The following is a 227,314-nucleotide window of genomic DNA, read 5'->3' as shown; positions in this document are numbered from 1 at the left end:
AGTGGGATTCGATCCCCAGGATCATGCACTGGGCTGAAGGTGGTGCTAAACCACTGAGCCACGCGGGCTGCCCAGGTGCTGCATTTTCATAGACATTTCCCAGTTGTCGTCCAAAGAGGTTACAACCCCTCCAGCCACGTGTCAAATTCTCTGGCAAGTTTCAGAGTCTTGATAGAGTCAATTAGATCTCTAAGTTGTTTGCTTTCATCCCGTACTCCTTCCCAGATATTAAAGGGTTCTAGAACAACTTCTCCCTCAAAATTTGCATTTTTAAAAAAAACCACATTATTTGGTGCTTTCTAATTTGTAACAGCCAAAAGTCAGCAACATGTACTAGCCCAACTCTGAACAATCTCTGTTCCATGGCTTCTGTGTATTCCCTTAGAGTTCTACACACAGTACAGTTCTGTACCCAGCAAGCAGGAAAGAGATGGATGGCTGCAAGTACAGAAACTACTTAAAAACTTCTCTATAGATTACGAATTTCTTTTTTTTTATTGTGAATTTCTGATTCTATTTTCTTCCCCTCTATTGGGAACTGCTATTATATCTCCCACACACACAGCTTAAAAGAAGAATATTCTAGATCAGAACCCTTCCTGCAGAACCTAGAAATGAGTTGTATACAACCAAAATGACTAGAGAGACTTCAGTATCTCACTAGTGGTGATAATTAAATTTATATTTCTTTGCATAACTAAGAATAAACGAGGGCTGTCATGGAAACTGTAACATGATACCTGGGTGCTTGAACAACATGGAGGGTGGCCATAAAGTCTGAAAAACGATACTATTATTTTATCGTGTATTGAAATAGAATCTCCAGAAACCATTAATATGTATTCTTTTATGTTCCCAGGTTTCTTGGCAACCCTGAAATCTAGTACAGTGGTGAGGAGAGAGTTCAGGGAGAGTATGTGAGTAGACTAAGACTTCATTGTCAGGTACAGATGTTAACTAAGACTAGAAGGGATTTGCTCGTACTGGAGGAGAGCAAGAAGAGGAGGATTAAGAGACTCCTAGATTGGGGTGCCTGGCTGCTAGACCATGTGACTCTTGTCCTGGGGTTGTGAGTTCAAGCCCCAAGTTGAACATAGAGCCCACTTTAAAGGTTATAAAAAGTATTCAGCAAGACATTAAAAAAAAAGAGAGGGACGCCTGGGTGGCTCAGTGGTTGAGCGGCTGCCTTCTGCCCAGGGTGTGATCCTGGAGTCCCAAGATCAAGTCCCACATCGGGCTCCCTGCATGGAGCCTGCTTCTCCCTCTGCCTGTGTCTGCCTCTCTCTCTCTCTCTGTGTGTCTCTCATGAATAAATAAATAAAATATTTTAAAAAGAGAGAGAGAGATTCCTAGATTGGTCTGCTGTTTCTCCATATTAGGAGTTTTGCAAACACACCGCTACCACATTCACAGCACCGCCGACACCAGATGTGTGTGTGGGTTCCACACCAAGCAGATGTGTGATTCCACCTGGGGGTCCAACAATTTAGCTCATTTCTGACACAGTCCACCTAGAGATGATCGTGTCAGGTCCCTGAGGCGAAGGGCTCGTTCCCACAAGGCTGCCCCCCCCCACCCCACCCCACCACCCCCCCACCCCCACCCCCCCCCACCCCCCCCCGCCAACCACCACTCCCAGTTCCAGTGTCAATTGCTAAGTCCAGATTGTGACCTGTGCTTCAGACTGCTACCTGTAAGTGAGAGGTTCTTATGATTCCCTCCTGAGTTCTGCGAGCCACTCAAGCCAATTAATCAAACTCAAGGAGGAGTTTGAATTTACTTTCAGTTTCCCAGTTTATTATAAAAGGATAAGATGAAGGATACAGGCATCCCAAATACAACAGAGGCGTGATCAATCATTAACTCCATTTCCAGACCCTCCTCTCCAGAGAACAGGGTGGAGGGGGGGGTAGGGCTGGAAATTCCAGTCCTCTAATCAGGTGACCAGACCCCATCCAGGAGCCCACCTAGAGTTGCCTCAGAACAAAACACACTCCTATTACCTGGGAAATTCCAAAGGATTTAGGAGCCCTGTGTCAGGAACTAGGGCCAGGGACCAAAGATCAGAGCAAAAGGCACTCCTGGTGTTCTTCTCACTTAAGAAATTACAAGGGTTTTAGGATCTCTGCCAGGAACAGGGATGGGAGGGGCAGAGACCAGTATAGATATTATCTATCTTCTCACATGCTCACACATACAATAGTAAAAGAGAACTTACGTATTGTATAAAAGTCCTAGGATAAAGGTAACTGTTGGGCTGATGGGACTGAGGACCTCAAAACGGCCGACCCCAGGCCAGCAACCTCCCAATAACGCTGCCTTGCCGCCCCAACATCTTCCCGCCAACGCTGCCTTGCTGTCCTACCCCAACTTAGTTTACAAGACCTGTAACCCTTGCCCTAATCGGAATGCCGCCCTGCCCCCATCTTCCCGCTGAAAACTCTTCATAGACCCCCCTGCGGTTTGCCTGGGTGCGACTTCCCTAGCCCGTGGCTTCTCGCTCTCTCCCTCCACTGGGGGCCGCGGAACCTCGCCCGAGAGGCGTCCCATTAAAAGCCTGGTTCGACCTACTTTTACCTGGCCTCTCTATTCCATTTCACTACCGATCGGATTAAACCTGACAGTAACCACTAACCAAAAATACAAACTCTTCCTAAATGCCAGAGGGTATATTAAAAAAGGGGAGGAGGGGAGAGGAGAAAACAAATGAAGTAGATCACATGGTGAAAGACTTTAATATATAAAAATATAACATGAGGCTCCTGGGTGGCTCAGTCAGTTAAGCATCTGCCTTTGGCTCAGGTCATGGTCCCCAGGTCCTGGGATCGAGCCCCTTGTCAGGCTCCCCGCTCAGCGGGGAGTCTGCTTCTCCCTCTGCCTCTGCAGCTCCCCCCTTGCTTGGGTTCTCTCTCTCTTTCAAATAAATAAACAAAGTCTTTTTAAAAATAGGGCATCCTGGGTGGCTCAGCGGTTTAGCGCCTCCTTCAGCCCAGGATGTGATTCTGGAGTCCCTGGATCGAGTCCCACAACCCACGTTGGGCTCCCTGCATGGAGCCTGCTTCTCCCTCTGCCTGTGTCTCTGTCTCTTATGAATAAATAAAATCTTTAAAACAATAAAATAAAAATATAACACGAAACAGGCAGATCTGAGGTTAAACATTGATTCCCTCAATAAATATATTAAGGACTCTTACTATGCCTGTTAATGGTTTTCACATCAACTGACAAAGCAAAACCCAGCAGTGTGCTGTGTAGATGAAACACATCTGGGCAGCCCTGGTGGCTCAGTGGTTTAGCGCTGCCTTCAGTCCAGGGCCTGATCCTGGAGACCCCGGATCAAGTCCCACGTCAGGCTCCCCACGTGGAGCCTCTTCTCCCTCTGCCTGTGTCTCTGCCTCTCTCTCATAAATAAATAAATAAATAAATCTTAAAAAAAAAAAAAAAAAAGAAACACATCTGAAATGAGAAATGAGAAGAATCGGGAAAGATAAAAATAAATGACTGAAATAAAAATGTACCAGAGGGTTTTTTTGTTGTTGTTGCTTTTAACTGAAGCAGGGATTGCAATTTTAATGATCGAAGACAGGATAATTCTGACAAAAAATTTTTAAGAGAAAAACTTTTGCTGCAATTTTAAGAAAGAAGAGAAAATTACATCTAATTCGAGGAGAAATAGAAGCACACCAGTAACTGGAGACTGTAACAGATTCCTCAGATCTAGAAAGATGAAGTGAACATGAAATCAGAGTATAGGGATCCCTGGGTGGCTCAGTGGTTTAGCACTTGCCTTTGCCCTAGGGCACAATCCTGGAGTCCAGGGATCAAGTCCCATGTCGGACTTCGGGCATGGAGCCTGCTTCTCCCTCCTCCTGTGTCTCTGCCTCTCTCTCTCTCTCTCTATGTCTGTCATAAATAAATAAATAAATAAATAAATCTTAAAAAAAAAAAAAGAAATCAGGGTATATAGCAAACCTAAACGACGTAATAAATAAGATGAATTTAGGGTGTATTAAACTCTGAATATGGGGAACCGTGGGTGGTGCAGCAGTTTAGCGCCTGCCTTTGGCCCAGGGCACGATCCTGGAGACCCGGGATCGAATCCCACGTTGGGCTCCCGGTGCATGGAGCCTGCTTACCCCTCTGCCTATGTCTCTGCCTCTCTCTCTCTCTGTGTGTGACTATCATAAATAAATAAAAATTAAAAAAATAAATAAACTCTGAATATGCTTTTTTTTTTCAAATGCATTTTAAAGCATTCGCAAAATCACAAGAACATAGCACATTCACATCTTAGGCCTCAAAGAAAGTCTCAGTATATTCCAAGGGGAAAAAAATAATAAAATGAATAGTATTCTCTGGCCACAATGTAATATAACTGGGTATTAACAACAAATCGAAAAGGCTCTTCTAACAGGAAATGTAAAAACATGCTGTTAAACCACTCCTGGGTCAAAGGAGAAATGCAACACAAATTGTAGAATTTTTTGAAAATAGTAATAATGAAAACCGGAATCTATGAGAAAAGTTAAAACAGCTATCAGAGAAATATTTACGATATTAAATACCTATATGAATTAAAGTAAAAATGAATAAATATTACAACTCAAGAAACTAGGAAAAAAGGTTAAGCCAGTGACCACGGAGGGAAGGAATGAGTAAAAAGAAAGGCAGAGATCAATGGGTTTGAAAACAGCAACAAAAATAACAGTAATATCAGATGATGACTGGGATATGCAGCCTGGTTGCTATGGGAACTCAGACTTTGCCTCTTGCACCTCAAGGGGGCAGGAGGGGCTGGCCTCCTCCCCTCCATCCCCCAAAGGTCTAAGGTCGAGCCCCCACCTCTTTGGCAAGACCCCAGTCCCAGCAGTCTCCTGATTCATAACCAGGCCGGACCACGTGCAATAGGGTGGAAACCAAACCGCTCTATGCCGAGTTATTTAAAAGAAAGGCAGGTTTTGTGGTGGGTTTTGTTTTTGTTTTTTGGTTGTTTGTAATGACTTTTTTTTTCTTTTAATAAAAGTATTTTTTGGGAGGTAACACTAATAAATTCCAAACCCATTTCTTTGAAAAATAAAATTAACTTATTGCTAAACTACTCAAGAAAAAGGGAGATGGCACAAATACATGAAATTAGAAGTGAAGAGACACAGAAGAGGAAATTTTATTTATTAAAAAAAATTTTTTTAAAGATTTTATTTATCTATTCATGAGTGACACAGATAGAGAGGGAGAGACAAAGCAGAGGGAGAAGCAAGTTCCATGCAGAAAGCCCGACGTGGGACTCCATCCCAGGACTCCAGAATCATGCCCTAGGCCAAAGGTAGATGCTCAACCGTTGAGCCATCCAGGTGTTCCAGAAGAGGAAATTTTAAAGATATTCCATGTAAATATAATTGAAAAATTACATTAAATGAATCATTTTGTAGAAAACTCCAATTTAGGGCAGCCCTGGTGGCTCAGTGGTTTAGCGCTGCCTTCAGCCCAGGGTGTGATCCTAGAGTCCCAGGATGGAGTCCCACATCCAGCTCCTTGGGGGGCGGGGGGGGGGGGGAGCCTGCTTCTCCCTCTGCCTGTGTCTCTGCCTCTCTCTCTCTGTGTCTCATGAATAAATAAATAAAATCTTAAAATAAATAAATAAAAGTTTTATTTATTTAAGTAATCTCTACACCCAACAGGTGGCTTGAACTCAAGACCTCAAGGTCAAGAGTCACATGCTATTCTGACTGGGCCAGCCAGGTGTCCTGATGCAAAGATCTTATATAAAACATTAGCAGACAGAAGCCAACAGCACATTTAAAAAGTATTTATCTGACCAAGTGGACAATAACTCCGTGAATGCAAGAATGGATAGTCAAATTAGGAAATCCATTAATATCTATAATATTAATTGATCCAAAGTGAAACAAAATGTATGATTATCTCCAGAGATGCAAATTGACAGATTTTAATACATGATAACAAAAAGCAAAGTGAAAGACAAGTGGGAAAAATGTTATAAATTATAAACAAAGAGTTAATATCTCTGAATAAAAAAAAAAAGTCTTCTAAAAATACAGAAGAGGGGCTCCTGGGTGGCTCAGCGGTTGAGCCTCTGCCTTTGGCTCAGGTCATGATCCTGGGGTTCTGGGATCAAGTCCCACATAGAGGTCTCTGTAGAGGTCCTGCTTCTCCCTCTGCCTGTGTCTCTCTCATGAATAAATAAATAAAATCTTTAAAAAATAAAAATACAGAAGAAAACAACCTAATAAACCTTATAGAAAACTGGGCCATGAGCCACCTGGGTGACTCAGTGCTTTAGCCTCTGCCTTCAGCTCAGGATGTGATCCTGGGGTCTGGGATCAAGTCCTGCATCGGGCTCCCTGCATGGAGCCTGCTTCTCCCTCTGCCTGTGTCTCTGCCTCTCTCTGTGTCTCTTATGAATGAATAAATAAAATCTTTTAAAAAAATAGCATATCTTAAAAAAAAAAAAGAAACTGGGCTAGCGTTATCATCAGGCATATCTCAGGAAAAGAAATAAATTGCTGTTAATGATATGAAAATGTACAACATTGTTCATAACTTTTAAAAAATACACATTAAAATGACATGAAGATATGTATCTCACCCTTGAGATTGGCGTATATCTAAACTGTTGATAGCACACTCTGTTGGTCTGGCTGTGAGGAAGCAGGCACTCTGATATGCTGAGTGTGGAAATGCAAACGAGTACAACTTCTACCACAGGGGATCTGGCAATATCCAGCTGGCCCAACCAGCAATACCATTTTATTACCTTTTTTATTAAGCAATTCTGTTGTAGGAAATGGTTGGGGTTTGGAGCCAATGGCCAAGAAAGAATTCTTGAGACATCGGTCCAAAATGGTGGCTTAAAATTTTTTTTATTTTAAGATTTTATTTATTTGAGAGAGAGAGAGTTCATGAAGTGGGAGGAAGAGAGAGAGTTCATGAAGGGGAGAAGGAGGGAGCAGGAAGCCTAACTAGGGGCCAGATCCCAGGACCTGGGATCATGACTGGAGCCAAAGGCAGATGCTTAACTGACTGAGTCACCCAGGCGCCTGGCAAAATAGTGGTTTCATTAAAGCAAGGGGATAGGACCCACGGGGCAGAAAGAGCTGCACCAGGGTCCAGAGGAGTGACCCGACTATATTGCGAGTGGGGAGGGGCTTAGGGATAATGAAAGTCTCTAAGGAATTTTGGAAGCAAGGTTTCCAGGATCCCAAGGGAGTTAGCTGTTGTTAGGAGAAGGTAATTTATTACCGTCTAATAAAACACTAGTCAGGAGACCCTGCAGATGTCTATCAGTGGGTCATATGCTTGGGGGATGATGGCCAACATATGTCTCGGAAGGTGGAGATAAAGGAAGTTTCCAAAGGAATTTTTGTATGTTTAAAGAAGACTTACAAAATCCTGGGGGGGCAGGAGAGATAATGTTAAGCTAAGATTACATTTTGCCTTTAGCAAAGTATTAACTTGGAGACAGTTGAGTCCCCAGAAAGTCATACTGCCTGTTTCAAGGACTTGTCAAAGGGCTGTAAGTAGTAACAAAAATTTTCTTTTCTTTTTTTTTTTAAAGATTGTATTTATTTATTCATGAGAGATACAGACAGAGAGAGAGGCAGAGACACAGGCAGAGGGAGAAGCAGGCTCCATGCAAGGAGCCCGAAGCGGGACTCCATCCCAGCACCCCAGGGTCATGACCTGAGCTGGAGGCAGACACTCAACCACTAAGCCACCCAGGCGCCCAGTAAGAAAAATTCTCTTTCGTCTTTGCTTCTCACATCAATTCCACTTCTAGAAATCTATCCCAAAGATTCTCCAAAAAAAATTATATATATATATGTGTGTGTGTGTGTGTGTGTGTGTATTTATACACACACACACACACACACACAGGAATGAATGTTACTAAATGCAGCACGGTAATAGCTGGAAACAACCTAAACTTCTGTCAACAAGACTATGGTACCTCCACACAAGGGAGTATTATGCAACTGTAGAAAGCAGTGAGGGGGTGCCTGGCTGGCTCAGTCGGTAGAGCATGAGACTCTCAATCTCAGGGTTTTGAATTCAAGCCCCACCTTGGCATAGAGCCGACTTCCAGGAAAAAAAAGGCAATGAGGAATATGCTACTATGGAATGATCATCAAGAAATAACTTTCAGGGGATTCCTGGGTGGCTCAGCGGTTTGACACCTGCCTTCCACCTGGGGCATGATCCTGGAGACCGGGGATGGAGCCCCGCATAGGGCTCCCTGCATGGAGCCTGCTTCTCCCTCTGCCTCTCTCTCTCTCTCTCTCTCTCTCTGTGTGTGTGTGTGTGTGTGTGTCTCATGAATAGATAAATAAAATCCTTAAAAAATAATAATAACTTTCAAAAACAAGAGAAAACTTTCAAGTGAATAAAGTGAGGTGTAGACTATGAAAAGTATGCTCTTGTTTATCTAAAAAAAGGAGACGTAGGACACCCCGCTGGCTCAGCGGTGGAGCATCTGCCTTGGGCTCAGGGCGTGACCCCGGGGTCCCGGGATCGAGTCCCGAATCGGGCTCCCCGCGTGGAGCCCGCTTCTCCCTCTGCCTCGGTCTCTGCCTCTCTCTGTGTCTCTCATGAATAAGTAAAATCTTTTTTAAAAACGAGAGAGCGAGAGCGAGTTAGCTACAAGACAGAAGCTACATAACGGAGTTAGCGCCTCGGCTTGCTCTCGAGCTTAGGGCCCTCGCCTTTCGCGAGACGAGGTCGCCCCCTGGCGGAGGCTGGCTTTGCGGCCCCGACGCCCTGCGCCGCACGGGGTCTCCCGCCTCCCCCCTTAGACTCCGTAGGGAGTGGGGTCCCCAGCAGAGGGTGGAAGATTCTGAGCAATGGGAGAGCAAAGGGTCAGGGTCAGGTTCTAGAAGGAAGTTGGGGAGGGAGAGGGACGGGAAACCCGGGAGGCGCTGAGCCTGGAAGACTTAGGGGAGGAACTTGGGCTTCCTGTGGGTGGAGGGTGCCCGCCGCCTGCGGCTGAAAGGGGTGATTAACACGCTGACGTCACCTGGGGAGAAGCCCTGAGGAGGAGTGCAGGGGAGGATAGGGGTTCTGGGGAACCTGGTGAGGTGTGCTGGCCGGGAGCCCGGAGCCGCGCTGACGTCGGGGTCAGATGCTGTGATCAGACGCGCGAAAGCCTGGTCTTCCCAGAGCCTGGGCCGGGAAAGGCCCTGGCACGGCCGCTTGGGCCCCTGGTGGGGAGGGCCTCGGCCACAGTGAAAGTGGCCCCTGGGGGCAACGATGGGCGGATCCCCGCGTCCTGGCCACTCTCAGGTCTCCTCTGACCTCACCTCCGGGGAACTTACTCAGCAGGAAACTCCCCCCTCTGGAGTCGGGTCTCTAAGGGTGGAAGGCTCCTTCCCCACCCTGTCACTCTGTGGCCTCGCCCTTGGGTGAGAAGCTTGGGAGCGGCCGCCTCAGCGTGCATCTCCAATCCTCTTTCCAGTTTTCTTTTTTTTCTTTTTAAAATATTTTATTCATTTATTCATGAGAGACACAGAGAGAGAGGCAGAGACACAGGCAGAGGGAGAAGCAGGCTCCACACAGGGAGCCCAACGTGGGACTCCATCCCGGTCTCCAGGATCATGCCCTGGGCCAAGGGGGCGCTAAACCGCTGAGCCACCCAGGATGCCCTCCAGTTTTCAATAGGAATCCAAAAGAAATAAACACTAAAAACAGGCAGGCTTCCTAAGTTCGTTTTCTGGTCCCATAACATCTAACTCCTGAATTCACTCTTTGGCCCTAGCTAGCTGCAGAATGCCGTCCAGGCAGCTGCACCGTGGAATAATTAATTCCACCCATCCCCACACCTTTCTTTTTTTAAAGATTGTATTTATTTATTCATGAGAGACACGGGGAGAGAGAGAAGCAGGCTCCATGCACATGGGACTTGGTCCTTGGACTCCAGGATCATGCCCTGGGCCAAAGGCAGGCACTCAACCACTGAGCCACCCAGGGATCCCCCCACACCTTTCTTTGTCCTGCCTTCACTTCTTCTCTTTAAAAGGTGAATTTCAACAATAAATAAAAGGTGAATTTCCAGACAGTTCTGTAGGGAAGACCCTGGGCTCACTAGCTGTGGTAGCCCTTCCGGGGTGCAAAATGCAACATATTCTCTCAGAGCCCATCAGCGGGGAGCACCCTGATGGAGCACCCTCTTCTCCCCTTCATGAGCACTTCACAGGGGGGCCGCCCCCAGATCATGATTTTTTTTCAGACCGTGCTTTTTAATATAACAAAAAGTCTTCTGAACCTTATACAGTGGAGTGTTACTCAGCCTTAAAAAGGCGGGTGTTTGGTGTTTGTCGCAACGTGGGTGAGCCCTGAGGATAGGCCACCCGGTGAAACAGGCCAGGAATGATGCCACCGGGTGAGTGCTCGGTCAAAATCCTGAGCGGGAAGCAGAAGGCTGGTGGGTGGGGGGGGGGGGCGCCTGGGTGGCTCCGGCAGTTAAGTATCGGACTACTATGGACGTAGTCCTTTTGGAATATAGGTGAGGTGTGGTGTCCTGAGCAGACGACCCCAGAGATGTCTTTGGTGCTCAGTGGTGGTGGGTTTATGAAAGCCCTGGGACAGGGGACAGGTCCCATAGGCACAGAGAGCGGCCGCCTGGTGAGGGCTGGTGATGTTCTGGGGAGTTGGGAAAGGTAAGGAAGGGGGAAGCTTCAAAGGGATTTTCATGTGGTAAAGAGGACCTACGGGACCCTGGAGGCCTTGCTATTGTCACCTTCCGGTCCTTTTCCCTCTAGCCAGGCGTTAACATCAGGTCAGTCGGGAAAGAACAGGGCCCTCTGCCCCTTCAAGTCTCCGCCCCTGGGCTGCGGGTGATCGGGACATTTAAGGGTACCTGCGTTTCCTTCTGGAGCCAGGTTATGGCTAAAAAACGCTTAGGGCAGCCCGGAGTGCCTGGGAGTGTCCCACACACCCCACCTGGGGGGAGGGAGGTCAGCCTCACTTTGTCCTCAGCTCCCTCTGCTCCCTCATCACTAATACTGTGGGACTGTACGCATCACAAGGGCCCAGATGGTAAGTTTTATGTTCTGTGTATTTTACCGCAACACAAAATTGAGGAAAAACAAGTCGTGCGTACTATGCACTTGGCTGAGGACCGCCAGGGAGGGAGCCAGGCCGGGACCCTGCAGCCAGAGCCTCTAGCCTCTGGCCCTGCCCTGAGCTCCTCTCTGAGCTTCGAGGTTCTTCCTTCTGCCTCGGACATCACGCAGTCATCATTCAGGCCTCGAAGTGCTCCTGAATTTTACCCCTTCCTTTTCCTCTTGTCAGGAACCAGGCACAGGGTCAGTCATTTCCTACAAAAGTCTGGATCAGACTACTTTGATCATTTGCATCATTTTTTGAGCCACTAAAATATACCAGGGCCTCACCATTGGCCGCATGTTTCACTGATGGCTAATACCAGGCTGAGCGACAAGCACCAGAGAAACCTTGTGAAAGGGGTTTTACCAAGTAGACATTCAAAGAAACCCTTAGGATCTGACGCCCCCTGCACGTCCCCTCCCCCGGGAGCACTAGGCTTGTGACCGCCAGCTTCACAGCCACAGCTCAGCCCTTCTGCCCATGGGTCCTGTCCCGGTGACACTCAAATAAGCTTACTAAGTTGCAGCCGTCAAATGTCTCCAGAATTCTTTCTTGACCATCATGCTAGACGAGCTTGCAGCAAAACAAGGATAGTATTAGTACATTTTACACAGGAGAAAACTGAAACCCAGGAAAGTCAAACAATTTGTCCACAGCAGCACAGCTAGGTGCAACTTAAAAAAAAGATTACTTGGTTTCAGAAATAGTTCCCTGATATAATCCACCCCCTGCCACTTCTAGATTAATATAATTTTTAATTGGGCATATAACTTCTCAGAATAAAAACTGTATTTCTGTGGATCCCTGGGTGGCTCAGTGGTTTGGCGCCTGCCTTTGGCCCAGGGCGCGATCCTGGAGTCCTGGGATAGAGTCCCATGCTGGGCTCTGGCCATGGAGCCTGCTTCTCCCTCCTCCTGTGTCTCTGCCTCTCTCTCTCTACGTCTATCATAAATAAATCTTTTAAAAAAATAAAAATAAAAACTGTATTTCCTGGCCTGAATATTTCCTTCTATAATTAAAAAAATTTTTTTAACTTAAAAAAAAGACCCCTGAAATTATGGCCAGAAGACCTAAATTCTAATCTCCAAAATTAACTGGTTATGGCCTTACACAAATTATTAAGTTTCTCACTCTCTCAACTTTTACATTTTTCTAAATGAAAGAAAATAATTTATATACTTTTTAAAAGTAGTTGGAAAAGGACAAAAGCGACATTTTAGATTTTATTTTTATTTTTTTTTGACATTTTAGAATTTAAGTTGTCATATAACATTACGTTAGTTTCAGTTGGACAACATAATGATTCAGTATTTGTTTACTGTGAAACAATACAGTACTATGAAACAATCACCCCAATATTTAGTTAAAATCCATCCCCATATGTAGTTACAGAAAAATTTTTTTTAAGGTTTTATTTATTCATTCATGAGAAAGAGAGAGAGAGAGAGGCAGAGACATAGGCAAGGGAGAAGCAGGATCCCTGTGGGGAGCCCAATGTGGAACTCAATCCCAGGACCCCAGGATTATGACCTGAGCTGAAGGCGGGCGCTCAGCCGCTGAGCCACCCAGGTGCCCCCCAATTTTTTTCTTGTATGGACCTTTAAGGTCTACTTTCTTAGAAACTTTCAAATAGACGACACAATATTATTAAGTCCAATCACCACATTGTACATCACATCCCTAGAACTTATTTTATAATGGAAAGTTTGTCCCCTTGACCTCCTTAACCCTTTTTGCCCACCCCCAACCTCTGCCTCTGGCAACCACCAATCTGCTATGAGCTTAGTTTTTTAGACTCCACATATAAATGCTGTCATATGGTATTTGCCTTTCTCTGACTCATTTCACTGACCATAATGTTCTCAAGTCCCATCCTTGTTGTCACAAATGGCAAGATTTAATTCTTTTCTATGAGTAGTATTCCATTATAGACACACACACACCCCACATCTTCTTTATCCATTCATCTATCACTGGGGACTTCAGTTGTTTTCATATCTTGACTATTGTGAATAATACTGCAGTGAACATGAAAGTACAAACATCTTTTCGAGATAAGTGTTTGTGTTTTCTTTGGATAAATACCCAGAAGTGAATTGCTAAATGATATTGTAATTCTATTTTTTAAAGATTTTATTTATTTATTTGGGAGAGAGAGAGCACAAGCAGGGGGCAGGGCAGAGGGAGAGGGAGAAGCAGGCTCCCCACTGAGCAGGGAGCCTTGGCCTGCGCTGAAGGCAGCCGCTTCACTGGCTGAGCCACCCAGGCGCCCCGATTTTAAGTTATTCCTGATTATACTGCAGAATTGGTGCCCTGAACTGCCACTGTCACTGGGCACGACAGTGCGGCTTGCATGTCTGACTGGTACTCTCCCCACTGGCTCCAGGGACGTGTGAGCTGTGCAGTCGCCTGTGACACTGCACTTAGGAAGGCCATGCTCTTGGTTTGATGCTCTGCGGTTTCCATCCTGAAATTCCCAAGAATGTTTGAACAAGGGGCCCTGCATTTTCATTTTGCACTGGGCTATCCAAGTCACGTAGTCAGCACCAGGTGCTGGACACTGCGTGCTGCTCATAGGGCCACTGTCACTGTCCCCTCTAGAGACTGGATAACCCTGACCAGGAATCACTCCCCGTCTTCCCTGCTGCTTTTCCTCACCTGTTCCCAATTCAAGATGAGGGACCGCAGCATCTAAACTGCAGTTTCCAGCTGCAGTGGGAACTAGAAATATGAATATCTAGTATTTTATGGTGGGAGGGAACTGTATCTTCTGAGGAGGAAGTGGGTGGGAGTCCTCCAAACATAGGAAGTAGGTTCAGAGGCTCAAGAGCCAAAGGGGATCACAGATGCTCAGTAAGATAGAACGATAGGTATATATAGATTTGTCCCATTCTTCGAAATAACTGTCTAATATTCTGCGGGAAGACATACTGGAACTCAGTCATTGCCCTGCTGATGGGCATTCATGATATTTCCACTTTTCTACTACAGTGTTGTAACATATCTTTCTACATTTGGCCTCACGTACTTAGGATTTTGTCTCAGTAAGCTAGGTTCTTAAGGGTGGCGTAGCTGGACAAGATGTTGAGTATTTACTGCCAGATTACTTTTTAAAAAATATAGTATAGTAACTTACAGTCCCACCCACAACGAAGTGCCTTATTCCATCCTTCAAGTTTCTGAATATTATCACTCATTTCTTTTTATTAGTCTGATGAGTGAAAAATGATATATCAGGGAAAATAAAAAGAAAAATGACATATCAGTATTCTTTTAATTTCTGGTCTCTTGGCTACTAGCACTTTTTCACATGTTTATTAGCCACCTGGAGTTCCTTTTTTTACAAATTACCTATTCATATCCTTTCCTCATTTTTCTTTCATTTTCTTCCTTTTTCTTATCAATTTGTAGGTACTCTGTGTGTTACAGATACTCTATGTCATACGTGTTGGAAAATTTCTCAGTGTGTTTCTAGTTGTTTTTTTTTTTCTCTATGGTATGCTATCTTTAGTCTTAATTTTTTTTTAAATATTTTATTTATTTATTCGTGAAAGACACAGAGAAAGAGAGAGGGAGAGAGAGAGAGAGAGAGAGAGAGAGAGAGAGAGAGAGGCAGAGGGAAAAGCAGGCTCCATGCAGGGAGCCCAACTGGGACTGGGACTTGATCCCAGGTCTTCAGGATCACACCCCGGGCCAAAGGCAGGTGATAAACCACTGAGCCACCCAGGGATCCCCTAGTCTTAACTTTTTTAAGGTAGCTAAATATGTCTTTTCCTTTATGACTTCTCTTTTTGATTTGTTATTCTTGCTTAAGAAAGTTTCACCATACATTTCTGTGTTGACTGGTTACAATAAGCACATTTAAAAACAAAACACTTTTTTTATTTATTTTTTTTCAAAACACTTTTTTTAAGGAAAAAAATCTAAAAACCATGAAAGAGTATGATGAAAACCAGTATTTTTAGGTCCAAATCTATTACCAACCTGCTGGAGGCTCAGACAAGTCACCGAATCTCTCAGTATCTCCCTGTCTTAGTTTTACAAGTAGAGGATAATACCACCTGCCCTGCTGACATCAGAGGGTCGCTGTAAAGATAAAATCAGATTTTAAAAAAGAGTTTTGAAAAGTATAAATATGGATTAGAAAAGTATAAGATATTGGGGTACCTGGTTGGCTCTGTCGGTGGAGTGTGCCACTCTTGATTTCAGGGTCATGAGTTCAAGCCCCACGTGAGGTGTAGAGATTACGTAAATAAAGCTTAAAATAAAAATATAAGGTATTATTACTATCATGTGTTTTCCCTCTTTACTTGAAAGGTAATGTGATGAGTAAAAAGAGTCATGTTCCATCTTGTGCCAATTACTAAGCGCTGTGCCTCTGAGCTGCTTGTTTAGTTTCTGTAAGGTTCACTTTCCTCATTCTTAAAATAAAAGAGTTGGTCTCTAAAGTTTCTTCCTGCTATAAGGACCTGAAAATATTACAGCGAAAGCCCGAACAAGAAAGTTATGTGAATTTTTTCTTTTTGCATTAAAAGTATATTCTTAGGATCGAGTGCTTAACTATGTATCTTAAAGATATGTAAATGGAGAATGGGTTGGAAGAGGACAACTGTACATGCACGGACACTCATTTGGAGTCGTCTGCAGTGGCTTAGGTGAGGGATGGTGGTGGATTGAACCAGGATGAGAGCAAAGGAAACAAGCAGTGAATTAGGCTTCAAAGTCTCACCTGATCATTTGGTCCATGTTGAGGTGTTTAAGTCACAGAAAGCGCTGATATGATGGATAGATACAGGTACAAAAGCTTTAGTAGCAAAACCAAAATTTATTTCCCATCCTGATCCAAATTTGTTCTCCAATTTTATTTTTTAAAAGATTTTTATTAATAAAAGATTTTTATTTATTTGAGAGAGAGAGAGCGTGAGCAGAGGGAGGGGCAGAGAGAGAAGTAGGCTTCTGGTGGAGCAGGGAGCCCACATGCAGGGATCCATTCCAGGACCCCGGGATCATGACCTGAGCTGAAGGCAGACGCTTAACCGATGGAGCCACCACCCAAGTGTCCCTTCAATTTTATTTCTTAATACCAAGGCTCTTCCTAGTGCAGACTAATATTTCGACATATGTACTGGCTCACAATTTACTCTTTATCCTCAAATATGTCTGTGTGGGGGGAAGGTAGCATATTTTATAACTGGTCCAACCTTGTTCCTAAGCCTCTGTCCCACAAGATGGGGAGAAACAGGGGAAAATCTAACTACCTAATTTAAGATCTCTCAGTTCCTTCCTGTTTTGCATAGTAGTGGTGATTGTATTTCCAAAGAGACCACATCAATATCTCCCATCCCAGGAACTGTTTTGCAATGTGAGCTGGGCATCCACCCTTGAAGAGGTGGAGTCTATTTCCTTTCCCTTTGAAACAGAGTTGGCCCTGATTACCTGTTAGAATGGGATGGAAGCCCTCATATGTAGCTTCTGGGGTACAAGCCTTAACAGATCTGTGGCTCCTGTCTGCCTCTGTTGGAACATTTCTCCTGGAAGTCCGTTGCATGTAAGAGGTCACCTTGCCAGAGACAGAGGCCACCACGGAGAGAGGCCTAAAGCTATCTTGATTGTTACAGCTCAAGCCAAACTCCCATCAGAACAGCCCAGCTTAAAAAACAAAACAAAACAAAAACCAGCCCAGCTGACCCCGAGATTCTTTTTTTTTTTTTTTTTTTTTAAGATTTTATTTATTTATTCATGACACACACACACACAGAGGCAGAGACACAGGCATAGGGAGAAGCAGGCTCCATGCAGGGAGCCCGACGTGGGACTCAATCCGGGTCTCCGGGATCACACCGTGAGCTCCAGGCGGCACTAAAACGCTGCGCCACCCGGGCTGCTCTGACCCTGAGATTCTTAACCACAGGAAACAAACTGGGTGATTAAGGAGGGCACGTGATGGAATGAGCACTGGGTATCATACGCCACTGAATCGATGAACTCTGCCTCCAAAACTAATAAACACTATATGTTAATTAATTGAATTGAAAATAATAATAATAATAATAAAGAACAGCCCAGCAGAGCCCCAGACAATCAACAGAATCATGAGAAATAGCAAATTATTTCAAGCCACTAAACTTTGAAGTGGTTATAAAGAAATGTAGCCCCATAGTGTTTTGGGGCTAACTCAGTCCTTCTTGGTAACTGTTTGTTCTCCTGTTATTTCTCTTGATTCTTCATAAGGGTTGTGCAAGATATTCCATACCACATGCTCTTCTTTTTTTTCAAAGTTTATTTATTTGACAGAGAGCATGAACAGGAGTGGAGGGGCATAGGGAGAGGGAGAAGCAAACTCTGCAGAGCAGGGAGCCCAATGTGGGGCTCCATCCCCAGGACTTTGGGATCACCACTTGAGTGGAAGGCAGACACCTCACCAACTGAGCTACCCAGGGGCCCCGCCACATGCTTTTTTTTTTTTTTTTATAAGATTTTATTTATTCGTGAGAGACACAGAGAGAGGCAGAGAGAGAAGCAGACTCCCTGCGTGGAGCCCGTGGGACTTGATCCCGGGTCTCCAGGACCACACCCTAGGCTGAAGGCGGCACTAAACTGCTGAGCCACCCAGGGATCCCCCCACATGCTCTTCTTAAATGTGATGTTGACACACCTCCCAATGAGGGGTGGAATCTATATTCTCTCCTCTTGAATTTGGGTGGGTCCGTGACTAAGATGGAAGTAACACAAAGTTTAAAAAAAAAAAAGATCTCCTCTGCAATCTCTTGGGATGCTCTCCTTTGGAATCCAGCTGCCCTGATGTGAGGAAGCAGATCTATGGAGAGGCCACGTGGATCCCAGCCCATAGCCAGCATAACCTCCGAGCCCATGAATGACTCCAGGTAATGCCAGCGGCCAGCCTGTCAAGTCATCTCTAAGGCTCTGTCTTCCAGCCGAAGTCCCAGAGATTTCCGAAGAGAAACTGTCCCCATTCTACTCTTTCCCGATTCTTGACCCTGGAGTGGCTCGTTACACAGCAGTAATCAGAACACTGGCTCAGCACCCTCAAGGCGGCATCTAGGTGCATGGGGAGCGGTCATGGGAGCAGAGGGAGGGAGGCAAGCTCAGGGCCTGTGGCTGACCCATGGGACCTCGCTGCTGTCTAGTCTTTTCCTCTAGTTTCAGCCCCTGCCCAACCGGCTGCTTTGTCTCAATTCTCTCCTTCCCTTGTTTACAGAAGGCGTTGTCTGGTCCCAGTGCCTTTCCTTGGAAGGAGATGGTTCAGTCTCTTCAGAATCCATTCTTCTCTTCCTCCTCCTCCCAACTCCCAGTGTGGCTGGATTCCCTGGATGGCTGGGTGTTCTCCCTTTTTTCAACTCTTTTTTTTTTTTTTTAAGATTTTAATTTATTCATGAGAAACAGAGAGAGAGGCGGAGACACAGGCAGAGGCAGAAGCAGGCTCCCTGCAGGGCGGTGATGATCCAATTTAAAAAGGGATTTGTGGGGGGAAAAAAGGGATTTGTGGGGCCCAGGGTGGCTCAGTGGTTCAGCATCTGCCTTCAGCTCAGGTGACCCTGAGGTCCTGGGATAGAGTCCCACATCGGGCTCCCCACACGGAGTCTGCTTCTCCCTCTGCCTGTGTCTCTGCCTCTCTCTCTCTCTCTGTCTCTCATGAATAAATAAAATCTTTAAAAATAAAAAATAAAAAGGGACCTGTGGACAATCTACAAATGACCTGGGTTTGCATCTAGAATGGAACCTCAGGTATGGGTCACAACCTTATTTCTTCATCTGTTGCATTTTGATGGTGATTATCTCCTCACATTGTTAAAATGACTAAGTGACGTTGTAAATCGTAGTCCGATACAAGATAAATGAAAACAAAAATTAATTATTATGACTAAAAAAAGTGTATTGGCCAGTTCAAGACCCTCCCAGCTGTGGCGAACCGCGGCGCCGTCCTACCCTAGAGTCCCAGGGAGCACACACAGCGGGTCCGAGCGGTTCTGGTCTTCCGCAGGCCGGGAGCCGGCGCCGGAGCCACGGGCACCTGCGAGCACCTGCGGGCGGCTGCGGGCACCTGCGGGCACCTGCGGGCGGCTGCGGACATCTGCGAGCACCTGCGAGCACCTGCGGGCGGCTGCGAGCACCTGCGGGCACCTGCGGGCGGCTGCGGACATCTGCGAGCACCTGCGGGCACCTGCGAGCACCTGCGGGCGGCTGCGGGCACCTGCGAGAGGCTGCGGGCACCTGCGGGCACCTGCGAGAGGCTGCGGGCGGCTGCGGGCACCTGCGGGCGGCTGCGGACACCTGCGAGCACCTGCGAGCACCTGCGGGCACCTGCGAGCGGCTGCGGGCGGCTGCGGGCGGCGGGTCAGGAAGCGCCCTCTTCCCCGCCCGCGACACCCCGGCTCCGCTCTGCTTCCCTTCCGCGCCGCGCTGCCCGTCCCGCGTCACCAGGCCCTCGCTGCCGGGAACCGACACCAGCCCTTCCCGCCTTCCGGTCGTGACTCAGCCTCACTGACGGGAAGCCTCCCAGCCTCTGGCGCGGGCAACCGAGCGGGCGCGGGGGCCTCCTCCGGCGGGGGCGGGGCCGGCCTGACGGGAGGCGGGACTTCCGCCGGCGGGAGGCGGGGAGGCGGGGAGGCGGGGAGGCGGGGAGGCGGGGAGGCGGGGCCCGCGGTCGTTGGTTCTTCGCGGACTAACGGGGCGCCCCGGCTCGCCTCTTTCCGGAACCTGAAGCGTTGCACCTCGGGTTTGGAGTTTCCGAGATGTCCGGGTAGGCTGGCGGGCTTGGCTCCGGGGCAGGGCCGCGTCCCGGGCCAGGAAGGCGGAATCCCCGCGTCACGAGTTAACGTTAACGTGCCCCGGTTTGTCTCTGTGGTGAAAGGTGACTCCTCTCACCCTGACCTGACGAGGCTGCTCATTCTGCATGACGTCTCGCGTCTTTTTACCGTACTTGAAGTTTGTGTTGCACTGCCCTGTCCTCTATTATTTTTTTAAAGATTTTTAATGGTTTTTTTTGTTTTGTTTTAAAGATTTTATTTATTCATGAGAGACGCCGAGAGGCAGAGACACAGGCAGAGGGAGAAGCAGGCTCCATGCAGGGAGCCCGACGCGGGACTCGATCCAGGGTCCCCAGGGTCACGCCCCGGGCCGAAGGCGGGCTCCAAGCCGCTGAGCCCCCCACCCAACCCCCGGGATCCCCCCTCCTCTATTTTTAAAAACACTTTAACATTCTCTAGTAGCTACTATGTGAACGTAATAAAAGCAAGTCCAGGGGATCCCGGGGGGCTCAGCGGTGGAGCGCCGCCTTCGGCCCAGGGCGTGACCCCAGGTCCCGGGATAGAGGCCCTCGGCGGGCTCCCTGCATGGAGCCTGCTGCTCCCTCTGCCTGTGTGTCTGCCTCTCTCTCTCTCTCTGTCATGAATAAATAAATAAAATCTTTAAAAAAAAAAAAAAAAAGTCCAAACCTCGATGTATATGCACGAAAAGTAAGTCTCCTTTCCCGCTCTGCCCCCCCGCCTCGTCCCCTCCCCAGAAGCAACCACAGTTAATCAGTTTCCTGTAGGTACTTGGTGGGTGATTCATACATGTGGGTGTTTACATGTGCGTGCTGTGGCTCGAAGGAGGGCTTGGGAGCCAACCAGCAAGAAAGAATTCTGGAGACATTTTTGGCGTAAAAAGGTGGTTTTATTCTAACACAGAATAGGACCCAAGGGCAGAAAGAGCTGCCGTGGGATTGTGAGCAGCAATCATTTTATACTTTGGGATTGGGGGAGGTTTCCAAAAGGATTTTTCCTATGTTAAAGAAGACTCACTGGATCCTGGAGGCCTGGCTATTGTCAAGGTAAGGAGGTCCCCCCCCCCACCCCAACAAGGCCCTGGGTGTTCTTGGGAGACTGTTACACTGCCTCGGTCCAGGATTTGTCAATGGGCTGCAGGTTGTAAGGAAACTTAATTTTATCTACATTTCTTTTGCCTTTGTTCTCCACATCACATACTTATTATATATTCTCCATTTTCCCTCACCCACGTACCCTACACCCAAGTCTTTTAGAATTAACATAACTTGGAGCCCCTGAAGGAGTCCAAAAGCTAGGTGCTATGCAGAGTTCTGTGGTTGGCCTTGAAGGTACGTCTAGCTTTTTGACAGTTGAGGCAGAAGGCCCAACTATGGGAATTACAGGTGCATTTCTGGCCTTCACAATGCATGGGCTGTTTCTAAACTAAAGGGAGAGGCTTGTCTCGTCTTCTAACTGGACTTGGGCAGGATGGTGATGGCTGACACTCCTGACTTGGCCAGATGGAGCCCATTTCCCCAGCAGCATGTGAAGCTCTTGCCCGAAGTCCCGAAGCTTGAGTAGGATTACTGGCCTGGGTAGAGTAGCCTCTCGGAAAGCCAACGCTGCTTTTGCATCAGTGGGAGATCCCTGGGGCCCCTGTGAATAGATCATAGTGGTGCATGTTGCAGGTGAACTGGGAGCCCCTGGGCCCTGAGACCTCCACCCGGCCAGACCTGAAGACGTTGTCAAAGGTTCTTGGTGTTGTCACAACAACGTATTCAAGGACAGACACACAGCAGAGTGGACGGATAACAAGCAGGAAAACTTATTAAAGTGAGAAGTACATTCTCGAGATATGAGAGCGGTCAAGCTCGAGGGAGAGGGAGGGAGAGAGAGAGAGAGAGAGAGCACACTGCATGCCCTGGTGGTTGGGTTCCTATCTTTTGTTGACAGTTGTTAACTAGGGGATGGAATATGTATTACTTGGGGTGGGAAGCAGGGTTCTCCCCTTTTTCTTCCGAAGTTGGTCAGGGGTTTCAGTCATGGTGATGTAGTTTGGGAACAGAGATGAGGTGTGGTGGGGTGAGGTCCCGACAACCAAGAAGGAAAGCTTGAGACGTCTTTGGTGCTCAGTGGTTGTGGTTTTACGAAAGCGGGGGGGGGGGGGACACGACAGGTTCCACTGGGCACAGAGAGCTGCCACCTGCTGTGATGAGCTAGGCTGGTGACACACTGGGAGTTGCTGGAGGTAAGGAAAGGGGAGGCTTCAAAGGGATTTTCATATGGTAAAGAGGACCTACAGGACCCTGGAGGCCTTGCTATTGTTAAGGTTGATTTTCCCTCTAGCCAGGCATTAGCTTCAGGACAGTTGGGTTCTTCCTGGAGAAACGTGGCCCTCTGCCCCTTCAAATCTCTGCCCCTGGGCTGCAGGTGATCGGGACATTTAAGGGTATTTATCTGTATTTCCTTCTGGAGCCAGGTTATGGCTAAAATGCTTAGGGCAGCCCGGAGTGCCTGAGGATTATCCCACACACCCCACCGGAGGGGATGGGGGGGTCAGCCTATGCTTTGTCCTCCCTCTGCTCCCTCATCAGTGGCATCCTCCACTGTAGGCCCGGCTGGCTTGATCCGGCTTCCTGTGGAGGGCTCCAGGACAGGCCTGTAACCTTCCCATAGCTGGCCACCACTTCCTCCTTGCTGGCTTCTAGGTCTCCTGTTAGAGCCTAACATGCCGACTACTGCGCTCAGGCCCCAAACGCCTGTGACCCAGGCATTTCCTTATTTCTTAGGCAAGCCTCGCTGATTCTATCCTGAAACGCTTCAGAAGGCTCATCCTACTTTCCTCAGACCTGGGGTGACAGCAGCCTGGGCCCCGCATGACAGCCGAGAAGGGAACAGGGTGAGAAGACCACGGTGCTATGAGCTTACTTCCAACCCCCCTGGGAAGTCACGGACTCGTTTGCTCCCGGGTACCAGGTCTATCTCCCTGTCCCTGGATTTCCCTTTTGCGTCCCACCAAGGATCAGGCTTTGGAAGCTCCTGGCCAGTCAGGGTGGTGCAGGCCTGTCACCCTACTAACTCTTCGTACTCTCCATAAAGCCCTGAAATATTCTGAGCAGCAGGGAGGGAGTCCGTTCAATGTCCGCAAAGCTCTGATGCGCCCCTTTCTCTTCCCCAACCTTCTGGCATCTGGTCAGAAAGGAACTAGTGGTCACCCAGCAGTGCCAGAGCAGCTGGTCTGGGGCAAGGCTGAGGGAGAGCCGTCAGCCACCTGGGGCTCCGGGTAAGACTGAAGCAGGGCCACCGGAGGAGCTGCAGTTACTCCTTGCCTGCTGCTGGTTGGCTGTAGTTTATGTTTTTCTCGGATCCCTTCTCTCTGCCCTGCTGCACCTCGCAGGGAAATGGATTTCCCCTTGCTCTCACCTCTTGCAAAGCGAAAGCCAAATTTCTCACATCTTACAAGGCGTTCTACTGCCCTCTAGCTCTCTCTTGATATAGTCTCACGGGCTTTTTGCTACTCCTGGAATGCAGCAGCTCCTGCCATAGGACCTTTGCACTTGCTGCCCCTCAGCCTGGAAGCTGGGCACCCACCTATCTACAGGGCTAGTTTCGTCACTTTTTTCAGGTTTTGACATTTTATTTTACTGTATTTGACACAGAGAGTGAATAAGCGTGAGCACAAGCAGGGAGAGCAGCAGGCAGAGGGAGAGGGAGAAGCAGGCTCCCTGAGGAGCAGGTATGCAGGGCTTCAGGGGCTTGATCCTGGGACCCTGAGATCATGACGTGAGCCAAAGGCAGACACTTAACTGACCGAGCTGCTCAGGTGCCCCTCCTTTCAGGTTTTAATTCAAAAATCACTTTCCCAGGGGCCCTTCCTTGGCCATGTATCTAAAACTTGCCATACACCGCCCCCCACACCCATGCACCCCACCAGTGTCCCATCCTGCTGCTCTCTAGTCCCCCTCACTCCTTATCATCACTGAATATACTATATACTTTATCTTTTTTATCCTCAGTCTCACCACTAAGACGTAAACTCCATGCTGTCAGGGATTTGTTTTTGTCTCTCTTTTTGGCGTGACTGAATCCCCAAAGGTTAGAACAATACCTGGCACCCAGGCACTCTATAAATCTGCGTTTACTAGAGGACATATGACGGCGTTGGTTGTCATAACAGGGAATGCATGGGGGAAAGGAAAGTAAAATGGGCGGATGCTCACTATAAAAATATTTACAGCAGTTAGAAACAAAAGTCTAAATGTACAGACAGCAACATGAGTAGGTCATAAAGTCACAGTGCCCGGTGCAGAAATTACACACAGAACCATTTTACAAGGATATGTACAAATCCAAGATACATATCAAACAGTGGAAAAAAAAAACAAACAAACAGTGGGGCTGGGCAGAGGGAATAGAGATAAGAGAAAAAAAATTAAAAGAGAAAAGAAAAATAAAGTTTTGTACCCATCCAGGTAGATAGAGGACAGCGAAATGAGATTAGCACTGTACCTGAGGTCCACTCAAAAATTATTTAATGTTGTGAATATATATTTTTGTTTCATATAAACTTTTTAAAAAGATCTTTTTTAATTCCAAAAAAATTGTTTTAAGTAATCTCTACTCCCAGTGTGGGGCTCAAACTCACAACCTCAAGATCAAGCATCACATGCTCTACCAGCAGAGCCAGCCAGGCACCCCTTGTACAAACTTTTTAATAAAAAAACTTTAAAATACATATTTGGGGGGGGGGTGCTGGGTCGTTCAGTCAGTTGAGTGTCTGCTTTGGGCTGGGGTCATGATCCCAGGGTCCTGGGATGGAGCCTGAGTGAGGGTCCCTGCTCTGCCTGGAATCTGCTTCTCCCTCTCCTGCTGCCCCTCCCCCATTTCATGTGCTGCTCTCTTTCTCTTTTTTTTCTTTAAAGATTTTATTTATTCATGATAGACATAGAGATAGAGGCAGAGACACAGGCAGAGAGAGAGGCAGGCTCCATGCAGGAAGCCCGACACAGGGCTCCATCCCAGGACCCCGGGGTCACATCCTGAGCCAAAGGCAGATGTTCAACCACTGAGCCACCCAGGCATCCCTATATTGGCATATTTTTAAAGGCTTTTAATATTTAAAAATTTTTTATGAAGGAAGTGACCCATGATGGTCAGTGAGTCTGTGGCTAGCCACAATTAAGACAATGAACATACTCATCACTTCTCCCCTTAAAATGTCCTTGGGCTCCTTTTAATTCATCACCTGCCATTTACCTCCCACTCCCCTCCCCGAGCCACCTCGGATCTGCTTCTGTTTTTATAGTTTTCATTTTCTAGAGTTTTATATGAATGGAGTCACACAGCGCTCTGGTTTTGGTTGGTTTTTCACCCAGCATAATTATTTCAAGAGCCATGGTGTGTCAAGGATTCATTCCCTTTTCTGGGGGCGGAGGGTCACGGGCACTCTGTCGCAGGGGACACCACAGTTCACTGTCACCTGTTAAATGGCCTTTGGGTTGTGCCTGGTTTCTGGCTCTTAGGGATGCAGCCAAGCCTTCCTGTACAAGTCTTCGTGCGCATTTGCTCTCTTTCCACTTGGTAAATACCAAGAATTAGAATGGCTGAGACCTATCGTAGGAGGTTTTTTTTTTTTTTTTTTTTTTTTTTTTTTTTTTTTTTTTTTTCCTATCGTAGGAGTTTAACTTGTAAAGAAGCTGCAAGTGGATTTTGCATTCACAGCAGCAGGGCAGGAGTGCGGCTTCCCCTGCAGGCTCCGGGGGCAGCTCCGGGGTGGGGCAGCCCTTGTCCCCCCGCCTGGCCGTGTCCAGCGTGTTTGAACTTTGTGCTCCCCTAATAAACGATGGTGAACACCTTTCGTGTGATCCTTTGCTTCTCATCTGTCTTCTTTGGTGACGTGTGTGTGCAAACTGCCCATTTGGGGGGTAGGAAGGGGTTGGATAGTGACAGTGACTAATGAGAGGAAACCCTATTGCATCCACCTGACCGAGAGCCCACGGCGTACGGAGTCCCCGTGGGGAGAGGCCGCGGAAACCGAGAAGGGCCATCACCGCTGGGGACCGGGACCCGGACCAGGGGCGGGTGGAAGCTCAGACGGAGGAGAGAAACCAGTAAAGGCAGGTGGGGGCGGGGCAGGGCTCCTCTGTCCTGCGGGCCGTCCTCGGGGAAAGCCAGCCTGGCCGACTCCCCGGAGGAGGCGCGTCCGCCGCGGCCCCCGCCGAAGGGACCGGCACCGGGAGGAGTCTGGCCGGGAACCCGGCCGTCGGGGGTCCGGCTGCAAGCGGGGGCTCGTTCTCTGCGCGGCCAGCGTGCGTTCCCTCTCCGGGGCGGGAAAAGGACGCGTCGCGGCCAAAACATACGCGTGTTTCCGCCCGGTTTCGAACCGGGGACCTTTCGCGTGTGAGGCGAACGTGATAACCACTACACTACGGAAACCGGCCGGCAGCGGGTGCCTGCGCAGCGGGCTTGGCTGGGGCGGCTGGGGCCCGCGGGGTGCTGGGAGCCGCGGGGTGCTGCGGGGGGTCGCTGGGGGGGCGGGGTGCTGAGAGCGGGGCGCTGGGGGGCCGGGTGCTGGGAGCGGGACGCTGGGAGCCGCGGGGCGCTGGGGGGGCCGGGGTGCTGGAGGGGGCGCTGAGAGCGGGGCGCTGGGAGGCCGGGTGCTGGGAGCGGGACGCTGGGGCCGCGGGGCGCTGGGGGGGCGCTGGGGGGCCGGGGTGCTGGAGGGGGCGCGGTGCTGGGAGCGGGGCGCTGGGGGGGCGGGGTGCTGAGAGCCGGACGCTGGGGCCGCGGGGCGCTGGGGGGGCGCTGGGGGGCCGGGGTGCTGGAGGGGGCGCGGTGCTGGGAGCGGGGCGCTGGGGGCTGCGGGGGGCGCTGGGGGCCGCTGGAAGCCGCGGGGCGCTGGGGGGGGCGGTGCTGGGAGCGGGGCGCTGGGGGACGCTGGCGGCCGCGGGCCTGACCGCCGGCGCCCCCTGCAGGCAGCCTCGGCCGTCACGGCGCTCCTCGCCGGGTCCCGCGGCTGCGCCCCGGGTCGGGGGGGAGGGGGGGGGGCGGCGCCGGCTCGGCCGGGTGCGGAAAAGCGGCTTCCGTCCGAGACAAGGAGAACCCTGGGTGTTGGCCCTTGCGGAGGACGCCTCCGTCCCGCCTCCCGTGTCTTTCCCCGGCGAGTCCCCTTCACACCTCACGCTCGGTGTCTGCGCCCCAGACGTGGGGGGTCCCCGCCGGGGCCCGGCGCCCTGGCCCTGCCGGCAGCGCGGTGCTGACACTGGAGCCGCCGGCGTCAGCCCCACAGGTGCACCTGCGCCTGCCGGACCAGCTGGGCCGCGCAGGTTCCCTCGGCCGCCTGCTCGGGCTGATACCGGTGGCGACTCGGGAAGGGCCAGACGGAGGGAGGCCTGGGTCGGGTGCCTGGGGGGGGGGCGGCACGGGCTTTTCGTGTGGGCCGCCCCCACCCCAGCACCGCCCTGTGGTCCCCAACTCCGCCCTGTGGTCCCCAACCCCGGAGCCCCGCCAAGGGATTGTTTCTGGGGAGGCCTCATCAGGTAGGAACGATCCATCATCCTCTCTCCAGAGGAGGGGGGCTGTCGCTGAAATTTCCAAGCTTCCAATCATCATGGTTTTTCTGGGGACTAGGCCCCATCCTGAAGCTCTCCAGGGGCCCCCAGGAGTCCCCTCGTCAGAACAGAACACAACGCCCACCCAGGAAATTCCACGGCGTTCGGAGCTCTGTGCCAGGAGCCAGGTCTAAGAACCAATGTTAGGACAAAAGAGCGTCCTAGCACCTCTTCTTAGGTGTAATTTCTTAGGAAATTAGAGGTTTTAGGAGTCCTGGCCGCCGGCCTGGCATGAAGACCCAGGTGTGCGTTTCTTGTTAAATCACAAGATCACATTACCTATGTGGGGGCTCTTGGGGGGGGGGGGACGGAGGAGTTGGGGCTCTCAGTGGAGACCCAACTAAGGCTTAGAAAGTTGGAGAACGGTGAAGTCACTCCAAAGTGCAGAGCTCAGCAGGACACTGGGCTCAGGAAAGGTCGTCCCGGGCTAGGATGGCACCAACAAGCGCTGGATAAAAGGCGAAGGCGGCCAACCAGCCACGCCCCAGGTGCTCGCGGGCTCCGCTTCCCAGGTGAGTCTCGCCCAGGTGCCCGCCACCTGCTGGGCCCAGCACCCAGCTCGCCACCGCCTGGGCCCCAGCGCTGTGATCCCGAGCCTGGTAGCAGGTCGGCGGTGGGTGATTCCAGAAGCCAGACTCGGAAATCACCACCGCCACTTCAGGAGCCCAGAACTTCACTTCATCTCTCCCAAAGCTCCGCTCCAGCCAGAGGGAAGGCCACTGCTTCCTTCACCCAGAGTCGAGCCCTGAGTCAAGAATTAAAGGGGACCCTGAGGGGTGCCTGGGTGCTCGGTCGGTGGAGCGGCTGCCTTTGGCTCAGGTCATGATCCCTGGGCCTGGGCTCCCAGCCCAGCAGGGAGCCTGCTTCTCCCTCTCCCTCTGCTGTTCCCTCTGCTTTTCCCTCTGCTTGTGCTCTCTGGCTCTCTCTTCCTCTCTCTGTCAAATAAATAAAATCTTAAAAAATTAAAGTGGACTCTGGGCTGGCTGGAGGGACCCTACCCTTGGGCTGAGAGAAGGGGCAGCCAGGGTGGGGTGCAGTGGGGGCTCCCATTCGCGAGCGCCTTAGCCTGATGTCAACAGCCTCTCTGCAACCTCTCCTGAGAGCCCGTTTCATTTCTTCTTACTGAAATATATTTTAAAAGTAAGAATGCTAATTCTTTACTCAAAGGTGTGAATTCAGAATGTGAGTTCATGGGAAGCCTGAGTGGTTCAGCATCTGCCTTCAGTTCAGGGCATGATCCTGGGGTCCTGGGATCGAGTCCTGCATCGGGCTCCCTGCATGGAGCCTGCTTCTGTCTCTGCCTGTGTCTCTCATGAATAAATACATAAAATCTTATTTAAAAAAAATTTTAATACATAAAATGTTAAAAAAAAAGAATGTGGGTCCTTCTAGCTGTGATTCTCAAGAGAGACAAAGGGCAGAGTCAAACACCCGGTTGCTGGGCTGATCAGCACCTGAGGTCCAGGCAGGCTGTGGAGACTTAAGATGTCCTTCCAGTGATTCCAGAATGCTCCCCCTCCCCGGAAAGTCACTGAGCTGTTACTACACTTTCACTCGGAAACATGCGCAGCAATTCAGTTATCTGCTAAATCTAGAAAGGTTTAGGCCCGTATCTATGTCAATGGAAGCACAGTATAAGTAACAATGAAACTCTCTCACTTTGAAATCCTTAAAATGGTTAAAATTGGAGTTCTAGGAGGCTCAGGAATTTTATCCTTTCAGTCTTCCCCCTGGTGGCTGGCACCTGGCAGGCAAGTCCAGAGCCAGGCAAATACCCCACCGGGCTTGCAGGATCAGAATGCCACCCTTCATCCCTTTGGATTTCTTGTAAAACAGGGGTGTATTCCTATATGGTAACTAACTGCTTGATTTTACGTGTAAGCTTGGAAATAAGAGGAGTAAGCAGAAGCGGTGGCCTAACAAATCAGTTCAATGGCCGGGAGTTATTAACCCTGGTCTCTTATGGGAGTAAGATGGGAATGAGTCGCCACTACGCTAATGAGGAAGGAGACCAACTAGCTACAGGGCTTTGGTTGCTCTAGTGCCCCAGCTCCAGGCTACCGCCCACGTGACAGGTGGAGGAGAATGTCAGAAACACCGCTGGCTTTCCGCCCCTCCCCCACCCAGGCCACCTGCGCCCCCAGGGTTGTGGTTGGGGGTCATAGCCAGCCCCTCTTCCCACCAGGGATGCAGAGGTTGCTGGGAGGGGTGAGGCTGCCGGGCCCCTCGTGGGAGTGGGCGAGCAGGGGTGAGGCTCGGCCTTGCAGAAGCAAGGCTCGGCCTTGGAGCAAAATCCAACTGTAGGCTCTGGAGCGAGGCCTGCCCTGCTGGGCTCCCGCCGGAGGAGAGGGCAGCAGGCCATCGTGAGAGCTGACCATCTGTGGACGTCTGTCCACTGTCCCACAGGCAAAATCACCTGGGGGGCAGCCGAGGCCTGCCTGGCAGGTGCAGCCCAGGCATCCGCAGGTCTTCGGCAGCTTGCTCGAGACGCGCAGGACGGGGAGGATGGCCAACCAAACCGAGCCTCCCACTCCAGCTGGGACGTTTGAGAAAGAAGCCTCAAACCATGAAAATGCAAATATATTTGTACTCAATTTACCATCTGGTCCTCGGATCAGCTACAAGCGCCGCGGGGCTCAGTGGAGACAGCCGGTCAGCAGAAACTGCTGCTAGAGGTAGTGAAACGTAAAGCTTCTCCCCTTCCTGGGCCTTCCCTCCCAGCTCGTCGGGGTGGCTTTTTATTCGCTATTTAATGTCTTTCTATGTAAAGAAACATTAAAATAATTAGCGTGGATTTTACCAGTTCTCATCAGATTGGGCAGGGCTCATTTCTCAGCCTCTGCCTTAGCTTGAGTTAACCGTCCTCGAACTTCTCTCCTCCCCACCGGCCCTCGGGCCGTGGCGTGTCCCCAAGATCCAGCAAATATGCAGAGCGTGTCCCATTTACTAGCTTATTGTGACTCTCCGTTGACCTCTTTCCTGGGAAGCTGCTCTCATCACGCTCTGTTCTCTCCCCCGCTGCCTCAACTTCCCCCTAAAAGTTTCTGCTAAGCTCTGCTTGCCCTTCCCTGCGAAAGAATCACCCTGTGCTGTTTGATTTGAGACATTTGCAGATTTCTGAGCTGGGGGCATGCCCTCCTTTTCGAGAAGTCTCTCCTTATCTAAGTCTGGATTTGTGTTTAGTTGACAGGTCACATATAAAAGCGTTCAACTCAGGCAGCACCACTGAACCACGCAGTCCCCGTCTCAGCCGCTGGGGCCGCAGGGGTGGTTGTCCCGACCAGCTGGCCAGGCCGTGGCGCAGAGCTGACCCACTGGGTTTAGTTTACTTCTAAGCACGCACGTTCTACGCCGTTTCCTCCCTTGGGCTTGCTGCTAAGGAAGGAAGGAAGGACGGAAAGGAGAAGACACTGGCCCGTGCTCTCTTTGCTTTTCCTCCTGTGTCATTGTTCCCCCCAGCCCCCAGCGGCTGGCTAACCCGGGAAGTCACTGAGACAGGCTGGGAGAGCATTCCTTGGCCTTGGTTTTTCTTAGAAGGCCTTCCTTTTTGCCTTGGAAGCAAATTCTGCGTGGGTTGGCCAGTGTGGCCTTTGGGCCGGCAGGTCCTCACGGAGGCCAGGGGCTCACTTCATGCTCCACCAAGTCTCGGGACGCCCACTGCCTGCCTCCTGGGTCCTTCTGGAATTCTGTGTGCAACCAACTAGCAAACGCTACATGCAAATGGCAGCAAGGACGGTGTTCATGAATATTCCCAGGAGCTTCTCTGCTCATACGCAGGCTCCACTGCCCCTCTGGACTCCAGTTAGGAGGAACACGTTCAAGATTATTTAAAATTTTCGGGATACTCTTCAGACATCTGAAGTTTCTACTGCAGGCTTGACTGGGTCCTGAGATCCTTTGTCACAAGGTGCTGCCGGGCCCCACCAGGCACCCCTCCCTGGTGGTCTAGTGGTTAGGATTCGGCGCTTTCACCGCCGCGGCCCGGGTTCGATTCCCGGTCAGGGAAGCCTGTTTTCTTTCTGCTAACCCGCCACCTTCTGTTGCTCCGAGCAACTCTGTTTTAACCGAGGCTCTTTCCCGAGGCCCACAGGTCGTGTCACCGGTGTTGAAGGGACAAGGGCCCCGTGAAGAATGAGAAAGTCCACATGGGGATTCAGACTTGCCTCGGCCCCCCTTTATTGGAAAATACGGAGTCATTCTTTTCCTGGGAGAACATTTTACCCGACACAAGGGAGTTGTGTCAAATGACTGTGACAACTCTTAGGGTTTGGCTGGTGCAGGCAGGCTCCCAGCAATGGAGGCAATGTGCACCCCCCACGTTCAGGGAAACCCTAAGTTACATTCCAGGGGTGGAGACAACGCACGTGATTTTACCAGATCCTCTGCTGCTTGGTCTTTTGTAAAAACCAGAATATATTTCTAGATGGTAATTAGTTCGCTTTACCTGTTAAGACAGGAACTATAGTAAATAGGTGAGGACCGATCCTACTAAAATGGCAGATCATACAACCAGAGCTTGGCCTGTGGACAAGAATCCGGAGCCCCCCCAGCCTGTGGGGTGGAAAAGAACAAGCTTCCCTGACCGGGAATCGAACCCGGGCCGCGGCGGTGAAAGCGCCGAATCCTAACCACTAGACCACCAGGGAGGGGTGTGGGGGACATGGGGGCTGCGTCTCTTGGAATAGGATCTTGAGAATGATGCAGGCACCTGTTGGAGATCTTTAGAAACGTCTGGAAAGTGTTTTGAGGGGGCGTGTGTGGTGCTGGATGCTGTGACTGCCACTTGGGTCAGGGGCTGGAAGGAGACTTTAAGTGGCAGAAAGGTCGCAAGAAAGACTGTCACAAGTCAAGCCAGGGAAGAGGACGATTTTTCCTATATTTTGCTGCACCCCTCCTCTAGGCCGTGCTGTTAGGTGGGACCCGGAATGACCCTCGCAAAGGCCTGAAGTTTGGTTAGGGCTCTCCCGGCCCCAGTCAGTGTTGCAGGCGTGGGTTAGGAGGCCCTCTCACTCTGTGAGCTGGGAAGGATCAGCAGGTGGCCAAAAAAGGGCTGCTTGCAGGGGTCTGAACAGAGTCTGGTAGTGGGAGGTGAGGTGTCCGTACGGGTGCGCAAGACCACTCTCCCTGCTGGAAGGAGCTAGAATTGAGAGGAGGGTCCTTCCCGAGCCCGGTGCTCAGACACAGAGCTGAGTCCACCCGGATTCTAAATACACATCTGGCCTCATAGGTCCTTTAAGACCTATTTTTGTCAAGGTGGGTGGGAAGATCTTATTGTATTTTACTCTTTCCTAGCTTGAGAAATTTCAAATATTAGACATGTGGTACGCGGCCTTCCCTTTGTACCATTCCCCACAGCTACAAATACCAGGCATGCCTACTTCTCCGAGCTTCCAGGCCCACTCCTGTATAGAGGCCCTCGCCCCACACCTTGGAGCCAAGGTCATGCTCTCCCAAACTGAGTCATCTTCCTCCATCCCACCCACCAGGAACCTTTCCCCAGACCCCACCCCTAGTTGAATCACAGCACCCTTGGGAATGAGCTCGGAACTTTTCCTACCCAGCATATCCCTTAAGCATACAGTTTTCCCGTACTAACCTCCATGGCTTTCCCTCTAGGATGGACAAGTCCTCTGGGGAGTGTTTTCACCTCAGCAGCCCTAGCACCAGCTCCCACGTGGATTGAAGGTAGTGGGCTAACAGGTATGCATTTTCTCCTTAAAATTGCATTCAGTAGCATGTTTCCAATTTAAAAAAAAAAAATGATGAGGCTGTTTCCGTTTCCTGTAATCTTAAGAGCCCTCAGATTTTCTGCTAGGACTTAATGCGAGGAAGGAGAAGAGGGGACCCGCGTGGGAGGGGTCTAGGAGCTCTCCAGAGAAACGGAACCAATAGAAGACCTGGTGTACACCTGTAGCTGTCTCTGCAGACCACGTGATTATGGCGTCCCGAGCTGCAGAGTGGGTTGGCAAGCTGGAGACCCAGGACGGATGACAGTTTGATGGTTTGGTTCCAGTTGGAGCCTGAAGGCCTGAGCACCAGGGAAGTTGCTACTGCATTTCAAGCCCAAAAATCAAGGCCAGCAGGCTGGAGACCTAGGAAAAGCCCCAAAGCAGGAAGAACCCGATGTTCCTGCTCAAAGGCAACCCAGCAGATAGTTCTCTCTTACTGGAGAGAGGGCAGGCGGTATTTTCAGTCTCTTCCAGCCGCCACCTGATTGAGCGAAGCCCACCCACGTTAGGGAGGGCAATATGCTTTATTCAATCTATTGATTTAAATGTTCATCCCAGCCAAAAACATCCGCACAGCAACATTCCAAATCATGTTTGACCAAATATCTGGGCACCCCACAGCCCAGTCAAGTTGACACACAAAATTAAATGTCCCAGAAGGTGGCCCCTTATACGAAGCACACAGAAACCGCCTTGGTTAGGTAGGCTTCAGTTTAGGGTAATTGTTTTTTCAGAGCTTTTGCCCTCGCTGGGTATAGAGCAAAGATGCCTCATCTGGTCACAAAACAGGGATGAATTCAGAAGGAAAAAGTCCCTCTGGCAGAAGCAGGAGGGCTGGGGAAGAGTAGGTTAGCTACACACCTCCCCTGGGGGACTTGAACCACCAATATACTGACTTATGATCAAACCTGCGGACCACTGGACTTCAGGGACCATGCTGAGTTATCTTTTAAAAATTTAAAATTATGCATATAAGTTTAGCTATTTTATTTTTATTATATTTTAAAAAGATTTTATTTATTTATTTATTCATGAGAGACACACACACACAGAGGCAGAGACATAGACAGAGAGAGAAGCAGGCTCTGTGCAGGGAGCCTGATGAGGGACTCGATTCCAGGACTCCAGGGTCATGCCCTGAGCCGAAGGCAGATGCTCAACCACTGAGCCACCCAGGCATCCCTAAGTTTAGCTATTTTAAAGTGACTAATTCAGTGGCATTTAGTACATTCTTAAAGCTGTGTGACTACCTTAACTATCTAGTTCCAAAACATGTTCAGCATCCCAAAATAAAGCCCTGCATCCATGAAGTGATTATTCCTTCATACACACTCCTTCCAGCTCCTAGAAGCCATCAGCTTGCTTTCTGTTCCTCTGGACTTAACTAACTCTAGATATTTTGTATGCATGGAATCACACACTATGTGATTTGTCTCTGGCTTCTTTCACTTAGTGTACTGTTGAGTTCATCCAAGCTGTGGCATGGATCAGTACTTCATTTCTTTTTATGGCTGAATAATATTGCACCCTATGTATGTGCCACATGCTGTTAATGTATTCATCCACTGATGGACATTTGGGTTGTTTCCACCTTCCGACTGCTGTGAACAGAGCAGCTCTGAACATTCGTGGGCAAGGACTAGTTTTGAGTATCTGGTTTTAACTATTTTGGGCACATACCTCGTAGTGAAATTGCTGGGTCATGTACATTCTCACCAGCAATGCTTGGTGGTTCTAATTTCTCCTTCCTGCTCACACTTTTTATTTTCTTTCGTTGTTATTTTTAAAATGATAGCCATCCTAGTGGGTATGAACATAACACTGCCCATGTGCTAGAATGATGAAAGTTTAAAAAGTCTCAGGGTGCCAAACAAAAGAGGATTTACTATATGGCTCCATTTACGTAAAACTCTAGAAAATGCCAGCTATCCCAAATAAATGGATATAAATGTTCAAAAAAAAGAAAAAGAAAAAAAAAAGGAAAATGCCAACTAATCTACAGTGACCATGAGCAGATTAGTATTTGCTCAAGATGCACAGGTCAGTGGGGGCATGACTTAGTGAGGGTCAGAAGGGAAGCTTTATCGAAAGCTATAAGGAAACTTCTGGGGATGAAGGATATATTCATTATTTCGATTACAATGATGGCTTCACTAGTGTGTACCTATGTCAAAACATCATACTGTCTATTTTAAATATGGGCAGGTTGTTGTATGTTAAACAATAAACTGTTAAAAAGAAGGTGGAACAATTTTGTATACACTTTTTGGAGTTTCACTGAAGTCTCTTCATTTTAACCTGTGCCATAAATTGAAAATGTAGGGAAGTGATCACACCATTCTCTTTTAAGGAGACTTTCTGAGTCTTTACATTTCTCCCCTCTGTGACAAAGTCTTAAGTCATTAGCAATGCAGATTCCTAGATGACAATAGATAACCATTAACTTGCTATACAGCAGACTTTGGGTTGTTGGATTCGCTTTCCAGAATATTCACAATATCCTGTCTGCCTTCCACCCCAACAAAGCCCTTTGAGATTCCTATATTTTTCTGTTACCGAGTTTTACATTTTTTTTAAAAAAAGATTTTATTTATTTATTCACTAGAGACACCGAGAGAAAAAGAGAGAGAGAGAGAGAGAGAGGAGAGGCAGAGACACAGGCAGAGGGAGAAGCAGGTTCCATGCAAGGAGCCAGATGCGGGACTCCATCCCAGCACCCCAGGGTCACGCCCTGGGCCAAAGGCAGGCGCTAAACCACTGAGCCACCCAGGCATCCCCTGAATTCTAAATTTTAGTGGTCTTGGACATAAACAGCAAAAATAGACCTAGCAGATTAGGCAGAAAAGGAATTAATTGAGAGGTTATTGGTAGGTCATAGATTTAAGAGAATGAACAATCAGACTCAGATAAAAGGGCCAAAGGGGAGTTAGGAGGCCAGAAATCGAGTCAAATTCGTGCCAAAGAAAGAGTCTGGTAAGGAAATCATAAAAACTGTCGAGACTGAATACTGGCTTTGACTTTCTGGATAAATGAATTCTCAACTGTTTATGATTCTACATATCATTGGCTCTTGAATCAGAATCCTGGGAAGTACCTAGAGCCCACTGAACTAAGATCACATAATAAAGCAGAAAATGCCACTTTGTCTTTAGAGAAAACAGGGTTCCCTGACCTCACACTCACATTCCTATTCCCCAAGAACTGAGGTCCATGCAATAAGAAAAATCTACTGCCACTGGTTTTGATCATTCCCTTGATTTGTTTCCCTTAGTAGGTGATATAATCCATTTTATATTTATTGGTGTTACAGATATTTTACTTTGCTCATTGCAGTGTAAGGTAACTTTTATATAATTATATTATTTAAAAATATTCTACTATGTGGTCTGTGTTTTCTGTTTTCCCTATGAGTTCAAAGGTTTAGCATCTCTCTTTATTTCATCCAGTGTTTATGTCTAAAATTATGATACCATATACACCTTTAACTCTTTTTTTTTTTTTTTTTTTTTTGACAGTGTGGGTTGATTTCTGACAAAAACTTTTCCTTGACCAGACGGTAGTCAGGTCCCTCTAAGTCCTCTTCTTAACTTGGCTTTGACCTTGGGCTTCAGTCTTTATCCTTGTCAAGCCTGCACTTGCCTAATTTTTAGCAAGAATCCGGCTAGGTCCATTTAGAGAAAAATCCCCTACTCTTTTTTTTTTTTCCTTTCTTATCCTAGTCTTTTATTTGTTAAAACTAATCTTTAACAATAAATGCCAGAGAAAAACAAAAGTAAGGTATTTGTACAGTGGATGGGAAATGACTGTAAGCCATGGCAGACCAGAAGTTCCTGTTTTGTTCTGTGGGGCCAGGAGTCTACCATGTGGTGTACTCATCTTTCTTCTCCCCCACAAAGGTCTCAAACAGCTTAGATGGGAGGCTGAACGTGATGACTGGTCCTAATTTTTGCTATTCAGCCATTTTTCTTGATCTTGCTCTCTGACTCCATACATTCCAGACTGTTCAATGGATTTGTAATAAACTTCCAAGATGAAGGGAAATTTCTTGCTCATTGTTTGCCTGAAATCTTGGCTTGTGTTCATCCTATTAAACAAAAAATAGGCTCCAAAAACGCCCAAGAGCTCAACTACTAAAACTCCTTTAAAGATCTTCTTTGCCAGTGGTTCCATAGTGCGAGCCATCCTGAGGCCAAATCCCCTACTCCTGATAGCTTATCGCACAGGTCAACCTTAAGCAAGAATTCATTTAGGTCAGTTTAGCCAGAATCCCACCTTAGCTGATATTTTTCTCTTCGTAAATTTACATCTATTCATAACCACGCTGCTCCCCGGCTCTACGTCCCCACTTGTTGGAATTGAGCCCAATTCTATTCCTGAGCTTTTCTTTTCCCCTGTTGCAATAGTTCCTGAACACAACCTGCTGTTGCTGCTTTGACCACTGTTCAGCTCTGGTTTGTCTCTGACGCTTCCCAACCTGAAGGATGAGGAATTAACACACGGTGCTTCCCCTAGAGCTCCTCCTCTCTTCCCCTGACACACTTCCAATGAGGTTTATTATTTTTGTAAAGATTTTACTTATTTATTTGAGACAGAGAGAGAGAGCAGGAGACAGAGAATGACCTGGGGGGCAGGGTATAGGGAGAGGGAGAAGCAGACTTCCTGCTGAGCAGGGGACCCGATGTGGGACTTGATGTGGGACTTGATCCCAGGACCCTGGGATGACTTGAGCCAAAGGCAGACGCTTAACCAACTGAGCCACCCAGGTGCCCCCAGATAACTTATTCCTTTTTTTTTTTTTTAAGATTTTATTTATTCATGAGAGACACAGAGAGAGGCAGAGACACAGGCAGAGGGAAAAGCAGGCTCCATGCGGGAGGCCCGATGCAGAACTCGATTCTGGAACTCCCAGGATCCCACCCCAAGCTGAAGGCAGACATTCAATCACTGAGTCACCCAGGCATTCCTTACTCAAAAGTCTTTTGAGCAGTTTTAGTATAGGTGCTGCCGAAGCGAGCAACAAAAGTCTTTTGACCAAGAAGAAACTGTTCAAGCTTATTTGGTTGAGCATCTGACTCATGATTTCAGCTCAGATCATGATCTCAGGGTCATGAGTTGGAGCTCCGCATTGTTGGGCTCCACGCTGGGCATGGAGGCTGCTTAAGATTAAAAAAAAAGGAAAATAAAAAGACAGACAGAAAGAAACTGCCCAAGGAGCCTCACGCATACCAGAAATTATTCAGAAAGGAGATAAGGAGCTCATGAAAGAATGGAGAACACGGGAGTTCTGGGGGCAAAGGAAGGAAGCTTTGTGGCTCAAAGGACAGCAATCTGGGTGTACTGTGAACCACCAAGCTTCAACCTGAGAGCAGAAAGTCTAACTCATGACACTAGAAACATCGGGTAGAGTCATGGGCTGGCAGTTCCTATTGAATGATTTGTGGCCAAGCACCAAGGTAACTGCAGCACTTTGGGGAGCTTGACTCTATGCAGCCAAAGGCCCTGCTCTGCTCTCCTGAGTCTGAAAACCCGGCAGCACAACAGGTTTGGATGACCCCCAAGCCAATTCCCTTCAGCCAATACAGGGCAAGTGGATGGCATAGCTCTCTAGCCTCCCTAGCTTTGTAAACAGCAGGAGAAAGAATCAGGGACCAGGGAGCCCCCTTTGTACTGGAAATTCTCCCAGAGAGCACAACTGGATCACACAGTTCTCGTCGTCAGGACTTACAGAAAGCGGTTTATGAACTGAATAAATATGATAACTGTATCTGTTTTCTGCTCATCATTTTATTTGCAGGTCCTTGCAGGGTGCCCGGCACATGACAGTTGTCAACATATGTTTGATGAATGAACGCGTGTGTGCATAAACAAGTAGATGAATAACAGGTACATAGGCAGAGACTAGGGACAAGGCAGGATTTTGTTCTTCTAAAAGCGTTCTGGAAGAAAGTCTGAGCCAACTGAGTTTCCCCTCCATGGTCTTCCTGTCCTGACTCCCGAGCTAAGAAGGACATCTGAGAGGATGAAAAGTTGGCTTTGGCTGAAGCGGAGTCCAGCTCCCTGCAGTTCCTGGAGTGGGAACAAACCAAAACCTGAGTTCTGGCAACACGTACCTCATACTAAACCAGGACTTTTCAGGCTGAGCTGTGTCCACTTCCCAAGGAAACTGGCAGTGGAAGGGAAGGCAGAGAAGTTAAAATGGCAAGAACCTGATGACCCATGGATTTGCCGGGCGAGGCAGAGAGACTTCAAGGAAGTCGCGTTGCTGTCTGGCTTGTTTTCCCTAAAGGTGATGGCACTGCCATTAATTCCCTAGGAGTGTAAATGCTGGAAAAGACTCCTGCTTAGGGACTGGGGAGAAGTTGGACTCAGGAAGAGGATGACCCTAAGGAAGGGGTCATGTGAAGCAGGCAGGTGGACGCGTGGCTGGGTTTAGAATTCGGAGAAGTTCTGGAGACACAAATTTGAAAGTTGACAGGATCACCAAAAGAGTGTAATACGAAAGGAAAAGAGTTGGGAGTCACAGGCAAAGCCCTTAAAAGATTATTTCTAGGACCTTCACTGTAGCCCTATGTATAAGGGCAGTGCCCAACTATAAGTAGGTAGTAGGACAAATTAGAGCACATCAATGCATGAAATGCTAAACTTTAATCCCTTTTAAACTTGTCCAGGGATCATTGAATTTCTCCAGGGGCTTAGCATTTGCTGCAAGAATAAACTAGATGTGAAAGAGCCTTAACTGATTTTAGTATTAGCACCACTCATTTGCAGAGGCCCACTGGCTGTGGAATTCTGCAGAAATACAGCTATGAAAGGTTTAGCTTCCAGAAGGAAGAGAAGTACCGTGTCTCTAGTTTGGCCGTAGATAGCTCCTGATCTCATGGGATGCAAGACCTGGGGAACATCTCTCACTAGAGAACATCTTACTATATGTTCTTTTACTAACTGATTCGTAGAATATTGGATTAGAAGTGGAACATCGATGTTTAGTAAAAAAGGAAAACTGAAAATCCAGTCGTCCCTGGGTGGGATCGAACCACCAACCTTTCGGTTAACAGCCGAACGCGCTAACCGATTGCGCCACAGAGACTACACCTTCCTGCTGGCTCTTGCAGGTCGTATTTATAGATTATTAATGAGACACTAGTATTACCTGTGAGACTCCTTTTTTTTTTTCACCTTGAGATTGCAAGTAGATCCCAGTTGTGTGGTTCTAAAAGCCAGATCATTAAACCATCCCGGTTGTGCGACACTAGAGTCCTTGCTTCTTTTCTTCCCAATTTCTTGGCATCAGCAGGCAGTGGCCGCTTCTTTCTCCCAAAATTGAGACCTGCACAGGAGACCAAATTCAGCACCGGAGGAACTTGAGAATGGTGGGAGGGAGAGGAACCGGCACAGGGAGGGGAAGTGCTGGGGAAACAGCTTGCGGCTGATTTGAACTAACATCCCAGCTTGGGAAACCACCCTGATGTTCTTCTTTCCCTAAGCTTTAAGGAATATCAGTCACATTACCTCTTTGTGAATTTTCAACCCAGCTGTTCCAGCATTTATTAAAATACTTAAAAACGACAGTGATGTCCAAAGTTCCTCCTGAATGTGACTCTCGAGCAGTCCTAAATATTCCGTGGGGAGGCAAAGAAGCATCTGGAGACCTGAGATACAGGGTAGATTGAACACCTCCCATTACTCCCTTCATAGCGATTCAAAACCATCGCCAAAGAGGGTCTGGAACTCCATAGAGAATTACTAATCTATGAGTATAACCATACATTTTTACACTGAAATGTGAAACCAAACTGCAAGTTACTCTAAATCAGGGAATAACTTTTAGTAATAAAAGTAATTTGAGCGGCTCTATGATATTGTAAGAACATTAACTTTTCAGGATTTTTTTTAACAGCAAGGGCATTTTACCAAAACTTCTGGCATTTCCACTGGTAGATGCTGCCATTCGGAGACGCCTGGCTAGAGAAGCCCAGATCGTCCATTACACATGCTTAAACTCAGAAAAACACCAATACTGGTACACTTAATATGGACAGTTTGCTAAATATAAACAAGGTAGTTCATCCTGCTTCTAAAACCTGATCAAAGTCCTCTTCATAAAACAGAACATAGTAGCATGGAGTTTCTATGCTAGACAATGAAGCAGGTAACTGAAACACATTGATTCCTCCTGGACACATTTTGGGTTGAATCAAAGGTTTTCATTAAAAAAAAAAAAATCACAGTCCAAATTAGTTACACGTACAGGGGTAACAGCAGACCACTGGGCACGGGCCAAAGGACTTTTTGATTCCCTTACATTTTCTTACCAGAGTCTTATGATCAACATCCTATACTAAAGAAACCCATTAGTTTCAGAGTATAGATACGTATTAATATGAGAGTGGACTATCCCACAAGACAAGAGGCTAAATGCCTAAGCGGTCGGGGAGTGTCCTGCAGGATCACCAAAAAAAACAGGAATTTTTGATTCCTGCCAGCACGGCCACAAAAATAACAAGCAGAGTGAAATATGGAAAAAAAGAGGATTCTTCCAAAAGGAGGAGCCTTCCAAAAGGTCTTCAAAGATAGGACAGAACACGGAAGGGAGGGAAAGACAAACCTAGTATATGGACAATGTGTTACATACTGGTAATAGAACACACTGAATGGAATGCAGACTTCACAAAAGGACGGTGTGTGATTTCGCTGGAGAAGCATTCGGACGGGAAACTGGCATAAGGGGCGAGAGAAAGGGGGAGTATATCCTGGCGGAGGTGCACAGCAGCTCCAAATAGCCTTCGGCTGTAAACAAGTGCGCACGCGCAGCCTCGGTCGGGGCCAGGGAGACGCACGAGCGAGCTTGCGCTAAAAGGGGTGCGCGGCGGCGGCGGCCGGTCCCTAGGCATGGGCCAGGCCAGCCTTGCGAGAGGAAGAAAAAAGGCTTCCCTGACCGGGAATCGAACCCGGGCCGCGGCGGTGAGAGCGCCGAATCCTAACCACTAGACCACCAGGGAGCGTCAGGCTGCGTGCCTAGCCCGTGCGCCCTGGACCCGGCGCCTCCCTCCCTACCGCCCACTCGCCTCTGCTTGGCCTCCAGGGCCCCCGCCGGGCCACGCGCAGCCGCCCGCCGGCCCCGCCGAGCCACCTGGCCGGACCGCCCGCCGCGCCGTCAAAACGCAGCACGCCTCCTCCTCCTCCTCTCTCACACACATACACACACACGCACTCAGCGTCGCGCCCGGCTCCCGGCTCCCGGCTCCCGGCTCCCGGCTCCCATCGGGCCTGAGCACCGGGAGCCGCGCAAAACGTTGGCCAGCTGCGTTGGCCGGGAATCGAACCCGGGTCAACTGCTTGGAAGGCAGCTATGCTCACCACTATACCACCAACGCTGCACAGCCCGGGCCGCCCCCGGACGCCGGCCCAGGCTCCGCACCAGCGCCTCCTCGCCCTCTCGCCACCGCCTCCGCCGCCTGCCGCAGCCCTGCCCCGACGTGCCGGCCGTCCGCGGCTCTGCGCCCCACCCGCGCCAGCCCCACGCAGCCCTTCCTTGCTGCTCCGCACGCACGACCGCCCGCCGCCGCCGCCTCCGCCGCCCGCCTCTGGGGGGCGCTCTCGCCGCCCTGCGGCTCCGGGGACCTCGGCTGCCCGCCGGGGAGCCCCGCCCCTTGCCCCCGGCGCGCGCTTCCCTCCCGCCACCCGCTCCCCGCCCCGCCCCGCCCCGCCCCGCCCCGCCCCGCCCCGCCCGCACGGTCGGCCCGGCCCCCACGGCCACCTCCACGGGAAGCCCGGCAGCCGGGCAGCTGTCCGTCGCGTGAGCGAGGAGCCCGTGGCGGCCAGCCTCCCGTCAGGAGGTCCCGGCTGGGCTGGGCCGAGCCCGCACGCGCCAGGGCGCCAGGGCGCCAGGGCCGACGAGGAAGGGCAGGGGGTGCGGGGGGTCGGGTCGACGGCGGGCAGGACGGGCCCCCGCGGTCGCCCCGCGCCTCTGGCCGCACGGGGCCGGGCGGAGGCACGAGGGAGGAGAAGGAGGAGGAGGAGGAGAAGGAGGCGTACGTTTGGGCAGCAGCGCGGCGGCGGCGCCCGCGACCAAAAGAGGGCGTGTCTCGCCTCCCCGTCGGGGAATCGAACCCCGGTCTCCCGCGTGACAGGCGGGGATACTCACCACTATACTAACGAGGACGGCGGCGGCGGCCGCCCGGGCGCCCGACCCCTCTCCGCCCGCCCGCCTGCCTGCCGGCCTGCCTGCCCGCGCCCACCCGGGCCCTCGACGTCCCGCGCGCCCGTCCTGCCAGGCGCCCGCCACGTGCCCCGGGCCACGGCCCAGCCGGCCCGACCCCCCGGCCGCCGCGTCAGCGCGCACAGCAGTCCCCCGGCCCGACTCGGAGCGTCGGGCCCCGGACCGGGACCCGCCGCCGCCCCCGCCCAGCCGCACGGGGATGGCGGCGGGAGAAGACGCCCGACACGGCGAGCAGGAGGCCCCGCGCCGGGGATGGGCCGCGGCGGGCGGCGGGGGCGGCGGGGGGCCGGACGCCGGCAGCAGGGTGCGCGCCCCGGGAAGGGCGAGGGCGAGGCCGATGGCGAGGGCGAGGGCGAGGGCGAGGGGGAGGGGGAGGGGGCGGCGGCGAGGACCGCGACGAGGGCGGCGGCGCCAGCAGAGTCAGTCGGCGGGCCGTTGGCCTCGTCGACCGGGACGCGAGTCCCGTCCGTCCGTCCGTCCGTCCGTCGCGCACCCACACGGCCGCCAGCCAGCTCCGGGTCGGCGCCGGGTCCCAGCCAGGCGAGCGGCGGCGCGCCCAGGCCTGCCGTCAGGATGGCCGAGCGGTCTAAGGCGCTGCGTTCAGGTCGCAGTCTCCCCTGGAGGCGTGGGTTCGAATCCCACTCCTGACACGCCCACCTTTTGGCCCGCCCAACGCGGGCTCTCCGCACCCGGGCCTGGACGACGCCCTGTCTGTCCCGCCTTACACGCCGCTGCGGGCTGGCGGCGCCCTGGCACACGTGGCCCGGGACCCGACCCACGCAGCTGCAGCGCCTCGGCCCTCCCGGCCGCAGGCTTGGCGCCCCCGCGCCCTCCCTCCCCCGCCACCTCCCGTGCCTCTCCCTCCTCCTCATCGCACGGCGGCCGCGGGCCTCGGCAACTCGGCGGCACGTCTCTCCTGCCCGGCTCTCCGGGGGCTCCGTTTGCCCTCTTCCTTCCCGCCGCCGCCCCCTGCAGGCGAGCCGCGGGCCGAAATGCCGACAGCCCCGCGCGGGCCGGGCCACGCTCCCACCTGTGCCCGCTGAGGGGCGCGCCTCGCTCGCCTCCTCGCTCTCCCAGCCCCGCCCTACACCTCCGCCCGCCCGCCCGCCCGCCCGCCCGCCGGGAGCGCGGGGTCCCGACGGCCTGTCCTTTCCGCCGGCCCCCATTCATCCCGTGGTCTCCACCCCCCGTCCCCGCCCCCGCCCCCGCCCCCGCCCCCGCCCCCGCCCCGGGGCGCCCACGAGGCGTGGCCACCTGGAGGCCTCACCACGGCCACACGCCCGCCACGCGGGCAGCCGAGCCCTCCGCGCGCCAGCCAGAGACGGGACCCCCGCCCCGTTCGCTGGGCCTGGCGCGGGGGGCGGGGTGCGGCCCACGCCGCCGTGGTGGCTCCGGGGAGCCCTGAGCGCAAGGCAGCCCTGCCTCCACGGGCCCCCGACCCGGGCGCCAGGGCGCGCGTCTCCGCGCGGGAAGCCGCTGCGGGGCCGGGACTCCAGGACGCCAGCGCGCTCCCTCACCGCGCCGCCCGCCAGCCAGCCGGCGGCCGCTCGGCCCGAGCGCACCTGCCGGCCTCACCCCCACCGCAGCCCAGCCGGCCCCGACGGAGAGCTGCGGGCAGAGCTCACACGCCTGTCTTTGGCCTCTTGGCTTGGGCGCTACTCGGCGGCCCCGGGCGGCGCTACCGGGCCCCCATCTCCGACGCCGACACCGACGCCGACACACACACGCGCGCACACACACGCGCGCACACGCACACACCCCCACCCCCACCCCCACCCCCACCCCGCGGCACCCCGGGAGCGCACACAATCCGAGCTCCGGGCCCCAGCCGGCCCCCACCGGCGCGCACTGCACGGGCCGGAGAGCCATCCGCCCAAGGGCCTTCGGGGGGGCGCCGGGAGGGAAGGGAAGGTCCGCGCTGAGCTGCGCAGGCCACAGACGCCCCGCGCTGCCTGGGAATCGGGCGCGGGTCAGGCTTGGCCAGGCTCCTCCCCCCGGCAGGACAGTGTCTGGCGGCGGCCCCGCCCCAGGGAGAGGGCACAGGGTGAGCCTAGTCCGCCTCGGGGCCTCGCTGGGACCGTGGGCGCCGCGCGCCGGCCCGAGCCCGAACCCGAGCCCGAGCCCGAGCCCGAGCCCGAGCCCGAGCCCGAGCCCTCGGCGCCTCTGCACGGGCGCGGAGCCTGTCTTGCAGACCGCGCGGGCCCACCGCCCGCCCCCGCGCAGCGGGTGCTCACCACTGGCGGTGCCGGGACGACGACGAGCGCCGCTGGGGAAGCCGTCTGGTGACCGCCGCCACCGGTGCATGGGTGGTTCAGTGGTAGAATTCTCGCCTGCCACGCGGGAGGCCCGGGTTCGATTCCCGGCCCATGCAGCGCGCCGCCCCCTTTTGGCCGCGCGCGCCCCCCGCTTCCTCGCGCACGCGCTCAAGCCACAGGGCCTGAGCCTGAACCAGCTGTGCTCACGCCGGGGCCCTGCCCTCCTGCCCCGCCCCGCTTCCCCCTGCCTACTTGTCTGTTCTCTCAGCCCCTGGCCGCCCTGGCCGCCACGCTCCACCCGGCTGCCCGCCCCCTGCCGCCCGCAGTGGCCCAGGTCCCTTGCCCGGCCCCGCGTTGTCCTTGCCCTTTTTCTCTCCGTGACCCTGACCCAGACGGCGCTTCGCTCACCCACGTCACTTCAAGCAATGCTTCCAAGCACCGCCCGCGCCCGCCCGGGCACAGCCCACCTCCACGCTTTCCACATTCCCTCCCTCAATGGCTCATCCTACCCACACTCCCCAAACCCTCCTCTCTTTGCACGACGACCGACCACCAACCACCTTGCCACCCCTCTTCTGGAGGGGCCCTCAGCCACTCCTCAGAGCGCGCCAGGGAGCCCCGTTTCACAGCACGACATCCTCCCGATGGCAGCCCGGGATGCTCTCTATGGCGACCTGGCCGCGGTCCCCGTCAAACACGGGCCACTCCCCACTGCTAAAGTCATCGCGAGCACCAGGTCCATCCACCTTAGCCAGCACCGGCGCTAGCACACCCAGCCTCGAGGGACAGCGCCACCGCCACGGCTGTCACCAGCACGTCGAGTCCACGAACAGCGGCGCAGCAGCATGGGCATCACCGCCAAGGGCACACGGAGGTACCCTCCCCACCCCCCCCCCCGCCCGGCCTCCACGACCCCCGCAGCACTTGGTCCACCACCAACCCCCAGGACCACCATCCCCACACCACCACCAGCACCAGCACCAGGACCACCCACCACCATGCCAGTAGCAGTTGCACCAGCAGCAGCAGCAGCAGCAGCAGCAGCAGCAGCAGCAGGACGTGCCCACCGCCAGCAGGCCAGCATGGGCAGTCACCAACAGACTGAAGTCCTCCGCGGTCACCACCACCACCGAGGCCACCATCAGCACACCGGCACGGGTAGCATGGCCCACGGCCCTGAAGTCCTTCACCCTCCCTCACCGCGACCCCACCAGCACCGAGTCCGCCACCAAGCCCCAGGACCACCAGCACACCACCACCGCGATAGCAGCAGCAGCAGCAGCAGCAGCAGCAGCAGGACTGAGGCCGGCGCCAGCGCACGGGCATGGGCATCGCCGAGTCCACTGTCTCCACCGGGGCCCCGGGGGACGCCGTCACCAACAGCGCCAGAGTTTGCCACCCCCATCACCGGTGGCGGCGGCGGTGGCGGCAGCAGCAGCAGCAGCAGCAGCAGCAGCAAACACCAGTACCAGCGCCGCCGGCCCCTCCACCCCCACCAGCCCTTCTTGCCCCAACGTCCCCACCCCTGTCACCCGCCTCCACGCGCCCTCCTTTCCGAGTCCTCATTTGTCGATGATCGTGCGTTGCGTCTGTCCCTTTGGCCTCCCTGAATCTCAAGCCCACGACGACGACACCTGACACCTGAGACGTGGCTGGTGGTCCCCATGACGATGACGGGGAATGGTCATCTCCGGGTCGGTGGAATTCCTCACCCCGTGGGAACAGCTCCGACACCCGGTCTCTCCTTCCCTCCCTCCCTTCCTCCATCCCTCCATCCCTCCCTCTCTCTCTTTCCCTAGCCCGCCCGTGCAGCTGCCTGCTTGCCACCCCCGCCCCCTGCACCTCGCTCACTCGCTTGCTCGCTCGCTCGCTCGCTCACCCGCTCGTCTGCCCGGCCACCCTGCAGCGCAGCCCAGTGCAGCCCAGTGCAGCCCAGCGCAGCCCAGCGGCCTCCCGGCACCTCTCCCGCCCGCCGTCCACCGCCACCACGGGGTCTCCCAGCCCTCTGGCACCGGGACGACTCCCCATCGACACCCACCCCCACGTGCCACGTGCTGCTCCTTCCAGCCTCCAGGCTCAAACCCTCCATCTACCACCGACCCCTTGGACCCCACACCCACGTCCTACACTCAATGCCCGCAGTCCCGGTCTCCCACAGGCTCCTCAGGCACACGCCCAGCGTGTCCCCTCCCCTACCTCACAGCTCGCCCGCCCGCACAGGTGCACAGGTGCAGGCGAGGCGCCGGGCAGGGTGCCCTGCCTCAGTGGCCAGCCCCACTCTCGGCCAGTGCCCGCCGGCGCCACACCTCCCGGGCCCTCACTCCACGCACACACCCGGGACTCCTTCTCCCACTGCCCGGCTCGGGCCGCTCCTGGCCCTGCCCTCTTTCCGGGACGCTTTGCGCCTGTGCCCTGACCCCCGTGCGAGGCGACGCGCGGGGGAGAACACCTTCGTCCAGCGCTATCCCCCACCGTCGCGGACTCCCCGCACCCCCACCCCCACCCATACAGCCAGAGGGAGAGGCGAGGGCGCTGAGGGAACTGCCCGTGCTGACGGGAAGCACCCGGAGGCCCACAGGCGCTCCTCTCCACCGCCGGCCGGACGGTGTCCAAATCCAGCCAGCGAGCCCCGGAAGGCTCACGCAGAGCGCGGGCCGGCCTCTGCGCCTCCGACGGAGACAGTCTCTGGACACACAGCAAAGCCTTGGAGGGCGGCCGTGCAAGCGTTGGCAGGAAGGAGGCCGGGCGCTGCGGTTCACCTGCAGGAGCAGCGGCGCCAGGAGACCCGCACCCGGGCGGAGACAGGGCTGCAGGCTCTCCTGCCTGGGGGGGGGGCGCTAAGGCGCCAAGGGGAGCCCCTTCCGAGCGGCATCCAGCTGGGGGGCCGGCCACGTGGGGCTGGGGCCGGGGCCGGGCCGGCGGCCGGGGGCCGGGTGGAGGAAGCTGTGTCGGGGAACACGCCTGCCCCTCTGCCCCAGGATTCGGGGTAGCGGTCGTGCAGTTGGACTGACCCGGGGCCTCCAAGGGCACCCCGTCTGTCCCCGGGGTGCCTCCGCCGCCTCCCACCTGCCCGGCCCGCGGGTTAGCCCCACTGGCCTCCTGCATCTATCTCCCTGCTCTCTGGCCTCCACTGCCTGGTGGTCCGGCCACCGGGAGACGCCCACAACCGCTTTCCAACCACCGCCTGCCCGGGCGGGGGCGGCGGGGGCCGGCGGGGGCCGGCGCTCTGCTCTCATCCCCGCCCAAGACCACCACCCACGTGCAGCTCCATCGCTGGCGGTTGCCGGGCCGACGGCCGGCCGAGAGAAGGCACCGGGGGCTCCAGCAAGTGACCCCCGACTCAGAGAGAGACAGGTGGCTCACCCTCCCCACAACCGGCCCCCTCCGCCTCGGCCCGCCGTCCCCACATCCCCCCAGCGCGGCCGCCGCCAAGTAGCACCTCACCAAGGAGCCAGCGGGGGGCTGGGGGCGGGGGGCTGCGAGCCGCCACGACCTTTCTCCCGGCGGCAGTGGTGCTGCGGGAGAGTCCAAGCACCCACGGAGGCCCGAGGCGCCCGGCCTGTGGGTGGCCTCGGCTGGGGTCGGACGGCGTCCCGGCCTGTCGGGCCTGGGGCGGAGCGAGACGGGGAGCCAGGCGAGCGTCCGGGGGAGGCGGCCCCGCGAGACGCCGAGACCTCCAGTCGGCCCACCTGCCGGCCGCCCAGCCAGCCAGCCAGCCAGCCAGCGAGGCCAAAAGGCTTGGGCCGGCCCGACGGAGCCCGCCAGGGCACCGCTCTGCAAGCCTTGCCTTGGGCTCGACGGGGCGGGTGGCCTCGTGCGCACGCGCAGCCTCGGTCGGGGCCAGGGAGACGCACGAGCGAGCTTGCGCTAAAAGGGGTGCGCGGCGGCGGCGCGCCGCGGAGGTCGGTCGCTAGGCATGGGCCAGGCCAGGCTTGCGAGAGGAAGAAGAAAGGCTTCCCTGACCGGGAATCGAACCCGGGCCGCGGCGGTGAGAGCGCCGAATCCTAACCACTAGACCACCAGGGAGCGTCAGGCTGCGCGCCTGGCCCGTGCGCCCTGGACCCGGCGCCTCCCTCCCTACCGCCCACTCGCCTCTGCTTGGCCTCCAGGACCCCCGCCGGGCCACGCGCAGCCGCCCGCCGGCCCCGCCGAGCCACCTGGCCGGACCGCCCGCCCGCCCCCCCGCCCGCCCGCCGCGCCGTCAAAACGCAGCACGCCTCCTCCTCCTCCTCTCTCACACACATACACACACACGCACTCAGCGTCGCGCCCGGCTCCCGGCTCCCGGCTCCCGGCTCCCGGCTCCCATCGGGCCTGAGCACCGGGAGCCGCGCAAAACGTTGGCCAGCTGCGTTGGCCGGGAATCGAACCCGGGTCAACTGCTTGGAAGGCAGCTATGCTCACCACTATACCACCAACGCTGCACAGCCCGGGCCGCCCCCGGACGCCGGCCCAGGCTCCGCACCAGCGCCTCCTCGCCCTCTCGCCACCGCCTCCGCCGCCTGCCGCAGCCCTGCCCCGACGTGCCGGCCGTCCGCGGCTCTGCGCCCCACCCGCGCCAGCCCCACGCAGCCCTTCCTTGCTGCTCCGCACGCACGACCGCCCGCCGCCGCCGCCTCCGCCGCCCGCCTCTGGGGGGCGCTCTCGCCGCCCTGCGGCTCCGGGGACCTCGGCTGCCCGCCGGGGAGCCCCGCCCCTTGCCCCCGGCGCGCGCTTCCCTCCCGCCACCCGCTCCCCGCCCCGCCCCGCCCCGCCCCGCCCCGCCCGCACGGTCGGCCCGGCCCCCACGGCCACCTCCACGGGAAGCCCGGCAGCCGGGCAGCTGTCCGTCGCGTGAGCGAGGAGCCCGTGGCGGCCAGCCTCCCGTCAGGAGGTCCCGGCTGGGCTGGGCCGAGCCCGCACGCGCCAGGGCGCCAGGGCGCCAGGGCCGACGAGGAAGGGCAGGGGGTGCGGGGGGTCGGGTCGACGGCGGGCAGGACGGGCCCCCGCGGTCGCCCCGCGCCTCTGGCCGCACGGGGCCGGGCGGAGGCACGAGGGAGGAGAAGGAGGAGGAGGAGGAGAAGGAGGCGTACGTTTGGGCAGCAGCGCGGCGGCGGCGCCCGCGACCAAAAGAGGGCGTGTCTCGCCTCCCCGTCGGGGAATCGAACCCCGGTCTCCCGCGTGACAGGCGGGGATACTCACCACTATACTAACGAGGACGGCGGCGGCGGCCGCCCGGGCGCCCGACCCCTCTCCGCCCGCCCGCCTGCCTGCCGGCCTGCCTGCCCGCGCCCACCCGGGCCCTCGACGTCCCGCGCGCCCGTCCTGCCAGGCGCCCGCCACGTGCCCCGGGCCACGGCCCAGCCGGCCCGACCCCCCGGCCGCCGCGTCAGCGCGCACAGCAGTCCCCCGGCCCGACTCGGAGCGTCGGGCCCCGGACCGGGACCCGCCGCCGCCCCCGCCCAGCCGCACGGGGATGGCGGCGGGAGAAGACGCCCGACACGGCGAGCAGGAGGCCCCGCGCCGGGGATGGGCCGCGGCGGGCGGCGGGGGCGGCGGGGGGCCGGACGCCGGCAGCAGGGTGCGCGCCCCGGGAAGGGCGAGGGCGAGGCCGATGGCGAGGGCGAGGGCGAGGGCGAGGGGGAGGGGGAGGGGGCGGCGGCGAGGACCGCGACGAGGGCGGCGGCGCCAGCAGAGTCAGTCGGCGGGCCGTTGGCCTCGTCGACCGGGACGCGAGTCCCGTCCGTCCGTCCGTCCGTCCGTCGCGCACCCACACGGCCGCCAGCCAGCTCCGGGTCGGCGCCGGGTCCCAGCCAGGCGAGCGGCGGCGCGCCCAGGCCTGCCGTCAGGATGGCCGAGCGGTCTAAGGCGCTGCGTTCAGGTCGCAGTCTCCCCTGGAGGCGTGGGTTCGAATCCCACTCCTGACACGCCCACCTTTTGGCCCGCCCAACGCGGGCTCTCCGCACCCGGGCCTGGACGACGCCCTGTCTGTCCCGCCTTACACGCCGCTGCGGGCTGGCGGCGCCCTGGCACACGTGGCCCGGGACCCGACCCACGCAGCTGCAGCGCCTCGGCCCTCCCGGCCGCAGGCTTGGCGCCCCCGCGCCCTCCCTCCCCCGCCACCTCCCGTGCCTCTCCCTCCTCCTCATCGCACGGCGGCCGCGGGCCTCGGCAACTCGGCGGCACGTCTCTCCTGCCCGGCTCTCCGGGGGCTCCGTTTGCCCTCTTCCTTCCCGCCGCCGCCCCCTGCAGGCGAGCCGCGGGCCGAAATGCCGACAGCCCCGCGCGGGCCGGGCCACGCTCCCACCTGTGCCCGCTGAGGGGCGCGCCTCGCTCGCCTCCTCGCTCTCCCAGCCCCGCCCTACACCTCCGCCCGCCCGCCCGCCCGCCGGGAGCGCGGGGTCCCGACGGCCTGTCCTTTCCGCCGGCCCCCATTCATCCCGTGGTCTCCACCCCCCGTCCCCGCCCCCGCCCCCGCCCCCGCCCCCGCCCCGGGGCGCCCACGAGGCGTGGCCACCTGGAGGCCTCACCACGGCCACACGCCCGCCACGCGGGCAGCCGAGCCCTCCGCGCGCCAGCCAGAGACGGGACCCCCGCCCCGTTCGCTGGGCCTGGCGCGGGGGGCGGGGTGCGGCCCACGCCGCCGTGGTGGCTCCGGGGAGCCCTGAGCGCAAGGCAGCCCTGCCTCCACGGGCCCCCGACCCGGGCGCCAGGGCGCGCGTCTCCGCGCGGGAAGCCGCTGCGGGGCCGGGACTCCAGGACGCCAGCGCGCTCCCTCACCGCGCCGCCCGCCAGCCAGCCGGCGGCCGCTCGGCCCGAGCGCACCTGCCGGCCTCACCCCCACCGCAGCCCAGCCGGCCCCGACGGAGAGCTGCGGGCAGAGCTCACACGCCTGTCTTTGGCCTCTTGGCTTGGGCGCTACTCGGCGGCCCCGGGCGGCGCTACCGGGCCCCCATCTCCGACGCCGACACCGACGCCGACACACACACGCGCGCACACACACGCGCGCACACGCACACACCCCCACCCCCACCCCCACCCCCACCCCGCGGCACCCCGGGAGCGCACACAATCCGAGCTCCGGGCCCCAGCCGGCCCCCACCGGCGCGCACTGCACGGGCCGGAGAGCCATCCGCCCAAGGGCCTTCGGGGGGGCGCCGGGAGGGAAGGGAAGGTCCGCGCTGAGCTGCGCAGGCCACAGACGCCCCGCGCTGCCTGGGAATCGGGCGCGGGTCAGGCTTGGCCAGGCTCCTCCCCCCGGCAGGACAGTGTCTGGCGGCGGCCCCGCCCCAGGGAGAGGGCACAGGGTGAGCCTAGTCCGCCTCGGGGCCTCGCTGGGACCGTGGGCGCCGCGCGCCGGCCCGAGCCCGAACCCGAGCCCGAGCCCGAGCCCGAGCCCGAGCCCGAGCCCGAGCCCTCGGCGCCTCTGCACGGGCGCGGAGCCTGTCTTGCAGACCGCGCGGGCCCACCGCCCGCCCCCGCGCAGCGGGTGCTCACCACTGGCGGTGCCGGGACGACGACGAGCGCCGCTGGGGAAGCCGTCTGGTGACCGCCGCCACCGGTGCATGGGTGGTTCAGTGGTAGAATTCTCGCCTGCCACGCGGGAGGCCCGGGTTCGATTCCCGGCCCATGCAGCGCGCCGCCCCCTTTTGGCCGCGCGCGCCCCCCGCTTCCTCGCGCACGCGCTCAAGCCACAGGGCCTGAGCCTGAACCAGCTGTGCTCACGCCGGGGCCCTGCCCTCCTGCCCCGCCCCGCTTCCCCCTGCCTACTTGTCTGTTCTCTCAGCCCCTGGCCGCCCTGGCCGCCACGCTCCACCCGGCTGCCCGCCCCCTGCCGCCCGCAGTGGCCCAGGTCCCTTGCCCGGCCCCGCGTTGTCCTTGCCCTTTTTCTCTCCGTGACCCTGACCCAGACGGCGCTTCGCTCACCCACGTCACTTCAAGCAATGCTTCCAAGCACCGCCCGCGCCCGCCCGGGCACAGCCCACCTCCACGCTTTCCACATTCCCTCCCTCAATGGCTCATCCTACCCACACTCCCCAAACCCTCCTCTCTTTGCACGACGACCGACCACCAACCACCTTGCCACCCCTCTTCTGGAGGGGCCCTCAGCCACTCCTCAGAGCGCGCCAGGGAGCCCCGTTTCACAGCACGACATCCTCCCGATGGCAGCCCGGGATGCTCTCTATGGCGACCTGGCCGCGGTCCCCGTCAAACACGGGCCACTCCCCACTGCTAAAGTCATCGCGAGCACCAGGTCCATCCACCTTAGCCAGCACCGGCGCTAGCACACCCAGCCTCGAGGGACAGCGCCACCGCCACGGCTGTCACCAGCACGTCGAGTCCACGAACAGCGGCGCAGCAGCATGGGCATCACCGCCAAGGGCACACGGAGGTACCCTCCCCACCCCCCCCCCCCGCCCGGCCTCCACGACCCCCGCAGCACTTGGTCCACCACCAACCCCCAGGACCACCATCCCCACACCACCACCAGCACCAGCACCAGGACCACCCACCACCATGCCAGTAGCAGTTGCACCAGCAGCAGCAGCAGCAGCAGCAGCAGCAGCAGGACGTGCCCACCGCCAGCAGGCCAGCATGGGCAGTCACCAACAGACTGAAGTCCTCCGCGGTCACCACCACCACCGAGGCCACCATCAGCACACCGGCACGGGTAGCATGGCCCACGGCCCTGAAGTCCTTCACCCTCCCTCACCGCGACCCCACCAGCACCGAGTCCGCCACCAAGCCCCAGGACCACCAGCACACCACCACCGCGATAGCAGCAGCAGCAGCAGCAGCAGCAGCAGCAGCAGGACTGAGGCCGGCGCCAGCGCACGGGCATGGGCATCGCCGAGTCCACTGTCTCCACCGGGGCCCCGGGGGACGCCGTCACCAACAGCGCCAAAGTTTGCCACCCCCATCACCGGTGGCGGCGGCGGGTGGCGGCAGCAGCAGCAGCAGCAGCAACACCAGTACCAGCGCCGCCGGCCCCTCCACCCCCACCAGCCCTTCTTGCCCCAACGTCCCCACCCCTGTCACCCGCCTCCACGCGCCCTCCTTTCCGAGTCCTCATTTGTCGATGATCGTGCGTTGCGTCTGTCCCTTTGGCCTCCCTGAATCTCAAGCCCACGACGACGACACCTGACACCTGAGACGTGGCTGGTGGTCCCCATGACGATGACGGGGAATGGTCATCTCCGGGTCGGTGGAATTCCTCACCCCGTGGGAACAGCTCCGACACCCGGTCTCTCCTTCCCTCCCTCCCTTCCTCCATCCCTCCATCCCTCCCTCTCTCTCTTTCCCTAGCCCGCCCGTGCAGCTGCCTGCTTGCCACCCCCGCCCCCTGCACCTCGCTCACTCGCTTGCTCGCTCGCTCGCTCGCTCACCCGCTCGTCTGCCCGGCCACCCTGCAGCGCAGCCCAGTGCAGCCCAGTGCAGCCCAGTGCAGCCCAGCGCAGCCCAGCGGCCTCCCGGCACCTCTCCCGCCCGCCGTCCACCGCCACCACGGGGTCTCCCAGCCCTCTGGCACCGGGACGACTCCCCATCGACACCCACCCCCACGTGCCACGTGCTGCTCCTTCCAGCCTCCAGGCTCAAACCCTCCATCTACCACCGACCCCTTGGACCCCACACCCACGTCCTACACTCAATGCCCGCAGTCCCGGTCTCCCACAGGCTCCTCAGGCACACGCCCAGCGTGTCCCCTCCCCTACCTCACAGCTCGCCCGCCCGCACAGGTGCACAGGTGCAGGCGAGGCGCCGGGCAGGGTGCCCTGCCTCAGTGGCCAGCCCCACTCTCGGCCAGTGCCCGCCGGCGCCACACCTCCCGGGCCCTCACTCCACGCACACACCCGGGACTCCTTCTCCCACTGCCCGGCTCGGGCCGCTCCTGGCCCTGCCCTCTTTCCGGGACGCTTTGCGCCTGTGCCCTGACCCCCGTGCGAGGCGACGCGCGGGGGAGAACACCTTCGTCCAGCGCTATCCCCCACCGTCGCGGACTCCCCGCACCCCCACCCCCACCCATACAGCCAGAGGGAGAGGCGAGGGCGCTGAGGGAACTGCCCGTGCTGACGGGAAGCACCCGGAGGCCCACAGGCGCTCCTCTCCACCGCCGGCCGGACGGTGTCCAAATCCAGCCAGCGAGCCCCGGAAGGCTCACGCAGAGCGCGGGCCGGCCTCTGCGCCTCCGACGGAGACAGTCTCTGGACACACAGCCGCCATCCTGGCCGCCGACCCCTCCCCTTCGCCCTCGCCCTCGCCCTCGGCCTCGCCCTCGGCCTCGCCCTTCCCGGGGCGCGCACCCTGCTGCCGGCGTCCGGCCCCCCGCCGCCCCCGCCGCCCCCGCCGCCCGCCGCGGCCCATCCCCGGCGCGGGGCCTCCTGCTCGCCGTGTCGGGCGTCTTCTCCCGCCGCCATCCCCGTGCGGCTGGGCGGGGGCGGCGGCGGGTCCCGGTCCGGGGCCCGACGCTCCGAGTCGGGCCGGGGGACTGCTGTGCGCGCTGACGCGGCGGCCGGGGGGTCGGGCCGGCTGGGCCGTGGCCCGGGGCACGTGGCGGGCGCCTGGCAGGACGGGCGCGCGGGACGTCGAGGGCCCGGGTGGGCGCGGGCAGGCAGGCCGGCAGGCAGGCGGGCGGGCGGAGAGGGGTCGGGCGCCCGGGCGGCCGCCGCCGCCGTCCTCGTTAGTATAGTGGTGAGTATCCCCGCCTGTCACGCGGGAGACCGGGGTTCGATTCCCCGACGGGGAGGCGAGACACGCCCTCTTTTGGTCGCGGGCGCCGCCGCCGCGCTGCTGCCCAAACGTACGCCTCCTTCTCCTCCTCCTCCTCCTTCTCCTCCCTCGTGCCTCCGCCCGGCCCCGTGCGGCCAGAGGCGCGGGGCGACCGCGGGGGCCCGTCCTGCCCGCCGTCGACCCGACCCCCCGCACCCCCTGCCCTTCCTCGTCGGCCCTGGCGCCCTGGCGCCCTGGCGCGTGCGGGCTCGGCCCAGCCCAGCCGGGACCTCCTGACGGGAGGCTGGCCGCCACGGGCTCCTCGCTCACGCGACGGACAGCTGCCCGGCTGCCGGGCTTCCCGTGGAGGTGGCCGTGGGGGCCGGGCCGACCGTGCGGGCGGGGCGGGGCGGGGCGGGGCGGGGCGGGGAGCGGGTGGCGGGAGGGAAGCGCGCGCCGGGGGCAAGGGGCGGGGCTCCCCGGCGGGCAGCCGAGGTCCCCGGAGCCGCAGGGCGGCGAGAGCGCCCCCCAGAGGCGGGCGGCGGAGGCGGCGGCGGCGGGCGGTCGTGCGTGCGGAGCAGCAAGGAAGGGCTGCGTGGGGCTGGCGCGGGTGGGGCGCAGAGCCGCGGACGGCCGGCACGTCGGGGCAGGGCTGCGGCAGGCGGCGGAGGCGGTGGCGAGAGGGCGAGGAGGCGCTGGTGCGGAGCCTGGGCCGGCGTCCGGGGGCGGCCCGGGCTGTGCAGCGTTGGTGGTATAGTGGTGAGCATAGCTGCCTTCCAAGCAGTTGACCCGGGTTCGATTCCCGGCCAACGCAGCTGGCCAACGTTTTGCGCGGCTCCCGGTGCTCAGGCCCGATGGGAGCCGGGAGCCGGGAGCCGGGAGCCGGGAGCCGGGCGCGACGCTGAGTGCGTGTGTGTGTATGTGTGTGAGAGAGGAGGAGGAGGAGGCGTGCTGCGTTTTGACGGCGCGGCGGGCGGGCGGGCGGGCGGTCCGGCCAGGTGGCTCGGCGGGGCCGGCGGGCGGCTGCGCGTGGCCCGGCGGGGGTCCTGGAGGCCAAGCAGAGGCGAGTGGGCGGTAGGGAGGGAGGCGCCGGGTCCAGGGCGCACGGGCCAGGCGCGCAGCCTGACGCTCCCTGGTGGTCTAGTGGTTAGGATTCGGCGCTCTCACCGCCGCGGCCCGGGTTCGATTCCCGGTCAGGGAAGCCTTTCTTCTTCCTCTCGCAAGCCTGGCCTGGCCCATGCCTAGCGACCGACCTCCGCGGCGCGCCGCCGCCGCGCACCCCTTTTAGCGCAAGCTCGCTCGTGCGTCTCCCTGGCCCCGACCGAGGCTGCGCGTGCGCACGAGGCCACCCGCCCCGTCGAGCCCAAGGCAAGGCTTGCAGAGCGGTGCCCTGGCGGGCTCCGTCGGGCCGGCCCAAGCCTTTTGGCCTCGCTGGCTGGCTGGCTGGCTGGCTGGGCGGCCGGCAGGTGGGCCGACTGGAGGTCTCGGCGTCTCGCGGGGCCGCCTCCCCCGGACGCTCGCCTGGCTCCCCGTCTCGCTCCGCCCCAGGCCCGACAGGCCGGGACGCCATCCGACCCCAGCCGAGGCCACCCACAGGCCGGGCGCCTCGGGCCTCCGTGGGTGCTTGGACTCTCCCGCAGCACCACTGCCGCCGGGAGAAAGGTCGTGGCGGCTCGCAGCCCCCCGCCCCCAGCCCCCCGCTGGCTCCTTGGTGAGGTGCTACTTGGCGGCGGCCGCGCTGGGGGGATGTGGGGACGGCGGGCCGAGGCGGAGGGGGCCGGTTGTGGGGAGGGTGAGCCACCTGTCTCTCTCTGAGTCGGGGGTCACTTGCTGGAGCCCCCGGTGCCTTCTCTCGGCCGGCCGTCGGCCCGGCAACCGCCAGCGATGGAGCTGCACGTGGGTGGTGGTCTTGGGCGGGGATGAGAGCAGAGCGCCGGCCCCCGCCGGCCCCCGCCGCCCCCGCCCGGGCAGGCGGTGGTTGGAAAGCGGTTGTGGGCGTCTCCCGGTGGCCGGACCACCAGGCAGTGGAGGCCAGAGAGCAGGGAGATAGATGCAGGAGGCCAGTGGGGCTAACCCGCGGGCCGGGCAGGTGGGAGGCGGCGGAGGCACCCCGGGGACAGACGGGGTGCCCTTGGAGGCCCCGGGTCAGTCCAACTGCACGACCGCTACCCCGAATCCTGGGGCAGAGGGGCAGGCGTGTTCCCCGACACAGCTTCCTCCACCCCGGCCCCCGGCCGCCGGCCCGGCCCCGGCCCCAGCCCCACGTGGCCGGCCCCCCAGCTGGATGCCGCTCGGAAGGGGCTCCCCTTGGCGCCTTAGCGCCCCCCCCCCCCCCCCAGGCAGGAGAGCCTGCAGCCCTGTCTCCGCCCGGGTGCGGGTCTCCTGGCGCCGCTGCTCCTGCAGGTGAACCGCAGCGCCCGGCCTCCTTCCTGCCAACGCTTGCACGGCCGCCCTCCAAGGCTTTGCTGTGTGTCCAGAGACTGTCTCCGTCGGAGGCGCAGAGGCCGGCCCGCGCTCTGCGTGAGCCTTCCGGGGCTCGCTGGCTGGATTTGGACACCGTCCGGCCGGCGGTGGAGAGGAGCGCCTGTGGGCCTCCGGGTGCTTCCCGTCAGCACGGGCAGTTCCCTCAGCGCCCTCGCCTCTCCCTCTGGCTGTATGGGTGGGGGTGGGGGTGCGGGGAGTCCGCGACGGTGGGGGATAGCGCTGGACGAAGGTGTTCTCCCCCGCGCGTCGCCTCGCACGGGGGTCAGGGCACAGGCGCAAAGCGTCCCGGAAAGAGGGCAGGGCCAGGAGCGGCCCGAGCCGGGCAGTGGGAGAAGGAGTCCCGGGTGTGTGCGTGGAGTGAGGGCCCGGGAGGTGTGGCGCCGGCGGGCACTGGCCGAGAGTGGGGCTGGCCACTGAGGCAGGGCACCCTGCCCGGCGCCTCGCCTGCACCTGTGCACCTGTGCGGGCGGGCGAGCTGTGAGGTAGGGGAGGGGACACGCTGGGCGTGTGCCTGAGGAGCCTGTGGGAGACCGGGACTGCGGGCATTGAGTGTAGGACGTGGGTGTGGGGTCCAAGGGGTCGGTGGTAGATGGAGGGTTTGAGCCTGGAGGCTGGAAGGAGCAGCACGTGGCACGTGGGGGTGGGTGTCGATGGGGAGTCGTCCCGGTGCCAGAGGGCTGGGAGACCCCGTGGTGGCGGTGGACGGCGGGCGGGAGAGGTGCCGGGAGGCCGCTGGGCTGCGCTGGGCTGCACTGGGCTGCACTGGGCTGCACTGGGCTGCGCTGCAGGGTGGCCGGGCAGACGAGCGGGTGAGCGAGCGAGCGAGCGAGCAAGCGAGTGAGCGAGGTGCAGGGGGCGGGGGTGGCAAGCAGGCAGCTGCACGGGCGGGCTAGGGAAAGAGAGAGAGGGAGGGATGGAGGGATGGAGGAAGGGAGGGAGGGAAGGAGAGACCGGGTGTCGGAGCTGTTCCCACGGGGTGAGGAATTCCACCGACCCGGAGATGACCATTCCCCGTCATCGTCATGGGGACCACCAGCCACGTCTCAGGTGTCAGGTGTCGTCGTCGTGGGCTTGAGATTCAGGGAGGCCAAAGGGACAGACGCAACGCACGATCATCGACAAATGAGGACTCGGAAAGGAGGGCGCGTGGAGGCGGGTGACAGGGGTGGGGACGTTGGGGCAAGAAGGGCTGGTGGGGGTGGAGGGGCCGGCGGCGCTGGTACTGGTGTTGCTGCTGCTGCTGCTGCTGCCGCCACCCGCCGCCGCCACCGGTGATGGGGGTGGCAAACTTTGGCGCTGTTGGTGACGGCGTCCCCCGGGGCCCCGGTGGAGACAGTGGACTCGGCGATGCCCATGCCCGTGCGCTGGCGCCGGCCTCAGTCCTGCTGCTGCTGCTGCTGCTGCTGCTGCTGCTATCGCGGTGGTGGTGTGCTGGTGGTCCTGGGGCTTGGTGGCGGACTCGGTGCTGGTGGGGTCGCGGTGAGGGAGGGTGAAGGACTTCAGGGCCGTGGGCCATGCTACCCGTGCCGGTGTGCTGATGGTGGCCTCGGTGGTGGTGGTGACCGCGGAGGACTTCAGTCTGTTGGTGACTGCCCATGCTGGCCTGCTGGCGGTGGGCACGTCCTGCTGCTGCTGCTGCTGCTGCTGCTGCTGCTGGTGCAACTGCTACTGGCATGGTGGTGGGTGGTCCTGGTGCTGGTGCTGGTGGTGGTGTGGGGATGGTGGTCCTGGGGGTTGGTGGTGGACCAAGTGCTGCGGGGGTCGTGGAGGCCGGGCGGGGGGGGGGTGGGGAGGGTACCTCCGTGTGCCCTTGGCGGTGATGCCCATGCTGCTGCGCCGCTGTTCGTGGACTCGACGTGCTGGTGACAGCCGTGGCGGTGGCGCTGTCCCTCGAGGCTGGGTGTGCTAGCGCCGGTGCTGGCTAAGGTGGATGGACCTGGTGCTCGCGATGACTTTAGCAGTGGGGAGTGGCCCGTGTTTGACGGGGACCGCGGCCAGGTCGCCATAGAGAGCATCCCGGGCTGCCATCGGGAGGATGTCGTGCTGTGAAACGGGGCTCCCTGGCGCGCTCTGAGGAGTGGCTGAGGGCCCCTCCAGAAGAGGGGTGGCAAGGTGGTTGGTGGTCGGTCGTCGTGCAAAGAGAGGAGGGTTTGGGGAGTGTGGGTAGGATGAGCCATTGAGGGAGGGAATGTGGAAAGCGTGGAGGTGGGCTGTGCCCGGGCGGGCGCGGGCGGTGCTTGGAAGCATTGCTTGAAGTGACGTGGGTGAGCGAAGCGCCGTCTGGGTCAGGGTCACGGAGAGAAAAAGGGCAAGGACAACGTGGGGCCGGGCAAGGGACCTGGGCCACTGCGGGCGGCAGGGGGCGGGCAGCCGGGTGGAGCGTGGCGGCCAGGGCGGCCAGGGGCTGAGAGAACAGACAAGTAGGCAGGGGGAAGCGGGGCGGGGCAGGAGGGCAGGGCCCCGGCGTGAGCACAGCTGGTTCAGGCTCAGGCCCTGTGGCTTGAGCGCGTGCGCGAGGAAGCGGGGGGCGCGCGCGGCCAAAAGGGGGCGGCGCGCTGCATGGGCCGGGAATCGAACCCGGGCCTCCCGCGTGGCAGGCGAGAATTCTACCACTGAACCACCCATGCACCGGTGGCGGCGGTCACCAGACGGCTTCCCCAGCGGCGCTCGTCGTCGTCCCGGCACCGCCAGTGGTGAGCACCCGCTGCGCGGGGGCGGGCGGTGGGCCCGCGCGGTCTGCAAGACAGGCTCCGCGCCCGTGCAGAGGCGCCGAGGGCTCGGGCTCGGGCTCGGGCTCGGGCTCGGGCTCGGGCTCGGGTTCGGGCTCGGGCCGGCGCGCGGCGCCCACGGTCCCAGCGAGGCCCCGAGGCGGACTAGGCTCACCCTGTGCCCTCTCCCTGGGGCGGGGCCGCCGCCAGACACTGTCCTGCCGGGGGGAGGAGCCTGGCCAAGCCTGACCCGCGCCCGATTCCCAGGCAGCGCGGGGCGTCTGTGGCCTGCGCAGCTCAGCGCGGACCTTCCCTTCCCTCCCGGCGCCCCCCCGAAGGCCCTTGGGCGGATGGCTCTCCGGCCCGTGCAGTGCGCGCCGGTGGGGGCCGGCTGGGGCCCGGAGCTCGGATTGTGTGCGCTCCCGGGGTGCCGCGGGGTGGGGGTGGGGGTGGGGGTGGGGGTGTGTGCGTGTGCGCGCGTGTGTGTGCGCGTGTGTGTGTGTCGGCGTCGGTGTCGGCGTCGGAGATGGGGGCCCGGTAGCGCCGCCCGGGGCCGCCGAGTAGCGCCCAAGCCAAGAGGCCAAAGACAGGCGTGTGAGCTCTGCCCGCAGCTCTCCGTCGGGGCCGGCTGGGCTGCGGTGGGGGTGAGGCCGGCAGGTGCGCTCGGGCCGAGCGGCCGCCGGCTGGCTGGCGGGCGGCGCGGTGAGGGAGCGCGCTGGCGTCCTGGAGTCCCGGCCCCGCAGCGGCTTCCCGCGCGGAGACGCGCGCCCTGGCGCCCGGGTCGGGGGCCCGTGGAGGCAGGGCTGCCTTGCGCTCAGGGCTCCCCGGAGCCACCACGGCGGCGTGGGCCGCACCCCGCCCCCCGCGCCAGGCCCAGCGAACGGGGCGGGGGTCCCGTCTCTGGCTGGCGCGCGGAGGGCTCGGCTGCCCGCGTGGCGGGCGTGTGGCCGTGGTGAGGCCTCCAGGTGGCCACGCCTCGTGGGCGCCCCGGGGCGGGGGCGGGGGCGGGGGCGGGGGCGGGGACGGGGGGTGGAGACCACGGGATGAATGGGGGCCGGCGGAAAGGACAGGCCGTCGGGACCCCGCGCTCCCGGCGGGCGGGCGGGCGGGCGGGCGGGCGGAGGTGTAGGGCGGGGCTGGGAGAGCGAGGAGGCGAGCGAGGCGCGCCCCTCAGCGGGCACAGGTGGGAGCGTGGCCCGGCCCGCGCGGGGCTGTCGGCATTTCGGCCCGCGGCTCGCCTGCAGGGGGCGGCGGCGGGAAGGAAGAGGGCAAACGGAGCCCCCGGAGAGCCGGGCAGGAGAGACGTGCCGCCGAGTTGCCGAGGCCCGCGGCCGCCGTGCGATGAGGAGGAGGGAGAGGCACGGGAGGTGGCGGGGGAGGGAGGGCGCGGGGGCGCCAAGCCTGCGGCCGGGAGGGCCGAGGCGCTGCAGCTGCGTGGGTCGGGTCCCGGGCCACGTGTGCCAGGGCGCCGCCAGCCCGCAGCGGCGTGTAAGGCGGGACAGACAGGGCGTCGTCCAGGCCCGGGTGCGGAGAGCCCGCGTTGGGCGGGCCAAAAGGTGGGCGTGTCAGGAGTGGGATTCGAACCCACGCCTCCAGGGGAGACTGCGACCTGAACGCAGCGCCTTAGACCGCTCGGCCATCCTGACGGCAGGCCTGGGCGCGCCGCCGCTCGCCTGGCTGGGACCCGGCGCCGACCCGGAGCTGGCTGGCGGCCGTGTGGGTGCGCGACGGACGGACGGACGGACGGACGGGACTCGCGTCCCGGTCGACGAGGCCAACGGCCCGCCGACTGACTCTGCTGGCGCCGCCGCCCTCGTCGCGGTCCTCGCCGCCGCCCCCTCCCCCTCCCCCTCGCCCTCGCCCTTGCCCTCGCCATCGGCCTCGCCCTCGCCCTTCCCGGGGCGCGCACCCTGCTGCCGGCGTCCGGCCCCCCGCCGCCCCCGCCGCCCGCCGCGGCCCATCCCCGGCGCGGGGCCTCCTGCTCGCCGTGTCGGGCGTCTTCTCCCGCCGCCATCCCCGTGCGGCTGGGCGGGGGCGGCGGCGGGTCCCGGTCCGGGGCCCGACGCTCCGAGTCGGGCCGGGGGACTGCTGTGCGCGCTGACGCGGCGGCCGGGGGGTCGGGCCGGCTGGGCCGTGGCCCGGGGCACGTGGCGGGCGCCTGGCAGGACGGGCGCGCGGGACGTCGAGGGCCCGGGTGGGCGCGGGCAGGCAGGCCGGCAGGCAGGCGGGCGGGCGGAGAGGGGTCGGGCGCCCGGGCGGCCGCCGCCGCCGTCCTCGTTAGTATAGTGGTGAGTATCCCCGCCTGTCACGCGGGAGACCGGGGTTCGATTCCCCGACGGGGAGGCGAGACACGCCCTCTTTTGGTCTCGGGCGCCGCCGCCGCGCTGCTGCCCAAACGTACGCCTCCTTCTCCTCCTCCTCCTTCTCCTCCCTCGTGCCTCCGCCCGGCCCCGTGCGGCCAGAGGCGCGGGGCGACCGCGGGGGCCCGTCCTGCCCGCCGTCGACCCGACCCCCCGCACCCCCTGCCCTTCCTCGTCGGCCCTGGCGCCCTGGCGCCCTGGCGCGTGCGGGCTCGGCCCAGCCCAGCCGGGACCTCCTGACGGGAGGCTGGCCGCCACGGGCTCCTCGCTCACGCGACGGACAGCTGCCCGGCTGCCGGGCTTCCCGTGGAGGTGGCCGTGGGGGCCGGGCCGACCGTGCGGGCGGGGCGGGGCGGGGCGGGGCGGGGAGCGGGTGGCGGGAGGGAAGCGCGCGCCGGGGGCAAGGGGCGGGGCTCCCCGGCGGGCAGCCGAGGTCCCCGGAGCCGCAGGGCGGCGAGAGCGCCCCCCAGAGGCGGGCGGCGGAGGCGGCGGCGGCGGGCGGTCGTGCGTGCGGAGCAGCAAGGAAGGGCTGCGTGGGGCTGGCGCGGGTGGGGCGCAGAGCCGCGGACGGCCGGCACGTCGGGGCAGGGCTGCGGCAGGCGGCGGAGGCGGTGGCGAGAGGGCGAGGAGGCGCTGGTGCGGAGCCTGGGCCGGCGTCCGGGGGCGGCCCGGGCTGTGCAGCGTTGGTGGTATAGTGGTGAGCATAGCTGCCTTCCAAGCAGTTGACCCGGGTTCGATTCCCGGCCAACGCAGCTGGCCAACGTTTTGCGCGGCTCCCGGTGCTCAGGCCCGATGGGAGCCGGGAGCCGGGAGCCGGGAGCCGGGAGCCGGGAGCCGGGCGCGACGCTGAGTGCGTGTGTGTGTATGTGTGTGAGAGAGGAGGAGGAGGAGGCGTGCTGCGTTTTGACGGCGCGGCGGGCGGGCGGGCGGGCGGGCGGTCCGGCCAGGTGGCTCGGCGGGGCCGGCGGGCGGCTGCGCGTGGCCCGGCGGGGGTCCTGGAGGCCAAGCAGAGGCGAGTGGGCGGTAGGGAGGGAGGCGCCGGGTCCAGGGCGCACGGGCCAGGCGCGCAGCCTGACGCTCCCTGGTGGTCTAGTGGTTAGGATTCGGCGCTCTCACCGCCGCGGCCCGGGTTCGATTCCCGGTCAGGGAAGCCTTTCTTCTTCCTCTCGCAAGCCTGGCCTGGCCCATGCCTAGCGACCGACCTCCGCGGCGCGCCGCCGCCGCGCACCCCTTTTAGCGCAAGCTCGCTCGTGCGTCTCCCTGGCCCCGACCGAGGCTGCGCGTGCGCACGAGGCCACCCGCCCCGTCGAGCCCAAGGCAAGGCTTGCAGAGCGGTGCCCTGGCGGGCTCCGTCGGGCCGGCCCAAGCCTTTTGGCCTCGCTGGCTGGCTGGCTGGCTGGCTGGGCGGCCGGCAGGTGGGCCGACTGGAGGTCTCGGCGTCTCGCGGGGCCGCCTCCCCCGGACGCTCGCCTGGCTCCCCGTCTCGCTCCGCCCCAGGCCCGACAGGCCGGGACGCCGTCCGACCCCAGCCGAGGCCACCCACAGGCCGGGCGCCTCGGGCCTCCGTGGGTGCTTGGACTCTCCCGCAGCACCACTGCCGCCGGGAGAAAGGTCGTGGCGGCTCGCAGCCCCCCGCCCCCAGCCCCCCGCTGGCTCCTTGGTGAGGTGCTACTTGGCGGCGGCCGCGCTGGGGGGATGTGGGGACGGCGGGCCGAGGCGGAGGGGGCCGGTTGTGGGGAGGGTGAGCCACCTGTCTCTCTCTGAGTCGGGGGTCACTTGCTGGAGCCCCCGGTGCCTTCTCTCGGCCGGCCGTCGGCCCGGCAACCGCCAGCGATGGAGCTGCACGTGGGTGGTGGTCTTGGGCGGGGATGAGAGCAGAGCGCCGGCCCCCGCCGGCCCCCGCCGCCCCCGCCCGGGCAGGCGGTGGTTGGAAAGCGGTTGTGGGCGTCTCCCGGTGGCCGGACCACCAGGCAGTGGAGGCCAGAGAGCAGGGAGATAGATGCAGGAGGCCAGTGGGGCTAACCCGCGGGCCGGGCAGGTGGGAGGCGGCGGAGGCACCCCGGGGACAGACGGGGTGCCCTTGGAGGCCCCGGGTCAGTCCAACTGCACGACCGCTACCCCGAATCCTGGGGCAGAGGGGCAGGCGTGTTCCCCGACACAGCTTCCTCCACCCCGGCCCCCGGCCGCCGGCCCGGCCCCGGCCCCAGCCCCACGTGGCCGGCCCCCCAGCTGGATGCCGCTCGGAAGGGGCTCCCCTTGGCGCCTTAGCGCCCCCCCCCCAGGCAGGAGAGCCTGCAGCCCTGTCTCCGCCCGGGTGCGGGTCTCCTGGCGCCGCTGCTCCTGCAGGTGAACCGCAGCGCCCGGCCTCCTTCCTGCCAACGCTTGCACGGCCGCCCTCCAAGGCTTTGCTGTGTGTCCAGAGACTGTCTCCGTCGGAGGCGCAGAGGCCGGCCCGCGCTCTGCGTGAGCCTTCCGGGGCTCGCTGGCTGGATTTGGACACCGTCCGGCCGGCGGTGGAGAGGAGCGCCTGTGGGCCTCCGGGTGCTTCCCGTCAGCACGGGCAGTTCCCTCAGCGCCCTCGCCTCTCCCTCTGGCTGTATGGGTGGGGGTGGGGGTGCGGGGAGTCCGCGACGGTGGGGGATAGCGCTGGACGAAGGTGTTCTCCCCCGCGCGTCGCCTCGCACGGGGGTCAGGGCACAGGCGCAAAGCGTCCCGGAAAGAGGGCAGGGCCAGGAGCGGCCCGAGCCGGGCAGTGGGAGAAGGAGTCCCGGGTGTGTGCGTGGAGTGAGGGCCCGGGAGGTGTGGCGCCGGCGGGCACTGGCCGAGAGTGGGGCTGGCCACTGAGGCAGGGCACCCTGCCCGGCGCCTCGCCTGCACCTGTGCACCTGTGCGGGCGGGCGAGCTGTGAGGTAGGGGAGGGGACACGCTGGGCGTGTGCCTGAGGAGCCTGTGGGAGACCGGGACTGCGGGCATTGAGTGTAGGACGTGGGTGTGGGGTCCAAGGGGTCGGTGGTAGATGGAGGGTTTGAGCCTGGAGGCTGGAAGGAGCAGCACGTGGCACGTGGGGGTGGGTGTCGATGGGGAGTCGTCCCGGTGCCAGAGGGCTGGGAGACCCCGTGGTGGCGGTGGACGGCGGGCGGGAGAGGTGCCGGGAGGCCGCTGGGCTGCGCTGGGCTGCACTGGGCTGCACTGGGCTGCGCTGCAGGGTGGCCGGGCAGACGAGCGGGTGAGCGAGCGAGCGAGCGAGCAAGCGAGTGAGCGAGGTGCAGGGGGCGGGGGTGGCAAGCAGGCAGCTGCACGGGCGGGCTAGGGAAAGAGAGAGAGGGAGGGATGGAGGGATGGAGGAAGGGAGGGAGGGAAGGAGAGACCGGGTGTCGGAGCTGTTCCCACGGGGTGAGGAATTCCACCGACCCGGAGATGACCATTCCCCGTCATCGTCATGGGGACCACCAGCCACGTCTCAGGTGTCAGGTGTCGTCGTCGTGGGCTTGAGATTCAGGGAGGCCAAAGGGACAGACGCAACGCACGATCATCGACAAATGAGGACTCGGAAAGGAGGGCGCGTGGAGGCGGGTGACAGGGGTGGGGACGTTGGGGCAAGAAGGGCTGGTGGGGGTGGAGGGGCCGGCGGCGCTGGTACTGGTGTTTGCTGCTGCTGCTGCTGCTGCTGCTGCTGCCGCCACCGCCGCCGCCACCGGTGATGGGGGTGGCAAACTCTGGCGCTGTTGGTGACGGCGTCCCCCGGGGCCCCGGTGGAGACAGTGGACTCGGCGATGCCCATGCCCGTGCGCTGGCGCCGGCCTCAGTCCTGCTGCTGCTGCTGCTGCTGCTGCTGCTGCTGCTATCGCGGTGGTGGTGTGCTGGTGGTCCTGGGGCTTGGTGGCGGACTCGGTGCTGGTGGGGTCGCGGTGAGGGAGGGTGAAGGACTTCAGGGCCGTGGGCCATGCTACCCGTGCCGGTGTGCTGATGGTGGCCTCGGTGGTGGTGGTGACCGCGGAGGACTTCAGTCTGTTGGTGACTGCCCATGCTGGCCTGCTGGCGGTGGGCACGTCCTGCTGCTGCTGCTGCTGCTGCTGCTGCTGGTGCAACTGCTACTGGCATGGTGGTGGGTGGTCCTGGTGCTGGTGCTGGTGGTGGTGTGGGGATGGTGGTCCTGGGGGTTGGTGGTGGACCAAGTGCTGCGGGGGTCGTGGAGGCCGGGCGGGGGGGGGGGTGGGGAGGGTACCTCCGTGTGCCCTTGGCGGTGATGCCCATGCTGCTGCGCCGCTGTTCGTGGACTCGACGTGCTGGTGACAGCCGTGGCGGTGGCGCTGTCCCTCGAGGCTGGGTGTGCTAGCGCCGGTGCTGGCTAAGGTGGATGGACCTGGTGCTCGCGATGACTTTAGCAGTGGGGAGTGGCCCGTGTTTGACGGGGACCGCGGCCAGGTCGCCATAGAGAGCATCCCGGGCTGCCATCGGGAGGATGTCGTGCTGTGAAACGGGGCTCCCTGGCGCGCTCTGAGGAGTGGCTGAGGGCCCCTCCAGAAGAGGGGTGGCAAGGTGGTTGGTGGTCGGTCGTCGTGCAAAGAGAGGAGGGTTTGGGGAGTGTGGGTAGGATGAGCCATTGAGGGAGGGAATGTGGAAAGCGTGGAGGTGGGCTGTGCCCGGGCGGGCGCGGGCGGTGCTTGGAAGCATTGCTTGAAGTGACGTGGGTGAGCGAAGCGCCGTCTGGGTCAGGGTCACGGAGAGAAAAAGGGCAAGGACAACGCGGGGCCGGGCAAGGGACCTGGGCCACTGCGGGCGGCAGGGGGCGGGCAGCCGGGTGGAGCGTGGCGGCCAGGGCGGCCAGGGGCTGAGAGAACAGACAAGTAGGCAGGGGGAAGCGGGGCGGGGCAGGAGGGCAGGGCCCCGGCGTGAGCACAGCTGGTTCAGGCTCAGGCCCTGTGGCTTGAGCGCGTGCGCGAGGAAGCGGGGGGCGCGCGCGGCCAAAAGGGGGCGGCGCGCTGCATGGGCCGGGAATCGAACCCGGGCCTCCCGCGTGGCAGGCGAGAATTCTACCACTGAACCACCCATGCACCGGTGGCGGCGGTCACCAGACGGCTTCCCCAGCGGCGCTCGTCGTCGTCCCGGCACCGCCAGTGGTGAGCACCCGCTGCGCGGGGGCGGGCGGTGGGCCCGCGCGGTCTGCAAGACAGGCTCCGCGCCCGTGCAGAGGCGCCGAGGGCTCGGGCTCGGGCTCGGGCTCGGGCTCGGGCTCGGGCTCGGGTTCGGGCTCGGGCCGGCGCGCGGCGCCCACGGTCCCAGCGAGGCCCCGAGGCGGACTAGGCTCACCCTGTGCCCTCTCCCTGGGGCGGGGCCGCCGCCAGACACTGTCCTGCCGGGGGGAGGAGCCTGGCCAAGCCTGACCCGCGCCCGATTCCCAGGCAGCGCGGGGCGTCTGTGGCCTGCGCAGCTCAGCGCGGACCTTCCCTTCCCTCCCGGCGCCCCCCCGAAGGCCCTTGGGCGGATGGCTCTCCGGCCCGTGCAGTGCGCGCCGGTGGGGGCCGGCTGGGGCCCGGAGCTCGGATTGTGTGCGCTCCCGGGGTGCCGCGGGGTGGGGGTGGGGGTGGGGGTGTGTGCGTGTGCGCGCGTGTGTGTGCGCGCGTGTGTGTGTCGGCGTCGGTGTCGGCGTCGGAGATGGGGGCCCGGTAGCGCCGCCCGGGGCCGCCGAGTAGCGCCCAAGCCAAGAGGCCAAAGACAGGCGTGTGAGCTCTGCCCGCAGCTCTCCGTCGGGGCCGGCTGGGCTGCGGTGGGGGTGAGGCCGGCAGGTGCGCTCGGGCCGAGCGGCCGCCGGCTGGCTGGCGGGCGGCGCGGTGAGGGAGCGCGCTGGCGTCCTGGAGTCCCGGCCCCGCAGCGGCTTCCCGCGCGGAGACGCGCGCCCTGGCGCCCGGGTCGGGGGCCCGTGGAGGCAGGGCTGCCTTGCGCTCAGGGCTCCCCGGAGCCACCACGGCGGCGTGGGCCGCACCCCGCCCCCCGCGCCAGGCCCAGCGAACGGGGCGGGGGTCCCGTCTCTGGCTGGCGCGCGGAGGGCTCGGCTGCCCGCGTGGCGGGCGTGTGGCCGTGGTGAGGCCTCCAGGTGGCCACGCCTCGTGGGCGCCCCGGGGCGGGGGCGGGGGCGGGGGCGGGGGCGGGGACGGGGGGTGGAGACCACGGGATGAATGGGGGCCGGCGGAAAGGACAGGCCGTCGGGACCCCGCGCTCCCGGCGGGCGGGCGGGCGGGCGGGCGGGCGGAGGTGTAGGGCGGGGCTGGGAGAGCGAGGAGGCGAGCGAGGCGCGCCCCTCAGCGGGCACAGGTGGGAGCGTGGCCCGGCCCGCGCGGGGCTGTCGGCATTTCGGCCCGCGGCTCGCCTGCAGGGGGCGGCGGCGGGAAGGAAGAGGGCAAACGGAGCCCCCGGAGAGCCGGGCAGGAGAGACGTGCCGCCGAGTTGCCGAGGCCCGCGGCCGCCGTGCGATGAGGAGGAGGGAGAGGCACGGGAGGTGGCGGGGGAGGGAGGGCGCGGGGGCGCCAAGCCTGCGGCCGGGAGGGCCGAGGCGCTGCAGCTGCGTGGGTCGGGTCCCGGGCCACGTGTGCCAGGGCGCCGCCAGCCCGCAGCGGCGTGTAAGGCGGGACAGACAGGGCGTCGTCCAGGCCCGGGTGCGGAGAGCCCGCGTTGGGCGGGCCAAAAGGTGGGCGTGTCAGGAGTGGGATTCGAACCCACGCCTCCAGGGGAGACTGCGACCTGAACGCAGCGCCTTAGACCGCTCGGCCATCCTGACGGCAGGCCTGGGCGCGCCGCCGCTCGCCTGGCTGGGACCCGGCGCCGACCCGGAGCTGGCTGGCGGCCGTGTGGGTGCGCGACGGACGGACGGACGGACGGACGGGACTCGCGTCCCGGTCGACGAGGCCAACGGCCCGCCGACTGACTCTGCTGGCGCCGCCGCCCTCGTCGCGGTCCTCGCCGCCGCCCCCTCCCCCTCCCCCTCGCCCTCGCCCTCGCCCTCGCCATCGGCCTCGCCCTCGCCCTTCCCGGGGCGCGCACCCTGCTGCCGGCGTCCGGCCCCCCGCCGCCCCCGCCGCCCGCCGCGGCCCATCCCCGGCGCGGGGCCTCCTGCTCGCCGTGTCGGGCGTCTTCTCCCGCCGCCATCCCCGTGCGGCTGGGCGGGGGCGGCGGCGGGTCCCGGTCCGGGGCCCGACGCTCCGAGTCGGGCCGGGGGACTGCTGTGCGCGCTGACGCGGCGGCCGGGGGGTCGGGCCGGCTGGGCCGTGGCCCGGGGCACGTGGCGGGCGCCTGGCAGGACGGGCGCGCGGGACGTCGAGGGCCCGGGTGGGCGCGGGCAGGCAGGCCGGCAGGCAGGCGGGCGGGCGGAGAGGGGTCGGGCGCCCGGGCGGCCGCCGCCGCCGTCCTCGTTAGTATAGTGGTGAGTATCCCCGCCTGTCACGCGGGAGACCGGGGTTCGATTCCCCGACGGGGAGGCGAGACACGCCCTCTTTTGGTCGCGGGCGCCGCCGCCGCGCTGCTGCCCAAACGTACGCCTCCTTCTCCTCCTCCTCCTCCTTCTCCTCCCTCGTGCCTCCGCCCGGCCCCGTGCGGCCAGAGGCGCGGGGCGACCGCGGGGGCCCGTCCTGCCCGCCGTCGACCCGACCCCCCGCACCCCCTGCCCTTCCTCGTCGGCCCTGGCGCCCTGGCGCCCTGGCGCGTGCGGGCTCGGCCCAGCCCAGCCGGGACCTCCTGACGGGAGGCTGGCCGCCACGGGCTCCTCGCTCACGCGACGGACAGCTGCCCGGCTGCCGGGCTTCCCGTGGAGGTGGCCGTGGGGGCCGGGCCGACCGTGCGGGCGGGGCGGGGCGGGGCGGGGCGGGGCGGGGAGCGGGTGGCGGGAGGGAAGCGCGCGCCGGGGGCAAGGGGCGGGGCTCCCCGGCGGGCAGCCGAGGTCCCCGGAGCCGCAGGGCGGCGAGAGCGCCCCCCAGAGGCGGGCGGCGGAGGCGGCGGCGGCGGGCGGTCGTGCGTGCGGAGCAGCAAGGAAGGGCTGCGTGGGGCTGGCGCGGGTGGGGCGCAGAGCCGCGGACGGCCGGCACGTCGGGGCAGGGCTGCGGCAGGCGGCGGAGGCGGTGGCGAGAGGGCGAGGAGGCGCTGGTGCGGAGCCTGGGCCGGCGTCCGGGGGCGGCCCGGGCTGTGCAGCGTTGGTGGTATAGTGGTGAGCATAGCTGCCTTCCAAGCAGTTGACCCGGGTTCGATTCCCGGCCAACGCAGCTGGCCAACGTTTTGCGCGGCTCCCGGTGCTCAGGCCCGATGGGAGCCGGGAGCCGGGAGCCGGGAGCCGGGCGCGACGCTGAGTGCGTGTGTGTGTATGTGTGTGAGAGAGGAGGAGGAGGAGGCGTGCTGCGTTTTGACGGCGCGGCGGGCGGGCGGGCGGGCGGTCCGGCCAGGTGGCTCGGCGGGGCCGGCGGGCGGCTGCGCGTGGCCCGGCGGGGGTCCTGGAGGCCAAGCAGAGGCGAGTGGGCGGTAGGGAGGGAGGCGCCGGGTCCAGGGCGCACGGGCCAGGCGCGCAGCCTGACGCTCCCTGGTGGTCTAGTGGTTAGGATTCGGCGCTCTCACCGCCGCGGCCCGGGTTCGATTCCCGGTCAGGGAAGCCTTTCTTCTTCCTCTCGCAAGCCTGGCCTGGCCCATGCCTAGCGACCGACCTCCGCGGCGCGCCGCCGCCGCGCACCCCTTTTAGCGCAAGCTCGCTCGTGCGTCTCCCTGGCCCCGACCGAGGCTGCGCGTGCGCACGAGGCCACCCGCCCCGTCGAGCCCAAGGCAAGGCTTGCAGAGCGGTGCCCTGGCGGGCTCCGTCGGGCCGGCCCAAGCCTTTTGGCCTCGCTGGCTGGCTGGCTGGCTGGCTGGGCGGCCGGCAGGTGGGCCGACTGGAGGTCTCGGCGTCTCGCGGGGCCGCCTCCCCCGGACGCTCGCCTGGCTCCCCGTCTCGCTCCGCCCCAGGCCCGACAGGCCGGGACGCCGTCCGACCCCAGCCGAGGCCACCCACAGGCCGGGCGCCTCGGGCCTCCGTGGGTGCTTGGACTCTCCCGCAGCACCACTGCCGCCGGGAGAAAGGTCGTGGCGGCTCGCAGCCCCCCGCCCCCAGCCCCCCGCTGGCTCCTTGGTGAGGTGCTACTTGGCGGCGGCCGCGCTGGGGGGATGTGGGGACGGCGGGCCGAGGCGGAGGGGGCCGGTTGTGGGGAGGGTGAGCCACCTGTCTCTCTCTGAGTCGGGGGTCACTTGCTGGAGCCCCCGGTGCCTTCTCTCGGCCGGCCGTCGGCCCGGCAACCGCCAGCGATGGAGCTGCACGTGGGTGGTGGTCTTGGGCGGGGATGAGAGCAGAGCGCCGGCCCCCGCCGGCCCCCGCCGCCCCCGCCCGGGCAGGCGGTGGTTGGAAAGCGGTTGTGGGCGTCTCCCGGTGGCCGGACCACCAGGCAGTGGAGGCCAGAGAGCAGGGAGATAGATGCAGGAGGCCAGTGGGGCTAACCCGCGGGCCGGGCAGGTGGGAGGCGGCGGAGGCACCCCGGGGACAGACGGGGTGCCCTTGGAGGCCCCGGGTCAGTCCAACTGCACGACCGCTACCCCGAATCCTGGGGCAGAGGGGCAGGCGTGTTCCCCGACACAGCTTCCTCCACCCCGGCCCCCGGCCGCCGGCCCGGCCCCGGCCCCAGCCCCACGTGGCCGGCCCCCCAGCTGGATGCCGCTCGGAAGGGGCTCCCCTTGGCGCCTTAGCGCCCCCCCCCCCAGGCAGGAGAGCCTGCAGCCCTGTCTCCGCCCGGGTGCGGGTCTCCTGGCGCCGCTGCTCCTGCAGGTGAACCGCAGCGCCCGGCCTCCTTCCTGCCAACGCTTGCACGGCCGCCCTCCAAGGCTTTGCTGTGTGTCCAGAGACTGTCTCCGTCGGAGGCGCAGAGGCCGGCCCGCGCTCTGCGTGAGCCTTCCGGGGCTCGCTGGCTGGATTTGGACACCGTCCGGCCGGCGGTGGAGAGGAGCGCCTGTGGGCCTCCGGGTGCTTCCCGTCAGCACGGGCAGTTCCCTCAGCGCCCTCGCCTCTCCCTCTGGCTGTATGGGTGGGGGTGGGGGTGCGGGGAGTCCGCGACGGTGGGGGATAGCGCTGGACGAAGGTGTTCTCCCCCGCGCGTCGCCTCGCACGGGGGTCCGGGCACAGGCGCAAAGCGTCCCGGAAAGAGGGCAGGGCCAGGAGCGACCCGAGCCGGGCAGTGGGAGAAGGAGTCCCGGGTGTGTGCGTGGAGTGAGGGCCCGGGAGGTGTGGCGCCGGCGGGCACTGGCCGAGAGTGGGGCTGGCCACTGAGGCAGGGCACCCTGCCCGGCGCCTCGCCTGCACCTGTGCACCTGTGCGGGCGGGCGAGCTGTGAGGTAGGGGAGGGGACACGCTGGGCGTGTGCCTGAGGAGCCTGTGGGAGACCGGGACTGCGGGCATTGAGTGTAGGACGTGGGTGTGGGGTCCAAGGGGTCGGTGGTAGATGGAGGGTTTGAGCCTGGAGGCTGGAAGGAGCAGCACGTGGCACGTGGGGGTGGGTGTCGATGGGGAGTCGTCCCGGTGCCAGAGGGCTGGGAGACCCCGTGGTGGCGGTGGACGGCGGGCGGGAGAGGTGCCGGGAGGCCGCTGGGCTGCGCTGGGCTGCACTGGGCTGCACTGGGCTGCGCTGCAGGGTGGCCGGGCAGACGAGCGGGTGAGCGAGCGAGCGAGCGAGCAAGCGAGTGAGCGAGGTGCAGGGGGCGGGGGTGGCAAGCAGGCAGCTGCACGGGCGGGCTAGGGAAAGAGAGAGAGGGAGGGATGGAGGGATGGAGGAAGGGAGGGAGGGAAGGAGAGACCGGGTGTCGGAGCTGTTCCCACGGGGTGAGGAATTCCACCGACCCGGAGATGACCATTCCCCGTCATCGTCATGGGGACCACCAGCCACGTCTCAGGTGTCAGGTGTCGTCGTCGTGGGCTTGAGATTCAGGGAGGCCAAAGGGACAGACGCAACGCACGATCATCGACAAATGAGGACTCGGAAAGGAGGGCGCGTGGAGGCGGGTGACAGGGGTGGGGACGTTGGGGCAAGAAGGGCTGGTGGGGGTGGAGGGGCCGGCGGCGCTGGTACTGGTGTTTGCTGCTGCTGCTGCTGCTGCTGCTGCTGCCGCCACCGCCGCCGCCACCGGTGATGGGGGTGGCAAACTCTGGCGCTGTTGGTGACGGCGTCCCCCGGGGCCCCGGTGGAGACAGTGGACTCGGCGATGCCCATGCCCGTGCGCTGGCGCCGGCCTCAGTCCTGCTGCTGCTGCTGCTGCTGCTGCTGCTGCTGCTGCTATCGCGGTGGTGGTGTGCTGGTGGTCCTGGGGCTTGGTGGCGGACTCGGTGCTGGTGGGGTCGCGGTGAGGGAGGGTGAAGGACTTCAGGGCCGTGGGCCATGCTACCCGTGCCGGTGTGCTGATGGTGGCCTCGGTGGTGGTGGTGACCGCGGAGGACTTCAGTCTGTTGGTGACTGCCCATGCTGGCCTGCTGGCGGTGGGCACGTCCTGCTGCTGCTGCTGCTGCTGCTGCTGCTGCTGGTGCAACTGCTACTGGCATGGTGGTGGGTGGTCCTGGTGCTGGTGCTGGTGGTGGTGTGGGGATGGTGGTCCTGGGGGTTGGTGGTGGACCAAGTGCTGCGGGGGTCGTGGAGGCCGGGCGGGGGGGGGTGGGGAGGGTACCTCCGTGTGCCCTTGGCGGTGATGCCCATGCTGCTGCGCCGCTGTTCGTGGACTCGACGTGCTGGTGACAGCCGTGGCGGTGGCGCTGTCCCTCGAGGCTGGGTGTGCTAGCGCCGGTGCTGGCTAAGGTGGATGGACCTGGTGCTCGCGATGACTTTAGCAGTGGGGAGTGGCCCGTGTTTGACGGGGACCGCGGCCAGGTCGCCATAGAGAGCATCCCGGGCTGCCATCGGGAGGATGTCGTGCTGTGAAACGGGGCTCCCTGGCGCGCTCTGAGGAGTGGCTGAGGGCCCCTCCAGAAGAGGGGTGGCAAGGTGGTTGGTGGTCGGTCGTCGTGCAAAGAGAGGAGGGTTTGGGGAGTGTGGGTAGGATGAGCCATTGAGGGAGGGAATGTGGAAAGCGTGGAGGTGGGCTGTGCCCGGGCGGGCGCGGGCGGTGCTTGGAAGCATTGCTTGAAGTGACGTGGGTGAGCGAAGCGCCGTCTGGGTCAGGGTCACGGAGAGAAAAAGGGCAAGGACAACGCGGGGCCGGGCAAGGGACCTGGGCCACTGCGGGCGGCAGGGGGCGGGCAGCCGGGTGGAGCGTGGCGGCCAGGGCGGCCAGGGGCTGAGAGAACAGACAAGTAGGCAGGGGGAAGCGGGGCGGGGCAGGAGGGCAGGGCCCCGGCGTGAGCACAGCTGGTTCAGGCTCAGGCCCTGTGGCTTGAGCGCGTGCGCGAGGAAGCGGGGGGCGCGCGCGGCCAAAAGGGGGCGGCGCGCTGCATGGGCCGGGAATCGAACCCGGGCCTCCCGCGTGGCAGGCGAGAATTCTACCACTGAACCACCCATGCACCGGTGGCGGCGGTCACCAGACGGCTTCCCCAGCGGCGCTCGTCGTCGTCCCGGCACCGCCAGTGGTGAGCACCCGCTGCGCGGGGGCGGGCGGTGGGCCCGCGCGGTCTGCAAGACAGGCTCCGCGCCCGTGCAGAGGCGCCGAGGGCTCGGGCTCGGGCTCGGGCTCGGGCTCGGGCTCGGGCTCGGGTTCGGGCTCGGGCCGGCGCGCGGCGCCCACGGTCCCAGCGAGGCCCCGAGGCGGACTAGGCTCACCCTGTGCCCTCTCCCTGGGGCGGGGCCGCCGCCAGACACTGTCCTGCCGGGGGGAGGAGCCTGGCCAAGCCTGACCCGCGCCCGATTCCCAGGCAGCGCGGGGCGTCTGTGGCCTGCGCAGCTCAGCGCGGACCTTCCCTTCCCTCCCGGCGCCCCCCCGAAGGCCCTTGGGCGGATGGCTCTCCGGCCCGTGCAGTGCGCGCCGGTGGGGGCCGGCTGGGGCCCGGAGCTCGGATTGTGTGCGCTCCCGGGGTGCCGCGGGGTGGGGGTGGGGGTGGGGGTGGGGGTGTGTGCGTGTGCGCGCGTGTGTGTGCGCGCGTGTGGGTGTCGGCGTCGGAGATGGGGGCCCGGTAGCGCCGCCCGGGGCCGCCGAGTAGCGCCCAAGCCAAGAGGCCAAAGACAGGCGTGTGAGCTCTGCCCGCAGCTCTCCGTCGGGGCCGGCTGGGCTGCGGTGGGGGTGAGGCCGGCAGGTGCGCTCGGGCCGAGCGGCCGCCGGCTGGCTGGCGGGCGGCGCGGTGAGGGAGCGCGCTGGCGTCCTGGAGTCCCGGCCCCGCAGCGGCTTCCCGCGCGGAGACGCGCGCCCTGGCGCCCGGGTCGGGGGCCCGTGGAGGCAGGGCTGCCTTGCGCTCAGGGCTCCCCGGAGCCACCACGGCGGCGTGGGCCGCACCCCGCCCCCCGCGCCAGGCCCAGCGAACGGGGCGGGGGTCCCGTCTCTGGCTGGCGCGCGGAGGGCTCGGCTGCCCGCGTGGCGGGCGTGTGGCCGTGGTGAGGCCTCCAGGTGGCCACGCCTCGTGGGCGCCCCGGGGCGGGGGCGGGGGCGGGGGCGGGGGCGGGGACGGGGGGTGGAGACCACGGGATGAATGGGGGCCGGCGGAAAGGACAGGCCGTCGGGACCCCGCGCTCCCGGCGGGCGGGCGGGCGGGCGGAGGTGTAGGGCGGGGCTGGGAGAGCGAGGAGGCGAGCGAGGCGCGCCCCTCAGCGGGCACAGGTGGGAGCGTGGCCCGGCCCGCGCGGGGCTGTCGGCATTTCGGCCCGCGGCTCGCCTGCAGGGGGCGGCGGCGGGAAGGAAGAGGGCAAACGGAGCCCCCGGAGAGCCGGGCAGGAGAGACGTGCCGCCGAGTTGCCGAGGCCCGCGGCCGCCGTGCGATGAGGAGGAGGGAGAGGCACGGGAGGTGGCGGGGGAGGGAGGGCGCGGGGGCGCCAAGCCTGCGGCCGGGAGGGCCGAGGCGCTGCAGCTGCGTGGGTCGGGTCCCGGGCCACGTGTGCCAGGGCGCCGCCAGCCCGCAGCGGCGTGTAAGGCGGGACAGACAGGGCGTCGTCCAGGCCCGGGTGCGGAGAGCCCGCGTTGGGCGGGCCAAAAGGTGGGCGTGTCAGGAGTGGGATTCGAACCCACGCCTCCAGGGGAGACTGCGACCTGAACGCAGCGCCTTAGACCGCTCGGCCATCCTGACGGCAGGCCTGGGCGCGCCGCCGCTCGCCTGGCTGGGACCCGGCGCCGACCCGGAGCTGGCTGGCGGCCGTGTGGGTGCGCGACGGACGGACGGACGGACGGGACTCGCGTCCCGGTCGACGAGGCCAACGGCCCGCCGACTGACTCTGCTGGCGCCGCCGCCCTCGTCGCGGTCCTCGCCGCCGCCCCCTCCCCCTCCCCCTCGCCCTCGGCCTCGCCCTCGCCCTTCCCGGGGCGCGCACCCTGCTGCCGGCGTCCGGCCCCCCGCCGCCCCCGCCGCCCGCCGCGGCCCATCCCCGGCGCGGGGCCTCCTGCTCGCCGTGTCGGGCGTCTTCTCCCGCCGCCATCCCCGTGCGGCTGGGCGGGGGCGGCGGCGGGTCCCGGTCCGGGGCCCGACGCTCCGAGTCGGGCCGGGGGACTGCTGTGCGCGCTGACGCGGCGGCCGGGGGGTCGGGCCGGCTGGGCCGTGGCCCGGGGCACGTGGCGGGCGCCTGGCAGGACGGGCGCGCGGGACGTCGAGGGCCCGGGTGGGCGCGGGCAGGCAGGCCGGCAGGCAGGCGGGCGGGCGGAGAGGGGTCGGGCGCCCGGGCGGCCGCCGCCGCCGTCCTCGTTAGTATAGTGGTGAGTATCCCCGCCTGTCACGCGGGAGACCGGGGTTCGATTCCCCGACGGGGAGGCGAGACACGCCCTCTTTTGGTCGCGGGCGCCGCCGCCGCGCTGCTGCCCAAACGTACGCCTCCTTCTCCTCCTCCTCCTCCTTCTCCTCCCTCGTGCCTCCGCCCGGCCCCGTGCGGCCAGAGGCGCGGGGCGACCGCGGGGGCCCGTCCTGCCCGCCGTCGACCCGACCCCCCGCACCCCCTGCCCTTCCTCGTCGGCCCTGGCGCCCTGGCGCCCTGGCGCGTGCGGGCTCGGCCCAGCCCAGCCGGGACCTCCTGACGGGAGGCTGGCCGCCACGGGCTCCTCGCTCACGCGACGGACAGCTGCCCGGCTGCCGGGCTTCCCGTGGAGGTGGCCGTGGGGGCCGGGCCGACCGTGCGGGCGGGGCGGGGCGGGGCGGGGCGGGGAGCGGGTGGCGGGAGGGAAGCGCGCGCCGGGGGCAAGGGGCGGGGCTCCCCGGCGGGCAGCCGAGGTCCCCGGAGCCGCAGGGCGGCGAGAGCGCCCCCCAGAGGCGGGCGGCGGAGGCGGCGGCGGCGGGCGGTCGTGCGTGCGGAGCAGCAAGGAAGGGCTGCGTGGGGCTGGCGCGGGTGGGGCGCAGAGCCGCGGACGGCCGGCACGTCGGGGCAGGGCTGCGGCAGGCGGCGGAGGCGGTGGCGAGAGGGCGAGGAGGCGCTGGTGCGGAGCCTGGGCCGGCGTCCGGGGGCGGCCCGGGCTGTGCAGCGTTGGTGGTATAGTGGTGAGCATAGCTGCCTTCCAAGCAGTTGACCCGGGTTCGATTCCCGGCCAACGCAGCTGGCCAACGTTTTGCGCGGCTCCCGGTGCTCAGGCCCGATGGGAGCCGGGAGCCGGGAGCCGGGAGCCGGGCGCGACGCTGAGTGCGTGTGTGTGTATGTGTGTGAGAGAGGAGGAGGAGGAGGCGTGCTGCGTTTTGACGGCGCGGCGGGCGGGCGGGGGGGCGGGCGGGCGGTCCGGCCAGGTGGCTCGGCGGGGCCGGCGGGCGGCTGCGCGTGGCCCGGCGGGGGTCCTGGAGGCCAAGCAGAGGCGAGTGGGCGGTAGGGAGGGAGGCGCCGGGTCCAGGGCGCACGGGCCAGGCGCGCAGCCTGACGCTCCCTGGTGGTCTAGTGGTTAGGATTCGGCGCTCTCACCGCCGCGGCCCGGGTTCGATTCCCGGTCAGGGAAGCCTTTCTTCTTCCTCTCGCAAGCCTGGCCTGGCCCATGCCTAGCGACCGACCTCCGCGGCGCGCCGCCGCCGCGCACCCCTTTTAGCGCAAGCTCGCTCGTGCGTCTCCCTGGCCCCGACCGAGGCTGCGCGTGCGCACGAGGCCACCCGCCCCGTCGAGCCCAAGGCAAGGCTTGCAGAGCGGTGCCCTGGCGGGCTCCGTCGGGCCGGCCCAAGCCTTTTGGCCTCGCTGGCTGGCTGGCTGGCTGGCTGGGCGGCCGGCAGGTGGGCCGACTGGAGGTCTCGGCGTCTCGCGGGGCCGCCTCCCCCGGACGCTCGCCTGGCTCCCCGTCTCGCTCCGCCCCAGGCCCGACAGGCCGGGACGCCGTCCGACCCCAGCCGAGGCCACCCACAGGCCGGGCGCCTCGGGCCTCCGTGGGTGCTTGGACTCTCCCGCAGCACCACTGCCGCCGGGAGAAAGGTCGTGGCGGCTCGCAGCCCCCCGCCCCCAGCCCCCCGCTGGCTCCTTGGTGAGGTGCTACTTGGCGGCGGCCGCGCTGGGGGGATGTGGGGACGGCGGGCCGAGGCGGAGGGGGCCGGTTGTGGGGAGGGTGAGCCACCTGTCTCTCTCTGAGTCGGGGGTCACTTGCTGGAGCCCCCGGTGCCTTCTCTCGGCCGGCCGTCGGCCCGGCAACCGCCAGCGATGGAGCTGCACGTGGGTGGTGGTCTTGGGCGGGGATGAGAGCAGAGCGCCGGCCCCCGCCGGCCCCCGCCGCCCCCGCCCGGGCAGGCGGTGGTTGGAAAGCGGTTGTGGGCGTCTCCCGGTGGCCGGACCACCAGGCAGTGGAGGCCAGAGAGCAGGGAGATAGATGCAGGAGGCCAGTGGGGCTAACCCGCGGGCCGGGCAGGTGGGAGGCGGCGGAGGCACCCCGGGGACAGACGGGGTGCCCTTGGAGGCCCCGGGTCAGTCCAACTGCACGACCGCTACCCCGAATCCTGGGGCAGAGGGGCAGGCGTGTTCCCCGACACAGCTTCCTCCACCCCGGCCCCCGGCCGCCGGCCCGGCCCCGGCCCCAGCCCCACGTGGCCGGCCCCCCAGCTGGATGCCGCTCGGAAGGGGCTCCCCTTGGCGCCTTAGCGCCCCCCCCCCCAGGCAGGAGAGCCTGCAGCCCTGTCTCCGCCCGGGTGCGGGTCTCCTGGCGCCGCTGCTCCTGCAGGTGAACCGCAGCGCCCGGCCTCCTTCCTGCCAACGCTTGCACGGCCGCCCTCCAAGGCTTTGCTGTGTGTCCAGAGACTGTCTCCGTCGGAGGCGCAGAGGCCGGCCCGCGCTCTGCGTGAGCCTTCCGGGGCTCGCTGGCTGGATTTGGACACCGTCCGGCCGGCGGTGGAGAGGAGCGCCTGTGGGCCTCCGGGTGCTTCCCGTCAGCACGGGCAGTTCCCTCAGCGCCCTCGCCTCTCCCTCTGGCTGTATGGGTGGGGGTGGGGGTGCGGGGAGTCCGCGACGGTGGGGGATAGCGCTGGACGAAGGTGTTCTCCCCCGCGCGTCGCCTCGCACGGGGGTCAGGGCACAGGCGCAAAGCGTCCCGGAAAGAGGGCAGGGCCAGGAGCGGCCCGAGCCGGGCAGTGGGAGAAGGAGTCCCGGGTGTGTGCGTGGAGTGAGGGCCCGGGAGGTGTGGCGCCGGCGGGCACTGGCCGAGAGTGGGGCTGGCCACTGAGGCAGGGCACCCTGCCCGGCGCCTCGCCTGCACCTGTGCACCTGTGCGGGCGGGCGAGCTGTGAGGTAGGGGAGGGGACACGCTGGGCGTGTGCCTGAGGAGCCTGTGGGAGACCGGGACTGCGGGCATTGAGTGTAGGACGTGGGTGTGGGGTCCAAGGGGTCGGTGGTAGATGGAGGGTTTGAGCCTGGAGGCTGGAAGGAGCAGCACGTGGCACGTGGGGGTGGGTGTCGATGGGGAGTCGTCCCGGTGCCAGAGGGCTGGGAGACCCCGTGGTGGCGGTGGACGGCGGGCGGGAGAGGTGCCGGGAGGCCGCTGGGCTGCGCTGGGCTGCACTGGGCTGCACTGGGCTGCGCTGCAGGGTGGCCGGGCAGACGAGCGGGTGAGCGAGCGAGCGAGCGAGCAAGCGAGTGAGCGAGGTGCAGGGGGCGGGGGTGGCAAGCAGGCAGCTGCACGGGCGGGCTAGGGAAAGAGAGAGAGGGAGGGATGGAGGGATGGAGGAAGGGAGGGAGGGAAGGAGAGACCGGGTGTCGGAGCTGTTCCCACGGGGTGAGGAATTCCACCGACCCGGAGATGACCATTCCCCGTCATCGTCATGGGGACCACCAGCCACGTCTCAGGTGTCAGGTGTCGTCGTCGTGGGCTTGAGATTCAGGGAGGCCAAAGGGACAGACGCAACGCACGATCATCGACAAATGAGGACTCGGAAAGGAGGGCGCGTGGAGGCGGGTGACAGGGGTGGGGACGTTGGGGCAAGAAGGGCTGGTGGGGGTGGAGGGGCCGGCGGCGCTGGTACTGGTGTTTGCTGCTGCTGCTGCTGCTGCTGCTGCTGCCGCCACCGCCGCCGCCACCGGTGATGGGGGTGGCAAACTCTGGCGCTGTTGGTGACGGCGTCCCCCGGGGCCCCGGTGGAGACAGTGGACTCGGCGATGCCCATGCCCGTGCGCTGGCGCCGGCCTCAGTCCTGCTGCTGCTGCTGCTGCTGCTGCTGCTGCTGCTATCGCGGTGGTGGTGTGCTGGTGGTCCTGGGGCTTGGTGGCGGACTCGGTGCTGGTGGGGTCGCGGTGAGGGAGGGTGAAGGACTTCAGGGCCGTGGGCCATGCTACCCGTGCCGGTGTGCTGATGGTGGCCTCGGTGGTGGTGGTGACCGCGGAGGACTTCAGTCTGTTGGTGACTGCCCATGCTGGCCTGCTGGCGGTGGGCACGTCCTGCTGCTGCTGCTGCTGCTGCTGCTGCTGCTGCTGGTGCAACTGCTACTGGCATGGTGGTGGGTGGTCCTGGTGCTGGTGCTGGTGGTGGTGTGGGGATGGTGGTCCTGGGGGTTGGTGGTGGACCAAGTGCTGCGGGGGTCGTGGAGGCCGGGCGGGGGGGGGGTGGGGAGGGTACCTCCGTGTGCCCTTGGCGGTGATGCCCATGCTGCTGCGCCGCTGTTCGTGGACTCGACGTGCTGGTGACAGCCGTGGCGGTGGCGCTGTCCCTCGAGGCTGGGTGTGCTAGCGCCGGTGCTGGCTAAGGTGGATGGACCTGGTGCTCGCGATGACTTTAGCAGTGGGGAGTGGCCCGTGTTTGACGGGGACCGCGGCCAGGTCGCCATAGAGAGCATCCCGGGCTGCCATCGGGAGGATGTCGTGCTGTGAAACGGGGCTCCCTGGCGCGCTCTGAGGAGTGGCTGAGGGCCCCTCCAGAAGAGGGGTGGCAAGGTGGTTGGTGGTCGGTCGTCGTGCAAAGAGAGGAGGGTTTGGGGAGTGTGGGTAGGATGAGCCATTGAGGGAGGGAATGTGGAAAGCGTGGAGGTGGGCTGTGCCCGGGCGGGCGCGGGCGGTGCTTGGAAGCATTGCTTGAAGTGACGTGGGTGAGCGAAGCGCCGTCTGGGTCAGGGTCACGGAGAGAAAAAGGGCAAGGACAACGCGGGGCCGGGCAAGGGACCTGGGCCACTGCGGGCGGCAGGGGGCGGGCAGCCGGGTGGAGCGTGGCGGCCAGGGCGGCCAGGGGCTGAGAGAACAGACAAGTAGGCAGGGGGAAGCGGGGCGGGGCAGGAGGGCAGGGCCCCGGCGTGAGCACAGCTGGTTCAGGCTCAGGCCCTGTGGCTTGAGCGCGTGCGCGAGGAAGCGGGGGGCGCGCGCGGCCAAAAGGGGGCGGCGCGCTGCATGGGCCGGGAATCGAACCCGGGCCTCCCGCGTGGCAGGCGAGAATTCTACCACTGAACCACCCATGCACCGGTGGCGGCGGTCACCAGACGGCTTCCCCAGCGGCGCTCGTCGTCGTCCCGGCACCGCCAGTGGTGAGCACCCGCTGCGCGGGGGCGGGCGGTGGGCCCGCGCGGTCTGCAAGACAGGCTCCGCGCCCGTGCAGAGGCGCCGAGGGCTCGGGCTCGGGCTCGGGCTCGGGCTCGGGCTCGGGCTCGGGTTCGGGCTCGGGCCGGCGCGCGGCGCCCACGGTCCCAGCGAGGCCCCGAGGCGGACTAGGCTCACCCTGTGCCCTCTCCCTGGGGCGGGGCCGCCGCCAGACACTGTCCTGCCGGGGGGAGGAGCCTGGCCAAGCCTGACCCGCGCCCGATTCCCAGGCAGCGCGGGGCGTCTGTGGCCTGCGCAGCTCAGCGCGGACCTTCCCTTCCCTCCCGGCGCCCCCCCGAAGGCCCTTGGGCGGATGGCTCTCCGGCCCGTGCAGTGCGCGCCGGTGGGGGCCGGCTGGGGCCCGGAGCTCGGATTGTGTGCGCTCCCGGGGTGCCGCGGGGTGGGGGTGGGGGTGGGGGTGTGTGCGTGTGCGCGCGTGTGTGTGCGCGTGTGTGTGTGTCGGCGTCGGTGTCGGCGTCGGAGATGGGGGCCCGGTAGCGCCGCCCGGGGCCGCCGAGTAGCGCCCAAGCCAAGAGGCCAAAGACAGGCGTGTGAGCTCTGCCCGCAGCTCTCCGTCGGGGCCGGCTGGGCTGCGGTGGGGGTGAGGCCGGCAGGTGCGCTCGGGCCGAGCGGCCGCCGGCTGGCTGGCGGGCGGCGCGGTGAGGGAGCGCGCTGGCGTCCTGGAGTCCCGGCCCCGCAGCGGCTTCCCGCGCGGAGACGCGCGCCCTGGCGCCCGGGTCGGGGGCCCGTGGAGGCAGGGCTGCCTTGCGCTCAGGGCTCCCCGGAGCCACCACGGCGGGGTGGGCCGCACCCCGCCCCCCGCGCCAGGCCCAGCGAACGGGGCGGGGGTCCCGTCTCTGGCTGGCGCGCGGAGGGCTCGGCTGCCCGCGTGGCGGGCGTGTGGCCGTGGTGAGGCCTCCAGGTGGCCACGCCTCGTGGGCGCCCCGGGGCGGGGGCGGGGGCGGGGGCGGGGGCGGGGGCGGGGACGGGGGGTGGAGACCACGGGATGAATGGGGGCCGGCGGAAAGGACAGGCCGTCGGGACCCCGCGCTCCCGGCGGGCGGGCGGGCGGGCGGGCGGGCGGAGGTGTAGGGCGGGGCTGGGAGAGCGAGGAGGCGAGCGAGGCGCGCCCCTCAGCGGGCACAGGTGGGAGCGTGGCCCGGCCCGCGCGGGGCTGTCGGCATTTCGGCCCGCGGCTCGCCTGCAGGGGGCGGCGGCGGGAAGGAAGAGGGCAAACGGAGCCCCCGGAGAGCCGGGCAGGAGAGACGTGCCGCCGAGTTGCCGAGGCCCGCGGCCGCCGTGCGATGAGGAGGAGGGAGAGGCACGGGAGGTGGCGGGGGAGGGAGGGCGCGGGGGCGCCAAGCCTGCGGCCGGGAGGGCCGAGGCGCTGCAGCTGCGTGGGTCGGGTCCCGGGCCACGTGTGCCAGGGCGCCGCCAGCCCGCAGCGGCGTGTAAGGCGGGACAGACAGGGCGTCGTCCAGGCCCGGGTGCGGAGAGCCCGCGTTGGGCGGGCCAAAAGGTGGGCGTGTCAGGAGTGGGATTCGAACCCACGCCTCCAGGGGAGACTGCGACCTGAACGCAGCGCCTTAGACCGCTCGGCCATCCTGACGGCAGGCCTGGGCGCGCCGCCGCTCGCCTGGCTGGGACCCGGCGCCGACCCGGAGCTGGCTGGCGGCCGTGTGGGTGCGCGACGGACGGACGGACGGACGGGACTCGCGTCCCGGTCGACGAGGCCAACGGCCCGCCGACTGACTCTGCTGGCGCCGCCGCCCTCGTCGCGGTCCTCGCCGCCGCCCCCTCCCCCTCCCCCTCGCCCTCGGCCTCGCCCTCGCCCTTCCCGGGGCGCGCACCCTGCTGCCGGCGTCCGGCCCCCCGCCGCCCCCGCCGCCCGCCGCGGCCCATCCCCGGCGCGGGGCCTCCTGCTCGCCGTGTCGGGCGTCTTCTCCCGCCGCCATCCCCGTGCGGCTGGGCGGGGGCGGCGGCGGGTCCCGGTCCGGGGCCCGACGCTCCGAGTCGGGCCGGGGGACTGCTGTGCGCGCTGACGCGGCGGCCGGGGGGTCGGGCCGGCTGGGCCGTGGCCCGGGGCACGTGGCGGGCGCCTGGCAGGACGGGCGCGCGGGACGTCGAGGGCCCGGGTGGGCGCGGGCAGGCAGGCCGGCAGGCAGGCGGGCGGGCGGAGAGGGGTCGGGCGCCCGGGCGGCCGCCGCCGCCGTCCTCGTTAGTATAGTGGTGAGTATCCCCGCCTGTCACGCGGGAGACCGGGGTTCGATTCCCCGACGGGGAGGCGAGACACGCCCTCTTTTGGTCGCGGGCGCCGCCGCCGCGCTGCTGCCCAAACGTACGCCTCCTTCTCCTCCTCCTCCTCCTTCTCCTCCCTCGTGCCTCCGCCCGGCCCCGTGCGGCCAGAGGCGCGGGGCGACCGCGGGGGCCCGTCCTGCCCGCCGTCGACCCGACCCCCCGCACCCCCTGCCCTTCCTCGTCGGCCCTGGCGCCCTGGCGCCCTGGCGCGTGCGGGCTCGGCCCAGCCCAGCCGGGACCTCCTGACGGGAGGCTGGCCGCCACGGGCTCCTCGCTCACGCGACGGACAGCTGCCCGGCTGCCGGGCTTCCCGTGGAGGTGGCCGTGGGGGCCGGGCCGACCGTGCGGGCGGGGCGGGGCGGGGCGGGGCGGGGAGCGGGTGGCGGGAGGGAAGCGCGCGCCGGGGGCAAGGGGCGGGGCTCCCCGGCGGGCAGCCGAGGTCCCCGGAGCCGCAGGGCGGCGAGAGCGCCCCCCAGAGGCGGGCGGCGGAGGCGGCGGCGGCGGGCGGTCGTGCGTGCGGAGCAGCAAGGAAGGGCTGCGTGGGGCTGGCGCGGGTGGGGCGCAGAGCCGCGGACGGCCGGCACGTCGGGGCAGGGCTGCGGCAGGCGGCGGAGGCGGTGGCGAGAGGGCGAGGAGGCGCTGGTGCGGAGCCTGGGCCGGCGTCCGGGGGCGGCCCGGGCTGTGCAGCGTTGGTGGTATAGTGGTGAGCATAGCTGCCTTCCAAGCAGTTGACCCGGGTTCGATTCCCGGCCAACGCAGCTGGCCAACGTTTTGCGCGGCTCCCGGTGCTCAGGCCCGATGGGAGCCGGGAGCCGGGAGCCGGGAGCCGGGCGCGACGCTGAGTGCGTGTGTGTGTATGTGTGTGAGAGAGGAGGAGGAGGAGGCGTGCTGCGTTTTGACGGCGCGGCGGGCGGGCGGGCGGGCGGGCGGTCCGGCCAGGTGGCTCGGCGGGGCCGGCGGGCGGCTGCGCGTGGCCCGGCGGGGGTCCTGGAGGCCAAGCAGAGGCGAGTGGGCGGTAGGGAGGGAGGCGCCGGGTCCAGGGCGCACGGGCCAGGCGCGCAGCCTGACGCTCCCTGGTGGTCTAGTGGTTAGGATTCGGCGCTCTCACCGCCGCGGCCCGGGTTCGATTCCCGGTCAGGGAAGCCTTTCTTCTTCCTCTCGCAAGCCTGGCCTGGCCCATGCCTAGCGACCGACCTCCGCGGCGCGCCGCCGCCGCGCACCCCTTTTAGCGCAAGCTCGCTCGTGCGTCTCCCTGGCCCCGACCGAGGCTGCGCGTGCGCACGAGGCCACCCGCCCCGTCGAGCCCAAGGCAAGGCTTGCAGAGCGGTGCCCTGGCGGGCTCCGTCGGGCCGGCCCAAGCCTTTTGGCCTCGCTGGCTGGCTGGCTGGCTGGCTGGGCGGCCGGCAGGTGGGCCGACTGGAGGTCTCGGCGTCTCGCGGGGCCGCCTCCCCCGGACGCTCGCCTGGCTCCCCGTCTCGCTCCGCCCCAGGCCCGACAGGCCGGGACGCCGTCCGACCCCAGCCGAGGCCACCCACAGGCCGGGCGCCTCGGGCCTCCGTGGGTGCTTGGACTCTCCCGCAGCACCACTGCCGCCGGGAGAAAGGTCGTGGCGGCTCGCAGCCCCCCGCCCCCAGCCCCCCGCTGGCTCCTTGGTGAGGTGCTACTTGGCGGCGGCCGCGCTGGGGGGATGTGGGGACGGCGGGCCGAGGCGGAGGGGGCCGGTTGTGGGGAGGGTGAGCCACCTGTCTCTCTCTGAGTCGGGGGTCACTTGCTGGAGCCCCCGGTGCCTTCTCTCGGCCGGCCGTCGGCCCGGCAACCGCCAGCGATGGAGCTGCACGTGGGTGGTGGTCTTGGGCGGGGATGAGAGCAGAGCGCCGGCCCCCGCCGGCCCCCGCCGCCCCCGCCCGGGCAGGCGGTGGTTGGAAAGCGGTTGTGGGCGTCTCCCGGTGGCCGGACCACCAGGCAGTGGAGGCCAGAGAGCAGGGAGATAGATGCAGGAGGCCAGTGGGGCTAACCCGCGGGCCGGGCAGGTGGGAGGCGGCGGAGGCACCCCGGGGACAGACGGGGTGCCCTTGGAGGCCCCGGGTCAGTCCAACTGCACGACCGCTACCCCGAATCCTGGGGCAGAGGGGCAGGCGTGTTCCCCGACACAGCTTCCTCCACCCCGGCCCCCGGCCGCCGGCCCGGCCCCGGCCCCAGCCCCACGTGGCCGGCCCCCCAGCTGGATGCCGCTCGGAAGGGGCTCCCCTTGGCGCCTTAGCGCCCCCCCCCCCAGGCAGGAGAGCCTGCAGCCCTGTCTCCGCCCGGGTGCGGGTCTCCTGGCGCCGCTGCTCCTGCAGGTGAACCGCAGCGCCCGGCCTCCTTCCTGCCAACGCTTGCACGGCCGCCCTCCAAGGCTTTGCTGTGTGTCCAGAGACTGTCTCCGTCGGAGGCGCAGAGGCCGGCCCGCGCTCTGCGTGAGCCTTCCGGGGCTCGCTGGCTGGATTTGGACACCGTCCGGCCGGCGGTGGAGAGGAGCGCCTGTGGGCCTCCGGGTGCTTCCCGTCAGCACGGGCAGTTCCCTCAGCGCCCTCGCCTCTCCCTCTGGCTGTATGGGTGGGGGTGGGGGTGCGGGGAGTCCGCGACGGTGGGGGATAGCGCTGGACGAAGGTGTTCTCCCCCGCGCGTCGCCTCGCACGGGGGTCAGGGCACAGGCGCAAAGCGTCCCGGAAAGAGGGCAGGGCCAGGAGCGGCCCGAGCCGGGCAGTGGGAGAAGGAGTCCCGGGTGTGTGCGTGGAGTGAGGGCCCGGGAGGTGTGGCGCCGGCGGGCACTGGCCGAGAGTGGGGCTGGCCACTGAGGCAGGGCACCCTGCCCGGCGCCTCGCCTGCACCTGTGCACCTGTGCGGGCGGGCGAGCTGTGAGGTAGGGGAGGGGACACGCTGGGCGTGTGCCTGAGGAGCCTGTGGGAGACCGGGACTGCGGGCATTGAGTGTAGGACGTGGGTGTGGGGTCCAAGGGGTCGGTGGTAGATGGAGGGTTTGAGCCTGGAGGCTGGAAGGAGCAGCACGTGGCACGTGGGGGTGGGTGTCGATGGGGAGTCGTCCCGGTGCCAGAGGGCTGGGAGACCCCGTGGTGGCGGTGGACGGCGGGCGGGAGAGGTGCCGGGAGGCCGCTGGGCTGCGCTGGGCTGCACTGGGCTGCGCTGCAGGGTGGCCGGGCAGACGAGCGGGTGAGCGAGCGAGCGAGCGAGCAAGCGAGTGAGCGAGGTGCAGGGGGCGGGGGTGGCAAGCAGGCAGCTGCACGGGCGGGCTAGGGAAAGAGAGAGAGGGAGGGATGGAGGGATGGAGGAAGGGAGGGAGGGAAGGAGAGACCGGGTGTCGGAGCTGTTCCCACGGGGTGAGGAATTCCACCGACCCGGAGATGACCATTCCCCGTCATCGTCATGGGGACCACCAGCCACGTCTCAGGTGTCAGGTGTCGTCGTCGTGGGCTTGAGATTCAGGGAGGCCAAAGGGACAGACGCAACGCACGATCATCGACAAATGAGGACTCGGAAAGGAGGGCGCGTGGAGGCGGGTGACAGGGGTGGGGACGTTGGGGCAAGAAGGGCTGGTGGGGGTGGAGGGGCCGGCGGCGCTGGTACTGGTGTTTGCTGCTGCTGCTGCTGCTGCTGCTGCTGCCGCCACCGCCGCCGCCACCGGTGATGGGGGTGGCAAACTCTGGCGCTGTTGGTGACGGCGTCCCCCGGGGCCCCGGTGGAGACAGTGGACTCGGCGATGCCCATGCCCGTGCGCTGGCGCCGGCCTCAGTCCTGCTGCTGCTGCTGCTGCTGCTGCTGCTGCTGCTGCTGCTATCGCGGTGGTGGTGTGCTGGTGGTCCTGGGGCTTGGTGGCGGACTCGGTGCTGGTGGGGTCGCGGTGAGGGAGGGTGAAGGACTTCAGGGCCGTGGGCCATGCTACCCGTGCCGGTGTGCTGATGGTGGCCTCGGTGGTGGTGGTGACCGCGGAGGACTTCAGTCTGTTGGTGACTGCCCATGCTGGCCTGCTGGCGGTGGGCACGTCCTGCTGCTGCTGCTGCTGCTGCTGCTGCTGCTGGTGCAACTGCTACTGGCATGGTGGTGGGTGGTCCTGGTGCTGGTGCTGGTGGTGGTGTGGGGATGGTGGTCCTGGGGGTTGGTGGTGGACCAAGTGCTGCGGGGGTCGTGGAGGCCGGGCGGGGGGGGGGTGGGGAGGGTACCTCCGTGTGCCCTTGGCGGTGATGCCCATGCTGCTGCGCCGCTGTTCGTGGACTCGACGTGCTGGTGACAGCCGTGGCGGTGGCGCTGTCCCTCGAGGCTGGGTGTGCTAGCGCCGGTGCTGGCTAAGGTGGATGGACCTGGTGCTCGCGATGACTTTAGCAGTGGGGAGTGGCCCGTGTTTGACGGGGACCGCGGCCAGGTCGCCATAGAGAGCATCCCGGGCTGCCATCGGGAGGATGTCGTGCTGTGAAACGGGGCTCCCTGGCGCGCTCTGAGGAGTGGCTGAGGGCCCCTCCAGAAGAGGGGTGGCAAGGTGGTTGGTGGTCGGTCGTCGTGCAAAGAGAGGAGGGTTTGGGGAGTGTGGGTAGGATGAGCCATTGAGGGAGGGAATGTGGAAAGCGTGGAGGTGGGCTGTGCCCGGGCGGGCGCGGGCGGTGCTTGGAAGCATTGCTTGAAGTGACGTGGGTGAGCGAAGCGCCGTCTGGGTCAGGGTCACGGAGAGAAAAAGGGCAAGGACAACGCGGGGCCGGGCAAGGGACCTGGGCCACTGCGGGCGGCAGGGGGCGGGCAGCCGGGTGGAGCGTGGCGGCCAGGGCGGCCAGGGGCTGAGAGAACAGACAAGTAGGCAGGGGGAAGCGGGGCGGGGCAGGAGGGCAGGGCCCCGGCGTGAGCACAGCTGGTTCAGGCTCAGGCCCTGTGGCTTGAGCGCGTGCGCGAGGAAGCGGGGGGCGCGCGCGGCCAAAAGGGGGCGGCGCGCTGCATGGGCCGGGAATCGAACCCGGGCCTCCCGCGTGGCAGGCGAGAATTCTACCACTGAACCACCCATGCACCGGTGGCGGCGGTCACCAGACGGCTTCCCCAGCGGCGCTCGTCGTCGTCCCGGCACCGCCAGTGGTGAGCACCCGCTGCGCGGGGGCGGGCGGTGGGCCCGCGCGGTCTGCAAGACAGGCTCCGCGCCCGTGCAGAGGCGCCGAGGGCTCGGGCTCGGGCTCGGGCTCGGGCTCGGGCTCGGGCTCGGGTTCGGGCTCGGGCCGGCGCGCGGCGCCCACGGTCCCAGCGAGGCCCCGAGGCGGACTAGGCTCACCCTGTGCCCTCTCCCTGGGGCGGGGCCGCCGCCAGACACTGTCCTGCCGGGGGGAGGAGCCTGGCCAAGCCTGACCCGCGCCCGATTCCCAGGCAGCGCGGGGCGTCTGTGGCCTGCGCAGCTCAGCGCGGACCTTCCCTTCCCTCCCGGCGCCCCCCCGAAGGCCCTTGGGCGGATGGCTCTCCGGCCCGTGCAGTGCGCGCCGGTGGGGGCCGGCTGGGGCCCGGAGCTCGGATTGTGTGCGCTCCCGGGGTGCCGCGGGGTGGGGGTGGGGGTGGGGGTGGGGGTGTGTGCGTGTGCGCGCGTGTGTGTGCGCGCGTGTGGGTGTCGGCGTCGGAGATGGGGGCCCGGTAGCGCCGCCCGGGGCCGCCGAGTAGCGCCCAAGCCAAGAGGCCAAAGACAGGCGTGTGAGCTCTGCCCGCAGCTCTCCGTCGGGGCCGGCTGGGCTGCGGTGGGGGTGAGGCCGGCAGGTGCGCTCGGGCCGAGCGGCCGCCGGCTGGCTGGCGGGCGGCGCGGTGAGGGAGCGCGCTGGCGTCCTGGAGTCCCGGCCCCGCAGCGGCTTCCCGCGCGGAGACGCGCGCCCTGGCGCCCGGGTCGGGGGCCCGTGGAGGCAGGGCTGCCTTGCGCTCAGGGCTCCCCGGAGCCACCACGGCGGCGTGGGCCGCACCCCGCCCCCCGCGCCAGGCCCAGCGAACGGGGCGGGGGTCCCGTCTCTGGCTGGCGCGCGGAGGGCTCGGCTGCCCGCGTGGCGGGCGTGTGGCCGTGGTGAGGCCTCCAGGTGGCCACGCCTCGTGGGCGCCCCGGGGCGGGGGCGGGGGCGGGGGCGGGGGCGGGGACGGGGGGTGGAGACCACGGGATGAATGGGGGCCGGCGGAAAGGACAGGCCGTCGGGACCCCGCGCTCCCGGCGGGCGGGCGGGCGGGCGGAGGTGTAGGGCGGGGCTGGGAGAGCGAGGAGGCGAGCGAGGCGCGCCCCTCAGCGGGCACAGGTGGGAGCGTGGCCCGGCCCGCGCGGGGCTGTCGGCATTTCGGCCCGCGGCTCGCCTGCAGGGGGCGGCGGCGGGAAGGAAGAGGGCAAACGGAGCCCCCGGAGAGCCGGGCAGGAGAGACGTGCCGCCGAGTTGCCGAGGCCCGCGGCCGCCGTGCGATGAGGAGGAGGGAGAGGCACGGGAGGTGGCGGGGGAGGGAGGGCGCGGGGGCGCCAAGCCTGCGGCCGGGAGGGCCGAGGCGCTGCAGCTGCGTGGGTCGGGTCCCGGGCCACGTGTGCCAGGGCGCCGCCAGCCCGCAGCGGCGTGTAAGGCGGGACAGACAGGGCGTCGTCCAGGCCCGGGTGCGGAGAGCCCGCGTTGGGCGGGCCAAAAGGTGGGCGTGTCAGGAGTGGGATTCGAACCCACGCCTCCAGGGGAGACTGCGACCTGAACGCAGCGCCTTAGACCGCTCGGCCATCCTGACGGCAGGCCTGGGCGCGCCGCCGCTCGCCTGGCTGGGACCCGGCGCCGACCCGGAGCTGGCTGGCGGCCGTGTGGGTGCGCGACGGACGGACGGACGGACGGACGGGACTCGCGTCCCGGTCGACGAGGCCAACGGCCCGCCGACTGACTCTGCTGGCGCCGCCGCCCTCGTCGCGGTCCTCGCCGCCGCCCCCTCCCCCTCCCCCTCGCCCTCGCCCTCGCCCTCGCCATCGGCCTCGCCCTCGCCCTTCCCGGGGCGCGCACCCTGCTGCCGGCGTCCGGCCCCCCGCCGCCCCCGCCGCCCGCCGCGGCCCATCCCCGGCGCGGGGCCTCCTGCTCGCCGTGTCGGGCGTCTTCTCCCGCCGCCATCCCCGTGCGGCTGGGCGGGGGCGGCGGCGGGTCCCGGTCCGGGGCCCGACGCTCCGAGTCGGGCCGGGGGACTGCTGTGCGCGCTGACGCGGCGGCCGGGGGGTCGGGCCGGCTGGGCCGTGGCCCGGGGCACGTGGCGGGCGCCTGGCAGGACGGGCGCGCGGGACGTCGAGGGCCCGGGTGGGCGCGGGCAGGCAGGCCGGCAGGCAGGCGGGCGGGCGGAGAGGGGTCGGGCGCCCGGGCGGCCGCCGCCGCCGTCCTCGTTAGTATAGTGGTGAGTATCCCCGCCTGTCACGCGGGAGACCGGGGTTCGATTCCCCGACGGGGAGGCGAGACACGCCCTCTTTTGGTCGCGGGCGCCGCCGCCGCGCTGCTGCCCAAACGTACGCCTCCTTCTCCTCCTCCTCCTCCTTCTCCTCCCTCGTGCCTCCGCCCGGCCCCGTGCGGCCAGAGGCGCGGGGCGACCGCGGGGGCCCGTCCTGCCCGCCGTCGACCCGACCCCCCGCACCCCCTGCCCTTCCTCGTCGGCCCTGGCGCCCTGGCGCCCTGGCGCGTGCGGGCTCGGCCCAGCCCAGCCGGGACCTCCTGACGGGAGGCTGGCCGCCACGGGCTCCTCGCTCACGCGACGGACAGCTGCCCGGCTGCCGGGCTTCCCGTGGAGGTGGCCGTGGGGGCCGGGCCGACCGTGCGGGCGGGGCGGGGCGGGGCGGGGCGGGGAGCGGGTGGCGGGAGGGAAGCGCGCGCCGGGGGCAAGGGGCGGGGCTCCCCGGCGGGCAGCCGAGGTCCCCGGAGCCGCAGGGCGGCGAGAGCGCCCCCCAGAGGCGGGCGGCGGAGGCGGCGGCGGCGGGCGGTCGTGCGTGCGGAGCAGCAAGGAAGGGCTGCGTGGGGCTGGCGCGGGTGGGGCGCAGAGCCGCGGACGGCCGGCACGTCGGGGCAGGGCTGCGGCAGGCGGCGGAGGCGGTGGCGAGAGGGCGAGGAGGCGCTGGTGCGGAGCCTGGGCCGGCGTCCGGGGGCGGCCCGGGCTGTGCAGCGTTGGTGGTATAGTGGTGAGCATAGCTGCCTTCCAAGCAGTTGACCCGGGTTCGATTCCTTTTGCGCGGCTCCCGGTGCTCAGGCCCGATGGGAGCCGGGAGCCGGGAGCCGGGAGCCGGGCGCGACGCTGAGTGCGTGTGTGTGTATGTGTGTGAGAGAGGAGGAGGAGGAGGCGTGCTGCGTTTTGACGGCGCGGCGGGCGGGCGGGGGGGCGGGCGGGCGGTCCGGCCAGGTGGCTCGGCGGGGCCGGCGGGCGGCTGCGCGTGGCCCGGCGGGGGTCCTGGAGGCCAAGCAGAGGCGAGTGGGCGGTAGGGAGGGAGGCGCCGGGTCCAGGGCGCACGGGCCAGGCGCGCAGCCTGACGCTCCCTGGTGGTCTAGTGGTTAGGATTCGGCGCTCTCACCGCCGCGGCCCGGGTTCGATTCCCGGTCAGGGAAGCCTTTCTTCTTCCTCTCGCAAGCCTGGCCTGGCCCATGCCTAGCGACCGACCTCCGCGGCGCGCCGCCGCCGCGCACCCCTTTTAGCGCAAGCTCGCTCGTGCGTCTCCCTGGCCCCGACCGAGGCTGCGCGTGCGCACGAGGCCACCCGCCCCGTCGAGCCCAAGGCAAGGCTTGCAGAGCGGTGCCCTGGCGGGCTCCGTCGGGCCGGCCCAAGCCTTTTGGCCTCGCTGGCTGGCTGGCTGGCTGGCTGGGCGGCCGGCAGGTGGGCCGACTGGAGGTCTCGGCGTCTCGCGGGGCCGCCTCCCCCGGACGCTCGCCTGGCTCCCCGTCTCGCTCCGCCCCAGGCCCGACAGGCCGGGACGCCGTCCGACCCCAGCCGAGGCCACCCACAGGCCGGGCGCCTCGGGCCTCCGTGGGTGCTTGGACTCTCCCGCAGCACCACTGCCGCCGGGAGAAAGGTCGTGGCGGCTCGCAGCCCCCCGCCCCCAGCCCCCCGCTGGCTCCTTGGTGAGGTGCTACTTGGCGGCGGCCGCGCTGGGGGGATGTGGGGACGGCGGGCCGAGGCGGAGGGGGCCGGTTGTGGGGAGGGTGAGCCACCTGTCTCTCTCTGAGTCGGGGGTCACTTGCTGGAGCCCCCGGTGCCTTCTCTCGGCCGGCCGTCGGCCCGGCAACCGCCAGCGATGGAGCTGCACGTGGGTGGTGGTCTTGGGCGGGGATGAGAGCAGAGCGCCGGCCCCCGCCGGCCCCCGCCGCCCCCGCCCGGGCAGGCGGTGGTTGGAAAGCGGTTGTGGGCGTCTCCCGGTGGCCGGACCACCAGGCAGTGGAGGCCAGAGAGCAGGGAGATAGATGCAGGAGGCCAGTGGGGCTAACCCGCGGGCCGGGCAGGTGGGAGGCGGCGGAGGCACCCCGGGGACAGACGGGGTGCCCTTGGAGGCCCCGGGTCAGTCCAACTGCACGACCGCTACCCCGAATCCTGGGGCAGAGGGGCAGGCGTGTTCCCCGACACAGCTTCCTCCACCCCGGCCCCCGGCCGCCGGCCCGGCCCCGGCCCCAGCCCCACGTGGCCGGCCCCCCAGCTGGATGCCGCTCGGAAGGGGCTCCCCTTGGCGCCTTAGCGCCCCCCCCCCCAGGCAGGAGAGCCTGCAGCCCTGTCTCCGCCCGGGTGCGGGTCTCCTGGCGCCGCTGCTCCTGCAGGTGAACCGCAGCGCCCGGCCTCCTTCCTGCCAACGCTTGCACGGCCGCCCTCCAAGGCTTTGCTGTGTGTCCAGAGACTGTCTCCGTCGGAGGCGCAGAGGCCGGCCCGCGCTCTGCGTGAGCCTTCCGGGGCTCGCTGGCTGGATTTGGACACCGTCCGGCCGGCGGTGGAGAGGAGCGCCTGTGGGCCTCCGGGTGCTTCCCGTCAGCACGGGCAGTTCCCTCAGCGCCCTCGCCTCTCCCTCTGGCTGTATGGGTGGGGGTGGGGGTGCGGGGAGTCCGCGACGGTGGGGGATAGCGCTGGACGAAGGTGTTCTCCCCCGCGCGTCGCCTCGCACGGGGGTCAGGGCACAGGCGCAAAGCGTCCCGGAAAGAGGGCAGGGCCAGGAGCGGCCCGAGCCGGGCAGTGGGAGAAGGAGTCCCGGGTGTGTGCGTGGAGTGAGGGCCCGGGAGGTGTGGCGCCGGCGGGCACTGGCCGAGAGTGGGGCTGGCCACTGAGGCAGGGCACCCTGCCCGGCGCCTCGCCTGCACCTGTGCACCTGTGCGGGCGGGCGAGCTGTGAGGTAGGGGAGGGGACACGCTGGGCGTGTGCCTGAGGAGCCTGTGGGAGACCGGGACTGCGGGCATTGAGTGTAGGACGTGGGTGTGGGGTCCAAGGGGTCGGTGGTAGATGGAGGGTTTGAGCCTGGAGGCTGGAAGGAGCAGCACGTGGCACGTGGGGGTGGGTGTCGATGGGGAGTCGTCCCGGTGCCAGAGGGCTGGGAGACCCCGTGGTGGCGGTGGACGGCGGGCGGGAGAGGTGCCGGGAGGCCGCTGGGCTGCGCTGGGCTGCACTGGGCTGCACTGGGCTGCGCTGCAGGGTGGCCGGGCAGACGAGCGGGTGAGCGAGCGAGCGAGCGAGCAAGCGAGTGAGCGAGGTGCAGGGGGCGGGGGTGGCAAGCAGGCAGCTGCACGGGCGGGCTAGGGAAAGAGAGAGAGGGAGGGATGGAGGGATGGAGGAAGGGAGGGAGGGAAGGAGAGACCGGGTGTCGGAGCTGTTCCCACGGGGTGAGGAATTCCACCGACCCGGAGATGACCATTCCCCGTCATCGTCATGGGGACCACCAGCCACGTCTCAGGTGTCAGGTGTCGTCGTCGTGGGCTTGAGATTCAGGGAGGCCAAAGGGACAGACGCAACGCACGATCATCGACAAATGAGGACTCGGAAAGGAGGGCGCGTGGAGGCGGGTGACAGGGGTGGGGACGTTGGGGCAAGAAGGGCTGGTGGGGGTGGAGGGGCCGGCGGCGCTGGTACTGGTGTTTGCTGCTGCTGCTGCTGCTGCTGCTGCTGCCGCCACCGCCGCCGCCACCGGTGATGGGGGTGGCAAACTCTGGCGCTGTTGGTGACGGCGTCCCCCGGGGCCCCGGTGGAGACAGTGGACTCGGCGATGCCCATGCCCGTGCGCTGGCGCCGGCCTCAGTCCTGCTGCTGCTGCTGCTGCTGCTGCTGCTGCTGCTATCGCGGTGGTGGTGTGCTGGTGGTCCTGGGGCTTGGTGGCGGACTCGGTGCTGGTGGGGTCGCGGTGAGGGAGGGTGAAGGACTTCAGGGCCGTGGGCCATGCTACCCGTGCCGGTGTGCTGATGGTGGCCTCGGTGGTGGTGGTGACCGCGGAGGACTTCAGTCTGTTGGTGACTGCCCATGCTGGCCTGCTGGCGGTGGGCACGTCCTGCTGCTGCTGCTGCTGCTGCTGCTGCTGCTGCTGGTGCAACTGCTACTGGCATGGTGGTGGGTGGTCCTGGTGCTGGTGCTGGTGGTGGTGTGGGGATGGTGGTCCTGGGGGTTGGTGGTGGACCAAGTGCTGCGGGGGTCGTGGAGGCCGGGCGGGGGGGGGGTGGGGAGGGTACCTCCGTGTGCCCTTGGCGGTGATGCCCATGCTGCTGCGCCGCTGTTCGTGGACTCGACGTGCTGGTGACAGCCGTGGCGGTGGCGCTGTCCCTCGAGGCTGGGTGTGCTAGCGCCGGTGCTGGCTAAGGTGGATGGACCTGGTGCTCGCGATGACTTTAGCAGTGGGGAGTGGCCCGTGTTTGACGGGGACCGCGGCCAGGTCGCCATAGAGAGCATCCCGGGCTGCCATCGGGAGGATGTCGTGCTGTGAAACGGGGCTCCCTGGCGCGCTCTGAGGAGTGGCTGAGGGCCCCTCCAGAAGAGGGGTGGCAAGGTGGTTGGTGGTCGGTCGTCGTGCAAAGAGAGGAGGGTTTGGGGAGTGTGGGTAGGATGAGCCATTGAGGGAGGGAATGTGGAAAGCGTGGAGGTGGGCTGTGCCCGGGCGGGCGCGGGCGGTGCTTGGAAGCATTGCTTGAAGTGACGTGGGTGAGCGAAGCGCCGTCTGGGTCAGGGTCACGGAGAGAAAAAGGGCAAGGACAACGCGGGGCCGGGCAAGGGACCTGGGCCACTGCGGGCGGCAGGGGGCGGGCAGCCGGGTGGAGCGTGGCGGCCAGGGCGGCCAGGGGCTGAGAGAACAGACAAGTAGGCAGGGGGAAGCGGGGCGGGGCAGGAGGGCAGGGCCCCGGCGTGAGCACAGCTGGTTCAGGCTCAGGCCCTGTGGCTTGAGCGCGTGCGCGAGGAAGCGGGGGGCGCGCGCGGCCAAAAGGGGGCGGCGCGCTGCATGGGCCGGGAATCGAACCCGGGCCTCCCGCGTGGCAGGCGAGAATTCTACCACTGAACCACCCATGCACCGGTGGCGGCGGTCACCAGACGGCTTCCCCAGCGGCGCTCGTCGTCGTCCCGGCACCGCCAGTGGTGAGCACCCGCTGCGCGGGGGCGGGCGGTGGGCCCGCGCGGTCTGCAAGACAGGCTCCGCGCCCGTGCAGAGGCGCCGAGGGCTCGGGCTCGGGCTCGGGCTCGGGCTCGGGCTCGGGCTCGGGTTCGGGCTCGGGCCGGCGCGCGGCGCCCACGGTCCCAGCGAGGCCCCGAGGCGGACTAGGCTCACCCTGTGCCCTCTCCCTGGGGCGGGGCCGCCGCCAGACACTGTCCTGCCGGGGGGAGGAGCCTGGCCAAGCCTGACCCGCGCCCGATTCCCAGGCAGCGCGGGGCGTCTGTGGCCTGCGCAGCTCAGCGCGGACCTTCCCTTCCCTCCCGGCGCCCCCCCGAAGGCCCTTGGGCGGATGGCTCTCCGGCCCGTGCAGTGCGCGCCGGTGGGGGCCGGCTGGGGCCCGGAGCTCGGATTGTGTGCGCTCCCGGGGTGCCGCGGGGTGGGGGTGGGGGTGGGGGTGTGTGCGTGTGCGCGCGTGTGTGTGCGCGTGTGTGTGTGTCGGCGTCGGTGTCGGCGTCGGAGATGGGGGCCCGGTAGCGCCGCCCGGGGCCGCCGAGTAGCGCCCAAGCCAAGAGGCCAAAGACAGGCGTGTGAGCTCTGCCCGCAGCTCTCCGTCGGGGCCGGCTGGGCTGCGGTGGGGGTGAGGCCGGCAGGTGCGCTCGGGCCGAGCGGCCGCCGGCTGGCTGGCGGGCGGCGCGGTGAGGGAGCGCGCTGGCGTCCTGGAGTCCCGGCCCCGCAGCGGCTTCCCGCGCGGAGACGCGCGCCCTGGCGCCCGGGTCGGGGGCCCGTGGAGGCAGGGCTGCCTTGCGCTCAGGGCTCCCCGGAGCCACCACGGCGGGGTGGGCCGCACCCCGCCCCCCGCGCCAGGCCCAGCGAACGGGGCGGGGGTCCCGTCTCTGGCTGGCGCGCGGAGGGCTCGGCTGCCCGCGTGGCGGGCGTGTGGCCGTGGTGAGGCCTCCAGGTGGCCACGCCTCGTGGGCGCCCCGGGGCGGGGGCGGGGGCGGGGGCGGGGGCGGGGGCGGGGACGGGGGGTGGAGACCACGGGATGAATGGGGGCCGGCGGAAAGGACAGGCCGTCGGGACCCCGCGCTCCCGGCGGGCGGGCGGGCGGGCGGGCGGGCGGAGGTGTAGGGCGGGGCTGGGAGAGCGAGGAGGCGAGCGAGGCGCGCCCCTCAGCGGGCACAGGTGGGAGCGTGGCCCGGCCCGCGCGGGGCTGTCGGCATTTCGGCCCGCGGCTCGCCTGCAGGGGGCGGCGGCGGGAAGGAAGAGGGCAAACGGAGCCCCCGGAGAGCCGGGCAGGAGAGACGTGCCGCCGAGTTGCCGAGGCCCGCGGCCGCCGTGCGATGAGGAGGAGGGAGAGGCACGGGAGGTGGCGGGGGAGGGAGGGCGCGGGGGCGCCAAGCCTGCGGCCGGGAGGGCCGAGGCGCTGCAGCTGCGTGGGTCGGGTCCCGGGCCACGTGTGCCAGGGCGCCGCCAGCCCGCAGCGGCGTGTAAGGCGGGACAGACAGGGCGTCGTCCAGGCCCGGGTGCGGAGAGCCCGCGTTGGGCGGGCCAAAAGGTGGGCGTGTCAGGAGTGGGATTCGAACCCACGCCTCCAGGGGAGACTGCGACCTGAACGCAGCGCCTTAGACCGCTCGGCCATCCTGACGGCAGGCCTGGGCGCGCCGCCGCTCGCCTGGCTGGGACCCGGCGCCGACCCGGAGCTGGCTGGCGGCCGTGTGGGTGCGCGACGGACGGACGGACGGACGGGACTCGCGTCCCGGTCGACGAGGCCAACGGCCCGCCGACTGACTCTGCTGGCGCCGCCGCCCTCGTCGCGGTCCTCGCCGCCGCCCCCTCCCCCTCCCCCTCGCCCTCGGCCTCGCCCTCGCCCTTCCCGGGGCGCGCACCCTGCTGCCGGCGTCCGGCCCCCCGCCGCCCCCGCCGCCCGCCGCGGCCCATCCCCGGCGCGGGGCCTCCTGCTCGCCGTGTCGGGCGTCTTCTCCCGCCGCCATCCCCGTGCGGCTGGGCGGGGGCGGCGGCGGGTCCCGGTCCGGGGCCCGACGCTCCGAGTCGGGCCGGGGGACTGCTGTGCGCGCTGACGCGGCGGCCGGGGGGTCGGGCCGGCTGGGCCGTGGCCCGGGGCACGTGGCGGGCGCCTGGCAGGACGGGCGCGCGGGACGTCGAGGGCCCGGGTGGGCGCGGGCAGGCAGGCCGGCAGGCAGGCGGGCGGGCGGAGAGGGGTCGGGCGCCCGGGCGGCCGCCGCCGCCGTCCTCGTTAGTATAGTGGTGAGTATCCCCGCCTGTCACGCGGGAGACCGGGGTTCGATTCCCCGACGGGGAGGCGAGACACGCCCTCTTTTGGTCGCGGGCGCCGCCGCCGCGCTGCTGCCCAAACGTACGCCTCCTTCTCCTCCTCCTCCTCCTTCTCCTCCCTCGTGCCTCCGCCCGGCCCCGTGCGGCCAGAGGCGCGGGGCGACCGCGGGGGCCCGTCCTGCCCGCCGTCGACCCGACCCCCCGCACCCCCTGCCCTTCCTCGTCGGCCCTGGCGCCCTGGCGCCCTGGCGCGTGCGGGCTCGGCCCAGCCCAGCCGGGACCTCCTGACGGGAGGCTGGCCGCCACGGGCTCCTCGCTCACGCGACGGACAGCTGCCCGGCTGCCGGGCTTCCCGTGGAGGTGGCCGTGGGGGCCGGGCCGACCGTGCGGGCGGGGCGGGGCGGGGCGGGGCGGGGAGCGGGTGGCGGGAGGGAAGCGCGCGCCGGGGGCAAGGGGCGGGGCTCCCCGGCGGGCAGCCGAGGTCCCCGGAGCCGCAGGGCGGCGAGAGCGCCCCCCAGAGGCGGGCGGCGGAGGCGGCGGCGGCGGGCGGTCGTGCGTGCGGAGCAGCAAGGAAGGGCTGCGTGGGGCTGGCGCGGGTGGGGCGCAGAGCCGCGGACGGCCGGCACGTCGGGGCAGGGCTGCGGCAGGCGGCGGAGGCGGTGGCGAGAGGGCGAGGAGGCGCTGGTGCGGAGCCTGGGCCGGCGTCCGGGGGCGGCCCGGGCTGTGCAGCGTTGGTGGTATAGTGGTGAGCATAGCTGCCTTCCAAGCAGTTGACCCGGGTTCGATTCCCGGCCAACGCAGCTGGCCAACGTTTTGCGCGGCTCCCGGTGCTCAGGCCCGATGGGAGCCGGGAGCCGGGAGCCGGGAGCCGGGCGCGACGCTGAGTGCGTGTGTGTGTATGTGTGTGAGAGAGGAGGAGGAGGAGGCGTGCTGCGTTTTGACGGCGCGGCGGGCGGGCGGGCGGGCGGGCGGTCCGGCCAGGTGGCTCGGCGGGGCCGGCGGGCGGCTGCGCGTGGCCCGGCGGGGGTCCTGGAGGCCAAGCAGAGGCGAGTGGGCGGTAGGGAGGGAGGCGCCGGGTCCAGGGCGCACGGGCCAGGCGCGCAGCCTGACGCTCCCTGGTGGTCTAGTGGTTAGGATTCGGCGCTCTCACCGCCGCGGCCCGGGTTCGATTCCCGGTCAGGGAAGCCTTTCTTCTTCCTCTCGCAAGCCTGGCCTGGCCCATGCCTAGCGACCGACCTCCGCGGCGCGCCGCCGCCGCGCACCCCTTTTAGCGCAAGCTCGCTCGTGCGTCTCCCTGGCCCCGACCGAGGCTGCGCGTGCGCACGAGGCCACCCGCCCCGTCGAGCCCAAGGCAAGGCTTGCAGAGCGGTGCCCTGGCGGGCTCCGTCGGGCCGGCCCAAGCCTTTTGGCCTCGCTGGCTGGCTGGCTGGCTGGCTGGGCGGCCGGCAGGTGGGCCGACTGGAGGTCTCGGCGTCTCGCGGGGCCGCCTCCCCCGGACGCTCGCCTGGCTCCCCGTCTCGCTCCGCCCCAGGCCCGACAGGCCGGGACGCCGTCCGACCCCAGCCGAGGCCACCCACAGGCCGGGCGCCTCGGGCCTCCGTGGGTGCTTGGACTCTCCCGCAGCACCACTGCCGCCGGGAGAAAGGTCGTGGCGGCTCGCAGCCCCCCGCCCCCAGCCCCCCGCTGGCTCCTTGGTGAGGTGCTACTTGGCGGCGGCCGCGCTGGGGGGATGTGGGGACGGCGGGCCGAGGCGGAGGGGGCCGGTTGTGGGGAGGGTGAGCCACCTGTCTCTCTCTGAGTCGGGGGTCACTTGCTGGAGCCCCCGGTGCCTTCTCTCGGCCGGCCGTCGGCCCGGCAACCGCCAGCGATGGAGCTGCACGTGGGTGGTGGTCTTGGGCGGGGATGAGAGCAGAGCGCCGGCCCCCGCCGGCCCCCGCCGCCCCCGCCCGGGCAGGCGGTGGTTGGAAAGCGGTTGTGGGCGTCTCCCGGTGGCCGGACCACCAGGCAGTGGAGGCCAGAGAGCAGGGAGATAGATGCAGGAGGCCAGTGGGGCTAACCCGCGGGCCGGGCAGGTGGGAGGCGGCGGAGGCACCCCGGGGACAGACGGGGTGCCCTTGGAGGCCCCGGGTCAGTCCAACTGCACGACCGCTACCCCGAATCCTGGGGCAGAGGGGCAGGCGTGTTCCCCGACACAGCTTCCTCCACCCCGGCCCCCGGCCGCCGGCCCGGCCCCGGCCCCAGCCCCACGTGGCCGGCCCCCCAGCTGGATGCCGCTCGGAAGGGGCTCCCCTTGGCGCCTTAGCGCCCCCCCCCCCAGGCAGGAGAGCCTGCAGCCCTGTCTCCGCCCGGGTGCGGGTCTCCTGGCGCCGCTGCTCCTGCAGGTGAACCGCAGCGCCCGGCCTCCTTCCTGCCAACGCTTGCACGGCCGCCCTCCAAGGCTTTGCTGTGTGTCCAGAGACTGTCTCCGTCGGAGGCGCAGAGGCCGGCCCGCGCTCTGCGTGAGCCTTCCGGGGCTCGCTGGCTGGATTTGGACACCGTCCGGCCGGCGGTGGAGAGGAGCGCCTGTGGGCCTCCGGGTGCTTCCCGTCAGCACGGGCAGTTCCCTCAGCGCCCTCGCCTCTCCCTCTGGCTGTATGGGTGGGGGTGGGGGTGCGGGGAGTCCGCGACGGTGGGGGATAGCGCTGGACGAAGGTGTTCTCCCCCGCGCGTCGCCTCGCACGGGGGTCAGGGCACAGGCGCAAAGCGTCCCGGAAAGAGGGCAGGGCCAGGAGCGGCCCGAGCCGGGCAGTGGGAGAAGGAGTCCCGGGTGTGTGCGTGGAGTGAGGGCCCGGGAGGTGTGGCGCCGGCGGGCACTGGCCGAGAGTGGGGCTGGCCACTGAGGCAGGGCACCCTGCCCGGCGCCTCGCCTGCACCTGTGCACCTGTGCGGGCGGGCGAGCTGTGAGGTAGGGGAGGGGACACGCTGGGCGTGTGCCTGAGGAGCCTGTGGGAGACCGGGACTGCGGGCATTGAGTGTAGGACGTGGGTGTGGGGTCCAAGGGGTCGGTGGTAGATGGAGGGTTTGAGCCTGGAGGCTGGAAGGAGCAGCACGTGGCACGTGGGGGTGGGTGTCGATGGGGAGTCGTCCCGGTGCCAGAGGGCTGGGAGACCCCGTGGTGGCGGTGGACGGCGGGCGGGAGAGGTGCCGGGAGGCCGCTGGGCTGCGCTGGGCTGCACTGGGCTGCGCTGCAGGGTGGCCGGGCAGACGAGCGGGTGAGCGAGCGAGCGAGCGAGCAAGCGAGTGAGCGAGGTGCAGGGGGCGGGGGTGGCAAGCAGGCAGCTGCACGGGCGGGCTAGGGAAAGAGAGAGAGGGAGGGATGGAGGGATGGAGGAAGGGAGGGAGGGAAGGAGAGACCGGGTGTCGGAGCTGTTCCCACGGGGTGAGGAATTCCACCGACCCGGAGATGACCATTCCCCGTCATCGTCATGGGGACCACCAGCCACGTCTCAGGTGTCAGGTGTCGTCGTCGTGGGCTTGAGATTCAGGGAGGCCAAAGGGACAGACGCAACGCACGATCATCGACAAATGAGGACTCGGAAAGGAGGGCGCGTGGAGGCGGGTGACAGGGGTGGGGACGTTGGGGCAAGAAGGGCTGGTGGGGGTGGAGGGGCCGGCGGCGCTGGTACTGGTGTTTGCTGCTGCTGCTGCTGCTGCTGCTGCTGCCGCCACCGCCGCCGCCACCGGTGATGGGGGTGGCAAACTCTGGCGCTGTTGGTGACGGCGTCCCCCGGGGCCCCGGTGGAGACAGTGGACTCGGCGATGCCCATGCCCGTGCGCTGGCGCCGGCCTCAGTCCTGCTGCTGCTGCTGCTGCTGCTGCTGCTGCTGCTGCTGCTATCGCGGTGGTGGTGTGCTGGTGGTCCTGGGGCTTGGTGGCGGACTCGGTGCTGGTGGGGTCGCGGTGAGGGAGGGTGAAGGACTTCAGGGCCGTGGGCCATGCTACCCGTGCCGGTGTGCTGATGGTGGCCTCGGTGGTGGTGGTGACCGCGGAGGACTTCAGTCTGTTGGTGACTGCCCATGCTGGCCTGCTGGCGGTGGGCACGTCCTGCTGCTGCTGCTGCTGCTGCTGCTGCTGCTGGTGCAACTGCTACTGGCATGGTGGTGGGTGGTCCTGGTGCTGGTGCTGGTGGTGGTGTGGGGATGGTGGTCCTGGGGGTTGGTGGTGGACCAAGTGCTGCGGGGGTCGTGGAGGCCGGGCGGGGGGGGGGTGGGGAGGGTACCTCCGTGTGCCCTTGGCGGTGATGCCCATGCTGCTGCGCCGCTGTTCGTGGACTCGACGTGCTGGTGACAGCCGTGGCGGTGGCGCTGTCCCTCGAGGCTGGGTGTGCTAGCGCCGGTGCTGGCTAAGGTGGATGGACCTGGTGCTCGCGATGACTTTAGCAGTGGGGAGTGGCCCGTGTTTGACGGGGACCGCGGCCAGGTCGCCATAGAGAGCATCCCGGGCTGCCATCGGGAGGATGTCGTGCTGTGAAACGGGGCTCCCTGGCGCGCTCTGAGGAGTGGCTGAGGGCCCCTCCAGAAGAGGGGTGGCAAGGTGGTTGGTGGTCGGTCGTCGTGCAAAGAGAGGAGGGTTTGGGGAGTGTGGGTAGGATGAGCCATTGAGGGAGGGAATGTGGAAAGCGTGGAGGTGGGCTGTGCCCGGGCGGGCGCGGGCGGTGCTTGGAAGCATTGCTTGAAGTGACGTGGGTGAGCGAAGCGCCGTCTGGGTCAGGGTCACGGAGAGAAAAAGGGCAAGGACAACGCGGGGCCGGGCAAGGGACCTGGGCCACTGCGGGCGGCAGGGGGCGGGCAGCCGGGTGGAGCGTGGCGGCCAGGGCGGCCAGGGGCTGAGAGAACAGACAAGTAGGCAGGGGGAAGCGGGGCGGGGCAGGAGGGCAGGGCCCCGGCGTGAGCACAGCTGGTTCAGGCTCAGGCCCTGTGGCTTGAGCGCGTGCGCGAGGAAGCGGGGGGCGCGCGCGGCCAAAAGGGGGCGGCGCGCTGCATGGGCCGGGAATCGAACCCGGGCCTCCCGCGTGGCAGGCGAGAATTCTACCACTGAACCACCCATGCACCGGTGGCGGCGGTCACCAGACGGCTTCCCCAGCGGCGCTCGTCGTCGTCCCGGCACCGCCAGTGGTGAGCACCCGCTGCGCGGGGGCGGGCGGTGGGCCCGCGCGGTCTGCAAGACAGGCTCCGCGCCCGTGCAGAGGCGCCGAGGGCTCGGGCTCGGGCTCGGGCTCGGGCTCGGGCTCGGGCTCGGGTTCGGGCTCGGGCCGGCGCGCGGCGCCCACGGTCCCAGCGAGGCCCCGAGGCGGACTAGGCTCACCCTGTGCCCTCTCCCTGGGGCGGGGCCGCCGCCAGACACTGTCCTGCCGGGGGGAGGAGCCTGGCCAAGCCTGACCCGCGCCCGATTCCCAGGCAGCGCGGGGCGTCTGTGGCCTGCGCAGCTCAGCGCGGACCTTCCCTTCCCTCCCGGCGCCCCCCCGAAGGCCCTTGGGCGGATGGCTCTCCGGCCCGTGCAGTGCGCGCCGGTGGGGGCCGGCTGGGGCCCGGAGCTCGGATTGTGTGCGCTCCCGGGGTGCCGCGGGGTGGGGGTGGGGGTGGGGGTGTGTGCGTGTGCGCGCGTGTGTGTGCGCGTGTGTGTGTGTCGGCGTCGGTGTCGGCGTCGGAGATGGGGGCCCGGTAGCGCCGCCCGGGGCCGCCGAGTAGCGCCCAAGCCAAGAGGCCAAAGACAGGCGTGTGAGCTCTGCCCGCAGCTCTCCGTCGGGGCCGGCTGGGCTGCGGTGGGGGTGAGGCCGGCAGGTGCGCTCGGGCCGAGCGGCCGCCGGCTGGCTGGCGGGCGGCGCGGTGAGGGAGCGCGCTGGCGTCCTGGAGTCCCGGCCCCGCAGCGGCTTCCCGCGCGGAGACGCGCGCCCTGGCGCCCGGGTCGGGGGCCCGTGGAGGCAGGGCTGCCTTGCGCTCAGGGCTCCCCGGAGCCACCACGGCGGGGTGGGCCGCACCCCGCCCCCCGCGCCAGGCCCAGCGAACGGGGCGGGGGTCCCGTCTCTGGCTGGCGCGCGGAGGGCTCGGCTGCCCGCGTGGCGGGCGTGTGGCCGTGGTGAGGCCTCCAGGTGGCCACGCCTCGTGGGCGCCCCGGGGCGGGGGCGGGGGCGGGGGCGGGGGCGGGGACGGGGGGTGGAGACCACGGGATGAATGGGGGCCGGCGGAAAGGACAGGCCGTCGGGACCCCGCGCTCCCGGCGGGCGGGCGGGCGGGCGGGCGGGCGGAGGTGTAGGGCGGGGCTGGGAGAGCGAGGAGGCGAGCGAGGCGCGCCCCTCAGCGGGCACAGGTGGGAGCGTGGCCCGGCCCGCGCGGGGCTGTCGGCATTTCGGCCCGCGGCTCGCCTGCAGGGGGCGGCGGCGGGAAGGAAGAGGGCAAACGGAGCCCCCGGAGAGCCGGGCAGGAGAGACGTGCCGCCGAGTTGCCGAGGCCCGCGGCCGCCGTGCGATGAGGAGGAGGGAGAGGCACGGGAGGTGGCGGGGGAGGGAGGGCGCGGGGGCGCCAAGCCTGCGGCCGGGAGGGCCGAGGCGCTGCAGCTGCGTGGGTCGGGTCCCGGGCCACGTGTGCCAGGGCGCCGCCAGCCCGCAGCGGCGTGTAAGGCGGGACAGACAGGGCGTCGTCCAGGCCCGGGTGCGGAGAGCCCGCGTTGGGCGGGCCAAAAGGTGGGCGTGTCAGGAGTGGGATTCGAACCCACGCCTCCAGGGGAGACTGCGACCTGAACGCAGCGCCTTAGACCGCTCGGCCATCCTGACGGCAGGCCTGGGCGCGCCGCCGCTCGCCTGGCTGGGACCCGGCGCCGACCCGGAGCTGGCTGGCGGCCGTGTGGGTGCGCGACGGACGGACGGACGGACGGGACTCGCGTCCCGGTCGACGAGGCCAACGGCCCGCCGACTGACTCTGCTGGCGCCGCCGCCCTCGTCGCGGTCCTCGCCGCCGCCCCCTCCCCCTCCCCCTCGCCCTCGCCCTCGCCCTCGCCCTTCCCGGGGCGCGCACCCTGCTGCCGGCGTCCGGCCCCCCGCCGCCCCCGCCGCCCGCCGCGGCCCATCCCCGGCGCGGGGCCTCCTGCTCGCCGTGTCGGGCGTCTTCTCCCGCCGCCATCCCCGTGCGGCTGGGCGGGGGCGGCGGCGGGTCCCGGTCCGGGGCCCGACGCTCCGAGTCGGGCCGGGGGACTGCTGTGCGCGCTGACGCGGCGGCCGGGGGGTCGGGCCGGCTGGGCCGTGGCCCGGGGCACGTGGCGGGCGCCTGGCAGGACGGGCGCGCGGGACGTCGAGGGCCCGGGTGGGCGCGGGCAGGCAGGCCGGCAGGCAGGCGGGCGGGCGGAGAGGGGTCGGGCGCCCGGGCGGCCGCCGCCGCCGTCCTCGTTAGTATAGTGGTGAGTATCCCCGCCTGTCACGCGGGAGACCGGGGTTCGATTCCCCGACGGGGAGGCGAGACACGCCCTCTTTTGGTCGCGGGCGCCGCCGCCGCGCTGCTGCCCAAACGTACGCCTCCTTCTCCTCCTCCTCCTCCTTCTCCTCCCTCGTGCCTCCGCCCGGCCCCGTGCGGCCAGAGGCGCGGGGCGACCGCGGGGGCCCGTCCTGCCCGCCGTCGACCCGACCCCCCGCACCCCCTGCCCTTCCTCGTCGGCCCTGGCGCCCTGGCGCCCTGGCGCGTGCGGGCTCGGCCCAGCCCAGCCGGGACCTCCTGACGGGAGGCTGGCCGCCACGGGCTCCTCGCTCACGCGACGGACAGCTGCCCGGCTGCCGGGCTTCCCGTGGAGGTGGCCGTGGGGGCCGGGCCGACCGTGCGGGCGGGGCGGGGCGGGGCGGGGCGGGGAGCGGGTGGCGGGAGGGAAGCGCGCGCCGGGGGCAAGGGGCGGGGCTCCCCGGCGGGCAGCCGAGGTCCCCGGAGCCGCAGGGCGGCGAGAGCGCCCCCCAGAGGCGGGCGGCGGAGGCGGCGGCGGCGGGCGGTCGTGCGTGCGGAGCAGCAAGGAAGGGCTGCGTGGGGCTGGCGCGGGTGGGGCGCAGAGCCGCGGACGGCCGGCACGTCGGGGCAGGGCTGCGGCAGGCGGCGGAGGCGGTGGCGAGAGGGCGAGGAGGCGCTGGTGCGGAGCCTGGGCCGGCGTCCGGGGGCGGCCCGGGCTGTGCAGCGTTGGTGGTATAGTGGTGAGCATAGCTGCCTTCCAAGCAGTTGACCCGGGTTCGATTCCCGGCCAACGCAGCTGGCCAACGTTTTGCGCGGCTCCCGGTGCTCAGGCCCGATGGGAGCCGGGAGCCGGGAGCCGGGAGCCGGGCGCGACGCTGAGTGCGTGTGTGTGTATGTGTGTGAGAGAGGAGGAGGAGGAGGCGTGCTGCGTTTTGACGGCGCGGCGGGCGGGCGGGCGGGCGGTCCGGCCAGGTGGCTCGGCGGGGCCGGCGGGCGGCTGCGCGTGGCCCGGCGGGGGTCCTGGAGGCCAAGCAGAGGCGAGTGGGCGGTAGGGAGGGAGGCGCCGGGTCCAGGGCGCACGGGCCAGGCGCGCAGCCTGACGCTCCCTGGTGGTCTAGTGGTTAGGATTCGGCGCTCTCACCGCCGCGGCCCGGGTTCGATTCCCGGTCAGGGAAGCCTTTCTTCTTCCTCTCGCAAGCCTGGCCTGGCCCATGCCTAGCGACCGACCTCCGCGGCGCGCCGCCGCCGCGCACCCCTTTTAGCGCAAGCTCGCTCGTGCGTCTCCCTGGCCCCGACCGAGGCTGCGCGTGCGCACGAGGCCACCCGCCCCGTCGAGCCCAAGGCAAGGCTTGCAGAGCGGTGCCCTGGCGGGCTCCGTCGGGCCGGCCCAAGCCTTTTGGCCTCGCTGGCTGGCTGGCTGGCTGGCTGGGCGGCCGGCAGGTGGGCCGACTGGAGGTCTCGGCGTCTCGCGGGGCCGCCTCCCCCGGACGCTCGCCTGGCTCCCCGTCTCGCTCCGCCCCAGGCCCGACAGGCCGGGACGCCGTCCGACCCCAGCCGAGGCCACCCACAGGCCGGGCGCCTCGGGCCTCCGTGGGTGCTTGGACTCTCCCGCAGCACCACTGCCGCCGGGAGAAAGGTCGTGGCGGCTCGCAGCCCCCCGCCCCCAGCCCCCCGCTGGCTCCTTGGTGAGGTGCTACTTGGCGGCGGCCGCGCTGGGGGGATGTGGGGACGGCGGGCCGAGGCGGAGGGGGCCGGTTGTGGGGAGGGTGAGCCACCTGTCTCTCTCTGAGTCGGGGGTCACTTGCTGGAGCCCCCGGTGCCTTCTCTCGGCCGGCCGTCGGCCCGGCAACCGCCAGCGATGGAGCTGCACGTGGGTGGTGGTCTTGGGCGGGGATGAGAGCAGAGCGCCGGCCCCCGCCGGCCCCCGCCGCCCCCGCCCGGGCAGGCGGTGGTTGGAAAGCGGTTGTGGGCGTCTCCCGGTGGCCGGACCACCAGGCAGTGGAGGCCAGAGAGCAGGGAGATAGATGCAGGAGGCCAGTGGGGCTAACCCGCGGGCCGGGCAGGTGGGAGGCGGCGGAGGCACCCCGGGGACAGACGGGGTGCCCTTGGAGGCCCCGGGTCAGTCCAACTGCACGACCGCTACCCCGAATCCTGGGGCAGAGGGGCAGGCGTGTTCCCCGACACAGCTTCCTCCACCCCGGCCCCCGGCCGCCGGCCCGGCCCCGGCCCCAGCCCCACGTGGCCGGCCCCCCAGCTGGATGCCGCTCGGAAGGGGCTCCCCTTGGCGCCTTAGCGCCCCCCCCCCAGGCAGGAGAGCCTGCAGCCCTGTCTCCGCCCGGGTGCGGGTCTCCTGGCGCCGCTGCTCCTGCAGGTGAACCGCAGCGCCCGGCCTCCTTCCTGCCAACGCTTGCACGGCCGCCCTCCAAGGCTTTGCTGTGTGTCCAGAGACTGTCTCCGTCGGAGGCGCAGAGGCCGGCCCGCGCTCTGCGTGAGCCTTCCGGGGCTCGCTGGCTGGATTTGGACACCGTCCGGCCGGCGGTGGAGAGGAGCGCCTGTGGGCCTCCGGGTGCTTCCCGTCAGCACGGGCAGTTCCCTCAGCGCCCTCGCCTCTCCCTCTGGCTGTATGGGTGGGGGTGGGGGTGCGGGGAGTCCGCGACGGTGGGGGATAGCGCTGGACGAAGGTGTTCTCCCCCGCGCGTCGCCTCGCACGGGGGTCAGGGCACAGGCGCAAAGCGTCCCGGAAAGAGGGCAGGGCCAGGAGCGGCCCGAGCCGGGCAGTGGGAGAAGGAGTCCCGGGTGTGTGCGTGGAGTGAGGGCCCGGGAGGTGTGGCGCCGGCGGGCACTGGCCGAGAGTGGGGCTGGCCACTGAGGCAGGGCACCCTGCCCGGCGCCTCGCCTGCACCTGTGCACCTGTGCGGGCGGGCGAGCTGTGAGGTAGGGGAGGGGACACGCTGGGCGTGTGCCTGAGGAGCCTGTGGGAGACCGGGACTGCGGGCATTGAGTGTAGGACGTGGGTGTGGGGTCCAAGGGGTCGGTGGTAGATGGAGGGTTTGAGCCTGGAGGCTGGAAGGAGCAGCACGTGGCACGTGGGGGTGGGTGTCGATGGGGAGTCGTCCCGGTGCCAGAGGGCTGGGAGACCCCGTGGTGGCGGTGGACGGCGGGCGGGAGAGGTGCCGGGAGGCCGCTGGGCTGCGCTGGGCTGCACTGGGCTGCACTGGGCTGCGCTGCAGGGTGGCCGGGCAGACGAGCGGGTGAGCGAGCGAGCGAGCGAGCAAGCGAGTGAGCGAGGTGCAGGGGGCGGGGGTGGCAAGCAGGCAGCTGCACGGGCGGGCTAGGGAAAGAGAGAGAGGGAGGGATGGAGGGATGGAGGAAGGGAGGGAGGGAAGGAGAGACCGGGTGTCGGAGCTGTTCCCACGGGGTGAGGAATTCCACCGACCCGGAGATGACCATTCCCCGTCATCGTCATGGGGACCACCAGCCACGTCTCAGGTGTCAGGTGTCGTCGTCGTGGGCTTGAGATTCAGGGAGGCCAAAGGGACAGACGCAACGCACGATCATCGACAAATGAGGACTCGGAAAGGAGGGCGCGTGGAGGCGGGTGACAGGGGTGGGGACGTTGGGGCAAGAAGGGCTGGTGGGGGTGGAGGGGCCGGCGGCGCTGGTACTGGTGTTTGCTGCTGCTGCTGCTGCTGCTGCTGCTGCCGCCACCGCCGCCGCCACCGGTGATGGGGGTGGCAAACTCTGGCGCTGTTGGTGACGGCGTCCCCCGGGGCCCCGGTGGAGACAGTGGACTCGGCGATGCCCATGCCCGTGCGCTGGCGCCGGCCTCAGTCCTGCTGCTGCTGCTGCTGCTGCTGCTGCTGCTGCTGCTATCGCGGTGGTGGTGTGCTGGTGGTCCTGGGGCTTGGTGGCGGACTCGGTGCTGGTGGGGTCGCGGTGAGGGAGGGTGAAGGACTTCAGGGCCGTGGGCCATGCTACCCGTGCCGGTGTGCTGATGGTGGCCTCGGTGGTGGTGGTGACCGCGGAGGACTTCAGTCTGTTGGTGACTGCCCATGCTGGCCTGCTGGCGGTGGGCACGTCTGCTGCTGCTGCTGCTGCTGCTGCTGCTGCTGCTGCTGGTGCAACTGCTACTGGCATGGTGGTGGGTGGTCCTGGTGCTGGTGCTGGTGGTGGTGTGGGGATGGTGGTCCTGGGGGTTGGTGGTGGACCAAGTGCTGCGGGGGTCGTGGAGGCCGGGCGGGGGGGGGGGTGGGGAGGGTACCTCCGTGTGCCCTTGGCGGTGATGCCCATGCTGCTGCGCCGCTGTTCGTGGACTCGACGTGCTGGTGACAGCCGTGGCGGTGGCGCTGTCCCTCGAGGCTGGGTGTGCTAGCGCCGGTGCTGGCTAAGGTGGATGGACCTGGTGCTCGCGATGACTTTAGCAGTGGGGAGTGGCCCGTGTTTGACGGGGACCGCGGCCAGGTCGCCATAGAGAGCATCCCGGGCTGCCATCGGGAGGATGTCGTGCTGTGAAACGGGGCTCCCTGGCGCGCTCTGAGGAGTGGCTGAGGGCCCCTCCAGAAGAGGGGTGGCAAGGTGGTTGGTGGTCGGTCGTCGTGCAAAGAGAGGAGGGTTTGGGGAGTGTGGGTAGGATGAGCCATTGAGGGAGGGAATGTGGAAAGCGTGGAGGTGGGCTGTGCCCGGGCGGGCGCGGGCGGTGCTTGGAAGCATTGCTTGAAGTGACGTGGGTGAGCGAAGCGCCGTCTGGGTCAGGGTCACGGAGAGAAAAAGGGCAAGGACAACGCGGGGCCGGGCAAGGGACCTGGGCCACTGCGGGCGGCAGGGGGCGGGCAGCCGGGTGGAGCGTGGCGGCCAGGGCGGCCAGGGGCTGAGAGAACAGACAAGTAGGCAGGGGGAAGCGGGGCGGGGCAGGAGGGCAGGGCCCCGGCGTGAGCACAGCTGGTTCAGGCTCAGGCCCTGTGGCTTGAGCGCGTGCGCGAGGAAGCGGGGGGCGCGCGCGGCCAAAAGGGGGCGGCGCGCTGCATGGGCCGGGAATCGAACCCGGGCCTCCCGCGTGGCAGGCGAGAATTCTACCACTGAACCACCCATGCACCGGTGGCGGCGGTCACCAGACGGCTTCCCCAGCGGCGCTCGTCGTCGTCCCGGCACCGCCAGTGGTGAGCACCCGCTGCGCGGGGGCGGGCGGTGGGCCCGCGCGGTCTGCAAGACAGGCTCCGCGCCCGTGCAGAGGCGCCGAGGGCTCGGGCTCGGGCTCGGGCTCGGGCTCGGGCTCGGGCTCGGGTTCGGGCTCGGGCCGGCGCGCGGCGCCCACGGTCCCAGCGAGGCCCCGAGGCGGACTAGGCTCACCCTGTGCCCTCTCCCTGGGGCGGGGCCGCCGCCAGACACTGTCCTGCCGGGGGGAGGAGCCTGGCCAAGCCTGACCCGCGCCCGATTCCCAGGCAGCGCGGGGCGTCTGTGGCCTGCGCAGCTCAGCGCGGACCTTCCCTTCCCTCCCGGCGCCCCCCCGAAGGCCCTTGGGCGGATGGCTCTCCGGCCCGTGCAGTGCGCGCCGGTGGGGGCCGGCTGGGGCCCGGAGCTCGGATTGTGTGCGCTCCCGGGGTGCCGCGGGGTGGGGGTGGGGGTGGGGGTGTGTGCGTGTGCGCGCGTGTGTGTGCGCGTGTGTGTGTGTCGGCGTCGGTGTCGGCGTCGGAGATGGGGGCCCGGTAGCGCCGCCCGGGGCCGCCGAGTAGCGCCCAAGCCAAGAGGCCAAAGACAGGCGTGTGAGCTCTGCCCGCAGCTCTCCGTCGGGGCCGGCTGGGCTGCGGTGGGGGTGAGGCCGGCAGGTGCGCTCGGGCCGAGCGGCCGCCGGCTGGCTGGCGGGCGGCGCGGTGAGGGAGCGCGCTGGCGTCCTGGAGTCCCGGCCCCGCAGCGGCTTCCCGCGCGGAGACGCGCGCCCTGGCGCCCGGGTCGGGGGCCCGTGGAGGCAGGGCTGCCTTGCGCTCAGGGCTCCCCGGAGCCACCACGGCGGGGTGGGCCGCACCCCGCCCCCCGCGCCAGGCCCAGCGAACGGGGCGGGGGTCCCGTCTCTGGCTGGCGCGCGGAGGGCTCGGCTGCCCGCGTGGCGGGCGTGTGGCCGTGGTGAGGCCTCCAGGTGGCCACGCCTCGTGGGCGCCCCGGGGCGGGGGCGGGGGCGGGGGCGGGGGCGGGGGCGGGGACGGGGGGTGGAGACCACGGGATGAATGGGGGCCGGCGGAAAGGACAGGCCGTCGGGACCCCGCGCTCCCGGCGGGCGGGCGGGCGGAGGTGTAGGGCGGGGCTGGGAGAGCGAGGAGGCGAGCGAGGCGCGCCCCTCAGCGGGCACAGGTGGGAGCGTGGCCCGGCCCGCGCGGGGCTGTCGGCATTTCGGCCCGCGGCTCGCCTGCAGGGGGCGGCGGCGGGAAGGAAGAGGGCAAACGGAGCCCCCGGAGAGCCGGGCAGGAGAGACGTGCCGCCGAGTTGCCGAGGCCCGCGGCCGCCGTGCGATGAGGAGGAGGGAGAGGCACGGGAGGTGGCGGGGGAGGGAGGGCGCGGGGGCGCCAAGCCTGCGGCCGGGAGGGCCGAGGCGCTGCAGCTGCGTGGGTCGGGTCCCGGGCCACGTGTGCCAGGGCGCCGCCAGCCCGCAGCGGCGTGTAAGGCGGGACAGACAGGGCGTCGTCCAGGCCCGGGTGCGGAGAGCCCGCGTTGGGCGGGCCAAAAGGTGGGCGTGTCAGGAGTGGGATTCGAACCCACGCCTCCAGGGGAGACTGCGACCTGAACGCAGCGCCTTAGACCGCTCGGCCATCCTGACGGCAGGCCTGGGCGCGCCGCCGCTCGCCTGGCTGGGACCCGGCGCCGACCCGGAGCTGGCTGGCGGCCGTGTGGGTGCGCGACGGACGGACGGACGGACGGGACTCGCGTCCCGGTCGACGAGGCCAACGGCCCGCCGACTGACTCTGCTGGCGCCGCCGCCCTCGTCGCGGTCCTCGCCGCCGCCCCCTCCCCCTCCCCCTCGCCCTCGGCCTCGCCCTCGCCCTTCCCGGGGCGCGCACCCTGCTGCCGGCGTCCGGCCCCCCGCCGCCCCCGCCGCCCGCCGCGGCCCATCCCCGGCGCGGGGCCTCCTGCTCGCCGTGTCGGGCGTCTTCTCCCGCCGCCATCCCCGTGCGGCTGGGCGGGGGCGGCGGCGGGTCCCGGTCCGGGGCCCGACGCTCCGAGTCGGGCCGGGGGACTGCTGTGCGCGCTGACGCGGCGGCCGGGGGGTCGGGCCGGCTGGGCCGTGGCCCGGGGCACGTGGCGGGCGCCTGGCAGGACGGGCGCGCGGGACGTCGAGGGCCCGGGTGGGCGCGGGCAGGCAGGCCGGCAGGCAGGCGGGCGGGCGGAGAGGGGTCGGGCGCCCGGGCGGCCGCCGCCGCCGTCCTCGTTAGTATAGTGGTGAGTATCCCCGCCTGTCACGCGGGAGACCGGGGTTCGATTCCCCGACGGGGAGGCGAGACACGCCCTCTTTTGGTCGCGGGCGCCGCCGCCGCGCTGCTGCCCAAACGTACGCCTCCTTCTCCTCCTCCTCCTCCTTCTCCTCCCTCGTGCCTCCGCCCGGCCCCGTGCGGCCAGAGGCGCGGGGCGACCGCGGGGGCCCGTCCTGCCCGCCGTCGACCCGACCCCCCGCACCCCCTGCCCTTCCTCGTCGGCCCTGGCGCCCTGGCGCCCTGGCGCGTGCGGGCTCGGCCCAGCCCAGCCGGGACCTCCTGACGGGAGGCTGGCCGCCACGGGCTCCTCGCTCACGCGACGGACAGCTGCCCGGCTGCCGGGCTTCCCGTGGAGGTGGCCGTGGGGGCCGGGCCGACCGTGCGGGCGGGGCGGGGCGGGGCGGGGCGGGGAGCGGGTGGCGGGAGGGAAGCGCGCGCCGGGGGCAAGGGGCGGGGCTCCCCGGCGGGCAGCCGAGGTCCCCGGAGCCGCAGGGCGGCGAGAGCGCCCCCCAGAGGCGGGCGGCGGAGGCGGCGGCGGCGGGCGGTCGTGCGTGCGGAGCAGCAAGGAAGGGCTGCGTGGGGCTGGCGCGGGTGGGGCGCAGAGCCGCGGACGGCCGGCACGTCGGGGCAGGGCTGCGGCAGGCGGCGGAGGCGGTGGCGAGAGGGCGAGGAGGCGCTGGTGCGGAGCCTGGGCCGGCGTCCGGGGGCGGCCCGGGCTGTGCAGCGTTGGTGGTATAGTGGTGAGCATAGCTGCCTTCCAAGCAGTTGACCCGGGTTCGATTCCCGGCCAACGCAGCTGGCCAACGTTTTGCGCGGCTCCCGGTGCTCAGGCCCGATGGGAGCCGGGAGCCGGGAGCCGGGAGCCGGGCGCGACGCTGAGTGCGTGTGTGTGTATGTGTGTGAGAGAGGAGGAGGAGGAGGCGTGCTGCGTTTTGACGGCGCGGCGGGCGGGCGGGCGGGCGGGCGGTCCGGCCAGGTGGCTCGGCGGGGCCGGCGGGCGGCTGCGCGTGGCCCGGCGGGGGTCCTGGAGGCCAAGCAGAGGCGAGTGGGCGGTAGGGAGGGAGGCGCCGGGTCCAGGGCGCACGGGCCAGGCGCGCAGCCTGACGCTCCCTGGTGGTCTAGTGGTTAGGATTCGGCGCTCTCACCGCCGCGGCCCGGGTTCGATTCCCGGTCAGGGAAGCCTTTCTTCTTCCTCTCGCAAGCCTGGCCTGGCCCATGCCTAGCGACCGACCTCCGCGGCGCGCCGCCGCCGCGCACCCCTTTTAGCGCAAGCTCGCTCGTGCGTCTCCCTGGCCCCGACCGAGGCTGCGCGTGCGCACGAGGCCACCCGCCCCGTCGAGCCCAAGGCAAGGCTTGCAGAGCGGTGCCCTGGCGGGCTCCGTCGGGCCGGCCCAAGCCTTTTGGCCTCGCTGGCTGGCTGGCTGGCTGGCTGGGCGGCCGGCAGGTGGGCCGACTGGAGGTCTCGGCGTCTCGCGGGGCCGCCTCCCCCGGACGCTCGCCTGGCTCCCCGTCTCGCTCCGCCCCAGGCCCGACAGGCCGGGACGCCGTCCGACCCCAGCCGAGGCCACCCACAGGCCGGGCGCCTCGGGCCTCCGTGGGTGCTTGGACTCTCCCGCAGCACCACTGCCGCCGGGAGAAAGGTCGTGGCGGCTCGCAGCCCCCCGCCCCCAGCCCCCCGCTGGCTCCTTGGTGAGGTGCTACTTGGCGGCGGCCGCGCTGGGGGGATGTGGGGACGGCGGGCCGAGGCGGAGGGGGCCGGTTGTGGGGAGGGTGAGCCACCTGTCTCTCTCTGAGTCGGGGGTCACTTGCTGGAGCCCCCGGTGCCTTCTCTCGGCCGGCCGTCGGCCCGGCAACCGCCAGCGATGGAGCTGCACGTGGGTGGTGGTCTTGGGCGGGGATGAGAGCAGAGCGCCGGCCCCCGCCGGCCCCCGCCGCCCCCGCCCGGGCAGGCGGTGGTTGGAAAGCGGTTGTGGGCGTCTCCCGGTGGCCGGACCACCAGGCAGTGGAGGCCAGAGAGCAGGGAGATAGATGCAGGAGGCCAGTGGGGCTAACCCGCGGGCCGGGCAGGTGGGAGGCGGCGGAGGCACCCCGGGGACAGACGGGGTGCCCTTGGAGGCCCCGGGTCAGTCCAACTGCACGACCGCTACCCCGAATCCTGGGGCAGAGGGGCAGGCGTGTTCCCCGACACAGCTTCCTCCACCCCGGCCCCCGGCCGCCGGCCCGGCCCCGGCCCCAGCCCCACGTGGCCGGCCCCCCAGCTGGATGCCGCTCGGAAGGGGCTCCCCTTGGCGCCTTAGCGCCCCCCCCCCCAGGCAGGAGAGCCTGCAGCCCTGTCTCCGCCCGGGTGCGGGTCTCCTGGCGCCGCTGCTCCTGCAGGTGAACCGCAGCGCCCGGCCTCCTTCCTGCCAACGCTTGCACGGCCGCCCTCCAAGGCTTTGCTGTGTGTCCAGAGACTGTCTCCGTCGGAGGCGCAGAGGCCGGCCCGCGCTCTGCGTGAGCCTTCCGGGGCTCGCTGGCTGGATTTGGACACCGTCCGGCCGGCGGTGGAGAGGAGCGCCTGTGGGCCTCCGGGTGCTTCCCGTCAGCACGGGCAGTTCCCTCAGCGCCCTCGCCTCTCCCTCTGGCTGTATGGGTGGGGGTGGGGGTGCGGGGAGTCCGCGACGGTGGGGGATAGCGCTGGACGAAGGTGTTCTCCCCCGCGCGTCGCCTCGCACGGGGGTCCGGGCACAGGCGCAAAGCGTCCCGGAAAGAGGGCAGGGCCAGGAGCGACCCGAGCCGGGCAGTGGGAGAAGGAGTCCCGGGTGTGTGCGTGGAGTGAGGGCCCGGGAGGTGTGGCGCCGGCGGGCACTGGCCGAGAGTGGGGCTGGCCACTGAGGCAGGGCACCCTGCCCGGCGCCTCGCCTGCACCTGTGCACCTGTGCGGGCGGGCGAGCTGTGAGGTAGGGGAGGGGACACGCTGGGCGTGTGCCTGAGGAGCCTGTGGGAGACCGGGACTGCGGGCATTGAGTGTAGGACGTGGGTGTGGGGTCCAAGGGGTCGGTGGTAGATGGAGGGTTTGAGCCTGGAGGCTGGAAGGAGCAGCACGTGGCACGTGGGGGTGGGTGTCGATGGGGAGTCGTCCCGGTGCCAGAGGGCTGGGAGACCCCGTGGTGGCGGTGGACGGCGGGCGGGAGAGGTGCCGGGAGGCCGCTGGGCTGCGCTGGGCTGCACTGGGCTGCACTGGGCTGCGCTGCAGGGTGGCCGGGCAGACGAGCGGGTGAGCGAGCGAGCGAGCGAGCAAGCGAGTGAGCGAGGTGCAGGGGGCGGGGGTGGCAAGCAGGCAGCTGCACGGGCGGGCTAGGGAAAGAGAGAGAGGGAGGGATGGAGGGATGGAGGAAGGGAGGGAGGGAAGGAGAGACCGGGTGTCGGAGCTGTTCCCACGGGGTGAGGAATTCCACCGACCCGGAGATGACCATTCCCCGTCATCGTCATGGGGACCACCAGCCACGTCTCAGGTGTCAGGTGTCATCGTCGTGGGCTTGAGATTCAGGGAGGCCAAAGGGACAGACGCAACGCACGATCATCGACAAATGAGGACTCGGAAAGGAGGGCGCGTGGAGGCGGGTGACAGGGGTGGGGACGTTGGGGCAAGAAGGGCTGGTGGGGGTGGAGGGGCCGGCGGCGCTGGTACTGGTGTTTGCTGCTGCTGCTGCTGCTGCTGCTGCTGCCGCCACCGCCGCCGCCACCGGTGATGGGGGTGGCAAACTCTGGCGCTGTTGGTGACGGCGTCCCCCGGGGCCCCGGTGGAGACAGTGGACTCGGCGATGCCCATGCCCGTGCGCTGGCGCCGGCCTCAGTCCTGCTGCTGCTGCTGCTGCTGCTGCTGCTGCTGCTGCTATCGCGGTGGTGGTGTGCTGGTGGTCCTGGGGCTTGGTGGCGGACTCGGTGCTGGTGGGGTCGCGGTGAGGGAGGGTGAAGGACTTCAGGGCCGTGGGCCATGCTACCCGTGCCGGTGTGCTGATGGTGGCCTCGGTGGTGGTGGTGACCGCGGAGGACTTCAGTCTGTTGGTGACTGCCCATGCTGGCCTGCTGGCGGTGGGCACGTCCTGCTGCTGCTGCTGCTGCTGCTGCTGCTGCTGGTGCAACTGCTACTGGCATGGTGGTGGGTGGTCCTGGTGCTGGTGCTGGTGGTGGTGTGGGGATGGTGGTCCTGGGGGTTGGTGGTGGACCAAGTGCTGCGGGGGTCGTGGAGGCCGGGCGGGGGGGGGTGGGGAGGGTACCTCCGTGTGCCCTTGGCGGTGATGCCCATGCTGCTGCGCCGCTGTTCGTGGACTCGACGTGCTGGTGACAGCCGTGGCGGTGGCGCTGTCCCTCGAGGCTGGGTGTGCTAGCGCCGGTGCTGGCTAAGGTGGATGGACCTGGTGCTCGCGATGACTTTAGCAGTGGGGAGTGGCCCGTGTTTGACGGGGACCGCGGCCAGGTCGCCATAGAGAGCATCCCGGGCTGCCATCGGGAGGATGTCGTGCTGTGAAACGGGGCTCCCTGGCGCGCTCTGAGGAGTGGCTGAGGGCCCCTCCAGAAGAGGGGTGGCAAGGTGGTTGGTGGTCGGTCGTCGTGCAAAGAGAGGAGGGTTTGGGGAGTGTGGGTAGGATGAGCCATTGAGGGAGGGAATGTGGAAAGCGTGGAGGTGGGCTGTGCCCGGGCGGGCGCGGGCGGTGCTTGGAAGCATTGCTTGAAGTGACGTGGGTGAGCGAAGCGCCGTCTGGGTCAGGGTCACGGAGAGAAAAAGGGCAAGGACAACGCGGGGCCGGGCAAGGGACCTGGGCCACTGCGGGCGGCAGGGGGCGGGCAGCCGGGTGGAGCGTGGCGGCCAGGGCGGCCAGGGGCTGAGAGAACAGACAAGTAGGCAGGGGGAAGCGGGGCGGGGCAGGAGGGCAGGGCCCCGGCGTGAGCACAGCTGGTTCAGGCTCAGGCCCTGTGGCTTGAGCGCGTGCGCGAGGAAGCGGGGGGCGCGCGCGGCCAAAAGGGGGCGGCGCGCTGCATGGGCCGGGAATCGAACCCGGGCCTCCCGCGTGGCAGGCGAGAATTCTACCACTGAACCACCCATGCACCGGTGGCGGCGGTCACCAGACGGCTTCCCCAGCGGCGCTCGTCGTCGTCCCGGCACCGCCAGTGGTGAGCACCCGCTGCGCGGGGGCGGGCGGTGGGCCCGCGCGGTCTGCAAGACAGGCTCCGCGCCCGTGCAGAGGCGCCGAGGGCTCGGGCTCGGGCTCGGGCTCGGGCTCGGGCTCGGGCTCGGGTTCGGGCTCGGGCCGGCGCGCGGCGCCCACGGTCCCAGCGAGGCCCCGAGGCGGACTAGGCTCACCCTGTGCCCTCTCCCTGGGGCGGGGCCGCCGCCAGACACTGTCCTGCCGGGGGGAGGAGCCTGGCCAAGCCTGACCCGCGCCCGATTCCCAGGCAGCGCGGGGCGTCTGTGGCCTGCGCAGCTCAGCGCGGACCTTCCCTTCCCTCCCGGCGCCCCCCCGAAGGCCCTTGGGCGGATGGCTCTCCGGCCCGTGCAGTGCGCGCCGGTGGGGGCCGGCTGGGGCCCGGAGCTCGGATTGTGTGCGCTCCCGGGGTGCCGCGGGGTGGGGGTGGGGGTGGGGGTGTGTGCGTGTGCGCGCGTGTGTGTGCGCGCGTGTGGGTGTCGGCGTCGGAGATGGGGGCCCGGTAGCGCCGCCCGGGGCCGCCGAGTAGCGCCCAAGCCAAGAGGCCAAAGACAGGCGTGTGAGCTCTGCCCGCAGCTCTCCGTCGGGGCCGGCTGGGCTGCGGTGGGGGTGAGGCCGGCAGGTGCGCTCGGGCCGAGCGGCCGCCGGCTGGCTGGCGGGCGGCGCGGTGAGGGAGCGCGCTGGCGTCCTGGAGTCCCGGCCCCGCAGCGGCTTCCCGCGCGGAGACGCGCGCCCTGGCGCCCGGGTCGGGGGCCCGTGGAGGCAGGGCTGCCTTGCGCTCAGGGCTCCCCGGAGCCACCACGGCGGCGTGGGCCGCACCCCGCCCCCCGCGCCAGGCCCAGCGAACGGGGCGGGGGTCCCGTCTCTGGCTGGCGCGCGGAGGGCTCGGCTGCCCGCGTGGCGGGCGTGTGGCCGTGGTGAGGCCTCCAGGTGGCCACGCCTCGTGGGCGCCCCGGGGCGGGGGCGGGGGCGGGGGCGGGGGCGGGGACGGGGGGTGGAGACCACGGGATGAATGGGGGCCGGCGGAAAGGACAGGCCGTCGGGACCCCGCGCTCCCGGCGGGCGGGCGGGCGGGCGGAGGTGTAGGGCGGGGCTGGGAGAGCGAGGAGGCGAGCGAGGCGCGCCCCTCAGCGGGCACAGGTGGGAGCGTGGCCCGGCCCGCGCGGGGCTGTCGGCATTTCGGCCCGCGGCTCGCCTGCAGGGGGCGGCGGCGGGAAGGAAGAGGGCAAACGGAGCCCCCGGAGAGCCGGGCAGGAGAGACGTGCCGCCGAGTTGCCGAGGCCCGCGGCCGCCGTGCGATGAGGAGGAGGGAGAGGCACGGGAGGTGGCGGGGGAGGGAGGGCGCGGGGGCGCCAAGCCTGCGGCCGGGAGGGCCGAGGCGCTGCAGCTGCGTGGGTCGGGTCCCGGGCCACGTGTGCCAGGGCGCCGCCAGCCCGCAGCGGCGTGTAAGGCGGGACAGACAGGGCGTCGTCCAGGCCCGGGTGCGGAGAGCCCGCGTTGGGCGGGCCAAAAGGTGGGCGTGTCAGGAGTGGGATTCGAACCCACGCCTCCAGGGGAGACTGCGACCTGAACGCAGCGCCTTAGACCGCTCGGCCATCCTGACGGCAGGCCTGGGCGCGCCGCCGCTCGCCTGGCTGGGACCCGGCGCCGACCCGGAGCTGGCTGGCGGCCGTGTGGGTGCGCGACGGACGGACGGACGGACGGACGGGACTCGCGTCCCGGTCGACGAGGCCAACGGCCCGCCGACTGACTCTGCTGGCGCCGCCGCCCTCGTCGCGGTCCTCGCCGCCGCCCCCTCCCCCTCCCCCTCGCCCTCGCCCTCGCCCTCGCCATCGGCCTCGCCCTCGCCCTTCCCGGGGCGCGCACCCTGCTGCCGGCGTCCGGCCCCCCGCCGCCCCCGCCGCCCGCCGCGGCCCATCCCCGGCGCGGGGCCTCCTGCTCGCCGTGTCGGGCGTCTTCTCCCGCCGCCATCCCCGTGCGGCTGGGCGGGGGCGGCGGCGGGTCCCGGTCCGGGGCCCGACGCTCCGAGTCGGGCCGGGGGACTGCTGTGCGCGCTGACGCGGCGGCCGGGGGGTCGGGCCGGCTGGGCCGTGGCCCGGGGCACGTGGCGGGCGCCTGGCAGGACGGGCGCGCGGGACGTCGAGGGCCCGGGTGGGCGCGGGCAGGCAGGCCGGCAGGCAGGCGGGCGGGCGGAGAGGGGTCGGGCGCCCGGGCGGCCGCCGCCGCCGTCCTCGTTAGTATAGTGGTGAGTATCCCCGCCTGTCACGCGGGAGACCGGGGTTCGATTCCCCGACGGGGAGGCGAGACACGCCCTCTTTTGGTCGCGGGCGCCGCCGCCGCGCTGCTGCCCAAACGTACGCCTCCTTCTCCTCCTCCTCCTCCTTCTCCTCCCTCGTGCCTCCGCCCGGCCCCGTGCGGCCAGAGGCGCGGGGCGACCGCGGGGGCCCGTCCTGCCCGCCGTCGACCCGACCCCCCGCACCCCCTGCCCTTCCTCGTCGGCCCTGGCGCCCTGGCGCCCTGGCGCGTGCGGGCTCGGCCCAGCCCAGCCGGGACCTCCTGACGGGAGGCTGGCCGCCACGGGCTCCTCGCTCACGCGACGGACAGCTGCCCGGCTGCCGGGCTTCCCGTGGAGGTGGCCGTGGGGGCCGGGCCGACCGTGCGGGCGGGGCGGGGCGGGGCGGGGCGGGGAGCGGGTGGCGGGAGGGAAGCGCGCGCCGGGGGCAAGGGGCGGGGCTCCCCGGCGGGCAGCCGAGGTCCCCGGAGCCGCAGGGCGGCGAGAGCGCCCCCCAGAGGCGGGCGGCGGAGGCGGCGGCGGCGGGCGGTCGTGCGTGCGGAGCAGCAAGGAAGGGCTGCGTGGGGCTGGCGCGGGTGGGGCGCAGAGCCGCGGACGGCCGGCACGTCGGGGCAGGGCTGCGGCAGGCGGCGGAGGCGGTGGCGAGAGGGCGAGGAGGCGCTGGTGCGGAGCCTGGGCCGGCGTCCGGGGGCGGCCCGGGCTGTGCAGCGTTGGTGGTATAGTGGTGAGCATAGCTGCCTTCCAAGCAGTTGACCCGGGTTCGATTCCCGGCCAACGCAGCTGGCCAACGTTTTGCGCGGCTCCCGGTGCTCAGGCCCGATGGGAGCCGGGAGCCGGGAGCCGGGAGCCGGGCGCGACGCTGAGTGCGTGTGTGTGTATGTGTGTGAGAGAGGAGGAGGAGGAGGCGTGCTGCGTTTTGACGGCGCGGCGGGCGGGCGGGCGGGCGGTCCGGCCAGGTGGCTCGGCGGGGCCGGCGGGCGGCTGCGCGTGGCCCGGCGGGGGTCCTGGAGGCCAAGCAGAGGCGAGTGGGCGGTAGGGAGGGAGGCGCCGGGTCCAGGGCGCACGGGCCAGGCGCGCAGCCTGACGCTCCCTGGTGGTCTAGTGGTTAGGATTCGGCGCTCTCACCGCCGCGGCCCGGGTTCGATTCCCGGTCAGGGAAGCCTTTCTTCTTCCTCTCGCAAGCCTGGCCTGGCCCATGCCTAGCGACCGACCTCCGCGGCGCGCCGCCGCCGCGCACCCCTTTTAGCGCAAGCTCGCTCGTGCGTCTCCCTGGCCCCGACCGAGGCTGCGCGTGCGCACGAGGCCACCCGCCCCGTCGAGCCCAAGGCAAGGCTTGCAGAGCGGTGCCCTGGCGGGCTCCGTCGGGCCGGCCCAAGCCTTTTGGCCTCGCTGGCTGGCTGGCTGGCTGGCTGGGCGGCCGGCAGGTGGGCCGACTGGAGGTCTCGGCGTCTCGCGGGGCCGCCTCCCCCGGACGCTCGCCTGGCTCCCCGTCTCGCTCCGCCCCAGGCCCGACAGGCCGGGACGCCGTCCGACCCCAGCCGAGGCCACCCACAGGCCGGGCGCCTCGGGCCTCCGTGGGTGCTTGGACTCTCCCGCAGCACCACTGCCGCCGGGAGAAAGGTCGTGGCGGCTCGCAGCCCCCCGCCCCCAGCCCCCCGCTGGCTCCTTGGTGAGGTGCTACTTGGCGGCGGCCGCGCTGGGGGGATGTGGGGACGGCGGGCCGAGGCGGAGGGGGCCGGTTGTGGGGAGGGTGAGCCACCTGTCTCTCTCTGAGTCGGGGGTCACTTGCTGGAGCCCCCGGTGCCTTCTCTCGGCCGGCCGTCGGCCCGGCAACCGCCAGCGATGGAGCTGCACGTGGGTGGTGGTCTTGGGCGGGGATGAGAGCAGAGCGCCGGCCCCCGCCGGCCCCCGCCGCCCCCGCCCGGGCAGGCGGTGGTTGGAAAGCGGTTGTGGGCGTCTCCCGGTGGCCGGACCACCAGGCAGTGGAGGCCAGAGAGCAGGGAGATAGATGCAGGAGGCCAGTGGGGCTAACCCGCGGGCCGGGCAGGTGGGAGGCGGCGGAGGCACCCCGGGGACAGACGGGGTGCCCTTGGAGGCCCCGGATCAGTCCAACTGCACGACCGCTACCCCGAATCCTGGGGCAGAGGGGCAGGCGTGTTCCCCGACACAGCTTCCTCCACCCCGGCCCCCGGCCCCCGGCCCCCGGCCCCCGGCCCCACCCCACGTGGCCGGCCCCCCAGCTGGATGCCTCGGAAGTTGCTCCCATTAGGACTTTTGCTGGATTCAACGCTTGCTACTCCTGTTCCTTTCGTTGTCTCGTATAGCTGTTCTAATCAAATGAGTAGATTTATTTAGAGAGTAATACAAGTTTGCATAAAGCTCTTTCGGGTCTATTTGGGATGTATACTCTCAAGAATGAAGAATTCATAATAGCTGCAAAAGTTAATGGGATGCTCTCTCTCTTTTTTTTTTTTATAGTTTAGGGAGAGCAAAGCCCTGATCAAAATTGATTTCATAGTAGAGAATGAGATGTATATTTTTCGCGTTTTATGACCCTCATTGCCACTCTTCTTATTCTAGTGAGGGTAAAGCAGTACATTATGTACCTACATTAGTCTTAGTATTAACACTCCACCGTACATCTTTCATCATGTGTTGTTCTATTAAAGAGCCTCTTAGTTTGTCATAGTTTTAGTTCATCACATATTCTATGTATTTTCTGAGATGCCTGATGGTTCAGTTAAGCATGTAACAGTGATCTCCATGTTATGAGTCCAATTCCCACCTTGGGCATAGATTTTACTTAAAAAAATAAGTTACACTTTCCCGTGGGAGGTGCCTTCTGTACCTGGAGAAAAGAGACCTAAATATCTCCCAAGGTAAAGGTATATAGAGAATAATCTATTTGCAATATTTCAATGTAGTATTAGTGGTGATTGTGATAAAATGTTCCATTCCATCCAATTTTGGGGAATAAAGTTATAATTGAAAATTTTTAGAAAAAAATTTGGATCTATGTTAAATGTGTTTTATTATTTGTCAAACAGTTTTACTGTAGCAGTTCCTATTACTCAGTGTTTGCACTTTGCAGGAAAAATTGTATGTTCATTAGTTTATTATTTGTATTCTAGAAAACTAAGCAGTATTTCGAATATTCATTACTATGTGCCTGTTTATGACATACATAACACAATAAAGCTGTTTAAAAACGTGAGTAAATATGTATATATGTCACTTATTCTTTTGTGGTAGTCAGACCCTTTCTGTAGATAGCCATCTCTTGGTTTCAAAGCTGGCCACAATCCTTCCACATACTATATGGGGTTTTGTCCGTGTGAATAACAGCACGTAGCTAAAATGTAAGTATGTCACTTCCAAGATGAGGTTAGAAAATACTGTGGCTTCAATCTTGGGCTCTCTCTGTGTGTCTGTTTCTTTCTCATAACCTTCTTTGGAGGAAGCCAGTTAACATTTTCTGATGATGCACCTGCAGGCTATGGAGTAGCCCAGAGCAGGAGGAATAAAAGGCGTTGGAGCACCCAGCCAAGTGAATTGGGTCCTCCATTCCAGTTGAAGCTTCAGATGACTGCAGGCCGGTCAGCAGCTGAGGACTGGGAAGCAGATCCATGAAGCTAAGTTGCTTCTGGGCTCCTGACTCCGGAAACTGTGATCGAATAAATGTTTCTTGTTTTAAGCTGCTAAGTTTTGGAGTAATATAACATGCACTCCATTTGTAATAATATATAAGTTATCCAAAGATAACTAATCAAAATTGTATGTTTAAAAAAGGGGTACAGAGGCAGGTTAGTTGGTTGAACGACTGCCTTCGGCTCAGGTTGTGATCCTGGATCAAACCCTGTGTGTCATGCTCCACGCTCAGCAGGGAGCCTGCTTTTCCCTCTCTGCCTGCAGTTGCCCCTGCTTGTGCTCTTTCTCTGTCAAATAAATAAATAAAATATTAAAAAAAAAAAAAAAAAGGGGGCAATCCGGGTGGCTCAGCGGTTTAGCGCTGCCTTCGGCCCAGGGTGTGATCCTGGAGACTGGGGATCGAGTCCCACATCAGGCTTCCTGCATGGAGCCTGCTCCTCCCTCTGCCTGTGTCTCTGCCTCTCTCTGTGTGTCCCTGATGAATAAATAAATAAAATATTTTAAAATAAAAAAATAATTAAAAAAAAAGAGAAATAGGATGTGTGTTTTCTAAGTAATCACTTAGGATGAGGTCTTCCTGGAGTCTATACTGGAGCTGAGAGGGCTGCTAATACAACATAACTGGCATCCATATTAAAAAAGGAAAACTTAAAAAAATTTTTTTTTAATTAAAAAAAAGGGGGAAAATCAGTACACTCACATGGGAAGAACTCCAGGGAAAGTTTGGAGTTATGCTGCCACAAGCCAAGGAAGTATCAGAAGCCAGGAAAGAGGCCTGGAACAGATCCTTCCCTAGAGCCTCCAGAGGGAGTATGGCCCTGCTGACACTTGTTTTGTTTTGTTTTCCTGCTGACACTTTGATCTCAGTTCTGGCCTCTGAAACTGTGAAACAATAAGCTTATGTTGGTTAAGCCACTCAGTTCACAGTACTTTGTTATGGCAGCTGTAGAAAAAGAATACATTGGGTTGAATAAAATAGATGATTGAATTTATTTAATCTGTCTCGAAGAAGGCCCTGACTCTTCCCTCTTCCAATACCCTGCAGAAGAGATGTATGCATTTCTGAAAAATCATGCGATCCCATTTTAAACAAAAACAAACATATGCCTTATTGTGTGGCCTGGTGGCTAAGCTTTGTAGACCCACAGGGGAAACCTTCCACGATTAATTCAGTGAGAATGGAATCAAGGTCCCCATGTCTGTGACTGAGCGAATACCTGTTCCTGCCCGCACAGCTCAGGAGTGTATTGTGGTGCCATGAGGAATTGCGATGAGAATTATAGTGGAGGGGACTGAAGCACAAAAATCTGGAAGCATAAATCATTTATTTTTTCCTATGATTTTTTTTTTTTGGTTGTTTTTTTTGTGTGTGTGTGTTGTTGTTATGGAGAAGAAAATTGCTTATCCAATCATCAAAAGGAATGAGGTGAGCCCTCCAGAAAATTGCAAGTAAATCACTATTAATTCCCAATCCTTCCACCCTTTCCTGAGCTCCCTCACTGCTTACATTCCCAGCTCCCTGGATCTTTGCCTCCTCTGACCAAAATATCAGCCGGAAAAGCTGATTCTTCCCATGGCATTACTGAGTGGCCACAACAAGAGAAGAATGTTGATTATAAGAAAACAAAACCCAGTCACACGAGAGGAATTACAGATGCACCATAAACCAAATGCACCCTAAACCATAAACCTTTGAGAGGAAACCTCAAAGATATTCAAAGACAGGGAAATAAGCATGACGTCAGCAGACTGAAAGTGACACAGGAAGTGTGTTCAGGAAGCCAGAATTGGAAGACAAAACCACACTTGTCTGCTTTCCTCCCTATGTGTCTCCAATTCCCAGCAGCTCTCTCATTTTCTCTTGCTCTCTCACTCTCTCCCCTCTCCATCCTCCCTTCCTTCCCCCCTCCTTCTTTCAGATGGCTTGCTTTACTTATATGACCTAACATGTTCTGATTTGATGTGACCTTTCAATTAGTACCTGCCATCATCTACATGAAGTATTTGCACCTCAGTTCATTTCAAAGTCTGATGAGTCACCAGTCATTCCGTGAGCTTCATCCCCCTTGGGGGACTGTAGGTCCCAGCCTGACCTGGGGCAGGAGGAGGGTGAAAGAGTTAGGAGAGGGCTTTTCCCGCCTGAAAGACTTAAGGCAGCCTCTTCTAGCTGTGAGCAGGGTGCAGGAAGTGGGGCATGCATGTTAGGTATCTGCAGACATTTCCTATTATAAATAGATACCGACATTATCTCTTTTTTCCTTCTGTTGTGGCTATCATATCTGGATGTATCATGTAAAAATTATATACTTGCAATTTGGTAAATGCTAAAGGGATCATCCCCATTAGGGAGGAGATGGTTTTTTGCTTTCACTTTTTTTATTTCTTACTTTTAAAAAAATGCACCTATTATATCTGTGAATTTAAATAGGTTTACATTACATTTCTCTTTTTTAATTAATTTTTTTTCACAATACATTTCAATTGGACATTTATCCTGTCAGGTTTTCCAGAAAGCTGTTTCTTCTCCTAGCCTTTTATCTGGTGATGCATATCTACTCCATATTCTTAGTAAATACAGAAAGTTGGTCTGTGTTTAGCAAACAGCAACTGGCATTGCCTTTGAACATTCTCCCATTTACCTATAATCTGGCTTGCAAACTCTTGAGTTCTCTCCATGATTTATTAGGGAGAATTCTCTGACTTTGACTCTTGATACTGACTCCTGAACACATTTTTTAACCTGCCCTTCAAATCCAGGAACGTGGGCAGCCCCAGTGGCACAGCAGTTTAGCGCTGCCTGTAGCCCTAGGCCTGATCCTGGAGAACCTGGATCGAGTCCCATGTCGGGCTCTCTGCATGGAGCCTGCTTCTCCCTCTGCCTGTGTCTCTGCCTCTCTCTCTCTCTCTCTCTCTCTCTCTCTATGAATAAATAAATAAATAATCTTAAAAAAAAAAAAAAAAGAAAAATCCAGGAACATGTAGCCATCGATGTTTTGGTTGTCAACTTTGACTCTCTTTCATACTTAGTTTCACACCAAACAATCCTTGAACATTCCAGACACAGAGCAGTTTCCATCCCTGCCTTGCTGTTCCATCTTCTCAGAATGTTCTTTCCCTAGATAGCCCCTAGCTCAATTCCCTTCTTCTTCCAAATCTTTACTCAAAGGTCACCTTTTCACCCTATTTAAAATTGCAATCCATTCCCCACTTTTTCTTCAGAGTACTTATCATCTCCTATAATTTAATAGATTCATTTCTTATTTTGTATCTCTCCAATATAATGGAAGCTCTGTGAATGCAGGGATTTTGTCTGTTTTATTCATGAATGTATCTCCAGTGTCTAGAACAGTCCCACACATAGGAAGCACCTAATATGTATTTGCTGAATGAATGATAATCTGTGGTTTGGGGGCTCTGAGGCTTTTTCCCAGGCGATGCTCACAGCTATACCTGAGGACATCCCTCTGAGGCTTTTATTTTTGCACTTTACCATTCTACTAAGTCAGAAAAATGTATCATCATGGGAAAAATAATGATGCCCAATTTACAATGAATGAAAAAAGGCAGTCTTCTCCATTGACAAACGATCATGCTGATACATTTCAGCTTTCCTACCTCAGAGAATTCCGGGTCTTCATGAACTTCTTTCAGGAATAGAGGTGGTGTAGTTCAAGATATCATCTTTTTGTATCCCGACCTTGTTCACAGGTTGTCTTTTTTTTTTTTTTTTTTTTTTTTTTTTAAGATTTTATAAGAGGGAGAGGGACATGCAGACTCCGTGCCCAGCATGGAGCCCAACGCTGATGGGATCCCACGACCCTGAGATCATGACCTGAGCCAGAATCAAGAGTTGGGTGCTTAATCGGCTGAGCCACCCAGACGCCCCCAGAGGTTATCTTAATCCTCAAACTACTGTAGATCTTGCAGAGAGTTTAGAGAGCTTAAAGTGTTCTTCCATGCCACAGAAATGCCACTCCTGACATTGGAATGCTGAATAGAGTTTCTGTAAGTTCTGATAAATGTGTTTGGGGAGGTGGCCAGGAAATCTAATAGGACCTTGTTTAAAAATCAAGTGTGGGGATAGATACAGTTCTGTGTAATTTAATCTGATGGTTAAATTGATGAGGGAGCAGAAGGCGAGCTGAGGACAAAGCAGAAGCTGATTCCCCGCACCCCCGGATGGGATATGTGTGCCATTCCTCAGGCACTCCTGGCTGCCCTAAAACTAAGGAAAGGAAAACAAAATCCAAAGATTAACTAACAAAGATCACAGTTCAACAAGACAGGAGTCTCCCTCAGTAACGTCTTAGTGATTTACAAGAAAAAAGCATTCTTATCAACAGTGTAACTTCCAAAGACTCAGTTTTCTGGAGCCCAAAGTCACATCCATAGTCACATGAGAAACAAAGGTAGAAGGGAATGTAAATTAAAAAAAACTTCCTTATAACATGCAGCCCATTGACAAGGACTTGTGATAGGCATAGTATCACGTTCCTCCAGGAACCTCCCAACTATCTTACAGTTAATGCTTTCTGAGAGGGAAAAACAACCTTAACTTGACCATTGCAAGGCCTCCAGTGTCTTGTAGGCCCTCTTTAGCAGACAAAAATTCACAATTTTCAAAAATTGTGAAAAATTCTTGTGAAAATCTCCTTTTGGGACACCTGGATGGCTCAGCGGCTGAGCGTCTGCCTTCGGCTCGGGGTGTGATCCTGGAGCCCCAGGATCAAGCATCAGGATCAAGTCCCACATCCGGCTCCCTGCGTCAAGCCTGCTTCTCCCTCGGCCTATGTCTCTGCCTCTCTCTGTGTGTTTCTCACAAATAAATGAATAAAAACATAAAAAGAAAAAAAAATCTCCCTTTTTCCTTACCCCCAACCCTCAAGTGTATAATCAGTCACTCCTCACCCTTGTAAAGCAGCCCTTCCTGCCCACTGGGCCTTCTCTGTGCTCTAATAAAATAAGTGCCCCAAATTGGTGCACCATGTTGCACCAATGACGGCTCAAGGGCTCTTTCCTGGCCCTCAGCTCTGCACCCCACCAACACAGCCACATTAAAAAAAAACTACATAGTTCTGAGAAGAAATTGCAGGACACACACAGCACAGCACAGCTAACAAGTGACACAAGTGGGAAAATTTATTGCGGGGGGGGGGGGGGGGGGGGCGGAGGGAAGGGAGAGAAGGAGCTCCAGGGTGCCCTGGAGGGTGGGGGTGAGGGTGGGTTTCTATCTTTTATTGACAATTGTTAACTAGGGGGGCAAAATAATGAATTCATTCCTTGGAGCAGAGGCCAGGTTTTCAAGCCTTTTCTTCCTAATTCGCTCAGGGGTTTCTGTCTGGGCGTCCTCCATTTTAGGCCCCTTCCTGTGGAGGGGTGGCCAGGCCTCGGAGTCCTCCTGCCACCTCTCCCCCCTCCCGTTAGAACCTGACTGACTGCCTCTGCTACAGCACCAACTGGCTTTGCTTCCCACAGCCATTTGGCCTGATTACAACTTTGTAGTTTCTTTCCCTTCACGGGAGGGAACCCATCTTGTTTGTTAGCTGTTGTGGTCTAATTATTATTATTTTTATAAATAAGAAAGGATATTCTTAAAAAGATTTTATTTGAGAAAGGAAGAGAGCACAAGCAAGGGGAGGGGCAGAGAGAGAAACAGACTCCCCACTGAGCAGAGAGCACCCCACCCTCCGCCAGGACCCCAAGATCACTACCAGAGCCAAAGACAGAGCTTAACCAATTGGGCCACCCAAGCACCCTGTTGCTAATTATCGGGTCCCTTGTTCTTACTGCGTTAGTCAGTGAATTCCACCCAGTCCTGAGCTCAGAGGAAGTGGTGGATGAATCTGCTGATATGGTCTGGATTCCCCAGTTCAATGTTTGCCAAAAGCGCTTCCCTAGTCACAGAACTCCTTGAGAGGCCTCGCGGAATGAAAGGTCGTGTGGTCAAAATAATGCAGAATGTTCTGCGTACACCGTTCCTCTTTGTATATTCATAACGCCCATTAAAGGCTCCAGGAAGCCCTACTGCAAAGAAAACTTTTAAACTAAGTTTTATACGGCATTAGCCATATTAACTTGTTTCTGGAATGTTCTTCCTTACAGATATCCACATCTCACTTCATCATGGTTTTGACTCAAATGTCACCTTATCATGAGGTCTCCTTGATCATTCACTATAATCCCCTCCCTCACCATCCCCCTCTCCCATTTTATTTTCCCTCATTGTACTCATTTACCAAGTGAGGGAACATATGTTTGCTTGCTTAATTGTTTATTGCCTGACTACCCCACCTCCTATCAGCCGGGCCTTTGTCTTGTTCGCTGCCATATATTCAGAGTGTAGATCAGTGTCTGGCACATGATAAAGCATTCAATAAATATTTCTGGAATGGGTAAATTCTTTAGCATTTGAAATCAGAAGAATTTCAAACCTAGAAAATCCATAGACATGATGTAGTCCAATCTCCTCATTTTAAAATTGAGGAAGCAAAAAAAAAAAAAAAAAAAAAGAAAAAGAAAAAGAAAAAGAAAAATTGAGGAAGCTGTGGCCCAGAGGGTCAAAATAACTTGTTTTAAGGATATATAGGTAGTTGGTGTTGTAAACCTTTTATATACAGCTTGGGATACTATACATTTTGCTTTACAACTTGATTTTTGCACTTATTGTTGGGCCATGAGCATCCCTCCACTTTATAATGTCCATTTAAGTGATTACTTTAAAATATGTCCTACTTCTGAAGATACTCAAGCTAAGCTACTAAACATAAGTGGATATATTTAAGTGTATATATGAAGTTAGCACTGTAAGATGAGCTTCTTTATATCGGAACCTTTCTGAACTGGAAAGTACAGAGGGATGCCTGGGTGGCTCAGCGGTTGAGCATCTGCCCTTCGCTCGGGTCATGACCCCAGGGTCCTGGGATTGAGTCCCACATCATGCTCCCCTCAGAGGGTCTGCTCCCTCTGCCTGTGTCTCTGCTTCTCTGTGTCTCTCATGAATAGATAAAATCTTAAAAAAAAAAAGGGGGGGGGGGAAGGAAATGAATGACTTTGAAAGGATGCCTATGTGGTCAATGTCCAGGTATGAAGGTGCTTGCTTTAGGGCTATCCCTGGAATTATTGGGGGCGGATGGGTGGGGGTTTGAGCTACTGAGGACTGGGAGAGAATGTTGGAGGAACTTGTACAGATAGTCCCCAAACAGGCCAGGGCACAGATCTCAGGCCAGGTCACCTTTCTTTCTGAGGTGAGGACCGTTCTCTTGAAGGCCCTTGGCTAAAATGTCCCAAATGTGATACCCAGGCGTGGCTGGTCTAGACTCTAAGAGTGAATGAATTTAAAGCTGACAGCTCCTCTTTCTTCTGTGGCTATAAAATAGGTTCCTTCTTTTTGAAGATGACTTGATTTTCCACTGTGGAAGCCATTCATTGCACACTTCTTCAAACATTCTCTTTTCTCCTGGACCAGTCAAATCACCTGGACCCATCCCAGTATGGCTGATTTCTCCAGCAGCAAACGTTGCCAGCTCCTTCTCACCCCTACACAGGGAGAGCTCACCAAGAGAAACCCAGTCCAGAAGCCAGACTGACCTCTGCATCCTGACTCCGCCTCCCTCTTCAAAGGCCTCCTGAGCTCTCCAGGAGGGTTCTCAGCTCTCTGAGGAGAAAACAGCCGCTTATGGAACAGGGTTTTTAATTTCTCTTTTTAGAAATCGATTTCCTTTGAACTAGGCAAATATCAATGTATTACACAAAAGTCAACTTTAAGTTCCTCTGATAAACTACTGAGGTTTAGCGTTGCAATGTGGCCTCACACCCTTAGGGCCTCGTCAGTGTTGCAGGGGGTGTCTGCTTGCCACTGCCACCTGGGAGACTCAGGCTCCATCCCCAACCTGCAAATGACAAGGGCATTTTGTTTTCTTTCATCCCCTCCCACACTCACATCCCGGAAAATCTCTCCCGTTTGGCCTACTGTGCTTTGCTGGAAGAAGCCGGCCTCTGGGGCAGTGCCCCGCGGCGACCCCAGGGGCAGGGATGGGTCTCAAGAGCGGGCGCTTCCACCGGCGCTCAAGGGCATCCTCCTAACAGGGCCCCGCTCCTCCGAAGAAGGTGACTTGGTAAAGGAGGGGAACCAAAACAAAGGAATACTGGCTTAGCTAGCTGGTTTCCTTTGGGTCACAAATCCAAGAATGAAAAAGGACCTAATTAATTAAAAGAAAAAAAAAAAGGAGAAAGGCAGCGTTGCATTGGCCGGGAATCGAACCCGGGCCTCCCGCGTGGCAGGCGAGAATTCTACCACTGAACCACCAATGCTCGCGCTGCAGCCGCCCTGGCGCCGTCCCTTGACTCCAGCGCGGCCCTCGCTCCCTCCCGCCCGGACTCGGGTCTTTGCCGAGTCACCACCGTCCCGAGAGCGGTGCCTTTCTGTGTCAAGACAGCAAAAGGTTACGCCTCCAGAAAGAACAGCGCCGCCAAACGCTATTGGAAGTCCCGGCCCTTCCTGGGGGCGCGGGTCCTGCCACGAGGTCCGGTCCACGGGGCGTCCACGCCGCGGGGGCCCCGCCCGCCTGCTTCCCGGCGCCGCGGCTGCGCATCTTCCACGAGCCCCGGGCGGCCGCCCTCGCCCCCGGGCTCACCCGCCCAGACGCAGGGCGCTCCACGCGGAGGGGGGAGGGAGGAGGGGAGGGGGGGAGGAGGAGGGGGGAGGAGGAGGGGAGGAGGGAGGGGGCTGGGAGGAGGGGAGAGGAGGGAGGGAGGGAGGAGAAGGGAAGGGGGAGGGAGGAGGAGGGAGGGAGGAGGGAGGGGAGAGGACGGAGGGGGAGAGGAGGGTGGAGGAGGGAGGAGGGGGAGGGGAGGGGACAGAGGAGGGAGGGAGGGGAGGGGAGAGTAGGAGGGGGAGAGTAGGAGGGGGAGGGAGGAGGAGGGGGAGGGAGGAGGAGGGGGAGGGGGATGGGAGGGAGAGGGAAGGGGATGGGAGGAGAGGGGAGAGGAGGGAGGAGGAAGGGAGGGAGGATGGAGAGGGGAGAGGGAGGGAGGAGAGGAGGAGGAGGAGGGAGGAGGGGAGCGGGGGAGGAGGAGGGGGGAGGGGGAGCACCTTCGATGTCAGGGTACTCACTCCGGGGTCCGCAGGAGGAAGTTGGGAGGACAGTTTGGGAGGCCCAGAGGGACATGGTGGTTGCCAAGAACACTCTAGAGGCCGGTGTCTTCCCTGTGAAGGGCCCCTTGCGCGGAGAGCTCGGAGGCAAGATTTCCAAAGAGGACAGGGTCAGGAAGTCCTCGGGAGCACAGCCGGGGTGGCGGAGGAGGAGTGTGAGTATCAGAAGAGGGAGCTGGAGCAAGTCCGTGCGCTCACCTCTCTGGGGCCCTGCGGAGGCCCCTGGGGTTCGGGCTTGGAGCTGAAGCCGGCCTGGGAGCCCCAGGGCTGGGCCCGGCTCTGAGGAGGTGGATTGATCAGCCCCTCCTGACAGGTGCTCTGTGACTGCAGGGGCTGGACTGTCTTCCTGATCCAGCCCTGAGCTCCAGGACCCGGAGGGGAGGAGAATCCTCCTCCCAGGCAGGGAGCTTTCTTCTCAGGGTGTTGTGTAGCTGAGGCCTGTGTCATTTCACATTGTAATAAGCTCTTCTCCCATTTCATACAGGTAGAAGCAATTATTATTTTTTTTTTAAATTTATTTATGATAGTCACAGAGAGAGAGAGAGAGAGAGAGAGGTAGAGACACAGGCAGAGGGAGAAGCAGGCTCCACGCAGGGAGCCCGATGTGGGATTCGATCCCGGGTCTCCAGGATCGCGCCCTGGGCCAAAGGCAGGCGCCAAACCGCTGCGCCACCCAGGGATCCCGCAATTATTATTATTATTGTTATTGTTGTTATATATTTTATTTGAGAGCGTACACAAGTGGGGGGAGCGGCAGAGAGAGGGAGAAGCAGACTCCCGGCTGAGTGGGGAGCCCCAGGCCAGAGGGCCATGATCAGGGGAACCGAGAGGTGACCTAAGCCGAAGGCAGTCGCTCAACAGAGCCACCCAGGTGCCCCCCAGGAAGTAATTATTATTAACATTTGTGTATTAACTTCAACATCACTTTTACATACTTTTTGTTGTTGTTACTTGCATGTATGGATTTTGTCAACATATGTGGATTTTCCGATATATGAATTTAAATAAACTTTTAAAACTCCGCCTTAGTTTTCATTCCAACCAATTAAATACATAAAAAGGCCAGGCTTCAGAAGCGGAAAATGTTGGGGTCACTGTTAAAGGAGGAATATGAAGAAAACTCACAAACGTGTATGTGTGTGTGTGTGTGTGTGTGTAATTTCCACAGAGGAAAACAGGGCAAGGAGAGTTCAAGACAGTAATAAAGTCTGAGGGCTGATAGGAGAGGGCTGTGCTGTGAGTTATCAGCTGGAAGAGTTAAGGAGATGGAGCAGGAAACAGAGAGAATGGAGAAAAATTTCAAGTCCTGGCAAGGTTCCCATGTATGACCCTAAGATAAAACATCCTGCATTGGGATTCTAGTTTAGTTTGCCTGCATGTCCTAATACACTGACGAATAGTTTATGTGCTAATTAGTTGCCTCTAATCAAGTAACTTTTATCTAGTGTTCTTTTAGACAACAAATCCCAGTTCTGGACTCTGGAGATGTAGTTTCTTCTGACTCTGAAGAGAATATATCTAGTGGTGTTGATCTTCTGTGTATGAGAGAAATAGCATGGGTCCATCTGCTTTCTGCTGATGGGCCCTACAGTGATGATGATGATGATGATGATGATGATGATGGGTCTTCTGATGATGATGATGATGATGATGATAATGACAGTCACGTATCATGACAAAATTGGAACCAGACTGCTTAGGTTTTCACTTCTGTTCTTTTCTATATGGTGCAAGTTAAACTCTCTGAGGCTCTCGCTCTGCTTCTACATGGGAGGTGGGGGTGGGTGATGAATAGGACTGGTCTCAGGATTGCTAAGAGGGTTCAATTACGTAAGAAGTGATGAAGAATGTTAGGCATCTAGTATATGAGTAACAAAAATTAGCTATTACTAATTATTTCAGTTGAGTGTCAACTACATAGCAGGTACTTGACATATACAATCTAGTTTAATCCCCACAACAGCAACATCACAGGGTCAGAGCTCTTTTGGAAGATGAGGATCCTGAGGTTCAGAGACATTGAACACTTTATGCAGGTCACATAGCTATTAGGTGCGTGTGAGGGGGGGGTGGGGTGGGGGGGAGTGGGTTGGAATTCAGAATCCTGTCCTGCCAGATTCTAAAGCCTGTGCGTTGTCACCTCACAAACAGGCCATAACTCTATTTATTATCAGAACTCCCCACGGGTGTTGTGAAATTGGATATGTTGTTCCTTTAGAACACAGTTGGATGCTGAGCCCTGAGAGAAAGATGCATATTTTATGGTATTATTTTACATTATTCACTAAGTGAATATGTGCTTTTTATAAGCAAATGACTCAAGCTGGGAAGTATCCTCAGGTTCCATTTTACTGCCAGTTAAGTAAATGACAATATGTGAGCGAGGATAAACTTGCATGAGTTCTTTCCCAGTTATCCGGGTCCACACTATCTCTCCTATGAGCAAAGGCAGATGCATTTTTATCTCAGAAATGCAGTTGGGTTTGGCTAGAGCAAGGCCACATTAACAGAAGCTGAGAGTTGTCTCCAGAAGGAGGGACGAGAGGGGTTTGCAGAAACAACCCACCCTTCCCGTACCTGTCATTTCACATATTTAACTGCTCTCTTTTCTGTGTCTGGTCTGCGTCCTTGGCATCCTGGTTTCACATCGAAGGAACCTGCCCCCCAAAAGAGGACACGGCATACACATTCAGTATTACACTTTCCCTTTGCTGAATTTCCTTCCAACTTCCGACACAGACCACCTAACCTGTTAGTACCTCCCAAGAGGAATGATGGTACTCCTGTTGCCAGGTGAACCAGGGTGGTGGAAGGGTGGGGATCGGTGTGTGTGTGTTTGTGGGAGACCCAGGCCCTGGGGCCTCCACCCAGCCAGACCTCAGGGACTCGCAGAATGTTCTTGCTCTTGCCACAAGAATGAATTCAAAGGCAGACACACAGCATAGTGGACAAGTGACACACGTGGGAAAGTTTATTAGATGAAGAGGACACTCTCAGATAAGAGAATGGCCAAGTGAGGGAGGGGGGGTGAGAGGAGGAGTGTGCAAGCATGGGAGTTGGGTTTCTATCTTTTATTGACAGCTGTTTTTTTTTTTTTTTTTTTTTTATTGACAGCTGTTAACCATGGGGCAGAATATTTGTTACTTGGGACAGGAAGCAGGGTTCCTGCTTTTTCTTCCTAATTTGGTCAGGGGTTTCCTGTCGTGGCATCTTCCTTCTGGGGCCCGTCTGGTTTGATCCAGCTTCTTGTGGAGGGCTGCCTGGACAGACCCCTGACCTTCCGATGCCGGCCCTGACTTCCTCGTTGTTGGATCCCAGGTCTCCTGTTTGAACCTACCTGCCTCCTCATAGCACTCACAGGGGTTAAAGAGTTTGTTAACATTTCAACAACATTTATCTTATTCTCTCTTTAAAAATACGTATAAGGCACAAGAAGGAAAGTTCCCTTGTGCTTAATTGTGAAAACATTTCAGATCCTCTCGTGTGTGGTATCTATTTTTCCATACAAGGATTAAACACCCGACCTCATCTACTTTTAAATGACTGTTGTTAACAGTTTCGTTGCTTGGGGGACCGTTTCTTGACTAATAGGCATCTTTATATTGTATATAGTTCTTCAAGAACAAAATCTCAGCTGAGTTAATCTAAAGACCTAATTGGCTTGAGTATGTGATTCAAGATTGGGCAATATCCCATCTACTGAGTAAAGGGGAGTTCCAAGGCCTAGGTCAAAATGTGAGGTTTCTTTAGGAATAACGGTGGGGCAAGGAAGTTATTAGCAAAAGAAAAGAAAGGATTGTTCCAGACAAGGTCACTTTCCCTCAGGGGTAAGAGCAGGGGCCTTTACCTGTCTTCTGGGGATGGAGAGGGGCGTGTAGGGGATTCCCTCAGTGGTACTGACTAGAACAGCCCTGACTCACTGGGTAAGACTACTTTTTCTGGGGGAAAGTGAAGCTGCAATTAGGTTAGGTATTAAGCCTCAGTTTGGTGACTTGGCCCACCATAAGTGACTCCCTCTTGGCCCTGTGATTTTCTTTTTAACACAGTTTGATTAGTGTAATAATAACTATGTCACCCAGTTCCTCCTCAAAATATTACAACAAATTAGATCGAAATACATGCCCATTATTTAAAAATCAAATCTTGCTACAAGCCTTCCAATGGAAAAGCAGCATTTTCTTGCCTCACTCTCAATTCCTCACAGGCAGCCATTTTCAAGGTTTTGTTTTGTTTTTAAATTTCAAAAAGAGAGAAAGAGAGTGAGCGTGAGAGAGCACAAGGATGAGCAGGGGCAGGAGAAGCAGACTCCCTGCTGAACAGAGAGCCCGATGCCCTGGGATCATGACCTGAGCCAAAGGCAGACATTTAATGGACAGAGCCACCCAGGCGCCCTTCAAGTTTTTTTTTTTTTAATTGCCTTTTTATCGTGCAATAATTTTTGATTGATGGAGGAGTTGTGAAGATACTTAGAAAATGACAGTCTATCCTTCACCCAGCTTCTATCCCCTAATGTTAAGATTTGACATAACCGTGGTATCTTGCCAAACCTAAGAAGCTGACATTGGTACAATACAGTTGACTGAACTATAGACTTTATTCAGATGTCATGTTTTTCCACTTTTTTTTTTTTTTTTTGCTGTTTCAGAAACTGATCCAGGATCCCACGCTACACTGTTACCATGTGTAACCCACGATCTGTGACTGGTCCCCAACCTTCCCTTGTGTTTCCTGATCTGGACCTTTTGGCAGATTGTTCCTCAGTTTGGGCTTATCTGATGGTTTTTCATGATTAGACAGGTTTTTGAGAAGAATGCCACAGGGTGAAGTGCCATCTTGATGAAGTCAGTCAGAGGTATCTGAGAGCAATGGGACAAGTCACTGTTGATGCTCACCTTGATCACATGGTTAATGTTCAACTTTATTTTTGTACATGTCTCTCCTAGGAATGCATGGCAGTTGTCTTTCATTTAGACACAGTTGTTATTTGTTTTTAAAGATTTTAGTTATTTACTTGGGAGTGAGCACGAGAGAGAACACCAACAGGGGGAGAGGAAGAGGTGGACAGACGTAGAAGCAGAGCAGGGAGCCCAATGCAGGACTCAATCCCAGGACCCTGAGGTCATGACCTGAGCTAAAGGCAGACACTTAACAGACTGAGCCACCCAGGTGCCCCTAGACACAGTTTTTCATTTAACTTTTGATCTTGTGTTCTAAGCACAGTGTCTGACATAAGTAAAGAGCTCAGCTGATCCTTAGTAAAAGGTACCTTGGTGAGAAGCAAGGGAAGGGATATTCCAAGTTCAAGATCAAACTTTGCAGCAAAAGTACCTAAATTAGACAGACTGGAGATTCTCAAGCTTTCATATCCATATGCATCACCTGGAGATCTTACAAACTTCGGATTTGGTGGGTCTGAGGTGCGGCCTGCGGTCTGCGTTTCTAATAAGCAAGCTCCTAGGCTCTCACTTAAGCCTCCCAAAAGGTCTATGTAGGTTATACTGCAGGCAAACTTCCCAAGATCACAGTCTAGTAAATAACAGAGAATGCAGTTTGTCTGGCAAACTTTTGCTAATGAACCTGAAGATGCTTCCATCCTCACACTTGTGAACCTCAACACATTCGGTCTCTTCATCTTGACAATTCTCTTGTCTTCCCAAAAGGACAACAGGATTTTTTCATAACCAGTTCCTCTTACATCTGAAAGAAAGCATCCTATTTGTGACCTTCAGAAAAAAGAAGCTCTTAAGACAACAAACTCCACAAGTTGACCTTTCCTCCTACTTTTCCTGATTTGTTCTGTTGATATCTTGTCCTGGGTTTTGGTGACCCAGCAAACCTGCTGAATTAGCGTTGGTTGCGGTGTCAGTGTCAGCAGCTGTTCAGGTTTTAACCTGATGCCTGGATGCTGGCAAAGGAGCTCCGGGCTGCTATCAGGAAAGTTAGGTACCTGGCCTGGCAGCATTCTAAAATTCCAAGAAAGCCAGATCAAACCAGATGAGCCCAAGACAAAGAAGGCCTAACACTGACCAAGTAAGGGAGAAAAGGCCAAAACTCTGTTCCCAAAGAAATCTCCTCAACTAATAAATACTCTACCCCCTGGTTCACAACTGTCAATAAAAGATACAGACCCAAACCCTGGGCCCAGCTCTCTCTTGGGCACTCAGGCTCCCACATCTCCAGAGTGCATTCTCTTTCTTTTTAAAAAAACCATTCACTTTTCACCACTCAACCACTGATTGGTCCCTCCTTGAATTTTTCTCTTCTGGTCCCTCCTTGGATAGTTTTCTTGCCACCAGACTGAGAACCTCCAATCACATCCCAAGAACCGGCTGGGTGAAGGCCTCAGGGCCCAGGGGTCTCCCCAGTCCACCCTGCAACAGTAGGAGTCGGTGGCACAAGTCGGTGGGAAATGTGAGTGTGGTGCCCGAGATTGCGAATCCGAGAAACCACCGAGGAGCCGACACCGATGCAAACACACGAGGGTTTATTTACAAGCTTGAGCTTGGGTCCAAGTATACCCGACACAGTGGAGCAGGGACTTGGACCCCAAGACTAAGAGGCGTAGCAGCTTTATAGGGACCAGTGGCCAATGGGATATGCAGAAAGTTGCACAGTCCTGTCGGTCCACACGCAGGTGGCCGATTGAATTACATTTTACCCTAAAGTATCCATTTGAACTGGTCTATCACTGAACCGATTTCCGATTAGGGTGTGCCCAGGGGTTTGACTAGGGTGGGACAGCACCCTAAGCAATAAGCAGGTCATGTGGGGGTCATATAGGAGGTGGTGGGTGCAGCACAAAACGGAGTTGGTCCTGCTCTGCTTGTCCAGGGGTAGGGGATTTTTGTCAAATTTCCTGGGTCCCACAGTGAGGCCTACCAAAGTTTGACACTACTGTCGGCGTTAGAAGATTCTGGACAATTTAACAAATAAAGGGATCTGAGTTAAGAGCTTTTCCTTGTTTACTGAGAGGAGACTTTGAATTCAGCCTGCCCTAGTGTGCCTGGCTGGCACACAGAAAGGACTCCAAATACTTTCATAGGTGTAGATCTTTGTCTCAGCTGCTCCCTGATTTTGTAGACCGGTCTCCTGCCTACAGTACAGAAAAAAATAGATTCAGTCCCGTATTCACAGTGAAGCATAACATTCATATGCAGAGACGCAGGACAAAAAAAAAGTGTCCTTTAATCAGTACTCCTTTCTCCATGAGTTCAACTGTATTTGTTGGGAAAAGAGAAAAAAAAAGAAAAGATGATCTTGTCAGAAGTGGGATTCGAACCCACGCCTCCAGGGGAGACTGCGACCTGAACGCAGCGCCTTAGACCGCTCGGCCATCCTGACACGGGAGCTCTCGCTTTTCTTATTTCATTTTCAGATCACCCTACAGGGCTGTATCGTGACGTCACGTCACCTCGATGCAGCGTTTATTGCTTGAAATAAAACTAGAACCGTCCCTGGGGTCCTTGGCAAAGCACCGGAAAACAAAACCGTCTCTGACTCCTCCTTCCTACTAAACCGTAAAGATCCATTTCCTCTCGCGCCCTTTCCGGCGGGTCTTCAGCCCCAAATCGCCGGCGCCGAATCTCACACTTGGCGGATCCGGAGCTGGGAGCGCGGACCCGAGCAGGCGGCGGGGAAAACCCCGGGCGGAACCCGGCCTCCGCGGACCCTGTGCCCCCGCGCCGCCCCCACGGCCTCCGGTCTCGTCCGTAGTTGGCCGACCGGCGAGGAGTCGGGCCGGGATCCATCCTCGCTAAGGGAAGGCTCCGTGTGCTGCAGGATCATGAAAAAAAAATAATAAATAAAAATAAATAAATAAAAATCCACGACCTCCATCTTCCTTATATACGCGATTCCGAGACCCCGGAAGCATCGGCGTTGGTGGTATAGTGGTGAGCATAGCTGCCTTCCAAGCAGTTGACCCGGGTTCGATTCCCGGCCAACGCAAGTTTTTTTTTTTTTTTTTTCCTTTTCTAGGAAGAGTGGGCGATTTGCTTTGTTTTGTTTTGTTTTGTTTTTCTTTTCTTTTTTTTTTTTAAAGGTCTGAACCCAAACTAGGAACTGCAGGCGCCGCTGTTTCCCTCCCGGGTTCCTCTGTCGCTGCAGTCTCCGTCCCCTCCCAGCCGGGCTCGGGCGGTGTCCCACTCTGAAGGCTTCGTTCTCTGCGGCTCCCGTCCAGGGACCGCCGCCGCTCTGGGCTCCGGGTCCCCCGCGGGTCCCGGCGGCTTGATGGTGACTCCTTAAGCAATGATTCGTGAGCTTGCTCCGCGGTTTTCCTCGTTAGTATAGTGGTGAGTATCCCCGCCTGTCACGCGGGAGACCGGGGTTCGATTCCCCGACGGGGAGATGGCCCAGGCTCTTTTTCCTTCCTCCTCGCTCTTCCTGCAGGAGCAAAGGGGATTCCTAAGTAATTTTAGGTTCGCTCCAGGAGTATGGTTGTCCCATGCGGAGTTCTTGGATGATGGGCAGGAGTACGGGTGGGTGCGGTTACTTAGACCCTGGGCCTTAGTCCTGCAAGTTTCCACCTGTTGTACCGCGGATGGGGCCTGCCGCGAGGTGTAACTTCTCGCCGCCCCCCCTGGAAGAGAACCGCAGGGTGCAGCTCTACCCGGGCCCCGTATTCCTCATTTTCCCTCCCCTTCCTGCTCTCTCCCACACCCGCGGCCTACCAGGCGCTTCTTCCTTTCTCCCCCGTCTATTGCTCTCCAGCTGTGCCCCGCCCACGTGCTCTCTCTGCTGCCTTCCCACGACGGAGGCGTGCAAACAGCAATGAGCACTACTCTGACCACCGGAATACCTGTTCTTGCGTCACTAAGAAGTTGTCTGCTTTTGCACAAGCCCCTGTGGGCTTCGGTTTCCTCATGGGTAACGTGGAGGAGCCAAGCTACCGTTTCTGAGACCCTCGGGGGCTCCAAAGCCCTTTGCATGAGTGCCTTGCACTCGCACCTGGCCTGGCGCACCTGGCGCACCTGGCGCGCGCTCTATGCTCATGTTTTAAAAAGATACTACTTTTCCTGAATATAAGAGTAAGATATAGTCCTTGTAGGAAGTATGGGCGATAAGCAAACCACAAAGAAAGAAGAGGCATCCGCATTTCCGTCACCCAGGAAATCAACATTTTGCTGTATGTTTATCTCTTTGGCTTTTTTTAAAATGCAAAATTGGACTCCCAGGGTGCATATTTTTTAACCTACTTGTTTACTGAAAAATGTGACTATTTCTAATTCATTAAATGTGTTAGTCTAAAACGTCCCTTATTCTGGATTTTATATGGCTAGATTTTATTTTATTTATTTATTTATTTTTTTTATGGCTAGATTTTATATTCATATTTTATTTCTTTGGCTTTTGTAACAGTTTTAATACATGCGTATGTGTTATAAATGTGTTATAAATAAATATATATTATTTGGATTTTCACGCTTTTAAAGTTTATGTAACTGGTATCAGACAATACATATTCTTTTGCAACTAGCTTTTCCTTTTTTTTTTTTTTACTAAATATAATTTTTATGGGATTTCTTTATGTTGAGACAGATAGCCATGAATGGTATTCAGAAGATTTTAAACAGTTGCAGGATTTTATATTTTAACACTTTAAACAGTTGCAGGATTATATATTTCCACTATTCCCCATTAGTCCTTAACTATAAATATATAGATAGATAGATGTGTGTTTATGTATCTCATAAAACTGATTTCCAGGTAATGTAAGTTGTAGTGCAAATACTATGTCAATCTTTCAAATCATCTCCAAAATATTTGACTTTTAATAATTGTTGGTTCTGTTTGATACGGCTGTCACTAGCTAAATGATGCCTCCTCCTGAGCCCTGGTTTAACGTAGGGGAACTGCATTAACTTTCTGCAATTTCTTTCCAATAAGTTGATAGTCATTAGGTGACTCGTCTGAGTAAGCTGAGAATTTTTTCCTAAAATTAGGAAAAGCTAGGCATTAATGATACTGAATCATTTGCTACCTTCTGTTGAACTAACAACTCTAATACTTTTTCCTAGCCTTTAAAATGATTTCTACTCAGGTGCTGATCTCGGGGTCATGGGATCGAGCCCTCCATGGGGTGCTGAGCTCATCAGGGAGTCTGCTTGGGATTCTCTCTTTCCCTCTCCTTCTGCACCACCACTTACAATTTAAATACACACACACACACACACACACACACACACATAAATATATACATAAAATTAAAAAAAATACTGAGGGTTTTATACATTGGTTTTCTCTATTACACAATAATCATTTATTGGAATGATATGTGTAATAGGTTGACCACAGCCATCCAGGCTGGCTGAGCCAACATAATATGGTTGTGAGGCGGGAGTTCTGCTGTGCTGCTTGTGTTTGCAGCCTGGCTCTCTGCCTCTGTTTCCCCATATGTAAAAGGAGATAATGATGATAATTATAATTCTCAAATGAGACAGTAAATGTTTAGAATGGTGGCATGAATGAATGAATAAGCATTAATTATCCTTTGTATTACCAAAACAATTATATGGAGGATGTTTGGGGTTTAAAAAAAGACAACCATGTCCCATGAACTGAAGGTAAAATACAATACGGATGGGGAAGGAGGGCGCCTGCCCCCCAGTCTCCCAACAGCCCCACATTTCCCCTATGCTCCAGTCTGCCTGACAGCCTCCATCCTACCACAGGACGGCAGCAGGGCCAGCAGAGGCCACAACACTTGGTGATGCTCCCACTGTGACCCATGACTGCCTACCTGCTCTCTGTTATCTCCTGACTCTTGGCACCAAGGTTGGGTGAAGGCTTCGGTTCCCACATGTGGCCACCAGCAAGGGACGCTGCAGAGTAAAACTGAGTGGTAGTGGGCAGCCACAGTCTTGGGGAGCCAAACTGACACTGGGCTCTTGTTAACTGGACCAGGGTTCAGGTGGCAGGGCTCGATAACCAGGATCTGCAGCAGGTTGGCCTACCTCGGACCTGCAGGTTGGGAGGCATTGAGTGGCCTCCCGGCAGTGCCCCCGTAGAGTTCCCTAGAGTCAGCCAGCAGTGCTGTGGGGACTGGCTCTCTGGGGTGTCTAGGGAGAGCCAAAGCAGACCCCAGAAGATGATTCTTTCTGAGGGGCAGTTAACTGGTATGGGCCTGACCAATCACAATGCTACCACCTGTGCATTTCCTTCATTGTAACAGGATTAATTGCATTCCGAAAGTTTTCTGTTTTTTTATTTTCTAACAGATTTAACAGAAAAATACTGTTTAATACATATGCTAAACACGGAAAGTTGGTATAGTGTTCCTTTTCCCTGTGCACATGTAAAACCCTGAACAACAATCTGGGTATGTTATATTTTTATTACTATTCAATCCAAGTATTTTTCAATTTCCATTCTCTTTGATCCATGAAGCATTTAAGAAGCATGGGTTTTAAAATTTCCACACGTAGGAGGGTTTTAAAAGATATTTTTTGTAATTGATTCCTGAGTTAAATTGCAACATGTTCAAAGAATGTGTTCTATATGGTGCCAATTCCATAATATACGTTAGGACTTGTTTTATGGGCTCATATAAAGTCAATTCTTGTGAATGTTCCATATGCATTTGAGAAGAATGTACAACCCAAATTATTGGTTGCAGAGTTCTAAATATTTATTAAACCAGTCTTATTGTGTTCACATGCTTAATTTTTTCTCTAATGAATGATATATTGAACACTGTAAGTAAAATGTTGAATTCTCTTACCATAGAATTTGAGGATTCATTCACTGTAAATGCATTTGTTAATTTTCCCTTGTAAGTCTAATAATTCTTGCTTTGATATCTTAATACTATTTTATTAGAAACTATGTTTTTAGAATTATATATTCATCACGAGTTTAATCTTTTATTATTATCTGGTGACCATCTCCATCCTTCATGATGCATTATTATTTAAATTTTGTTTTGTCTGATATTAATGCCAACTTTCTTTTTGTTAGACTATTCCTGCATATCTTTTTTCATTCAATTTTTGTTTTTTTTTAATATTTTCATGTCATTTTTCTAAAACAGGATAAATGTATTTTTTAAAAATGCACTTTAACTGGCAAATTTTCTCCATTTCTATATAATGTGACTACTGATATATTTGGATTTATTTCACCATCCCATTTTTTAAATATTCTATTTATTTATTCATTTGAGATACAGAGAGAGACAGGCAGAGATACAGGCAGAGGGAAAAGGAGCCTGATGTGGGCCTTGATCTCAGACCCCGGGAATCACACCCAGAGCCAAAGACAGATGCTCAACCGCTGAGCCACCTAGGCATCCCTCACCACCCCATTTTGTACTTTCTTTTTCATGCCTGTTTTTTTTCCCCTTCTTTTGGATTGCTGTCATGTGTACATGCAAAGTGAAGCACAGGAAATGTATGCATATTAAGTATAAACTGGAAACTAATTTTTAATTCCTGCTGCCAATCCAGTAAAAGAGGTGAAGAAGAGAATCGAGGTTCCCAAACTTGGACTTTGCAGATGAATAAAATTTCCCTTACAATGTCAGTGACCAATACAGAGTTGCCAACTTTTTATTTTGCCAAGTCAGGAAATTTATAGAACAACCACAGCCCCAACTATCGCCTATCCTCACCATAATTTTATAAAGTAAAGAACATTTAAAAACAAACTTTTAAAGTGTAAAAAAAAAGTAGTCTCCATGTAGAGATCATCGGGCAAGCTTATGAGATACACACACATACATCATCTGTGCACACACACCTCTATCTACCGTGTGTCCTCTCATTTCACCCAACATCACTGGAAACTTTGACCTGCCCCTAACCTGGAACCCACGGAGTGGAGCGCGGTGGTGTAGAAGGAAGAGGAGGTTCTGGGTGGAGGCTGAGGAGGGTGCCACGCCTGGCCACACACTGTGGGTGCCTCGCGCCGAGGGCCCTGGTGCAGGGGATGGGTGTGCCTGGGGCGGAGGCGGGGGGGGGGGGGGGGGCTCGGGGGCCGCGGGGAGCCCAGAGGAGCTTCCCCCCAGGCAGGAGAGGAGGCCGGCCGGGCCCTGAGCCCCTGACCGGGATCCCTGGGCTGCCGGCGCTGGATGCCAGGTCTCCGCGCCCAGATGGATCCGGATACTGCAGTGTCAACGTCTCTAAGTCTCGGGCGTTTATAGACTCTGCGTCCTGTCCGCGGGCCTAATACACTTTCCCAACAGCTGGGCTTGGAGATTAGTCTTGGTCCGTGAGGTTCCATTGCTTCAGCTGACACCTGATCGTCTAGATCAGCAAAGAAAAAAAAAAAAAAAAAAGTTTGCTCTACTTCCCGGAGCAAAACCAAGTGAACTCGCGAGCCGCCCGGGAGCCTCCGTGTTGGCTCCCCCGGAGACCCCCGCTGCTCGGGCCGCTCTGCCCAGTCTGGGTAGACGCTGAGGCCCGGCCGGTCCGAGCAGGTGCCCCCCGGGGGAGGAGGGGGGCCGAGAGGTGCCAGAGGGGGGGATCCCAGCAGGTGCCCCCCGGGGGAGGAGGGGGGGCCGAGAGGTGCCAGAGTAGGGGATCCCAGCAGGCGCCCCCCAGGGGAGGAAGGGGGCCGAGAGGTGCCAGAGGGGGGGGGTCCCAGCAGGTGCCCCCCGGGGGAGGAGGGGGGGCCGAGAGGTGCCAGAGGGGGGGGTCCCAGCAGGTGCCAGCCCGGGGACGGTGGGGAGTGCGCGCAGGTGCCAGCGCTCGGCGGCGGGGAGGCCCTCCTCTCCCGGGTACCGCCCTGCCGGGCCCCCCTCCAGCCCCAGCCCGGATTTGGGGGCGCCGGGAAAGCAGCACGAACGTTTTCTGCGGTGAACAGACTTGGCAGAGGCATCAAACCTCGCCTGTCTCTGTGGCGCAATCGGTTAGCGCGTTCGGCTGTTAACCGAAAGGTTGGTGGTTCGAGCCCACCCAGGGACGGGGCGCGAGCGTTTTTGAGCGCGTGGCTCCTGCGCGGAAGCCGCTGAGGCCCTGGGTTCTCACCCAGCCCGGCCTGGGTGTCCGGGCAGGGGGTGCTCTGCACGAGCCCGGCTGCCAGGACCTGGCTTAGGCTCCTCGAGAGCCGGCCCGCCGGCGCGCGCAACTTTTTTAAAAGTTTGCGGTCTGGAGGAAGCAAGAACTGATAAGCCGGGGAGTTCGTTTTGTGCTTTGCATTTCCTCACTCCTCGGGCAGGCGTGTCCGGAACCTGGGCCCCAGCGGTGACCGGGGGCGGGGCTGAGCGGGGCTGGGCCGGCTGCCTTCGCAGTGTCCCCGCAGCAGCAGCACCTTCCCCTCCAGCCGCGCCCCTGCTCCTTCCCCGCTCCTTCCCGCTTGGGCTCACCCAGCTTTCCAGGCCCCCCTCCCTTCCTGGTGCGAGTCTCTAGCTGCCCGAGAGCTTCCTAAAAGGCCAACTCTGCTCCCAGGCCCCCGGTGGCCGCGGGCTGCGCTCCCCTAGCTTGGGGGCAGGCCTTTGCTGCTCGGGCCTGGGCGCTCCTCTCCCTCCCGGCTCCTTACTCGGGGACCAGCTGACCTACTTCCTGGAGCCCTGCTCTGGCCTTGAACCTTTGCCCACAGGCCTTCAGCGTCTGTCCCCTCTGCCTGGCAAACCAACCCCTACTCCTCCTTCGCCCCCACGGAACCGAGTCTCTCCTCTGCAGCCTGTTCTTCACTCTCTCCTCTGGGCCTTTCTCCCTCCAGTGAAAGCTCCTCCAGGGGATGACCCCGTGTTGTTCATCTCTCCACCTTCAGCACCTAACCCAAGCTCTTCCTACCCTACGTACTACACAGGTGTGGGTTGAAAGTCTGGGCTTTCCTGATGCACTTGCCTCATGTCTGAATCTCATATAATAATTCAGACATCAAGCTTGAACCCTGTTGGCCTGTAGCCCATATCCAACCCCATGAGGTTGACCCTATACCTCTGTCCAGGCCCCCATCTCCTTTCTCCGGGCACCTTCTCCTGCCCATCACCTGATCGGACCTACCTCTAGCTGCCACCCACACCACCTATAAAAGTCCCCTTCACCCAGGTGCCCCAGCAAGACTGGTGAATCTGCAACTGCTTGATTCCCATGAGCTGTGCAGACAGGATTTCGGAACCCAAACTCATCCCTGGTAGAATTTTGGACAAGAGGAAAAATGGGTCTTATCATTCAGGCCTCATTGCCCCGCTTTTTCCATCTTCAGAGAGCAGCATGCAAGACCTTGTTCAAGGCTTTATTGGAATCAAGAAGTGTTCTGTTTAAAGCTTTTTTTTTTGTTTTGTTTAAAGCTTCTAATACAGAAAGAGACAACTAAGCTTTCTTCCACAAGCAACTCTCATGACCCCACCCTCACTCCACTGCCAAGGGATTTTAAGTCTCCATAGTTTAACTCAGCAGGATTGAGTGCATTTAGTATCGCTTATCCAACCTTGTTTGGTGAATGATGTGAGCAAAGCTTTGCCTGAATTAGATACTAAAGCAGAAAGCTGGTCTGATGGTCTCCGCACCTGCTCTCTTTCTAATTTTTACTATGCTGGCCACCTAATGTCCTCACCTCCTGCCCATGGCCTCCCAAGTAGTTATCGTTGACTCTTTGGTGTCATTCTTTTTCAGTTCAGACCCAGAGATATCTCTGTTCACGAGCTTAATCTGGGAAAGCAATGCTGCTCTTCATCCTATGGACACAGGGTTTGTTCTGCACTCTTTCCCAAGACGCTCCAACCTCCAACCCCCTTCCAGGAGCATTTTCTACTCATGACATCAAGACAATTCATCATTATATACTCACACACAGTCCAGGTTCTAAAAGGGGCTCCCTGCAAAAATCAACTCGAATTACCCCTGTGATTGTTCTGTTACCTACACCACCGCTCATGTTCTGGGAAGACAGCCCAGGCAGGGGTCTTCCTTGGTCCGGCTGCCTTGCTCTTTCTCAGCCACCCCCTTGACTGGTTCTGCTGTCTCCCTAGACCCTCCACAGCCCCCACAATCTGTCTGGAAGTGGTTTTAGCGTGCCTCAAAGGCAACCAGCCCTGCAGCAACAGATGGAGACTATTACCCAGCTGGCCCTCGGCTATAATTCTCTTATCCACTTATCCCATTCTTTAAGAACAAGTTCAGATGTTGGGTCACCACCCAGTTGCTTCTCTGTGATAGAATGGCTGAGCGGACAAAGTATCCAGGTAGCTCAGAGATTTCAATTCTGAGTGATGTGGCTACTCACTGGGGGGTTCATTTGGCACTTGAAGATCACGGACTCTTTCTTTCCAGCAGAGACCAAGAGAAAATGGAGTTGAGTGGAGGACCCTCAACCTAGACACTGAGGTATAGTTTTCCTGTGGCTCCCAGAGCTGCCTGTTGGAGGTGATGGGGTTGTGGATCCAGAGAGAGGTCCAGAGGGGTTGCTTTCAGGACACACCCTTTGTCCTAAGAGCCCTGGCTCCATACGACTTTGCTGTTCTTCAGGCTCCCCATTGAGCTTCGAAGGTCTCTCTGCACAGCAAAATACAGCCCAGTGTCCACTGCAAATAGAAGTGCCATCACTAGGGAGAAAGGGATTTGAGGCCAGTGTGAAAGGAGTAGTGAGGTTGATGGAAGCGAAGAACCTAATGGAAGAAGCAGAGGAATGAGCACAATGACAGTGGTTACGGCAAAAACGTGGTGTCTGCCCAATTTTTCCATTTTATCTAGTGGTTAAATATACAGGCTTTGAATCTTTGGTGTGATCTGAGAGACAAATTAATGCTCCCCATTCCCTTCCCCTTAGTTACTTCATCCAAGGTAGACCCCAAAGTACCTGTCTCATAATGTTGTGAGGGGTAGCTGGATCATCCAACCCAGTTCATGGAAAGAAGCACTTGGCTTCTTTGAAAGGTGCCCAATAAATGTCAACTAGTCTTTGTTACCAAGGGGGAACTTGAAAGTCAGAGAGGCTATGTGGTTTACCCACTGTCACATGATCAATGAGCAGCAGAGCCAGGACCAGGTTTCTAGGCCCTCCCTGTGTGGAAGTGAGAGGCTCCCACCAGGTTGGAGGGCAGGGGAGGATGGCCAGCACTGGAGGGACACATAACATTGTGGCCATGGTCTGACTGGGGAAAGGCAGGACAAGCGTATTTTTATGGGGCAGGACATGTGGCTTCTGTTTGTGCTGTCACATGGCAGAGTGAATGACAACCCTAGAACCCCTTGTAAAGAAGCCCATGGAATAGTCAAGAATCTCTCCATTCATCTTCACGTTGTGAATGCAGACCCCATACACACAGGGTTCTGGAAGCTCTAGGGCTGCACAGCTCTCACCTTGAATGATGATGTTCACAGCCTCTGAAGACTCATTTTTCTTCCCGATAATCCCCCTGCAGAAGTAGGAGCCATTGTGTTCACTTGTTGCTGCTGGAATGTGGTACTCAGAATTATTGTAAAAAAACTTCTTGCCTCTTCCGTTCTGAAAATACTGAACGTTCCGTACAGGCGTGTTCTTCCAGCTATGGCACTTCAGTTGAATGAGCTCCCCCTCCTGGAACACCAACCGAGGGACCTGGAGCAAGAGCCAGCCTGAAAGACACAGAGACCACAGGCCCAGGAGGCTTCAGAGCAAAGATCTTGTGACGAGGACACTCACCACCCAGATCCTGGGGCGTCATGGAGAGCCAGACTGGGCGCCATCCCTGTAGAGAACCCAAATCACACCAAGACTTTTTGTCTGATGGGGAAGAGAGCCACACCAATCAAACTGTAACGTTAGAGCAGAGGGACTAAGTGAAGAGGTAGGTGGGAAGCCACCTGCAGGGTCCTTAGGACTGCACTTGGATTTGCTATAACAGGTGAGTTCTAGGTCAAAGACTAAAACTTGTATTTGAAAATGATGATTTGTGGGGCACCTGGGCGGCTCAGGTGGTTGAGGGTCTGACTCGTGGATCCGGCTCAGGTCAGGCCCTCAGGGTCGTGGGATAGAGCCCCACATTCTGCTCCATGCTCAGCACAGAGACTGTTGGAGATTCTCTCTCTCCTTCTCCCTCTTCCCCCCCACACACAATCAATTAATTAAATCTTTACAAAAAAAGAAAATGATGATTTGCTCTGTTAAAGGAAAGGCAGAAAGGTACCTGGGTGGCTCAGGTCGTGATCCCGGGGTCCTGGGATCGAGGCCTGCATCGGGATCCCTGCACAGAGTCTGCTTCTCCCTCTGCCTCTCTCTTTCTCTGTCTCTCATGAATAAATAAATAAAATCTTAAAAAAAAAAAAACCCAAAAAGAATACATATATAGTCTGGTGGCCTTCGGGGGAACACTCTTGCTCCAGTCTGTCCTGTCATGGACTTATCGAATGTCCATAAGCACATCCATTCAACACAGGTGTGGTTGAGCACCACTGTGTACCAGGTGTTGGGCCGCCTGGGGCTACCCGATGACAAAGACCCATGACGCGTAACCTCAAAGACTGTAGACTCGACACAGAAAAACACAAACTCAGAATAGTTCCAACACAGTGTGCTACAACAGACTAAGAACAAAGGCCTAGAGGGCCAAAGAGAATGGAATAAAGAGGTTCTGTCCCCCCAAAAGTAAAGAGGACTCCTCAGAGGAGGAGATAAGCGAAATGAGTTTTGAAAGCCGATCAAGAGTTTCTCCTGGTGAGTTGATGCCTGCAGTCACGGTCGTGGGCCCGTAGTATGGTCCTCCTTTACTTCTAAAGTCGGTTTCTAGATCGAACTTCAAGACCAGCTAATAAGTCTCAGACTTGATTTTTCTATTGCTTCTTGTTTAATTCCCCTTTTCATTTGGTCTAAGGTAGCCATGTCTCACCCAGCAAGAGAACAGATGTTCCTCCCTGTATAACTCCGTGGCATGAAGCCCGTGGCAGCTATGGGGCGGTCAGAGGCTAAGGAGCCACAGGTGGGGGGCCCAGTTCCCTGAAACATTTTGCAAATCCACCTCCGTTAGGCCCTCCTTCCCCTCCAGGCTCGTTCTACCCATGCACATCGTGCAACTGAGACAGCCATGGAAGTAGCTGTGAGGTGCTCCTGCAGGGACCGGGCTAGGGGGTGTGATTCTAGGATTACCTGTAGAACAGATCCTTGCCTCTGAAATCCTACCCTCACCTGCTTCTGATGCTTAGATTCTGCAAACAACACTAGAGACTTTCATTCCATGATCACCGGTAGGCTGGATGGACGTGTCTCTAACTCTACTAGGAGATTTATGCCAAAGCATAAGTTTGCATGTGGCAGATGGGGAGAGGGCGGTGGATATGACCCTAGGCGGTTAAGAATAGTTTGGAGGGTCGCTTAGGGCATTGTGCATCTGAGAGTCAGGAGGAGATTGAGGTCATAAAAACAGATTCATTAATTTATTCAGTAAATATTATTGAGCACTAATGTCAAGCCCTGACCTTCAGGTGACTCCATGCTATTGGGGACATTCTTTTTTTTTTTTTTTTTAATTTTATCTATTCATGAGAGAGGCAGAGACACAGGCAGAGGGAGAAGCAGGCTCCCTGTGGGGAGCCCGATGCAGAACTCGATCCCAGGACCCTGGGGTCATGACCTGAGCCAAAGGCAGACGCCTAACCACTGAGCCACACAGGTGCCCCTCTTGGGTGCATTCTTTGTGGATGGTGACTGCAGAGACTGTGCCCTGCAGAGTCCTGTATCTATTACGCACCAGGTTTTACATTTTGCCTCAGGCCTCCCTCTGATATAATTCAGGGGGGCCACAGGTCATCTCATCTCAATTTTAGCCCCCAAGACTTGGCTCTTCCCAAGTCTTTTGGGGTCTCCCCTTTTACCCTTTTGCTGATTCCCTTCTTCCCCTTCACCCACTCACCAGTGTGGACTTCTAGCTGCACCGGGTCACTGAGTTTGGAGAGGTCTGTCTGGCACCTGTACTCTCCACTGTTTTTAATGCTGGCATTTTTGATGAAGTAGGTGGATATCTGATTTGAGATGGGTCTCCCATTGTGCAGCCACGTGTAGTTGTCTCTAAGGAGATGGTCCCCCTGGCATTTCAGAGTCACACTGTCCATTGTGAGTACCCTATTCCATTTGGATTCCAGAACCACCACAGCCTTTGGGAGGTCTGCTGAGGAGCCAAGAGAAGGTGGATTAGGGCAGAGAGGTGAGTAGGCCCTACACTGGCCTTTCCAGGGAGGCTCAGAGCCAGAGCGAGCCCATTGCAAACCCATAGTTGGTGACTCAGCCTTGGTCTGTGACTCAGATTTAGAGCACCTTGGCTTCAAGGTACTTAGCCCCATTTCTGGCCTTTCATTATCTTGAGGAAAATTAGCCTGAGAAACCTAAGGCCAAGCCCAACCGTGATGGGGAAGTGCCTCTGACAACCCCACATGGGCAATTTCCCATGCAGCGCGCATTTCCCAGCACCCAGCTGTTAAACACCATATGCCTCCCTCCATCCAACCAAGGCCACAAAGCCAACTCACCAGCTTGTGTGCCAGCAGAAACTGCAAGACAAAAGAGGGAAACAAATACTGAGCAGAAGAGGAGATCCGGGCTGCTCTCGGCTCTCGTGTGGCATGGGCGTAATTCCCTGACCCACCCGTGCTCCGGGAGTCCTAGTGCCAAGAATCAAGGTCTCCAAGGCGGCCTGCGCTCTAGTCTCCAGGGTATGCACCTCCTGCCCTCTTCCCAACACCACTTCCTCCTTAGTCTCCACTCCCAAAACAAGGGTGTGGGCTGAATTGCCCTGAATCAAGCCATAGACACAACCTCAACCCAAGTGCCCCAAAAGGGCGGAAATGAAAAGTCTTAGAGGGGAACCCTGGAATGTCAGAATGGAAGAGATAGAATGGATGGGCTCACCCATCCGGTCCATAGCCTTCAACTTACAGACAGGGAAACTGAACCCAGCAGGGCGAGGTAACAGAGACCTCGCAGTCCCCCTCGGCCTCCTGGTTATGCCCAAATCGGGCTGGCATTCTCATCTCTAGCCTCCAAATGGCTTGTCCCAGGAGCTAAATTGAGTGCTCTCCACACAGTAAGGAGTCCTATTCCTTGGTTGGGGGCCCTCCCTGGTCTGAAAAGTGGGCTCCACCAGACCCAGGGCATCTGGAGCTTCTGTCTCAGCCAAAGTGACTCTGACTTACCTAGAAGTAGCAGGGCCGTTGAGGGCAGCAGCTGCCACATGCTGTCACATTAGGGTCAGCAAGTCACTGCAGATATGCCGAGCTCTGAAGGGATGCAGCTAATTTGAAGAGAGGAAGTAAAGAGTCTTTTCCCCCACCCCCTAGCCCATTATTCTTTAGGTTCCTTTTCCCGGAAAGTCATCTGATTTCTGAATCTGAATTCTGACAAGTGAGCCCCAGGATGGGGCAGGAAGGGGAGGAAAAAAGCCGGAAAGAGAAGCTGAGGCGGATGAGCACCCTTGGGTCCACAGGAGACTATAGGTGAGCATCTAGTGACACAGATAAATCTGATCAGTCTCAAATTAAGTTTTCCTACTTGGCGAGTTTGGATCCACTCAGTGCCAAGAACAAGAAGATATCACAACCCTGGGGATGAGACCCAAGGAGAAGGGCATTCCCTGACGGGGTCTCTTGTTTTCCTCCAGAACTCCCCTGCCTGGCCCAGACCCGGCTCCATCCACCTGGACCTACCTGCCTGCATTCATTTAAATCTTCAGACCCGGAGGAAGGGTCCCTCCCTGCAGTGTTGTCTCCACCAGCTTATTTTTCAAGAATTCAAAATGCATGTGTGTTGAGGTCTATGACGCACTTCTTAGCATGAATTTGACCATGAGATTCACACCTTCTGTTAAGAGAAGCCCAGGCGAGGGGCAGGGGTGAGAAATGGGGCCCTGGGAGGAAGTCACTAATTGGTTGAAGGGAAGGCAGAGAAGGAGGCGCGGAGGGAAGGACAGCGGGCAGGAGAGGACAGGAGCTCTTTAGCTTCAACCCACCATCACCAGGGCTGAGCAGTGACAGTAGCCAGGTGAGCTCAGCTCCTCGGGGACCCACTGGCCTGGGCTGGTCTGTGAGCCTGTAGCCCTGGCTCCGGGGTGCCTTATCGGAAAAGGTGGAAGTGCAGTGGCCAGGAAGTCATAAGATTGCTACCCTGTTCCCTCCCTAGCCGCATCTCCCCAACACACGGCAGGGATGTGTATCCTCCCCTTCCCCACTTAGCAGCATCTCCCCTACAGGCCCTTGGATTAGAAGTCTTAGAAGTCCATTAGGAAAAAAAAAAAAAGAAGTCTGTTAGGATGGTTAGAATCACGAGGGACAGGAACCAGGCAGCCATTCTAGGGCTCCCTCTCAAGGGATCCATTTACACCTTGCAAAATCCAGACCTGGATCTGAAAATGTAAAGCCCCAGGCTATGGCACTTTAGGGGCTTCTCTGGGAAAGACACCTTGGCACAGGGTGCCCTCAGGGCTGTGGCAGGCTCAGGGCTGCCCTCCCTGCTCTGCGCTTCTCCTGCCACTTCTGTCTGTGGTCTTCCTGTGGAGGGAGGAGATGCAGGGCATGGACTTCGTAGGAAGGAGGGAGGACCGCAGCCTGAGGAGCCTTCCACAGGTGTGCATGAAGTGCTTACTGAGCCAGTCTCAGTGTGAGCACGGGTTTGGAAGGGCTAATTGTATGGGGAAGGGAAAAGGCACAGTTGGTTGGTTTTTTTTTTTTTTTAGGATGTTATTTATTTATTCATGAGAGACACAGAGAGAGGCAGAGACACAGGCAGAGGGAGAAGCAAGCTTCTCGGGCAGCCCAATGCAGGACTCGATCTCGGGACCCTGGGATCATGCCCTGAGCCTAAGGCAGATGCTCAACCACTGAGCCACCCAAGCACCGCAAAGGCACAGTTTTTGAGGGTCAGTGGTGTTGGGATATCTCATGCCGAGTGTTTGTCTCCATGCCTACCTTTTCTTTTGTCCTTTCATTGTTCTCTTTCCCCTCTCCCCTCTTGCTTGTCTCCCCATACTTTCCCTTGGACATTGAAATAGCAGCCACAGTGCAAGGTTCTGAGATCACCAGGCCTGTCAGCTCTCATCCCTAGGAAAGTGGGAGACCGTCAGATAAGCACCTGAAGTGCCTGCTGTCGGGACCGGGACCGTGAGAGTATTTGCAAAATTCTGCGGATGCACCAGGAGAGCGTCTGTGGCATCTGTGGGAGGGGTCCACGTGAAAGCGAGAATACTTGGATCACAAAAGATAATTGTCTATTCAGCAGGAAGTTTTCGAGATAAAGAGGCCTTTCGGGCAGAGAATCATGAGCCAAGATGCAGTGAAATAGGCTGGCATGTTTGCAGAGCTGGGGGTAGCTCCACGAAGGAGAAGCACCAGCTCAAGGGTTAAGGGCCCTGGGTTTGGGCTAAGTCTGGGTTGGAATCTCAACTGCACCTCTTACTTACCCCTTCTAGGCCTCAGTCTTCTCATCTGTAAAATGGGGCTAAAATATGAGCACTAACCTCCAAGGTGTTGTCGTGAAGCTTAAATGAGGTAATGCATTTAAAGTTATTGGTTCCATATCTGGAAACATACCTACTGGTTTCTATTAGAAGTGCAAGATGGGAGGTGAAGGCCTTCCCTGGTGATCCAAATGAAGTTGTGACACTCTCAACCCCATGATCCTTTAAGAGCTCGTGTTCCTGCTTAGTCATATTCATATTTGTGAACAGTAAGGTCTTTGAGGGCAGGGAAGCTGTTCCTCTGGTTCACATTGTATCCCCAGCATTTAGCCCAGTGACTGAAACAGACTCAGCACTCAATGTTCATGGAGTGATCACAGGGGACTTTGTACGTCATGGTGAACAGTCTGTACCTTCTTAGATTGCTTTCAGAATAATTTCTATAAAATGTAAAACCGACCTCAATGTTTTGAGCTGGGGAATGACATGATCAGTTTTACATTTTATAAAAATTACCCTGATAGCAGTCCAATAAATAAACTGAAGAGGAAAGTGATTGGACATGGAGGGAAAAGTTGGGAAGTTATTATCACAGTCTGGCCGAGAGAAGATTCTCTGTTAAAGAAGTGGAAATGCAATGGAAGCATCTAAGAGAGATGTGACGAAGTTAAAATGCACATGCTTTGGATGAGTGATTGGCTGTGGGGGGTAAGAGAGAAGGAGGGGTCTGGGCGATGCTCAACTCTTTGGTCTGGGTGATGAGGAGGATGGTGGTACATTTCATGGACATAAGAAATAGAGGAAGAGGATCAGGCTTTGGGGAGGGGGGTGATAATGGTCTCAGCTTTTGACATTATCAGGCTCGAGGTAGTTATGATTTTAGGTGGAGATTCTAAGTAGGTGGTTGGGCATATAGCCCTGAAACTCAGAAGGCAGGTCCAGACAAAGACCAGATTTAGGAGGTATCAATAGGGTGCTCTACACTGTTGATAAAAGCTTTAGTCCTTTTCCTATGAAAAAAATGCAAGTAAATATACACAAAAATTTCTCTATGATTTAAGAAATTCCTTGAAGTTCATCTAGAGAGCCTAGGTTAAGATGTAGTGTGGGTAACAGCTCTCTATAAGAGTGTTGAGTGAGAAGAAAGGGGAGCTCCGGTGAGGGGAGGGAATAGAGGAGATGGGAGGAGAGGCAGGAGAAGCGGGGGAGTAATGACAGAAGGGTGGCACGAGGCAACTTTCCCATAGTGCGAGTGTGCGAGTGTGCAGAAAGGAAGAACAGCTGACACAGGAGATCACATAGGAGGGGCTAGAGAAGAGAGAATAGGGAAGCCCAGGCAGCAGAGCCCTTCAAGGAGGCAGAAGTCAACAGTATTAAGTGCTGTAGAAAGTTCAAGAAGTCCTTTCAGTGTGACCTTCTGGGAACTATTCATAACTTTTGCCTGAACAATTTCAGGGGCTGGGGTTGGAGGACAAAAACTTGATAACTGTTGGTTGAAGATTGAATAGAAGGAAAAAGGTGTTCTCATGAATGACTACTCCAAAAAATCTCCGTTATGGAGGCTTCATGAACCTATGTCTGGGTGGTCCAGGACCCATACCTCCTCCCCTTCTTCTTCTTTTTAAAAATTTTTAAAAATACTTTATTTATTTGAGAGAGAGAGAGAGAGAGAGAGCGCGCACACAGGAGCAGGGGGAAGGGCTCCATTGAGCAGGGAGCCCGATCCCAGGACTCCTGGGGCAGAAGGCAGATGCTTAACCAACTGAGCCACCCAGGCGCCCCCTCCCCTCCCCTTCTTATCAGCATCTCACTCTCCCTTGAGGAAACCCCCACTGTGAGTAGTCTTAATGGAAAGTGGTGACTGGTTCCTAAATAGAAAGTGGTGATGAGCCAAGGGGGCCAGAACCCCCTTTGCTCTGCCTCGGCCCAGTGTTATGTCCTAAACTGTGTCTCTTACAAATTTATATGTTGAAGTTCTAACCGCCAGGACTTCAGAATGTGACTGTATTTAGAGGTGTGTTGGAGGTGTATTTTCAAAGGTAATAACTTTTGAAAGGTTATTAAGTTAAAACGAAGTCATTAGGATGTGCGAATCCAATATGGCTGGTGTCCCTATAAAAAGAGAAGATTGGGGCACAGACCTGCACAGAGGGACGAGCATGTGAAGAAACAAGGAGAAGATGGCCATCGATAAGTCAAAGAGTGAGGGCTCAGGAAAAAAACCAATCCTGACAACATCCTTATCTCAGACTGTGAGCCTCCAGAACCGTGAGAAAATAAAATTCTGTTGTTGAAACCACCCAGCCTGTGGTACTTTGTTATAGCAGCCTGAGCTGACTCAGGCAGGAAACCAAGGCGCAGACGTGTGATCTAGGCTTGGCCAACTTGTCTCTTCTGGAATGTGGAATCCTGAAAAAGTGACACCTACCCACTTATAAGGGAGATTCATTCCTAAGGGAAGCAGATGGTTGGGCCCCAGTCCTCACAGCAGCGGAATAGGCTGACCTGCCCCTACCCAGTTTCCATCCAGCACATTCCTTTCCTTCCCTTAATACCTAGATTCTGATACACTGACGGCCAAGAGCCCTGAGTGGTACAGTAGGAGAGGAGAATCACGTGGAAACTAGAGGGGATCCAGGAAAGAAAAGGAGATTTTGTTTTGTCTTAAGTGAAAGACTTGAAGTTATTTATAGGTCATTTAACTTTCTTGGTGGCCATTATGAAAGGCTTCACTTTCCACTGCAGCCCACTCACTGGTCAGAATGTTAGTGTAGGCAGTTAGTTAGGTGCTAACAGGAGACCTGGAGGTCTGCAATGGTGAGTCTTGGCCAGCTATCAGGAAAGCCAGAGCCCTCCACTGGAAACTGAATCAAACCAGACAGGCCCAAGATGGCGGATGCCATGACAGGAACCTCTGACCAACTAAGGAAGAAAAAGTGCAAACCCCTGCATCTCTGCTCTAACTAATGAATATTCCACTCCCTAGTTGACAACAGTCAATAAATATAGAAACTCACTGCAGGGGGTGGGGTGGTGGTGGTGAGCAGCTCTCTTTTTGAGCTCATAGGCTCTCACATCTTGAGAATGTACTTTTCGCTTTAATCAACTTCCCCCTTGCGTTGCTTATTCACTGGGTGGTGTCTGTCCTTTAATTCTTTCTTTTGGGGACACATGGGTGGCTCAGTGGTTGAGCACCTGCCTTTGGCTCAGGTCATGATCCCTGGGTCCTGGGATCATGTTCCAAATTGGACTCCCTGCAGGGAGCCTGCTTCTGCCTCTGCCTGTGTCTCTCCCTCTCTGTGTCTCTCATGAATAGCTAAAAAAAAAAAAAAAAAAAAAAAAAAAAAAAAAAAAATCTTGCTTTTGAAGAGACTAAGAACCTTTGGTGACATCTTTGGGACAGGCTCGGTGGAGGCCCCAGGGCTGGGGTCTCCCCAGTTCACTTGGCAACAAGAACAGTTATGCGCTCACCCTCAATCAAGAGTAGATGTAGATCCATTTCTTGATGGAAAGAGTGTCAAAGAGTTTGTAGCCATGTTTCCATATTGCCACAGCTAGCTTTGGCAGTCACTTTAATGACTTTTTTGAGGATTTCCTGATCCTTTAAGGGCATGGTGACTAAAGCAAAATCTTTAATTTTTTTTTTTTTATTTAATTATGATAGTCACAGAGAGAGAGAGAGAGAGAGGCAGAGACACAAGCAGGCTCCACGCACCGGGAGCCCGACGTGGGATTCGATCCCGGGTCTCCAGGATCGCGCCCCGGGCCAAAGGCAGGCGCCAAACCGCTGCGCCACCCAGGGATCCCCTAAAGCAAAATCTTTAAAGTAGAGAGTATCTGTGGACACGTGTGGGAGGCTGTAAAATAGAAGGAAGGAAAGAATTTTCATCTTATTCAAGAACAATCATAGGAAGAAGGGAGATGGTTGGTATTCACAGGAAAGAAGAAAGCCAGACTAACATTACCCTTCCCTCCCTCCCAACCTCCCTCCCTCCCTCCCTCCCAAGAGTTTGGGTAAGATTATAGCAGCAAAGAAACAGTGTACTTCATGGCATTTTTCTTAGCTCAGCGCTGCAGTGCAATTGCTGAGATATACAGGAAACAAGGGCTCCTTGAACTTGAATCCATAGTAACCTCTGACTTCTATACAACTCAAAAATTGCAATGACTTGGGACGCCTGGGTGGCTCAGCGGTTGGGCGCCTGCCTTTGGCTCAGGTCATGCTCCTGGGATCCGGGATTGAGTCCTGCATGGGGCCTGTGTCTCTGCCCCTCTCTCTCAGTCTGTGTCTCTCATGAATAAATAAACTCTTAAAAAAATTGCAATGACTCAGTTGACTTAAGTATAATACAACACACGATGAGGGGGTAGCACTACCCAATACCCATCTTCTTCCTTCTTAGTACAGTGCCGGTTTTATTCAGGAGCTCATGTCATCCGGTACAGCACTCTCTTGGCTTTTATTGGCTGAGTGAGGGATGAGGGGACACTGTCCAAAAGATGCAATCGGGCAGAAAGGAATGGCTTTTATGTGTCATATTTGGAAGAGAGGGTGTCTCTTTTCCACTGGTTGTGAAAAAAACTCATCATGTCTCAAGTTTGGCTAGCAGCTATTGTTAAGACTTTGAGGGCAGCCAGCATGAAGCCAAAGGCAAAATGCCAAGGAGGGCAGAGACATTGGGAAGGGAGGGTTAGAATGTGCCCTCACTGAGCTTCTGAGGGAACCAAGCCAAATTTTCATAATTTGAGATACATTTCCTCATTGTTTAGGCCTATGTAAGTCAGGGCTTGTTACTTGGGAACATAGGCACCTGATGGATACGTTGGTATTTACTGAGTACTAACTAAAAGGATATGGAACTCTCTTTCTGAAAAGAGCTACTAGTTAATAGGGGAGAAACCTGACATTTAATGATGAGAGGGAATGCTGATGAGGAGGCCAGGAGTTCTAAACCTAACACAAACAAACAAACAAACAAAAAAACAAAACAAACAAACAAAAACCTAACTTATGTGACCCTGAACAAGTCATCGAATCTTAGCAGATCGCAGTCTCGACATCCAGGCTTGGGGGAAGATGGACTCTATGTTTGCTAAAATTCTTTCTGATTAGACATTTCTGTCTTAGTGAATGTCAACCAAAGGAAAGATGACTCCTCCCTTCTTTTCCGCAGGCCATCACTGACCAGCAAGGAAATGAACCAAGAAGGCCCAGAGAGAGGAAAAGAAGTGTAGTTGCCTTTTATTTATTTAAAAAAGATTTTATTTATTCATTCATGAGAGAAACACAGAGAGAGGCAGAGACACAGGCAGAGGGAGAAGCAGACTCCACCCAGGGAGCCCAATGCCGGACTCGATCCCACATCTCCAGGATTACGCCCTGGGCTGAAGGTGGTGCTAAACCGCTGAGCCACCCAGGCTACCCTGTAGTTGGCTTTTAAAGGAAGTATCCTACTTGTTCACTTTAATAGCAGAATGTAGTAATCTCTGAACCATAAATATGATAGATATCAAAGTCATTGAATAAAAAATATTCACCGTTACATGTCCAGTAAAGTGAAGAAAAGAAACAGGAGAGGAATCAAAGAGAAGGGGTGGGGGGTGGACAGGCAGAGAGTGAGACACAAGATATGCAAATGGGAGCAGAAGGTAGAGAAGACCCTGGAAAAGTCAGATAACAGGAAAGGTACCCAGGTTCACAGACAGACAGAGTCGCAAAGGCAGTTGGAAAACACGCAGAGCAAGACAGGCGCACAGAGGTACAGTGATGCGAACAGAGGTGCTTGTGGGGAAAGCTGGGATCAACTCCAAACAACAGAAAGTTGTAGACACGAGGAGGGGAAGGCAACATGGAAATAAAATTGATTTTGTGACATGACCTTAAGTTACAACCTGGGTACTCTGGCTGGGCTCGTTGAAATGACACAGCATACTGACCTCAAAGAGGGTTCCAGAGGTGTGAGGCTACCTGCTAGGGCGACTTACACATGCCCTGTCTTGTTTTCTCGATCAGAACTCAGAGTTCCCAAACCAGACTTGCAAACATTTAAAGTTTCAAAAGAAGTGTTGATGATGTTGTTATGGGGAGGACTTGGCCAAAGAGGAAGGAAATCCATGTTTCGGTTTCAGTAGGACCATTGCTAGCTGGCAAGCTACTTCTCTTTCCTAAACCTCTGTTTCTTCATTACTCAAGTGAGGTAATGATTATGTTTAGTAGCTTCTTCTAGCTTAAATATGCTGGTTTCCAATGGTAATTTCCAGACACTGCAGAATGCAGTAGCCTTTGTCTCCTAGAAATCTCAACGAAGGCCTAAAGGAATATTCTGAAAGAGCAAATTAATACATCTAAGGTTTACCTTTTTTTTTTTTTTTTTTTACATTTTATTTATTTATTCATGAGAGACACAGAAAGAGGCAGAGACACAGGCAGAGGGAGAAGCAGGCTCCCTGCGGGGATTCTGATGTGGGACTTGATCCTGGGACCTGGGGTCCACCCTGAGCGGAAGGCAGCCGCTCAACCTCTGAGCCACCAGGCGTCCCATAAGGTTGACAAATTAATCATAAATCCTGAACTCAGGCTTTCACTCACATGTAAATGAGTCAGTCCCTAGGAAAATAAAAGGCAACATCAAAAGAACTTTTGGAAAGGAAACAGAAAAACCATTTAGTTCCGTTACTCGGTGCCATCCCTCTGGAGATGTAGGGGTTTGTAGGTGTGAGCAGAGCCCAGAACCAGCCCTGGGGCTTCAGTCCTTGTCCCCCTCGCCAATGTTTGGTCTTTGCTTTAAATATTTTCTGTTTGAGGGATCCCTGGGTGGTGCAGCGGTTTGGCGCCTGCCTTTGGCCCAGGGCGTGATCCTGGAGACCTGGGATCGAGTCCCACATCGGGCTCCCGGTGTATGGAGCCTGCTTCTCCCTCTGCCTGTGTCTCTGACTCTCTCTCTGTGACTATGACAAATAAATAAATAGAAAAAAAATTAAAAAAAATATTTTCTGTTTGAAAATATGCACACGAAAAAAAAAGAAAATATGCACACGAATCTATAATATACTCTGGCTACTAAGCAAACAAAGCACTGTAGAAGTTAATAAAGGAAAAGTGAAAGTGACTCTTAATGACCTTTCTTCCTTCCTCGGGGGGTAACCACCAAAAAATTTGTTGTGTCCCTTCCAGAACATGCCCTATGCGTTCATATTCGTGTAATCGCGATCATCTACCTATACATCTCTATATCCTGTTCATTTTTTGCCAATTCTGTTTACACATTGTATCACGTGATTTTTCTGCAACTTGATTTTTTTACAGTAATTCCCCCCACGCACATAGTCGCACACTATCCAACACTTTTCACATTCTTTTTTTTTTTAGTTGGAGGAAAAAAATGCTAAATATTTTCAAGGAATGTGTGGAAAGGAAGAGACAGTGTGACTCTTCTGATTTGGGTTCTTAAAAGACTCAGGTCATGATCGGCACCAGAACTGGGGCTTTCTCCTCTAAGGAGGCAGCTGTTTCTCCCTTGCCAGCAGAACATGACTTTGCTATGTGAGATCATAAAATATTTCTTCTTGTTTAAGCCATTTGAGTGGAACTTTCTAGCACTTGCTGCAGAACATCACCTGACACGTGCATTTCTCTCTGTGTTCAGGAAGACTCCAGCTGATGAAGTTGTACTTAAAGCTAGAATTTGGACATTTTTAGGTTGAAATAATTTTCATTATTTTCAATAGTGTTGCAAAGAGCAATAGCATTTTTTTTTTAAACTTGGCGTATTTCCCAAGGCCATTCTCCCAGAAGTGAAAGCCCAGTGTCGTAGATGCACACATTGCCAAGTTGCCCGTGGCATTGCTACATTCTTTCCCAAGCGATTCTTTACATTTATACTCCGTTCAGAGATCTATGAGAATCTATTTAATTTTTTTTAAAGATTTATTTATTTTAGGGACGCCTGTGTGGCTCAGCAGTTGGGTGCCTGCCTTCGGCTCAGGTCGTGATCTCAGGGTCCTGGGATCGAGTCCCGCATCGGGCTCCCCGCAGGGAGCCTGCTTCTCCCTCTGCCTGTGTCTCTGCCTCTCTCTCTGTGTCTAACATAAATAAATTTTTAAAAAAGATTTATTTATTTTAGAGAGAGAAAATGAGACAGCATGAGCAAGGGGGAGAGGCAGAGGGAGAAGGAAAGAAGCAGACTCCCTGCTGAGCGCGGAGCCTAGCCAGCTCCATCTCAAGACCCTGAGATCATGATCTGACTTGAAATCAAGAGTTGGAAGCTCAACCAACTAAGTGGTCCCGGTGCCCCTCACATTCCTTTATTTTTTTTAAGTTTGTAATTTTAATTCCAGTATCATTAACATAGTGTTCTTTTAGCTTCAGGTGTACAATGTAGTGATTTAACAATTCCATACACGACTGGGTGCTCATCTCAAGAGTCCTCTTCATCCCTGCCCTCCCCATCACCTCCCCTCTGGCAACCAGCAGGGTGCTCTCTAGAGTTGAAAGTCTTGCTGGCTCCCCTCCACCTCACCTCTCTGCTTTGTTCCTTTGCTTTCACATTCTTTCTCTTAATCCTTGGTAATTTAAGAGATGAGAAATGGGGTCTCAGTCATTTCAACTTGCATTTCTTTGATTACTAGTGTGTCTGAACACTTCCCATGTACTACACTGGCTGCATTTTCTCTTTTATATTTCTGTTAGAGGGGAAGCACCTAAGTTGTGTCTGGCACACTTAGACATTTCAGGTCTGTTTAACCAAAATGTCTTTGGATGTCTGTCGGTACCGTCGCCCCTGCCTACTGCTCAGGCATAGTTAATCTTTTTTTTTTTTTTTTTTTTTGCAAAATTTGCAGTTGGTAGTTTATTTTGAGCTGATTTTAGTTTTGTATTACTCAGAAATTTAAGTGTTATGACGATCTTTCCCTCTTCTCCCCTATCCCCAGGCTTAGAAATCTTTTTTCTTCCTTGAGAGACTTTGATCACCATTCAGCTCTATTATATTCCAGGCTTCCCAAAGTTTGGTTTTCCTGGCTCACCCTGTGATCCTTCTGAAATGTATCTGTGAGCTTTGTCTGTCTAACAGCTTGCTTTACTAAGCTTCCTACTTAAAGAAAAAATTGTGGTGAGAAACACCTAGCATTGAATTTACCACCTTAACCATTTTACAGTGTACCGTAGTGTTTAGTCTATTCACATGGCTGTACAACAGATTTCTAGAATGTTCTCATCTTGCAAAACTAAAACTCTATACACATGGAACACTACTTCTCCCTTTCCCTCTCCCCTCTCCCAAGCCCTTAGCAACTACCTTTGTGCTTTCTGATTCTATGGTTTTGACTACTTTAGATATATCTTTTGTGTGGAATCCTGTAGTGTTTATCCTTTTGTAACTGGTGTATTTTGCTTAGTTTCATGCACTTCCTTGATGTCCATCCATGAGGTAGCATGTGAGAGGATTTCCCTCTTTTTTAAGGCTGCCTAATATTCCCCTGAATGCATATGTCACGTTTTCTTTGTGTAGTTATCTGTTGATGGGCATTTGTGTTGTTTCTGTGTTCTGGCCATTGTGAATAATGCTGCAGGGAATATGAAAGTGCAGATACAACTTCACAATCCCGTTTTGAATTCTTTTGTAACAGGGATGGGGTTGAGATATTCAGTGAAGAATACTAGCAAAATCAGGGACGCCTGGGTGGCTCAGAGGTTGAGCGTTTGCCTTCAGCTCAGGGTGTGATCCTGGAGTCCCGGGATTGAATCCCATGTTGGGCTCCCTGCATGGACATGCCTGCTTGTGTCTCTGCCTCTCTTTCTCTCTCTCTCTCTCTCTCTCTCTGTCTCTCATGAATAAATAAATGGAATCTTTTTTTAAAAAAGAAAGAAAACTAGCAAAATCAGATGTGGGTTATGAAAGAGAAGAGGGAAGCCACGATGATACCCAGATTTTTGGCTTAGGAGGTGCCATTTCCTGAGGTGGGAAGGAATTTAGCCAGGATGGAGCTGGCGGGGGGCATCTTTACCCTCGCTGGAGACCCATGCACTTGATATAGTGGACAAAGAACAAGGCAGTTCTGAGCAGGAGGTTCTAAGCTATTTGAGCTGGCTGTAGGCCTTAACTGTGGGATCTAACTCCTGGTTTTCCACTATGACGTCAAACCCTAGGCTCACCATTAAGGACCTGAAGTCTGAAGTCGGAAGGCCAATGAATGTAAGCAAGACTGTTTCTGAATGTCATTGTCTGATGTCAAGAGTCACTCAAGCAGAAGAGCAGAGCAGGTGGTTTAAAGAGCGTTCTCAGGTGCTTCTTGCTCCTGAACCTGACTCTTTCTTACTTCTCTAGTCCCTTGACTGGCTGTTTCTTGTGTTAAACCACTAGCTCAGATCTTTCTTAATTTTCTAGAAAAGAGAGTATCTTTACCCTGCAGATGAGACTCGCAATGCCCACTCTGTTTCAACAGAGGGCAGTAGGGAACAGCTAATAGCTGACTTCCAAGCTCAGAGAAAAAGTCTATTTACGTGATCTCAAGGCTGGGGTCCTAAAATATAGCGCATCATGCTTCATGTGTTCATGAACGTGAGAGATCTCTGTGGAGGGAGGGAGGTCCCTGGACAGTCAGCAACTCTTAGATGACTCCTCTTCTCGCGAACAACAGTTTAGCTCTGTGCAACTCACGGAAGGCTTCGTGGAGGAGTTTGGCCTTGAAGAATGACTATGAGTTGGCAAAATAGCTTCGTCCACAGACAACAGCATGGGCAGAGACATGGCAACCCATGGCAAATCTAGGGGACAAGAAGGTAGGTATTAACCGAGCACAGAATTGGGGTGGGGACACCAGTGACAGATGCGCTCAGATGCTATGTGCCACCCTGACGGCTACAGATGCCACCTCCAAGCTTTGAATATCACCCTGAAGACAATGGGAAGTCACTGAAGGATTTTGAGCAGGGAGGTAACTTGATCTGTTAGCCAATCATGGTTTTGTTTTTTTGTTTTTTTGTTTTTAATTTTTATCTGTTTATGATAGTCACACAGAGAGAGAGAGAGAGGCAAAGACATAGGCAGAGGGAGAAGCAGGCTCCATGCACGGGGAGCCCGTTGTGGGATTCGATCCGGGGTCTCCAGGATCACGCCCTGGGCCAAAGGCAGGCGCTAAACCGCTGCGCCACCCAGGGATCCCCATGGTTTTGTTTTTAACTGTTTTTAACCAGTATTGCCATTTTGGATTTTAGCCCATCAGGGGGTATACAGAGATATCTCGTTGTATTTTGAATTTGCATCTCCCCTGGTAAGTAATGATGTTGCCTATTTTTTCATGTGCTTATTTGGCCATTTGGATATCCTCTTCTGTGAACTGTCTGTTTAAATCCTTTGCTCACTTTTTAATTGTGTTGTCTGTCTTCTCACTGATGTGTAGGCATTCCCTATGGATTCTTTGTCGTGGCTGCTCATTTGTTAAATGATATCTTTTGATGAACAAAAGCTTGGTAAGTCTTTTTGAAAACAACATAGAAGACGGATTGGAAGGAAGGAGGCTTGGTTAAGGTTCCATTTCAGGAATTTAGGCAAGGACTAATGAGGACACGAAATAAACCTCTTCTACTGATAGTAATAAGAGCAGCAAGTACATACACGGCACTTTCTATGTGCAGGCTTCGTACTAAGCACTTAAACTTATTTAATCCTTACATCAACCCTATGAGGTTGTGGTACTACGATTGTCCCTATTTCACAGATGAGAAAACCGAGGCATGCGGAGAATAAGTGACTTGCTCAAAGTTTTATGGTGCTAATAACTGGCAGGAGGGAAAGAAATTGAGAGCATTCAATTTTTGGTTGGATAGGAATGTAGGAGAGTAAGGGACCTAGGATAACTTGAAGGATTTGGACTCCGGTAACGGAGTAGATCATATGGAAAGTGCAACTTTGGAGGAAGAGGTGCATTTTTTTTGAAAAAAAATTTTTTGAAGAGGAAATACATAATATGTAGCTGAATATATTTCTCTAGAATTCAGGAGAAAAGTGCTGAGTAAAAATAAAGATTTGAGAGTCATCAGCACATAGGGAGCAGGGCAGTGGTTCTCAATGTCAGCACTATTGACATTTGGGGCCAGATAAGTCTTTGTTGTGGGGCCCACTATGTCTATCGGAGGACATTCAGCAGCATCTTTGGCCTCTACCCAGTTCAGCATTTGGTTTGTAACAACCAAAGAAATGTCTCCAGACATTGGCAAATGTCCCCAAGGGGCCAAAATCACTTCAGTTGAGAACTACCGGTGTAGAAGGAGCCATGGATATGGATATAATTATCTAGAAGAAATAAGAAATGAAAAAAAAAAAAAAAGAAATAAGAAATGTATAGGATTAGGGTGTCTGGATGGCTCAGGCAGTTAAGTGTCTGACTCAGGTCTTAATCTCAGGGTTATGAGTTCAAGCCCCACATCGGGCTCCATGCTGAGCGTGGAGCCTACTTTTAAAGAAAACAAAGTACAGGATCATGTTTTTCAATTTAAAAAAAATTTTTTTTAAGTAATCTCTACACTTAAGGTGGGGCTTGAACTCATAATCCCAAGGTCCCACTGCCTCTCTCAATTATTTAAAGTCCAATCTCCACCCTTTTACACATAAACATAACATTTTTCCATCTTTTAAAAATTTTGTCCTAAACTTCAAAATTGGTTTCTCAAATTTATAAATATGAACGTGTATTATAATACTGAATAAGCTTTTCAAATTACACCCCCACCCCGCTCTTCCCTTCCTATTATGATACACACCCTGGGGAAGCATTTGTTGAGGGCAGAGAGCTGAACAAACACCGATATTTAATGGGTGGGGAGAGAGAGACGAGCAGTAACAAGAGTCGTCAGAGGGGCAGCCGGAGGGGAACCCTAAGTCGTGATGAAAGAGGTGATGAACAACATCAAGGTATCGTGGCCCTGAAAAATGCAACAATACATCACAAAGGACTATATCCTGTTCCTGGGGTTCATAAGTCACTTCTCAGACAAGTGGGTGGATTCTGAATACTCCCTGTGCTTAGAGTGGAAGGAGACTTTCCTGTGACAGGACCCAAGGCGACATCTAGGGCAACTCAGCCGGAGGAACCTTTGAGCTTCAGAAAGAAAAGGGGTTTCCCCTGCAAGGGACGAGGGAAGGAAGGCGGCCTTCCTGCAGCCGCCGGAGCCAGGGGAGATGACCTCCAGTCCTCATCTCGAGGAAAAGGCTGGAAAACAAGGTCTGGGCTAACCTGAGGTTCCCACCTATTCTGGAACGAGATGGTTGTTGGGTGGCATGCTTTAGAAACTGTACTCTGCCATTCTTATTTTACTCATTTCTATTTCTCTCTCTCTCTCTCTCTTTTTAAAAAGATTTTATTTATTTATTTGACAGAGAGAGAGAGAAAAAGAGAGCACAAGTAGGGAGAAGGGCAAAGGGAGAAGGAGAAGCAGGCTCCTTGGCGAGCAGGGAGCCCCACGTGGGGCTTGATTCCAGGACCCTGGGATCATGACCTGAGATGAAGGCAGATGCTTGGCCCACTGAGTCACCCAGGCATCCCCTCACTCATTTCTATTTCTTAAAAAATTGTCTTTTTAAACCTTCTAGACAATTGTGAGTTGGCCAAGAGAAAGATTTAGATGTCTTGATGTCTTGATCTCTAGGGTAGCCTCTGGAGCTGTTAAAGCTATTGGTAGTTGGCTGGCTCTCTAAGATTTTTTTAAAGATATATTTTTTAAAGATTTTATTTATTTATTCATGAGAGACAGAGAGAGGCAGAGACCCAGGCAGAGGGAGAAGCAGGCTCCATGCAGGGAGCCCGACTCGATCCCAGGACCCCGGGGTCACACCCTGGGCCCAAGGCAGGCTCCAAACTGCTGAGCCACCCAGGGATCCCTGGCTCTCTAAGATTTTTAAAAAGAAAGGTCTATTGGTATTTTAATGACTTTCTCTTTGGTTTTCAGGTGTTTGGACGGGATGTGTTCAGGTGGTGTGTGTGGGTGCTTAGTCTGCCTGTGGTTCTCTCAACTTCTTGGATCTCTGGTTTGATCCATTATCTTTTCCAATGTTTCCTCTGCCCATTCTCTCTCTCTCTTCTTTGGAATTTCAATTACACACGTATTAGAGCATTTTATATTTCACATTTCTTAGATGTTTTGTTCTATTTTCTTTTTCTCACTTTCTTTTCCCTTTGAATTTCAGTTTGGTTAATGACTATGTACACATCCTCAAGACACTGATTCTCTCTCAGCTGTTTGGGGTCTACTGAGGAGCCTGTAGATCCTTCCTCTCTCTTGCCACGTTCACAATTTTCTTACATTTCCATTTCACTCTTCTGAGAGTTTCTATCTCTCCGCTGAAATTCCTTATCTGTTCATGCAAGTTGCTCATGTTTTCCACCAGAGCCTTTAACATATTACCTATAGTTATTTTAAATTCTTTGTTTGATAGTACGACATCTGGATCATCTCTGAGAGAATTTCTCTTGCTTTCATTGTCTTTTGACAGGGCTGTCTTTATCTTGCTTTTTTTGTATAGTTTCATAATTTTTTTAAAAAAGCTTTTATTTATTTAAGAAATCTCTACACCCAATGTGAGGCTCGAACTTACAACCCCTTAGATCAAGGGTTGTATGCTCTGGTGACTGAGCCAGCCAGGTACCCCTACAGTTCCATAATTTTTTAAAAAAGATTTTATTTATTTATTCATGAGAGACACAGAAAGAGAGAGAGAGACACAGGCAGAGGGAGAAGCAGGATCCCCGTGGGGAGCCTGATGTAGGGCTTGATCCCAGGACCCCAGGATCACAACCTGAGCCAAAGGCAGATGCTCAACCACTGAGCCACCCAGGTGCCCCTTAAAAAAATTTTTTTTTGAGATTTTATTTATTCATGAGACACACACCCTGTTCTTTTCTAGAGCACCAAGTAAAGGTCCACAGAGAAGACCGTTCAAATGGGTGTGAACTCCGCTTGCAGCAGCAGCTCTCAGTTCTTGACTATGCTTGGCTTTTAGCAATTTGTTTAAGATTTTAGTTGAATTTTTCTACCCATTCTTCTGGCAGCCCCATCTTCCTCCCATGCTCTGTTTATAGGGGGGGCCAGCACTCATGCCCTAGTGCTCCTCGAAAGTACCTCCTTCTTTAGATTTAGAGCACTGTACCTCAGTACTCTGATATTATCACCTGGCTTTTGTGTGTGTGTGTGTGTGTGTGTGTGTGTGTGTGTGTGTGGTTTTCATTAAGGTAATTTAATGCAGTTGGTTTTCCAAGCTGTTCTTAAACAGTGTGGAACCACTGAAGCAAAATCACCAAGTCCAAAAATGACTGTCCACGTAAAAAATGACCAGGATGGCCAGGCATGATGAATTTAGGCACAGGAATTAGGGAGAAAATGTTTCTCACATGACTTGATCATCTAAAAACCTACAAGTGAAATGTTTTTTAAAAATTGAAATATAAAAAAAATTTTGAAAAATATATATTTGTTTTTAAAAAAATTGGGATCCCTGGGTGGCGCAGCGGTTTAGCACCTGCCTTTGGCCCAGGGCGCGATCCTGGAGACCCGGGATCGAATCCTCCGTCGGGCTCCCGGTGCATGGAGCCTGCTTCTCCCTCTGCCTATGTCTCTGCCTCTCTCTCGCTCTCTCTGTGACTATCATAAATAAATAAAAATTAAAAAAAAATAAATAAAAAATAAAAAATATGTGTGACATACATTGTACAAAGTGAAGATACACAACATGTTAATTCATACATTTATATACTTTAATATGATTGCCATTGTAGTCATGACTATCACCTCTATCACGGTAATTATCTTTTCTTCAGTAGTTGGAATAATTAAGTCTCTTTTTAAGTTTGATGATTATAATACAATGCTTTTTTTTCTTTTTAGATTTTATTTATTTATTCATGAGGGACACAGAGAGAGGCAGAGACACAGGCAGAGGGAGAAGCAGGCTCCCTGCGGGGATCCCAATGTGGGACTTGATCCCAGAACCCCGGGACGGAATCCCTGAACGGAAGGCAGATGCTCAACCACTGAGCCACCCAGGTGCCTCTATAATATAATATTTCTATTTCTATTTACTATACTGTGCATTAGATCTCTAGGACTTTTTTTTCTATTCATTGTAAGTTTATATCCTTAAATAAAATCTGTCCCAACCCCTGTCTCCTGATAACCACCATTTTGCTGTTTTTATATGTTTGGCTTTTTAAAATTCCACATATAAATGACATCATATACTACTTGTCTTCCTCTGTTTCTCTCTCTCAGCATAATGTGCTCAAGGTCCATCCATGTTGTCACAAATGGCAGGATGTCCTCCTTTCTCATGATTGAAAATTATTGGATTGTGTGTGTGTGTAGCACATCTGTATCAACTCATCCACTGACAGGCACTTAGGTTGTTTCCGTGTCTTGGCTATCGTGAATAATGCTGCAGTAAACATGGAGGTGCGTATCTCCTCAAACCTCTTTTTTCATTTCCTTTGGGTATTTAGCCAGAAATGGAATTGCTCAATCATATGGTAGCTCTATTTTTTTATTTTTTGAGGAACTTCCGTATTGTTTTCCATGGTGCTTGAACCAATTTACATTCCCACCAACAGTGTGTTAAGTGTTCCCTTTTCTTCACAGTACTTGTCTCTTGTTTTCTTGATGAAAGTTATTCTAACAGGTATGATGTGATATCTCATTGTGGTTTTGATTTGTATTTCCCTGATGATGAGAGATGGCAAGCATGTTTTCAGGTCCTTGTTGGCCATTTGGATATCTTCTTTGGAAAAAATGTCTATTTAGTTCTCTTGCCCATTTTCAAATCAGGTTGTTTGGTTCTTTTGTTTTGTTTTTGCCATAGAGTTGTATGACTTATTTATGTATTTTGGGTATTAACCCCTTATCTGATACCCGGTTTGCAAAATTTTTTTCCCATTCTGTGAGTTGTCTTTTATTTTGTTCATTGTTTCTTCTGCTGTGCAAAAGTTTTTATGTTTGATATAGTCCCCCATCTGTTGATTTTTGCTTTTGTTGTTTGGGCCTTTGGTGTCATATCCAAAAATCACTACCAAGACCAATGTCGAGGAGCTTTTAAGTTTTCTTCTAGGAGTTTGATAGTATCAGTATCAGTTTTATAGTATCAGGTGTTTAAACCTTTGATCCATTTTGAGTTAATTTTTGGGGGTGGTGCAAGATAGGGGTTCAATTTCATCACTCTGAATCTGTTTATCCAGTTTTCCCAGCACCATTTGTTGAAGACACTATCACTATCCTCTCCATTGGGTGCTTTGATCATCTTGTCAAATATTATTTGATCATACAAACAAGGGTTTAATTCTGGACTCTCTTGGCCTATGTGTCTATTTTTGTGCCAGTAACATACTGTTTTTATAACTGTAGCTTTGTAGTATAGTTTGAATTTTTTTTTTTAATTTTTATTTATTTATGATAGTCACAGAGAGAGAGAGAGAGAGGCAGAGACATAGGCAGAGGGAGAAGCAGGCTCCATGCACCGGGAGCCTGATGTGGGATTCGATCCCGGGTCTCCAGAATCGCGCCCTGGGCCAAAGGCAAGCGCCAAACCACTGCGCCACCCAGGGATCCCTTTGTAGTATAGTTTGAAATCAGAAAGTGTGATACTTTCAGTTTTGTTCTTTTTCCTCAAGATTGCTTGGGCTGTTTGGAGACTTCATGGTTCTATTTAAACTTTAGAATTTTTTTTTTTATTCCTGTGAAGAATGTCATTGGTATTTTGATGGGTACGTCGCTGAATCTGTAGATGGCTTTGGGTAGTATGGACTTTTTTTTTTTTTTTTTTAAGATTTTATTTATTTGGGTGGGTGGTGGCTCAGCAGTTTAGCGCCGCCTTCAGCCCAGAGCGTGATCTTGGAGACCTGAGATCGAGTCCCATGTCAGGTTCCCTGCATGGAGTCTGCTTCTCCTGCCTGTGTCTCTGCCCCTCTCTCTCTCTCTCTGTCTCTCATGAATAAATAAATAAAATCTTTTTTTAAAAAGATTGACACAGAGAGAGAGAGAGAGAGAGAGCGCGTGCACAAGCAGGAGGAGCAGCAGGCAGAGAAGAGGGAGAAGCAGGCTCTCCAAGGAACAGGAAGCCTGATGTGGGGCTCAATCCCAGGACCCTGGTACTGTGACCCAAGCCAAAGGCAGATGCTTAACTGACTGAGCCACCCAGGCACCACTCGTACGGACTTTTTAACAATATTAATTCTCCTGATCCATGAATATGAAATGTCTTTCCATGTTTATGTCTTATTTATTTCTTTCAAGAAAATCTTATAGTTTTAGTTGAACTATCTTTCACTTCCTTTGTTAAATTTATTTCTAAGTATTTTGTTGTTTTGATGCTAATACGAATAGGATATTTTTAAAATTTCTTTTTCAGATGTCTCATCATTGGTGTATAGAAATGCAACTAATTTCTACATGTTGATTTTGTATTCTGCAACTTTACTGAAATAATTGATTAGTTCAAATAATTTTATGGTTGAGTCCTTGGCATTTTCTATATGCAAAACATCATCTGCAAATAGCAACAGCTTTAATTCTTCCTTCCTGGTGCCTTTTATTTCTTTGTCCATGCTGTAGCTAGGACTTCCAGTACTATATCAAATAGGAGTGGAAAGAGTAGGCATTTTTGTCTTGCTCTTCATCTTACAGAAAGCTTTTAATTTTTCTTCATTGAGTAGAATGTTAGCTATGGGTTTGTCATATATGGTCTTTATTATGTTGAGGTATGTTTCCTCTATATTCAATTTTATCATATTTCCTCTATATTCAATTTTTTATCATGAAAGAATGTTATTTTTTGTGAAATGCTTTATTTTTTTGCATCTATGAGGTGATCATGTGATTTTTATCTTGCATTTTATTAATGCAATTTATTATATTGATTTATATGTGTTGGACCATCCTTGCATACCAGGGATAAATTCCACTTGGTCATGATGTTTAATTCTTTTTATGTGTTCTTAAATCTGGTATGCTAATATTTTGTTGAGAGTTTTTGTATTTATGTTCATCAGGGATATTGGTCTATAGTTTTCTTGTGGTATTCTTCTCTGGCTTGGGTATAGGGTAATGCTGGCCTTGTAGAATGGGATTAGAAGTGTCTCCTCCTCTTCAACTTTTTGAAAGAGTTTGGGAAGAATTGGTGTTAATTTTTCTTTGAATGCTTAGTAGAAATCTCCAGGGAAATTGCCTGGCTCTTGGGTTTTCTGTGTTGGGAAGTTTTTAATTACTGATTCATTTTCTTCACTTGTTATTGATCTGTTCAGATTTACTAGTTCTTTCTTTTTTTTTTTAAGATTTTATTTATTTATTCATGAGAGACACACACAGAGAGAGAAACAGAGACACAGGCAGAGGGAGAAGCAGGCTCCATGCAGGGAGCCTGATGTGGAACTTGATCCCGGGTCTCCAGGATCATGCCCTGGGCTGAAGGTGGCACTAAACCGCTGAGCCACCCGGGCTGCCCTTACTAGTTATTTCTAATTTTTAGTCTTGGTAGATTGTATATTTCTAGAAATATATCAATTTCTTCTAAGTTATCTAATTTGTTGGCATATAATTGTTCATAACAGCCTCTTATGGTCTTTGTGTATCTGCAGTATCAGTTGTAATGTCTCTTTTTTATTTCTAATTTTATTTATTTGAGTCTTCTCTCTCTTTTTTCTTAGTCTAAATAAAGGTTTGTTAATTTTTTTTTTTTAAATTTTATTTATTTATGATAGGGACACAGTGAGAGAGAGAGAAGCAGAGACATAGGCAGAGGGAGAAGCAGGCTCCATGCACCGGGAGCCCGACGTGGGATTCGATCCCGGGTCTCCAGGATCGCGCCCCGGGCCAAAGGCAGGCGCCAAACCGCTGCGCCACCCAGGGATCCCAAGGTTTGTTAATTTTGTTCATCTTTTTTAAAAACCAGCTCTTAGTTTCATTGATCCTTTCCATTTTATTTTTTTAGTCTCTATTTCATTTATATCCACTCTGATCTTTATTATTTCCTTCCTTCTGCTAACTTTGGCCTTAATTTGTACTTTTTATAGTTCCCCTTCAGGTGTAAAGTGAGTTATTTATTTGAGACCTTTCTCATTTTTTAACATATGCATTTATTGCTATGAACTTTCCTCTCAAAACTGCTTTTGCCACATTTCATACGTTTTGATATGGTGTATTTACATTTTCACTTGTTTCAGGATAACTTTTTATTTCTTTTTTGACTTCTTCTTTGACCCATTGGTTGTTTAGAAGTATGTTGTTTAGTTTCTAAGTATTTATAACTTCCCTTTTTTTTTCAGTTGTTGATTCTAGTTTCATTCCATTGTGGTCAGAAAAGATAGTTGATATGATTTCCGTCCTCTTAAATTTGCTAAGATTGTTTTGTGTCCTATCATATGATCTGTGCTGGAGAATGTTTCATGTGCACTGGAGAAGGATGTGTATTCTACTACTGAACGGAAAATTCTGTATATACTTGTTAAGTTTATTTGTTCTAGAGTATTGTTCAATTCCAAGTTTTAATTGTTGATTTTCTGTCTGGATGACCTATCCATTGCCAACAGGGGGATATTGAGGTCCCCTACTATTATTGTATTACTGTCTATTTCTCTCTTTAGTTCTATCAGTATTCACTTAATATATTTTGGGGCTCTGATGTTGAGTGCATGTATATTTATGATAATTATATATTCTTGTATTGACCCTTTCATCCTTGTATAATGTACTTTTTTGTCTCTTGTTCCTGTTTTCGGCTTGAAGTCTATCTTGTCTGCTATAAGAATGGCTATTCTCACTTTCTTTAGGTTTCCACTTGTATAGAATATCCTCTCCCATTTCTTCATTTTGAGCCTGTATGTGTCTTTAGAGCTGAAATGAGCCTCCTGTAGGCAGCATATAGCTGGGTCTTTTTTTTTAAGATTTTATTTTTTTAAGTAATCTCTACACCCACCATGGGGCTCAAGCTCACAACCCCAAGATCAAAAGTAACATGCTCTACTGACTGAGCCAGCCAGGTATCCCAGGTCTTGTTTTTAAAAATCTATCTAGCCACTCTGTACCTTTTGATTGGTGAATTCAATCTATTTGTATTTAGAATAATTACTTACATGTAAAGACTTACTATTGGCATCTGTCCTGGCTGTTTTGTATCCCCCTTGTTGATTCTTCTTATTGCTGTGTAGAAATGGTGTGTTTTAGAAATCTTCATCCAGGGGCACCTGGGTGGCTCAGTCAGTTGGGCATCTGACTCTTGATTTTGGCTCAGGTCATGATCTTAGGGTCATGAGATTGAGCCCCATGCTGGGCTCTGTGCTTGACACAGTCTGCTTGAGATTCTCTCTCTCCCTCTCCTTTTGCCCCTCCCCCATCCCTCTGATACTTATCTTTCTCTCTAAAATATAAATAAATAAATAAATAAATAAATAAATAAATAAATATTAGAAGTCCTCATGCAGGGCAGCCCGGGTGGCTCAGCAGTTTAGCGCCACCTGCAGCCCAGGGCATGATCCTGGAGACCTGGGATCGAGTCCCACGTTGGGCTCCTTGCATGGAGCCTGCTTCTCCCTCTGCCTGTGTCTCTGCCTCTCTCTCTCTGTGTCTCTCATGAATAAATAAATAAATAAAATCTTAAAAAAAAAAAAAAGAAGTCCTCATGCAAAGTGTCTAAGACTTAGTTATTCCCCAATCACGACTGGGGGGTTATGCAAGCAGGAGCCATGCTATGGTAGTAGGCTTTCCTATATGTTCTCATCACATTATGTTCAGTTTGTAATCTCTCCTGTGCTAAGCTCTCACCACTGCATGATCTTGGTATTTCTTTTGCCCGAGGCTATGTTGCTTTTAATATAAACATAATGTCAAATTTATAAAACAACACTCTCACCAAAAATGGTCTAACCCTGCCTTAGCTACCATGTTCTTCAGTGTTTTCTCACATTTATGTTATTATTGCTTGATACTTAGACCTACTTTGCAGCTAATCTGTAGATGTGTCCAAAGTCGAAACCGTTTTGATGGAGTACTTTGGCTTTACAATCAGTAATCATTTTTTCTAATACTCCTACTTTCCCTTAGTTTTTTATTCAGTCATAAACTCAAAGTTCTTTTGTATTCTGCTAATACAGGTGAAGGATAGGATTATTTGTGCTATTTTTATATCTGTCTCCTGCATGCATCATCTCTTTCCCTATTATACTGAAAACTCCTCAGGTCAGAGACTTGTCTCTTCTTATTTCTTCCTCTTATCCTCCCACCCCCACTCCACCTCTTTTATGAGCATAGGGTCAGCACAGGGTTAGAGTACTGGGTATTGACTGAGTCACTCAGTTTCTAGTTAACCCCTTCCCCTTGGGCAACTTATCCCTTGCTCAGCATTCAGTGTTATTGCTAGCCTCAGTATCATTTCCTCCAGTGGTTCCAGAAGACTGGCTTCACTTCCTCAATTCTGCCAAGGCACAAGTTCACGCTAGGCTGCACACCTGTTCTGCACCTTTGCAGGAGCAAAGTCTTCTTCTGGGGCTTCTACTGAGGCTGGGGGCCACAGGAAAGTACAGATGTGGGGTACCTGGACAGCTCAGTTGGTTGGGCATCTGCCTTTGGCTCAGGTCATGATCTTGGGATCTTGGGATCAAGCCCCATGTCAGGCTCCCTACTCACCAGGGAGCCTGCTTCTCCCTCCACCGCTCCCCTTCTGTGATCTCTCTCAAATAAATAAATAAAAATCTTTAAAAAAAAAAAAAAGGAAATTACAGATGCTGAGCAGGGGACTAGCACTATCTTATTCAAAATGACTTCTCCCAGTTTCTAGACTGATAAACCAGAGCTGACCAGAGGTACTTTTCCTTAAGTGTCCTCAATGAAAAACAACATACCTTTTATATTTGCAACTTCCTTCAACTTCTATGGTCTGAGGAGATCTTCATTTACATTCCTGTCCTCTTAGGATTTGTCCTTTCCTAGCAATCCTCCAACCAACCCACCAAAAGAATGAATTGTGGGACCTTGGTGTTGATAGATTTGTTCCAAACTGAGTCTAAACCCATCACACTTCCATCTGTTTCTGAGTCTGCATCCTCCAGTACTTCTACTCTAGAGACCTCATTAAGGAGCTTCTCTGGCTCCAGACTTTTCTGCTTTCTGTCCCGGTGATGGCATACGTTTTCTCTCCTGGCACAGCCCCTGTTTAGCTCTTATAGCAAGCTATATCTTAGTTCCCAACCTTCTGTTTGTTGCCCCAGAAGACAGCGTGCTTGGGTGTGATCTAGGATCGTAACTCTCTCTTATTCCCAACAGGTAATGGAAAGTTGGTCACCCTCAGGCAGGGAATCAACATTAGAGAAAGTTGAGTCTGGAGCCAGTACTGGGTAAAATTGGAAATGAGTGTAAGGGAGCAAAGTTTGCATCCTAAAATGTGCCTCTTTGGCATATGGATTATTGTAAGCAATTACTTTTAAGAAACAGAAGGCTCAGGAAGAAGCTTTGACCTTACACTAACTGCCTAAAGGAATGTAGAAAGAGGACCTTCTCCAGGAAGGGAGCTGTCACCGAGGTTGTGTGCAGTATACTACGAGCTAGATGTGGGAGACAGGGAGACAAGACTGTTTGCTAAATTTCCTTCCATGTCCCTTTTTTTCTGTATGGTCCAACAGACACTTGTTTCCCCAACATTTATTCTTTTTCATTTTCCTGTGAATTGGGTTCCTTCCCTTTGAAGTCCCAGGCCCCTACCCCCTTCTCCTTATAGCTCTGGATGGCTTATGGCCTCAATGCCTGACTGCCTGAGGGCTTCCTATTCTGATGGAGCCCCTGTATGAATGTGAACATGTTGATTTTCTCCCATTAAGCTGTCTCATGTTAATTTAATTATTAGACCAACCAAAAGAATATTAGAGGGCAGAGGACTATTTTTCCTTCTCCAACAGTTGGTGTAGCTGTCAGGATAAACTTTGATTGGAGATTGTTCAGCCCAGGACTGCTGCAACTGAGAGATCCTGGGACTTCTGATAAAACCTGAGCAGGTGTGGGCACCTGGGTGGCTCAGTAGGTGAGCATCTGCCTTTGGATCAGGGTGTGATCGCCGGGGTACTTGGATCAAGTCCCACATCGGGCTCCCTGCATGGAGCCTGCTTCTCCCTCTGCCTGTGTCTCTGCCTTTTTCTGTGTGTCTCTCATGAATAAATAAATAAAATCTTTAAAAACCACAAAAAAAAAAAAAAAAACAACACCCAAGCAGGTGAGACTTCTTACTAAGTCAGTCTTCTGCAAACCTGCTTGCAGGACCTAATGGAGGTGATGGTAGTAAGTGTACATCTTTAAAATCTAAATTTAGATTAACAGGAGAAAATAGTTGTGAAACTATCTCCTTGGGCATTGTAACTTTGGTAAAAATTTGTTGTACTTTTGTTTTCTATTGATCCTTTTTTTCCTCTCAGGGATGGTCATTGTTTTCTCTTGCTTACTTTTTGATTATTGAGAATATTCTCTGGTCTCCATCAGCTGGAGTGTGCATATGCATCCAGCAGATAGCTGAATAGGCTGTGGACCCAAGCTTAGGGAATCAAAAAAAAAAAAAAAAAAAAAAGAGGCAGAGGGGTGGTGAACTTTCGGCTTGGTAAGTCACCCTATTCTGTTCAAAGGAGGGAAAACACATGATTTCCTGTGTTTTGAAACAGCTGTTTAAAATAGGGCCCTTCATAGTACCTCCTGTGCTTTCTTAGGCTATCTCTGGAATGAACTTTCTGGATCTTGTGAAGACTGCATTTTTTACACTCTGTTGTGGAATAACTCTCCCATCTTTGGTTAAGCCATAAAGGGGCTTATTGGTTTAAGTCTTCTGATATTAATGTAAAATCCTACTCACCAGTGATCAGATGATGGATCCTTTAAATTGGCTATATTTGAAATAAAAAAATTTTTTGGAGAGCTGTCATTCTAAACAACTGTCTTATTGGTTTAACAGTTAGCCTTAGGGACTCCCTTCGAAAGATGGAAGAACAGAAATGAGACATAGAACAAAAACCAAAGTCCACTCAGACCCCTTCCTATTGGCCTTCAGACATTTGCAGATATTGTAAGAAAAATCAGTGCATTGGAAGTAAAATTGTCCTCCATGTAAGAAAAAAAAGAAAAAAAAAATGAGAGCAACTGTCCTTAACTTACAAATCTTTGCAAAACTAAAAAACAGAAAAAAAAAGAAAGAAAAACTGCAGTCTAAAATCAGTCTATTTATTCCTTTTTACCAATCCTACAACTCTATCTCAAAAGATTTGTAAACCATTGACCTTAAGAAACCAAAGTCCTTCTTAGAGGAACTTACATACTTTTTCTATCCCTTGAAGATACAAATGTTACCACATCTTTGAAATGTAAACACCCCAGAAACTGAAGCCACTTAAATCATAAAGTTGAACAAAAATCCAAATGGTGGCACTAATGCTTCAGTGAAGCTCAATTTTAAAGTAACTTTCCCCCTCTCTTCCGCAAGCCTCCCTCCCCTCCTCCCTCCTTAGCCTTTAGTTTCAGGACCCTGGAACTATCCCGAAAATGACCAAAGAGGCTGGCAGCACTGACATAATTCCTGTGGAAACCAGCCAGATCCTCTATGTCCCTATAACCACCCCATCCCCTTCCCAGGGGCCTTGCTGTTTTATTTATTTTTATTTTTATTTTTATTTTTTTTATGATAGTCACAGAGAGAGAGAGAGAGAGAGAGAGAGAGAGAGGCAGAGACACAGGCAGAGGGAGAAGCAGGCTCCATGCACCGGGAGCCCGATGTGGGATTCGATCCTGGGTCTCCAGGATCGCGCCCTGGGCCAAAGGCAGGCGCCAAACCGCTGTGCCACCCAGGGATCCCGTGTTTTAGAAGGCCTCAGCCTGGGGCGCCTGGGTGGCTCAGTGGTTGGGCATCTGCCTTGGGCTCAGGTTGAGATCTGGGGATCGAGTCCTGCATCAGGGAACCTGCTTCTCCCTATGCCTGTGTCTCTGCTTCTCTCTGTGTGTCTCTCATGAATAAATAAATAAACTCTTAAAAAAAAAAAAAAAGAAGAAGGACTTAGCCTACTGCAGCTTACTTTGCTGGTAGAGCAATCAACTATCTTCCTTCTTTATACCCAGAGTCTGTCTTTTCTTTTCATTATGTTTTGACTCTGAAGCACAAAGGTCAATTTTTGAAGACAGAAGTAACTGGAACAATGCCCATACTCACCAAAGACTAAAGAAAAAAAGAAAAAGAAAGAAAAACAACCTTTTTAAGAAAAATTCAAACTGTGTAAAGAACTTTTGAGCCCAAACTTTAGATCATAGCCTCCTTAAGATACTTCTACGTCTTAAAAGTTTTCTTTACTAATATCCCAGTCATCTGAGTGAAGTTAAATATATTTCAACTACTACTTATAAGCTAGTGTAGACTCCAGGATCACGCCCTGGGCGGGAGGCAGGTGCTAAACCATTGAGCCACCCAGGGATCCTAGCTAGTGTGTTTTATATTGTTTTGAAACAGAAGCTATAAGATCTGTTTGTCTATATGTATGTACATTATAGATAAGATTTCTTTTAAAGATTTTATTTATTCATGAGAGACACAGAGAGAGAGAGAGAGAGAGGCAGAGACACAGGCAGAAGGAGAAGCAGGCTCCATGCTGGGAGTCTGATGTGGGACTCGATCCCGGGACTCGATCCCAAGACTCGAGCCCAAGACTCAATCCCGAGACTTGATCTCGAGACTCCAGGATCATGCCCTGGGCTGAAGGCAAGGGCTAAACCGCTGAGCCACCCAGGGATCCCCCAATAAGGTTTTTTTTAAACCTCTGGTTAGTGTTGCTAAAATTAATTTGTAAAGGAGTTCTATTTAATTGGCTTAGAATTTAAGCACTTACAAATAAACCATTCTAAATCTCAGAAATACAGTAGAAACTAACCCAGATTTTTTCAAGTTCTAGGATCTAGGCTAATTTTCAATAAATAAAAAGCTGGTTTAAGTTCGTTAGCTTTTTTTTTTTTTAATCAATCTCTGTCCCCAAACATGGAGCTCAAATTCATACCCCAAGATCAAGAGTTGCATACTCTACCAACTGAGCCATCCAGGTTCCCCCAAGTTTGTTGGTTTAAATAATACAGATATATATTAGAGTTATCAGCACTGGATAGAATGCAGATATCCAACTTTTTATTCTACCTGGGTTTATTAGCCAAATAAGTTTGTTATCAGCTAGACCCCAACACTTGACATGTCCTGGCCACTTGCTTGTACTCAATAATCTGTCTTACATTTTTTCCTTAAGCTCTTCTTTCTTGCCTTCTTCTTAATTCGGACAAATGAAACCAGAAATGACCCCAGGATACCCGAGGGTGGGGGCAGAGTAGGTGACTTGGGGGTGGGGTGTTTTGGGGGGGTGGGGATCACCCAGATGTTTGGGGCTAAACACCCCACCCCACCCCTCACCATCCACCCCAGATTCCTGACTGCCCAGATGAACTGTGTAGTAATATCTGAAATGACCTACCATTACCTTTACCTCATTATCATACTAAAATCTCCACCTAAGGAAGACAAGCCTCATTTACATAACATACAATTTTAGGTGTAGGCACATGCATGACCTTATGCTTGCCTCTATATATGGTGACAAGGCTTCCCTACCTAAATATTCATTCATACCAACTCCAAACAAAGGGAACCCATTCACCCTCTCTTGAAGAGTCACAGCTTTGGAATCCATTCCCCATAATCTTTTTAATTGCTGCAAATAGAAGTTTTCTTTGTGGGACAATTCAGCCTGGTGCAGTTCCTGACTCACCAAGGAGGGAACTCGGGTTGGTTTGGCTATAAGTTTACATGATCTCTGTTGCAAACTTTGTTAGCAAAAAATAACTCAGAGCAAAAACTAATGGCTCATTTTGACTAATGTTTCAGAAAGTTTTCAAGGGAAACTTAAACATAATTATTGGTAACCAGTAAATTAAATAGATGCAAATAGAATAACAAGCTTTTAGGTGAACTTTTTAAACAATAATTATACTATAATATAATATATATAATATATATATAATATAATATAATATATATAATATAATATATAATATAATATAATTATATAATATATATATTATAATATAATTAACATACATACTTAAAAATAGTTTGCCAAATCTCTTTGGTAACTTAAAACCTTAAAGTTTTGCTAAGTTAAGTCAAATAATAGAAATGTATCAAATATCTAGATCATTTCCACATAAGATAAAAAATGAAACATTAATAATTGAGCATAGGTTTATCTACTTTTGGCTCCTTATTACAGGGAAAATAAAGAGAAATCTGTTAATAAACATATTTTGTGCTTTATTGAAAGACTGTACTACAGAGAAGTGCATGTTTCTAGAAATTATGACGTACTCATATATTTGCCAACCTAAGAATGCTGTTATAACAGTTCACAATTGCTGGCCACTTAGTTTTCACTAGAAATTAAAGTTTCCAAGGATTAATTTTAATAATATATGTGGCTGAAACTGCTAGAAATAATAAGGAAACAACTCTGTATACAAGTAAAGTAGGACATGTTTTAGGTAAGAAAAATATGAGATATGGAGACATGTTGGTTAAAGGAAAAGAAAGAAAATTTATACTAAAACAAAACTGGTTATGGGAAAGAGAAAAGAACAAAATCTGAATCTAAAAAAAAAAAAGAAAAGAAGTTGTAAAAGATTTGTGGAAAAGAAATCTTTAAAAGTGAATGTTATGTATGTACAAGACTGGCTAAGATTGGAATGAATCTAATTAAGTAAATGGGGGCAGCCCGGGGGCTCAGTGGTTTAGCACCTGCCTTCAGCCCAGGGCCTGGTCCCAGGGCGTGAGTCCCACATCGGGCTCCCTGCAGGGAGCCTGCTTCTCTCTCTGCCTGTGTCTCTGCCTCTCTCTCTCTCTCTCTGAATAAATAAAATCTTTAAAAAAATAAAAAAATAAAAAAATTAAGTAAATGGGTTTTAATATCAAAACTAAGCTGGTGCAAAATAAAATTTGGTTTTCCTTTATCTATATTTTACCTATATTTTAAAGATTTATTTATTTATGTGAGAAAGAGAGCACGAGCAAGCAGGGGGAGGGGCAAAGGGAGAGGGAGACCCAGACACCCCTAAGATTTTATTTTTTAAGTCATTTCTATACCCAATGTGGGGCTCTAACTTATGATCCACAGCCCTGAGATCAAGAGTCCCATACTCAATTGACTTAACCAGCCAGGAACTCCAAAATTTGGTCTATCTGTTAAGAGGACAAAATTTTCTTGGGCTATTATTCTACTCTTTTTTTTTTTTTTTAAGATTTTATTTATTTATTCATGAGAGGCAGAGACACAGGCAGAGGGAGAAGCAGGCTCCATGCAGGGAGCTCGACGTGGGACTTGATCCTGGGTCTCCAGGATCACGCCCTGGGCTGAAGATGACGCTAAACAGCTGAGCCACCTGGGCTACCTTTATTCAACTCTTAATAACAGATTATGAAGGATTTTTCTTTTCTTTTCTTTTATGAAAGGTTTTTCTTTGCCTTTGAAAAAATATGCCTAGAAAACAAAACTTTTGTGTTTATCAAAATAATGTTTGGTGCTTCATGTTGTCTTTTTTTTTTTTTTTTTCATGTTGTCTTAATCAGGTCTTTGATTATTTAAGAATACCGAATCTAAAAAAAAAAAGAAAAGAAAACTGAATCTTCTCAATATTATAAGATATACATTTTCCCTTTTTACAGCCACTGTTTGTAGGCAAACACGTTCCATGTTTGCCTACAAAATCTTTAATTGTCTCCATGGTTAGTTAAATGGATAACTAAATTTCATTAGTTATTATGTAGTGACCCATTATCCTATTTGACTAAGTGTTTTTAAACCTTCGTGATATATTTCTTTCCAAAGTTTATTCATTTATTTTTAAGTAATCTCCACATCCAGCATGGGGCTCGAACTCATGACCCTGAAAACAAGCAACACACTCTTCCAGCTGAGGCAGCCAGGCATCCCACCATTTTTTATATTTTTGACAAACTTCCAAAAAATCAAATCCTAAATGAAGTTTCTTTTTCTTTTCTTTTTTTTTCTTTTTCTTTTTTTAACCTCAAAGTAACTGGGATTTTTCAGAGTGTCCTTGAAAAAAAAATCAAAGACTTGTTCTTTTTCCTTATACAAGAGAGATATTGAACAAATTAGGCTTATTTGATGTTACATTACATGGGAAATATTGTCAAATAAGTGATGTGTAACCTTCTTAGATTCTGCTGTATGGGTAATAGCATTAATATAAATGTCCTAGAAATTGTATAAAATCCCTAAAATTATGATATGTACATATGATATGTATATTATCAATCATAATTCTAGTTATTACCTTAAAATATTGTATGTCCAGAAATAACTACATTTCCTTAACAACCACATTGTAATAAACTCTAATCACACCTTTAATCATGCCATTTTTATCTTTTATCATTTAGAGACATTTATATTTTACTCAGATGCCTTTACAAAAGAATTTCTGCAAAAATGCTTCATCTTAAAGAAGACTCATGAAAAAGACTCTAGAAAACAGCTTTCTGATACCTTTAAGATCATAAAATTAACTGGGTAAACACTTTCCAGAACTACTGGAAAAAACTAGATTCAAGCAGAACAAGAATTAATTACATGGGACTGAATAAACTGAGGAGGAGTCATAATAAACTTATGACTTTTTGTTTCAAGTATTGATGGTTCTTTAATCTTTTGATTTTCAGATACAAGGAAGCTTTTCCTCTTAAGCTAACTATCACTCATAGCAATTTGGCAAATTCTACCTTTGTAAGCAGAGTGGAAATATTGATCTTTTTCTCCCTGAGGGCCCCTCCAGAATATGAAAACTTAGTGAGTATTCTTATTTTTATGGCAATATACTTATTTGCATATAAGAATCCATTCTCCTTGCAACAGGACACTTTGGAAACATTCTTATATTACCAAGGCTTTGAGTGGAAGGTCATTTTCGAAAGACAGGTGCATAGGCTCAGATATGTTCAGACACCTTTAAAGGAAGGAAGATTGACTTTGACTTTTATTTCCTTTATTGGAAATATTGGCCTGAGAGCTTGCTTACAGGATTTCCCCCGCAGCTGACCAGGGGAGTAAAGAATGCAACTTCCCGGTGCAGGAATCTCAGGGTATTTCAGGGACCTCAGGAAGAGAGGAATGAATTCAAACCTATAGTATTGCAGGTGAAGTCTGATGGCAAGTATTTGGCTTGGCTTCTGAGCCTCAAGATTAAAAGTTCCTTATGAGAAGTTGTAGCAAAACCTTATATGATTAACTGCCATTCTTGTTGCCCTTATGCAAATAATCAGGCCAAGTTTATTGAAACTAGACTTATTTTGCAAACAAATTCATTACTTTGGTTATCTTTGTTAGAAATTAAGGTGATTATAGAGAGCAAAAGTTAGGATCCCTGGGTGGCGCAGCGGTTTGGCGCCTGCCTTTGGCCCAGGGCGCGATCCTGGAGACCCGGGATCGGATCCCACATCAGACTCCCGGTGCATGGAGCCTGCTTCTTCCTCCGCCTGTGTCTCTGCCTCTCTCTCTCTCTCTGTGACTATCATAAATAAATAAAAAAAATTAAAAAAAAAAAAAGAGAGCAAAAGTTGTTTCAGTAGCACATATTTGTGACTATTAAATTCTAATACTGCTCATTGTAAACTGGACTAGATCCTGATTCTTCTAGTTTCCTCTAATGCCTGGCTACAACTCTGCAAACTAATGTTTTCTTTTTTTAAATTTTAAAAATTATTTTATTTATTTATTTATTTATTTCAGAGAGAGAGCACAAGCAGGGGGAGCAGCAGACAGAGGCAGAGGGAGAAGGCTCCCTGCGGAGCATGGAGGCTGATGAGGGATCAATCCCAGGACCTTGGGATCACCACCTGAGCTGAAGGCACACGCCTAAGACTGAGCCACCCAGGCCCCCTGTGCAAACTAATATTTTTAATTTTTGCCTCACCTGTCTGTCTGACTTGAAATCATTGGGAAGTAAAGCTGTTCTTTTCCTGAAGCCCTACAAATAAAATGTGAATGACGTGACATAAACTTTAGAGAAATCACAACAGCTCATGTGTGGATAATCTTCATGCCACAACGCCACTGCCTGCCTTCAGTCTATGTAGAGATGCTTCGAGATGGACACCTAAAAACTGTCTTGGGGTTGAGGTGGTTCAGGGGTTGAGCATCTGCCTTTGGATCTAAGGACTGATCTTTGGACTAAGAGCCTGTTTCAGTGAGATAAAATAATCTATCAATTTAGCTTCTGGACTGATCTGGGAAACAAAGGCAGAGAAAAATTAGTAAATTTCCTTACTACCCTCAGCCTACTGACATGTCCTTGAAACAGGCAGAGTGACCTTCATCCAAGAACTCAGCTACTTGGATGTTAATACTTTTTGAAGCACAAAAGGCAATCTTAGCCCGACTCCCAGGTTCCTCTAAGTCTACTTTAACAGATAAAAATTCATTTGGCAACTTTCTTTATCTCTACCTGCCCAAGATACATGTTGGCAATCATCCCCGAAGCAGTTGGCCCACCCATATACATCTGAAGGGTCTCATGACTAAGGCTGTATTAGATGGTCATAAATGACCTTTTCCCGACAACAGCTAGCTCCCTCAAGGGCCTGGAAACCTTGCTTCCAAAATTCCTCAGAGACTTATGCTCTCCCAACTTGAAAGTATATAATGGGCCACTCCACACAACCCTGGTGCAGCCCTTTCTGCCCATGGGTCCTGTTCCCGTGCTTTAATAAAGCCACATTTTTGCACCAAATATGTCTCAAGAATTCTTTCTTGGCTGTTGGTTTCGAACCCTAACATCTATCCTACATCATGGGCTATGAAATTTTGGGGGAAGTCTCAAAGGTAGTACTGTGGGGAGCAAAATTGACAACCCAAAATGAGTCTTTTTGGCATGTAGATTATTTTAGGCTGATTACTTTTAAGAGAAGGCTCAAGGGGCCCCCAGGTGGCTCAGTTGGTTAAGTGTCTGACTATGGCTCAGGTCCTGAAATCAAGCCCCAGGTTGGGTGGCATCTGGCTCTGGGTTCAGGGCCTCTCCGTCTGCTCCTACCCCACCCCTCATGTGCGTTTGTGTGCGTTTGTGTGTAGGCACGCACTCCTCTCTCTCAAATAAATAAATACATAAATAAATAAATCTTAAAAAGAAAAAGAAACAGAAGGCTTACACTATTGCCTGAAGGAATTTAGACAGGGGATCTCCTCCAGGAATGGAGCTGTCACCATAGCTGTCTACAGCATAATATGAACTAGATGGTAGACAGGGAGGATCTAGCAAAGTGTGTTTGTTAAAATTCTTCTCTATGTCCCACTGTTTCTGCACGGCCCAGCAAACATTGGTTTACCCAACATTTACTCATTTTCATTTTCACCTTTCTGTGAATTGGGTTCCTCCCCTTTGCAGTCCCAGGCCCCTACCGTCTTCTGCTTATAGCTCTGGATGGCTGATATGCCTCAATTCCCTGGCTGCTTGGGGACTTCCTATTCTGATGCAGCCCCTGTATGAATGTAATTAAATTGATTTTCTCCTATTAATCTGTCTCATGTCAATTTAACTCTTAGATCAACCAAAAGACTATTGAAAAAAAAAAGCCTATTGCAGGGTAGAGGAAAATTTTCCTGCCCAATATGGGTCAATGCTTATTAGCATATAATAGGAAGAACAGGTTAGAACAAGAACTCTTTTTTAAAATTTTATTTTTATTCTTGAGAGAAAAAGAACACATGCATGCTCTGAGGGAATGGTGAGAGAGAGAGAGAAAATCCCAAGCAGGCTCCACACCCAGCACAGAGCCCCACACATGAGTTAGAGATAGGCAGTGCTAGGGAAGGAAAGATAGGTCAGGGGCCATGGAATCAGACTCACAAAAATCCCAAACATGTGGAGGTGAAAGGAAACCAGAGATAAGGAAACAAACCAGACCATCCCTATCCTAGGTGTCAGAGGTGGGATCTTGTTATAACAGCTACTTGTGACCAATAAAGAATTACCAACCCTAAAAAGAAAGTAAGCCATTGAAGGTGTTATCACTAGTCCTTATGGTGCAGGAGAGCAGGGTTCTTGTCTCACAGAGTCAAAGAATCAATCTCACAGACGACAAAGAGTGAGTAAAGCGATAGTTTATTAAACAAATATAAAGAGAGAGCTCTCAGGAGTGAGAGGGGTCCCAACAGGGTTGCCACTGGGGGCTTGTAGGGTTGATCTTTTATTGAAACCCAACCTGGGAACTAAATCCTTTGATATCACCATTAAGTAAGGACTAGTGATCACATCTTTGATGGCTTACTTCCTTTTCGGGGTCTGGTAATTCTTTTTTGGTCACAAGTAGCTGTTAAAACAAGACCCCACCTCTGGCACCTGGGACAGGATGGTCTGGTTTATCTCTGGTTTCCCTTCATCTCCCATTTTTGGGATTTCTGTGAGCCTGCTTCCATAGCCCCCTACCTAGCCCTGCCTAGCCTCATTTGTCCCTAACTCATTTCTCCCCCTGCAAGAGTAACCCTAACAGCCATTGGGGAATGGAAAGATGGCCGCTCTGGCTGCTTCGGGCTGAAAAGGGACTGCATGAGGAGTATTCTCAGGGGTCAGTCAAGAGTTTCATGGTATGGATCCAGAGAGATGTTGGAAGGCATGAGGCAACACAGGCAATGACAAACACAGAGAAAAAGAACAAAATCCAAAAATTATTTCCATGAGTAAAATGGCGTCTTTGAAATATTGACCCCAGTTTCCGGGCCAAGCAAACCATTAGGCCAAGAGACTGATTTTATCCAGTTGAGCTCGAATGTCATTTGTTAAATGCGAGACTTCTTAAGAATTGTCAGTTATATTAAAACAGGATAGATGTGGAATTCTTTACAACCTAAGTGATGTTGAAGTAGCAAGTAATCAATAGTTGCCCGATTTTCTAGAAATCCTGCCCTAACTTCACTTAGTTCTTGATTTAAAACATCCAGTGCTTGGGATGTGTCCTTTAAGGTTCTGCTGAGCAAACAAAGTCTGTTTTATCTCATAAGACTTCTAGCTATAAAGGAGAGGTCTACAGCTGTTGTTTCCCCATCTGATATGAGAACCACATTATCATCGCAATTGGGTGGTAGATGAGGCAGTCATGGTCAGTAATGTGTTGCTGGGGGTGGGAAGAGTAATTATTGCAGTTTGTCTACAGTACATAATCCTGAGAATCATTTAGGAATGACATAATAAGGGGACGCCTGTGTGACTCAGTGGTTAAGTGTCTGCCTTCGGCTCAGGGTGTGATCCTGGAGTCCCAGGATAGAGTCCCACATCAGGCTCCCTGGAGGAGTCTGCTTCTCCTTCTGCCTGTGTTTCTGCCTCTCTGTATGTGTCTCTCATGAATATATAAATAAATAAAATCTTAAAAAAAAAAAAGGAATGACTTAATAGGCGATATCGGCACAAAATAAGGCCCATCGTTTTAGTTGGTGTAAGCCATTTAGTGGAAGGTGGGAAGTGTAGGGTAAAGCTGCATTGAGTAGTATGCAATTGGCTTGGGTTATATGTTTTAGACGCATTGGGGGCCTGTACTGCAGAGAAGATGTTTGAAGCTGAGTAGCAAGACTTGTTGAGTCATAAAATTTTGGCCTATGTGGCCCCCACTCCCACTAGGCTATCGAAAAGCCAACTTTGTGGGGAATTAGTGTTGGAAACCAGAGATAAATAAACCAGACCATCCTATCCCAGGTGCCAGAGGTGGGGTCTTGTTTTAACAGCTACTTGTGACCAAAAAAGAATTACTAGACCCCGAAAAGGAAGTAAGCCTTTAAAGATGTGATCACTAGTCTTTACTCAATGGTGATATCAATAGATAATATTAAAAGGATTTAGTTCCCAGGTTGGGTTTCAATGTTAGGACATTGAGAGCCATATGTCATTGCAACTGGGGTCATGACACCAGGGGGTCATGATGAACCGCAATGGGGGCATTCATCAGCACATGCAAAGAGGATAAACATAAAATAAGTAATTAGGCCCCAAATTATGATTACATTTCTTACATAAGATCTTCAATTACTAATTTTGTTGAACAGATCAGTGGATACCTTTTATCCTTTTAATTGATTACAAATGTCCCCTATTAATTGAGATACCTTGTGAGAATTATCTGTAATTTTAAAACAACACATGTGAGGAAGCTCCTCACACCACAAATGGTGTAGCAATAGTAGACAGTCAATAATGGTGCGTGACTTGAGAAGTCCCTCTCTGACTTAATTCTTCGTCGAGTGTATCCAGTGCCTGGGAAGTATTATTTAGAGTCCTGCTGAGCAACCATACTGTTTTGCTTATTTTATATTGTGGGTCTAACATAAGTCCTGCAAGTTCCATAGTGAGCTTTGAGGCTCTTTTTACCACGAGGATCATTATATGCTTGACTAAAGTCTTTGTTTACAATTGTGCCTCAGTAGAGGTGGCTTCTAGGATAAATATGACTGAGGGATAAAACCATCAAGAAGTCCTCGTGGTTTGAGGTCTAGCCTGAACAGTATTATAATTACAAGGTATCACTTGTAAGTAGGAGAAAACTTGTCAAGAAATAAGGGCATCCCCAAGTACATCATCCAATCCAATCATAAAGTGGGGTCATCATTATCTTCACAAGGCCATAGTTAAACCCATGTAGTGGGGTACGCTCTGGCTTTCAAGGAGCAGTTTTGTCATCATAGCCATACAGAATTGGTCAAAGTGCTGGTTGTATATACAATCACTGGAGAATTCCATTTTTTTTGTTATTTAAATAATCATACACCCATGGGATCCTCTTATTCCCATAGAATGAAAAGCATAAAGATTATCTTGTACATCTATTTCTATTGTGCAGAAATAGAAAAGCTATTTCTCTGAAGTGTACCTCAATTAGTCTAGCTTAGGCAAACTTCATTTAAAATGATCAGAGCTGGCTCTCTGCTCCTCCCCGTTCAACAGACAGCTGCATCTTCTGGTGCAGTGCCAGCCGCGTCCCTGAGACACGATGGTGAAGGTTGGAGTGAATGGATGTGGTTGTATTGGGCGCCTGGTCACCAGGGCTGCTTTTAACTCTGGCAAAGTGGATATTGTCGCCATCAGTGACCCCGTCATTGACCTCAACTACATGGTATACATGTTCCAGTATGATTCTACCCACAGCAAATTCCACGGCATGGTCAAGGCTGAGAATGGAAAACTTGTCATCAATGGGAAGTCCATCTCCATCTTCCAGGAGTGAGATCCCACCAACATCAAATGGGGTAATGCTGGTGCTGAGTATGTTGTGGAGTCCACTGGGGTCTTTTTTTTTTTTTTTTTTTTTTTTTTTTACTGGGGTCTTCACCACCATTGAGAAGGCTGGGGCTCACTGGAAGGGCGGGGCCAAGAGGGTCATCATCTCAGCTCCTTCTGCTGATGCCCCCATGTTTGTGATGGGCGTGAACCACGAGAAGGTATGACAACTCCCTCAAGATTGTCAGCAATGCCTCCTGCACCACCAACTGCTTGGCTCCTCTGGCCAAAGTCATCCATGACCACTTCGGCATCATGGAGGGCCTCATGACCACCATCCATGCCATCACTGCCACCCAGAAGACCATGGACAGTCCCTCTGGGAAGTTGTGGTGGGACGGCCGAGGGGCTGCCCAGAACATCATCCCTGCTTCCGCTGGCGCCGCCAAGACTGTGGGCAAGGTCATCCCTAAGCTGAACAGGAAGCTCACTGGCATGTCCTTCTGTGTCCCTGCCCACAATGTGTCAGTTGTGGATCTGACCTGCCGCCTGGAGGAAGCTGCCAAATATGATGACATTAAGAAGGTGGTGAAGCAGGCATCGGAGGGCCCCCTTAAGGGCATCCTGGGCTACACTGAGGACCAGATCGTCTCCTGTGACTTCAACAGTGACACCCACTCTTCCACCTTCAACGCTGGGACTGGCATTGCCCTCAAAGACCACTTCTCAAGCTCATTTCCTGGTATGACAATGAATTCGGCTACACCAACCGAGTGGTGGACCTCATGGTCCACATGGCCTCCAAGGAGTAAGAGCCTCCTGGACCACCAGCCCTAGCAAGAACAAGAGGAAGAGAGAGGCCCTCAGCTGCTGGGGAGTCCCTGCCCCAACTTAATCCCCCAACACACTAAGAATCTCCTAACCTCATTTACATCCCAGACCCTGAGGAAGGGGAGGGGCTTGGGGAGCCCTACTTTGTCATGTACCATCAACATAGTATACTGTACCCAGCCAAATAAAATAAAATAACATAATCAGAGCTATAATTGAACATCTGCAAAAATGTGTTATTGAGACATAGTTTCTCTCTATAATAACCCTCACTTCTTAATCTGCGGTAGCCAAATCAGTACTGATCTGTCTGCAAAACAAATCCAGTTTTAACAAACTTGGCTTAATTATTTACATAAGCTCAGCAAGAACAATGATTGATCATATAGATCTTTTAGAATCTACTTTGCTGGAACTTTTTATAAGGAATCTTTAGGCTGAACTTTTAGTAGCCCCTCCATGCCAGAAGCCAAGCCAAGTACTTGGCATCAGACGTGCTTGTGATACCTGTAGATTTGGGCAGGTTCCTCTTCACGAGGTCCCCAAAGTGTCCTGAAGTTCCTGCACCTGCCAGGACGTGACATTCTTTACTCACCTGGTGAGGCTGCTGGGAACTCTGTAAGCAAGGTATCAGGCTAACATTTCCAAGTGGCTTTGTGGCGCCACGTTTCATAAAGTCAATCTTAGTTCTGTATAGCTGTTTGGTCATATCTGAGTGTGTGCATGTCTCTCAGATATGACATTCCAGCAAAATCTTGGTAAAATAACCAATATTTCCAATGATGTCCTGTTACAAGAACAGATTCTTATTGAGTTTATGCAAATGACTATGATAGCCAGGGAAGAAAGAATACTTATTGAGAGACCTTTAAATTTCAGAAGGTTCAATTAGAGAGAAAAGTTAATGCTTTAATTTGTTTACAAATAAATACTTTCTCATGTTTTGGTAAATCAGATATCTTTTTTTTTTTTTTTTTAAATCAGATATCTTAAAAGAAAGCTTTAACCTAGGAGAGCAAACGTTAGCAAACCAGTAGTGTTTCAAGCAACTATAATCATCCTCTTGGTTTTAGTCCCATGTTACTATTCTTGTTTAATTTTTTTTTAAGATTTTATTTATTTATTTGTGAAAAACACAGGCAGAGCTCCGGAGAAGCAGGCTCCATGCAGGGAACCCGACATGGGACTTGATCCTGGGTCTCCAGGATCACACCCTGGGCCGGAGGCAGTGCTAAACGGCTGAGCCACTGGGGCTGCCCTTTTGTTTAATTTGAATGCAACTTTAGTTAGTTCTGGAATTTTTACCCATTTCAGTTTTGATCTTAAAGATCTCAAAAATTTGTATTGGTCCTAAGGATACTTTATATAAACCTTCTTGAAGGTGAAACTCATCTTGCAAGAAAATAAGAACAATTATAGATGACATAAACTTAGAAATGGACACAGTTAATCTGATGTGAGTTCATTATGATGCAATTGACAAGGAAACTCAGTTGTTTCTGTGGCACATAATATTTCAATGATCAAAATATTACATTAAAACGTAGTAAAACTTCAGGAATTGCATATCATCTCTAGAGCAGTTATAGCATTTACCCAAATGTAACCTAAGGCTTGTCATTTGCTTAACAGTACTGTCAGAGTAACTTAACATACCTAATAAAAGGCCTAATGAGTCAAAAAGACTCCGTTTACAATTTCAATTTTGGGAAGTTTGTTAAAATAGTAGAAAGTTTTAAAGCACATGCCTAAATAGGATGAGGGATGTTAAAGACCTGATAAAGGCAAAACATAGAAACTGGTTTTTCTGGGCAGAAAGAAAAAGAAAACAACTGTTTACATTTTCTTATCAAGAGCAGGCCAACAATTCGAGAAAACTTGTCTTTTCGAACAGAGAGAAAGCAGACTTAATCTTACACCTGGGTACTTTTAAAACTCATGCATTTCAATCTTAGTCCATCCTGACCACATCCAAAATTCTTTTCCAAAGATTTACCTTCACAAACCTTCTACAACTTTCTCTTGTATGCAGATTTTGTCCCAAGCCATTTCTTTTTAAACAGTCTCCTGTAGGACACAATTACCTTTTTTCACCCTTAACAAAAATGCATTCCCATTCTTCTATCTTTCTTTCATATCTCCAACCTTCCTACATACAGAGTTTCCCTTATTCTCCATCAGATTTAATTACATTTAGCAGAATTTTAACTCTTTGAAACCTTGGTCACCGGTGAAAACTGAGTAGTAACCATTTGTGAACACTTATACCAAAACTCTTTAGATGGCAAATTGATGGATCTATTAAGCACAAAGCATGTTTACCTACAAACTCAAATATCCTTAGTTTCTCTGCAATAAGTCAAAAGCACAAACCTATGTCCGGTAATTAATGCTTTAGCATTTTATCCTATTTGAAAGAGACCTAAATGTCCAATGAATTGAATCTCAATTACTACCCAAGCAACACTTCAATGTTGTAGGTTGCCAAAAAATTTGAAAGCTATCTTAACAATTACCTATGAATACTTTGAGACAGACAAGATAAATCATTTTAAGTTATCGTTGGCTAACAAACTGCAGAGATAACTCAAGCTTATTTGACCTTTAGCAAACAATACAATAAAAGTTTCATATTTAATGCTGATAACTTTAAAGATATGTCTATATCATAATTAAACCAACAAACTTTAAAAAATAAAAAATAAAAATAAATAAATAATTGAAAATACCAACAGACTTAAAGTACTTTAAATACTGAGTATGTTTCACCTGGGTCCACTTTTAAAAGTCAGTATGTTCCCCATTTATCAATTTTTACCTGAGACACCGGTGGGGAAATCTGGAGTGAGCAGCGTCTGCAGGCGACACCTAAGGTGGAGCAGGGGGAGGGGAGACAGAAGAGGCAAAGTGCAGCCAAAAGGGTGGAAAAAAAGAATTCCCAGTTCTAAAGCTCATCCACTTGGACAGATGAGCAAACACCAAGGAGTGGAATTAGGCAGTCCAGGACAGGCCAGAGAAGACAGGGAACTTCCTGAAACAAAGAGAATTTTGGCAGCTGCTTGAGAATATTCCTCAAAGGCCCCCCCCCCCCCCTTCCGCCCGTCCTGAGGTAGACTAACCACAGTTGGCTCTAGTTATAACCGTTAACCTGGGAAATGAATGAGGGAGAGACTCCCCATGTCCAGGTAGAGTAGCCTGTGGCTATAGGGAGGAAGAGTGAGAGTCAGCGTCCTCTTTGCTAGGGAGGCCCTGCGTTTCCTCCAACAACTTGAGTTTATTCAGAGGCCTATTTAGATAATTATCCAATATGTCAGGAGGGAGTTTACCAGCCAACAGGTGCAGGCAAACATTCTCCTGGAGGCCCTTAGGTGGGGGTCCTGACGTCAGCAGAAGATCTAACTGATAGATCCTACTGAGGCCATGCAAGTGCTACAGACCAGTCCTTCCCTAAATTTTGTAATCCACATTGTTTCCAGTGGGTTAAAAGGTACCCCAAAGGGGAGAGTCCTTGGGAACTGAAAAGACCATGCCTTGACCTGAAGGTCACACCTTATTTTACCTTGCCTTGAAGAACTTGCTGTTTTTAAAGGAAAACACTAGAAAAATTTTACAGGGGAAAATACTCAATTTTGCAGTACCTAACCCAGAAGTCCCTGGGGAGGATGGTTTTGTTTTCCATCTCGTGATCCTGGTAATCCTTGTAGGAGTCCTCTTACCTGTACCTGTCTTTTTAACCACCAGTGGGTCAATTTTTCTTTCAATTTTTCAGAGTGCAATCCAGAGGCGTCCCTGCCAAGGATGGGTTGTTTCCCATCTCGAAATCCTGGTGGGAGTCTTTTACCCTGTACCTGTTATAGGGAGGTTGACTATGAAGGCATCCCAACATATCAGCTCTTGTCTAAACCAAGGCGTCCCTTAGTTCGCCCTCTCAAGTGAAGAGCAGCCTAACATCTTGGGATGAGAAAGGATCAGGCTAGTGGGAATTAACCACTCTTACCCATCTGCCACCTAATCCTCCTGGTCTCTGGATTTCCCTGAAATAAAGTCTGGCCTAATCATAGAGCTTGAAGAGGTTAACAGTTTCAATTTTGATATTCTTTTTTAGAAGCTCAAGGAAGCAAGTGAAACACCTAAGGCCTCTCAGTGGGAGGCATGTGTTGCTTAGGGATGAGGCTTCCCTGGGATGTGACCCCCAGGGCCCATCTCCATCTTTTCCTCATCTTGAAGACCCTAAGACCCCAAGGTAACCAAAGGGCATTCAGAGCGCTGGATTGCCAGTCCTTAGGTGCACTCTCCGGAGGAACCTTAAACAAAGCAGGGAATCCTATAAATGACCTTACTGTTTGGAGCTCTCTGCAGGAGCCCTCATTGTTTGGTCAGGTAAGTTTGCTTGCATTCCTAGCCTCAGGCTGATTATTAGCCAATTGATTTTCCTGGCCTCATCCTTGGTGCTTTTCCATTCCAATACCTGAGGTCCCATTTGTTTTTTGTTTTTGTTTTTTTTTTTAAAGATTTTATTTATTTATTCATGATAAACAGAGAGAGACAGAGAGACAGACAGAGAGAGAGACAGAGACACAGGCAAAGGGAGAAGCAGGCTCCATGCAGGGACTCGATTCTGGGTTTCCAGGATCACACCCCGGGCTGAAGCCAGCGCTAAACAGCTGGGCCACTGGGGCTGCGCCTGAGGTCCCATTTGCAAGCAAGGCCCTACTGAGGGATGCAGACCCCGACACTTAGCCTCATTATAATTCCATATTTTTGTTGGTGGAACAAGAAAGCCTCAACTATGTAATGACTATATAACACCTTAAAGCTCCAGCCATTAATGCAACCAGTTGAAGAATTGGCTGGGGGAGTTGTAATTCCCTCCTTTAACGCCGAAGTATTCCAAGAAGAGTTAAATGCCCAGGAAACATCAGGTGGCCTCCAACATGTCATATAAAGAGATAGCTCTAATCCTGCTTGCCAATAATTTTAGTTTTAATTCCTGGCTGTGATTAAACCTAGTTTACACCTAACAGAAAGACATATGCTTTACCAGGTGACAAAAATGAGGGCAGGATTCCCCTCCTGACCTAAGTTCTCACAAAAGACATCTTTAAATAAAAAACCTTGTCCCTACATGGGCAACATTCTTCCTGAAACGAATCCCAGATTAAAAGGATATACTGGATCGGGACTGGCTGCGATTGCAAAAGGATCAACATGCCTCTGGCTAGAGATCTGCTGCATCCATCCTTGGAAGAGGAAAAGAAAAAACATAAAAAGAAACGGCTAGTTCAAAGCCCAAATTTCTATTTTATGGATGTAAAATGTCCAGGTTGCTACAAGATTACCACGGTTTTCAACCATGCTCAGACGGTGGTTTTTTGTGTAGACACAACAGTGTTGTGCCAGCTGACGGGAGGAAAGGCCAGACTCACAGAAGGCTGTTCATTTAGAAGAAAGCAACACTAATGATCTGCACAACCTCTTGAATTTGTGTTACATCGAAGAAAGCGTTATCAGTTCAGTAATTCCAGTTAATCTACCAAGATAATGTAATTATGTTTAATTTTGTAAGGTTTACAACAGTGTCAGTTTTTCAATAAAGTTTTGATTATGGGCCAAAAAAATTTAAAACAATTTTTTTTTAATAAAAGGATATACTGACCATCAGAGATTGGAAGGGCCCTACTATAGGCAAAGTCCCTGAGGCGAGAGAACAACATTGAAGAAAAGCCAAAAAATAGAAAGCAGAACTGGGTAGGGTTAGGCCAACATTCTCTTCTTTTGGGGAAGAGAGATTGACCAAACCTTTCTCCAGAAGCCTGTCACCTGAGTCTTGAGTCCAGCAGCCACACTATTTGAGTTTAACTGGCCCCCAGGTGGCTGGTTTTGTTGTTTGTAACAAGAAGACTTGTAACAAGTCTCTCCAAGTGAGAGACTTCTCCCAGGAGAGAAAGGAGAGTCCACATTTACTCACCCTTCAGTGGGAGTAATCCTGGGTTTCAGCACCAGAATGATACGGGAGAGCTCGCCTTGTCTCACAGAGTCAAAGAATGAATCTTGTGGGCAATGGAGAGTGAGTAAAGCGATAGAAATTTATTAAGTGAGGATACAGAGAGACTCTTAGAAGTGAGAGGGGTCCTGACAGGGTTGCCACTGATGGCTTTTTGGCTGGCCTTTTATTGAGAATTGACTGGGAAGCTTGTGGCTTTGAGATTCTTATGGTGTCTTGGTTTGAGTTAGAACTGATGATAACATCTTTAATGACACTTCTTCTTTGGGGTCTGGTTATTCTTTGTTGGCCATAGGGTGTCATAAAAAGACATCCTCCCCGTCCACACCTAGGGCAGGGTGGTCTGGCTTGCTCCCTTATCTCTGGTTTACTTATACCTTGGCATTTTTGGGATCTCTGTGAGCCTGATCACGTAGCCACCCCCTCTACCCCCCACCCCACCTAGCCCTCACTCACTTAATGGTGATAGCAATAGATATGTTAAAATAATATAGGTTCCTTGGTTGCCTTTCAATAAAAGACCAAACCTACAAGTTCCCAGTGGCAACCCTGTCAGGAACCCCCTCACTGCTGAGAACTTTCTCTGTATTCTTGCTTAATAAACTTCTATCGCTTCACTCCCTCTCCTTTGTCCACGAGGTTCATTCTTTGACTCCATGAGACAAGAGCCTAGCTCTCCTGCTTTACACACAGGGCTTGATCTCATGGCCCCAAGATCATGACCTGAGTCAAAATCAAGAGTTGGACACCTAACCAATTGAGCCACTCGGGCACCCCCAAGCAAGAAAACTTACGGAACACTTGGTTATGGCAAAAGAATGGACAAATAAATCAATGGAACAGAATAGAGAACCCAGAAATAAACCCACATAAATATACTCAACTGACTTTTTGACAAAAAAAAGCAAAAGCCATCTAATGGAAAAAAGAGAGTCTTTTCAACATAAGGTGCTGGAACAACTGGACATCCACATACAAAGAAGTGAATCTAGCTCCCAACCTTAAACCCTTCACAAAAAATTAATTCAAAATGGATCATAGACCTAAATGTAAAATGCAGAACTATAAAACTCCCAGAAGATAACAAAGGAGAAAACTCTAGATAACTGTGGATATGACAACGATTTTTTACATACAACATCAGAAGTATGATTCATTAAAGAAATAATTGATAAGCGAGGCTTTATTATAATTGGTAACTTCTGCTCTGCAGATGATGTCAAGAGAATCAAAAGACAAGTCACAGACTGGGAGAAAATATTTGCAAAAGTCATATCTGATAAAGAGCATCCTGTCTGTCCTCCTCATTTTACTGAGGTCCAGAGGAGCAAAATACCTTGCCCAAGACCATAGAGTGGTAAAGGTAGGTCTAAAATCAGGTCTCACCTTTCCCTTCCTAACTTAGGTCCTTGGAGATAAATAGTCTTTTGTTGTCTAAGCCTCTCACTTTGTCATGGGTCTTGGCCTCCTGGGAAATAGCCCTTCTGTCATATTATTTCTCTCTCCTCTTATCAAAATTCTTCAGTACTCTGCAGTTCTGAGAAAGGGTGACTGGTAAACAAATGGGTACTCTGAAGTTAATGACCCACATAGTTTAGGGGATTTGCATTTCTAAAACGTTGTTAAAGAAGACAATGCTTTAACACACACATGAATTCCCAGAGAAAGTTTCCAGGCTCAACTGGTGATACCGGTGTAGGACCTGGATGAGATGCCTCAAACCAGAGCCTCCATAACTCAATCATTCTTTCTCCTTTCTTCCCTTCTGTAGTTGTCTTATCTCCCTGACTTCCTCTTCTTTTGGGAGCAGCTGATGATTGTAGTGTTGTCTTGGGCGGCTCTTGAGGAAGTGGCTGTAATGAGGAAACCCTAGAGAGAACTGATTAAACAATCACGGGAATCCACTAAAAGGGCGGTCAGGGTGTTAAGAGGAAGAGAAACAAAATCTAATCAAGCAGAAAAAAAAGAAAAGAGCACCTCCTGAATCAAGTGGCTAGAATCTGAGAATATCTGAGCTGGAATCATTGGTGCTCATAACATTGATTGGCCCTTTCCAAACGAAGTCCATAAGCAATGTTCCCACTGGAAGCAGTAGACGAGATTCTCCTGGTCTTCTAATGACAGTAATAATGAAGACTAAGTTTGTAGGCTAGGTTCTGCGGTAAGCATTGTTAGGAAGAAGATGACAAACCCAAAATGGAATCACTCGCGCTAAACCCCACGTCATCAAACTGAGACTTAATTTCAGTTTTGGCTCTTCCAGAAATGGAATCTTAAACCAATCACTATTCGCCTAATCTGCATAAATTAGGTAATCTGCCTGACAGACCTCAGTCATCCCCTAAAGGAAAGTAATCTTGCCCGAACCAATCTGCTTTTTGGCCTTATTATAACTTCCTTGTCTCTGCTCCCTTCTGCCTATAAAATTTGCATTTTTGGACAGCTCCTCGGAGCTCTTTTCTTTGTGCTAGATTGGATGCTGCCCAATTAAGGAATCATTGAGTAGAACCAATAAGATCCTCAAAATTTACTCAGTTGAATTTTTTTTAATAACATTATTTGTAGATTTTCTGATTTAATTTTAAGAACTTTATAAGGTAAGTGCTAATGTAACCTCCATTTTAAAGATGAAACAACTGAGTTTTGAAAAGATCGATCTTGGGGATCCCTGGGTGGCTCAGCGGTTCAGGGCTGCCTTTGACCCAGGGCGTGATCCTGGAGTCCCGGAATTGAGTCCCACGTCGGGCTCCCTGCATGGAGCCTGCTTCTCCCTCTGCCTCTGTCTCTGCCTCTCTCTCTCTTTGTGTGTGTCTATCATGAATACATAAATAAAATCTTTAAAAAAATAAAAATAAAAAGATGGATCTAAGATTACACAGCTGGTAAGGGTGAGGTTCTTGATCTGGGTTTGTCTGTCTCCAAAGTCCATGCATGTAATTAGGTTTTTCCCAAATGAGCGGCGGATCACTGGGCTTTCCTGATTTTTAAATCATCATACCTTTCCTATTTCCAGACAAACACATTTTAACTCAATTTGTCTCTTTCAGAGAAGTCTTTCTCATCACATTTAAGTTTCAATAAATAGTGTGCCTCTATACTGGTATCCATTTTCTTTTAGAAATATCTCTTTGCATTTGTTCTTTAGTTTTCTCCCAGCTGTGATGGGAAAGAGAGACTCTTATTTCTGTAGAGAGACTTCCTTTTGGTCTCTCTACAGGAAATAATTTTCCTCCTACCCTTTAAGGATTTGGGCTGAAACACTTCCCCTCTCCTCAGTAACAAAAGACAGAATAAAGGGGAAAACCAAACATAATGTAAATAATATGAATACCTCCTGTATACATGGGAAATATCCAGGAAAACTGAGTGACTCCCCCAAATGGCCCAAGCCATCACTTAAATACTATCTTCAGCTAAAGACAAAAGAAAAACTAATTTTTTGGAGGGAGAAGGGGGAACCGGTTGTAAGAGGTTATTAGGAAAAGCACAGTAAAAGGTAAAATTCTTATATTGATTTAAATCTATGCCTTTTCCATTGATAAGAGTTTATGGTGATTCAGAGTCATCCTTCTCAATCTGGCCCCAGGAGCGAAACACCCTTAAAAATGGAGATTTCCTTATAAATGTAAATGTCCCTTATAAAAGGGTAATTCCTACTTGGTTTTCAGAACTTCTCTTTTGTCTGCAGTTACTTAAAAACAACCTGCTTGAGATCATTCTTATGCCAAAGAGGCATATTTGGGGTGGCACATTCTGCTCCCCTTCACAACAAATCACAGCCAACTAGGCTTTTGCAAATAAGTGCAAATAAGTGAAGTGCTTAAGCTATAGCCAACAAAATGATTACTTTGATCTGCTTCCAACTTTTCTCTATACAAATCTTTCCCTAAGCTTCTGTTGGTGGACTGCTCCTAACCACTTCCAGATTCCCAATAGAAATTGATTTTTGCTCAAATAAACTCTTAAAATTTTTAAAAATATGCCCCAGTTTATCTTTTAACTGTTGCCTCATGTGCAAATGAGGATGGATATAGTTTACCTTCTGAAATTGTTGTATTAGAGGTAATATATATATAAAATGCCTCCTCTAAAGTAAGCATCCACATGCTTACATAGTAACTATTAATTTTGGTCTTTTAATGTGTTCATTATATATCGCTCTATGTTTTTGTTTTGTTAAATGACAATGAAGGAACAAGTGTTATGTCCTTTATTTTAGGGAGTTTGAACTTGGCCCACTAAACGGGACCGTTGGAAATCACGGAGAAGTTCGTAACGGGCAGAACTAAAGGATCACCAGCATCACGGACCAAGTGTAGTCTTTGGTGACAAACCCGATAATCATATAGGTTTCCCTGTTTGCAAGAGCTCCAGAAATAAAGATGATAGCATTTTGTTTCCAAGAGTCAGAAAGAGGAAGAAGGAGGCCAAAACAGGTTACAAAGGGGTGAATGGGGTTCTTGATGAGAGGGGAAAGGACCAGGATTCTTACGCCAATGTCTTGGATTAGAAGCAGTCTATTTCATGATGTCAGCATCTTCTCATTCTAATGAGCTTGATTTTGATGTCTCTGGCATTTGTATAGGACCAGATGTCAGGTGGAGCCTTCCTCAGTTGTGAAATATACACTCAAATTTCAACACTTTGTAATTTGGCAGCCGTGTCAGTGGTCAACAATTCTTAATAGTCTTCTTTCTGGGGATCCCTGGGTGGCTCAGCAATTGAGCGTCTGTCTTTGGCCCAGTGTAGGATCCTGGAGTCCCGGGATCGATTCCCGGGATCTAGTCCCATGTCAGGCTCCCTGCATGGAGCCTGCTTTTCCCTCTGCCTGTGTCTCTGCCTCTCTCTCTCTCTCTCTCTCTGTGTGTGTGTGTGTGTGTGTGTGTGTGTGTGTGTCTTTCATGAATAAATAAATAAAATCTTAAAAAAAAAATAGTGTTCCTTCTGAGTCTCACTTTTGCTAAAGTGTTAGAGAAGCTTCTTGCTCAATAGCAGATGCCAACAGTTAAAACAAGGAATAAACAAACCACTTAACTCATGCTCTAACTAAAGCAAGCCCATTGTGCTTATTTCTTATTTTACTTTCTTGAGGCAATGATGAAAATTTAAGTAGGATGTTTTGCAATGACAGAACATTCCAGCTGCCAGGCCAGCGAAGCCCTGATAGGAACAGAATGCTTACGAGATCATACCCTCTACCCCCGCACATCCTCTTCCCTACCCATGATCAGGAGCTGAACACATACTGACCCTCATCCCTGATCATGTGCTCTCAGCCTGCTGTCTTGCATATACCACCCCACATCCTCAACCTCTCTCTCTCTCTCTTTCTTTTTTTTCCCCTAAATTTACTTATTCATGAGAGATACAGAGAGACAGAAAGGCAGAGACATAGGCAGGGGGAGAAGCAGGCTTCCTGCGGGGAGCCCGATGTGGGACTTGATCCCAGGACCCAGGGATCATGCCCTGAATCAAAGGCAGGCCGTCAATCACTGAGTAACCTAGGTACTCCTCACAGTTTTTTATCAAAATCAGACCAATATGGATGGACCTAGAGGATATGCTAGTGGACCTAGAGGATATGCTAGTGAAATAAGTCAAACAAAAATATCATATGATTTCAGTTGTAAGTAGAATCTGAAAAACAAAACAAATGAACAAACAGCAGAAATAGACCCATAAATACAGAGAACAAACTTGTGGTTGCTAGAGAGGAGGGGGTGGTGGCATTGGACAAAATGGGAGAAAGAAAGTGGTAGGTACAGGCTTCCAGCTATGGAATGAATAAGTTATGGGGATGAAAAGTTTAGCATAGGGAATATAATCCATAGTATTACACTAGTGTCATATGGTGACTGATGATATTTACATTTGTAGTGAGCATAACATAGTATAGAATTGTACAAATCACTGTGTTGGGGCACCTGGGTAGCTCAGTGGTTGAGTCTGCCTTTGGCTTAGGTCATGATCCCGCAGTCCTGGAGTCGAATCCTGCATCAGGACTATATAGTATATATATACATATATATATATATTCAGGATTATTTGTTCCATTACAAATATATATATATCCTATATATATATCCTATATATATATATATATATATATATATATATATATATATTTGTTCCATTTGATATACATATATATATATATTCAGGATTATTTGTTCCATTATTTATATATAATGGACTTACATAATACATTATGTGGACTTACTGCTATAAACCTACAGAAAGTGCAGGTACCTATTCAGATCAAGTTTAGCATAGGGAATATAATCCATAGTATTACACTAGTGTCATATGGTGACTGATGATATTTACATTTGTAGTGAGCATAACATAGTATAGAATTGTACAAATCACTGTGTTGGGGCACCTGGGTAGCTCAGTGGTTGAGTCTGCCTTTGGCTTAGGTCATGATCCCGCAGTCCTGGAGTCGAATCCTGCATCAGGACTATATAGTATATATATACATATATATATATATTCAGGATTATTTGTTCCATTACAAATATATATATATCCTATATATATATATATATATATATATATATATATTTGTTCCATTATATATACATATATATATATATTCAGGATTATTTGTTCCATTATTTATATATAATGGACTTACATAATACATTATGTGGACTTACTGCTATAAACCTACAGAAAGTGCAGGTACCTATTCAGATCAATCACTACATTTGTATCTTTATTTTATTTTATCATTTTTTAAAGATTTTATTTATTTATTCATAAGAGACACAGAGAAAGAGGCAGAGACACAGGCAGAGGGAGAAGCAGGCTCCCTGCTCAGCAGGGAGCCCGATGTGGGACTCGATCCCAGGACCCCAGGATCATGACCTGATCCAAAGGCAGACGCTCAACCACTGAGCCACCCAGATGTCCCTATGTTTGTATCTTTAGGGTAGATAACTAGTAGTACAATTTCTGGGTTGTAGGGTAGCTCTATTTTCAACTTTTTGAGAAACACCCACACTGTTTGCAGAGTGGCTGTGCCAACTTGCATTCCCACCAACTGTGTAACAAAGTTCCCCTTTCTCCACAGCTTCGCCAACATCTGTTGTTTCCCCATTCTTGTCTTGTTATTTTTAGCTATTCTGAATGATGTGAGGTGATATCTCCTTGTGGTTTTGATTTGTATTTCCCTGATGCCAAGTGATGTTGAAAAAGTTCTCATGCAACTGTTGACCCTTAGTATGTCTTCTTTGGAGAAATATCTTTTCATGTCCTCTGTCCATTTCTTGATGGTATTATTTGTTCTTTGGGTGTTGAGTTGGTAAGTTCTTTGTAAACTTTGGATACTAGCCCTTTATCTGATAAGACACTTGCAAATATCTTCTCCCCTTCTGTCAGTGGTCTTTTAGTTTTGATGACTGTTTCCTTTGCTATGTAAAAGCTTTTTATCTTGATGAAGTCCCACTAGTTCATTTTGCCTTTGTTTCCCTTGCCTTTAGAGTCTAGCAAGAAGTTACTGTGGCTGAGGTCACAGAGGTTACTACCTGTGTTCTCCTCTAGGATTTTGATGGATTTCTGTCTCACATTTAGGTTTTTCATCCATCTTGAGTCTCTCTCTCTCTCTTTTAGTTTGTTTCTGTGTGTGGTGTGAGGAAATGGTCCAGTTTCATTCTTCTGCATGTGGCTGTCCAATTTCCCAACAACTTTTGTTGAAGATACTGTCTTTCTTTCCTGCTTTGTCAAAGATCAGTTGACCATAGCGTTGATGGTTCATTCCTGGTTCTCCAATCTGTTCCGTTGATCTATGTGTCTGTTTTTGTGCCAGTACCACACTGTTTTGATGATTACAGGATTTTTAAAAATATATTTTATTTATTTATTCATGAGAGACAGAGAGGCAGAGACACAGGCAGAGGGAGGAGCAGGCTCCATGCAGGGAGCCCGACTGTGGGACCCCATCCGGAGTCTCCAGAATCACGCTCTGGGCCGAAGGCGGCGCTAAACCGCTGAGCCACCCAGGGATCCCCCCTGATTACAGGTTTGTAATAGAACTTGAAGTCCAGAATTGTGATGCCACTAGCTTTGGTTTTCTTTTTCAATATTCCTTTGACTATTGGGGGTCTTCTCTGGTTCCATACAAATTTCAGGATTATTTGTTCCAGCTCTGTGAAAAAAGTTGATGGTATTTTGATAGGGATTGCTGATTGAATACATTTTGATTGAATGTATAGATTGCTCTAGGTTGCATAGACATTTTAACAATATTTGTCCTTCCAATCCATAAGCATGGAACATTTTTCTATTTCTTTTGTCTCTTTCAATTTCTTTCCTGAGTGTTCTATAGTTTTCTGAGTACAGATTCTTTGCCTCTTTGGTTAGGTTTATTCCTAGGTATCTTATGGTTTTTGGTGCAATTGTATATGGGATTGACTCCTTTCTTCAGTATCATTGTTAGTGTATAGAGATGCAACTGATTTCTGTGCATTGATTTTATTTCCTGACACTTTGCTGAATTTCTGTATGAGTTCTAGCAATTTTGGGGTGGAGTCTTTTGGGTTTCCCACATAGAGTATCATGTCATCTGTGAAGAGTGAGAGTTTGACTTCTTTGCCAATTCAGGTGTCTTTTATTTCTTTTTATTTTCTGATTGCTGAGGCTAGGACTTCTAGTACTATGTTGAACGGCAGTGGACATCCTTGTGTTCCTGACCTCAGAGGAAAAACTCTCCTTTTTCCCCCATTGAGAATGATATTTGCCGTGGGCTTTTTGTATATGGCTTTTATAATATTGAGGTATGTTCCTTCTATCCCTACACTGTGAAGAGTTTTAATCAAGAAAGGATGCTGTACTTTGTCAAATGCTTTTTATGCATCTATTGGGAGAACCCTATGGTTCATGTTCTTTATTATTTTATTTTTTGTTTTTTTTAAAGATTTTATTTATTTATTCATAGAGATACAGAGAGAGAGAGAGAGTAGCGGAGACACAGGCAGAGGGAGAAGCAGGCTCCATGCAGAGAGCCCGATGTGGGACTCCATCCAGGGTCTCCAGGATCACGCCCTGGGCTGCAGGCAACGCTAAACCGCTGAGCCACCGGGGCTGCCCTGTTCTTTCTTTTATTAAGGTAGTGTATCACCTTGTTGATTTGCAGATGAATCTCCTTGCAGCCCAGGAATAAATCACACTTGGTCCTGGTGAATAATCCTTTTAATGTACTCTTGGATCCTATTGGCTAGTATCTTGGTGAGAAGTTTTCCATCCACGTTCATCAGGGATATTGGACCTCAAATTTTCTAATTGATTACATTTTTCTTTAGCTTATGTCAACTCAGGCAAAAGACTCTGGGCAAAGCATCCTATAAGGGGAACTGAAACTAACCTCAACTAATAAGAATCGCTGAGAGCCAGCAAGACTGTGACCATGATTGACCCCAAGATAATAACTGACATGACCTTTACTGCCCACTTGCATGTACTCACTGAGTACATGCGTGTACTGCCCAATTTGTGTCACATTTTTCTTATATAAACCTGGAAGTATTTTCAGCACCTTGGAGACAGTCTTTGAGACGTTCCTCCACTGTCTTCCCCAGTCTTGGACTCACTGAAATAAATTCCTTTCTTGTTTAACCACTGGTGGTCTCTCTGTCTTTGGATTTTGTCAGAGGTAAGTGGTTGGATCTGGTCTATTTGGGGCCTCTGGAGCCATTTGCTCTTGCTAACCTGCCCCTCACCTACTTTTTTTTTTAAATTTTAATTTTAATTTTAATTTATTTATTATAGTCACACACAGAGAGAGAGAGAGAGGCAGAGACACAGGCAGAGGGAGAAGCAGGTTCCATGCACTGGGAGCCCGACGTGGGATTCGATCCCGGGTCTCCAGGATCGCGCCCTGGGCCAAAGGCAGGCGCCAAACCACTGCGCCACCCGGGGATCCCCCCTCACCTACATTTTTAACTAAGAGAAAATCAAAGTTTAATTTTGCACCAGTGTATTTTTTATATTAAAATTCTTTTAGGGGGACGCCTGGGTGGCTCGGAGGTTTAGCTCCTGCCTTGGGCCCAGAGCGTGAGCCTGAGGTCCTGGGATGGAGTCCCACATAGGGCTCCCTGCATGGAGCCTGCTTCTCCCTCTGCTTCTCTCTCTCTCTCTCTCTCTCTGTGTCTCTCATGAATAAATAAATAAAATATTTTTTAAAAATAAAATAAAATTCTTTTAGGGGATCCCTGGGTAGCTCAGCAGTTTGGCGCCTGCCTTTGGCCCAGGGCATCATCCTGGGGTCTTGGGATCGAGTCCCACGTCAGGCTCCCTGCATGGAGCCTGCTTCTCCCTCTGCCTGTGTCTCTGCCTCCCTCTCTCTCTGGGTCTCTCATGAATAAATAAATGAAATCTTTTAAAAATTTTTCTTTAAAAAAAATCCTTAAGTAGACCCATTCCAATCGTAGCTGCCTTGACCACATCTAAAATTACTTTCCCAAGATTCCTTTTCCACAAGCATTCTATAACTTTTTATCTCCATTTATATTTTTGTTCAGGGCACCTGGGTGACTCAGGTCATGATCCCAGGGTCCTGGGATCCAGCCCCGCATTGGACTCCCTGCTCAGTGGGGAGTCTGCTTCTCTCTCTCTTCCCCCTGTTCTTTCACCCCACTCATGTTCTCTGTCTCACTCACTCTCTCTCAAATAAATAAATAAAATCCTAAAAAAATTAATTTTTGTCCAATTTTTTCCTTTTTTTTTTCTGGAACAATTATTTTACTTTAGGACAAAATTACTTTCTTTTTCCCTTAGCAAAAACATGCCTCTATATCACACACTTCTTACTAGAAACACATCCTACTTTCCTTGCATAGAGATGTTTCCCTTATTATTTCTAGTAGTTTTAATTGCATATATTATAATGTATAATCCTCACAATCCTTAATTCTTAGTGAAAACTAAGAAGTAAGCAACTGGGGACTTTATTTATTTTTTAAAGATTTTATTTATTAATTCATGAGAGACACAGAGAGAGAGGGAGAAGTGGGCTCGTGGGACTCGATCCCAGGACCCCAGGGTCACGACCTGAGCCAAAGGCAGATGTTCAACCACTGAGCCACCCTGGTGGCCCAACAATTGGGGACTTTTAAACTAGCATTCTGTGAACTGGTAAATTCACAAATACATTTCATAGTTTCTAGCAGTGTATTCTTCCTCATAGTAAATGTTTTCAGTGTGACACCAACTGTGTTTATTAATACACCCAGACGTTTTTACTTACCCTGTAAAAGGAAGCCCAAAGTGAATAAACCTGTGTTCAGTAATTAATATTTCAGTATTTTATTTTATTTAGAAATGACCTAGATAGTCAACAAATACCCATCATTTACTGTATCTTAGTATAACATTAAGATTTTAAGTTATCAGAAAGATTTTGGAAACTATATTTTTTAAGGTTTAATTTGTTTATTTGAGAGAAAGGAGAGATTGAGTGCAAGTGGGGGGAGGGAGAAGGACAAGCAGACTGCACTGAGCCCAGAGCCCAACGAGGGGCTTGACTAGGGGCTTGATCTCATAACCCTGAGATCATGACCTGAGCTGGAACGTTTAAAGATCAAACGCTTAAGCACTGAGCCACCAGGCATCCTGGAAATTATTTTTAAGTAGATGTACTGTAAAGCATAATTATTGTTGAAAAGTTCATTTACAAACTTTTATCTTGCTTACAACTATTTAATTAACTTGTTCTTAATAATTATGTTGAGATTACTCATGAAAAATTCATGGGACATTAAACAGCTAGCCATCATCTGAACTTCTGTTTCCTGCTGACAAATTCTGTAACAGAGATAACATGAGCTTATGTGACTTTTAGTAAACCTCAGTAGAAGTATTATATTTAATGCTGATAATTCTAAAGACATGCTCATTTTAATTAAGTCAATAAATTTAAACTAGTTTTCATTTACCAAAGATTATCCTAAATCATGTGAACTTGTAAGACATTTGGGTTAATTTTTATATTTCTTTTTTTTGGGGGGGGGTTATAAAGCTTATTTAATATCAATGAAACACTTTTTTTTCTTTTCAAAATTAGTATTAGTGGGAGCAGCCCGGGTGACTCAGTGGGTTAGCGCGGCCTTCAGCCCAGGGCATGATCCTGGAGACCCGGGATCGAGTCCCACGTCAGGCTCCCTGCATGGATCCTGCTTTTCCCTCTGCCTGTGTCTTTGCCTGAAGCTCTCTGTGTATTCTCATGAATAAATAAATAAAATCTTAAAAAGAATTAGTATCAGTGAAAGAATAAACAGTAGAAAGTTCTTCCTTATGGGCAAAAGCTCCCTGGAACATTAAAGATCCCAGCCACACCCACCTCATACAAAACACTATGAAAAAGCAGAACCAACCATTTGTTAATTCTTAGGATTTTCCCATCTTGGGGCATGCAAAAGCAAGATTGCTTTTCTTGACAATACTAATCTATATCTATGTATATATCTATGGTTTTTAAAGTTTGTTTTATTTTTTTAAAGATTTTATTTATTTATTTATGAGAGACACACACAGAGAGAGAGGCAGAGGGAGAAGCAGGCTCCCAGTGGGGAGCCCGATGCAGGACTCGATCCCAGGCCTCCAGGATCACGCCCGCAGCCAAAGGCCGACTCCCAACCACTGAGCCACCCAGGGTCCCTATAACTCACATTTGAATCTTTAAACAACTATCTATGAAGGAGAAAGGTGGATAGACCACTGACAATACTTGTTTCTCCCTAGCCACAGGAACAAAGAGTTCAGACTGGGCCGCTGAGGGTAAGGCTCCTGACACCCCCCCAACTCCCACCCCCCACCCCGCACTGAGGTACTAATCACAAAAATTACTGTGTTTTGGTAACAGGTTCCTGGACAGTCTCCTGACCTGTTTCCAGGGCCTGCGTGGCTTCATCCAGGCTGCTCATCACTGCGGTGCAGAGGAAATCATGGGCAGGAACATTCTCTCTTTCGAAAGACTTCATGGTTTCCAGGCTGAGCATCACTGTGCCTCCACAGCGTTTCCCTGGGGGGGGGGGGGGCGGGCTTCATGGCCAGAATGTGGCCTTCGGCTTCTGGAATCGGCTCCTCCCCATGAGGAAGACTTCCACCTTGCCCTTGGGGTGGGGCTCTCTCATCTGGAGCAGGACCTTGAACCCGTTGGCCCCCCTGGAGGAGGGCTCTGCTTGGTCCGACAATCTTTTCCAGCAGACGGGCCTCCCAGACGGGCCTCCAGGTGAAGCACGGATGGCTTCGGAGAGTGCTTACACCCACCCTGTACCCTGGGTGTGCATACGAGCTCTGGGTGTGCATACGGAGCCAGTTCTTGGAATGAGAACACTTCTCGCTGGCTCCTGGGCTGTGCCATCTGGGCAGGGTCCTCATCATGAAGGGAGCAATGTTTGTGCCCTGGATGGAATCTGCAGCAATTTTTATATTTCTGAGAGCATACTTATACAAATGCTTAATTTTCTTTTGGCCAATTAAATAGGCGCTCTTTACAAATTAATTTTGGCAATGCCATCTGGAGGTAAGAAAAAAATTATACATTTATAACATACATACGTATATACGTAGATATACAGATAGATGCAGCCAGAGATTTCATAACTTTTGTTTTAAAGTTTTAGCCATGAGGCAGCTATGATAAAGCAAAAATGACTAGTTTATAAAAAACACTTGGATCCAAATTGTTTTTCTGGTAGATGGAGTAAGATAAGGTTAATTGTTCAGATAGTTTAAGCTTTTTATTAATATTTGTGAAAACTAATTTAAAGATTTTTAATTTGCCTCATTTCCAAATAGCCTTTCCATTTTTTTTCTATAAGAATTACGTCCCTAAATGCAAAATAGTGCAGCTACTCTGGAAAACAGTATGGAGGTTCCTAAAAAAGTTGAAAATAGAGCTACCCTATGAGCCAGCAATTGTACTTCTGGGTATTTGCCCCAAAGATATTGATGTAGTCATCTGAAGGGGCACCTGCACCCCAATGTTTATAGCAGCAAGTCCACAATAGCTGAACTAAGGAAAGAGCCCAGATGCCTATCGATAGATGAATGGATAAAGAAGCTGTGGTGTATATACAATGGGATATAACCATCGTATAATGGTAATAGAATGAAATCTTGCCATTTGCAATGACATGGATGGAACTAGCGGGTATTTTGCTAAGTGAAATAAGTCAATCAGAGAAAGACAATTATCATATGATCTCACTCATGTGGAATGTAAGAAACAAAACAGAGGATCATAGGGAAAGGGAAGGAAAAATAAAATAAGACGAAAATTGAGAGGAAGGCAAACCATAAGAGATACTGCCCTCTACGAAACTGAGGGTTGTGGGAGGGGAGGTCGGTGGGGAAGGGATAATTGGGTGATGGGCATTAAGGAGGGTATGTGATGTAATGAGCAATGGGTGTTGTATGCAACTGATGAATCACTAAATTCTACCTCTGAAATTAAAAAAAAAAAAGAATTACCTCCCTAAAGTATGTTTATATCTCAAAAAGCACAGAGAAAGAATGCAAGTTCCTCCAAGGACTTCCATTCCTTAAATCCAGAATTTGACAATACACATAAGTCTTTTGAAATGAATACAGGTGGGATCCCTGGGTGGCGCAGCGGTTTGGCGCCTGCCTTTGGCCCAGGGTGGGTGGCGCAGCGGTTTGGCGCCTGCCTTTGGCCCAGGGCGTGATCCTGGAGACCCGGGATCGAATCCCACATCAGGCTCCCGGTGCATGGAGCCTGCTTCTTCCTCCGCCTGTGTCTCTGCCTCTCTCTCTCTCTCTGTGACTATCATAAATAAATAAAAATTAAAAAAAAAAATGAAATGAATACAGGTGGTATTGGAATTAGCAAAAAGGATAGATGGGCTTTGAATTGCTGGTACAGCTGCATTTCTGTTCTTGTAGAGTCAACTCACAAGACAAAAGCAGCTGATTTTAATTCCTCAAAGAATTGGCTTGCAACCTGAATGATGTAGGGCTGACCCACTCAGCCAACCGCATTTTCTTCAATTTGCTTCTTTGTATCAGGGGAAAGATCTTCAATTAATTTGGAAATCAAAAGAATCTATGTTCTAAATGTATAGCTATTTGTCTTTGGAATGTTTTTCTTCTCCTCTGAGCCGACAGTTTTATTTAACTAAAGAAAGAAGGCCTAAAAAAAAGTTTCTACTGGATTCTGAATATCAGCTTTCATTTTGGTCAACTTCTGACCATAGATATACTTAAAAAATTCTTTCAAATATATCATCACGTTTCAGCTGGGACAAACCCTAAATGTTCCTTCATTATGAATTCCATGGACCTAAGAGGTACCCCCACAGAGGTGCAAAAGATATTAATTTTCCCAAGATCCAGAGCCATTCCCAAATATAGCAAAAGAAAGACAACCTCCCGAGAACTGGCAGCAGTTGGAAGGACTCCAGCTACAGATGAGGGCAACCCATATTTCTGTCTACCCATATTTTGGGGGTCTCCAACCTGACAGTTACCACATCAAGTTCTTAGGACACAAGACAAATAAGAAGGCAGTAGATATTCGTGGGAGAGAAAGAATTGACAAATCATGGGTGCCTCCAAACCAAATTCACAAAGTCTGAATTTAGGAAGGCAAAGACAATGTGGAATTTTATTTTCCTCTCTTGACCAAGCACTGTAGGAGATATGGGAGAGCTGACTCCAATAAGAATTCTCATTCTTGCCAAATTTTGCCAGTTTCCCCAAGATCCTATCTGCAAGTTCTAGAGAGAGAGGGGTTTAAAGTAGAGTGTAGCTCCATTGTCTACCAGAATTTGGGAAGGTTTTCCACTAATTTTAACTTTAGTTTCCCCTTGGCTGTTTAAGGGAGTAACTAGTAACACTTTGCTAGAGAATTCCTCAGAGTCCTGTCAACCTTCAGAGGAGCAGATATGGAGGACCTCCTCTGAAGGTAGATATGGAGATTACTAACTTGGCAGGCTTGTGTTTATGGTCTTGTACATCTTTTCCAAGTGGAAAAGCAATTTGGATAGAGGACTAGTAGACTATGAGTACTCAAGTTAAAAAAATAGAGGGAAATAGTGGTAGTCATGTTGGTCTCATAGGCTTTTGCTTTGAGTACCTCTTGTGTCTTTCATTTTTCATTAGCCTTTTGCAGTGAATCTGTCAATGAACTTCTTTCAGAATCTTAAAAGACTTTTGGAAACTTCTGCAGACTAATTGAAATAGGTAGCCCGGGGTTCCTGGGTGGCTCAATTGGTTAAACATCTGCCTTCAGCTCAGGTCCTGATCCCAGGATCCTGGGATTGAGCCCCACATCAGGCTCCCAGCTCAGCGGGGAAGCTGCTTCTCCCTCTGCCACCCCCTCTATTTTTTTTCCCTCTTTCTCTCTCTCAAATGAATACATAAAAAATCTTTAAAAAATAAAATAAAAAAATAAAATAAAAAAATAAGTAGCCTATTATGTTTGTTTGAGTTGGAAAGCTTACTTTCAAGTGTACTTCTTAAATGAATGGTCTTGTCTAACTAGAATGTTTCCAATGATAGCCATTGTAATTATAGCTTATCTAAGTGAGATTTTGCCATTTTTATAGGTGGCAGCTTCTATAAAAGCCTACAGCTTCCAGGACCATGGTTCTTATACACCAAATAAGCAAGTACGCTGGAAGGTGACATGCTTGATTCTTTCAAATTAAGGACCTCATTTCTTTAAGCTACGCCTTAGGTCTCTTATAGCCAAATTAATAACTAAGAGGGATGTGCCACTGGGTTGAAGATTGTGCGGTGTTTTACCGTTATATCACTGCTTGGGTATTTTCTTGGGTTGGCAGGTGACCTAGTGTCAATCTAACTTGTTCCCTAACCAACTTATCCTAGCATGGGAATCTTAGATTTGGGTAGTAAGTGCTTTAACAGCTTTTAAGTCCTTAAAAGGTATTTTGTGGTATGGCTTCCAAGATTCTCATCAGCAATAGACTAATTATGCTTTTAACAAGAATATCCACCCCCTTTACCCCCACCCCCACAAATATTTCTTTATAGTGACAGACACTTGAATGGATTTTATTTTATTTTTTAGAAAATATTGTATTTTTAAGTAATCTCCACATGCAACGTGGGGCTCAAATTTACAACCCCAAGATCAAGAGTCACATGCTCTACAGACTGAACCAGCCAGGTGCCCCTTGAATGAATTTTAATACTCTGGCTTGTGCCTACTTAGATTTTGATGGGTTATTGGTCAAAAAAGTCCAAATTTCTTGTCTTCATTTGTTTCCTCATGTCCTCCAGTTGTTTATGCTGTGGACTTGCCTTGAGGCTTATGGGTCCCGAAGGGCTGCAATCATGCTTTCTTTTGATTGAGGAGGACCCGTTATTTTCCCTTGTTGAAGTAATCCTCCCTATTTCAACCAGATTTACTGTTTCAGGCTGCCTGAGCATAGTCCATGAGACCTGTCAGTACCTCTAAGAGGTACTTTGCAGACAAAGTAGGCTCCAAACCCAAATGTTGTGACTCACTAGGTCTCATCATGAAAAATCCAGTCTCTCACACCCCAATTTTCCACCTGGTAGGATTAGAACAAACAAACTTGAAGAGCTCAGCATATGAAACAGGCAGAGCTCAATCTGAAAAAAAGTTTACCAGAGATCCAGAAAGCAGCCAAAAGGTAGCAAACCAAAATGGCTCTGGGGGCACCCTCACAGGCATCTAGGCACCAACCCCAGAATCTTCAGCAATAGTCTTGGGATCCCATCCTCATTGCCAAAATTGTCAAATGACAAAACTAAACAATTTTTAAAACATTTAATTTATTTATGAGAGAGAAAGAGAGAGAGAGGCAAACATATAGGCAGAGGGAGAAGCAAGCTTCCTGCGGGGACCCCATGCAGGCCTCAATCCCCGGGATCATGACCTGAACCATAGGCAGACTCTCAACCACTGAGCCACCGAGGTGCCCCCAAACTAAAACAAATTAATAAGAAATTTGATGTCCTTTATTTAAGGGAAAACTGTCCATGGATTGGGAAGTACAGTGCCTCACAAACAGTGGAGCATTCTTCCTGAGGGATTTGGTGGAAAAGTGAGTTTTATAGAGTATTAGAGGAGGCAATTAGCAAATGACTTGATCAGCTAGAAGGTTGGGGATTTCCCTATAAGGCCAGCAGGTCCTATGTCCTAGGATAAGGTAAGTTAGCTAAAGCTGAGTTGGAAGATTGTGATTGGTGTATGTGAGGTTTCCTTGACAGGTGTTTCCTGTAAGCACAGGCTGACTTAGGTTTAGATTTTGTGACATGGGCCAGGCCACTGGCAGTGGGGCTTCCATCTTGTGGGTCTTGATATACATGTTTATTTTATCAGTTTCTAATGATATTTTTGAAGTATTGATGTCAGATCACTGGACTCTCGTCACTGGGCAAGACATTCACCTAAAAATCAGATAGGGCTGGAGGTAGATTGGGGTAGGGTCCCTGACTAGGGCCAGTAGTAAGATCCTGTGGTTGATGGGCTGAGGCTGTTGAGGTTTCTGAAGATCACAGGTATGAGAAGAGATTTTACAGTCTTATTTCCTTGAGTCACACAGCTTACTTCCTGTGAGGGCACTTGGGAAAGAGGCTCCAGGAAGGGCCCCCAAGAAGAGCATCTTATATTCTGGGGATGTTGAAGGTGAACAAATGGTGATGAGGATGATGGCAGAAAGCAGGAAAAGGAAACTGGCCTTCACTGGATATGCATGATGCACCACACGCTCTGCTAGTACTCAAATTTTCTTTTCTTTTCCAAAAACCTTGCAGTGATCACTGCAGTGCAGTGATTCTCAATGAGGGGCAGTTTTGCCTTTGAGAGAACCTTTGTCAAAGTCTAGAGACATTTTTGTTTTCACAACTAGGGGGTGCCACTGGCATCTAGTGGGTGGGGCCAGAGATGCTCATAATCATTCTACGATGTACAGGACAGTTCCTCGCAATAGTTCCCCAATGAGAACTATTTGGCCCAAAGTGTCAAAAGTACTGAGGCTGAGAAATCCTGCATGCAAGGTAGGCATGACCACCTTCATTTTTATAGACAAGTAATCTGAGCTTGTGAGAAGCTAGCTGACATTCAAAACTAGGCTTATATAGCTCCAAGGCCCAAGCTCCTTCACCATGCCATAGTGATAGGAACAGTGATGGGAATAAGTAAAGGTAAAGAACCAGGGCACAAGTTAGGGTTCAAAAGACATCTGTTGAAGGAACAAGCAAAAGGATGAATGCCAGGTTTGCCTGGATGGCTCAGTCAGTTGGGCATCCAACTCTTGTTTTTGACTCAGATCTAATTCTACAAATCCTAACAGGACTATTTCTAGCTATACATTTCACATCAGCTATAGCAACAACCCAGTCTTCTTCCATCATTCCCCCTGCCACTGCATGCGTGCTCTCTCTATCAAATAAATAAATAAATCTTAAAAAAAAAAGAATGATACCAGAGGAGACTAAGAGGATGAGTCTAATCATCCTATTGCCACCCTGACACATATCTTGTTCTTGCTCCACAGTCCATGAGTAGTAAGTCAGGGATTATGATAGCAAAGAAAATCAAATAATGGTAGGTGGCCCCAAGCCCTCCCCCCCCGCCCCCCCCATCAGTTTCAGGAGCACCTGGGCCTCCAAATGAAACTTGAAGTCAGAGAAGACTGGCTGTTCATTCTGTTCAGTTGCCTTATCTAAAGAGAGATAAAGAGATGAAGAGATAGGAGGTTCTGAGCTGAGTTTGGGTGATCATTCCCTTCTTACTCCCAGAGGTTGAGCCCAGCTGTGTCCCAAAAGAAGAGGAAGTTGTTTCCCAGTTTCTAAAATTTCTGTGAATTTGGAATTGGGCTGAGCCAGATCCATTCTGGGAAGCTCTGAATCTTCTGGGAGGGAACAGTTGAGAGGAAAAAACGGTGGAAGGGGAGGAGCCTGTGATAAAACAACATTTCTTTTCACTTCCTCTTTTGGATTTCAGAATTTGTCTGTCCTCTGGGGTGGAATCTGTCAAGTCTCAAGAGAAGCCTGTGCCTGCCACACTGGTGCTGCTAGAGCTGACGTGTGGCAGGAATTGATGCGGATCCTCTCGGTCCTCTCCCTCCCTGCTGCTGATAGTGACCAGGCTGGTTGCATGCCCTGCCTTCGTCGTTTGGGTGACATGCTACTGTGGGCAGCTCTGCTACTCCTGGGTGAGTCCTGTCCTCACGGGGGAGCGGAGGCAGGTGCACTTTCCTAACTCAGCTGCTGCTACCTGGGTTGGGCTGAGCTTGGGCAAGGATGAGGGGTAGCAGGGAAGCAATCAGGAAAATGGGGAGGGTCAAGAGGCTGATGAAGATCAAACCACTGGCTTGGGCAAATGATGAAATTGGCAGAGTAGTTGTTGTTTTCAGTGTCTTTTGCCCAATATCCCTGGGCAGCCAGGTCCCTGATGTCCTGCTGCTACCTACATCTGAACCTGCTCTGAGGAAAGCCCAGTGACCTAGACTTGAGTGGCTAATGAGTGGCCAGGGTGCTTCCTTTCCTTAGAAATCTGTGTTTCACAGGGACCAAATCTTAGGTGGGAGTGCGGATGTTGTCTTGGACGAGGGGTGGGCAGGAAGCAATAGGGCACTTGGTGGTGGGGCAGTACCCATTCTCTGTGCCCCTGAAGCCACTTTAGGCAGCAGAACCCCATTCTGTGTATGTGTTAGATTCCCCTGGGAAGAAGCACAAAAGGGTCTGGGTTATCCAGGGAACTGGGACTCAGAGAACTCAAAATGCGGGCATTTCTGGAATCGTCAATCATAGGACCAGAGAAATCATGCATGCTTCCCTGTACTGCACATGCATGGGGATAGGTCCTGGCTCTAATCAGCGAGAAATTCGGGGTCCTAGGTCCAGATGGTGGGAGGAAGTCTAGGGAGGCCAACTAGGGGAGCCCTATTACCAGGATTGTCTCTCTAAGCTCAATTCCTAGAGTTTCTACCCTCAAATACACCTTAGGATGGCCTCAGAGGAAGACATGTAGCCCCTCTCAAGATAGGTGCTATGACTGATGATAAAATCTGGTCATCTCTGGAAGCCCTTGGCCCTCAATGCTGAATGATACGGGGTTAGGAGGTAGAGGTGAGGAAGAGAGAGTATTCCTTCCTGAGCAGGACAAAATGGACTGAAGTAGAATAACAGGTAAAAGGAGCATTAAACTATCTCATTTTTCATGTGAAGAAGCTCGGGCCTGGAGAGGTGATATGCTTCTCCATCTCTGTTGATAGAGCTAACAACGTGCCAGTCACCTGGGCCAGACTCCTGGGCACAACTTGATATTTTCTTCCATTTGCCCTTTTGCTAAGTCACCAAGGATGTACTCCATTTCCCCATTCTTATTTGGACTGCAATATTTAGGCCTTCATCACTCAATAACTCAACTTCTACAACAGCCTCTGATCCCATCTCAACTATTCCTGTCTCCTCTACTCTGAATCTGTGCTGCACACCAAGGCCATGGCATCTTCAAGTACAGCTATAGCTGAGTCACTGAACTTCAGAAATGCCTCTGGTGCTGCTCCATTGCCTGCTAACTAAGGCCCCAATCCTACCCTCTTAACCATGTTCCCATTGGCCCAAGTGGATCTTCCTCTACAACCAGGCACTGCATTTCCCGCTTTCTACAGATTCCACAAACTGCCTTGCTTAAACATTAAATAATTGCTATTAACAGGCCCTATTCTAGGACTTGGAGATTTACCAAAGAACAAGACAGACAGCCTTCCTGATATAAAGCACAAAGACTTTGTCTCCCTTACAATGACTCTATTGAGTGTGTATTCATGACCATTTGTTGAGTGTGGAATGAATAAATGGCTGATGACTTCTCTAGTCTCTTCTCATCTCTTTCTTGTTTCTCCTCTACCCCTCCTCTTAGGTTCTACTTCTTTATTAGCTCTCCTATTCACTGTCCCGCTTCCCAACCTGACATACCCTGTTTTTTAGTTATCACTTCTATGTCGACAACTTCCAAACCTGTCTTTCTTGCTTATGTCAACTACATTTTATGTTTTCACCTGCTGGTTGGACCTCTCTGCAATGATATGTACATCTCTTACAAACAGTTATATAGGTGTGAGCACAAGTAACCTTGTTCTCAGCCATCCACTTACATTACCCCCACTCTCATCAGGTGCCAGGTTTCCTCAGTTTTGCCCCTTAAATTTCTCTCATGTGCATGTCTTTTTCAATTCCTATTGTCAATACAACTGTGGCCCTTCCTATCTCCCACCTAGACTCATTCAATAAGTGATTTCCAGAGCACTGGCAAATAAAATTGATATGGCTACTGCCCTCTTTGTGCTTATATTCTCCTAGGAGATATAAACAACATATAGACAGACACACAGAAATAAATATACATTGGAAAGGGCCATGAATATGTAAACAGGATACTTTGATAAGAATAGTTTTTGTGGGGAAGAAGAAAGGGCAGCCTACTTAAATAAAATGATATGGAGTGCATTTTCTGAGGAGGTGACACTTGAGCTGGGACTCTGAGTATGGCAAGGATATAGCTATTTGAAGAGACAAAGGAAACAGGTCTAGAGAAGAGGGATCAACAAACACAAAAGCTCCAAATGTGAAGAATTTAAAGAAGGCTGGTGTTATGGGAGCTCAATGAATAGAGGAAGAGGGGCTTGAGATGAGGTGGGAGAGGTGAGCAAGACCCTTGTCCCATGCGGCCTTGTAAAGATGTACTTTTATTTCAAGAGCAGAGGAAGGCTTTTGAAGGCTTCTAATCAAGGGAGTGATATTATCTGACCTGATATTTTAAAGATAACTCTAGCCTTTCTGTGGGAAGTGGATTGTAGGGGACAAAGGAATGAGGAGAGGAGTTGGGAAGCAAGAGAAAGTTGATGGGGACTTAAACTAGAATGGTGGCCGTGAGTAGGGAGCGAAGTTGATGGACTCAGGGCCTGAGTCAGAAGCAGAATCAACAAGATTCACTGATGTGAAGGGAAGAGGCTCAGGAGAGAGAGGGAAATAAGGATGACTTACAGTTTTCAAGCATGAGTAACGGGGGAGATGGTGAAGATGTACACTTGTCTGGGAAGAATGGGAAAGAAAAGTAGTGGACTTGAGAAGGCAGAGTCCAAATTGCAGAGAATGGAAGGAGTATAAATGAGCGCAGACAATGTAGAAAAAAAAAGGAGAAATCTGGCTATGAAAGGGAGCAAAGGAATAATTTTGGAATTATAGGTGGGATCAAGCCTTTTTTTTAAAAAATTTTTATTTATTTATGATAGTCACAGAGAGAGAGAGGCAGAGACATAGGCAGAGGGAGAAGCAGGCTCCATGCATGGGGAGCCTGACGTGGGATTCGATCCTGGGTCTCCCGGATCACGCCCTGGGCCAAAGGCAGGCGCTAAACCGCTGCGCCACCCAGGGACCCCCTCTTTTTTTTTTTTTAAACGAAAGATCCTGGAAAATGCTTACGTTGATGGGAAAGATCCAGCTAAGAAGAAGGAATCGGG

General features: G+C 56.0%; 3 protein-coding genes, 2 long non-coding RNA genes, 66 other non-coding genes and 2 pseudogenes across 80 annotated transcripts in view; 41 read left to right on the top strand and 32 right to left on the bottom strand.

Moving 5' to 3' along the window:
• Positions 1–14,825: 14,825 nt before the first annotated feature.
• LOC140599082 (uncharacterized) lies at positions 14,826–19,671 on the bottom strand. The gene is made up of 3 exons (XR_012001812.1): positions 19,066–19,671; positions 15,286–15,376; positions 14,826–15,204 (listed from the first exon to the last, which is right to left on the bottom strand). It is a non-coding gene; the product is annotated as an uncharacterized lncRNA (long non-coding RNA).
• A 6,577-nt stretch (positions 19,672–26,248) lies between these two features.
• On the bottom strand, positions 26,249–26,321 carry TRNAV-CAC (transfer RNA valine (anticodon CAC)). The gene has a single exon. It is a non-coding gene; the product is annotated as a tRNA-Val (tRNA).
• Positions 26,322–31,430: 5,109 nt separating this feature from the next.
• On the top strand, positions 31,431–31,502 carry TRNAE-UUC (transfer RNA glutamic acid (anticodon UUC)). The gene has a single exon. It is a non-coding gene; the product is annotated as a tRNA-Glu (tRNA).
• Positions 31,503–32,070: 568 nt separating this feature from the next.
• On the bottom strand, positions 32,071–32,142 carry TRNAE-UUC (transfer RNA glutamic acid (anticodon UUC)). Its single transcript has one exon. It is a non-coding gene; the product is annotated as a tRNA-Glu (tRNA).
• A 4,782-nt stretch (positions 32,143–36,924) lies between these two features.
• Positions 36,925–37,409, bottom strand: LOC140598942 (protein CEBPZOS). Its single transcript, XM_072757396.1, has one exon. It carries the CDS (start codon positions 37,405–37,407, stop codon positions 37,165–37,167), a length of 243 nt encoding a protein of 80 aa, XP_072613497.1. The 5' UTR covers positions 37,408–37,409; the 3' UTR covers positions 36,925–37,164.
• A 2,829-nt stretch (positions 37,410–40,238) lies between these two features.
• On the bottom strand, positions 40,239–40,312 carry TRNAN-GUU (transfer RNA asparagine (anticodon GUU)). The gene has a single exon. It is a non-coding gene; the product is annotated as a tRNA-Asn (tRNA).
• A 1,840-nt stretch (positions 40,313–42,152) lies between these two features.
• TRNAE-CUC (transfer RNA glutamic acid (anticodon CUC)) lies at positions 42,153–42,224 on the bottom strand. The gene has a single exon. It is a non-coding gene; the product is annotated as a tRNA-Glu (tRNA).
• Positions 42,225–42,527: 303 nt separating this feature from the next.
• Positions 42,528–42,599, bottom strand: TRNAG-UCC (transfer RNA glycine (anticodon UCC)). The gene has a single exon. It is a non-coding gene; the product is annotated as a tRNA-Gly (tRNA).
• A 715-nt stretch (positions 42,600–43,314) lies between these two features.
• Positions 43,315–43,386, bottom strand: TRNAD-GUC (transfer RNA aspartic acid (anticodon GUC)). The gene has a single exon. It is a non-coding gene; the product is annotated as a tRNA-Asp (tRNA).
• A 625-nt stretch (positions 43,387–44,011) lies between these two features.
• On the top strand, positions 44,012–44,094 carry TRNAL-CAG (transfer RNA leucine (anticodon CAG)). The gene has a single exon. It is a non-coding gene; the product is annotated as a tRNA-Leu (tRNA).
• Positions 44,095–45,744: 1,650 nt separating this feature from the next.
• TRNAG-GCC (transfer RNA glycine (anticodon GCC)) lies at positions 45,745–45,815 on the top strand. Its single transcript has one exon. It is a non-coding gene; the product is annotated as a tRNA-Gly (tRNA).
• Positions 45,816–49,653: 3,838 nt separating this feature from the next.
• TRNAE-CUC (transfer RNA glutamic acid (anticodon CUC)) lies at positions 49,654–49,725 on the bottom strand. Its single transcript has one exon. It is a non-coding gene; the product is annotated as a tRNA-Glu (tRNA).
• Positions 49,726–50,048: 323 nt separating this feature from the next.
• Positions 50,049–50,120, bottom strand: TRNAG-UCC (transfer RNA glycine (anticodon UCC)). Its single transcript has one exon. It is a non-coding gene; the product is annotated as a tRNA-Gly (tRNA).
• Positions 50,121–50,825: 705 nt separating this feature from the next.
• TRNAD-GUC (transfer RNA aspartic acid (anticodon GUC)) lies at positions 50,826–50,897 on the bottom strand. The gene has a single exon. It is a non-coding gene; the product is annotated as a tRNA-Asp (tRNA).
• A 625-nt stretch (positions 50,898–51,522) lies between these two features.
• On the top strand, positions 51,523–51,605 carry TRNAL-CAG (transfer RNA leucine (anticodon CAG)). Its single transcript has one exon. It is a non-coding gene; the product is annotated as a tRNA-Leu (tRNA).
• Positions 51,606–53,241: 1,636 nt separating this feature from the next.
• TRNAG-GCC (transfer RNA glycine (anticodon GCC)) lies at positions 53,242–53,312 on the top strand. The gene has a single exon. It is a non-coding gene; the product is annotated as a tRNA-Gly (tRNA).
• Positions 53,313–56,350: 3,038 nt separating this feature from the next.
• Positions 56,351–56,422, top strand: TRNAD-GUC (transfer RNA aspartic acid (anticodon GUC)). The gene has a single exon. It is a non-coding gene; the product is annotated as a tRNA-Asp (tRNA).
• Positions 56,423–57,127: 705 nt separating this feature from the next.
• TRNAG-UCC (transfer RNA glycine (anticodon UCC)) lies at positions 57,128–57,199 on the top strand. The gene has a single exon. It is a non-coding gene; the product is annotated as a tRNA-Gly (tRNA).
• A 315-nt stretch (positions 57,200–57,514) lies between these two features.
• TRNAE-CUC (transfer RNA glutamic acid (anticodon CUC)) lies at positions 57,515–57,586 on the top strand. The gene has a single exon. It is a non-coding gene; the product is annotated as a tRNA-Glu (tRNA).
• A 3,839-nt stretch (positions 57,587–61,425) lies between these two features.
• Positions 61,426–61,496, bottom strand: TRNAG-GCC (transfer RNA glycine (anticodon GCC)). Its single transcript has one exon. It is a non-coding gene; the product is annotated as a tRNA-Gly (tRNA).
• A 1,644-nt stretch (positions 61,497–63,140) lies between these two features.
• Positions 63,141–63,223, bottom strand: TRNAL-CAG (transfer RNA leucine (anticodon CAG)). The gene has a single exon. It is a non-coding gene; the product is annotated as a tRNA-Leu (tRNA).
• A 625-nt stretch (positions 63,224–63,848) lies between these two features.
• TRNAD-GUC (transfer RNA aspartic acid (anticodon GUC)) lies at positions 63,849–63,920 on the top strand. Its single transcript has one exon. It is a non-coding gene; the product is annotated as a tRNA-Asp (tRNA).
• Positions 63,921–64,617: 697 nt separating this feature from the next.
• TRNAG-UCC (transfer RNA glycine (anticodon UCC)) lies at positions 64,618–64,689 on the top strand. Its single transcript has one exon. It is a non-coding gene; the product is annotated as a tRNA-Gly (tRNA).
• Positions 64,690–65,015: 326 nt separating this feature from the next.
• Positions 65,016–65,087, top strand: TRNAE-CUC (transfer RNA glutamic acid (anticodon CUC)). Its single transcript has one exon. It is a non-coding gene; the product is annotated as a tRNA-Glu (tRNA).
• Positions 65,088–68,920: 3,833 nt separating this feature from the next.
• Positions 68,921–68,991, bottom strand: TRNAG-GCC (transfer RNA glycine (anticodon GCC)). Its single transcript has one exon. It is a non-coding gene; the product is annotated as a tRNA-Gly (tRNA).
• Positions 68,992–70,629: 1,638 nt separating this feature from the next.
• Positions 70,630–70,712, bottom strand: TRNAL-CAG (transfer RNA leucine (anticodon CAG)). The gene has a single exon. It is a non-coding gene; the product is annotated as a tRNA-Leu (tRNA).
• A 625-nt stretch (positions 70,713–71,337) lies between these two features.
• TRNAD-GUC (transfer RNA aspartic acid (anticodon GUC)) lies at positions 71,338–71,409 on the top strand. Its single transcript has one exon. It is a non-coding gene; the product is annotated as a tRNA-Asp (tRNA).
• A 705-nt stretch (positions 71,410–72,114) lies between these two features.
• TRNAG-UCC (transfer RNA glycine (anticodon UCC)) lies at positions 72,115–72,186 on the top strand. Its single transcript has one exon. It is a non-coding gene; the product is annotated as a tRNA-Gly (tRNA).
• Positions 72,187–72,494: 308 nt separating this feature from the next.
• On the top strand, positions 72,495–72,566 carry TRNAE-CUC (transfer RNA glutamic acid (anticodon CUC)). The gene has a single exon. It is a non-coding gene; the product is annotated as a tRNA-Glu (tRNA).
• Positions 72,567–76,404: 3,838 nt separating this feature from the next.
• Positions 76,405–76,475, bottom strand: TRNAG-GCC (transfer RNA glycine (anticodon GCC)). The gene has a single exon. It is a non-coding gene; the product is annotated as a tRNA-Gly (tRNA).
• A 1,624-nt stretch (positions 76,476–78,099) lies between these two features.
• TRNAL-CAG (transfer RNA leucine (anticodon CAG)) lies at positions 78,100–78,182 on the bottom strand. The gene has a single exon. It is a non-coding gene; the product is annotated as a tRNA-Leu (tRNA).
• Positions 78,183–78,785: 603 nt separating this feature from the next.
• On the top strand, positions 78,786–78,857 carry TRNAD-GUC (transfer RNA aspartic acid (anticodon GUC)). The gene has a single exon. It is a non-coding gene; the product is annotated as a tRNA-Asp (tRNA).
• Positions 78,858–79,557: 700 nt separating this feature from the next.
• TRNAG-UCC (transfer RNA glycine (anticodon UCC)) lies at positions 79,558–79,629 on the top strand. The gene has a single exon. It is a non-coding gene; the product is annotated as a tRNA-Gly (tRNA).
• A 316-nt stretch (positions 79,630–79,945) lies between these two features.
• On the top strand, positions 79,946–80,017 carry TRNAE-CUC (transfer RNA glutamic acid (anticodon CUC)). Its single transcript has one exon. It is a non-coding gene; the product is annotated as a tRNA-Glu (tRNA).
• A 3,839-nt stretch (positions 80,018–83,856) lies between these two features.
• On the bottom strand, positions 83,857–83,927 carry TRNAG-GCC (transfer RNA glycine (anticodon GCC)). Its single transcript has one exon. It is a non-coding gene; the product is annotated as a tRNA-Gly (tRNA).
• Positions 83,928–85,571: 1,644 nt separating this feature from the next.
• Positions 85,572–85,654, bottom strand: TRNAL-CAG (transfer RNA leucine (anticodon CAG)). Its single transcript has one exon. It is a non-coding gene; the product is annotated as a tRNA-Leu (tRNA).
• A 603-nt stretch (positions 85,655–86,257) lies between these two features.
• Positions 86,258–86,329, top strand: TRNAD-GUC (transfer RNA aspartic acid (anticodon GUC)). Its single transcript has one exon. It is a non-coding gene; the product is annotated as a tRNA-Asp (tRNA).
• Positions 86,330–87,029: 700 nt separating this feature from the next.
• On the top strand, positions 87,030–87,101 carry TRNAG-UCC (transfer RNA glycine (anticodon UCC)). The gene has a single exon. It is a non-coding gene; the product is annotated as a tRNA-Gly (tRNA).
• Positions 87,102–87,413: 312 nt separating this feature from the next.
• TRNAE-CUC (transfer RNA glutamic acid (anticodon CUC)) lies at positions 87,414–87,485 on the top strand. The gene has a single exon. It is a non-coding gene; the product is annotated as a tRNA-Glu (tRNA).
• Positions 87,486–91,317: 3,832 nt separating this feature from the next.
• Positions 91,318–91,388, bottom strand: TRNAG-GCC (transfer RNA glycine (anticodon GCC)). Its single transcript has one exon. It is a non-coding gene; the product is annotated as a tRNA-Gly (tRNA).
• A 1,624-nt stretch (positions 91,389–93,012) lies between these two features.
• On the bottom strand, positions 93,013–93,095 carry TRNAL-CAG (transfer RNA leucine (anticodon CAG)). The gene has a single exon. It is a non-coding gene; the product is annotated as a tRNA-Leu (tRNA).
• A 625-nt stretch (positions 93,096–93,720) lies between these two features.
• Positions 93,721–93,792, top strand: TRNAD-GUC (transfer RNA aspartic acid (anticodon GUC)). Its single transcript has one exon. It is a non-coding gene; the product is annotated as a tRNA-Asp (tRNA).
• Positions 93,793–94,858: 1,066 nt separating this feature from the next.
• Positions 94,859–94,930, top strand: TRNAE-CUC (transfer RNA glutamic acid (anticodon CUC)). Its single transcript has one exon. It is a non-coding gene; the product is annotated as a tRNA-Glu (tRNA).
• A 3,839-nt stretch (positions 94,931–98,769) lies between these two features.
• On the bottom strand, positions 98,770–98,840 carry TRNAG-GCC (transfer RNA glycine (anticodon GCC)). The gene has a single exon. It is a non-coding gene; the product is annotated as a tRNA-Gly (tRNA).
• Positions 98,841–100,484: 1,644 nt separating this feature from the next.
• TRNAL-CAG (transfer RNA leucine (anticodon CAG)) lies at positions 100,485–100,567 on the bottom strand. Its single transcript has one exon. It is a non-coding gene; the product is annotated as a tRNA-Leu (tRNA).
• A 603-nt stretch (positions 100,568–101,170) lies between these two features.
• On the top strand, positions 101,171–101,242 carry TRNAD-GUC (transfer RNA aspartic acid (anticodon GUC)). The gene has a single exon. It is a non-coding gene; the product is annotated as a tRNA-Asp (tRNA).
• Positions 101,243–101,942: 700 nt separating this feature from the next.
• TRNAG-UCC (transfer RNA glycine (anticodon UCC)) lies at positions 101,943–102,014 on the top strand. The gene has a single exon. It is a non-coding gene; the product is annotated as a tRNA-Gly (tRNA).
• Positions 102,015–102,326: 312 nt separating this feature from the next.
• Positions 102,327–102,398, top strand: TRNAE-CUC (transfer RNA glutamic acid (anticodon CUC)). Its single transcript has one exon. It is a non-coding gene; the product is annotated as a tRNA-Glu (tRNA).
• Positions 102,399–106,230: 3,832 nt separating this feature from the next.
• Positions 106,231–106,301, bottom strand: TRNAG-GCC (transfer RNA glycine (anticodon GCC)). Its single transcript has one exon. It is a non-coding gene; the product is annotated as a tRNA-Gly (tRNA).
• Positions 106,302–107,939: 1,638 nt separating this feature from the next.
• Positions 107,940–108,022, bottom strand: TRNAL-CAG (transfer RNA leucine (anticodon CAG)). Its single transcript has one exon. It is a non-coding gene; the product is annotated as a tRNA-Leu (tRNA).
• Positions 108,023–108,625: 603 nt separating this feature from the next.
• On the top strand, positions 108,626–108,697 carry TRNAD-GUC (transfer RNA aspartic acid (anticodon GUC)). Its single transcript has one exon. It is a non-coding gene; the product is annotated as a tRNA-Asp (tRNA).
• A 700-nt stretch (positions 108,698–109,397) lies between these two features.
• TRNAG-UCC (transfer RNA glycine (anticodon UCC)) lies at positions 109,398–109,469 on the top strand. Its single transcript has one exon. It is a non-coding gene; the product is annotated as a tRNA-Gly (tRNA).
• A 308-nt stretch (positions 109,470–109,777) lies between these two features.
• Positions 109,778–109,849, top strand: TRNAE-CUC (transfer RNA glutamic acid (anticodon CUC)). The gene has a single exon. It is a non-coding gene; the product is annotated as a tRNA-Glu (tRNA).
• A 3,844-nt stretch (positions 109,850–113,693) lies between these two features.
• On the bottom strand, positions 113,694–113,764 carry TRNAG-GCC (transfer RNA glycine (anticodon GCC)). The gene has a single exon. It is a non-coding gene; the product is annotated as a tRNA-Gly (tRNA).
• A 1,632-nt stretch (positions 113,765–115,396) lies between these two features.
• TRNAL-CAG (transfer RNA leucine (anticodon CAG)) lies at positions 115,397–115,479 on the bottom strand. The gene has a single exon. It is a non-coding gene; the product is annotated as a tRNA-Leu (tRNA).
• Positions 115,480–116,082: 603 nt separating this feature from the next.
• Positions 116,083–116,154, top strand: TRNAD-GUC (transfer RNA aspartic acid (anticodon GUC)). The gene has a single exon. It is a non-coding gene; the product is annotated as a tRNA-Asp (tRNA).
• A 700-nt stretch (positions 116,155–116,854) lies between these two features.
• On the top strand, positions 116,855–116,926 carry TRNAG-UCC (transfer RNA glycine (anticodon UCC)). Its single transcript has one exon. It is a non-coding gene; the product is annotated as a tRNA-Gly (tRNA).
• A 312-nt stretch (positions 116,927–117,238) lies between these two features.
• TRNAE-CUC (transfer RNA glutamic acid (anticodon CUC)) lies at positions 117,239–117,310 on the top strand. The gene has a single exon. It is a non-coding gene; the product is annotated as a tRNA-Glu (tRNA).
• A 3,838-nt stretch (positions 117,311–121,148) lies between these two features.
• On the bottom strand, positions 121,149–121,219 carry TRNAG-GCC (transfer RNA glycine (anticodon GCC)). The gene has a single exon. It is a non-coding gene; the product is annotated as a tRNA-Gly (tRNA).
• Positions 121,220–122,837: 1,618 nt separating this feature from the next.
• On the bottom strand, positions 122,838–122,920 carry TRNAL-CAG (transfer RNA leucine (anticodon CAG)). Its single transcript has one exon. It is a non-coding gene; the product is annotated as a tRNA-Leu (tRNA).
• Positions 122,921–123,545: 625 nt separating this feature from the next.
• On the top strand, positions 123,546–123,617 carry TRNAD-GUC (transfer RNA aspartic acid (anticodon GUC)). The gene has a single exon. It is a non-coding gene; the product is annotated as a tRNA-Asp (tRNA).
• Positions 123,618–124,317: 700 nt separating this feature from the next.
• Positions 124,318–124,389, top strand: TRNAG-UCC (transfer RNA glycine (anticodon UCC)). Its single transcript has one exon. It is a non-coding gene; the product is annotated as a tRNA-Gly (tRNA).
• Positions 124,390–124,697: 308 nt separating this feature from the next.
• TRNAE-CUC (transfer RNA glutamic acid (anticodon CUC)) lies at positions 124,698–124,769 on the top strand. Its single transcript has one exon. It is a non-coding gene; the product is annotated as a tRNA-Glu (tRNA).
• A 10,728-nt stretch (positions 124,770–135,497) lies between these two features.
• On the bottom strand, positions 135,498–135,568 carry TRNAG-GCC (transfer RNA glycine (anticodon GCC)). Its single transcript has one exon. It is a non-coding gene; the product is annotated as a tRNA-Gly (tRNA).
• Positions 135,569–143,667: 8,099 nt separating this feature from the next.
• On the bottom strand, positions 143,668–143,750 carry TRNAL-CAG (transfer RNA leucine (anticodon CAG)). Its single transcript has one exon. It is a non-coding gene; the product is annotated as a tRNA-Leu (tRNA).
• Positions 143,751–144,284: 534 nt separating this feature from the next.
• TRNAG-UCC (transfer RNA glycine (anticodon UCC)) lies at positions 144,285–144,356 on the top strand. Its single transcript has one exon. It is a non-coding gene; the product is annotated as a tRNA-Gly (tRNA).
• Positions 144,357–144,683: 327 nt separating this feature from the next.
• On the top strand, positions 144,684–144,755 carry TRNAD-GUC (transfer RNA aspartic acid (anticodon GUC)). Its single transcript has one exon. It is a non-coding gene; the product is annotated as a tRNA-Asp (tRNA).
• Positions 144,756–150,236: 5,481 nt separating this feature from the next.
• TRNAN-GUU (transfer RNA asparagine (anticodon GUU)) lies at positions 150,237–150,310 on the top strand. Its single transcript has one exon. It is a non-coding gene; the product is annotated as a tRNA-Asn (tRNA).
• A 1,262-nt stretch (positions 150,311–151,572) lies between these two features.
• LOC112914295 (low affinity immunoglobulin gamma Fc region receptor III-A) lies at positions 151,573–158,097 on the bottom strand. 7 transcript variants are annotated; one of them, XM_072759628.1, is made up of 6 exons: positions 157,964–158,097; positions 157,454–157,551; positions 156,791–156,811; positions 156,178–156,432; positions 153,653–153,907; positions 151,573–152,958 (listed from the first exon to the last, which is right to left on the bottom strand). In XM_072759628.1, the coding sequence occupies exons 2-6, from the start codon at positions 157,491–157,493 to the stop codon at positions 152,780–152,782; spliced, it is 750 nt and encodes a 249-aa protein (XP_072615729.1). In that variant the 5' UTR covers positions 157,494–157,551; positions 157,964–158,097; the 3' UTR covers positions 151,573–152,779. The 7 variants fall into 7 exon arrangements, with proteins under 7 accessions (XP_072615729.1, XP_025847022.1, XP_072615730.1 ...); XM_025991237.2 differs by lacking the exon at positions 157,964–158,097 and having other exon boundaries at positions 157,454–157,689; XM_072759629.1 differs by lacking the exon at positions 157,964–158,097 and having other exon boundaries at positions 151,573–152,874; positions 157,454–157,588.
• Positions 158,098–172,787: 14,690 nt separating this feature from the next.
• On the top strand, positions 172,788–192,516 carry LOC140598941 (uncharacterized). The gene is made up of 4 exons (XR_012001462.1): positions 172,788–172,929; positions 179,443–179,598; positions 190,464–190,590; positions 191,530–192,516. It is a non-coding gene; the product is annotated as an uncharacterized lncRNA (long non-coding RNA).
• Positions 192,517–196,769: 4,253 nt separating this feature from the next.
• LOC140598940 (glyceraldehyde-3-phosphate dehydrogenase-like) lies at positions 196,770–197,909 on the top strand (annotated as a pseudogene).
• A 5,126-nt stretch (positions 197,910–203,035) lies between these two features.
• Positions 203,036–203,400, top strand: LOC112914523 (small ribosomal subunit protein eS27-like pseudogene; annotated as a pseudogene).
• A 20,374-nt stretch (positions 203,401–223,774) lies between these two features.
• FCGR2B (Fc gamma receptor IIb) overlaps positions 223,775–227,314 on the top strand; it is a 13,614-nt gene continuing 10,074 nt past the window's right edge. For 2 of the 4 annotated variants that reach the window (XM_025991242.2, XM_072759623.1), the window contains exon 1: positions 223,775–224,002. In XM_025991242.2, the coding sequence (XP_025847027.1) occupies positions 223,888–224,002 (115 nt within the window). In that variant the 5' untranslated portion in view covers positions 223,775–223,887. The remainder of the gene's footprint in view (positions 224,003–227,314) is intronic. The other 2 variants (XM_025991241.2, XM_025991239.2) reach the window with 2 other exon arrangements.

This window comes from Vulpes vulpes, chromosome 5 (assembly GCF_048418805.1).
Source record: "Vulpes vulpes isolate BD-2025 chromosome 5, VulVul3, whole genome shotgun sequence".
NCBI classification, from domain to species: Eukaryota; Metazoa; Chordata; class Mammalia; order Carnivora; family Canidae; genus Vulpes; species Vulpes vulpes.
This window is presented reverse-complemented; position numbering and strand designations above follow the sequence as displayed.

Bases quoted from the DNA above. Each gene is read 5' to 3' on its own strand.
- LOC140598942 (XM_072757396.1), bottom strand. From the start codon at position 37,407: ATGGCTCGCACTATGGAACCACTGGCAAAGAAGATCTTTAAAGGAGTT.
- LOC112914295 (XM_072759624.1), bottom strand. From the start codon at position 157,493: ATGTGGCAGCTGCTGCCCTCAACGGCCCTGCTACTTCTAG. The intron at 153,908-156,177 runs GTGAGTGGGTGA...TGTGTCTTTCAG, and splicing joins GCAGCTAGAAGTCCACACTG to GCTGGCTCTTGCTCCAGGTC. The intron at 152,959-153,652 runs GTGAGAGCTGTG...TTCTTCCATTAG, and splicing joins TGTGAACATCATCATTCAAG to GTTCTTCGCTTCCATCAACC.